Source organism: Bufo bufo, chromosome 7, assembly GCF_905171765.1.
Source record: "Bufo bufo chromosome 7, aBufBuf1.1, whole genome shotgun sequence".
Classification (NCBI taxonomy): Eukaryota; Metazoa; Chordata; class Amphibia; order Anura; family Bufonidae; genus Bufo; species Bufo bufo.
The window spans coordinates 85,576,755-85,865,112 of record NC_053395.1 but is presented as its reverse complement, the minus strand read 5'-3'; the positions used below and the strand labels follow the sequence as shown (position 1 = coordinate 85,865,112).

At 43.8% G+C, this 288,358-nt stretch overlaps 2 protein-coding genes across 5 annotated transcripts; one reads left to right on the top strand and one right to left on the bottom strand.

Moving 5' to 3' along the window:
- The first annotated feature begins 93,444 nt into the window (after positions 1 to 93,444).
- RHBDF1 (rhomboid 5 homolog 1) lies at positions 93,445 to 255,008 on the top strand. Of its 4 annotated transcripts, XM_040440306.1 has the most exons (20): positions 161,138 to 161,141; positions 163,507 to 163,510; positions 174,998 to 175,136; positions 199,616 to 199,746; positions 201,202 to 201,312; positions 206,618 to 206,831; positions 206,929 to 207,135; positions 208,850 to 208,972; positions 215,714 to 215,880; positions 217,518 to 217,769; positions 220,021 to 220,132; positions 223,741 to 223,815; positions 230,855 to 231,016; positions 233,913 to 234,016; positions 234,499 to 234,562; positions 245,734 to 245,828; positions 247,464 to 247,539; positions 249,680 to 249,780; positions 250,075 to 250,228; positions 254,064 to 255,008. In XM_040440306.1, exons 3-20 carry the CDS (start codon positions 175,023 to 175,025, stop codon positions 254,481 to 254,483), a joined length of 2,682 nt encoding a protein of 893 aa, XP_040296240.1. In that variant the 5' UTR covers positions 161,138 to 161,141; positions 163,507 to 163,510; positions 174,998 to 175,022; the 3' UTR covers positions 254,484 to 255,008. The 4 variants fall into 4 exon arrangements, with proteins under 4 accessions (XP_040296238.1, XP_040296241.1, XP_040296240.1 ...); XM_040440304.1 differs by lacking the exons at positions 161,138 to 161,141; positions 163,507 to 163,510 and adding an exon at positions 93,445 to 93,658; XM_040440305.1 differs by lacking the exons at positions 161,138 to 161,141; positions 163,507 to 163,510 and adding an exon at positions 173,654 to 173,659.
- A 31,668-nt stretch (positions 255,009 to 286,676) lies between these two features.
- On the bottom strand, positions 286,677 to 288,318 carry LOC121008074 (hemoglobin subunit beta-2-like). The gene is made up of 3 exons (XM_040440367.1): positions 288,227 to 288,318; positions 287,634 to 287,856; positions 286,677 to 286,805 (listed from the first exon to the last, which is right to left on the bottom strand). Exons 1-3 carry the CDS (start codon positions 288,316 to 288,318, stop codon positions 286,677 to 286,679), a joined length of 444 nt encoding a protein of 147 aa, XP_040296301.1.
- Positions 288,319 to 288,358: the final 40 nt, after the last annotated feature.

Here is a 288,358-nt window from a genome sequence, read left to right as displayed (position 1 = left end):
AAGTCCTTCCCGCTACAAAAAGGAACTAGACAGGGGTGCCCACTTTCCCCACTTTTGTTCAACATAGCAATAGAACCCCTCGCAAGATACCTAGAACAATCTGATGTATTTGAGGGGATTCAGATAGGTACGCAAGAGGTGAAAATATCTCTTTTTGCAGATGACATTATACTCTTCTTGGCTAACCCCCAAAAAGACATAGGCAAAATAATTGAAGTAATAGTGGACTTTGGAAAGGCGTCCGGTTTTAAAATCAACCCTAGTAAGTGCGAACTTCTGTACATAGGGACACCAGATCCAAGAAGGCCAAAGGTTATACAGGGATGTCCAATTTCAATAGCCAAACAATATATCACATACCTGGGAATTAAAATTCGGACACTCAACCCACTCACTTTATAACCTGAACTACACACCCCCTATAAAACTAATTACTCAAGAACTAAATAGATGGCAAAACCTACGTTTATCGCTCCTGGGCAAATGCCATTTGATAAAAATGGTCAGCTTCCCTAAATTATTATACCCTATGCAGACCTTACCTATGTTGATCCGACACAAAGACATAAAAGGGCTTAATGGCGCTTTCACTCGATTTGTGTGGTCAAAAAAAAGTGCAAGAATGGCTTTAAAAACATTATTCTTACCTGTGGATAAAGGAGGAGTGGGCTTTCCAGATATACGTCAATACATGGCGAGCCTTTTCAGACATTGCAAAGATTGGTTAGCACAGACATCTCACTATTCTAATACTAAATTGGAAGGAGAATTAGCTCAGGGTTGGATTTAGGGGCACTTTTGCACACCAAATTAGCATCGCTACCCGTAGACATTAAATCGGCAGTGACAGTGAGAGACACAATAATTACTTGGAAGGAGGTGAGGAAGTTGTATAACTTATCTTTTTTGGCGTCTAAATTTATGTCACTCAGGAATCACCCTGATTTCGCAATTGGAAGCCAAAATAAACTATTTAGTATATGGAAGGATAAGGGTGTTGTGCTGTTTCGTCACATCCTCCATGATAGAGATCCTTGATATCAGACTTCTCAGGAACTGCAGGAAAAATTTGGAATACCAAAGGGGCATGAACTTCAGTATTATCAGCTCATACACTTCTGTAAAAGCAGATTGAGAGATGTAAGCCGAGAATGTTCAGCAAATAGATTTGATATCTTACTCAAACAATTTGGGAATAAGGTGTCACTGTCGAAAATATATAAATATCTGAGAGATGGGGATAATGATAAAACTTTTGGCCAACTATGTAGGGGCTGGAAGACGTTATTAGGCGAGGAAGAAGATTGGAAGGATAAAATCATGCATGGGTGGATGCAGACTAGGAAAGCAGTAGCATGTGAAGGATGGAGGGAGTCGCAATTAAAATTGATTCACAGAGCAATTTATGCCTTTAACATCCCAGGCTCAAGCGACAACAGGGACAGATTGACTGAGTGTCCTAAATGTAATGCCCGTAAAGCTACCCTTGATCACTGTATTTGGCTTTGCCCAAAGGTACATTTATTCTGGGAGTGGATAAATGGATCAAAGCCACTTGGCAGCTAGAATTGCCCTGTGAACCGGGGGTGTTACTATTTCACGTCTTTCCGGAAAGTCTTAAGATCCCAGGGCTAGTGGACGGAGCGATACTTGTGGCTCTAAGATGTTTATTGCGCAATTGGTTGGTCCCTCAAACACCATCAGATGCAGAATTCCAAAATCAAATGAGGCACTTTTTACTGATGGATCAACTGGAGACAGTGGCGCATAAAAATCACAAGTCATCCAGATTCCTAGACAAATGGGATGCTTTTATTTCCAAACATTTGTCTGCAGAAGATATTAACACTCTTATGACTAATTTCAAACATACAGAATGGTATTTGGTTAGAGACTTAAAAGGGACATTGGGGAATTTGAAGGTAGATTAGAGACCAGAAATGTCGATAAGATGCCTATAGATATATTAAATATATGGAGTGACAGCCATATCCAGATGGAAAAGGGTTAAGGGGTGGGGGGAGGGAAAGGTGTTGAGGGATTTATATAGACCTGCACTTGACTATATAAAATGGATATTATACATGTATATATGTATTACTGATGAAAGAACTTGTCAATATTATCCATATGCTTCTTGAAGTGTTCAACTGAAAATTGAATAAAAAATGTTGGAAAAAATATATATATATATATATTGCTGCCAGATACAATAGTCCTTAAAAGGACTTTTGGGTCTCTAACACCAACCCTGCCTAACCAAAAAATAAAATTCAATTCCCTACACTATCTGTCCCTTCTACAGCACAGCTCTCCCTGACTAAGACTGACCGAACCACATGTCATCGGGTGCTTTATAGCACCCGTGACGCGTTCCGGCCAGCCAATCACTGTAATGTTAGAAACCAACATGGCTCCGGCATTGCAGTGAGTGGCAGTGTTTACCTGCACGTTTACTGACTGCATAGCAGCTAACAAACATGCGGGGAGGAGACTCGAGCATCGCGCTCGAGCACACGCGGTATTCGGCCGAACACCGTGATGTGCCGAGCATTGCGATGCTCGAGCCGAACTGGTGTTCGGCCGAGCATGCTCGATCAACACTAATCAGCGCCACTTTTTTTTTAGGACACTGAAGAAAAACCACCTGTCTGCTGACAGCGGCGTGCCTGGGTAACTTCTATCGCTGTGCGATAGAGAGCATCCTGACCAACTGTTACAGTCTGTTGTGGGAATTGCTCTATTGCTGACCGCAAGGCACTGCAGGGGGTGGTGAAAACTACCAAAACACATCACAAGGACTCCACTTCCTGCTATAGAGGATGTTCACAAGAAGAGATGTCTACGTCGGGCATGCATCATTCTTAGGGACTCCTCTCATCCTGCCAATAAACTCTTCCAGCTCCTTCCTTCCAGAAGGCGCTACAGGACCCTTCAGACTAAAACCAGCAGGTTTAGGAACAGTTTCTTCCCCACAGCTGTCACCCTACTGAACTCAGTCCCCCACTGAACCCTTTCATCCATACTCACTTAACCCTCTACACTCCTCCTCCCTCCATCCCTTCCTATGACCATGATCATGACTGTCATTCATTCATTCTCAACATTCCCGGTATGTTCACATTGGTTACTGCTATAGTTGGGACACTATAAGTCTCTGCTATAGTACTTACACTATATTGTTCACTATTACAGTCTGTCCATAGAGCTACTCTTCCACTTCCGGAGCTATATTCATAGCACCAGTGGCGACTCTAGGATCAATATATCGGGGGGGGGGGGGGGGGGGGGGCACAGAAGAAAAACAGTCAAAAATGGGGGGCACTAATAATTTTACTGTATAATAATGTACCCTGATATCCCTTAGTTATATGACCCCGCCGGGCAGTGGCGTAGCTAGAAATGACTGGGCCCCACAGCAATTTTTTTAATGCGGCCCCCCTCTCCCACTAACATTTTCACATCCCCTTCCTTTCATGCAGCCCCCATTCCTGTGGCTAGTAAAGATCTCTCTCTCAGACCAGGCCCGGCAGCTGTTCCATCCTTTTCCTACTCTGTCTGTACTATCTGTATATTTTTTCATGGTGTAATACTGTTGAGGAGGCCCTGACAAAATCTTTTAGTCCTCCTCCTCCTGGATGGGCCCCTTCTAGGTCAGGGCCCCAAAGCAGCCGCTTCGCCTGCAGCTACACCCCTGGCACCAGGGTAATATAATTAAGGGGTATCAGGGTACATTGGGTGTAATATAACTGAGGAGGGCTATCAGACATTATAAAGGGGTAATATAGCTTACATTACCCCTGTATTACGTTCCTGATAGGATAGCACTCCTCAGTTATGTTACCCCTGTATAATGCACCCTGGTACCCCTTAGTTATATTATATAACTAAGGGATATCAGGGTACATTACACAGGGGTAATATAACTGAGGAGGGCTATCATGGGACATTATACAGGGGTAATGTAAGCTATATTACCACCGTATAATGCCTGATAGGCCTCCTGAGATATATTACCCCTGTATAATAATGTACCCTGATACCCCTTAGTTATATGACCCCGCCGGGATCATATAACTAAGGGGTATCCGGGTACATAATTATACAAGGGTAATATAAGTTACTCAGGAGGCCTATCAGGCATTATATGGTGGTAATATAAGTTATATGTACCCTGATTCCCCTTGGTTATATTACCCCCTGTATAATGTACCCTGATTACCCTCAGTTATATAACTGAGGGGTATCAGGGGACATTATGGTTAATATTATAACTAAGGGGTATCAGGGTACATTATACAAGGGTAATATAACTGAGGAGGACTCTGTGCTATCAGGGGACATTATACAGGGGTCCTTAGTTATATTACCCCTGTATAATGTACCCTGATACCCCTAAGTTATAGGGGTATCAGGGCTGAGGTCAAACTGAATATAACGGTGTATTCAAACGGAATATAACGGAATGGCCAGATGGAATGCAAAACGTAAACCTTTAAGAGGCATTCCGTTTTTCTCTGTCCTAATAGAAGTCTATGGGAAAACATAACCAATCCGTCTGGGTCTCGTTACGCAAGACAGAAAACAAAGTCTGTTTTCCGTCTTGCATAAAGGGAACCAGACGGATCAGTTTTGATTCCCATAGACTTCTATTATGACAGAAAGCTAACTGAATGCCTTTTAAAGCCTTCCGTTTTGCATTCCGTCATAATACAAGTCTATGGGCTGCAAGCTGCAATCAGGCTGTCTGCTGTCATATAGATAAATTATAGAATTATTTATACTATATCATATACTATATCAATATACTCCTAAGAAGATATATAATTGCCCCTCTGTAGAGACGCCAAGGCTTTGCGACACCCCCATCTTTATTCCCAGCCCAAGGGATCAAACCCCATCTATCCCACTTTAATAGAATGTATAAAAACGTTTTAAACTTGATAGAGGAGATTCTCCGTCCTCAGTCCTCAACTTAAATTATCAAATTACCTCCTCCTCAGCGCAGCTGTCGTGCTGGCACTGCGCTCCTGTGTACTCTGGTCCTGGTTGACTCACTTGACTGGTATGTCTGGTTCCTCCTAGTCTGGACTCCTGGCTAACGCCGCGCCTGCAAACCAGAATTGACTCTGGCGGGTGGCGGAGCGCGAATCTAAAGGCGGCGTGCGTCTGACGTCACGTCATTGCGCTCTGCCGCTGCGCATCACTGAAGATTCGGATCGGAGCCTTTAAAGGGAAAAGCAGTGGTACGGCCGGGAATCAGCGGGGTGGGCACGCAGGGGGGCAAGAATAACCAAGGGTGGGGCAATTGCCCCCCCTTACCCCCCTGTAGCGACGCCACTGAATAGCACGCTGCAGATCTGTTTACTATACATCTGTAAATTTGTATATACATAGCGCATCTGTATAACTTGTTCATAGTACATCTGTATACTTGTTCATAGTACATCTGTGTATTCGCCGACTGTATAGCAATAGAACAGTTTATCTGTATATCTGTATCAGCGGCGTGCCTAGGGTGTTTGGCACCAGGGGTGGGTCCTTTCTCTGGCACCCCTCAATACTTTAAAAAAAATTGTACCCCCTCACAGTAGTATTGCCCTCATTGTACAACTTCACAGAAGTTTTGCACAGATGTGTGCCCCCTCACAGTAGTTATGCCCACATTGTGCCCTCTTACAGTAGTTATGCCCACATTGTGCCCCCTCACAGTAGTTATGCCCGCTCTGTGCCCCTTTCACAGTGATAATCCCCATGGTGCCCCCTTCACAGTAATAATCTCCATTGTGCCCCCTTTATAGTAATAATGCCCACTATGCCCCCTTCACAGTAATAATGCCCATTGTGCCCCTTCACAGTAATAATGCCCATTCTGCCTCTTCACAGTAAAAATGCCCATTGTGCCCCCTTCACAGTAATAATGCCCATTGTGCCCCATCACAGTAATAATGCCCACTGTGCTAGTAATGCCCTCTGTGCCCCCTCCATAGTAGAAATCCCCATTGTGCCCCTTCACAGTAATAATGCCCACTGTGCTAGTAATGCCCTCTGTGCCCCCTCCATAGTAGAAATCCCCATTGTGCCCCTTCACAGTAATAATGCCCACTGTGCCCCTTCACAGTAATAATGCCCACTGTGCCCCCTTCACAGTAATAATGCCCATTGTTCCCCCTTTACACTAATAATGCCCAATGTGCTTGTAATGCCCTCTGTGCCCCCTCCATAGTAGAAATCCCCATTGTGCCCCCTTTACAGTAATAATGCCCATTGTTCCCCCTTCACAGTAATAATGCCCATTGTGCCCCCTGGCCCAGTGAAAACGCCTGAGCTTGTGGATCTTGCTTAGAAATGGCTTCTTCTTTGCACTGTAGAGTTTCAGCTGGCAACGGCGGATGGCACGGTGGATTGTGTTCACTGACAATGGTTTCTGGAAGTATTCCTGAGCCCATTCTGTGATTTCCTTTACAGTAGCATTCCTGTTTGTGGTGCAGTGTCGTTTAAGGACCCGGAGATCACGGGCATCCAGTATGGTTTTACGGCCTTGACCCTTACACACAGAGATTGTTCCAGATTCTCTGAATCTTCGGATGATGTTATGCACAGTTGATGATGATAGATGCAAAGTCTTTGCAATTTTTCGCTGGGTAACACCTTTCTGATATTGCTCCACTATCTTTCTGCGCAACATTGTGGGAATTGGTGATCCTCTACCCATCTTGGCTTCTGAGAGACACTGCCACTCTGAGAAGCTCTTTTTATACCCAATCATGTTACCAATTAACCTAATTAGTGTTAATTGGTCTTCCAGCTCTTCGTTATGCTCAAATTTACTTTTTCCAGCCTCTTATTGCTACTTGTCCCAACTTTTTGGGGATTTGTTGACACCGTGAAAATTGGAATCAACGTATTTTTCCTTTAAAATGATACATTTACTCGGATTAAACGTTTGATCTGTCATCTACGTTCCATTACAAATAAAATATTGACATTTGCCATCTCCACATCATTGCATTCAGTTTTTATTCACAATTTGTTTAGTGTCCCAACTTTTTGGGAATCCGGTTTGTAGTAAGGCCCTCTGTGTCCCCTGCTGTTTGAAGAGAGGCCAGTGCTGATATGAGAGCTGCTTTCTCTGTTCTGTTCACCTGCTCGCCGTAGCATTTGCAGTGAGGAGCAGATAAATAGAGCAGAGAAAGCAGCGCTCATACAAAAAAAAAAAAGCGGCCAACCCCTTTAAAGACATACTTGGAAAACATTACATACAGCGCTGCAGAACATACAGGATCATACAGCGCCACATATGTAGGTCTTACATCCAGCGACTTCTCTTCTCTGATGTAGATATTCTATTTCCTCTTCTTCTCCTGTTAGACCAGACCACCATGGTGACTTCTTTCAGCCGCACCTCCTCTCTGCAGAGTTTAACAAACAGACATCTTACTTTCCTTATTTTCAATCATCCCCCACCTTCTCAACACCCCATCCTGCCACCCCCAATACTGTGTCCACTGTGCTCCCCAATACTTTCCTGCAGAAACAGTCCCCCTGAAAATACTGGTACCAGACAGACCAAACCCCCTTTAGACCTCTATGTCAGACCCCATATAAGACCCCAGTTTTAAACCTCAGATCAGACCCCCATTAGACCTCCATGTAGGACCCCGACTCAATATCAGACCTCACATAAGACCCCCATATAAGACCCCCATTAGATCTCCAGACACACATATCAGACCTCAGACCAGACCCCCATTAGACCTCCAGACCCCCAATCAGACCCCAATTAGACCTCTAGACCCCCCAGTCAGACCTCCAGACCCACAATCAGACCCCTATTAGACCTCTAGACATGCCCAGTCAGACCTCCAGATCCCCAATCAGACCCCCATTAGACCTCCAGACCCCCAATCAGACCCCCCCAGTCAGACCTCCAGACCCTCCAGTCAGACCTCCATACCCCCAATCAGACCCACATGAGACCTCTAGATCCCTCAGTCAGACCTCCAGACCCCCAATCAGACCCACATTAGACCTCTAGACCCCCCATTCAGACCTCCAAACCCCCAATCAGACTCTTATTAGACCTCTAGACCCCTCAGTCAGACCTCCAGACCCCCATTATACCTCCAGACCCCCAATCAGACCCCCATTAGACCTCCAGACCCCCAATCACACCCCCATTAGACCTCCTGACCCCCAATCAGACCCCCCAGTCAGACCTCCAGACCCCCCAGTCAGACCCCCATTAGACCTCTAGACCCCCCAGTCAGACCTCCAGACCCCCATTAGACCTCCAGACTCCCAATCAGACCCCCATTAGACCTCCAGACCCCCAATCACACCCCCATTAGACCTCCTGACCCCCAATCAGACCCCCCAGTCAGACCTCCGGACCCCCCAGTCAGACCCCCATTAGACCTCTAGAACCCCCAGTCAGACCCCCCAGTCAGACCTCCAGACCCCAATCACACCCCCATTAGACCTCCTGACCCCCAATCAGACCCCCCAGTCAGACCTCCAGACCCCCCAGTCAGACCCCCATTAGACCTCTAGACCCCACAGTCAGACCTCCAGACCCCCAATCAGACCCCCATTAGACCTCCATACCCCCAATCAGACCCCCATTAGACCTCCAGACCCCCCAGTCAGACCCCCATGAGACCTCTAGACCCCCCAGTCAGACCTCCAGACCCCCATTAGACCTCCAGACCCCCAATCAGACCCCTATTAGACCTCCAGACCCCAAATCAGACCCCCAGTCAGACCTCCAGAACCCCCAATCAGACCTCCAGACCCCCAATCAGACCCCCATGAGACCTCTAGATCCCTCAGTCATACCTCCAAAACCCCAATCAGACCCACATTAGACCTCTAGACCCCCCATTCAGACCTCCAAACCCCCAATCAGACCCTCATTGGACCTCTAGATCCCCCAGTCAGACCTACGGACCCCCAATCAGACCCCATTAGACCTCCATACCCCCATTCAGACCTCCATTAGACCTCCAGACCCCCAATCAGACCCCCATTAAACCTCCAGACCCCCAATCAGACCTCCAGAGCCCCCAGTCAGACCTCCAGACCCCCCATTAGACCACTTCAGACCCCCCTTGTCAGACCTCCAGACCCCCTAGTCAGACCTCCTGATCCCCCCAGTCAGACCTCCTGACCCTCCATAGACCGCTGCAGACCCCCATTAGACCTCTCCAGACTCCTATTAAACTTCCATATCAGACCTCAGATATGAGAACTATTCCTACTTTCTACACTCTCCTTATCTGTATATAACTTGTTTTTATTGCACTGCTGCCTTTTGCACTTCTGATTAGATGCAAACTGTATTTTGTTACCCTGTATTATACATTTGTAATGACGATAAAGTTGAATCAAATCAAATACATGCACTCAGCTTTATATATTAGATTACAATAGCTCCCTTTATGATGGAAATGGTTTGCTTAAGTGTACCTATCATTTCAATCTATTTTTCTTAATTCAGTAGCTGTCATGTTAACCTTAAAATGTATAATATATTGTCTATTTATTTTAAAAGAAGTTCATAAATCCTCTATATGTGTCCTCACTTTTTTTGGTTGCTACGGTCGTCTTACTCACAAACATTGAGGACGTCTTCTGTTGTCAGGCATAATCCGTAGACTTACTCACTGTGTACGTCTATGGATTGCTTCCTGTTGGTTTAGCAATGTGCGCTCCCGCACTGTCCGAAGAGCGTTCTCAATACCCAGCTTCCCCCTTGCTGGTGATGAGTTCTAGCATAGAATTATGGGAAGTGAGGGCAACGTCAGAAGAGCGCTGCGTATGGGCAACGGCTGCAATACAGTCCCGCCCCCTTAGAGCAGAAACGTACATATTGTGAAGATGGAGTAACGGAAACTGAATTGAGACATGTCCAAAAAAAGGGATTTGAAATGCATTGGATCTAAATGAATTTGTAAGAAAAGGATGAACATCGTAGAAAGTAGTGTATAGAGGTACAGTAAGTTTGTTAAAGGATAGGTACACTTTAACCACTTAATTACCAGAGTGTATGCCACCTTTCTAATCCAGGCCTTTTTTTTTTCAGTTTTCCCCATATATTTGATATTATTTATACCAGGACACATTAGACCTTTCTTTTGTATCACTAGATGACAGATTTAATATTATAAAAAATGCTATATTTTTTACTTTATAAGACGCTGCACCTTCTTTCCCTCAAAAGTGGGGAAAATGGGCAGTGCGTCTTATAAAGCGAATACTAATGAGTGCTTCTGTTCTGAGGAGGTACAGAGAGCCGTACATGTAGCGCTGGTCTACTTCTGGGCCCTGCACTGCATATAGGGTCAGGACATAGTGCACATTAGAAGACCAGGGAGCAGGGAGAGTGCAGGTAGAGCATGCCGTCCAGACCTGAAGAGGTAAGTTAGTTTATGTCTGAAAATAGTGGTAGGTTGTTGTGGCTCACTAGCAAGTAGTTAAGGTATGGTGCTGCAAGCTCATATAGAGGGAATCACCCCACCCTCTCTTAAAAGGCAAATGTAGTAATAGGAAAATGAGCGAGCACTCATACACTTGGCAACCAAATTAACATGTGCAGAAAATATTTATTAAATCCCCATAAAATACAAGTAATAAAATTTATAAGAACAATGTAGCAATAATATACAACATTACAGTCACATAAATTGTGGTAGATATGATCGATACTATATTCGATAAAAATATATTCGATAGAAATATTTGATAAATTGAATGGTAGAAAATTCAATGTTGAAAATATTCGATAGAATATTCGATACCACTCAATAGTGTCGATAAATTCAATAATATATATCACACCAAAAAACTTCAAGTATATCTGAGCTGAGGTCTGAAAGTCAGGGAGTCTGATTGGTTAGTCTGATAAAGATTGGATGGTCTGGTCTGAGGTCTGATAAAGATTAGGGGTCTGATTGGGGGGTCTGATCTGAAGTGTGATATAGTTTGTGGGTCTGATTGGAGGGTATGATCTGGGATCTTATAAAGTCTGGGGGTTTGGAAAAGATTGGGGGTCTGATATGAGGTCTTATAAAGATTGGATGTCTGATCTGATGTATAAAAAAGCTTGGGGGTCTGATAAAAATTGGAGGGGTTTGTTCTGAGGTCTGATAAAGATTGGGGGTCCGATTTGGGGGTTATATTAAGATTAGGGGTTCTGAACTGAGGACTGATGAAAAATATTATTATATTTTTTTTCTTCTTATTTTCCTCCTGTAAAAGCATCTTATAATCAGGTGCATCTCATAAAGAGAAAAATAAGGAAGATATTGAGGGATAAAACTGAAAATTATGAAAAATATATTTCTCCTTGTCAATTTTTTTCTTTTACAAAAAGATTTCAAAACAAAACATTTCTAAAACCATTACTGTATGTTTGTAATGTGAAAATGGATGATATTTGTGCAATTTACATACTAGCTGGATTCTTCACATAACCTGAAATGACAGAGGGTGCATTATAGATTTTGGAGGCTTCTTTTCCTGTTGCTTATTTTATGGCACCATACTGTCAAATCTGATTTTGTTCAGTGCCATAACATTAGAAGCACTTTAAAAGTGAAAGTCTTTTATGTTGACCCCTCTAACATATTAATTTTGGAGAAATTTGGTCATTTTGCTTTTAGTTTTTTTCTTTTAAGGAGTTAGGTGGAGAAAATGAAAATTGTTTTTTTTTACCATAAATTGTTTTTATTCATCCAGCATCATCCAGCTCATCGATAGCGGTATTTCGGCCAAAAAAATTGCCAAACTGCATCATGTGAGTGCCATGACAGTTGGAAGAATATGAAATGAAGTCTGTCCATCCATTCCATAGCGCGACAAACACAGCAGTGGAGGTGGCTTGTTTGCTTCATAATAGTGAGATCACATACATCCACACAAGTCTGTGGCCTGACAAAAGGTGAAGAAGCCTTGACTTCAACATTGGCATAAAAAGCGTCGGCTCAAGTTTGCAAAAAATTATGAGCAATGGACAGAAGAAAATTGGAAAAGGGTGATTTGGAGCGATGAGACAAAAGTCAATAGACTGGGCTCTGATCTGTGCAAATGGGTCTGGAAGAAACAGAAGGAAAGGGGGCTAACAGATTGAGAAATTGAAGGAATCAAGTTCGGTGGAGGAAGCCTGAGAGACATGCTTGAATCTGATTGAGAGCATGCCCAGAAGGATTCAGGCAGTGTTGAAAGCGGAAGATGAATTTACAAATTAATAAAAAATTTAATTTGGAATTTTAGGAGCAAAACAGTAACAATGCAGTTGCATAACAAGAATATGCATTGTAGCTGTCCTAGGTTGCTAATATAGCTTATGTGTTTATACAGCCTGCCAATAACCTTAATACAGTTTCTATGTTTGTGTGTTAAAGACAAAAGCGTTAAAAGAGTTATTTACAGTGACTTCATGTTTGGATGTCATATAACTGTTATATATTGTGTTCACAGAAGCAGAAAAGATAATATGCCTTTAAGATTCATTATATGAATGTGAGGTAAGCTCAATGACACAGCAGAAACAACAGAAAGCATAGAGTTAAATTGTTGTTGGTGGGCAGGAGTCTTGACCAATCACAGCCAGCCTCACACACAGCTTGTGTGGGAAATTCCCCTAGCACTTGCTACTGGAATCATTATTCACCAGAGAGAGAAGCTGAACAGATATTCACTCCACTAAGAGCTGTGTTTTATGGAAGCAGAGATGCCAAAATAGGTATTTAAAACAGTTATATAATGTTCCTATTGTTAATGTAATGATTAGAACTGTATACTGAACCAGTTATATGTGTGTTTACCTACAGTTCCACCAATTGAACATACCATACAATTGCAAACTACAAAGTTCACAATTCAATTCCATATTGCAATCCAAATTGCATACAACCATACCAGATCATACTCATACTATAGACCTCAGATATACCTCTCAGATAGATCATAAAGTGCTTAAATAACTTAAAGTGAGAGTACAGATACTCTAGAGAGAAATATATCCACAATTTTATGTTGAATGACAAGATTGAACAGTTGAACCACCATCTTATGCATACCGCCATTTTGTGATACTTTATTTAACACGTGTTATGTACATGGAATATCTGCTGCGGAGGTGGCAGTGTTATATGAAGAAAAGTTGAAGTTAATGAAGAAGTTATTTCAAGCATTCGGTGTGCTCTTTAAACCTACTGTTTCCATAGAACAGCGCTAGAGGATTTACAGAGTAATAGACAGTCTGGTTAGACTAAAAAGTCAGAGATATTAGAATTCTTCTAATGCCACAGCACAAAAGGCACTTCATAGTGCTGCGCCTGCCGCATGCATAACTAATCACATGCTAAATAGTTGCAAGTCCAATTTATGTATGAGATATCCAAGATGATTGTCTATAAAATGATTGTAGTCTCACATTCCAAGCTGTAGTGGACGATGAGATATGGAGCCTGAAAGTAAATGCACGTTTGACAATGTTAACATACAGCGCCATCACATGTGTTATGCGTTTTCATATTCCAAAGCTTCCAAAAATTATCCTGGACACATGATGTTTAAACACAAATAGTGTTATGGGATACAAAAATTTTAAAAAGTGCCTTGGGGGACCAAGCATCCAAAAATGATGCCTTGACAGGGTCAGAATGCCTGCCCATACAACATGCACAAGTGTTATGAAACACAGAGAGGAAATGCACCAAACAGAAATGCTACTGACTATACTGGGAAGTCATACATGCAGGTATTAAAAGCTGAGACTTTCGCCAATATGTTCCAGTCAGGAAGATATCGGAGCCCATCAATGCACCACGTCACGGTCACTCAGCATGGCAAAGGGTCCTAGCCGCTACACTAACTATGGTGTGAACATGGTCTGGGGGTGATATAATTCAGCACACAGCCAAGCCTCCACACAAAGGCCCAGCATGAATACTGTGGTAGTACAATGTGAATGAGGCCAGGCCGTGAGCCACACCTATGCCAGACCATGTGATGGAGGTTACCAGGTGCAACAGAGTGTCCAAACACACTCAAATCTAACAAGACAAAAACACAGAAATGAAGTGGCAATTCTGGAGGAGCTGCTCAGCCCCTGACACTGTGGCGTGTCTTTTATTGGGGGAGCAGCCCCACCGCATGCGGACCGCAATAATCGACTAACCCCAGCAAAATATGCATACAATGGAGGACGTCGACGCGGTCCACATGCACCACAAGAGCAAACTACACAGAATGTAGCAAATAAACATATGAAACACAGAGAGGAAATGCACCAAACAGAAATGCTACTGACTATACTGGGAAGTCATACATGCAGGTATTAAAAGCTGAGACTTTCGCCAATATGTTCCAGTCAGGAAGATATCGGAGCCCATCAATGCACCACGTCACGGTCACTCAGCATGGCAAAGGGTCCTAGCCGCTACACTAACTATGGTGTGAACATGGTCTGGGGGTGATATAATTCAGCACACAGCCAAGCCTCCACACAAAGGCCCAGCATGAATACTGTGGTAGTACAATGTGAATGAGGCCAGGCCGTGAGCCACACCTATGCCAGACCATGTGATGGAGGTTACCAGGTGCAACAGAGTGTCCAAACACACTCAAATCTAACAAGACAAAAACACAGAAATGAAGTGGCAATTCTGGAGGAGCTGCTCAGCCCCTGACACTGTGGCGTGTCTTTTATTGGGGGAGCAGCCCCACCGCATGCGGACCGCAATAATCGACTAACCCCAGCAAAATATGCATACAATGGAGGACGTCGACGCGGTCCACATGCACCACAAGAGCAAACTACACAGAATGTAGCAAATAAACATATGAAACACAGAGAGGAAATGCACCAAACAGAAATGCTACTGACTATACTGGGAAGTCATACATGCAGGTATTAAAAGCTGAGACTTTCGCCAATATGTTCCAGTCAGGAAGATATCGGAGCCCATCAATGCACCACGTCACGGTCACTCAGCATGGCAAAGGGTCCTAGCCGCTACACTAACTATGGTGTGAACATGGTCTGGGGGTGATATAATTCAGCACACAGCCAAGCCTCCACACAAAGGCCCAGCATGAATACTGTGGTAGTACAATGTGAATGAGGCCAGGCCGTGAGCCACACCTATGCCAGACCATGTGATGGAGGTTACCAGGTGCAACAGAGTGTCCAAACACACTCAAATCTAACAAGACAAAAACACAGAAATGAAGTGGCAATTCTGGAGGAGCTGCTCAGCCCCTGACACTGTGGCGTGTCTTTTATTGGGGGAGCAGCCCCACCGCATGCGGACCGCAATAATCGACTAACCCCAGCAAAATATGCATACAATGGAGGACGTCGACGCGGTCCACATGCACCACAAGAGCAAACTACACAGAATGTAGCAAATAAACATATGAAACACAGAGAGGAAATGCACCAAACAGAAATGCTACTGACTATACTGGGAAGTCATACATGCAGGTATTAAAAGCTGAGACTTTCGCCAATATGTTCCAGTCAGGAAGATATCGGAGCCCATCAATGCACCACGTCACGGTCACTCAGCATGGCAAAGGGTCCTAGCCGCTACACTAACTATGGTGTGAACATGGTCTGGGGGTGATATAATTCAGCACACAGCCAAGCCTCCACACAAAGGCCCAGCATGAATACAGTGTTAATTGTTAGAAGAAAAATCGGCTTGTTGTGAATGCGCCTATAAAAATTCTCCCTTTTAATTGACAACACACAAAGTGCAGTGTGCATGTGGAAAGGGTAGGATAATAAGAGGCATGTGGCTGCAATAGTAGTAGCAGCAGGAACATACAAGGCAGTAGGTTGACCGTAGTAGTAGTAGTGGTGGTAGTGGCAGATGCTTTGCATTAACAGCGCTGGCAGTAGGTAATTAGCAGCAAGGAGCAGCAGCAGCTAAGGCGGTGGCAGAAGCAGTAGCAGCCATATTGTACATGGCAGACAGGCAGCAGCATGATGAATTCAGCAGCTGCCTTACAAATGATGATGGTAGGCAGGCCACAGCAGTGGCATGATGGCAAAAGTGGCATGATGGTCAGCAGGCTCCAGCAGTGCCATGATGACGGCAGTGTCATACTTACTTTACTTTACTTGTATATAAAGTGCAAGTGCTGCCAAAAAATACAAGGAAGAGGCACTCCGATACAACCTGTATATCACATAAAGGAGGGCCTCATTCACATTGTGGTACAATTGTTCAGGTAGTGGGACTGCTACACTCATAAAGCCTATGCACTAAGTGAAATGGCTGCCATAAATTACAAGGAACCGGCACTCGAATACACCCTTTATTACACATAAAGGAGAGCATCATACACACAATTGAAGGGCCTGCTGGTGACTCTCTAAAACATTAGGGGTGAGGATCTGCTGCTGAGCTGACCCTCTAAAACATTAGGGGTGAGTGTCTGCTGCTGATCTGACCATCTAAAACATTAGGGGTGAGGGTCTGCTGCTGAGCTGACCCTCTAAAACATTAGGGGTGAATGCCTGCTGCTGAGCTGACTCTCTAAAACATTAGGGGAGAGGGCCTGCTGCTGAGCTGACCCTCTAAAACATTAGGGGTGAGGGCCTGCTGCTGATCTGACCATCTAAAACATTAGGGGCGAGGGCCTGCTGCTGAGCTGATCCTCTAAAACATTAGGGGGGTGGGCCTGCTGGTGACCCTCTAAAACATTAGGGGTGAGGGTCTGCTGCTGAGCTGACCCTCTAAAATATTAGGAGCGAGGGCAGCCTAATAAGCATGTTCATATGATGGAGGAGGAGGAGGACGAGAAAAGGAAGATTGAACCATATACTCTTTTTTGTGGTGTAAGAGGTGCATGGGAATACAGTGTATTCAATATACCATAAAAGCCACATTTAAAGTGCCTTTATGTTCATCAGCTTTCCTCTGGTGGAGTAGAGAAGTCAGGGGAAATACAGGTTTGTTCATTTTGATAAGAGTCAACCTGTCAGCATTTTCAGTGCCCTTATCAGTTATTATGCCCCCAGCAGCACTAAATACCCGTTCTGACAAAACGCTGGCGGCAGGGCAGGCCAGCACCTCCAAGGTGTAGAGCGCCAGTTCGTGCCACGTGTCCAGCTTGGACACCCAATAGTTGTAAGACACAGAGGATCACTGAGGATGCTGACATGGTCTGCTACGTACTCCTTCACCATCTTCCAAAGCTTTTCCCTCCTTGTGACACTAGGCCGCGCATCAGGGTGAGGGTGCTGGTGGGGTGTCATGAAACTGTCCCAGGCCTTGGAGAGTGTTGCCCTGCCTCCGTTGGAACTGCTGTGTGTTCCCCTCATCTCCCCTCCTTGGTTGCCCATGGAACTACGTACTCTGCCGCCAGCGTTGTCAGATGGAAATTCTTGTAGCAATTTTTTCCACAAGGACCTTCTGGTATTGCACTATTTTGCTAGTCGTCTCCACCACAGGAATGAGAGATGAAAAGTTATCTTTGTAGCGGGGGTCAAGAAGGGTGAACAACCAGTAATCGTGTTGGCCAAAATGCATATAACGCGAGGGTCACGGGAAAGCCAGCATAACATAAAGTCAGCCATGTGTGCCCGGAGTCCCAACAGACAAGACTTCGCTGTCCTCATCAGGAGGATTACTCTCAATCTCCTCATCCTCTTCCTCCTCTTTGGCCTATCCACGCTGAACAGATGGAATAAACCTGCTATGGGGTACTACCCTCTCTATAGGAGGCAACCGTCTCCTGCTCCTCCTCCTCCTCATCATCATCATCCAATTCACGCTGAGAAGACTAAATGAAGGTGGTCTGGCTATCACCCTGTGTACTGTCTTCCCCCTTTTCCACCTCTTCCACATGCAAAGCGTCCACCTTCATGGTGAGCAGCGAGCGTTTCAGTAGACACAGAAGTGGGATGGGTATGCTGATAATAGCGGCATCGCCGCTCACCATCTGTGTTGATTCCTCAAAGTTCCGTAAAACTTCACAGAGGTCAGACATCCATGCACACTCGTCACTTGTGAAGAGCGGCTGCTGACTGGAAAGGCGACGACCATGTTGCAGCTGGTATTCCACTACTGCCCTCTGCTGCTCACAAAGCCTGGCCCACATGTGGAACGTGGAATTCCAGAGTGTGCTCATGTCGCACAACAGTAAGTAAGCTGGCAATTGCAAGAGCTGCTGCAGCATTGCCAGACCAGCGGCAGCTGTAGATGACTTTCGGAAATGGGCATACATGCGGTGCACCTTCACCAGTAGCTCAGGCAAATTGGGGAAGGTTTTGAGAAACCGCTGAACCACTAAGTTGAACATGTGGGCTAGGCATGTTATGTGTGTGAGCTTGCCGAGCTCCAAAGCCGCCACCAAGTTACGGCCATTATCAGACACAACCATGCCTGGTTGTAGGTTGAGTGGCTAGAGCCACAGCTCAGCACGGCCTGTTGCCACTTCCCTACTGCAGTGCTACACTGCTTCCAGCTACTGACTGATGTTGCAAGATGAGAATTCAGAGGTGGAAGTGGAGGAGGAGGTGGAGAAAAATGGGGGGTTGCAGCCACTAATGTAGGTGGTGGCGAAAATCCCTTATGGAAGTAGGGCTCGCAATCCTTGTGCCATCCCAGGGCACAACTCGCTCCCGGCCTCCACAACGTTCACCCAGTGTGCCGTCAGGGAAATGTAGCCAAAAACACTTGTCCATGTGTCAGTCGTTAAGTGGACCTTCCCGATAACTGCATTGGTCAGGGCACGGGTGATGTTACGGGACACATGCTGGTGTAAGGCGGGGACGGCACACCAGGAAAAATAGTGGTAACTGGGGACTGAATAACGAGGGACGGCCACCGCCATCAGGCTGCGGAAGCCTAAATGGCAACATTTCCAGGGCCAGCAATTTGGAGAGGTGCGCATTTAGTGCTGTGGCCTGTGGGTGGGTGACTGAGTATTTGCGCTTTCGTTAAAAAGCCTGGGGTATGGACATCTGTACGCTGCGCTCGGACACAGAAGTGGATGTGCAGCGTACTCAAGTTGTGTGTAATAGAGTTTCTGGGTGTAGTAGTGCAATGACACTAACCTGAGACGGCTGACTCTCTGCATAGGCAGGTGATGGTAGAAATTGTTCGTGACGCCAGTGCCAATTAAACGGTGGCACGCCGTTTGCGGATAGCAGGAATAAATTGAGGAACACGTGGTATTGAAACAGAACTCCAACTTTAGTAGTTTTCATGCAGAGACAATATTGGAATCGCAGTTCCTTGGCATACAGTCGATTTTGCAATACGGTTGATGCAGGCAATTACAGATTTAGCAAGGTGACTTCAGAGTGTTGAACACAGGACTTGCAGTACAGGAGCTTGCACTCTATTTCTGTCTGATCCTGGAATATAGCAATTCTTCACCAAGGCCCAATAACCTAGTTCTGGCTTTATATCCTTGGCTATAGCTTTAGAAAGTACCTCCTCTGTTATTTTTAGTACCTCTTGCTTCTCTGCACTTTGCCTCGGTCTCTCTCAGCTGCTTCCTCAGGCTCTTTAGCTAAGATTTTCCTGTTTCTGCATATGGGAATTCAGGAGGGAATCTTCTCCTGGACAGCAGGCTTCAGGCCTGGACTTGTCTCTGACATTGTCTAATCTCCAACTGTAGATTACAGACACTAGACTCCGTCTCTCTTTCCCTTCCCTGACTGGGCCTTATATAAACTAGGGCTCTCTAGCTCCCTCTAGTGACTAGAAGCTGGAATGGCACCCCTAGCAGGCCTGTACATGCAAGTGTCATAGTAACAGGGAAACACATAGCATTGCATTACATGACATTTTATAAAACTGACATATACCAACTTCTCCATAACTAAGGAGGGACGACAGCACACCAAGTGACACTTTGGTAGTGACGGGTATTACAGTCCCCGTACACTACATACCCCACTGCTTTAAGCTGAGTACGACCTCGTACTCCATCATGGGTCGCCCAACTGGAATCTCTACCTGAAATAGAAAATAGAGACATGCAGGCATACATACATGTAATTCATCTGCATTTACATTTACATCAGGTCCAATTGGCAAAGGTGAAGGGTAGTGACAAGGGGCGTCGTTCTCTTCTCTCAGGATAATGAATGGAACGGGGGCGCTGACCTGGCACAGCGTAACATTATAACCAGGATAGTCCATGACAATGAATAAGTCCATGATAGAACAGCAAAATAGATAAAACAGTATAAAAGTTCTTGGAGGCTCAAAGAACAAACATGAGTCCGTACCCAGGTTATTTTTCTATTAAATCACAGAGGCTCTCATGCGGTGGAGTCCATCTCTGGGCACATTTCCTTTAAAAGAGCAAAAATCTCAGAGGCTCAGGTTCTTTTGAGTCTGTCTCCGGGCACGGTTCCTTAGTATGAAGTTGCACAATAAAAGGACAGCAAAGACAAGTGCTGTAAGACCCCTGATCAACCTGAAAAGGGGGTGAAGGGTAAAAGGTGCAACTAAAGGAACAGGCACAACTTGGCGTGGGGTAGCAAAAGCAGGCAGGAGGTCCTGGAAACAAACGTGGCCTTGCTGACTTTGTGATTTCAGTGGTCAACACCTACCACTGAGCCGTGGACAAACTGGCAGCCGCAACAAAGGACCAGAAACATAGGACTCCTGTCCTGGAAGGGTTAACATCAAACTTCTGCAGTGAAATAAATCAAAGGCCTAGCAGGCTGATTCACAGTGGCATATCATAACCACTTGGCTCTGCTGGCAAGTACGGCCTGTAGTAGTCCTCTACAGGAGGATGGGCCCACATAACTGTATTGGGGGGCAGCTGTAGGGTGAAGGGGCCCCTAATAGGTATTGGCCCCAGGGGCCTAGGGGTAAACCCTTGGGTGGACCGTACCGGTCCCGGCATAAGGATTGTGGGATGGAATGGCGTGGTTACCGCCGCCTCAAGCGGTCCGGTGGGCTCGGCGGCTATTCACAGCAACCGGGGGTCTCCTTTGGGGCACTGACGGAGCGGTGGCAGCAGAAGGTGGTCTACGGGTGGTGACAGGCACCCTTACCTCGTCCTTCTTTGGCGGCGTCTGGATCCTGGCGGTCGCGATCTTGCGCAGCTCCCGCAACTTCTCCTCCAGCCGGACAATCTTCTCACTGATGCTCTCTGTGTCGGAGTCGCTGTCATCTGCTGGCGCCGCCGGCACAGGTACAGTCACCGATGGCGCGGACTCGGCCTCTGCAGGTTCTGGCGATGCGTCTGGTCTCCGACCCCTCCGGATGTTCTCCAAGGTAGCATGAAGTCCTTTCAAGTTTTCCATATCTTATATGGTCTTCTCCCGACGAGGCAGCTCGGGGGAAGGATAGGGGCTCAACCATTTCTCCAACACGGTTGGCTGCCAGAAGACGTTAGGCCCAATGAAGGAGCTCCGCTCCTGAAAGGCGTGATGGGCCGGCTCTGGAGAGCGTTCAGGTTCCCGCTCGCAGCCAGAGTAGTCTTCTCCTTCTTCTGCCTCCCAGTCCTCAGGTGCTCGTTTGGGACGGGTCACGGCAGTGGCATAAGGGCCTCGCAGGCTCTCGGCAGGGGTGTACTCCACTTCCTCTCCCTCACGGAGGCTGTGCTGATAAGAAGGGAGGTAGTCTCTTTTGACAGACCTTCGATTCACATAGAGGTCTCTGCCAGTTAGATAGTCCTGGATGAACCCGTAGCCACGGGTTTTGTCGAATGACAGCACCACTCCCTTTCTCCTTTCCAGGCGGGGTTGGGTGTTAGCATGCTTTTCATGGATTGTTTTAGTCAATTCTTCATAAACGATTTTGGTCTTCGTATTCCGCTTTATAGCGGCCTCCCGGATCTCCGCCATAAGTGATGACCACTTGAACGAGGGCTGAAAAAAGTCTCTCCACGAGCCATAGTAGGGCTCTGGTTCTTTCTCCCTTGGGCGGCAGGCGGGTGTTTCCGGTCCCGGAGAGTAGGCCGGTGGAGCCTCCTCTGGCTCTACACCAACATTAGGCACTTGCGGTATTTTAGGCGTAGACATTGCAGCACAATGATGCTCACTTTCCAACATGCTCGATCCTTCTGAGGAGAGCGATAGGGTCGCGTCAATTACAGCCGCCAGCTCCTCCCACTGCACTGGGAGGCCGCCCCCCAGGTATTCCAGTATATGGAAGGCGGTGTCCATGCTGGCAGACATGCAAATGTCCAGATAAGCAGTGGCGCCTGACCTTGAACTCCTTCCCGCTCTTTTCTCGGAAAGGCGCCAATTTTTCCCGCCTTTTCGGGATGAAGGTGACGCAGCAGTCAATTCAGCAAGCCCAGCAGCCATCTTTGGGTATAAACGCTGTCTATTCACTGACAGCAAGCAGGATTGTTAAAAGTCCACAAAACCACACTCCAATGCGGTGATTTTCTTCCTCTTGGTAGCGCAACACTGCACAGCGCTTTTTAGAATTTTTTGGTACACTTTGGGTATGATTTTCAGTTCACAAAGTCCACTTTAAATAAACAGACAATTTGTCACTTTGGTCACAGGGCAACTGTATAAGGCACAAAGTTCACGCTTCTTGCACTAGAAAGCGTGCGTATCCTGTTCGTGACGCCAAAAGAGAGGTGCAGCGTACTCAAGTTGTGTGTAATAGAGTTTCTGGGTGTAGTAGTGCAATGACACTAACCTGAGACGGCTGACTCTCTGCATAGGCAGGTGATGGTAGAAATTGTTCGTGACGCCAGTGCCAATTAAACGGTGGCACGCCGTTTGCGGATAGCAGGAATAAATTGAGGAACACGTGGTATTAAAACAGAACTCCAACTTTAGTAGTTTTCATGCAGAGACAATATTGGAATCGCAGTTCCTTGGCATACAGTCGATTTTGCAATACGGTTGATGCAGGCAATTACAGATTTAGCAAGGTGACTACAGAGTGTTGAACACAGGACTTGCAGTACAGGAGCTTGCACTCTATTTCTGCCTGATCCTGGAATATAGCAATTCTTCACCAAGGCCCAATAACCTAGTTCTGGCTTTATATCCTTGGCTATAGCTTTAGAAAGTACCTCCTCTGTTATTTTTAGTACCTCTTGCTTCTCTGCACTTTGCCTCGGTCTCTCTCAGCTGCTTCCTCAGGCTCTTTAGCTAAGATTTTCCTGTTTCTGCATATGGGAATTCAGGAGGGAATCTTCTCCTGGACAGCAGGCTTCAGGCCTGGACTTGTCTCTGACATTGTCTAATCTCCAACTGTAGATTACAGACACTAGACTCCGTCTCTCTTTCCCTTCCGAGACTGGGCCTTATATAAACCAGGGCTCTCTAGCTCCCTCTAGTGACTAGAAGCTGGAATGACACCCCTAGCAGGCCTGTACATGCAAGTGTCATAGTAACAGGGAAACACATAGCATTGCATTACATGACATTTTATAAAACTGACATATACCAACTTCTCCATAACTAAGGAGGGACGACAGCACACCAAATGACACTTTGGTAGTGACGGGTATTACAGTCCCCGTACACTACAGATGTGCAGGATGATGGTGCTTGCGAAGGTCCAGGTGCAGGGCGGGAGGCTTCCGGGACAGGGGATTGGCTAGCACGTAACACAGGGGAAGAGGAGGCAGTGGTGTGATCCGCAGACACTGATTGAGGACCCAGGAGTTCGGCCCACCTATTAGGGTGCTTTGATCACATGTGGCGGATCATGCTGGCGATGGTGAGGTTGCTAGTGTTCACGCCCCAGCTTATTTTGATACGGCACAGGTTGCAAGTGACAATTCTTTTATCGTCCCCACTTTCCTCAAAAAAGCGCCAGACGGCAGAACGCCTACCCCTTGGCAAGGGAGATTTCCGCAAGGGGGTGCTCCGAGGAACAGTTGTGGGCCTGTTTGGGGTGGCCTGCCTTCTCCCTTTTGCCACCCCACTGCCTCTTGCAGCCTGTTGCGGTGCTGCGGATCCCTCCCCCTCTGTGCTCGCTCAGCTTGCCACCTTCCCAGGTTGGGTCAGTGATTTCATCATTCACCACCTCCTCTTCCACTTCCTCACTCTGGTTATCCTCCTGACTTGTTGATCTAACAAGAACCTCACTTATTGACAACTGTGTCTCATCCTCATCATGAACCTCTTGAGACACTAATTGCCATTGGCTTATTGGCAACTGTGTCTCATCATCATCCACCTCGTGAAACACTAATTGCCGTTCCCCACCGTTATCTTTTTCTGACTGTGGATACTCAAGAGTTTGGGAATCAGTACACAAGATCTCCTCATGTCCCTCTTCAAGCGGGCTTGGTGAGAGGAACAAATCAAGGAATGGCGATGAAAAGAGCTCCTCGGAATATCCGAGAGTGGGATCACTTGTTTGCCAAGACTTTCCATGGTTGGAGGAAGGAGGATCAGGGTGAGGATTCTGTTGAACAGACTCTTGGCTACTGAGACTGGACTTTGTGGAAGACAGGGTGGTGCTTAACCGACGGGAAGCATTATCTGCTGCAATCCAACTGATCACCTGGGCGCACTGGTGTGACTTCGAGAGTGGTGTCCTGTGCCGCCCTGAAAACTGGGACATGAAGCTAGGTATCGTGGATGAGTGTCTTTCTTGTGCTCTTGCAGCAGGCATAGTTTCACCGTGCCCAGGGCCACAGCCTCTGCTTGCACCATAAGCAGCACGGCCACTTCCCCGTCCCTTATTGCTCGCCTTGAGCATGGTATATATGCTTGCAAGTATGTCACACGTACAGTAGCGCAGGTTTTGTAAGTGTATGCGCGGAAAAATTAAGCTAAATGTCACTGATATTTAGGATGCGCAAACGTTATACAGGAGATGTTGCGCAGGTAAGCGCAGGCAATGTCGCTGTCACCAGCAGCGAAAAAATTAAACTAAATGTCACTGATATTTAGGATACGCAAACGTTATACAGGAGATGTAGCGTAGGTAATGTTGCTGTCAACAGTGGCTAAAAAATTTTAATGAATGTCACAGATATTTAGGGTGTGCTCACGTTATACAGGAGATGTAGTGCAGGTAATGTCGCTGTCACCATCGGCGAAAAAATGTAACTGAATGTCACTGATATTTAGGATGCGCTAATGTTATACAGCAGATGTAGCGCAGGTAATGTCGCTGTCACCAGAGGCAAAAAAATGAAACTGAATGTCACAGATATTTAGGATGTGCAAACATTATACAGGAGATGTAGCGCAGGTAATGTCGCTATCACCAGCGGCTTAAAAATTAACCTGAATATCACAGATATTTAGGATGCGCAAACGTTATGCAGGAGATATAGTGCAGGTAATGTCGCTGTCACCAGCGGCAAAAAGATTAAACTAAATATCACTGATATTTAGGATGGGAAAACATTATACAGGTCATGTAGCACAGGTAATGTTGCTGTTACCAGTGGCAAAAAAATTAAACTGAATGTCACAGATATTTAGGATGCGCAAACATTATACAGAAGATGTAGCGCAGGTAATGTCGCTGTCACCAGTGGCAAAAAAATTAAACTGAATGTCACTGATATTTAGGATGCGCAAACGTTATACAGGAGATGAAGCGCAGGTAATGTCGCTGAATGTGTGGCAGGCGCAACACTATGAAGTGCCTTTTGTGCTGTGGCATTAGAAAAATGTTGGTATCTCTGACTATTAGTCTAACCAGACTGTAATTCCTCTAGCGCCGTTCTATGGAAACAGTAGGTTTAAAGAGCACACCAAATGCTTGAAATAACTTCTTTATTAACTTCAACTTTTCTTCATATAACACTGCCACCTCCGCAGCAGATAGTCCATGTACATAACACGTGTTGAAAATATATCACAAAATGGCGGTATGATTAAGATGGTGGTTCAGCTGTTTAATCTAGTAAAAAATGGATATATTTCTCTCATGACTATCTGTACTCTCACTTTAAGTTATTTAAGCACTTTATGATCTCTCTGAGAGGTATATCTGAGGTCTAACTAATAGTTCTGCTTGCTCAACTTGATTTGCAGTTTGCAATATGCAATTGCTTATGATCTGGTATGAGCAGTTCGCAGTTTGTATACAATTTGTATGGAATCTGGTTTGTATGCTTGCAATTTGGTGGAACTGTAAGTAAACACATATATAACTGGTTCAGTATACAGTTCTAATCACAATACTAACAATATGAACATTATATAACTGTTCTAAATACCTCTTTTGGCCTCTCTGCTTACATAAAAACACAGCTCAGAGTGGAGTGAATGTCTCTTCAGCTCCTGTGAATAATGATTCTAGCAGCTCCTGCTAGGGGAATTCCCAGACAGGCTGTGTGTGAGGCTGGCTGTGATTGTTGAAAACTCTTGCTATGTGAGAAGCTGCCTGTGATTGGTCTAGACTTCTGCCCAGCAACAACAGATTAACACTATGCTTTCTGTTGTTTCTGCTGTGTCACTGAGCTTACCTTACATTACAAAATGAATCTTAAAGGCATATTATCCTTTTCTGCTTCTGTGAACACAAAATATAACAGTTATATGACATCCAAAACATGATGTCACAGTAAATAACTCTGCTTTTGTCTTTAACATATAAACATAGGAACTGTATTAAGATTATTAGCAGGTCTAGCTGCATAAACATACAAGCTATATTAGCAACCTAGGACAGGTCTTAGCTGGCCAGCTACACTCCCATCAAAGTACCTATAATTCTATGGTCTTATTGGTAGGAGTTAAACATGAATTTGAGGTATTGTCCTTAAGGTTCTCAACTTCCAAGTGTCTTTTATCACTCTCAAGTAGAACAACTAACTTCTGTATAGGACATTCCAACTTGAGTGGAGTAGTGAGACGTTTTCCTTTTTTGTCAAGTTTTAAGTCTCCTATTTGTAACAACACTCTTCTTACTAGTTTGTCTACATCCTTTTGAACTTCTAGAACTTTGGCCAGTTTCCATTGACTTCTAGGTAAATATTTTTCTTTTACTAACACTATGTCACCAACTTGGAAATTTCTTCTGGGTGTTTACCATTTACTTCTTAGGATAAGATTGACTAACTACTCTTTCCTCCATCTATTCCAAAACTGTTCTGATACATATTGAACTCTTCACCATCTCCTTCTGGCATATAAATCCTCTTTGGTAAACTTGCCAGGCAGTGTCTGTATGTAATCCGACTTAAGGTGAAGTAGTTGGTTGGGAGTTAAAGGGTCCAAACTTGTTGGATCGTTGATGTTATCAACTGTAAGTGGACGACTGTTAATAATAGACATTACTTCATAGAATAGGGTCCTAAGTGAAGCATCATCTATTCTTCCGGCGTTCTTTTTCAAAACTGAACTTAACACATTTCTCACAGTTCTGATTTGTCTTTCCCAAACTCCTCCTGTATGGCTTGCATGTGGTGAGGTATTGCTAGAAAAAGACCGATGAAGGTCGAAACGTTGCATCACCATGCTGTTTTTTTAATAAACCACCATTGGATTTTCTACATTGGCGAGTGCTGCAGATTTTTGCATTTTTTTTTTTTGCATGTGGAGCATTCATATGAAAATCACACTTTCTCTAACAAATATATTTTCTTTATCAATCTCTTTTAGAGCTTTCTTCAATTCATTCTTTGCTCTGACAAAATTAGATCCTTGGTCAGATCTAAGCTTTCTGACAGTACCTCTAATGGCTATAAAACATCTTAAGGCGTTGATGAATGCGTCAGTTGACATATCCTCTAACATTTCCAGGTAAATTGCTCTGGAACTCAGACATACAAATATTAGTCCATATCTCTTGTACTCCTTGCAGTTTTGCTTGGCGATGAATGGGCCAAAGCAATCCATTCCGCTATAAACAAATGGTGGTGATGGGTTTACACGATCTGCCGGTAAATCTGCCATTCTTTGTTCTTCTGTAGGTCTACGTGCCTTTCTGCAGACTACACATTTACTTATATACTCTGCTATAACCTTGCTTCCTTTCACAATCCAGTAACCACCTTCTCTCAAACAGCTTTGGGTAAAGTTTCTTCCTTGATGCAAGGTATATGTTGTGGTAGTGATCAATAATCAATCTTGCGAAGGTAGAGTTTTTGGGTAGAATTGCTGGATGCTTCACTCTGCTAGGTAACGATGCATTTTCCAGTCTCCCTCCCAGCTTCTGTATACCATCCTGCAGAACAAGATTAAGCTTGTACAATGGGTGGTTCTTTTGAAGCCTTTTAGGTTCTTGACTAAGTCTCTTTAACTCTTCACTGTAGAATCTCTGTTGAATGAGTCATGACTGTTTCTTCAGCTTTCATTCTTTCTTCTACATTCAACAATTCCTTCTTTCTGATTCCCTTTGCCAAACGTTGAATTCAAGCTACTACGTTTATGATTGTATTCAATTTTGAACATCTCGCTAGTCTTTCAAGTATGTCATCTTGACACTTGGCAGCAGTGTTCAATGTTTGTACAACTTTTACTTCTGGATAACCCATAGACAATTCTGTGTAACCTTTACTGGGCGTGATTTCCTTTTCCCAAAGGAACTCTGGACAGGTGAACCAGTTTGAATTTTTCAATTCTGTTACATTCAGGCCTCTTGAAGCATGATCTGCTGGGTTATGTTTTGTGTCAATGTGATGCTAATGTTCCGGATTTGTTATTTCCCGAATTTTCTCAACTCTGTTGGCGACAAAGATATGGAATCTTCGAGCTTTGTTGTTTATGTATCCTAGGACAACTTGTGAGTCTGTCCAAAAATATTCTTCATCTATTTTCAATTCCAATTCTTCTCTCAGACACTTGCTTACTGATGCTGAAACAACAGCTGCTGTCAGTTCAAGACTTGGTATTGTCTGAATACTGGTAGGTGCAACTCTGGCCTTCCCCATAACCAGGGCACAGTGTATCTTTTCTTCTCCTATTACTCTGATGTAGGAGCACTGACTATAACCATAACTACTGGCATCTCAAAAGTGATGAAGTTCTATTTTCTTGTACTTTCCGAAATCATGAAGTACAAAACATTTGGGTATCCGAACTTCTCTTAAGTTTTGCAAGTCTCTTATCCAACTCTCCCACCTTGACCTCAGATTTTCAGGTATGGGCTCGTCCCATCCCAACTTCTGTCTGCATAATTCTTGTAGTATTTCTTTTGCTCTGAGGATTACTGGGGCCAAGAATCCCAATGGATCAAATATAGAAGCCACTGCGGAAAGAATGGTTTGTCTAGTTGCAACTTTCTCTTCAATAGATACTTCAAAGAAGAACTTGTCGTTCTCTACATTCCATCCCAATCCAAGTACGTTCTGAACTGGAAGATGATCATAATTGAGATCTACATTCTTTATTGTTGCTGCACGTTCAGAGTCACTGATGGATTCCAGTACCTCTCTGTTGAGATGAATTTATGAATGGCGCATGTTTCCTCTTGCGCATAACTCTTGGCTTTCTTTCACTAGTTTTATTGCAGATTCTGTGGACTCTAGACTTATAAGACCATCATCTACATAAAAGTTTTTCTTCAGAAAATTTGCTGCTGATGGGCAATCCTTTTCATTCTGATTAGCTAGGTACTTCATACCATAATTGGCGCAACCTGGAGATGATGCTGCTCCAAACAAGTGTACTTTCATTCTGTATTCTGCTGGCTCTGTATCTGTATCTCCATCCTCCCACCATGGAAACCTCAGAAAGTCTCTATCTTCATTTTTCACATGAACCTGGTGGAATATCTTTTCAACGCCACACATGACCACTACGGGATACTTTCTAAATATTCAGAGTACTCCAGGCAGAGTGTTTGTAAGATCTGGTTCTTTTAGTAGATGATCATTCAATGCAAAACCATTGTGCTTTGCTGAGCAATCAAATTCTACTCTAATCTTATCTGGTTTCTTTGAGTGGTAAACACCTTGATGTGGGATATACCACACTTCTCCTTCTTTAGGCTGATTATTAACTTTCTCTGCATGTCCTTCTTCAAGGATGCCTTCCATGAATTTCAAATAATAATTCTTCAGTTTGGGATCTCTTCCCATCTTTTTCTTCAAACATTTCAGTCTTGCTAGTGCAAGATTTCTGTTATTTGGGAGACGAGGTCGCTCTCTAAAAGGTAAGGGCATTTCAAGATGACCTTGTTGATTCTGCTGAATACTTTCTTCTAGAGTGTGTACGAACTTTATGTCTTCTTGAGATACACTCTTCTCTTTAGAACTTATGTCTTCAAAGTCAGATTCAAGGATCTTGATTATTTTTGCTGGACTTACAGTTGGTAACTCTTGGAGAGATATTCGATGACACAATCCTGTCACCTGTCTTGAGTTTGCGATCTGCTGTTTTCCTCCAACAACTCCCCATCGTAGATCAGTTTGAACAGCGTAGGGTTCACCCTTCCCTCCTTTGATTACCTTTCGTGGTACCAAGGCTTTGGGACAATTGTAACCTATCAACAGTCCAACACCAAACTCCTTCAGCAGGGACATTTCATGAGATATGACAGATAGGTGCTCCCATTCATTGGCTGTTTTACAGGTAGGTATGCAATCTCGATCTAGAGGTATATCGTCTTTTGTATAAGCTGGAGGTAGATCTAATGTGCAGTTTGAATGAAGTCCTCTTACTCTCAGTCCTTTGACCCTTTGACTGGTCACTAATGTGTCTCTCCCCGTCATTGTGGTGAGTTTGAGCTTCACTGGTTCTGTAGCCACTTGTAATTTCTTGCAGATTTCTTGATCAATGAAGGTGACGTGACTCTAGGCATGCAGTAGCGCATAGGCGTATACCTTCTTGTTCCTCCTTTTAGAATTTGAAATGCACACTGGTACAACCATTGATGTGCTGTTGCTTTCTCCTTTCCTCACTCTGCAAGAGAATACAGATACTTTCTTTCCTTCCTCAGTATCTTTAGGTATTGAGGATTTATCTTTCTTTGGACGTTCTTCATGTAGTGGTGTAGGATGGCGTCCTTTGCAAACGCTACATGGGGCCTTTTTCTTACACTCCTTAGTAACATGGCCTTTTCTTAGGCATCCGAAACACAGTTGGTTATCCAGGACAAATGTTTTCTTTTCTTCTGGGTAATTCTCCTTCAATTGTTGGCACTTATGTATGGAGTGGTTCTCTCCACAGAACATACACTTGAAGGTAGTCTGAAGATTTGTCGGTTCTGTCTCTCTACTGATCCCAGTAGTGACTTTGAACTTGGTCTCGTAGGTATCTGGACCTTTAGCTGCTGTGTTGGTTGCAAAGCTACTTGCTCTTGCACATCTTATCTCTCTTGCAGGCCTTTCTTCAAGGATTTTAAGACGTAAGATGCTGTTACTGGATTACATGCTATCCTTGCTTCCTTATTGATGTACTCAGAGAACTCTTTAAAACTTGGGAAGTCCTTACCTAGATCTAACTGTTCAGTCACATTCCATGTAGAAGCCACTTCTTCAGGTAGCTTAGTTAGCATCCTGTGGTTTTCTAGATAATCGTTCAGTACTTCTAGTCCTCGTACATATGGGATGGCATTGCTGCATGCTTGCAGGAAGTCACCATACTTTTGGAGTTTGAAGTGTTCTTTAGGACCTATTTTAGGCCAGTTATTCAGTTTCTCTCTAAAGGCTCTTTGTACTAAGAAAGGATGACCATATCTTGCATTCAATTTTGCCCAAGCTTGTTTGTAGGCTTCTTCGCCATTCTATAGAAGTAACCTTCAAGAACTTCCTTGTCTTCTCCACCAACATATCTATGAAGGTAGAATAACTTGTCAACTGGACTGAAGCAATGATGCTCAATGATCATCTCAAAACTTGCCTTCCACTCTATGAACTTCAGTACGACTCCTGAAAATACAGTAGGTTCGGGAACGGGAAGTCTAGCTAGGACTGTTCTCTGTGGTCTTGCTGGGACAATGGTTGTAACATTCTCCTGAGCATTGCCATGGCATCTAGGAATAGAATCATCCGGTTCTATTTTCTCACTTACTTCTGAATTAGGTGAGTCCTTTTTTTCATCTTTTCCGGCAAAGATAGAGGGTAAATCCACACACCTTTTTCCTAACACTGGACTAGGCCTCTCTTTTTCTTTCTGGCAGGGATGGAAGGATAATGACTTATTTCCTCACTAAGTGCTGGAGATTTCCTTCCATTCTCCTGGGAGTATGTAGGAATGTAGGAGTCTGCTTCTTCACATAGTTCAGATTTGAACCTTTGACTACGCTGATTCATATCCTCTTCATGTACTTTAAGTCTGGCTTCTATGATCTTAACTTCTTTTTGCCATCCCAGACTTTTCAATTCAGCTTCCATTTGATACTGCTGTGCCTCCATTTCAGCTTCCATCTGATGGTGTTGTGCATCCTTTTTAGCTTCCCTTTCAGCCATCAGTTGGCGCAGCGCCTCGATGGCAGCTTCCATTTCAATTTCTGCTCTCTTGACAGCAAGTTGTTCAGCTAATTCCTTTCTTTTGGCTGAAGTATTTGAGGACTCTGATATATGGGTGGCACTTCTGCTAGCGAAGGAAGTCATACTTGAGTTTGTGCTACCACCTAAGGACCTAGCATAGTCTATCATAAAAAGCTCATTCATTCTACTTCTTGCATTAACTTCATCATAGTTTTCGGCAGATGACAGTTCTCTCATGAGCTTTACCAAATCTTTAGTGACCGCAGTACATGTGTCCATGTTCCTTACAATATCCTGGGAAGGTGTCGTAAATGACCACAGGTTGACATATGCTGCCATAAGCTCTGATTTAGATTCTTCTACCATCTCTACCATATCACTCAAGTTCCCTTTTATACTTTCTTGCTTTAGCTTTTTACGAATGTCTTTAATGTATAATTTCCATTTATCATTGAAACTGTTTGAAGGTTTTCTGAGAGATGCTATCTTAGAGCATCTTAACGGAAATAAGCAAATAACGCCATATCAGCATGGCTTCGCGAGGGATCGGTCATGCCAAACTAATTTAATCAGTTTCTATAAGGAGGTAAGTTCTAGACTTGACAGCGGCGAATCAATGGATGTCGTATATCTGGACTTCTCCAAAGCATTTGACACTGTACCACATAAAAGGTTAGTATATAAAATGAGAATGCTCGGACTGGGAGAAAACGTCTGTATGTGGGTAAGTAACTGGCTCGGTGATAGAAAACAGAGGGTGGTTATTAACGGTACTTACTCAGATTGGGTCACTGTCTCTAGTGGGGTACCTCAGGGGTCAGTATTGGGCCCTATTCTCTTCAATATATTTATTAATGATCTTGTAAAAGGCTTGCATAGTAAAGTATCAATTTTCGCAGATGACACTAAACTGTGTAAAGTAATTAACACTGAAGAGGACAGATAAGTGGCAGATGAGGTTTAACACTGACAAATGTAAAGTTATGCACATGGGAAGGAATAATGCAAGTCACCCGTAAATACTAAATGGTAAAACACTCGGTAACACTGACATGGAAAAGGATCTAGGAATTTTAATAAACAGCAAACTAAGCTGCAAAAACCAGTATCAGGCAGCTGCTGCCAAGGCCAATAAGATAATGGGTTGCATCAGAAGGGGCATAGATGCCCGTGATAAGAACATAGTCCTATCCCTTTACAAATCGCTAGTCAGACCACACATGGAGTACTGTGTACAGTTCTGGGCTCCTGTAAACAAGGCAGTCATAGCAGAGCTGGAGAGGGTCCAGAGGAGGGCAACTAAAGTAATAACTGGAATGGGGCAACTACAGTACCCTGAAAGATTATCAAAATTAGGGTTATTCACTTTAGAAAAAAGACGACTGAGAGGAGATCTAATTAATATGTATAAATATATCAGGGGTCAGTACAGAGATCTATCCTATCATCTATTTATCCCCAGGATTGTGACTGTGACGAGGGGACATCCTCTGCATCTGGAGAAAAGAAGGTTTGTACACAAACATAGAAAAGGATTCTTTATGGTAAGAGCAGTGAGACTATGGAACTCTCTGCCTGAGGAGGTGGTGATGGTTAGTAAAATAAAGGAATTCAAGAGGGGCCTGGATGTATTTCTGGAGCGTAATAATATTACAGGCTATAGCTACTAGAGAGGGGTCGTTGATCCAGGGAGTTAGTCTGATTGCCTGATTGGAGTCGGAAGGAATTTTTTATTCCCCTAAAGTGGGGAAAATTGGCTTCTACCTCACAGTTTTTTTTTTGCCTTCCTCTGGATCAACTTGCAGGATAACAGGCCGAACTGGATGGACAAATGTATTTTTTCGGCCTTATGTACTATGTTATGTACTATCATACATTCTGGTGAACTTTTTTCCTTACAGTGCTGCTTCTTGCTCCAAATTTTCCAGCATCTTTGGGGTCGGTTTTCTGACATGTGATGAACGTCTTAGTTCATCTGTTTGGGCTATATTTGCTTGAGGCAAGACTAATGCTGAATCAGACTCTTCTACCTCAGACAGGTTCCCTTGTTCTTCCCCCTCTATCTATCTTTGCTGTCACGGCTGAGGATGGGGAAAACCCTCAGCCGTGCGATGCCACGAGATGTTAGTGGCTGCTCGGCCAGGACAACAGAATAAGGGAGCAGGTCACCTCCTAATGCATCCCTAATCTGACCCTAACTCCTAGCTGCATGAGCCGACCTTGAAGGTAGGAGGGCTCATGCTCAGGAACCTCGGATCCCTATTCACCCTCCGCCGATCCCTGAACTAGGAGCTGGGTAGACCACCTGTTCCTCCTGGATGCGGAGAAACAGGAGTCTAAACTGGCCGGGCTACAAAGGGAACAGAAACAGACATATGGCAATGGGAGGTAAGTGCAACTAGTACCACACCTACCTGACCTACCTGCCACAGACACAGAGCCTGGAACCCAAGTATAAGTGCTGCTGTCCATAACAACACAAGAGACAGAGCACACACCACACAGGAACCCAGGAAACCATACGCTGCAATAAATAAGCATAACACAAACACATCTTCATAACATTGTGTATCACAATTTATGACCACAAGGGTGGCCCTCACTGGCAGATGATATAAGGGACCAGGAGGGTGCCTCCAGCTTACAACCAAGGCTGGAGTACCCCTCAGACATCTGGTCTCAACTGAGGCTTTATAGCCCAAGTAGCCACACCCACACAGACACACCCAATGGACACACACTAGGAAGGGAAATAACCCTTCTCACACCAGGGAAGGGAAGACAGCAACTTGAAGGGAAAGTGCACACAATTCAAACCCTGTGCACACAAAACAGGGAATGTGCACACATATAAAGGCAGGTTGCCAGGTGCAACCGCATGCACATTGCAGCAAGCTGCCCATCACCAGCTCAGGCTGCCAAACTGCAATACAACCACATGTTGCCAGCGGCAACCACAAGTGAGGCAACATACTAGCGGCCCCCACCTGTGGTTGAACAATCAAACCAGACCGCAGGCAACAGCATGCGGATACAGGAGTCACGACCATGACCATGGTCGTGACACTCCCACCCCTCAAAGCCCCCCCACCAAAAAAAAAGGGAAAACCAGAGAGGGACCCATACAAGGGGATAGGAGAAGGGGAATCAATGTCAGAATATGCATCTTCCCAGGACTGCTGCCGGCACCTGGAGCAACACACAGGAACCGACTGCCAGGCTCCGGAGCAACACACAGGAACCGGAGACCAGCAAAGAAACAGCCCGGGGAGAGCGCACTAACACTGCGTCCACTCTCCACTCACGTCCCCACTCCAGTCGCTGCCAGCAGACACTTCCAACCAGCACACAGCCGGAACACAAACGGAATGCTGCCAGCAGACGACCAGAGATAGGAACATGGAGAGGGACGAGGGATCAGCAACACGGACACGGAAGGTAAGGTGGCGGGGAATAAGCCACCAACCGCGCCGTAAACGGTGATCCCCAAAATGCTCTCCCTCCGGAGAACGCGCATGCAGGCCAAAAGCAGATGGCGCTGCATGCTGCACCCTCTTTCGAAGGTGTGCAACCACACACCAAACGAACCACAGTGAGGGAATAAAAAATAAGGGGACACCAAAACAGGCAACGGTGAAGAAATGGCGGGGAATAAGCCACTCACCGGGCCGTCAGCGGCGAAACCCCCATAACGCTCTCCCTCCGGAGAACGCGCATGCACCCCATCAACAGATAGCGGTACATGCTGCACCCTCTTTCGAGGGAAAGTCCACACAACTCAAACCCTGTGCACACCAAACAGGGAATGTGCACACATATAAAGGCAGGTTGCCAGGTGCAACCGCATGCACATTGCAGCAAGCTGCCCATCACCAGCTCAGGCTGCCAAACTGCAATACAACCACATGTTGCCAGCGGCAACCACAAGTGAGGCAACATACTAGCGGCCCTCACCTGTGGTTGAACAATCAAACCAGACCGCAGGCAACAGCATGCGGATACAGGAGTCACGACCATGACCATGGTCGTGACATTTGCATCCTCTAACAGTGGCATGGTAATACTAGGTTCAGACATTTTACTTTAAATGCAATACTGACAATCAATACGAATATTAAGAGTCCTTTCACTTGCAATACTGACAAATGCAGAATTAAATGACTGTCACTTTAAATACAACAGCAATAAATGACTTTCACTTTAAATGCTTTAGAGTCCGTGTACTACAAACTATCCTTTGTTTTTATTTAAAGTCTCTTATTTCTGAACACAAAAAATGTCTCTTTATGCCAAAGCCTATATGCAATGATCCGTGGATAGCGGTGCAGGCACTCTAGGTCTGGACTTTGGCCTCCCACCATGCGTCTCTTTCTCTCTCTAGGGATCGCAGGAGGGTTGGCGCTCTTTCTCAGAATATTTTGCCTTTGTCGTTCTGCCACTTTAAGAGTCGGCTGCAGTTTGACTAATGCACACGTTCTATGGCCTTTATGGTAGCTCCGCTGAGATGTCTTTGCTTGCTCACTCAGGGAACAGTTGCTGCATGGCAGCATATGCTGGCACTCCGCTGCTCTAATGCAAGTCCTCCTCTTGCAGTGGCAGTGCCTCATCATCCTCGATGGTAGATTCCCTTTATGGGTCTCCAACAGCTACAGGCGGACAGCAAGTTGTGTTTGCAATTCTTCTTCCCCTGTCATCCCCTGCTGCATGAGCATCAGCGTCTTTTCTAAAAAAAGAATATGAAAGGGATGACAAGCTTCTGCAGAGAGTTTCAGCACCCAACGGGCATCTCAGATGAGCTGCCACTGCCTGACCTCAAAGCAACATATGCTCCCTGCTGGTAAAGCAGTCTGGTGCATGACAAAATCGTTCATGGCTTTCTGCTGCTCTTACCGATGCTCGAGCATTAGCAATGTTGAACTCCAGCGAGTTGGCACATCGCAGATTAAGCTGTATAGCGGAAGGCCCGTTCTGTTGCTGCATATCCAGGAGACCACTACGTAAGAATGGCTGAAATGCTTGGACAGTCTCCTGGACATTGTCAGTGTACTTATTTAGAAAGCATGGTGTGACTAGGCTGAGGACGTGCGCCATGCAGGGAGCGTCTGTTATTTTCCCTAGCTTCAGGATGGCCATGTTGTGCCCATTGTCCACCTTGCTCAGTTGGCCGGGTGACAGCCAGAGAGATGTTTGCTGCTTAATGTACTTAAACTGGTATGGCTACTGTCACGGAGGCAGATCAGCATCAACATGGTGTAGCAATGCTTGACTTGACACATAATAGGAAGGAGGGGTAGTGTCAGCAACTATCATGCCTGATATGGCAGGTAACAGACATGCAGCACAAAAAGGAGGGAATGAGGGTACCCTTTCACCAGGGAGAGGTTGGAGTGGTGACCCCTAACTCACCTAGAACTGGCACCTGGCTGCCCTGATGTCCCTAGACTAGCTGCTCACCCGTACGCCAATCACGTGCCTCGTCCCTGGCTTACCCAGAAAGAAGCCCTAGGTAGTGAGTAGGGCGATGGGAGCACTAGTCCTCAGCACTGACAACTAGGGTAACAACAGGGAATGGACAAACAATACTAACACCACATACAATCCTCAAAGGGAGACAACAAACAGGAGAGAACCAGAGATTCAACAGCACCAGTTCCAACTGTTCTAACAGCTCCACAGCAACTCCAACTTCACCAGAGGTCAGAATAGAAAATCTGAAAATAAGGTCTATATCTGGCAACAAGGGAAGTAGAAAGGGAGAAAATATAGTAGCTGGGAGTGGCGGACAAAGAACAGCTGAAAGGAAAAGCTACCGATTCCTAAAGGGGACAAAAAGGATCGTAAACCTAAGCAGGAAAACCTGGACCGGCATCCATTCCCACAACTAGGTCATGGAGCGATCCCTTGAAACCGAGCAAGTAGCCACCCACTGCGACCTTCTGACCCCAGACACAACAGGGTCAGCAATAGGTTGTGACACGCTTGTGACAGCAACACTGTGCCCTGCTGCGGTGATGGATGGGCAAGCATCCATGGAGGAGGAGGTGGATAAATGCCTATTGCGGGAGCCAGGCTGACACAATCTTGGGAGGTCAAAAGGATCTGGTCTTGTCAAGATGCTGTCTCACAGCTGCCACAAAAAACATTGACCTAGTGGGCCATGAAAGACATGTACTGTCCCTGCCTGCAAGAGCTACTCCAGGTGTCCACAGTGGCGTGAACATTGCCACACAGCGAGAATCGCAGGGAGTACTCCACGTTGTCTGCCACGTGAGAATACAAAGCAGGCATGGCTTTTTGGGAGAAATAAGGCCAGCTATGTATCTTCCAGCAAGGCTGAGCACAAGAAAGGCATCAGACTCGATTAAACGCATGATGGCAGCAATTGCAATGCCAGCAACTTGGCCAGGTGGAAAATAAGCTTGCGCACCAGCGAATTAATGGGCGAGTTGTTTCCTGGCCACACATTCTGTTATCAATGGCCGATGATGGAGCCTGAGCATGAGAAGCAGAAAGTGATGATGACCATGTGAAAGACACCATACTGCCCGTGGATGCGACCCAGCTGCCGCAAGTGGGACCAAGAGATGGAGGGAACTCATATTGTGGTAGCTGGTGATGCAGCTTCATGTGGTTCAATAGCTGTGGTGCCTATGTTTGTGTTTGCCTGCCCACATCTTATTTTGTTCTTGCACAGCTTGAACAGGTTAATGCTTCTGTATTCCAGCAGCGTGGTGAAAAACTGCCAGACAGGAGATACAGTACTTGTGCAGAGCTAGAGGCAGCAGAGTTTGGTTTATACTGGCATATTTTGGGCCTAGCCCACCCACAGTCCCAGCGGCATCACCAGATCCCGAAGCAGACATGGCCCTGGCTGTTCTTTGGGAGGTATGTGGCCTGTGCTTTTTATTGCTGCTGCCATCGCCCTCCTTCTCTGATGTTGCCTCCTCCTCATCCCCCCGATTTGATTCCCAGATCCTGCTCAGCACACAAATGTCTTCAGAGTCCTCACCCTCCCTGCCGCTTCTATCAGACTGTGAGATATGATGCTGGGCTCCTGGGCCCCCCTCCCTTCTCTGCATTTGCCCGGACTGCCTCTGTTGCTGCCCTAAATGCCAATACCATGGCTAAGGGTGCCACTACTACCACCACCAACACATCTGCAGCCTACTCCTCAACCTCCTCCTCAAGGCAGTACAAACAGTGACTGCTTTCACACAATTCATCAACAGGGAGACTCTTTTAACAGGCCGTGGTAAGGTTTTCTTGCAATTTTTAGGAACATGGAAGGTGCCCCATTAGAAAGGGGCAGTGAGAACCTCGAGGGCGCCACTGAAAACCTTCTCTGGGGCTGAAAAAAGGAGGAGAAGGAGGAACACTTTGACCTCTGGCTCCATGGCACGGTGTCAGACTCCGAAGTCACCTCCCATTCATCCTGCTGCGACTGAGAGGAGGACTGAGCCATTCAATCCACAATCTCAGCCTCTTTTTCCTCAATGGTAATGTTGTGCCTTTCCGAAGCCAGGGAGAACTGCGGCCTACTGCTACTACTAGTACTTCTGGCCGGATGGCTGGTGCTGCTACTACCCACATTCTGGCTCTGGGTCTTTCATTTGGAACCCTTCCGTAGCCCTGACATTTTTGGGCCTAAATGTACACAGTCACAGAGAGTATGGAATGGCAAATCTGATTTCTGGAAATTAAAGACAGGGAGGTACAATACAATGTCCTTTCCTTTCTCCAAATACACTGAACAACAGTAGCAACAGTTGACTTTGGAAATACTGCAGTATCGGCGCTACTAACAGATTTGTACCCAATGTCTTTTGCTTGTTAAAATATTCAGATTAAAAAAAAAATCTCCAGTGTAAAACACAAGCTGACAAGCTATTATGCAATCATGCGAGCACCCTTCTTCCTCCCTATAGTTTTTTTCCACCGACATGTACAGTAACGTGGAGCTTTGTGCAGTTTTACTGGATTCGTCCAAAACACACCTGAAAGTGTTCGGGTTCATTTACTGGCCGAAGATTTAAAAAGTTTGCAATGAACTCGAACATCTTTTCTGGAAATGGGCAGAGAATTACTCAAATGAAGATGCATGCAAATACAGTTGCAAGAAAAAGTATGTGAACCCTTTGGAATGATATGGATTTCTGCACAAATTGGTCATAAAATGTGATCTGATCTTCATCTAAGTCACAACAATAGACAATCACAGTCTGCTTAAACTAATAACACACAAATAATTAAATGTTACCATGTTTTTATTGAACACACCATGTAAACATTCACAGTGCAGGTGGAAAAAGTATGTGAACCCTTGGATTTAATAACTGGTTGAACCTCATTTGGCAGCAATAACAACCAAACGTTTCTTGTAGTTGCAGATCAGACGTGCACAACGGTCAGGAGTAATTCTTGACCATTCCTCTTTACAGAACTGTTTCAGTTCAGAAATATTCTTGGGATGTCTGTTGTGAATCGGTTTTTTGAGGTCATGCAATAGCATCTTAATCGAGTTGAGGTCAGGACTCTGACTGGGCCACTCCAGAAGGTGTATTTTCTTCTGTTTAAGCCATTCTGTTGTTGATTTACTTCTATGCTTTGGGTCGTTGCAACACCCATCTTCTGTTGAGCTTCAGCTGGTGGACAGATGGCCTTAAGTTCTCCTGCAAAATGTCTTTAAACTCGGCAATTCATTTTTCCTTCGATGATAGCAATCCGTCCAGGCCCTGACGCAGCAAAGCAGCCCCAAACCATGATACCCCCACCACCATACTTCACAGTTGGGATAAGGTTTTGATGTTGGTGTGCTGTGCCTCTTTTTCTCCACACATAGTGTTGTGTGTTTCTTCCAAACAACTCAAGTTTGGTTTCATCTGTCCTCAGAATATTTTGCCAGTACTGCTGTGGAACATCCAGGTGCTCTTGTGCAAACTGTAAACGTGCAGCAATGTTTTTTTTGGACAGCAGTGGCTTCCTCTGTGGTATCCTTCCATGAAATCCATTCTTGTTTAGTGTTTTACGTATCGTAGATTCGCTAACAGGGATGTTAGCATATGCCAGAGACTTTTGTAAGTCTTTAGCTGACACTCTAGGATTCTTCTTCACCTCATTGAGCAGTCTGCGCTGTGCTCTTGCAGTCATCTTTACAGGACGGCCACTCCTAGGGAGAGTAGCAGCAGTGCTGAACTTTCTCCATTCATAGACAATTTGTCTTATCGTGGACTGATGAACAGCAAGGCTTTTGGAGATACTTTTATAACCCTTTCCAGCTTTATGCAAGTCAACAATTCTTAATTGTAGGTCTTCTGAGAGCTCTTTTGTGTGAGGCATCATTCACATCAGGCAATGCTTCTTGTGAAAAGCAAACCCAGAACTGGTGTATGTTTTTTATAGGGCAGGGCAGCTGTAGCCAACACCTCCAATCTTATCTCATTGATTGGACTCCAGTAGTCTGACACCTCGCTCCAATTAGCTCTTGGAGATGTCATTAGTCTAGGGGTTCACATACTTTTTCCAACTGCACTGTGAATGTTTAAATAAAACATGGTAACATTTATTTCTTTGTGTGTTATTAGTTTAAGCAGACTGTGATTGTCTATTGTTGTGACTTAGATGAAGATCAGATCCCATTTTATGACCAATTTGTGCAGAAATCCATATCATTCCAAAGGGTTCACATACTTTTTCTTGCAACTGTATATGTAAAAAATAGGTGTGTGTGTGTGTGAGTAAAATAGACAAATGCCCACACATTTTTTTTCATTTATAAAAAATAGAGATAAAAAATTTGTCAATAGTAATTAGTCAAGACTGCCTGTACTAACTATAGCTAAAATTAATAAATACCCAGCAGGGTCTCTCTCAATCCAAGAGGTAAAACGATTCTCGGATAGAAAGCTTGTTATAAACTTATTTTATTTTTCCTTTTTTTTAAAACAATGATCACTGTGACTGTGGCTGTCACAGTGATCACATGTCCAGGGACTACTTTGATTGGTGACCGGTATCTTCACTGTGACAGCAGCTTTCTAGGCCTGAAGCCTATGAGGCTGTACAGCAGTGCAGGTGGTCACAATGTGATGGCATAATAATGTCATCGCTACTGCCTGTGTCTTTATTCAGGCAGTGCAATGCAGACAACTTAGACCAGAAGAGGCCTGTAGCCTGCATTGTGGATGGCAATAGTTTGTCACTATTAATGGGGCACTAGAAAGGAGCATTTTAAATACTGGGGACTCTAAAGGGGAACATAATAGCTACTGATGGCACTACATAGGGGGCATTATAAATAATATGGGCATTACTGGGGCACATGGCTACTGGAGGTACTACAGAGGGTATTATAACTACTGAGAGCACTATAGAGGGCATTATAATTCCTGGGGGAACTATAGGTGGTAGTGTAAGTATTGGGGTGCAATATGGGGAATTATAACTACTGTTGGCACTATAAGGAGCATTATAGCTGCTGAGGGACGTATAGAGCGGTGTTATTACTATTGGTGTCTCTGAAGGAATGGCTTATAGAGGGGCCTTATTACTACTCGGGGCACTGTAGGGGCATTATTGCTGTTGGGCTACTGTGGGGCACTACTATTAATGGGTGCTTTCCTTGGGAGAATTATAACTATTGGAGGCAATGTAGGGGACACTATTAGTGTTGATCGAGCACCGAAGTGCTCGGGTGCTCTGGTCGACACATCGGTATGCTCGTGTGTTCTACCGAGCACCATGGAAGTCAATGGGAGAACCACAGGCACCCCCTGCTTGGAAGAGAAGAGGGTGACTGGTTCACAAAAAAAGGTTAGAAATTGATGGAAACCCCATCAAAATGGTTTGGAAACAACATTAGGAGGATAGCTGGATGTGTCTTGGACTCCTATTTTCTACGACATACAATAGACAACCACACAATGACTATATACCAAAAGCCAGGTATGTGCCAGCCATCAATCTACAGGGAGTGCAGAATTATTAGGCAAGTTGTATTTTTGAGGATTAATTTTATTATTGAACAACAACCATGTTCTCAATGAACCCAAAAAACTCATTAATATCAAAGCTGAATATTTTTGGAAGTAGTTTTTAGTTTGTTTTTAGTTTTAGCTATTTTAGGTGGATATCTGTGTGTGCAGGTGACTATTACTGTGCATAATTATTAGGCAACTTAACAAAAAACAAATATATACCCATTTCAATTATTTATTTTTACCAGTGAAACCAATATAACATCTCAACATTCACAAATATACATTTCTGACATTCAAAAACAAAACAAAAACAAATCAGTGACCAATATAGCCACCTTTCTTTGCAAGGACACTCAAAAGCCTGCCATCCATGGATTCTGTCAGTGTTTTGATCTGTTCACCATCAACATTGCGTGCAGCAGCAACCACAGCCTCCCAGACACTGTTCAGAGAGGTGTACTGTTTTCCCTCCTTGTAAATCTCACATTTCATGATGGACCACAGGTTCTCAATGGGGTTCAGATCAGGTGAAGAAGGAGGCCATGTCATTAGATTTTCTTCTTTTATACTCTTTCTTGCCAGCCACGCTGTGGAGTACTTGGACGCGTGTGATGGAGCATTGTCCTGCATGAAAATCATGTTTTTCTTGAAGGATGCAGACTTCTTCCTGTACCACTGCTTGAAGAAGGTGTCTTCCAGAAACTGGCAGTAGGACTGGGAGTTGAGCTTGACTCCATCCTCAACCCGAAAAGGCCCCACAAGCTCATCTTTGATGATACCAGCCCAAACCAGTACTCCACCTCCACCTTGCTGGCGTCTGAGTCGGACTGGAGCTCTCTGCCCTTTACCAATCCAGCCACGGGCCCATCCATATGGCCCATCAAGACTCACTCTCATTTCATCAGTCCATAAAACCTTAGAAAAATCAGTCTTGAGATATTTCTTGGCCCAGTCTTGACGTTTCAGCTTGTGTGTCTTGTTCAGTGGTGGTTGTCTTTCAGCCTTTCTTACCTTGGCCATGTCTCTGAGTATTGCACACCTTGTGCTTTTGGGCACTCCAGTGATGTTGCAGCTCTGAAATATGGCCAAACTGGTGGCAAGTGGCATCTTGGCAGCTGCACGCTTGACTTTTCTCAGTTCATGGGCAGTTATTTTGCGCCTTGGTTTTTCCACACGCTTCTTGCGACTCTGTTGACTATTTTGAATGAAACGCTTGATTGTTCGATGATCACACTTCAGAAGCTTTGCAATTTTAAGAGTGCTGCATCCCTCTGCAAGATATCTCACTATTTTTGACTTTTCTGAGCCTGTCAAGTCCTTCTTTTGACCCATTTTGCCAAAGGAAAGGAAGTTGCCTAATAATTATGCACACCTGATATAGGGTGCTGATGTCAGACCACACCCCTTCTCATTACAGAGATGCACATCACCTAATATGCTTAATTGGTAGTAGGCTTTCGAGCCTATACAGCTTGGAGTAAGACAACATGCATAAAGAGGATGATGTGGTCAAAATACTCATTTGCCTAATAATTCTGCACGCAGTGTATCTATGAGACAGATGACAGGCTTAGTCAGCATACCTTATAATGGCAGCCTTGTGCACTATGAGACATTCTAAACCAGCTCTCATCTGACTGAGAGCCAGTAAGCCTTAAAGTTACTTCAGATCTGTTGGATGGCTTGGGTGGACCTGCGCACCTAGATCAATATCATTAGGGAGATAAAAAGTTTTCTGATTGTCCTAAAATAATATTCAATAACCTTTCTATACAGTTTTGTCATGTAAAAACTAATGGGCATATGGGAAAGATATGAAAATGAGCAGAATCTGCCTTGTTTTTCAGCTGAAAAACCATTTGCATGGAAAATTTGCAATATACACTACTCATAAACAGCGCCATCTATTGATTTCATAGTCTTATGACAAGATTAATAGTCTTGTCATAAGACTATGAAACCAATAGATGCGCTGTTCATGAGTCATGAGCATGCTCGCTCAACACTAGACACTAATATTAACAAGGGCACTCTGAGAGAGAATTACTATTGGTATGGGAGAGTATACCTATTGGTGGGACGTTTGGGAACACTATTACTATGGGGGCACTATATGTATGGCAATGTTTTTTCAGCAGTGTAATATCTGGGGACATTGGGAAGCACAGCAAGCATAGTATTGTGGGTAGCAGCAGGATAACACTGTTGGAACACCAGGAGGGGGAGGATAATAGAAAAGTGTGGAACCCAACGTGTGACTTGAACGAGATGTGGCTGAAATAAGTTATGATGGTGGTATGTTTCCAATGTAGATGAGAACATTTACATTAGAGGAGATGCCACTGGATATAATCGGTATGTGGTACTGTGTTCTGCTGTATGTTTAGCAGTGCTGAATTTAAAATCCATCTAAATATGTATTGTATACTTTATTTTAATTTATGGGGACCCAAGTTTGAGGAACAACCCAGGGCCTTTGGGCTACTTAATCCACCCCTGATACACAGTGCCTGCATTCTCTGATTTGTAAAAAAAATTCTAGAGGTTGTCTCATTGAGAGAGAATACAGGTGCTTTAGCACTGTCTGCAATCTGCTGACAGTGCTTAATGTGGAAGCCATACTGTATTTCAATTCCCTGCTCTACTAATCAAATCTTTCCATCCTGTAAGGGGAGTAATATAGTAACAAATGTACAAAAATGTACACATTATATTTGCTTATAGTGTACCTCTACTTTTAACAAACTTTTGATATGTCACACTGACAAAGACTCTGGTTGGGGTCCAAGTACTAATGTAGTGTACGGGGACTGTAATGCCCGTCACTACAAAAGTGTCACTTGGTGTGCTGTCGTCCCCCCTTAATTATGGGGAGTTGGTATATGTCATCTTTATAAATTGTCATGTAATGTAATGTTATGTATTTCCCTGTTACTGTGACACTTGCATGTACAGGCCTGCTAGGGGTGTCATTCCAGCTTCTAGTCACTAAAGGGAGCTAGAGAGCCCTAGTTTATATAAGGCCCAGACAGGGAAGTAAAAGTCAGTCTAGTCTAGAGCTCAGAAGCTTCTAGAGCCTGGGGAAGCTGAGAGGGAGACAGAGGCAAAGCGCAGAGAAGCAAGAGGTACTCAAGATAACAGAGGAGGTACTTTATAAAGCTAAAACCAAGGATATACGCCAGAGTTAAGGTATTGGGCCTTGGAGAAGATTTGCTATGTTCCAGGATCAATCAGAAATAGAGTGCAAGCTCCTGTACTGCAAGTCCTGTGTTTAACACTCTGTAATCACCTTGCTCAATCTGTATTGCCTGCATCAACCGTATTGCAAAATCGACTGTATGCCAAGGAACTGCGATTCCATTATTGTCTCTGCATGAAAACTACTAAAGTTGGAGTTCTGTTTTAATACCACGTGTTCCTCAAGTTATTCCTGCTATCAGCAAACGGCGTGCCACCGTTTAACTGGCACTGGCGTCACGAACAATTTGCTACCATCATCTGCCATTGCAGAGAGTCAGCCGTCTCAGGTTAGTGTCATTGCACTACTACACCCAGAAACTCTATTACACACAACTTGAGTACGCTGCACCTCTCTTTTGGCGTCACGAACAGGATACGCACGCTTTCTAGTGCAAGAAGCGTGAACTTTGTGCCTTATACAGTTGCCCTGTGACCAAAGTGACAAATTACCTGTTTATTTAAAGTGGACTTTGTGAACTGAAAATCATACCAAAAGTGTTCCTAAAACCTCCAAAAAGCGCTGTGCAGTGTTGCGCTATCAAGAGGAAGAAAATCGCCACATTGGAGTGTGGTTTTGTGGACTTTTTACAATCCTGCTTGCTGTCAGTGAATGGACAGCGTTTTGCTAAAGATGGCCACCGGCCGCCTGGAGTAAAGTTTCCCGCGCTGCTGAGGACCTTCGTGGGCGGATCCCTGCAAAGACACAGAGAATCCCGCCCCTCGTCATCATCGCACCGCCGTGGCCCTGCTTCTTCTACGTCACCGCGTACTCAGAACGTCCGGAATCTCGCGAGACTTGGCCTGCGCAAGCCCGGCGATACCGGTAAGCACTTGTAACCGGAGGGAAGGGGATTGTTCCGGCCCCTTTAGTCGCCAGCGGCCATATCTCAATAGACTACCATGTCAGAACCGGGAGTGCCTGAGCAGCCGGCCCCGGGAGAGCTTGCGGCTCCTAATCATCCTACAGCCCCCAGCATGATGCCCTTTACCATGCCTTACTATTTCGGGGCCCCATGGTTCCCCCGCTACAGAGGAGAGACCCATACCCTAAGGGACTTTAAAGAAAAGTTGCTGGCATTATTCAAACTGTACCCCATAAATGCCGACCAGCAAATGGAAATCCTGCTAGCGCAGCTGGAGGGAGCTGCCCGCAGGGAGGTATTATCCTGGCCTGCTACTGAGCGGAGTACTCTAGAACAGATATTCACCCGCCTCAGGGCCACTTTTGAAACTAGGACTGCCTCAGAGATAAAGATGCATTTCTTTGGCAAGAAACAGAAGTCCGGTGAGTCCCTCCGTGACTATGCCCTATCACTTCAGGAGGCTTTAGGGGCTGTAATTCAGATAGATCCCAAAGAGGCTGATAACCAGGACCAGACCCTGAGGGAACAATTTATCAACGGGGTGTCTAGTGAACAAATAGGGACCCAATTAAAGATGCTGTCCGCCCAGCACCCTAACAGTACCTTTCTGGACTTTAAAGAACTGGCTATAAAAATTCTGGGGTCCGCAGTATCTCCTGAGTTGAGCACCCCACCTGAGTCACCAGCCTGCAGGCCAAAACCGCTTATCACTAACCGAGCTGAGGCCGGCCAAGCTGTTCAAGTGTCAGCTACCGATACTATTGCCATGCTGACAGAGCAAGTAAATCACCTCACTAAAAGTCTAGAGAAAGTGTGCAGAAAAATAGAGGAATGGGAAAAACCCATAATGACAGAAGAAGAGTTCCTGTCATCTCCTAGGCCGTTCCCACCTCCATACCAAGAGACTCACCCCAGGGATCCTGGGAGGCGTAATAGAGGTCGCAAGAAGCCCGTGTGTACATACTGCAAAAAGCTGGGACACACAGAATCCACGTGCTGGCAGTTAAACGGGCAACCCCTGAGGCTGAGGACCACCCCTCGGGAGGTAGAACACTAGGTCCAGAGGATCCAAATTGGATGCCACGTTATGTAGGATCCCATCCTAAAATCAATATAGAGATCAACGGGGTCCCCTTTGAAGCCCTATTAGATACTGGGTCTCAGGTCACCACTATTCAGCTGCCTGCATTTGAAAGGTTCTGGGACACCAACCAGTTGACCCAACCGCCTGAATCCTGGGTGGAAATTATCGCCAGCAATGGCAAACCAGTAAAGATTCATGGATACTGGGAACCCACCCTGCAGGTGGGAGAAGTAACCCTGCCTCAACAGGGAGTGATCGTAGTACAGGCCGGTGACAGAGGAGGACATCCTGTCATTCTAGGCACCAATGTCTTCAAAAACTGTTATTCAGAAATACTTGCTGTATTACATCAGACTTTGCCCACTGCTTCCTCTGCATCCAGGAGGGTGATTCAAAAGACTATTACTGTGTTAAGTGCCCAGCAGAGGTTTGCTAATGGGAAGGGAGAAATTTGTACTGCCAGGATTAGTGATATTAAGCCTGTGACTTTGCCTCCTAATTCTCAAACTCTTTTATGGTGTCGTGCTGTCCTGGGAGTCCAAGGCCGAGATTATCCAGCCCTGGTAGAACCAATCCAGATGGAGGATTACCCTTATGTGAGAGCTGCCATGTGCCTGGTGACCGTCTCCCAAGGTAAAGTACCTGTCCGTCTGATTAACCTGAGTGATCATCCTGTTGCGCTTACTAAGCATTGCCGTGTTGCCCAGCTGTCCCAGGTGTCCTTCCAAGACGTCATTCGTCTTCCAGTGACAGAAAAGCTGCCAGCTGCAGTCAGCGGATGTTCGCCGGTGACCCAGCCACAAGTGCCCTGGTGGGAAGAGCTCCATGTAGGGGACGAGACTACCCCCCAACATCAACAAGAAGGGATTCTACAGCTTGTCAAGGAGCACCACCAGGCCTTCAGTAAGCATGCTACTGACTATGGAGAGGTTAGTGCCATACAACACACCATACCTACTGGCTCTCATCCTCCTATCAAGGAGAGATACAGACCTTTACCACCTACTTCATATCAGACTGTAAAAGAAATGATCCAAGAGATGAAAGACTCTAATGTAATCCGGGACAGCCGTAGTCCGTGGGCTGCACCCCTGGTTCTTGTAAAGAAAAAGGATGGTGGTATCCGTTTCTGTGTGGATTATAGGAAAATTAATCAAATAACCCACAAAGATGCATACCCACTGCCCCGCATTGAGGAGTCACTAACCGCTCTGGGCTCCTCTGCCTATTTCTCCACATTGGACTTAACCAGTGGCTATTGGCAAGTACCCATGGCCCCTGCAGATAGGGAAAAGACTGCTTTCACTACTCCCATGGGCCTGTTCGAATTCAATTGTATGCCGTTCGGGCTATGTAATGCCCCAGGAACTTTCCAGAGACTAATGGAACGGTGTTTGGGTCACAAAAACTTCGAAACAGTGCTGCTGTATCTAGATGACGTCATTGTGTATTCAAAAACATATGAAGACCATCTGAAACATTTGGCAGAAGTATTTGAAATCCTTATCAAATATGGCTTGAAGGTAAAGCCATCCAAGTGTCACCTGCAGTAAGATACCTGGGGCATGTAGTAAGCGGAGAGGGAGTGCAACCTGACCCTGATAAATTAGCAGCTGTCCGTAATTGTCCGGTTCCTACTACCGTCAAAGAGGTGAGGAGTTTTCTTGGTTTTGCCGGCTACTATAGACGTTTTATCCCCCATTTTGCTCAAATAGCTGATCCTATCCAGGAACTCTTGAGGGGGCAACCCAAAAAGAGTCCTAGAACTCCTGTGCCCATTGAGTGGAATGAGAAAAGAGAGATAGCGTTACAATTGCTAAAAAAGAAACTGACCGAGCCTCCTGTGTTAGGTTATCCAGACTACAGCAAGCCCTTCCATCTGTATACTGATGCTAGCAAGCGAGGCCTGGGAGCTGTGTTAGCCCAGATCCAAGAGGGAAAAGAAAGAGTGATAGCATATGCAAGCCGCTCCCTGAAAGGAGCTGAGAAAAATGACCAGAATTATAGTTCCTTCAAACTAGAGTTCCTGGCATTAGTGTGGGCAGTGACAGAAAAATTCAAGGATTATCTAGCCGCCACCCCGTTCATTGCATTCACTGACAATAACCCTCTGGCGCATCTAAATACAGCTAAATTGGGGGCCTTGGAGCAGAGATGGGCCTCTCGCCTTGCCAACTATAATTTCTCTGTAAAGTATCGTGCTGGACGTACTAATGATAATGCTGATGCTTTATCCAGGCTTCCCACAGCGACAGCTCCTGATGATGTGCGAGATGCTTGGGAAGATGTAGAGATGCCGGCTTTCTATAACAAATTTGCTCAACAGGATCCGGCTCGAGCTACCAATGACAGAGCTGCAGTTCCTTCACCCTCCAGTAGGCCTGATCCTAAAGAAGAAAGGTGGGTGAAACTACAGTCTGAAAGTAGAGTGCTGGGTGAGTTGTTGGACTTCATTACTAGTGGCAGAGCCCCTGAGAGGATTCGGCGTAAGAGTGCAGATCCTGAGCTCATCAAACTGTGGAGACAGCGCCATCAACTCTTCATACAAAAGGGCCTATTGCTACGGAGAAGCCTAGACCCAGTGTCCAACGAGAGAGTGCACCAGATTCTCATACCCCGACGAGATGCAGGTATGGTGTTGGAGATGTACCACAATCAATCCGGTCACTTTGGGGTCCAAAAGACTGAGGCTACTATCCGCCAGCGGTTTTACTGGGTGGGCATGAGAGAAGACATGGAGAAGTGGTGTCGAGAGTGTGTGGCCTGTGCCTTAAAACGGAGTGAGCACCATGATCAGAGGGCACCACTGAGACCCATTGTAAGTACCCGTCCTCTTGAACTTGTCGCTATCGACCATGTGAAACTGGAGCCTAGTCGCTCAGGGTATGCTTATGCCATGACTATTATTGACCATTTCACAAAGTTTGTTGTAGCAGTGCCTGTGAGAGACCAGACAGCCAAGACTACAGCCGAAATGTTCTGGAAGCACTTCCTCCTGCCCTATGGATGTCCGGAAAAGATCCTCACCGATCAAGGACCTGCTTTTGAGTCCCATCTGTTCCATGAACTGTGCTGCTTACACAACTGTAAGAAGATCCGGACAACGGCCTACCATCCTCAAGGTAACGGATTATGTGAAAAAATGAATCAGACCTTGATAGAGATGCTGAGGGCCGTGCCTCCTGAGAACAGAGGAGATTGGCCCAGTCTGTTGCCACAGCTCATGTTCACATACAATCATACCATACATTGTTCCACCGGGTATACCCTTTTTACTTGATGTTTGGGCGCCAAGGGACATTGCCTGCTGATCATTCATTGGACATACACGTACCTGATTGCATTAACCCATTACCTAACACCGACTGGGTTGCTGAACATCAAAGGCGATTGAATACAGCCAAAGCCATTGTTCAGGAGCGTATGGACTATGCTAGGGACCGACAGCAGAGAGACTATGATCAAGCAGCCCATGCAGAACCCTTGACAATAGGGGCCGTGGTATGGTTAAAGAATAACCGCCGTACCAGTAAATTGGACAGTAAATGGGAGCGAAGTCCCTATGTTGTCACGGCAATCCCAAATGTTGGAACTCACACTTATGAGATCACCCGGGAAGACAAGGGATCCCAAATTGTACACCGAAACCGGTTAAAGCTCTGCCTGACACCAGAACCTAGTGCCGAGAGTTCTGGATCTGAATATCCTGTGTCAGAGTCAGCAATACAGCCCGAGGATCCTATGCAGGCTGTTAGTAATCTGAGGTATGATGCTGATCCCATGCATTGGCTTCTGACACCTTGGTTGAACTTGCTGGTGCCTGCTCCGGCACCTACCGTAACTTCACCTCCGGAAGAGCTGGTTCAAGATGCCCCGGATCCAGTTCCCCCTCTAGTGGATCTAATTGTTCCAGTTGTTCCTGACCAAGATCTCCCTGATGGAGACCCTCCTGTTGCTCCTCTCTCTTCTACCTCGTTGCTAAGGGAAGAGGAGACCCCTGTTCTGAGAAGGTCTACCCGGATGACCAGGGGACGCCCGCCAGTCCGTTTAGGAGACTTTGACTATTCTGGTGGTGTCTCCTCCCAAACAGTTGCCACTGGCAATAACTTACTTGACATTTGTGCGCAAGAATGGACTCCTCCACGCGAGCCCTTGCCTGTGTTACACCCACAGGAAACTCCTGGGTAGTTCCGTTTTTATACTGTTTTATCTATTTTGCTGTTCTATTATGGACTTATTCATTGTCATGGACTATCCTGGTTATAATGTTACGCTGTGCCAGGTCAGCGCCCCAGTTCCATTCATTATCCTGAGGAGAAGAGAACGACGCCCCTTGTCACCACCCTTCATCTTTGCCAATTGGACCTGATATGAATGTAAATGCAGATGAATTACATGTATGTATGCCTACACGTCTCTTTTTTCTGTTTCAGGTAGAGATTCCAGTTGGGCGAGCCCTGATGGAGTACGAGGTCGTACTCAGCTTAAAGCAGTGGGGTATGTAGTGTACGGGGACTGTAATGCCCGTCACTACAAAAGTGTCACTTGGTGTGCTGTCGTCCCCCCTTAATTATGGGGAGTTGGTATATGTCATCTTTATAAATTGTCATGTAATGTAATGTTATGTATTTCCCTGTTACTGTGACACTTGCATGTACAGGCCTGCTAGGGGTGTCATTCCAGCTTCTAGTCACTAGAGGGAGCTAGAGAGCCCTAGTTTATATAAGGCCCAGACAGGGAAGTAAAAGTCAGTCTAGTCTAGAGCTCAGAAGCTTCTAGAGCCTGGGGAAGCTGAGAGGGAGACAGAGGCAAAGCGCAGAGAAGCAAGAGGTACTCAAGATAACAGAGGAGGTACTTTATAAAGCTAAAACCAAGGATATACGCCAGAGTTAAGGTATTGGGCATTGGAGAAGATTTGCTATGTTCCAGGATCAGTCAGAAATAGAGTGCAAGCTCCTGTACTGCAAGTCCTGTGTTTAACACTCTGTAATCACCTTGCTCAATCTGTATTGCCTGCATCAACCGTATTGCAAAATCGACTGTATGCCAAGGAACTGCGATTCCATTATTGTCTCTGCATGAAAACTACTAAAGTTGGAGTTCTGTTTTAATACCACGTGTTCCTCAAGTTATTCCTGCTATCAGCAAACGGCGTGCCACCGTTTAACTGGCACTGGCGTCACAAACAATTTGCTACCATCATCTGCCATTGCAGAGAGTCAGCCGTCTCAGGTTAGTGTCATTGCACTACTACACCCAGAAACTCTATTACACACAACTTGAGTACGCTGCACTAAGACCCCCCACTAAATGCTAGAAAGATGAGTGGAAAGGGTCCATGCAGAGCGTTGGCTCTCTTTGGACTGGAGACAAGCTCATTGATCTTATACTGATCCAGTCTTCAGCTTCAAGGAGAAACAACACTGCGTGAGCTCTACTTTCTCCTCATTTTAGCAATTGGTGGGGGTCTCAGCTCTCGGACCACCACCATTCAAAACCTTTGATATGTCACTGTGACATATCAATAGTTTGTTAAAAGTAGAGGTACACTTTTGACCATTCCTTGAGGTTTGGTTCACACTTAGAGGCGATACTGTTGAAATGGCAAAAAAATCCATGCCAGTGTCACATCATTGTCGATTTTTATACTGTATGTGAATGTATTTTTTTTAACTGTATTCACTAAGGCTAGTTTTACACTAGCGCTTTTAGATCTGGCAGTCTGTTTCGGCAGGAAACAGCCTGTTGGATCTCACTGCATTCCAGCATTGCCGGAAGCTACCGCGCTGCTGTCCAGGTCCATTAATTATAATGGGGACAAGTGGAGATCCGGCTGCTACCCAGCAAATATGCTGAGAATCGGTCAGATGAAAACTGCTGTGTGGCGGGTATGAGGTAGCGTCCGGCAACACCAGATCCAAAGATCTCCGGAAGGTCACGTCCAGATCAGCTTACCAGAGATGTCTAACCCTAGTGTGAAATTAGCTTAAAGGGGTTATCCAATATTATAAAAAGCCCCCCCCCCCCCCCCCCCCCCCCATGTGCTGGGCCCCTCAGAGGGAATATACAGTCCTGATCAAAAGTTTAAGACCACTGGAAAAATGGCAAAAAATCATATTTTACATTGTTGGATCTTAACAAGGTTCCAAGTAGAGCTTCAACATGCAACAAGAAGAAATGAGAGTGAGACAAAACATTTTTTGAGCATTCAATTAATTGAAAATAACGATTAAACTGAAACAGGCTGTTTTTCAGCTGATCACAATTTTAGGACCACATGCCTTTAAAAGGCCAAATCTGTGCAAAGATGTGGATTCATTGTCATTTTCTGTCAGGTAGTCACACGTTGTGATGGCAAAGGCAAAAAAACTCTCCCTTTTTGAACGTGGTCGGGTTGTTGAACTGCATAAGCACCATCGCTGCTGAGGTGGGACGCAGTAAGACAGTCATTTGGAATTTCTTAAATGATCCTGAGGGTTATGGAACAAAAAAGTCAAGTGGAAGACCCAAAAAAATTTCATCAGCACTGAGCCGGAGGATCCAATTGGCTGTCCGTCAAGACACTGGACGATCCTCGACCCAAATTAAGGCCCTTACTGGTGCTGACTGCAGCCCCATAACCATCAGATGGCATCTGAGACTAAAGGGCTTCAAAAACAAAAAACGTCTTCAAAGACCTCGTCTCCTTAAATGCCACAGAACTGCTCGTTTGGACTTTGCAAGAGAGCACCAAACATGGGACATTCAAAGGTGGAAGAAAGGTTTATTCTCTGATGAGAAAAAATTTAACCTTGATGGTCCTGATGATGGTTTCCAACGTTACTGGCATGACAAGCAGATCCCACCTGAGATGTTTTCTACGCGCCACAGTGGAGGGGGCGCCATAATGGTCTGGGGTGCTTTTTCCTTCAGTGGAACAATGGAGCTTCAAGAAGTGCAAGGGCGTCAAACGGCCGCTGGCTATGTCCAGATGTTGCAGAGAGCATTGCTCATGACTGAGGGCCCTCGTCTGTGTGGTAATGACTGGGTTTTTCAACAGGACAACGCTACAGTACACAATGCCCGCAGGACAAGGGACTTCTTCCAGGAGAATAACATCACTCTTTTGGCCCATCCTGCGTGTTCCCCTGATCTAAATCCAATTGAGAACCTTTGGGGATGGATGGCAAGGGAAGTTTACAAAAATGGACAACAGTTCCAGACAGTAGATGGCCTTTGTGCGGCCAGTGTTGGGTGGAAGCAGCCAATGGCTGGCAGGGACAGGGACGAGCCTCCCTAGCGTCACCCGCAATGCTAGGGAGGCTCGTCCCTGTCCCCGCCTGCCATTGACTGCCCCCCCTACACTGGATGTTTTCATCCATGTACAGGGAGAAGCAGCAGCGGCGGTGCAGGGACCAGGAGCGGCGCTGGGACAGGGGTAAGTATATTCCCTCTGAGGGGCCTGGCACATGGGGGGGCTTTTTATGATATTGGATAACCCTTTTAAGGACATGTTCACACAGTGTATTTTGCACATGGATTTTGGTGTGTTTTTTCAAACCACATTGAATCCAATCTGCTTTCCAATGAGAAATCTGTTATATAGTTCATACGGTATGTTTCTTTTCCCACACTCAGATTAGAAATTCACATCCCCAAAAAAGTCAGATGTCCATTTTGGTGTGGATTCATCATGGAAATTCCCATTGAAATAAAGGAGAGGCCTTAAAACAAAATATGCATCAAAATCTGTGCCCAAAACACTTGAAATGAAAACACACATAAAAAACAGGGTAATTCTAAATTTACAGTGTGCTAATACAACTGTATGAACATACTCTTACATTATTTTCTATGTCTTGGTTGTGGTAAACCTATAATAAATCTATATATACAGAGACTCGAGATGTCCTAAGCATGCCCCAGTTGTATATTTGTTGTTGGGGTGTGATAACATAGAAAGTGCTTCCGTCCTGCTACATGTGGCAGCCGATGAATCATCCCTGAAAGAATTCTCACGATGTGAGTCAGGGAGATAGGGATCGCATTCTCTGTCTGACCGAATCCATCTGGTATCATGGATGCTACAGGCTCTAAGAAGCGGGTGCAACAGCAAAGACAACATTGCCAAGATTTATATCAAATGTATACAATTGGATATCTTTCTTAGCCAACTATAATTTTATATATAGACAAAGCAGTTTCTAACCTATGAAATCACATCACAAAAGCCATTAAACACCATTAGAAAGTCAAGTAAAAGTTTCTTGCAAATGTTTATTTAACTTGATAAGTCTACTTCAACAAATGTCTATCTATCTATCTATCAATCATATTTTATAATCAGTGCATTCTGCACGTTTTATGTAGAGATGAGTGGCACTACATAGGCACCATGTCTCACTCTCTGTATAAGCGGTTGCTTTTGTCTGGAAGTCCTCTTATGTTGATAGACATGAGCAGTTTCTAATGTTCACATGTAGTGGTGAAGGACTATAGGGTGATATACAGCATCTTTATGAAGCCCCCCATTAATCTTTCTAACTAAAAGACAATGAACATTTCTGTTAAAATAAAGGGGCACAGCCTTCTAGTCACAAAAAGTGTGATTAATATACTAAATGGCCTTTACATGTGGCGATTATCGGCTAAACTGCACACTTGATCCCAGCGATTGGCCGTCCGATAAGCCAAGTAATGATTGGATGCTTGTTTGATCAGATCTTTCATGCTGGAATTAAAATGATCTGCAGCACATTCCCTGTAAACATAATAATAATGTTAACCACTTCCCGCAACTGTAACGCCGAAAGGCGTCATTGCAGCGGCTCCCCCAGGCTACGCTAACGCCAATTGGCGTCATCTCGCGTGAGCCGAGATTTCCTGTGAACGCGCGCACACAGGCGCGCGCACTCACAGGAACGGAAGGTAAGAGAGTTGATCTCCAGCCTGCCAGCCGCGATCGTTCGCTGGCAGGCTGGAGATGTGATTTTTTTAATCCCTAACAGGTATATTAGACGCTGTTTTTATAACAGCGCCTAATATACCTGCTACCTGGTCCTCTGGTGGTCCCCTTTGTTTGGATCGACCACCAGAGGACACAGGTAGCTCAGTAAAGTAGCACCAAGCACCACTACACTACACTACACCCCCCCCCCCCGTCACTTATTAACCCCTTATTAGCCCCTGATCACCCCATATAGACTCCCTGATCACCCCCCTGTCATTGATTACCCCCCTGTCATTGATCACACCCCTGTAAAGCTCCATTCAGACGTCCGCATGATTTCTACGGATCCACTGATAGATGGATCGGATCCGCAAAACGCACACGGACGTCTGAATGGAGCCTTACAGGGGCATGATCAATGACTGGTGATCACCCCATATAGACTCCCTGATCACCCCCCTGTCATTGATTACCCCCCTGTCATTGATCACACCCCTGTAAAGCTCCATTCAGATGTCCGTATGATTTTTACGGATCCACTGATAGATGGATCGGATCCGCAAAATGCACACGGACGTCTGAATGGAGCCTTACAGGGGCGTGATCAATGACTGTGGTGATCACCCCATATAGACTACCTCATCACCCCCCTGTCATTGATCACACCCCTGTAAAGCTCCATTCAGACGTCCACATGATTTTTACGGATCCACTGATAGATGGATCGGATTCGCAAAACGCATACGGACGTCTGAATGGAGCCTTACAGGGGCGTGATCAATGACTGTGGTGATCACCCCATATAGACTCCCTCATCACCCCCCTGTCATTGATCACCCCCCCTGTCATTGATCACACCCCTGTAAAGCTCCATTCAGACGTCCGCATGATTTTTACGGATCCACTGATAGATGGATCGGATCCGCAAAACACATACGGACATCTGAATGGAGCCTTATAGGGGGGTGATCAATGACAGGGGGGTGATCACCCCATGTAGACTCCCTGATCACCCCCCTGTCATTGATCACCCCCCCCTGTCATTGATCACCCCCCTGTCATTGATTACCCCCCTGTCATTGATCACACCCCTGTAAAGCTCCATTCAGACGTCCGCATGATTTTTACGGATCCACTGATAGATGGATCGGATCCGCAAAACGCATACGGACGTCTGAATGGAGCCTTACAGGGGCGTGATCAATGACTGTGGTGATCACCCCATATAGACTCCCTGATCACCCCCCTGTCATTGATTACCCCCCTGTCATTGATAACCCCCTGTAAAGCTCCATTCAGACGTCCGCATGATTTTTACGGATCCACTGATAGATGGATCGGATCCGCAAAACGCATACGGACGTCTGAATGGAGCCTTACAGGGGCATGATCAATGACTGTGGTGATCACCCCATATAGACTCCCTGATCACCCCCCTGTCATTGATCACCCCCCCTGTCATTGATCACCCCCCTGTCATTGATCACCCCTCTGTAAGGCTCCATTCAGACATTTTTTTGGCCCAAGTTAGCGGAAATTATTATTTTTTTCTTACAAAGTCTCATATTCCACTAACTTGTGTCAAAAAATTAAATCTCACATGAACTCACCATACCCCTCACGGAATCCAAATGCGTAAAATTTTCTAGACATTTATATTCCAGACTTCTTCTCACGCTTTAGGGCCCCTAGAATGCCAGGGCAGTATAAATACCCCACATGTGACCCCATTTCGGAAAGAAGACACCCCCAGGTATTCCGTGAGGGGCATATTGAGTCCATGAAAGATTGAAATTTTTGTCCCAAGTTAGCGGAAAGGGAGACTTTGTGAGAAAAAAATAAAAAATATCAATTTCCGCTAACTTGTGCCAAAAAAAAAAAATTTCGATGAACTCGCCATGCCCCTCATTGAATACCTTGGGGTGTCTTCTTTCCAAAATGGGGTCACATGTGGGGTATTTATACTGCCCTGGCATTCTAGGGGCCCCAAAGCGTGAGAAGAAGTCTGGTATCCAAATGTCTAAAAATGCCCTCCTAAAAGGAATTTGGGCACCTTTGCGCATCTAGGCTGCAAAAAAAGTGTCACACATCTGATATCTCCATACTCAGGAGAAGTTGGGGAATGTGTTTTGGGGTGTCATTTTACATATACCCATGCTGGGTGAGAGAAATATCTTGGTCAAATGCCAACTTTGTATAAAAAAATGGGAAAAGTTGTCTTTTGCCAAGATATTTCTCTCACCCAGCATGGGTATATGTAAAATGACACCCCAAAACACATTCCCCAACTTCTCCTGAATACGGCGATACCACATGTGTGACACTTTTTTGCAGCCTAGGTGGGCAAAGGGGCCCATATTCCAAAGAGCACCTTTAGGATTTCACAGGTCATTTACCTACTTACCACAAATTAGGGCCCCTGGAAAATGCCAGGGCAGTATAACTACCCCACAAGTGACCCCATTTTGGAAAGAAGACACCCCAAGGTATTCCGTGAGGGGCATGGCGAGTTCCTAGAATTTTATTTTTTTTGTCACAAGTTAGTGGAAAATGATGATTTTTTTTTTTTTTCTTACAAAGTCTCATATTCCACTAACTTGTGACAAAAAATAAAAACTTCCATGAACTCACTATGCCCATCAGCGAATACCTTGGGGTGTCTTCTTTCCAAAATGGGGTCACTTGTGGGGTAGTTATACTGCCCTGGCATTCTTGGGGCCCAAATGTGTGGTAAGGAGTTTGAAATCAAATTCTGTAAAAAATGACCAGTGAAATCCGAAAGGTGCTCTTTGGAATATGGGCCCCTTTGCCCACCTAGGCTGCAAAAAAGTGTCACACATGTGGTATCTCCGTATTCAGGAGAAGTTGGGGAATGTGTTTTGGGGTGTCATTTTACATATACCCATGCTGGGTGAGAGAAATATCTTGGCAAAAGACAACTTTTACCATTTTTTTTATACAAAGTTGTCTTTTGCCAAGATATTTCTCTCACCCAGCATGGGTATATGTAAAATGACACCCCAAAACACATTCCCCAACTTCTCCTGAATACGGAGATACCACATGTGTGACACTTTTTTGCAGCCTAGGTGGGCAAAGGGGCCCATATTCCAAAGAGCACCTTTCGGATTTCACTGGCCATTTTTTACAGAATTTGATTTCAAACTCCTTACCACACATTTGGGCCCCTAGAATGCCAGGGCAGTATAACTACCCCACAAGTGACCCCATTTTGGAAAGAAGACATCCCAAGGTATTCGCTGATGGGCATAGTGAGTTCATGGAAGCTTTTATTTTTTGTCACAAGTTAGTGGAATATGAGACTTTGTAAGAAAAAAAAAAAAATCATCATTTTCCGCTAACTTGTGACAAAAAATAAAAAGTTCTATGAACTCACTATGCCCATCAGCGAATACCTTAGGGTGTGTACTTTCCGAAATGGGGTCATTTGTGGGGTGTTTGTACTGTCTGGCCATTGTAGAACCTCAGGAAACATGACAGGTGCTCAGAAAGTCAGAGCTGCTTCAAAAAGCGGAAATTCACATTTTTGTACCATAGTTTGTAAACGCTATAACTTTTACCCAAACCATTTTTTTTTTACCCAAACATTTTTTTTTTATCAAAGACATGTAGAACAATAAATTTAGAGCAAAATTTATATATGGATCTCGTTTTTTTTGCAAAATGTTACAACTGAAAGTGAAAAATGTCATTTTTTTGCAAAAAATAGTTAAATTTCGATTAATAACAAAAAAAGTAAAAATGTCAGCAGCAATGAAATACCACCAAATGAAAGCTCTATTAGTGAGAAGAAAAGGAGGTAAAATTCATTTGGGTGGTAAGTTGCATGACCGAGCAATAAACCGCTAAAGTTGTGGAGTGCCGATTTGTAAAAAAGGGCCTGGTCTTTAGGGGGGTATAAACCTGTGGTCCTTAAGTGGTTAACCAAAGGCCACACAAACTATCTGATCGTTCATGTGGTCATTGAAGGCCAAGTGAAGCCCCTTACAATCGCTGATCGACATGTACTCATTACTGGGTAGGAAGGGCCATGTAAAAGAGCCCTAATATTCGCCACCATTCTTCTAAGGAGATAAATAGTGGCGAACAACACCAGGCATGTGCCATGTTGAGGTGCTCCACTGAGCAGTCGTTATAAATGTGTTTAGAACCACATTTAGCTCTGTGTGCCCCACCGCCTGCATTCCATCTATCAGTATACACTTGTACGGCATACATATTAGGACATCCTCAGACATCATCCACAACTCCCTCCTCCGTCAGGCAAAACTCCATCAGTCCTCCTCCCTCAGACCAAACTCCCTTCTCCGTTAGGATAAACTCTCTCCTCCATCAGCCCAAACTCCCTCCTACCTCAGACGTCAGCCAAAAATCCCTCCCCCTAACTCAAAACTCCCTCGTCCCTCAGACGTCAGTCAAAAAATACCTCCTCCATCAGCCCTCAGCCCAAACTCCATCAGTCGTCAGGTGTCGGCTCTCAGCCGTCAGGGGTCAGACATCAGTTGTCATCCGTGATGGAGTTTTGCCTGACAGAGGAGGGAGTTGTGGATGATGTATGAGGATGTCCTAAAATGTATGCCGTACACTTGATCAATACCTTCTTGACGGGGTTCAGCCAGAGTGTTCCTACTTTTCACCAGCCCCTACCAGCAAAATATAAGAATCCCCAGTAACTTTCTGTTCAGCATCTGCCTAGATTACTAGCAGAACAATTAGTGCAACCTCTGCAGTAGACTAGGAGTTAATGCCTAGGCTTTGAGCCGTTGTTCTGTCTCTTCTTCATAAGGGAATGGCACAGATCTGCTGCTCTCACAGCCCTCTAGCCTAAGGCTAATATAGATATCCTACAACAGGAAGAGTGTGAATGCCTGACATTCTCTGATGGATGACCGCTCTTGTGTGTGTTTGCTAGCTCTGTAGATGAGAGATAAATCACTTCTACACATGCGGATTTTGATCAGTATTTCTAAACCAAAACCAGGAGCAGAGCCTATACAAACAAAATGTGCAGTGAAGATTTTTGAACCTCTTGAACCTCCTGGGTTTTGGGTTATCAATACTGATACAAATACTGACCAAAACACTGCTGAGAGAAAGACCCCTGTACCTATGAAACTGGCTGACCTGCTGCATGTGTGATTGGCAGCTGAAGGCATCTGTGTTGGTCCCATGTTCGTATGTGCCTGCATTGCTGCGAAAAATTATGTTTTAATATACGCAAATGAGCCTCTAGGAGCAACGGGGGCGTTGCCATTACACTTAGAGGCTCTGCTCTCTCTGCAACTGATGCACTCTCTCCATTTTGATGGACAGAGCCAGGCAGTGAAAACGTGATCACACCTTGTCCTGTCAATCAGAGGGCTAAGATCCTCTTAGCAGTGTGAGCCATTTACCCGTTCTCACACAGCGGTGCAGCAGTAAAATGACTGAAGATAGGGTCCTCTGCATTGACTTAGAGATGACGTGTCTCTTGGAAAAGAGGAGCTGGCTGTGCTTAGAAGTCAACTAAACCAGACCTAGGGGTATCCCATGAAATGTACACCTGAGTCACCTCTCTGAATGCAGTAGTGCGCATGTCAGTCCACCGCTGTGTGTCTGACGGAGTGCTGTCTATATCAGTCCCATAGAAGTGAATGGAGCCGTGGACTGACATGAACACTCCCAATCCATGCAGAGAATGGACTTGGGAACCTTCTGTTCTCAGGATTGCTGGGCGTCTCAGCGCCTGAAGAAGCATGGACTCAAATTAAGAACCAGGTAAATGCTGGGAGTTGTAGTTCTCTCCTCATATCCCCTCCAATAATGTTCTCTGATATCATATAACAAACCGGACAATTCTCTCCTCTTATACCTCCTCCCTGTAATGTCCAAAAGCAAACTGTTGAAGGCAGCAAGGAAAGGTGTTAAAGCAAGCAGGGCCGGACTGGGGATAAAAACCAGCCCTGGAAAAAGTTGCATACCAGCCTCACAGCATTGCGTCATTATTTACTTGTTTATAATAGGAGAAAGCATTCATTTTAAAACACGTGTGTAAACACGAATATGAACTTTGCCCCACGATAGCTCTTTTGTAGAACCCCCATAAAAACGTACAATTACTTGGCTTGGCCCTTGGGGATCTCGGACGCCACTTCAACACTTTGGCCGGGGGCTCGGCGGAGCTGATGTGTTTTATCCTAATGAGAAAGATTTCATAATAAGGATTTGGAGAAGGGGCAGAGGGATAGCAGAGCAGGGAGAGGATGGTGCTGCTACTAGGGGGTCATACCATGGGGGAGTAATAAAGCCCACCATAATGCCCCCCAGTAGAAATAATTCTTCTTATAATGTGCAAAACATACCCCTTTGTAATGCCCCCAGTTGAGCTAATGTTCCCATAATGTGCCAATATAAAATACCCCTTCTCAGTGCCCCCGTAGATGACCCCCATAGTGCTCCTCCCCCCCTTCCTCATAGTACCCACCATAATGTGTCCCAGTATAAAATGCCCCTATACAGAGCCCCCATATAAAATACCCCTTCTTTTTAGCCTCAGTAGATGCCCCTATAGTGCCCCTCAATAATCTGCCAGTAAGATGTGCCCCCATAGATGCCCCCAATCATGTGTCAGTAATAAGAGACCCCCCACTATCATGTGCCAGTAGCCAGAGTGCCCCCATATCATGTGCCAGTAGCCCCCCCTTATGTGCCAGTAGCCGCCCCTTATGTGCCAGTAGCCGCCCCTTATGTGCCAGTAGCCGCCCCTTATGTGCCAGTAGCCCCCCTTATGTGCCAGTAGTCCCCCCTATGTGACAGTAGTCCCCCTTATGTGCCAGTAGCCCCCCTTATGTGCCAGTAGCCCCTCTTATCATGTGCCAGTAGCCCCCCCATCATGTGCCAGTAGTCCCCCTTATGTGCCAGTAGTCCCCCTTATGTGCCAGTAGCCCCCTTATGTGCCAGTAGCCCCCCTTATCATGCGCCAGTAGCCCCCCTTATCATGTGCCAGCCCAGTAGTCCCCCCTTATCATGTGCCAGCCCAGTAGTCCCCCCTTATCATGTGCCAGCCCAGTAGTCCCCCCTTATCATGTGCCAGCCCAGTAGTCCCCCCTTATCATGTGCCAGCCCAGTAGTCCCCCCTTTATCATGTGCCAGCCCAGTAGTCCCCCCTTATCATGTGCCAGCCCAGTAGTCCCCCCTTATCATGTGCCAGCCCAGTAGCCCCCCTTATCATGTGCCAGCCCAGTAGTCCCTCCTTATCATGTGCCAGCCCAGTAGCCCCCCTTATCATGTGCCAGCCCAGCCCAGTAGTCCCCCCTTATCATGTAACAGCCCAGCCCAGTAGTCCCCCCTTATCATGTGCCAGCCCAGCCCAGTAGTCCCCCCTTATCATGTGCCAGCCATGGCAGTATTGTACCTATATAAAAAAAAAAGAAAACACTTATACTTACCTCCAGCGATGCGATGCGATGCAGGCCTCTTCTGGCCTGTGTCCCTCACTATACGGCTCAGGCGGCGCGATTACGTCATCGTGCCGCCTGCACCGGCCTCTGATAGGCTGCCAGCACTAGGCCAGCAGCCTATCAGAGGAACAGGAGGGGACACACCTCTCCCTCCTCTGCCGCAGCACAGGCATCTGTATCGCCGTCCTGAGGACGGCAATACAGATGACTATGGAGATGAGCGCTTCCACAATGGAAGCGCTCATCTTCTGCTCTGCCCTGCCGCCCCCACTTGTCACCAGGGCCGCGGCCTTGCGGCACACAGGCCTACCGGCCTACCGGGAAATTTCCCGGTATCCCGGCAGGCCAGTCCGGCCCTGAAAGCAAGTAGACGCCAAGTTTGGTGAGTAAAGTAATCACTAATCTTATAGATTTCTAGTGTAATTTGGCTGACACTGTTATATCGATTATGGGTTCCATTATGTGAGTTGCATCATCACTCACTACCCTGGGTGTGATGTCCTTATTTTTTGGAGTTATGAAAGTGGACACCATACTGCCAGTACACACACGCACACACAGTAATAATGACTACTGTGTGTATGCCCTGGACAGACCCAGGCCATAATGTTTGTCTGTCATCCATTATTATCTAGGCCTCATTCCCTAGCCGTGCTCTCTCCAGCAGGTGCGATACAGTGATATTTCCTGCCGAACTGACTAGAAGAGAAATCAGGCCGAAGATCATTCCCGGCCTGTCCTCGTCTACTCATTCCAGCATGTGTGATTACGTCACTGCATCATGCCTGCTGGGGACAGTGGAATGTGCTCCGTACATCAGAAGAACGGGACTAGGTGAGTATTATTTACACCACTGGGGGCCTTCATATACTGGGTGGAACACTACTGTGTGGGGGCATTAATGGGGGGAACTACTGTATAAGGGCATTAAAAGAGAAGCACTACTGTAAGGATGGACTAAGGGGGTATAACTAAAGTGTGGGGACACTAAGAAGGAATAACTATTTAGTGGGTGGGGGTTTTGGCAAATGTGGGTGGTCTTGACTAGTCGTGGGAGGGGGGTTGCAGGGCCAGCCTTTTCTACTTATACCCCTGATACCAAGGGCACTGCAGGGGTCATTATAATAATACAGGGAGTACTGCAGAGGGACATAATAATACAGGGGAAACTGCTGGGGGCATTATAATAATATAGGGGGAAATTGTGGAGGACATGATAATAATATATGGGGCACCACTGGGGACAATACAGAGGGGGGCATTATAATTACAGGGGACACTACTGGAGGACATTATCATAATATAGGGGGAACTACTGGGGGCAGTACAGAGGGCACTGTGAGAATATTTTTACTGCTCTGATTAACAGTCTATATTCTTTATGTAAATAAATTAGAATCTGTAAGGGAGGAGATTCTAACTGATAATGATAAAGACCAAGCCAATAAGAGCTCGTGATCTGCGCTAAGTTTGACAACAAAAAGAAGGCTTTGGTGAATCAAAATGCGTTAATTTTTTACATAAATTTGTTTTCCCTTAGTCCTAACAGCAGCACAAGTGGGGAGTTCTCCCCTGTGAAACTAGTAGGACTGGTGGAATTTTTGATGACAATAAATTTCCTACCAAGCACTAATTAAATAATTAGTAGAAACCCACCCCAGACTGCCCATAATCCAGTGCTTTATATCAAATAGAAACTAAACAAGGGTGGGAAATTTGTGTGCTGCTGTTAGGACTAAGGGAAAACAAATTTACGTTAAAAATTAACGCTTCCCTTACGTCCTAACCAGCAGCACAAGTGGGGACCTAGCAAGCAAGACACACAAATTGGGAGGGTCTTTTTTACGAGAGGGCAGCAGACAGAATGGTGCGTCCGAATGCTACCCCCTCAGAGCGCCTAGAGTCTAGGCGATAATGTCTAACGAAAGTTCTGTGGGAGCTCCAGGAAGCCGCAGCACAAATCTGTTCCAGCGGAACTAGATTATTTTCTGGGCGGTGGGCGGTGACAAAGGATGGAGGATCCAAGCCTTGGGATAAAAAGGCTTCCCGGATTGCCTCCTTTACCCATCTACTTAGAGAGGGTTTGGAGGCTTTTAGCCCTTTACTTTTACCGGAGGAGAGCAGCAGGTGTTCTGATTTCCTAAAGTCCGCAGTCCTATTCAAGTAGATTTTGAGATTCCTGGAAATGTCCAAGGAGTGAAGGGCTTCCTCTTCAGGAGATGATGGAGTAGGACATAGGACCGGCAAAGAGATGGTCTGATTTTGGTTACCGAATGAGGGAACCTTGGGAGCAAAGGTCGGTAAAAATCTCAACAGGACAGAGTCATGGAGAAAGAGGTTATATGGCTCAGCGGCCGCAAGGGCCTGTAACTCTCCAATCCTTTTGGCCGATGTTATGGCCAGTAAAAATGTGACCTTTAAAGATAGGAATCTAAGGTCTACATTCTCTAGGGATTCAAAGGGGGAGAGGATAGCCCCTTTAGAACAATAGATAAATCCCATTCAGGGATAGGTCTCAAATTTTAGGTTTTAATCTTTCGGCTCCCTTGAGGAAGGGTAGGGGGGTCTTGAGATAATGGTCTACCTAGAGAGGCAGAGAGAGCACTGGTGTGAACTCTGAGAGTAGACGGGCTTAGACCCTTGTCCAGGCCGTCCTGCAGGAATTGTAAAATAGCTGAAAGAGGAGGATCTGAGGGTACTACCTCTTTAACAGCTCACCACTGAAGAAAAATCTTGTGAATTCTTGAGTATGCTTTGTTTGTAGACTCCGTACGGGAGTGTGAAATAGTTCTCAAGACCTCCGCAGAAAGCCCTCTAGCTTCTAGTAGGGACCTGTCAATCTCCAGGCTGTCAGATTGAATTTCCTCAGATCTAGGCAGGGACCTGTGTCCTGATACACTAGGTCCTGCATTAGGGGAAGTCTCCAATATGTCCCCTGACTCATCTTCATAAGCTGGGTGAACCAAGACCTCTTTGGCCAAAACAGTATTATTGCAATGACCGGGGTCTGGTCTTGTTTGTGTCACGGATGGTGTACAGGAAACAAGACAATACCATATAAACAATGTCTCTCTGGATCCACAACTAAGGAACAAAGGGAGACCCCTGCAATAGACCTGCCGCTCTCCCTCACTGCTCAGCCTATGTGAACACCCCAAAGGTGGATGGCCGCATATCCACGTTCCTCGGCTATCTATTACCTGAAGACCCTACAATAGTGAAGGGACACGACCACCGGCTCCCTACACTGACACGGAGGGAGTCAGGGTCACCTGGATCCAGAAAAGACAAAATCATAAATACATAAACAGCACTTATCTTGCAGACGAATGACGACTGACGACTGGGAACAGGGAACTGGGAACAGCATGCACACACACTCCAGGAAGTTGTATCAGCCGCACACTACTGCATTATGGGGAGGAACTTAAAGGGTAGCGATCAGTCTAACTGCATGACAGCTGAGATAGACTAACGAGATGAGAAACTAAACCAAAACAAAGAAATTCAAGGAGGAGGATCTGAGAAGCTCCTGTGAGCGCTTCTCAGCTGTCTGGCTGTGACAGTTTGATTTTCGTCAATACCCTTGGTATCATGGAAAGTGGAGGGAATATGTATGCCAGCCTGAACCTCCATGGAATGGACAGAGCGTCTATCGCCAGAGGGTTGTCCTCCTTGTAGAGGGAGCAGGACTTGTCCACCTTCGCGTTCAACCGGATCACCATCAAGTCGATCTCTGGAGTGCCCCAACGTAGAGTGATCTGGGAGAAGATGTCTCTGTTCAGTGACCATTAGCCTGGAACTGGTAGACCCCGACTGAGTCGATCCGCAACTATGTTGAGATCTCCCCTGATGTGAACCGCGGAAAGGTGGGATAGACTGAGCTCTGTCCAAGAGAGAATTAGACCAACTTCTTGGAGAAAAAGTTGAGATCTCGTACCTCCCTGTCTGTTGATGTAAGCGACCAAAGTTGTGCTGTCCTAACGGACTCTCACCGCAGATGAGAGGAGCAAAATAATAAAGAGCTAGACGTACGGCTCTTAGTTCTCTCATATTGGACGAGAGAAGCCTCTCCTGTGGAGTCCAGATACCCTGTACTGGACTGTCTTCCAGATGGGCTCCCCAACCTAGAAGGGAGGCGTCTGTGGTCAACGTGATATAACGAGGTTGAATCAAGGACCTCCCATCTGATAGGTTCCTCCACCATTTGAGTGAGGGCCGGACTTTGACAGACAGGGAGTGAGTCTTGTCCAACCCCTTGGGGTTGTGGTTCCAGACTGCTAACACTTCTTCTTGAAGTGGACGGAGGTGCCAAAGGGCCCAAGGAACTGCTTCTGCAGATGCTGACATGTGGCCCAACATCTTTATAAGTGTTCTGATGGACACTCGACGAGGTGCCATGAGAAACTGAGCGGCTCTTATGACTCGATCTTTCCTTTCTGGGGAGAGAGAGAGAGTGTCATTCTTTGAGAATCCACTATAAACCCCAGGAATACCCTGGAAGTGGAAGGCAGGATCTGGGACTTTTCCCTATTTATCAGCCAGCCTAACCGCTGGAGAGTCTGAAGAGCCAGATGAAGATGGGTTTGAAGAACGTCTAGAGACGCGGCTTTTAAGAGCCAGTCGTCTAGATATGGCACGATTTCTAGTCCTTGAAGCTTGAGCTTGGCAACAACCGGAGCCACAACCTTAGTAAAGGTGTGGGGAGCGGAAGAGATGCCAAAGGGTAGAACAGCAAACTGGTAATGCTTTACCACACTCTTTATGGAGACCGCAACTCTTAGGAACTTTTGGTGAGTTGGATGAATAGGGACATGAAGATAAGCGTCCTTTAGATCTATGGTGACCATGAGGTCTCCGGGATTTAGAATATTGATTAAGGAGCGGATGGTCTCCATTCTGAAGCGCTTCTGCCTTATGAAGCGATTTAGGTAGCGCAGATCTATTATCATGCGCCAGTCTCCGGAAGTCTTTGGGACTAGAAATATGGGGGAATACACCCCTTGCCCTCGTTCGTGGGAGGTAACCTACCTGTGAAGGTAAAGGAGGACCGCGTCCTTCAGGATCTTTTGTTTGATTTGGGGTAGAGGCCGGGTTAAAGGGCTTCTGTCACCCCACTAAAGTGATTTTATTTTTATTGGGCTAGTTAAATTAGTTATATTGCGATAAATGAAAATATAATGGTGTTACTTACTTTGATCCAGCAGTTTCTTCTAAAAACGAAGTTTTATAATATGTAAATTCGGTCTCTACCAGCAAGTAGGGCGGCTACTTGCTGGTAGCTGCTGCAGAAAACCGCCCCCTCGTCGTGTTGATTGACAGGGCCAGCCGGGATCTCCTCCTCCGGCCAGCCCTGTCGGCATTTCAAAAATCGCGCGCCTGTGTTCATTCGGCGCAGGCGCTCTGAGATGAGGAGGCTCGTCTCCTCAGAACTCCCTCAGTGCGCCTGCGCCGATGACATCACCGAAATAGAAGACGTCATCGGCACAGGCGCACTGAGGGAGTTCTGAGGAGGCGAGGATGGTGCGGTCGAGCGGGCGGCCGCCTCTCAGTGCGCCTGCGCCGATTGAAGACAGGTACGGCGCAGGCGCGAGATTTCAAATTCTAACAGCGCCAGCAGAGAACGATTCCCTTCCCTGGCCCTGTCAATCAGAATGCGGAGGGGGTGTCATTACGATCGGAGGATGCGGCTGCTACCAACAAGGTAATTAGCATATTTCAAAAATCGATTTTTAGCAAATTCTACTGAACGAAAATTATATTTAGGACCCACTGATCCGGAATTTCTTGCAGCCAGGCCTGCTAAAAAAAACTTAAACGACCTCCGACCGGAGGAACACTTGGAAGCTGTGCATCACACGGAGGGTCTAGAGGGGAAGGGGGAAGGTAAGCGGGAGAGTCATAGGTCCGCCTTGCGATCTCTGCCCCGACCACGACCGCGTCCACGTCTGGAGGATCCCTGACGTCTTTGTAGAGAGGCCCTGGGGTCTTTGTAGAGAGGCCCTGGGGTCTTGTGTTTCTGGACCTGCTGCGGCCGCGAAAGGACTGTTGAGGGAGATTTTTCCCTTTTTTGTCTGCCAAGCTGTCAGGACTGGAATAGTGGATCAGGTATGGAATCCTTTGGCAGGGACGAAATAATCCCAAAAATTAGCGTAGTACAAAAAGGTCAATCCAATCGGGTAGTCGGTTCCAGTTCTGGGTCGTGGCGGGCAGCAGAGTCGGTAGCTGGGAAGTCAGAATAAACAGTGGATTCACAGGGAAGAGCTGGGTGTTCACCCTGAGGTTGAATAACTCAGCAATGAGTCAAGGCTCTGACTGGCTTTAAGTAAACAGTGAACCCAGGACCGCCCCCCTGGTTGCCAGGCAACCAGGAGGCTTCCTAGTCAGAAGCCAATCATAAGGCTGAGGGCGGTGACGGAGGCTGAAGCCCTCCCCCAGCCTGAGTAGCACTTGTGATCTGGAATGGCGCATGTGCACTACGCTCGTATCCCCGCGCACGCGCGTGCGGCTTGTGCACCGCGCAGGCGCACCCAGCGTCCGACTCGCGCAGGCGCACTGGCCACATTGACGTCAGGTGTCCTGTCAGGAGGAAGAGGAGGAGCTATCTGCGCCCGCCGCTCGCCCCTGCGAACCCGATGCGAAATGGCCCCCCTGGTTCCCTGACAGAGCCCCCCACCAAGGAGCGGCCGCCGGAGGCGAACCTGGAATGGCCGATCAGGATGAGCCCTGTGGAATGCGCAGACCTTGGCGTCTGCATGAAGGTTACCTGCTGGTTCCCAGGAACGCTCCTCTGGCCCATATCCCTTCCAGTGGACAAGGTATTCCAAGACTCCACGGCGTCTGCGGGAGTCCAAGATCCCTGGACTTCATATTCATCATTGTTATCCACCTGAATGGGAGCGGGTGGCACCGGCACTCTGCCCACAAGGGTGTTGGCACGGTAGGGTTTCAGTAGTGATATATGAAACACCGGATGGATGTTAAATGAAGTGGGCAGGTTTAGTCTCGCCGCGACGTCATTGACCATTGAGGCGATTTTGAATTGTCCCAAATAGCGAGGGCCCAATTTCTTGGACGGGCAGGTCAGTTTAAGGTGCTGAGAAGATAACCATACTCTATCCCCCCTTCTGTACTTGGGGTTCTCGGTGCGTCTCCGATCGGCCTGAGTCTTTTGCTGTTGCTGGGTAGTGCGGAGCTTCCGCACTAGGGTACGTAGCAAACCCCGGAGACGACGGAGGCGCTGGGACACTTCAGGTATGGGAATGTCCACCGGAAGGTCTGGAAACGTCAAGGGATGGTACCCGTAATTCGCATAAAAGGGTGAGAGTCCCATAGAGGTATGCTGCTGTTGATTGTATGCATATTCTACCAGAGGGAGAAGGTCCACCCAGTCGTCTTGTAGGTATGACGAATAGCAGCGGAGATACTGATCCAAGGTTTGGTTCGTCCTCTCCGTCTGGCAGTTGGACTGGGGATGATAAGCAGAGGACAGGTTGCGGGTGATATGGAGGCAGCGGCAAAATTGACTGCAGAAACGGGAGGTGAACTGCGAACCCCGATCAGACACAATAGAGGAGGGGAGTCCATGTAGGCGGAACACGTGCTTCAAAAACAATTTTGAGGTATGTTGGGCTGTTGGAAGGCCGGTAGTTGGAATAAAGTGGGCCATCTTGGTGCATCTATCTACTACAACCAAGATCGTAGTGTGGCCCTGTGAAGGAGGTAAATCCACCACGAAATCCATGGCGAGGTCCCTCCAGGGCACCGTTGCCACGGGTAGAGGTTGTAGTGGGCCGACTGGCCGGGTGTGGGGTCTCTTGTGCATGGCACAGATAGTGCATGAGCCCACAAAGGACCGTACATCCGCCGCTAGGGAAGGCCACCAGAACTGCCTCTGCACGTACTCTAAGGTATTGCGTATTCCCCGGTGACCTGCGGTTGGGTGGTCGAATTGATGTTGCAGGATTGGCACCCGATGGGAAGTAGATCTTTCCCTGATGGCAACGTAGACCCTGCCTCTGTGGCAGGTGTGCTGCTTTTGACGATACGGTCACACTGGCTTGTCGGATCTCTTCGAGTAATGAATGTTGTGTGGCCAAAAAGTAGGTGCTTGGAAGGATGCTCTCTGGAAGTGAAAACACGACATCGGAGTCGTGAAGACGGGAGAGGGTTTCGGCCTTCCCGTTCTTTGATCCAGGACGATATGTTATCTGGAGGGTGAAGCGGGAAAAGAAGAGGGCCCACCTGGCTTGCCGGGGCCGTAACCTCTTAGCAGTACGAAGGTATTCTAGGTTACGGTGATCAGTATAGACAGTTACCAGGTGCTTGGCTCCCTCCAGCAGATGCCGCCACTCCTCCAGCGCATTTTTTATGGCCAGTAGTTCCCTCTCGCCCACATCGTAGTTTCGTTCCGCCTTGGTTAACTTGCGGGAGTAGAACGCCACTGGGTGTAGGAGTTGTTTCTCCCCTTGTCTTTGGGAGAGAACTGCCCCGACGGCTTTCTCTGATGCATCTGTCTCCAGGTAGAAGGGAAGAGCAGTGTCAGGTTGCGCCAGTACCGGAGCTTGTGTGAAGAGCCTTTGGTGGGTTTGGAAGGCCTTATGAGCAGCAGGGGTCCATACAAATGGAACGTTGTTCCCGGTTAGGACCGTAATAGGAGCGCATATGGCCGAGAAATTCCGGATGAAGCGACGGTAGAAATTCGCGAAACCGATGAACTGTTGGACCATTCGTCGGTTTCGTGGGATAGGCCATTCTAGGACGGCCTGAACCTTCTTGGGTTCCATCTCCACTTTTCCGGGGGACAGTATGTATCCCAAGAATTCAATAGAAGGAACCTCAAAGATGCTCTTCTCCAGCTTCCCATAGAGTCGGTGTGTCCGAAGGCGCTGGAGGACTACCTTCACATGTCTCTCATGCTGATGGAGTGTATGGGAATAAATAAGGATGTCATCCAGATACACTACCACATATGTGTCCAGAAGGTCGCGGAAGCTTTGGAAGGTAGCTGGGGCATTGCAAAGTCAGAAGGGCATCATTGTAGAGATAGAGCAAAATTGTAGAGATACACTTTATCACCTACCTCATACTCCCTTTTAGTAGTCTTAAGATCGTAATAAGTTTTAGTACTTACAGCTGCTTTCTCAAGGTTCTTTTGCATAAAAGCAAATGCTTCTTGAAGATGTTGTCATAGATTTTCCACATACTGATGTGTTGTGGCTGCATTGATCAGGTTATGATCTGATGTGCGATAAAACAGATGTTGTGGAAGTACCATTTTCCTACCTGTCATCAGCTCAAAAGGCGACATCTTGGTAGCCCTACTTGGAGTAGCTCTAATAGCCATGAGTACTAACGGTAACTTCACTTCCCAGCCTGATTCTTTAACATACTTCTTCAGGACATTGACAATGGGCTGGTTATAGTGTTCAATAAATCCACTAGATGCTGGATGATAGGCAATATGTAACTTTCTTTTTACACCCAAGATCTTCCACATCTTGGACATTAACTTACTTACAAAGTGTGATCCACGGTCTGAATTGATCCTTAATGGTAACCCAAATCTGGAAAATACATGGTTAATAAGTAAAGCAGCACATGTTTTGGCAGTGTTATTACGAGCGAGTAAACACTCTACCTACTTGGTAAATACACAAGTGACTGTCAACATGTATTTGTTTCCTCGGGATGACCTGGTAACAGGACCTATAAAATCAATCTGGATATCGGACCACGGTAAGGAAAAACTCTTTTTCTGAAGTGGGGCTCGATGCGTGGGACCTTGATGTTGAAATTGAGGACACACCAAACCTTGACAATAAATTTGTACATCTTTACAACATATGAGGCCAATATGCATAATCACGTAGTGATTCATAAGTAATCTTCTCTCCACGATGACCAGCTATAGGCGCATCATGGGCATGCTATTACATCAGGCCTCTAAATGTAGTGGGAACTACCCACTGTTGAATATCATTTTTAGAGGTTCTCATCAATAAACCAGCTTGAATAACAAATTGCGATTTGGTATTCATAAATAATCGGAGATCTTTTTTTTGGGCATAATCATTCTCTGATATGGGATTATTATTATTAGGATTATCAATATGTTTATAGAAAATTCCAATTATAGGATCTTCTTTTTGGCTCTTAATTAAATCCTCACTGGTAGACTCTTGATTCCACTGAGCCACATTATTTTCAGTTTGTGCCCTAACTTGTCGTCTAGTAACAACTTCAATGGGTATCGTCTCTAGTAAATGATCTATGTTCAAGTGGTCACCATTTATGGCCCCTTGTTTGGCCAGTATATCGACTAGATCATTACCTTCTTTGTCCAAGTTCTGGGTTTTGGAATGACCTTTGGTTTTCTTACAATAAACGACCAAAGCATTACATTGAACTAATTCAGCTATGGCACAAAATAATTTAGAATGTTTCACAGGTTTGTTATTAGACCGAACATGTTATTTCTTTTCCAAGTGGGCATATATTCGACAAAACTGTTCCATACATAATTATAATCAGTGACTATGACAAACTCTTTGATATTATGCTCTAAGGCAATTTAAACAGTCTGGTATACAGCCACTAATTCTGCTACTTTTAGCACCAATACTGTATCCTACTGAGACATTAGGGCATTCATCTGTCCAAGTAATGCTGATACCTGCCACTAGTTTTCTTTCATCTCCTACGGTGGTGTGATAATCTCAACCATCAATATAGACACAGGGAAGTAACGGACAGGGGGGAAGATTTTTGTTCTGAAAATGAGCGGCACAGTCATCAAGTTCGGCAAGTCCTTGGGCTACCGGACACGTTTTATTTTGTTTATACCAGACTTCCAATGGCCATCCTTGTAAAGACAAGGTCCAAACAGTAATTCTGCTGTCCGATAAATTTCCATCCCTTGTTTTGTCACTCTATAAATATTGGAGGGGTTGGTGTGCCATTTCAACTATGATTTTCTCACCCTGAATATAACTTCTAAAGTTTTGAAGTGCCCAGACTGTGGCTAATAAAGCTCTTTCACAGTCATTAAACTTTACTTCTACAGGTGACAAAGACTTACTTGCATAAGCAATAACTTTATGCAATTTGTCCTATTTCTGACATAGTACAGCACTAATACTGAGGTCTGTAAGCCCAGTTTCCAGATAAAAGGGTTTACCGCCCTCTGGATAAGCTAGACATGGGGTTTGGGTGAGTTTTCATTTAAGCTCAATCATGGCTTGCTCCTGATCCTCCCCCCCCATATCTATGGTACACCTTTCTTCAGTAAGATCAACCATGGTTTACTGATTTCAGCATAGTTGTCAAAATACTTACGTGAGTAATGACCTCAGTTCACTGTTATTGGTAGGTATTTTAGACTTCATCATAGCCTCCACCTTTTTTGGGGGGGGATTCAGGCCTTCAGAGGTAACCTCATGTCCAAGGAAGTTGAACTTGATACAACACCATTGGGCCTTCTGTAAAGAGATTTTAACACCTGCCTCTCTCAACTGATTAAGCACATGCCTAATCTCTTGGATATGTTTTTCAAACTAGGAACGCTTCATCAAAATATCTCCCACGTAGGTCAAATTTCCTCTTTCAGTTGCATCAGGCATCGTATTATGTAAAAACACAGCAAATTCATGTCCTGAGTTTATATAACTAAACAGTAGTCTGGTCCAGGCAAACTGCTCTTTACCAAAAGTAAATGCCAATTTATATTGGTCTTCAGAACTTACCTTGATGGGCCAATACCCCTGAGCGCAATCTAGTGTGGTAAAGATCCTGGCGCCTTGCATTTGACACTAATTAACTTGACCAGCCACAGCAGTAACCTCGGATTTAGCTGAATATAAATTGTAGGCCTAGTATTTAGGCCCTGGATGGATGACAGGTATCCCTTTACGGACAGAATTACACTTGGAGATACACGGTAGCGTGTGAAGTTATTGAGAATGACCCTATCAGCACCTTCAATGTAATATACCCTTTTATGGATAGATTTAAACTTGGCCTGCTACAGCAGAAACCACTGATTTAGGGAATTGCTAATTTGGGAATTGTATTTCAACCCAGAACAAAAACTGTGCTTTGACGGACACTAATTAACTTGACCAGCCACAGCAGTAACCTCGGATTTAGCTGAATATAAATTGTAGGCCTAGTATTTAGGCCCTGGATGGATGGCAGGCAGGGCCGGCCTTTGGGGTGTGCGGGCTGTGTGGCCGCACAGGGCGCCATAGCAACAGGGGCGCCGGGCGGCCGACAGCTCGCAATGTAATATGCGGCAGGCGAGGCGGCACTTGTGTTCTCCCTCGGGGCAGGCCCCCTGCCCCCTCCATCTCCCCCTCCCCTGTATTTAGCAGGGGGCGCCCGGCACCCGTTGCGGTTAAAAAAAAATAAAAAAAAGTTGCTTATATAAGTTCGGGCGGCCGGCGGCGCCCCTCATGTTGCGCCGGCTGAGGCTGAGCGCTTGCCGCTCTAAAGAATCCTGCCTGTGCCTGCTGTGTGCTGTTAATGTAGCGTGGCCGAGCTCTGTTCGATCCGCGGTGCAGGAGCTTTTGTTTCCTGTACCCGGCCGGACTGACAGGAAGTGCTCACTTAGTGTGCACTTCCTGTCAGTCCGGCCGGGTACAGGAAACAAATGCTCCTGTACCGCGGATCGAACAGAGCTCGGCCACGCTACACTAGAGGTGGAGGTGGGAGTAGAATGAGAGTGACAAGGGGGGAGGGGGGAGGAAATAATGAGAGTGAAAAGGGGGGGGGAAACTGAGAGTGACAAGGGGGGAGGGGGGGAGGAAATAATGAGAGTGACAAGGGGGGAGGGAGGGGGGGGGAATAATGAGAGTGACAAGGGGGGAGGGAGGGGAAATAATGAGAGTGACAAGGGGGGAGGGAGGGGGGGAAATAATGAGAGTGACAAGGAGGGAGGGAGGGGGGGGGAAATAATGAGAGTGACAAGGGAGAGGGGGGGGGAATAATGAGAGTGACAAGGGAGGGGGGGTGGAATAATGAGAGTGACAAGGGAGAGGGGGGGAATAATGAGAGTGACAAGGGAGAGGGGGGGAATAATGAGAGTGACAAGGGAGGGGGGGTGGAATAATGAGAGTGACAAGGGAGAGGGGGGAATAATGAGAGTGACAAGGGAGGGGGGGTGGAATAATGAGAGTGACAAGGGAGAGGGGGGGGAATAATGAGAGTGACAAGGGAGGGGGGGGTGGAATAATGAGAGTGACAAGGGAGAGGGGGGGGAATAATGAGAGTGACAAGGGAGAGGGGGGAATAATGAGAGTGACAAGGGAGACGGGGGGAATAATGAGAGTGACAAGGGAAGGGGGGGGAAGAGAGTGACAAGGGAGGGAGGCAGGGGGGGGGGGGGGGAAGAGAGAGCGACAATGGAGTCCCCAGAGCCAGACTGCAGCCAGAGTCCAGATCATCTTATTGTCCTGGTGGTAAGTAGACAATGCGATATGTTTATTATTTAATTGTTTAGTTATTAATACTACATTGGAAACTAATTTTTTCAGCTGGACACCGGCCGACACTGCGCATGCGCTGGGAGCCTCACTAGCGGTTAGGGTAGGGAAAAAGCACTGGCCCGTACGTAATTTTTCCCTTCCCTAACCGCTGGTGTGGCTCCCGGTGCATGCGCAGTGTGTCGGCCGGTGTTCAGCTGAGAACATCCATCCGATCACTGCGCTCTATTTATTGGCCCATAGTTTTTCCCTACCCTAACCGCCGGCGAGGCTCCTGACGCATGCGCACTCTGCTGTGAAATTTCCCTAACCTGTCGTTGTGCGCCTGCGCGGCGCTGCACACCTCCTCACGTCATGTCCGGTGCGACCGGAAGTGACGAGGGTAGGGAAATCTCACGAAGTAGGGAAGTATAACATTACACCGGCCTTTGGGGTGTGTGGGCTGGTAACTACTTGGTTGGATAGTCAGCCAGCCTATGCCATGATGCCAGCAACAAGCAGTGTTTTTTTTTTTTTTGGGGGGGGGGGGGCGCCACAAGGTTAGCTCGCACAGGGCGCCTGAACACCTAAGGCCGGCCCTGATGGCAGGTATCCCTTTATGGACAGAATTACACTTGGAGATGCACGGTAGCGTGTGAAGTTATTGAGAATGACCCTATCAGCACCTTCAATGTAATATACCCTTTTATGGATAGATTTAAACTTGGCCTGCTACAGCAGAAACCACTGATTTAGGGAATTGCTAATTTGGGAATTATATTTCAACCCAGAAAAAAATATATCCTTTGCCAGACAGCAGACAGTATTACAATTGACTAGCCACAGCTGAAACACCAGATTTAGGGTACTGCTATTTTGGCAATTGTATTTCACCCCTCAATAAAATAGCAAGCACAGCCAAGCCCCTGATGTAGGATATAGCTGGCGCACCACAAGACACAAAATGGCCACCGATCACCCCAAAAAAAAGTGACAGAAAAACGCTCTTGGTAGCCTCAAAACAGTGAGCAATTAACTAGCAGAAGTTGAATGATACACAGCTGTAGATCGATCACTTCAGTAAGTGTTTTTGATGAGTAAATCCCTGCCTAATGTGGCCCTAACAGCAGCAGCTGCATCCTATCCCTACACTGATCAGAGCAGAGTGACGTGCGGCGCTACGTGACTCCAGCTTAAATAGAGGCTGGGTCACATGCTGCACTGGCCAATCACAGCCATGCCAATAGTAGGTATGGCTGTGATGGCCTCTTGGGGCAAGTAGTATGACGCTTGTTGATTGGCTGCTTTGCAGCCTTTCAAAAAGCGCCAAGAAAGCGCCGAACACCGAACCCAGACTTTTACGTAAATGTTCGGGTTCGGGTCCGTGTCACGAACACCCCAAAATATACAGTTCGGGTTCGCTCATCCCTAGTTGCCGATTTATCTGCAATGGAAATGGATAACATACATTTTGCAATCACATTATGATTATCAAAGTCATCATCCACATCATGTACCCAGTTATCCTGAGGATTTGGATACCTAATTACCTTGGGATTGGTTAATTGTATTAGCGGGTCCCTACTAATATAACTGTTCTGATGGCATAAATTCAATTTAGCCTTTTTAGTCCTTCCTAGGTCATTAATCTTCAATGGGAAAACACCGCATCATTCACCTTTTCAATCCCCACTAGGAATTGTTCATGATTACTGAACCCAGTAGGGTAAGTAGATCCAGGATGTAGGTGAATCGTGAGAACATCACCTTCTAGGCAAACGTCTTTAACTCTCTCAGGAGATACACATATAGTGTTTTCCTCCTGTTCACCTACAGTGGAGTTTGGGGTTGCTTGCAGGAAAGAAACATCAGGGACTTGGCTATTCCTCAAATGTATTTCAATAGATTCCGGCCTTTCCTCTATCATATGGCAATTATGCCGACTGTGATAGGATTGGGACTGCTCATAATTTATGGACTTTCTCACCTGAGACCAAATTACCTTATTATTAAAATCAACAATGGGATTTTACCTTTTGAGGACGTTGATGCCAATAATTAAGGAATCACAGGGCATGTCCACTATCAATGTGGGATGGCTGATTACTTTATTTCCTACTTTGAAATCCAGCCATGCCTTACCTAAAATCTTAAGGGCGGTACCTGAAATGCTTACAAGATTAGCATTAAAACTTTTCAACTTATACTTATCAGAAGATACGTACATCCTGTAATTGTTGAAAATACTTTGGAGATAATAAGGTTGCTTGGCTACCTGTATCCAATAAAGCCAAGATTTGCGGGAAATTCTCAAATACACTTTGATAAAATATTGATGTTTTATTTCCTGTAAGAAACATTTTTAATGACCCGTGAACTTGTTTTCTAGTTCTGCAGGCACTCTCACCCTCGACTCCTTCTCCTTTTCTTTATTAGCAGGACTGCATGCCACCATCTGCACAGCTAAGGCTACTTTCACACTTGCATTCAGAGCGGATCCGTCTGGTGTCTGCACAGACGGATCCGCTCCTATAATGCAAACGTTGGGATCCGTTCAGTACGGATCCGTCTGCATTATAGTTCAGAAAAAATTCTAAGTGTGAAAGTTAGTCAGACGGATCCGTCCAGACTTTACATTGAAAGTCAATGGGGGACGGATCCGTTTGAAATTGCACCATATTGTGTCAACTTCAAACGGATCCGTCCCCATTAACTTACATTGTAAGTCTGGACGGATCCGTTTGGCTCTGCACGGCCAGGCGGACACCCGAACGCTGCAAGCGGAACGGAGGCCAAGCGGAGCCATCCTGATGCATTCTGAGCGGATCCGCATCCACTCAGAATGCATTGGGGCAGTACGGATTGGGGCTTCAAACGGAGCTCACAAGCAGAACCCCGAACGCTAGTGTGAAAGTAGCCTAAGGACTTTGTGTGCTAAAAAATAGAATTACAAATAGATCGCCCCCCTTCTTGCCCTGCTGCAATGGAAGGGTTAACTTATTTTCAGTGATGCAGATATTTGTGTAATTTTTCTCATTCTTGTATACAATTGGACCCTCAGCAGTTACAAGATTTGACATGCTCCCCTGCCTCTCCCCTTTTATACCTGGGGAGGGCTCTCTACAGGATGAGCTGCCCCTAAAAAAGGATTTTTGGGGTTAGCAGTGATAATTTTGGATAATTCTTCCATCCGTTGCATCATTACTTCAAACTGGCTTTGGATTTGATCCATTTGATCATATAAATTAACTGTCATAGAATAATTGGATGAAATAAATTAAGTGTCATAGAATAATTGGATGAAATCATGGCTTTCATAATTAGGTTCTTTCTCAGCCAGGCTATTTTTGAGGACCGACAAAAATTCTCTGGGACTCTGATTTGGCCTACACTTCAGGGTAAACATGCCCCTCCTTGTATCAGTAGCTGTCCTATAGGGACCAAACTCTGTCTTAATCTCTGACACTACCCCTGACCAAGTATCTTTGCCCATATCTCTGAGGGAATTAAAGAAATACCGGTGCTTAGGTTCAAATACCCAGGAAATAAATTCAATTTTCTGTTGATAATGTTCTAAATATAGGGTTTTCATCGCCTCTTCATAAATTTCTATATGATTTATTATAGAAGGCGATCCCTTCTTTGTAAACAACCCCACAGTCTCTTTTAAAAATGTTATCACTTTGGTTGTATCGACCATAGGTTGATAGATCTTCCTATCACTCTCCTGAGACAATCTTTTGGATAACTTGGGAGAAGAAATGGGTTTTAATTTATGAAGAGAACGTTCCTTTGTAAAGATTTGTTCTTCTTCAGAGGGCTACCATCAACACTTTCTGCCTCGGATTCCCCCCTGGAAGGTTTAACTTTTACTCTATGGGCAGATTGTTTCTGCCTGGATGCCAGATATACTGGATCCCTGTGATCTAACGCTTTTTGCATTTGGTTATTTTCATTAAACAACTTTTCACACTCTCTTTCTAAATCAACATTAAACCTTTTACATTCTACCAATTCTATGACGGTCACGTACACTACACACAGGGGGGAGGATAGTGACCACTGCGCTCCACCCTCACCCCTGGCCCTGCCTACTTGCCTTGCAAGTCCAAATGACCCGGGACAACTAGATGGCAGTGCATAACTTAGGATACGTGCTGGGAAGACAGACAAGACAAATAACGGAACGTGAACGGACCGGGTCAATACCTAGAGAGCTACGCAGTACTAAGGAATGAGCAGAGAATAGTCAGGAAAAGCCTTGGTCAAATACCAGGAGAGAAACGAAGTACAACAGGAGTCCGCAAAGAATCGTCAGGTGGAAGCCGGGGTCAGGATACCAAGAGAGATGCGCAGTACATGAGGAGCAGGCAAAAGATCGTCAGGGAACAGGATGAGGTAGTATTCAGTAGTCCAACAAATAGCCAGGAACCTAGAATTAACAGGCAACCTGTGGCCAGCAGGCTGCCTGTATTTATAGTGGGGTCTAAGGGTCATGTGACGTGGCCAGCGTCACATGACCGACAGACAGACAAGTCGAGCACCGAGTGATCAGCTCGGCGCTCAAGGCAGACCTAGGAGCAGGGAGCCTCCCAGCTAGCAAAGCCGCCTTGGGAACGAGGCCAAACACAGATCCTCGCTCCCGAAGCTAAGCTGCAGGTCTGCGGCTGATGGGAGACCGAGTGCGCCTTTGGCGCCCCGTGACAAATTCACTAGAAACTTGCCTCAGTTTTCCTTCTAGAGTTTTTATTATTTCTTTATTTTGATTATCTCTGTCGCAATACTCTGATAATTTAGCAGAAAATTGTGCTAATTCACCAGAAACCGTGGCAGCCTTAATTTCCATCTCATCTAATTATTTGTGTAATTTATCAACTTTATCAGCCTGTTGACCATTCTTATGTTTTGCCTTCTCTAATTGTTTGGCCAATTCACAAATCAAATACATAAATTCAGGCCAAGATTGAAGAACCAATAGGTCATTATCTTTCTTATGTTTAGCATGAGCAATGTGACAGAGATAATCAGCAAACCTGGATTCCTTAGACCAAACATAATTTGCATATTCTGCAACTTTCCTCTGCAGACCAATTGCCCATTCCTTCATATTCTCCTTTATATCCAATCTATCTTGAATATACGACATCACATATTTTACCACTTCTTGAGTTTCTTCATTATGCATATCATGTCTTAGCTTCTACACTAGCCTGAATGACTTTGCTTGCCTCACCATTGCGTTCAGACATTTCCCACTTTTCGCAATACAAGTACCACAATGACCCTATTAAATATATATTTTGCACCCCAAATCTTTGTGTCAACTAGGGAGATCTCAGCAGTGCCTCTAATTATGTCAGAATATTTATACTGCTCTGATTAACAGTCTATATTCTTTATGTAAATAAATAAGAATCTGTAAGGGAGGAGATTCTAACTTATAATCATAAAGACCAAGCCAATAAGAGCTTGTGATCTGCGCTAAGTTTGACGACAAAAAGAAGGCAGTGGTAAATCAAAAAATATATCTATTAAAATAATAATAATAATACAGTGCAAACGAATCAAATATAAAATCGGTGACAATAAAATAATGAAAATTAATTAAAGATATGCAACCTTTTAAGAAAGCCAAAATAACTTATAGGATATAGATATATTCCTTACAATTCCTTATTTTGGTAATACCCTACAATATATTTTTAATTACTTTGATTTGATTTCTCTCAGCTGACAGATGTCTCAGATTGAACTCAATTCAGATTTATATCATTATCCATGTATATATAATCAACCATACATGCATAGAACTTAACTCAGTTCCTTGGAGATGATACTGTGATATAGGAATAATTTTCAACAGTATGTATAAATCTCCCTGGATTGGAAACAGTTAAAATGATACTGCAGTTACAAACCAGCCTTATTCCAAAACAGATTCTACACCCAAAATATGGTTAATTGAATATACACTGCTCAAAAAAATAAAGGGAACACTTAAACAACACAATGTAACTCCAAGTCAATCACACTTCTGTGAAATCAAACTGTGCACTTAGGAAGCAACACTGAGTGACAATCAATTTCACATGCTGTTGTGCAAATAGATAGAAAAATTATAGGCAATTAGCAAGACACCCTCAATAAAGGAGTGGTTCTGCAGGTGGTGACCACAGACCACTTCTCAGTTCCTATGCTTCCTGGCTGATGTTTTGGTCACTTTTGAATGCTGCCGGTGCTTTCACTCTAGTGGTAGCATGAGACGGAGTCTACAACCCACACAAGTGGCTCAGGTAGTGCAGCTTATCCAGGATGGCACATCAATGCGAGCTGTAGCAAGAAGGTTTGCTGTGTCTGTCAGCGTAGTGTCCAGAGCATGGAGGCGCTACCAGGAGACAGGCCAGTACATCAGGAGATGTGGAGGAGGCCGTAGGAGGGCAACAACCCAGCAGCAAGGAGGAACAGGAGGAGCACTGCCAGAGCCCTGCAAAATGACCTCCAGCAGGCCACAAATGTGCATGTGTCTGCTCAAACGGTCAGAAACAGACTCCATGAGGGTGATATGAGGTCCCGACGTCCACAGGTGGGGGTTGTGCTTACAGCCCAACACCGTGCAGGACGTTTGGCATTTGCCAGAGAACACCAAGATTGGCAAATTCGCCACTGGCGCCCTGTGCTCTTCACAGATGAAAGCAGGTTCACACTGAGCACATGTGACAGACGTGACAGAGTCTTGAGACGCCGTGGAGAACGTTCTGCTGCCTGCAACATCCTCCAGCATGACCGGTTTGGCATTGGGTCAGTAATGGCGTGGGGTGGCATTTCTTTGGAGGGCCGCACAGCCCTCCATGTGCTCGCCAGAGGTAGCCTGACTGCCATTAGGTACCGAGATGAGATCCTCAGACCCCTTGTGAGATCATATGCTGGTGCGGTTGGCCCTGGGTTCCTTCTAATGCAGGACAATGCTAGACCTCATGTGGCTGGAGTGTGTCAGCAGTTCCTGCAAGATGAAGGCATTGATGCTATGGACTGGCCCGCCCGTTCCCCAGACCTGAATCCAATTGAGCACATCTGGGACATCATGTCTCGCTCTATCCACCAACATCACGTTGTACCACAGACTGTCCAGGAGTTGGCAGATGCTTTAGTCCAGGTCTGGGAGGAGATCCCTCAGGAGACCGTCCGCCACCTCATCAGGAGCATGCACAGGCGTTGTAGGGAGGTCATACAGGCACGTGGAGGCCACACACACTACTGAGCCTCATTTTGACTTGTTTTAAGGACATTACATCAAAGTTGGATCAGCCTGTAGTGTGTTTTTCCACTTAAATTTTGAGTGTGACTCCAAATCCAGACCTCCATGGGTTGAAAAATTTGATTTCCATTTTTTTTATTTTTATGTGATTTTGTTGTCAGCACATTCAACTATGTAAAGAACAAAGTATTTCAGAAGAATATTTAATTAATTCAGATCTAGGATGTTATTTTTGTGTTCCCTTTATTTTTTTGAGCAGTGTACACTGCGTGCAGAATTATTAGGCAAATGAGTATTTTGACTACATCATCCTCTTTATGCATGTTGTCTTAGGCCTCTTTCACACTTGCGTTGTCCGGATCCGGCGTGTACTCCACTTGCCGGAATTACACTCCGGATCCGGAAAAACGCAAGTGTACTGAAAGCATTTGAAGACGGAACCGTCTTCCAAATGCTTTCAGTGTTACTATGGCACCCAGGACGCTATTAAAGTCCTGGTTGCCATAGTAGGAGCGGGGAGCGGGGGAGCAGTATACTTACAGTCCGTGCGGCTCCCCGGGCGCTCCAGAATGACGTCAGAGCGCCCCATGCGCATGGATGACGTGATCCATGCGATCACGTGATCCATGCGCTTGGGGCGCCCTGACGTCACTCTGGAGCGCCCGGGGAGCCGCACGGACGGTAAGTACACTGCTCCCCCGCTCCCCGCTACACTTACCATGGCTGTCAGGACTTTAGCGTCCCGGCAGCCATGGTAACCACTCTGAAAAAGCTAAATGTCGGCTCCGGCAATGCGCCGAAACAACGTTTAGCTTAAGGCCGGATCCGGATCAATGCCTTCCAATGGGCATTAATTCCGGATCCGGCCTTGCGGCAAGTGTTCCGGATTTTTGGCCGGAGCAAAAAGCGCAGCATGCTGCGGTATTTTCTCCGGCCAACAAACGTTCCGTACCGGAACTGAAGACATCCTGATGCATCCTGAACGGATTACTCTCCATTCAGAATGCATTAGGATAATCCTGATCAGGATTCTTCCGGCATAGAGCCCCGACGACGGAACTCTATGCCGGAAGACAATAACGCAGGTGTGAAAGAGCCCTTACTCCAAGCTGTATAGGCTCGAAAGCCTACTACCAATTAAGCATATTAGGTGATGTGCATCTCTGTAATGAGAAGGGGTGTGGTCTAATGACATCAACACCCTATATTAGGTGTGCATAATTATTAGGCAACTTCCTTTCCTTTGGCAAAATGGGTCAAAAGAAGGACTTGACAGGCTCAGAAAAGTCTAAAATAGTGAGATATCTTGCAGAGGGATGCAGCACTCTTAAAATTGCAAAGCTTCTGAAGTGTGATCATCGAACAATCAAGCGTTTCATTCAAAATAGTCAACAGGGTCGCAAGAAGCGTGTGGAAAAACCAAGGCGCAAAATAACTGCCCATGAACTGAGAAAAGTCAAGCGTGCAGCTGCCAAGATGCCACTTGCCACCAGTTTGGCCATATTTCAGAGCTGCAACATCACTGGAGTGCCCAAAAGCACAAGGTGTGCAATACTCAGAGACATGGCCAAGGTAAGAAAGGCTGAAAGACGACCACCACTGAACAAGACACACAAGCTGAAACGTCAAGACTGGGCCAAGAAATATCTCAAGACTGATTTTTCTAAGGTTTTATGGACTGATGAAATGAGAGTGAGTCTTGATGGGCCAGATGGATGGGCCCGTGGCTGGATTGGTAAAGGGCAGAGAGCTCCAGTCCGACTCAGACGCCAGCAAGGTGGAGGTGGAGTACTGGTTTGGGCTGGTATCATCAAAGATGAGCTTGTGGGGCCTTTTCGGGTTGAGGATGGAGTCAAGCTCAACTCCCAGTCCTACTGCCAGTTTCTGGAAGACACCTTCTTCAAGCAGTGGTACAGGAAGAAGTCTGCATCCTTCAAGAAAAACATGATTTTCATGCAGGACAATGCTCCATCACACGCGTCCAAGTACTCCACAGCGTGGCTGGCAAGAAAGGGTATAAAAGAAGAAAATCTAATGACATGGCCTCCTTGTTTACCTGATCTGAACCCCATTGAGAACCTGTGGTCCATCATCAAATGTGAGATTTACAAGGAGGGAAAACAGTACACCTCTCTGAACAGTGTCTGGGAGGCTGTGGTTGCTGCTGCACGCAATGTTGATGGTGAACAGATCAAAACACTGACAGAATCCATGGATGGCAGGCTGTTGAGTGTCCTTGCAAAGAAAGGTGGCTATATTGGTCACTGATTTGTTTTTGTTTTGTTTTTGAATGTCAGAAATGTATATTTGCGAATGTTGAGATGTTATATTGGTTTCACTGGTAAAAATAAATAATTGAAATGGGTATATATTTGTTTTTTGTTAAGTTGCCTAATAATTATGCACAGTAATAGTCACCTGCACACACAGATATCCCCCTAAAATAGCTAAAACTAAAAACAAACTAAAAACTACTTCCAAAAATATTCAGCTTTGATATTAATGAGTTTTTTGGGTTCATTGAGAACATGGTTGTTGTTCAATAATAAAATTATTCCTCAAAAATACAACTTGCCTAATAATTCTGCACTCCCTGTATATATATATATATATATATGCAAATATATTATTTTTGTTCTCCTATAAAATATAGGAAACTTTATACTATACCAGTGTATCGGCTATATGAAATCAGTTTTAAGACTCAGGACTGTAGACTGGTCTGGTCCTATTCGTTCCTGGACAGTTGTGTCCTCCTAGAAAAGATTGAAGAATGATGTTATCATGGAATGGGTGGATCCCCCTGGATGACTGGATAGGTGGTCCTAGTTTATCGAATAGTTCTGATGACTTCCTCAGGCAGGTGTATCAGATGGATCAGATGGGATATGATGGCCTCCCCCCTGTCAGCTCATGTCACCTTTTTATCCCATTCAAAAATGGGCTTGGTCTGGTTTGATCATTTACTAGTGACGTCACAAATGTTAATTCCCCCTACTATTTAATAATACATGTCTTAATTTTTACTCTACCACTAGATGGCACTAGGGCTCTATATAAAAAGTTTTGACAATTATAGCTATTTCCTATATTTTCCCTTTTAATTTGAAGAAGGGGTAATCTTTAACTGGGATTTTAGACAGAACTTCTAGAACAATAGAATGTAAATATAAAGGTGTATCCAGGATTAGACCTCTATTCTCAAGGACTTGTCCAGAGGAGGGCATTATACCGTAATTACAGGGGACACTACTGGAGAACATTATAGAGGCACTACTGGGGGCAGTACAGAGGAGGGCATTATAATTATAGGGGACACTACTGGAGGACATTATCATAATATAGGGGGCACTACTGTGGGCAGTACAGAGGAGGGCATTATAATTACAGGGGACAATACCGGAGGACGTTATAATAATATAGTGGGCACTACTGGGGGCAGTACAGAGGAGGGCATTATACCGTAATTACAGGGGACACTACTGGAGGAGATTATGATGATATAGGGTGCACTACTGGGGGCAGTACAGAGGGGGGCATTACAATTACAGGGGACACTACTAGAGGACATTTTTAATATAGGGGGCACTATTGGGGCAGTACAGAGGAGGGCATTATAATAATGGGGGGCACTACTGGAGGACATTATCATAATATAGGGGGCACCACTGGGGGCAGTACAGAGGAGGGCATTATACCATAATTACAGGGGACACTACTGGAGGACATTATCATAATATAGGGGGCACCACTGGGGGAAGTAAAGAGGGGGGCATTATAATTACAGGGGACACTACTGGAGGACATTATAATATAGGGGGCACTACTGGGGGCAGTACAGAGGAGGGCATTATATTTACAGGGGACACTACTGGAGGATATGATCATAAGGAGGGCATTATGAATACAAGGGCATTGCTGAAGGAAATGATAATAATACAGTGGGCACTACTGGGGGTATTACAGAGGGGGGGAATTATAAATACATAATTTGTCATGGCGGTCTGGTACGAATGGAGAAGATTAGGAAAATTAACGTCTACAGCAGAGGAGACTTCAATGCATGTGTAGTGCTGTATGTAATGTACATTTTAAATACGCCTTTAGCAGTAGGGCTGAAGGAGAGGGGTTGGATTGAGAATTTGGCACAGGGGTGGTCCATTTCAATTTTTACCTCAAGCAGCAGAAGAGGCGGAATCATCCCTGGACACAACTTTCAACTGTATCTGCGTCCTAAGGACTTTGATATAGTTGTGGACAGATAGGGAACTGCCACTGGGAATAGTGTTTCTATGTTTTCGTGTCCTAATTAGGGCCCTGAGATATTTTGCTTGGAGCCCCAGAAATGCCAAGCCCGCCCCTGCATACAGGATGGAAACAACCAGAGTGAAAACAGGTCAGGAGGGTCCAAAAAAAAAATGGGGAAGATGTGCATAACTGACAAAAACATAGTAATTGTTCTGTCTTCTTACACATTCACACAGTGTGCAGTCTGACATTCAGCATAAACCATTCCTGTCTTCCAAATAAGAGAACTGTTCTTTGTAGTCTAACTTGTTTATTGGTAAACAGGATTGTTGATTAACAAAACAGGATTGTTTGATAAAACTACAAGAATACAAATAACATGTATAAGTATAATGTATAGAATAGCATGTACTGTAACACTTGCCTAAGTCTGAAGCACATGGAAAAATGGCTGCCTGTACATAAGATTGCATGGCTAGCTAACAGTAATAACAACTAGCTTAACAGCTCTGCAACACACAATATCCCTGAAATGAAGGTAGCTCTCTCACCAGATATGATTTTACAAGAATGGTGGAGTTTAAGAAGATGATATGCAAAAGGACAGCTCTGCTGATGTGTCCTGAAGACTGGAGACTTCTCTCTCCCAGGATGCTTTGCACTCCCACAATGCAGCAGTGCACCACCCACAATGCAATATTCTTTGTAACAGAAAAACAAAGTGTACTACAACTTAACACCACTAGATGGTGCTATAACCACACTAATCACTACAGAAATACCAAAACTGAGGCAGACGTGAACTGTAACGATTCTCAAACTCGGCTGGGCAGAACAGTAATCCTGGAAAACCCATTTAAACTGTGCCAGATTTATCACAGTGGCTGATGCTGGATGATAAATCTGGTACACTTTTAAGGTATGTTCATAAGGAGTTTTTTGGACGCGGATTTCCGAGCAGATTCAGTGCCCAATACCGGGCTGAATCTGCAATGAAACCGCGTCCCATTGTTTTCAATGGGAGGCCGCACCACGGTTCATGCAGCTGAAGATTTTTGCTGCATAGTTTTCCAGACAAGCCCAATAATGTACAGTTCCATTCTTGTCCCGCTTACTGCACAGACCCCTCGCAATTTCCCAGCTGGAGCTTGATAACGGTTTAGCTCCATTCCGCACCATACAAAATGAAAATCCACGGCATAAAACGCTGCGGTTTCTGCCCTTCAATACGTGGTGGATTTTGTCACAGACACAATCCCTTGTGTGAATTTACCCTCAGACTGTCTACTATGAGTTTTATTCCACCTGTTAAAGGGGTTGTCTCACGTCCAACATTGGTGGCATATATCTAGGATATCTCCACAATAGAGCTCCTGAAGTGAATAGGATCAGGATCGCAAGCACATGCGCGGCTGCCCTCCATTCATTTCTGTGGGAGTGCGGCATGCTCGGTTATTTTCAGAAGTCCCACACAGATCAATGGAGAGCACACTCCACAAGGTCTGCTCCATTTAGTTCTGTGGAAAGACACATGAATCTGTATGGAAACTCGTACGGATCTTTTGCGCGATCATCCGCACTGGTGAGCAGGCGGCTTACTGTGGCATATGGTCTTTGTGCTGGAATTCAGGCACATGTGCAATAATAAATCTGCCCCATTATGTTTCCCTCTCCATCGGTGCCCTGTACCAGTGTGCTCTAGCAGGATTTAGTTGAGCTGACTTCTGCCTGTGCCCGCTCCCCTCAGCCCAACTCCCCCCCAACATGTTACCTCCCATCTGTACCCTCACTGCAGACTGCTAGCAATTCAGTCATAACTTCTAGTAGGAATAATAAAGAAATGGCACAACGTACAGACATAAGAATAGATGCTCCAGAATTGTTATTACACGGGGAATGCATAAAGCTATGAAAACAGACATGTCAGGAGCGGTGAAAGGTCCTTTTTAACTATTTGATGCTGTTTTTGTAATGTTTGTGAAATATGCATTTAAAATAAATGAACAGGTTACACACGTGTGGTACATACAGACATGGAAAATGCATTTTAAAATTCAACCTATTGACTTCTATGGGCTTAAATCGGTACCTATCCTGTGGAATATGCTTCCTACCAGTGCTTGAAGTGGGCCGGAACGCGGCGGTACTCAGTACCGCCACTTCCAAAAATTGCCCTGGAGAGTACCAGCACCTCTCCGTGCGCCCAGTACGTGGGTTTCCGGTACCGGAGCGCAGCGGAGAGCTGGCAGTATCTCCTCCCTAATGTCGTTGGCTGGGCAGCTAGTGGAGGGGGGCGGGTCGTTGCAGAGTACGGCTCAGGCTGGCGCAGGCAGGGAGTTGACCTCACGTTAGGTGACGTCAACTCCTTCCCGCGCGCCTGTGACTGAGGAGCGATCAGTGCGGCGACCAGTGACTGGTCCTCCTTGGAGTCAGGAGTCGGACGGTGCAGCAAAGAACATCGACTTTGCTTTGGAATCCAACTTCTGAAGAGTACTGGTGAGTGACAGGCACCCCCCCTCCCCCCACACACATTAGTTCCTCTCTGTACCAGTACCCCCCCCCCCCCCTGGCAGGGGGGTACTGGTACAGAGAGGAATTAATGTGTGTGATGAGGGGGGGGGGGGGGTCTGATGTGCAGGGGGGTACTGGTACAGAGAGGAACGAATGTGCGGTGGTGGTGGGGGGGGTACTGGTACATAGAGGAACTAATATATATGTGTCTGATGGGTGGGTCTGATGTGTAGGGGGCCCCTGCACATCAGACCCCCCCATCACACACATATATATTAGTTCCTCTATGTACCAGGACCCCCCCCCCCCACCACCGCACATTCGTTCCTCTCTGTACCAGTACCCCCCTGCACATCAGACCCCCCCCTCATCACACACACACACACACATTAATTCCTCTCTGTACCAGTACCCCCCTGGCAGGGGGGTACTGGTACAGAGAGGAATTAATGTGTGTGTGTGTGATGAGTGGGAGGGGGGGTCTGATGTGCAGGGGGGTACTGGTACAGAGAGGAACGAATGTGCGGTGGTGGGGGGGGTACTGTACTGGTACATAGAGGAACTAATATATATGTGTGTGATGGGGGGGTCTGATGTGCAGGGGGGGGGGAGCACCGGCGCCTAATAGAGTACCGGCACCTCTTTTGGCCCACTTAAAGCACTGCTTCCTACTGAAAAAGAAATGTCAGTATCTACTGGCAACGTTTCATCAATGAAAAATAACGGATACACCTCCAGAAACACGTATGAACCCTAACTCTGGGAGGGATCTATACAGACCATTGGACATGCGATCCCTCCAGCTTCACCATAAGATGACACCATTGCCAACATTTCCAACCTGGCAACTAAAAACCATCTTAGGAAAGAAAAGACATGTGACAGTATAGGCGAGCTGGGTAATAGTAACGTGAGTGGCAGGGTGGTACCGCACACACCAATCTCACCCGGGCAGACGGACGGGACCTTGAACTCCTGGGAAAGTTTGGTCTGTTTGCTGCCCCCTGCCGGTAGCGCCGCGCACTCGGCCCCGGAGACGCGCTGAACTGGTTCGGCTGCTGTAACAATGTGACATTTATGAGGCCCCGCCCTGTGGACGAGGCCGGGCTCCGGCGCTGATAGGTGGAAGTGGAGGGTGTCCCAGTTCTCCAGACTTGTGTGCCCCGCAGAAAGTTACCGGAGCCCGGGAGCCGGGGTCACCCGTCTCATCACCCGCCACTTTCTACTCCTCTGGACACTACTGGGATTTACACTGGGGAGCCCGAGGGATATAGAGCCAGGAGCCCCTGTCCTGCCGGAGGATGAGCACAGTCCTGTGACCTGTAAGTGACAAGTCTGAGGAAACTGCAGTGCACACACACACACACACACACACTGCTGTGTACTCACAGATATACATACTGTATATATACACACACACTGCTGTGTACTCACAGATATACATACTGTATATACACACACACACTGCTGTGTACTCACAGATATACATACTGTATATACACACACACTGCTGTGTACTCACAGATATACATACTGTATATACACACACACTGCTGTGTACTCACAGATATACATACTGTATATACACACACACTGCTGTGTACTCACAGATATACATACTGTATATACACACACACACTGCTGTGTACTCACAGATATACATACTGTAACTATACACACACACTGCTGTGTACTCACAGATATACATACTGTATATATACACATACACTGCTGTGTACTCACAGATATACATACTGTATATATACACACACACTGCTGTGTACTCACAGATATACATACTGTATATACACACACACTGCTGTGTACTCACAGATATACATACTGTATATATACACATACACTGCTGTGTACTCACAGATATACATACTGTATATATACACACACACTGCTGTGTACTCACAGATATACATACTGTATATACACACACACTGCTGTGTACTCACAGATATACATACTGTAACTATACACACACTGCTGTGTACTCAGATATACATACTGTATATATACACATACACTGCTGTGTACTCACATATATATACTGTATATATACACACACACTGCTGTGTACTCACAGATATACATACTGTATATATACACATACACTGCTGTGTACTCACAGATATACATACTGTATATATACACACACACTGCTGTGTACTCACAGATATACATACTGTATATACACACACACACTGCTGTGTACTCACAGATATACATACTGTATATACACACACACTGCTGTGTACTCACAGATATACATACTGTATATACACACACACTGCTGTGTACTCACAGATATACATACTGTATATACACACACACACTGCTGTGTACTCACAGATATACATACTGTAACTATACACACACACTGCTGTGTACTCACAGATATACATACTGTATATATACACATACACTGCTGTGTACTCACAGATATACATACTGTATATATACACACACACTGCTGTGTACTCACAGATATACATACTGTATATACACACACACTGCTGTGTACTCACAGATATACATACTGTATATATACACATACACTGCTGTGTACTCACAGATATACATACTGTATATATACACACACACTGCTCTGTACTCACAGATATACATACTGTAACTATACACACACTGCTGTGTACTCAGATATACATACTGTATATATACACATACACTGCTGTGTACTCACATATATATACTGTATATATACACACACACTGCTGTGTACTCACATATATACATACTGTATATATACACATACACTGCTGTGTACTCACAGATATACATACTGTATATATACACACACTGCTGTGTACTCACAGATATACATACTGTACATATACACATACACTGCTGTGTACTCACAGATATACATACTGTATATATACACACACACTGCTGTGTACTCACAGATATACATACTGTATATATACACATACAATGCTGTGTACTCACAGATATACATACAGTATATATACACACACACTGCTGTGTACTCACAGATATACATACTGTATATATACACATACAATGCTGTGTACTCACATATATATATACTGTATATATACACACACTGCTGTGTACTCACAGATATATACTGTATATATACACATACACTGCTGTGTACTCACAGATATACATACTGTATATATACACATACACTGCTGTGTACTCACATATACATACTGTATATATACACACACACTGCTGTGTACTCACAGATATACATACTGTATATATACACACACTGCTGTGTACTCACAGATATACATACTGTATATATACACACACACACACTGCTCTGTACTCACAGATATACATACAGATACATACTGTACATATACACATACACTGCTGTGTACTCACAGATACATACTGTACATATACACATACACTGCTGTGTACTCACAGATACATACTGTATATATACACACACTGCTGTGTACTCACATATATATACTGTATATATACACACACTGCTGTGTACTCACAGATATATACTGTATATATATACACATACACTGCTGTGTACTAACAGATATACATACAGATACATACTGTATATATACACATACACTGCTGTGTACTCACAGATATACATACAGATACATACTGTATATATACACATACACTGCTGTGTACTCACAGGTACATACTGTACATATACACACACTGCTGTGTACTCACAGATATACATACTGTACATATACGCATACACTGCTGTGTACTCACAGATATATACTGTACATATACACATACACTGCTGTGTACTCACGGATACACACTGTACATATACACACAGACTGCTGTGTACTCACATATATATACTGTATATATACACACACACTGCTGTGTACTCACACATATACATACAGCACATACAGATACATACTGTACATTTACACATACACTGCTGTGTACTCACAGATACATACTGTATATATACACACACTGCTGTGTACTCACAGATACATACTGTACATATACACACACACTGCTGTGCACTCACAGATACATACTGTATATATACACACACACACTGCTGTGCACTCACAGATACATACTGTATATATACACACACACTGCTGTGTACTCACAGATACATACTGTATATATACACACACACACTGCTGTGCACTCACAGATACATACTGTATATATACACACACACACTGCTGTGTACTCACAGATATACATACAGCACATACAGATACATTCTGTATATACACATACACTGCTGTGCACTCACAGATACATACTGTATATATACACACACACACACACTGCTGTGTACTCACAGATATACATACAGCACATACAGATACATTCTGTATATACACATACACTGCTGTGTACTCACAGATACATACTGTATATATACAGAGACTGTGTGCGGTGTAGCCTCCCGCACCTTTCTACTTCAGAACGTTACTGCCTCCCTCTAGAGCTTGCAATACGGCCCCACCAGTAGGGAGTGTGGTGGAGTCCATAGGTATGGTTCCAGTGTCTGGGTGCAGTGGTTGTCTCCGTACTAACCGTGCTCGTGTACAAGTTGTATAGCGCGTTCACTTGTCATTTTGCTCTTTGGTGAAGAATACTTCACGTTACTCTCTTATTCTACTATATTTATATAATGTACAACCCCTATACATACATATATATATATATATATATGTACACTCACAGAAGTCACAGGGAGTCCCATGATTAGGTCCTCCATTAGGGAGAACCGGGAGCTGCTCTGGCAGAGTCATCATCACTGTGTATTACGTGTTTGCCTGTTCTCTTGTATTAGCGCCATTTAACAGTACAGTGTGTGGCCAGTTATTATGGCTAGACCGCTCTGTTGTTCTTGCTGGACAACTTTTTTAATTGTTATACCGATCTCAGACACTGATGGCATACTGCTAGGATATGCCATTAGTGTCAGATAGGTGTGGGTCCCACTTCTGGGACCTGCTCCTGTCTCCTGAACAGGCCCACCAAAGTGACCACAGCCACCTCTTCATTCACTGCTATGGGACTGATAGCGGAGAATGGATAGCGGAGAATGGATAGCGGCCGCAGTGCACTCTTCTTCACTTCTGGGTCCTATTCTGGTGATAGGAGCAGATTCCAGAGGTGGGACCCACATCAATATCTGAGATGGGAGTACCCCTTTAAACTGTGCTCTTCTCTCTCTCCTAATGCAATGTTTTGCTCTTTTATTGCCCTCAGAAAGTGCCAGTTTCATGTTGAGATTTTAGGGGTCTCTCCTTGGGGATAGAGCGCCTTAATTGGAGTGAGGCGACTTATAGGCCATACATGCTCCTTTTCATGTTGAGGTGAACACCTTAGTAACCTGACACAGGCTGATTGATGGGGATGTGATGCCTGACAACCAGTCTGAGAAGATAGTTTATCCTTAGTAACAGGACTGTCAAACATTTCAAATCTGGATTGACACAGAGCTGACAGCATATGAGTGGAAAGAGTCATCCATGTCATCCTCCAGCCCTTGCTCTGATGTTACTGAGATGGAGAACCTCTGTCACACTTCTGTGCTGCGTTCCCGGTTACTTTTACTGTCAGGAATGCCAGCCACATGTATATTGGGAACATCAGTTGTATCTAACACTGCGATTATTCCTTGGTACCGTAGTTCTTTGGTGGAGTTATAGAAAACCCCCCCCCCCCCCCCCAATCTTTGCAGCTAAAACAGCTTCCACTGTTCTAGGAAGGCTTTCTACAACATTTTGGAGTGTGTCTGTGGGGATTTTGGCCCATTCATCCAGAAGAACATTTGTCAAACACTGATGTTGGGCAAGAGGGCCTGGCTCACAATCTCCATTCTAGTTCGTCTTAGTCAAGTTGTTCCAGACCAAACTCACTCGACCAACCCTTTGTGGACCTTGCATTGTGCAGTGGGGCAAAGTCATGCTGGAAGAAAATATGTCTTCTCCAAACTGTTCCCACCAATTTGGAAGCACACAATTATCCAAAATGTCTTAAGCCTCTTTCACACGGGCGAGATTTCTGCGCGGGTGCAATGCGTGAGGTGAACGCATTGCACCCGCACTGAATCCGGACCCATTCATTTCTATGGGGCTGTGCACATGAGCGTTGATTTTCACGCATCACTTGTGCGTTGCATGAGAATCGCAGCATGTTCTATTTTGTGCGTTTTTCACGCAACGTAGGCCTCATAGAAGTGAATGGGGCTGCGTGAAAATCGCAAGCAACCGCAATCAAGTGCGTATGTGGTGCGATTTTCACGCATTGTTGCTAGGAGATGATTGGGATGGGGACCCGATAATTATTATTTTCCCTTATAACATGGTTATAAGGGAAAATAATAGCATTCTTAATACAGATTGCTTAGTACAATAGCGCTGGAGGGGTTAAATTTTTTTAAAAATAATTTAACTCACCTCATCCACTTGTTCGCACTTCTCTTCTGTCTTCTTCTTTGCTGTCCAGGAGGAAAAGGACCTGTGGTGACATCACTGCGCTCATCACATGATCCATGACTTGATCCATCACCATGGTGATAGATCATGTGACAGACCATGTGATGAGCACAGTGACGTCACCACATGTCCTTTTCCTCAAAGAAGAAGAAAGAAGAAGACAGAAGAGAGGTGAGTTAAAAATGTTTTGTTTTTTTTTAACCCCTCCAGCCCTATTGTACTATGCATTCTGTATTAAGAATGCTATTATTTCCCCTTATAACCATGTTATAAGGGGAAATAATAAAATCTACACAACACCGATCCCAAGCCCGAACTTCTGTGAAGAAGTCCGGGTTTGGGTACCAAACATGCCGATTTTTCTCACGCGCGTGCAAAACGCATTAAAATGTTTTGCACTCGCGCGGAAAAGTCGTGCACACGGGCCCAAATCCATGACGCCCGTGTGAAAGAGGCCTTAGGCTAGCTTCACACAAACGCTGGTAGATGTATCTGGCAGGCTGTTCTGAAATATTTGCCAGGATGCGGCCAGATGTATCAGTGATCTCTTTTAAAGGACCCATTCTTTCACAAATGCTTGTAAGGGCAGACTGCATGGCTGGAGGCTGGATTTTATACACCTGTGGCAATGGCACTGAATAAAACACCCGAATTTTGCAGAGGCATGTCCCAACACTTTTTTTTCCTATAATATATTTTGATGCTGCTCAGCAAACTCCACACCTAATCATTTATTCATTAGTGATACTGAAGGACTAATTGATAGACGTGTTATCTTATTTGTGTACTAGAGCAGGGGTCTGCAACCTATGGCACTCCAACTGTATAGCTTCCATCATATTCCATTCACTTCTATTGGAGTTCTGAGAACAGCCGAGCAAGTGTGCTTGCTGATTCCTGTACTAGAGTTTTCCTTTCCATGTGTTACAAATGTAGTCAATATAAAAACACCATATCTTTGGTCTTCCTGTAATCATTTTCTGTGTGATAACAATGTTTCCCATCGCCCGGGATTATACTGAATGTTTCCTTCTCTTCTTTTCCTGCTGTATGCTAATGATACCTGATATGACATGTTCAGGCAGTATGCTGGTTTCATTGACAGTACTATTTATTTTACTCACATATAGGGCTGCCATATTCACACTGCCCCTATGGAGCTCACAATCTAAAAGGTGTATTAGAGATTCCGATGCTGGAAGCGTTCCCTCCAGCAGTCGCCGCTGCTATTATATGTAGCATTGTCCTAAGCAGCATACAAACTCCGTGCAGATATTGTCCTTGGTCGGATTCAAATCTAGGCCCCAGTACTAACCACTGAGCCATACTCTTCTCTCCAGTCATGGCTGTCAGTGTACCTGTGAACCGTGGAGAACACAGTCTCATCAGATTGGCAGTGTGTAATGGGCTAAGTAGCTGTAGTACACTCCCATGTGCTAATGAAACAGAGTTTCTACTTATGCCCTGTCACAACATGCAAAGTGACTTGGAGCCTTCCAATTAAGAAATTATAGGAAGACCAAAGATGTGAAAATGCATTCATTATACAGTACTATTATATTAACCCCTCTGTATCTGCAGTAGTTCAAAATGTAGGATTAATGTTGCAGAACATAAAAAAGGTTACAGTCATCTGGGCATAATACAAAGTTCTGCATAGCTGCACAGAAGAGTTTAGAAGAAAAATGTAAATTCAGTCGTTTTACTGTACACTGGGTGTGTGTCTGGTTCCTCAAGAATTTCTCATGAGATAGATAGCTGGAGCCAGTCTGTGCTCCCAGTTACCGCTCTCTATCACAAAGCAGATTCTGTTCCCAGTCATAGAGCACATGACATTTCTTCTGCGTAAAGGGGTTTTCCGGGGATAAAAAAAAATACTCACTCTGTCCAAAATGTTCAAATACTTCTCTATATTCTCACCCTTAGAATTTGTCGTCTTAGAATCTCTTACAATCTACAAAGGTTGGAGATAGTAGATGAGGCATGGGCACTGTATGTTGTGGGCTTTCTTGAAAAGGTGGTTTCTCAGGTTGTTTTTGATGGTTTGGAAAGTGCAAAGAGTCTGATGTGTTGGGATAGCATGTGAGGAAATGATTGTGAAGAGCAAGAGAACAGCAAAGAAGGAGGTTTTGGGGGGATTGAAGCCTACATGTGAAGAGATAGCTGAGTATTAGGAGATGTACAGTGAGTGGACAGGTTGTTTATATATATCTTGAACTGAATACATTGGCAATGTATATCCAGTGAAGTTATTGGCATAGGGCAGGGATGGGCAAACTGCGGCTCTCCAGCTGTTGTAAAACTACAACTCCCAGTATGCCCAGTCTTCCTACAGCTATCAGCCTACAGCAGGGCATGATGGGATTTGTAGTTTTACAACAGCTGGAGAGCCGCAGTTTGCCCATCACTGGCATAGGGGAGAGGTAGAGGAGAAACTAGAAAGGCTACAATTTCTGGGGAAATTGTGTGAAGTGTTCTTGCCTCCACCAGTGGTCTACAACTGGAGTGGGTGGAGTAACTTGGTGGAGTGGCTTGAGTAACTGTTGTGTGGTTGGAGTGGCTGGAGTTGGACTGGGCAGAGTAACTTTATGGAGTGGGCAGAGTAACTGTGTTTGGAGTGAGTAAAGATGGTAAACATTACACTAACCAATTGATTGATCAAATTTTAAAAGTGCACATGGCAAGCTTGATAGAGTGAGAAATGCATTTCAACTTTTATTTATTTATATAGCACATTTAATTGCAATGTTGTTGCCCAAAGTGCTTCACAGTTACATTAAAACATACATTTATAAAAACAGCCTCAGTGCGCCTGCGCCGATGACATCACCGAAATAGAAGACGTCATCGGCGCAGGCGCACTGAGGGAGTTCTGAGGAGGCGAGCCTCCTCATCTCAGAGCGCCTGCGCCGAATCAACACAGGCGCGCGATTTTTGAAATGCCGACAGGGCTGGCCGGAGGAGGAGATCCCGTCTGGCCCTGTCAATCAACACGACGAGGGGGCGGTTTTCTGCAGCTGCTACCAGCAAGTAGCCGCCCTACTTGCTGGTAGAGACCTAATTTACATATTATAAAACTTCGTTTTTAGAAGAAACTGCTGAATCAAAGTAAGTAAGACCATTATATTTTCATATATCGCAATATAAGTAATTTAACTAGCCCAAAAAAAAAATATGACTTTAGTGGGGTGACAGAAGCCCTTTAACATTTGTGCCAAAACACTGGCATAAGCTTAGCAGCACATTTATTAAATGTTTCAGATCATTTTTGACTTGTTAGATGTGTCTAGCAAGAAGGGTGAAGTGCCCTGTTAGAAAAGGGTTCTGGCATAGGGTGAAACAATGTGCGCCCAAAAATCACCAAACATTTTCTGCAGGACTCTGCTGTAAAGTTAGGCAACTAATAGGTGGTATACAGTTAGACTGGACAGTCTAAAGATGCACCAAGTCAACCTCAACCAGCATCAGTCACGGTAATAAATCTGGCGCATTTTTACACTGTCTAGTCTAAGTTTACACCCTCTAAAAAATAGACAGGATTACTAATCTGCCCCTGTGTATCTTGCTTATTTAGATTTCTCCATGTTCCATGTGAACACGTTTGTCGTACATGGTGGGTGTATATATGAAGCCTATCCAGAAGCCCCCATTCTCCCAGTGTTCCCAGTGGAGTTTCATCAGGTTGGTATGCATTGGCATGCCTTTTAACTCTATAGGAAAGCACAGCAGACTGCAAAAAATATTGCGCTGCATACTTTTTTTTAAACATATGTTGACTTCCATCAGAGGAATAATCATGGCATACTGTACGCCTCTGACAATGACACTCATGAGATGTGAACACATCCCTTACCAAATCTAATCCACATGCTCTGGGAATAAAATTCACAGCCTGCCAATTTATTTTATAGATTTGACCACAGATCTCATTCTTTACAAGGCATAGGATGAAATCCACAGCAAATCTGCATGGGATTCTTTGTGGATTTTGTCATAGATACACAGAAAAATTAGTGGTGGACTTCCTTAAAGAGGTTTACCGAGATCAGTATTGGATCGGTGGAGCTCCGACACCTGAGACCCCCACCTATCAGCTGCTCTCTCAGCTTTTCCTAGGCCAGTGACAACACGTTCATTGATCACGTGGCCTCGGAGCAGCTCAGGCCCATTCAAGTGAATTTGGTTGAGCTTGACACCAAGCAGAGCCAATATATGGTACCATGTACGGCGCTGTGCTTGGTGAGCAGGGAGAAGGCAGCCTCGCTCACAGGAGCATCGGTGCCTTCTCGAACAGCTGATCAGCGGCGGAACCCTAAGGGGACTAGACAAAGGAAGCAGCCTTTAAAGGGGTTATCCCATAAATAATGTAAAAAATGAAAATCAGACATCATATAGTACATAACAACCACTTTCTAACAAAGCTAGAACCAGAGATCTGCCCATTCCAATTATTATTATTTCAAAATGTCAGCCGAGGGGGGTGTCCTTTCTCAGGGGTGTGTTACTTCTGCCGCACCTAGTGGCAGTTGAAGTATGGAACTGAGCATGTGCCCCAATCTCAGTGAGAAGGACAGAGAAATTAGAAAAAGAGCAAACAGCAGGTGGCGCTGTATAGATAGGTTTCATTGAATAACCCGGTAGTTATAATACATTTTTACATGCAATTACAAAACTATCAGATCCAGGTGCTGGTTTGCAAACTATAGAATATTTTTTGTGGGGTAACCCCTTTAATGAATTTGTATAGACAACCTATTTTATTAAGATACACAGATGAAGGTGAGGAATGGCACTATATAAGCATATAAGCTAATGAAATAGAATAACTCTCACACTCAGCTAGGTTACATTTTTCTCCTCTTTAATACTGCATACCCCAGTCCGGAATCGAGTTGATCCATCTTTAGGTGTGGTCTTGACAAATATTTCCTGAATGGATCAGTCTGTTGAGTGGGAAGATGTGTATGATCTAATCCTATCTAGGAACGTTTATGCAACCCTTTGTATAACAGGGCTGTTCAACTATTGAAACATGCTAAAAAATATGTTTAAATGTATGCTAAATGGACAAAACTTCCAAGTAGGGAACTTGAAGCTGCCGTAAGGCTACTTTGACATGAGCGAGTCTATCATGCAGATGTGTTCTGAGAGCACACGGACAGCATTTGGACACAGAATGTTCTTCACTGATAGTTACTGGGAGATGCTGAGTGTTATTCTTCAGTTATTCTTCACTGATAGTTGCTGGGAAATGCCGAGTGTTAGGCCTCTTGCACACGACCATATGGCTTTTTCAGTATTTAACGGATCCGTTGTTCAGTTTTTTATTTACGTTCCGTTTACGTTCCGTAGTTCCGCAAAAAATCTCCGTATGGTTTCCGTATGCGATCTGTTGTTTGCGGATCGGAAACAGAAACATGAAATTTGTAATCATTAATGTAATGTACAGTAATATGTTTTAACAGTATACACATGGGCAAAGTGGTCATGGATCCGAAAAAACGGATGTATTCTGTATGCATTCCGTTTTTTTTTTTCAGAACCATTGACTTGAATGGAGCCACGGATCGTTATTTGTGGGCAATAATAGGACAAGTTCTATCTTTCAGTGGAACGGTAATACAGACATATGGAAATGGAATGCATACGGAGTACATTCCCTTTTTTTTTGCGGAACCGTTGAAATAATTGGTTCCGCATATGGACCGCAAACGGAATCCGCATAAAAGGAACAGAAACGCAAAAGAGGCCTTATTCTGCAAAATGGATACAATACAGAAACACTGAACACAGTCACAGACAAAGCTGATTCAACTGATTTAACTTACATGAAAAACCATTCGTTTTATTACTGAACAGACCCTGACAGATTCCATCTTGCTCATGTGAAGGAGGCCTAATAGTTTGACTAACCGGGATATCCTTCTCTTCTTAAATTGTGTTCCACATCTAATGTAATTCAAGGAGGAAGAGAAAAATCTTAGGAACTAAGAAAAATTCTACCTTAGGCTACATAAACATTGCGACTTGTAATTGTACAATACAACATTGCATCTAAGGCTACTTTCCCATCTGCGTTTTTGATGGATCTGGCAGGGATCAGCAAAAACACTTCAGTTAGGATAAAACAACGGCTGCATCCGTTATGAATTGATCCGGTTGTATTATCTCTAAAATGACCAAGATGGATCCGGCATTAAAACCATTGTAAGTCAATGGGCACTAGATCCGGATGGATTTTGTGTCTGAGAAAACGGATCCGGCGCCATTGACTTACATTGTGTTTCATGCTGGATCCATCTTGATCAGTATCCCATTTTTCTCATTTGGTGTGACTGGTACCGTGACATTTACAATCTTAATTTCACACGGTCACAAGTCACCGCACTGCCCTCTATTAAATCAGGAACAAATAGAGAGATGGCAAGGCATGGCTAAGCTCCGCCCCTTTAACGAAACCCTACTCTTTCTTATGCTCCAGACAAACAGGAAGAATCAAGGGGAGGAACAACCCGTTTCTCTGCCAGATTGCTGAATGGCTGTTTGTTTCTGGACTTTGCAGGCATCCTTACAGACTGACAAATTGTTGTGTTCTTTCATATTTTTTTTTATTAATTTCCCGTTTCCTGATTTTTTTATTTTTTATGAGACTGAATGGTCTAATTATCCAGGTTTACCATGAAAAGTGAAACATCACCATAATCAGCAGAAGGATCAAAGAGTAAACTTCACTTGATGTGATCACTGAATATGCTTTTAATAACCAAGCATATGTGGTGCCAGTTTCAAGCATAACTAAGGGGAAGCTATATGTTAATTGAAGACTTAATCACCTATACTTTAAATTACACAGAGTGATTCTTATTAAAACTTAACTTTTAATTCATTCGATAGAATAAAGTCCCTAAATATTCATATTTGATACCCAAAAAAAAAAAGAGTGCATGATGACACAAAAGATAGTAAATAAAGCGGTGCACGGCGGCACCTAAGATAACCAGTAGTCCTACCGTTTTGCTGGAGTCCTCCGGTTTCCGTGGATATTCAGTAGATGTAATATTACTGTGAAGAGAGTAGTTAAAGCTGGACAGGGGTATTGATGGGTTCTAGGTACCTAGACAGCCCTAATATATGGGTGCTAGCGTAGCCCTAGCGTCCTATTCACGGAGCACCCGTTCTAATAAGAACGACCCCGTCCGGAACCTTGCCCTTTTGCTAATTGGCCCTATTGTGCCCTAGTGTAGCTAATCCCTACACGCATGTTTTGTATCAGAACTCATCAGGGGAATATTGAGCACACACAGAGGGGCAATACAGTACAGTAACATATGGTGTTGGTATCCGTAAGTCAGTGATCAACACACACAGTTATAACAAAAATGGCACATTGATACCTTACAGGTGGTAGCCTCTGTTCCAGGCTCCACACATGTATCGGGGTGCAGTACGTGCCTAGCGATGAAGAGGCAGTGTTGAAAGGGCAGCCTAATGATAGTAGGATCCCTATTCATGAGCGCAGCGATGTATCTTGAGGCTGTGATGTAGCCTGCTTAAAGGAAATCGCCCGCTCATATTTAAACAGAGTTTGGCCTCAAAGCGAGGCTTGAAGCGCAGCGCGGTGACGTCAGCGGGGCGGTCGGCATCATCGCGCATGCGCTGTCCATGCTGAAGGTAGACAGCACTGGTAAGATGCGGAATGACGCGGTCAGTTGCGAGCGTGTCATTGCAGATGGCCGAGGATTGTGTCATCAGCCCGGGACACATTACATCCAGCGGCCATTGTTTAGTAGGTTGCCTAGTAACCGGGACATTTTATAGCGACCATCATTAAGGCACCGTCTATAGCAAATGCGGTGCATGTTATAATGGCATTTTTTGCAGTAAGATGAAAGTAAAAGTATTCTGGTCAGTACAGTCCTTACATAGATACATAGGAAATAACACATAATAAGTGAAATTTTCATATTAGGATGAATGAACCTGTCAGATATAAGAGACAGGGATTGACATCCATTATTGTCTTTTGCTATGGTTGTCAAGGGGGCAACCAAAGCAGATTTGTTTATATGGATCCTAGGATCCTTATCTTATGCTATGGTTGTCAGATGAAACAACCAAAGCAGAGTTGTTCATTTAGAGGGGGGCTACAGTACGCAAGGTATGGATCCAGCGGGCTTCATGTTGTAAAAGTATGCGGTCCCAGTCACCTCCCCGCAAAGGGGGGGTGATCACCTCAATACCCATGACCTTAATACTCCGCGGGTCCCCATGATGGTACTCCTGTACATGACGAGATACAGCTGTATCTCTTCTATTGGTAATGTCTCGCAGGTGATTTCCAATGCGTCTGCGCAATTCTCTCTTTGTTTTGCCTATGTATTCCATAGGACATTTGCAAGTAATTCTGTAGATAACACCCTTAGTACGGCAGTTTACAAAGTCTTTAATTGTAAAAGATCTTTGAAGGTTGACACTGATAAATGATTTTCCTGTTTGGATAGTACTACATGCAATGCACCTGAAACGGCCTAAAGGCCTTCGATCAAGCCAGGTGCAGCCTTTTACAGTTGGGTTGTGGTGACTGTGCACCAACAAATCCTTGAGGCTGTTTCACCTCCTGAAGGTGATCTGTGGATAGTCAAAGATCCTTAATATCTGGATCTATCAGTAGGATGGACCAATACTTTTGTAGGATGTTTCTTACTTGGCTGACAGCTTCATTAAAGGTACCAATTACCTGGATTTTCTGTTTGGTATCTGGGGGTTTGGTTCTGGGTACCAGTAATTCGGTTCGTGTTGATGATATAGCCATTTGATATGCTGACCTTAATGTTGAGTCAGGGTATCCTCTGGAGAGAAATCTATTCCTCAGGATCCCGGCCTGTTTCACGATTTCAGATTTGTCGGAGCAGTTGCGTCTTAAACGCAAATACTGGCCACGTGGTATTCCTCTCTTTAGAGGTAAGGGGTGGCTACTGCTCCAATGTAGGACGGAATTTGTTGATGTCGGTTTACGGTATATCGTAGTGGCCAATTCGTCCGAACTATTTCTCTGGATCAAAATATCCAGAAAGGGTAAAGTGTTTTTATTCGTCTCGTATGTGAAACGTAATCCCATATCATTGTCATTCAGTTTTCCCACAAAGGTTGTGCAGGCTGATACAAACACGATGGGCCCGGTCCATGACGACATTGCGTCACTGAAGACATTGTTGGCTTCTCACCAGCCCAGGAGCAAATTTGCGTAGGATGGTGCACAAGAACATCCCATCGTGGTGCCCCTGAGCTGGTGGTACCATCTGCCATCAAAAAGAAAAAAGTTATGTGTTAGGATATATCTCAAAAGTTTGAGAACAAATATGTATCTATGTATCTATGTATCTATGTAAGGACTGTACTGACCAGAATACTTTTACTTTCATCTTACTGCAAAAAATGCCATTATAACATGCACCGCTTTTGCTATAGACGGTACCTTAATGATGGTCGCTATAAAATGTCCCGGTTACTAGGCAACCTACTAAACAATGGCCGCCGGATGTAATGTGTCCCGGGCTGATGACACAATCCTCGGCCATCTATAATGACGCGCTCGCAACTGACCGCATCATTCCGCATCTTACCAGTGCTGTCTACCTTCAGCATGGACAGCGCATGCGCGATGATGCCGACCGCCCCGCTGACGTCACCGCGCTGCGCTTCAAGCCTCGCTTTGAGGCCAAACTCTGTTTAAATATGAGTGGGGGATTTCCCTTAAGCAGGCTACATCACAGCCTCAAGATACATCGCTGCGCTCATGAATAGGGATCCTACTATCATTAGGCTGCCCTTTCAACACTGCCTCTTCATCGCTAGGCACGTACTGCGCCCCGATACATGTGTGGAGCCTGGAACAGAGGCTACCACCTGTAAGGTATCAATGTGCCATTTTTGTTATAACTGTGTGTGTTGATCACTGACTTACGGATACCAACACCATATGTTACTGTACTGTATTGCCCCTCTGTGTGTGCTCAATATTCCCCTGATGAGTTCTGATACAAAACATGCGTGTAGGGATTAGCTACACTAGGGCACAATAGGGCCAATTAGCAAAAGGGCAAGGTTCCGGACGGGGTCGTTCTTATTAGAACGGGTGCTCCGTGAATAGGACGCTAGGGCTACGCTAGCACCCATATATTAGGGCTGTCTAGGTACCTAGAACCCATCAATACCCCTGTCCAGCTTTAACTGCTCTCTTCACAGTAATATTACATCTACTGAATATCCACGGAAACCGGAGGACTCCAGCAAAACGGTAGGACTACCGGTTATCTTAGGTGCCGCCGTGCACCGCTTTATTTACTATCTTTTGTGTCATCATGCACTCTTTTTTTTTTTTGGGTATCAAATATGAATATTTAGGGACTTTATTCTATTGAATAAATTAAAAGTTAAGTTTTAATAAGAATCACCATCCCCACTCTGTTTGTGCAGTTTCAAGTATAGCACTAGCAATTATTATGCATTTTTGTACTTTATTTGGTTTGCAGAGAGCTGTTGCATTGCATGTTTTGTTTTACAGTGTTGCTTTCAGCCACAGCAACGTGCCCCTGCGCATTGGGATGTGGTGACTGACCCCCTTTTTCTTTGCGGTGGTGCCAGTTATGTAATAATGTAATAAGTGGTGGCGGGGGTTAATAATGACTTGGTTGTAGGAGTGATCATACATGGAGACAGGAATGCTAGGTGTGGAAGTTGTTGTTCTGTGGTCCTCAGGACATGATGATTGGTGATGGTGGCCATTCTAGGTGTACTCAATGCTTCCATTCATCACCACTATAACTAGTATGGAGCAGCTAGTTGTTAAACAAACCAGTTACTTAGTTTTACATTGGCATGCCAGATAATCTCTTTATCTTCTCTAAGGGTGCAGAGATCTCCAGGAACGGCATATAGATGATGTAAAGCCCTCTCATTAGTAGGTATACCATCAACCAATAAAGCCAAGAAGGGGCCTCAAACTTTGGATAATGCAAAAGGTTGCTTTTAACTCTGAATTAGAAAAAAACGGCTGGCACTCACTATGTGGTTGCACATCAAACAATTATTTATTGGTAATAAACCGCTAGTTCAACAATGGAATAATAGCAGCAATACATACATTTGCACATTAAAACATCATTGTTAAAAGAACCCCTAAAAAATAAATAATAAAATTCAATATATACTAAACTGGTTAGGTCGCAATATGCACCCAATAAAGATCTCTTGGAAAAGTGTGTTAGTCCTTTGCCTGTTTGGCGATGCGTATCCAATTCAATATAGCAGGGATACTGTCTCTTTAAATGAGGAAAAAATGTAGCCAAGTCCACAAGCTGTGTTAGTTGCTGCTGGGGGATAAAATCTCCCTCTCTATGATTATCTTCAGCAGTTCTTGCATTAGTGGCTACTGAGGAAGAGGATTGAAGTCCTCGAAACGCGTTTAGCGTTATATCCCTGCCAACAACAAGTTTCTGGATATGATAGATGAAATCTGAACTATTTATTACAAAGTGGAGCGCTCCATTTCCTCATCTGACCTGCAGCTCTCATAAGAGTATCGGACCAAGACTACCGGACTGAAATTCCCAAATCCCGCGATATCTCTGGTACATCACGTGGTAAACGCCAGAGAGCGGGGAGTGTGAGAGCGAGCAGTGGAACAAGCGGCTGAATCAGACGGCCGGAGATTCGTCTATGTGGGTAAGCCATAACTTCCCTGTGAATCTGTTATATGCCTAATTGTTGAAGGCTACAACATCCACTAATGCAAGAACTGCTGAAGATAATCATAGAGAGGGAGATTTTATCCCCCAGCAGCAACTAACACAGCTTGTGGACTTGGCTACATTTTTTCTCATTTAAAGAGACAGTATCCCTGCTATATTGAATTGGATACGCATCGCCAAACAGGCAAAGGACTAACACACTTTTCCAAGAGATCTTTATTGGGTGCATATTGCGACCTAACCAGTTTAGTATATATTGAATTTTATTATTTATTTTTTAGGGGTTCTTTTAACAATGATGTTTTAATGTGCAAATGTATGTATTGCTGCTATTATTCCATTGTTGAACTAGCGGTTTATTACCAATAAATAATTGTTTGATGTGCAACCACATAGTGAGTGCCAGCCGTTTTTTTCTAATTTATGCTTACTCCTTGGACTGACTGAGTGAGCAGTCTTTCGGCTAGAGCACCCCTACCGTATTGAGGAGGGTGGTGAGCTATCCACACACTTTCTATGCTTTTAACTCTGGCCAACCGTCAGTTTAAGGTGCCCGTACACGGTAGATAGAAGTAGGTTGGTGGCTGAACAACTGTTGAAAAAAGGCCATCTGGTGATCAGTCACAGATACAGCCATGCACATCTTTGGCTACTTTCACATTTGCGTTTTTGCTGAATCCGGCAGGGAACAGTAAAAACACTTTTATCATGATAATACAACCGTCTGCATCCATTAGTTATGAACAGATCCAGTTGTATTATCTTTATAATATCCAAGACTGATCCGTCTCTAAAACCATTGTAAGTCAATGGGGGACGGATTTGTTTTCTTTCGGATCCATCACCATCTGCATGTCAGCCGTTTCCCCCGCCGACCGTGGCTCCCCTGACCTGAACTGACTGCATCATATTAATGTATGATACAATCAGCTCCTGTCTGATCATGGGTCTATTGTAGTCACATGTTTCCCGAACTGAGCACGGTCATGTGAATCAGGCCTACTTCTACAGTCTGCACAGAGTTATTGTATTATATGTAGTGATTGGCTACACTTCATAGACAAGTGAATTAAAGGGGTATTCTGGTAATTTCACGTTATCACCTGTACACAGGATAGGGGATAACTGTTAGATTGGTGGGGGCTCTACCACGGGGACACCCCCTGGTAATGATAATGCGGGCCCTGTATCCTGCAGGGCTGTCCTAAATTAATGGAGTGGAAGGTCAGACATGCACACTGCTGCTCCACTCATCTCTGTGGGACTTGTCAGAGAAATCCATGCTCTGCAGCCCCAGAAAGATGGAAGGAGTGGCAGAGTGCATACTCCTACATTTAAAGGGGTTGTCTCACTTCAGTAAGTTGCATTTATCATGTAGAGAAAGTTAATACAAGCCATTTAACCACTTAAGGACCACAGGTTTATACCCCCCTAAAGACCAGGCCCTTTTTTACAAATCGGCACTCCACAACTTTAGCGGTTTATTGCTCGGTCATGCAACTTACCACCCAAATGAATTTTACCTCCTTTTCTTCTCACTAATAGAGCTTTCATTTGGTGGTATTTAATTGCTGCTGACATTTTTACTTTTTTTGTTATTAATCAAAATTTAACGATTTTTTTTGCAAAAAAATGACATTTTTCACTTTCAGTTGTAAAATTTTGCAAAAAAAACGACATCCATATATAAATTTTGCTCTAAATTTATTGTTCTACATGTCTTTGATAAAAAAAAAATGTTTGGGTAAAAAAAAAAATGGTTTGGGTAAAAGTTATAGCGTTTACAAACTATGGTACAAAAATGTGAATTTCCGCTTTTTGAAGCAGCTCTGACTTTCTGAGCACCTGTCATGTTTCCTGAGGTTCTACAATGCCCAGACAGTAGAAAACCCCCACAAATAACCCCATTTCGGAAAGTAGACACCCTAAGGTATTCGCTGATGGGCATAGTGAGTTCATAGAACTTTTTATTTTTTGTCACAAGTTAGCGGAAAATGATGATTTTTTTTTAATTATTTTTTTTTCTTACAAAGTCTCATATTCCACTAACTTGTGACAAAAAATAAAAAATAAAAACTTCCATGAACTCACTATGCCCATCAGCGAATACCTTGGGATGTCCTCTTTCCAAAATGGGGTCACTTGTGGGGTAGTTATACTGCCCTGGCATTCTAGGGGCCCAAATGTGTGGTAAGGAGTTTGAAATCAAATTCTGTAAAAAATGGCTGGTGAAATCCGAAAGGTGCTCTTTGGAATGTGGGCCCTTTTGCCCACCTAGGCTGCAAAAAAGTGTCACACATGTGGTATCTCCGTATTCAGGAGAAGTTGGGGAATGTGTTTTGGGGTGTCATTTTACATATACCCATGCTGGGTGAGAGAAATATCTTGGCAAAAGACAACTTTGTATAAATAAATGGTAAAAGTTGTCTTTTGCCAAGATATTTCTCTCACCCAGCATGGGTATATGTAAAATGACACCCCAAAACACATTCCCCAACTTCTCCTGAATACGGAGATACCAGATGTGTGACACTTTTTTTTAATTTGATTTCAAACTCCTTACCACACATTTGGGCCCCTAGAATGCCAGGGCAGTCTAACTACCCCACAAGTGACCCCATTTTGGAAAGAAGACACCCCAAGGTATTCGCTGATGGGCATAGTGAGTTCATGGAAGTTTTTATTTTTTGTCACAAGTTAGTGGAATATGAGACTTTGTAAGAAGAAAAAAAAAAATCAGCATTTTCCACTAACTTGTGACAAAAAATAAAAAATTCTAGGAACTCGCCATGCCCCTCACGGAATACCTTGGGGTGTCTTCTTTCCAAAATGGGGTCACTTGTGGGGTAGTTATACTGCCCTGGCATTTTCCAGGGGCCCTAATGTGTGGTAAGTAGGTAAATGACCTGTGAAATCCTAAAGGTGCTTTTTGGAATGTGGGCCCCTTTGCCCACCTAGGCAGCAAAAAAGTGTCACACATGTGGTATCGCCGTACTCAGGAGAAGTTGGGCAATGTGTTTTGGGGTGTCATTTTACATATACCCATGCTGGGTGAGAGAAATATCTTGGCTAAAGACAACTTTTCCCATTTTTTTTTAGATATTTAAAGATATTTCTCTCACCCAGCATGGGTATATGTAAAATGACACCCCAAAACACATTCCCCAACTTCTCCTGAGTACGGCGATACCAGATGTGTGACACTTTTTTGCAGCCTAGATGCGCAAAGGTGCCCAAAATCCTTTTAGGAGGGCATTTTTAGACATTTGGATACCAGACTTCTTCTCACGCTTTGGGGCCCCTAGAATGCCAGGGCAGTATAAATACCCCACATGTGACCCCATTTTGGAAAGAAGACACCCCAAGGTATTCAATGAGGGGCATGGCGAGTTCATAGAAATTTATTTTTTTTGGCACAAGTTAGCGGAAATTTATATTTTTTATTTTTTTCTCACAAAGTCTCCCTTTCCGCTAACTTGGGACAAAAATTTCAATCTTTCATGGACTCAATATGCCCCTCACGGAATACCTTGGGGTGTCTTCTTTCCGAAATGGGGTCACATGTGGGGTATTTATACTGCCCTGGCATTCTAGGGGCCCTAAAGCGTGAGAAGAAGTCTGGAATATAAATGTCTAAAAGATTTTACGCATTTGAATTCCGTGAGGGGTATGGTGAGTTCATGTGAGATTTTATTTTTTGACACAAGTTAGTGGAATATGAGACTTTGTAAGAAAAAAAATAAATAATTCCGCTAACTTGGGCCAAAAAAATGTCTGAATGGAGCCTTACAGGGGGGTGATCAATGACAGGGGGGTGATCAATGACAGGGGGGTGATCAGAGAGTCTATATGGGGTGATCACCCCCCTGTCATTGATCACCCCCCTGTAAGGCTCCATTCAGATGTCCATATGTGTTTTGCGGATCCAATCAATGTATCCATGGATCCGTAAAAATCATACGGACATCTGAATGCAGCCTGACGGGGGGGTGATCAATGACAGGGGGGGTGATCAATAACAGGGGGGGTGATCAGGGAGTCTATATGGGGTGATCACCCCCCCTGGAAGGCTCCAGGGAGACGCCTGTATGTGTTTTGCGGATCCGATCCATCTATCAGTGGATCCGTAAAAATCATGCGGACATCTGAATGGAGCTTTACAGGGGGGTGATCAATGACAGGGGTGTAATCAATGACAGGAGGGTGATCAGGGAGTCTATATGGGGTGATCACCACAGTCATTGATCACGCCCCTGTAAGGCTCCATTCAGACGTCCGTATGCGTTTTGCGGATCCGATCCATCTATCAGTGGATCCGTAAAAATCATGCGGACATCTGAATGGAGCTTTACAGGGGTGTGATCAATGACAGGGGTGTAATCAATGACAGGGGGGTGATCAGGGAGTCTATATGGGGTGATCACCACAGTCATTGATCACGCCCCTGTAAGGCTCCATTCAGACGTCCGTATGCGTTTTGCGGATCCGATCCATCTATCAGTGGATCCGTAAAAATCATGCGGACATCTGAATGGAGCTTTACAGGGGTGTGATCAATGACAGGGGGGTAATCAATGACAGGGGGGTGATCAGGGAGTCTATATGGGGTGATCAGGGGTGATCAGGGGTTAATAAGTGACGGGGGGGGGGTGTAGTGTAGTGTAGTGTAGTGGTGCTTGGTGCTACTTTACTGAGCTACCTGTGTCCTCTGGTGGTCGATCCAAACAAAGGGGACCACCAGAGGACCAGGTAGCAGGTATATTAGACGCTTTTATCAAAACAGCGTCTAATATACCTGTTAGGGGTTAAAAAAAACACATCTCCAGCCTGCCAGCGAACGATCGCCGCTGGCAGGCTGGAGATCAACTCTCTTACCTTCCGTTCCTGTGAGCGCGCGCGCCTGTGTGCGCGCGTTCATAGGAAATCTCGGCTCACGCGAGATGACGCCAATCGGCGTTAGCGTAGCCTGGGGGAGCCGCCGCAATGACGCCTTTCGGCGTTAGCGCGGCGGCAATTGGTTAATAATGTATTGTTATTATCCATATTGCTTCCTTTGCTGGCTGGATTCAATTTTCCATCACATTATACACTGCTCGTTTCCATGGTTGCAGAGCACCCTGCAATCCATCAGTGGTGGTTGTGCTTGCACACTATGGGAAATAGCATCAGCCTTTCTTGTGGCCGGGACCGTGGGAGTGTGCATAGGCTAGTGCTTTTTCCTATATTGTGCAAGCACGACCACCACAGATGGATGGAAGGGTGGTCATACCCATGGAAAAGAGCAGTGTATAATGTCATGAAACTTTAATATATGCAAATTAGCCTCTTGGAGCCACGGGGCGTCACCGTTACACCTAGATGCTCAGCTCTCTCTGCAACTGCTTTGTCCTCTGCACTTTTATTGACAGGGTCAGGCGTGATGTTGTTTTCCCTGCCTAGATCAGTCGATCACAGTGCGGAGGGTGCAGCTGTTACAGAAAGATCAGAGCCTCTAGGTGTAATTGCAACGCCCCCGTTGCTCCTAGAGGCTCATTTACATACAGTACAGACCAAAAGTTTGGACACACCTTCTCATTCAAAGAGTTTTCTTTATTTTCATGACTATGAAAATTGTAGATTCACACTGAAGGCATCAAAACTATGAATTAACACATGTGGAATTATATACATAACAAGAAAGGGTGAAACAACTGAAAATATGTCATATTCTAGGTTCTTCAAAGTAGCCACCTTTTGCTTTGATTACTGCTTTGCACACTCTTGGCATTCTCTTGATGAGCTTCAAGAGGTAGTCCCCTGAAATGGTTTTCACTTCACAGTTGTGCCCTGTCAGGTTTAATAAGTGGGATTTCTTGCCTTATAAATGGGGTTGGGACCATCAGTGGCGTTGAGGAGAAGTCAGGTGGATACACAGCTGATAGTCCTACTGAATAGACTGTTAGAATTTGTATTATGGCAAGAAAAAATCAGCTAAGTAAAGAAAAACAAGTGGCCATCATTACTTTAAGAAATGAAGGTCAGTCAGTCAGCCGAAAAATTGGGAAAACTTTGAAAGTAAGGGCTATTTGACCATGAAGGAGAGTGATGGGGTGCTGCGCCAGATGACCTGGCCTCCACAGTCACCGGACCTGAACCCAATCGAGATGGTTTGGGGTGAACTGGACCGCAGAGTGAAGGCAAAAGGGCCAACAAGTGCTAAGCATCTCTGGGAACTCCTTCAAGACTGTTGGAAGACCATTTCAGGGGACTACCTCTTGAAGCTCATCAAGAGAATGCCAAGAGTGTGCAAAGCAGTAATCAAAGCAAAAGGTGGCTACTTTGAAGAACCTAGAATATGACATATTTTAAGTTGTTTCACACTTGTTTGTTATGTATATAATTCCACATGTGTTAATTCATAGTTTTGATGCCTTCATAGTCATGAAAATAAAGAAAACTCTTTGAATGAGAAGGTGTGTCCAAACTTTTGGTCTGTACTGTATATTAAAACTTCATTTTTCTCAGCAATGCGAGCACATATGAACATGAGGCCAGCACAGATATCTTCAGCTGCCAAGCGCACATGTAACAGGTCAGCCATTTTTATAGGTACAAATCTGGGGTCAGATGCTCTTTAATGAAAGTTATCAGGCTTGGTTCTTATTCTCTTATAGCCAGATAATTGATAGATATGTTCCTTGTACACATAAAGACAAAAGCCCCGGTGCCTATGTGTGGTTCCAGCAGAGTCTCTGCAGGTTCCAGCCTGTTGTCAAGAATTATCTCTAAAGTGAGTTCCTCAGAAACAATAATCTAGACAGGAAAGCAAGTTCTTCCTCTGACTTTGATCTCTGCTCCCTACTTCCTGGTCTCTGTGTCCTTGTAACCTGACGCATAACTGGGAGATATGGAAAGGACATTTCAGTAGCTCAGTGGTGGAGCTGCCAGAGGTCAGCCTTGGAAATATAGTAAAAATAAATATAGTTGTAGTTGTTTGAGGCCCGCTGTTCCCCGGAATGACTCCAGTGTCAGTTTCCTATGGGCTATGCACATGGTACTGACTGCATTTCACTATTTCATATCATAAAACATTTCCCAAGCTAAGGATTTCAAGATTAGAAGGAAGTTTTTTTTTTCATTGAGATATTTTCCCAGTTATTTGCTCACATTTTCTTGCATTTGCAATTATTTCCAGATTTGGAAAGTTGGTTTATTATTATTATTTACAAACTCCGGTTACAAAACTATTCTACTTGATTTCTGTGGTTTGCATTGTTTGTTTGATTATTATGTGGGTGTCCGTAGAATTACGTGAGTGCCTCATAAAAGTATATAGAAACATAGAATGTGTCGGCAGATAAGAACCATTTGGCCCATCTAGTCTGCCCAATATACCGTATTTTTTGCCCTATAAGACGCACCGGCCCATAAGACGCACCTAGGTTTTTGGGGAGGATAATAATAAGAATTTTTTTTTTTTTAACCAAAAGGTGTGCTTTTGGTGGGTTTGGAACTAATGGTGGTCTGTGGATGGCACTATTACTGTGGATCTGTGAAGGACACTGTTATGGGGGGATCTGTGGATGACAGACACTGTTATGGGGGATCTGTGGATGACAGACACTGTTATGGGGGGATCTGTGGATGACGGACACTGTTATGGGGGGATCTGTTGATGACGGACACTGTTATGGGGGGATCTGTGGATGACGAACACTGTTATGGGCGGATCTGTGGATGACGGACACTGTTATGGGGGGGGATCTGTAGCTTGCACTGTTACAGGGGGATCTGTGGATGGCACTGTTATATATGTGCCATCCACAGACCCCCCACCCCATAACAGTGCCATCCACAGACCCCCCAGCCCATAACAGTGACATCCACAGACCCCCAGCCCATAACTGTGCCATCCACAGATGTCCCCCATAAAAATGTTATCCACAGATCCCCCCCCCCCCCCGCCGCTCCAGTATACTAATATAAAATGTCTTATTCAATTAATAGTTATTAAACATGCCCCCTCACTCCTAATAGTACCTTACATCCTAACCGCTTCAGTACAACGCAGGCAGGCCGGGCGGCCGGCACGTCACTCACTGACGTCACTTGCCTGCGCCGCCTGCTTCATTCATAAAGTAGGCGGCGCAGGCACGTGACATCAGGGAGTTACGCTGCCGCCCGGCCTGCCTGCCTGCATTCTACTGAAGCGGTTAGGATGTAAGGTACTATTAGGAGTGAGGGGGCATGTTTAATAACTATTAATTGAATAAGACATTTTATATTAGTATACCAGAGCGGTGGGGCGGGGCTATAGTACACTGACTGCACCGCCCCGCCGCTATTGCCGGCCCCCAGCTCCTCCTCCCAGTCCCTCCCCCGCTCGCTCGTACATCGCAGTTTGCAATGTAAAACTGCCATCATTCGCCCCATAAGACGCAGGGGCATTTTCCCCCCATTTTGGGGGGAGAAAAAGTGCATCTTATGGGGCGAAAAATACGGTACTGAATACTATGAATAGCCCTTGGCCCTATCTTATATGAAGGATGGCCCTATGCCTATCCCATGCATGCTTAAACTCCTTCACTGTATTTGCAGCTACCACTTCTGCAGAAAGGCTATTCCATGCATCCACTACTCTCTCAGTAAAGTAATACTTCCTGATATTACTCTTAAACCTTTGCCCCTCTAATTTAAAACTATGTCCTCTTGTAGCAGTTTTTCTTCTTTTAAATATTCTCTCCTCTTTTACCTTGTTGATTCCCTTTATGTATTTTAAAGTTTCTATTATATCCCCTCTGCCTCGTCTTTCTTCCAAGCTATACATGTTAAGGTCCTTTAATCTTTCCTGTTTTTTTCCTGCAATCCATGTACTAGTTTAGTAGCTCTTCTCTGAACTCTCACCAAAGTATTAATATCCTTCTGGAGATATGGTCTCCAGTACTGCGCACAATACTGTAAATGAGGTCTCACTAGTGCTCTGTAGAGTGGCATGAGCACCTCCCTCTTTCTACTGGTAAGTGGTAATGCCTCTCCCTATACACCCAAGCATTCTGCTAGCATTTCCTGCTGCTCTATGACATTGTCTGCCTACCTTTAAGTCTTCTGAAATAATGACCCCTAAATCCCTTTCCTCAGATACTGAAAAAAGGCGTTTGCCCACCAAAATAGTACCAATCTAACCATCATCTCATCCCGCAAAAAATGAGCCCCTACCTGAGACAATCGCCCAAAAAAAAAAAAAAAGCCTTTATTGTGTAAAACTTACATAAATAAAAAAAAAGTATACATATTTGGTATCGCCGCGTTCGTATCGACCGGCTCTATAAAAATATCACATGACCTAACCCCTCAGATGAACACCGTAAAAAATAAAAAATAAAAACTGTGCTAAATAAACAATTTTTTGTCACCTTACATAACAAAAAGTGTAATAGCAAGCGATCAAAAACTCATATGCACCCCAAAATAGTGCCAATCAAACTGTCATCTCACCCCGCAAAAATCATACCCTACCCAAGATAATCGCCCAAAACCTGAAAAAAATATGGCTCTCAGACTATGGAAACACTAAAACATGATTTTTTTTGCTTCAAAAAAGAAATCATTGTGTAAAACTTACATAAATAAAAAAAAGTATACATATTAGGTATCGCCGCATCCGTGATAACCTATTCTATAAAAATATCACATGATCTAACCTGTCAGATGAATGTTGTAAATAACAAAAAATAAAAACGGTGCCAAAACAACTATTTCTTGTTATCTTGCCTCACAAATAGTGTAATATAGAGCAACCAAAAATCATATGTACCCTAAACTAGTACCAACAATACTGCCACCCTATCCCGTAGTTTCTAAAATTGGGCAATTTTTTGGGAGTCTCTACTCTAGGGGTGCATCAGGGGGGCTTCAAATGGGACATGCCGTGTGCCCGTACAGCTGTTTACGACCACATATGGGGTGTTTCTGTAAACTGCAGAATCTGGGCCATAAATATTGAGTTTGGTTTGGCTGTTAACCCTTGCTTTGTAACTGGCAAAAAAATTTTTTTAATGGAAAATCTGCCAAAAAAGTGAAATTTTGAAATTGTATCTCTATTTTCCATTACTTCTTGTGGAACACCTAAAGGGTTAACGATGTTTGTAAAATCTGTTTTGAATACCTTGAGGGGTGTAGTTTCTTAGACGGGGTGACTTTTATGGAGTTTCTACTCTAGGGGTGCATCAGGGGGGCTTCAAATGGGACATGGTGTCAAAAAAAAACTGTCCAGCAAAATCTGCCTTCCAAAAACCGTATGGCATTACTTTCCTTCTGCGCCCTGCCGTGTGCCCGTACAGTAGTTTACGACCACATATGGGGTGTTTCTGTAAACTACAGAATCAGGGCCATAAATTTTGAGTTTGGTTTGGCTGTTAACCCTTGCTTTGTAACTGGAAAAAAATATTAAAATGGAAAATCTGGCAAAAAAGTGAAATTTTGAAATTGTATCTCTATTTTCCATTAATTCTTGTGGAACACCTATAGGGTTAACGACGTTTGTAAAATCAGTTTTGAATACCTTGAGGGGTGTAGTTTATAGGATGGGGTCATTTTTGGGTGGTTTCTATTATGTAAGTCTCGCAAAGTGACTTCAGAACTGAACTGGTCCCTAAAAATTGGGTTTTTGAAAATTTCTGAAAAATTTCAAGATTTGCTTCTAAACTTCTAAGCCTTGTAACATCCCCAAAAAATAAAATATCATTCCCAAAATGATCCAAACATGAAGTAGACATATGGGGAATGTAATGTAATAACTATTTTTGGAGGTATTACTATTTATTATAGAAGTAGAGAAATTGAAACTTGTAAATTTGCAATTTTTTCAAAATATTTGGTAAATTTGGTATTTTTTTATGCAAAAAAATTAACTTTTTTGACCCAATTTTAGCAGTGTCATGAAGTACAATATGTGACGAAACAACTGGGTAAGTATAAGCGTTTTAAAGTTATCAGCACTTAAAGTGACACTGGTCAGATTTGCAAAAAATGGCCAAGTCCTTAAGGTGAAATAGGGCTGAGTCCTTAAGGGGTTAAAAGGAACCTGTCATCAACTTTATGCTGCCCTCACTCAGAGCATAAAGTAGTGACAGAAATTCTGATTTCAGCGATGTATCAATCATGAGCTAAAAGTAAGTGGTTTCTGAGAACCAGCATCATAGTCATTGCAGCCCAGGCCTTGAAAGGAGTTAAATCTACCAGAGAAGAGTCAGAGTTATTCATAAACTCCTGCTCTCCCTGCCCATCTGCTGATGATTGACAGTCTTCTCCTTACTTTTCTACCTAGAAGAGAATTGCCAGTCATCAGATGGGTGGGGAGAGCAGGACAATAACTCTGACTCTTCTCAGGTAAATTTGACTCTTCAGAATGCCTGGGCAGCAATGATTATAATGCTGGTTCTCGGCAACCACTTACTTTTAGCTCATGAGTGATGCACCACTGAAATCAGCGTGTCTGTCACTACTTTCTAGTGGTCTTTGTGAGTTCAGCATAAAATTGATGACAGGTTCCCTTTAAGGAAGAGGGAGCAGAAGAGGAGCCTAATCAGAGGAAACAGGTGCATCTTTCTTTGATAGGATATATTACAGCATCTCTTATATTCTCCTGTAGTAGCCATTGAGATAATGAAAAAAAAAAATAATTTAACGGCAGTCTCTCATGTGTATCTTGGGAGCTTTTCTGGTGTACACACAAAAGATACATAAAAATTCTGAACATAGCCTAAAGCTGACCAAGCACATACACATAGGGAGAGTTCAACAAGTTGTTCCCAGCCGAACAAAAGTATTGGATGTTGTGAAATCCAACACAACACTTCCTGCTTTACCCCAACATCTGCCATGCCCAATCAACGTTAATCAAATGTGCATTTGGTGACCAGCAATAGTTGCATTTAGATGTCCTCTGTTACGAAGAGCAGCGCTGGAGTAGGGGTGGGCGATATGGCCTAAAATTTATATGGCAATATAATTTTAAGCATGTGCGATATGCGATATATATTGCGATATATTGTTTTCTATATTTGGGGGGTGGGGGGTGTTTAAACTTTTTTTTTTTTTACTTTTTATTTAATAACTATTAGCCTCCTTAAGGGCTAGAACCCTTGTCATATTCACCCTAATAGAGCTCTATCAGGGTGAATAGGACTTTACACTCTCCCTGCTGCCCTGTGCTTTGTGCACACAACAGCAGGGAGCTGACCATGGCAGCCAGCCTCTCATGTGCCCCCCCAGCTTGTCATGTGCCCCACCAGCCTCTGATCTGCCCCCCCAGCCTCTGATCTGCTCCCCCCCAGCCTCTGATCTGCTCACCCCCAGCCTCTGATCTGCTCCCCCCCAGCCTCTGATCTGCTCCCCCCAGCCTCTGATCTGCTCCCCCCAGCCTCTGATCTGCTCCCCCAGCCTCTTATCTGCTCCCCCCCAGCCTCTTATCTGCTCCCCCCCAGCCTCTTATCTGCTCCCCCCCAGCCTCTTATCTGCCCCCCCAGCGTCTTATCTGCCCCCCCAGCCTCTTATCTGCCCCCCTATGGTAACTCAAACCCACCCCCCCTCCCTCCCCAGTATTAATCATTGGTGGCAGTGGCCACAGGGTCCCCCTGCTCCCCCCATCATTGGTGGCAGTGGGCAGTTCCGATCGGAGTCCCAGCAGTTTAATGCTGGGGCTCCGATCGGTTACCATGGCAGCCAGGATGCTGCGATGGTATGTTAGTGAGCAGCATTATACTCACGTGCGCCGTGGCCGCCGGTCGCTCCTTCTTCTCATAGGTCTGTGCGGCGCATTGCTAATGCTATAAGCATTAGCAATGCGCCGCACAGACAGAAGAAGGAGCGACCGGCAGCCACGGCGCACGTGAGTATAATGCTGCTCACTAACATACCATCGCAGCCAGGACTTCAGTAGCGTGACTCCTGGCTGCCATGGTAACCGATCGGAGCCCCAGCATTACACTGCTGGGACTCCGATTGGAACTGCCCACTGCCACCAATGATGGGGGGAGGAGGGGGACCCTGTGGGATATGGCCGGCACATTCATTGGCCACAGTCCCTCCCCTCCTCCTCCTACTCTGTCCTCATTGGTGTTCAGCGGCAGCCGCGCACAGTGGGGAGGGAGGGACTCCCTCCTTCTCACTCCACTGTGCCGGCCGGCGGGCTCAGGAGAAAATGGTGCGCGCAGAGAGCGCGATCATATCGCGGTCCGGCTATATAGGCGATATGGCGAAAATCCATATCGTGGCCCAAATTTATATCGCATATCGCCTATATCGCCTATACCGCCCACCCCTACGCTGGATTTTAATTATGTCATTGGTCGCATTTTACATAAAATAGGACTATTTTCTGAGTTTTTCTGATACATGGTGTTATCTATTTTTCTTACTTTCATGTTTTTATGCATATTTTCTATACTTAATGATGTATTCATTTTACTATCCTTATGGATATATATATACCCATACATTCTTGTATGTCTGCTTTATTTATACGGTCGACATTCCCTTGTTATCATTATCAGTATTCTTTTTTCTAAGACCTCCATACGTCTATTACCGTATATATTTTGTACATGTATTTTTGGTGTGTTTTTTAGACTTGACAAAGGGGTCATAAGTACCCCAAAACGCGTTGTCGCTCATCATCTAATATAAATAAAAAATGAGTTTTACCAACATCCGTTGAAGTCGTGTTTGCGCCAAGAAGGTATCCTATCTGTACTTAAGCTACTTTCACACTAGCGTTGTTTTAATCCGGCGTTCAATTCCGACACCGGAACTGCCCGCCGGATCCGGAAAAACGTGTGAAAACGGATTACATTTGAATCCTGATCAGGATTTTGATCACAATGAAAAAATGCATTGGAAAAAACGGATCCGCCATTTAGGGACTTTAACTTTTTTTTCACATTTTTCGGGTTTAACATGCAAAAGCCGGATCCGTTTTGACTGAACACACAGCGCCAGATCCGGCGTTAATGCAAGTCAATGGGAAAGAGGCCTGATCCGGCGTTCAGTCAAAGTGTTCAGGCTTTTTGGCCGGAGGTAAAAATACTGCATGCTACGTTTTTCTGAAAAGCCTGATCAGTCAAAAAGACTGAACTGAAGACATCCTGATGCAGGACTGACTCTCCATTCAGAATGCATGGGGATAAAACTGATCAGTTCTTTTCCGGATTTGAGCCCCTAGGACGGAACTCAGCGCCGGAAAAGAAAAACGCTAGTGTGAAAGTACCCTTATCCAGTAGAACCCCCCCCCCCCCATTGAATCTCTTATCACTCCTCTGGAGAACCGGCCACTCCACTTACGAGGATTGAGAGGTACCGGCAGCACCGACCCACCGCCAGCACGAATGTTGTGCCCTTTTTGATGCACTACATCAAAAGGTGAGCACATAAATTGGCAACCCGCCTTTTTCTCCTTTCTTTTATACCCTTTTAATTCTAATTACCCTATGAGCGCCTCTCCCTTTCTCGCCACACGTACCGTCAAACGTTAACAGTCACTATGATGAGATCACCAGTGAAGAACTAACACAAGAGAATCATAGAAACTAAAGTGTCCATAAGGGGTTAAAAATGAAAAAGAAGCATTGCTCACCCTCACTGATTCCTCACCACTGCTGTTCCAAAACTCCCTTTCATGGTCCCATCCTGACACACAGGAAATGGCCTGCTCAGCCAGTCACTGGTCGCAGTGGTGACCCACCTCAGCCAGTAATTAGCGGGGCATTTCCAGGCATTATCTGTGTGTCCAGGTAGGACCAGGAGGAGGAAGGCTCTGGAGATTGGAGCAACTTCAGAACAACAGCGGCGAGGGATCAGTGGGGGAGAGTAATGCTTCCTATTAATTTTTAATCAATTCTGGCCTTTTTTAAAACACGATTTCTCTGCCAGGAAAACCCCTATTATTCTGAGTAGATGATTGTGTATCGGTTTCTCTTTTTATTTGATTTTAGACATTATAGTGTATAATTTTTATCTACTAACACTAATTCCCTAGTATGCCCTTATCAGAAAATACTTGAGCATTTCATTGGCTTCTTTATGGACTGTTCATGCCCCATAGACCTTCAAACAGCGACTTACAGATGAAAGAGACCCTGAAGACTAGAAATATATTTATGGTAATATATTATACCGTTTATAGGTAGTAAAAGACAAGAAAATCAGAGCTTTTTCATGTAAACCTGTATGTGTACAGTGCATACTGTAGGAAACCACTTCCTTTCAGTCTGTGCCTCTGCTATCAAGTAATAGCTGTCAGCAAGTGAAAACATGGAAATTGTTTGAAAAGTGAAACCTCTTATTTAAGTGGAGTTTTGGAAGCCCCATCTTAAAGGGCTGAGCTTGACTGCCGGGCTCACTATATGGGTACAGCTGACTATAGAATGTCACTTGCTGCTATAAACCGGATTCTCCTCTTATTACATTACAAGATGTATATTATGTCTACCCCTCCGGACTAGAGAGGCCGTCACAAGATCTGTTTCCTGTCAGTCATGAGTCGGGACTGCTTTGTTAGACTTGCAGTTAATTCCGGTGTAATTCACGTCTGTTGGCAATGGCGCTGCTTATTATCCTCTCTTGGCATGTTCCTACCACTACAGAGGAGGACAGAAAGAAGAGGTTTGGATAGAAAGCGGAGACGTTTGGCAAGCTTGTTTCAAAAATGCTTTGTAGTGAGTTAAAGAATAAACCATTATATGTGTTGGCTGGAAAACACGGTCACATTTTAACTTAATACCACCAACAGACTTTATATGCAAAAAACATCCTGCACTACTAACATTGCACTGAGCTGCTTTCCTACCCTATATTCCCATACCCTAAAGAACTTTATGTTGTCAGTATTGTCAAAAATAGCACAAAATGTACTACATTTTTACATGTATAAGACTTTGGTGCAGGTTCTGTCATTTGGAGCATGCTACCATAGAGTAATCCTGTGAGTCAGTAGTCCGGAGCCGGCCCGTGCAGAAGGAAAGGGAGATGTCTGAACGGGGGCAGCCACTAAGCTGAAACTGTTCTGAATGAAGATGGATCTGTGTGTGGATTTGTGCATATTGTATATACTTGTATTCATACTGTATTGGTTTTTAATACATGTGCTTGCTTGTATGTTGTGTGCCAGTATGTGTGTCTATTGTTTACGCATGTGTTTGAATATACATAGCCATTTATGTATCTTTGTACATATGTGTGTGTAGATTTGTATGCGTTTTTTATGTACTTTGTGCATACTTGTGTAGTGAGCACAGTTCACATTTTTGTTATGGGGCCCTATGATCACTAACTATATGGCTGTACTGTGATTGGTTGATAAAGGCAACAAAGCCTGTTTTTCTTTTAGTCAGTTTCATAGCTCCCCCCATACACTCTTGTAAGGAAATACATTTTTGATGGCAGATTATGGAAGGTAAAAGCGACCAAAATTAAAACCATACAATTTAAATTCAAACACCTATTTGCCATTTAATTTTCAACCCATGTTTTTAAAATGTGATGCCAAAATTAAAACTAAAATGAAATTCTTTAATTTGCAATTTCATTTTGTACCCAAGCATGGCTAATATGTGACAAAAAAAAACCTGTCTTTTACTTTTCTGCTTTGTCATTTTGATTTTATGGTCAAAATGAAAAATCTAAATGCGTAAATGAAAGGAAAAATTACAGTTTGAGATTTAGTTTTCATCTCTTTAGACATTTTCTGTGCCAAAATTAAAATAAAAAGCGGCATCTACTGCCGATTTCATTTTCATTTTACATTTAAAATTTTCATTTTGCACTTTTAATTTTCATTTTCAATTTGTCCATTGTTCAAATACATTCAAATTAGCAGTAGTGGGCGTGGGTCAACATGTAACAAGATGTTAATTACCTCCAGACTGAACATAGACCACCCACTACTGGAATTACAGACATTTTAGCCGAGAACGAGGTGCTGCCGAGAACGAGTCTGTAATTCCAATAGATGGTGCTCTGCTTCTGCACAACAATTTCAACAGGTCACACAATAGCTCTACATCTCTCCCCCCTGCTTGCAATGTGTGGCCCTGTCCCCTGCCATATGTATTCCCCCATTCTTCACCGTCCAGGCCATTTATCATTTACTCAGCTGGGGACATATATCAATGATTGCATTATTTGCAATGGAGCAACATAGAGACATAAGAAAAGAGGCTCCAGAAGAGTTATTACATGGGGAATGCATGAAGCTATTAAAACAGGCATGTCAGGATTGGTGAAAGGTCCTCTTTAAATCGTTGTTTGCTGGCAGCAGATCGTATGGGGAAGAGCGATGGCATTAGCGGTCGCTCCTCCTCATACTGTGCATATACATGCAGGTGCTTGCCTGAAAGGAATGCTTCCTTCCTGACAATTGCCTGCAAAATTGGCCAGAGTAAAGGGGCCTTAAGAGCTGTTAGTAGAGATATACAAGTATAAATTACAAGTTTTACTGAACGCTATCCTGGACCACCCCCCCCCCCCCCCCTCCTACCCCCGCTTGGCTGCTTATTTTCTTAACTTCATAGTGATCATTGCCTCTTTGAGATGGATCCCTACCTGTCTAACCGAAATGGTGAAGACAGGCCTGGTTGCTGGCTCTCAAATCTTGGATCGTTTCATGCGGAAGCAGGCTCAAAATGTCAGCAAGCAGAGCACCCCAACTCCAAATGCTCAGGAGGGTCACATAGGAGGACAATTCGCCTACAGAGCAGCTGAAACCCATACTTCAGTAAGTGTCTACTCAGCTTTTAACAGCAATCTCAGCCTATCAGATCACCTTAATAGGCAAAATTGAAGGGGTGCGGGTCAACTTGGGCCTCCTTTGACATGGTGTGCAAGTGCAGCATGAGCTGCTTACTGAGGCAGAGGACCCTGTGCCTGAGATGTAAGATCGGGTGTTTTTCTTTCTGTGGAACTGCAGAAGAAACATCTTCTTTTGTCGCTGTGGAAGCAAAGCTATTGGATAAAGGGATTGCCTACTCCATGAAACTTTTTATTTTGTTTACTCTTTTCCTTGGACATTTACTATTGTGTTACTGATGGGATTGTATGGAGGTTGTAAGTCTTGGTCCTATTTCCCCTGTATTTAGGAGATGAACATATGTAACTTGTTCCGGTTCTTGGCTAGCTTCCTAGTGTACCTCTGCTCAATCTTGTTACCTAATTTTTACTCTGGCAGATAGTACTCTCAAAATACTAATGTGGAATATTTGTGGGATGAACAATCTACTTAAGAGAAATTTGGTTTTCTTTGTTCAAATCTGTCCCTTAAAAAACGGTGGGTGGGCTGGAGGTACAGCTACAGTCTTGGTTCTAATACATTTTTTTTTAGGATAAGTGTGATTGTGGGCAGGTCAGACTCGGAGAGCTGCTTCATTTTTCTAGCAGATGCAATAGGGATGTGTAAGATAGTCCTATTATTCTTATACTGTATATTCCTCTGCCAGCTAATCCGAACCTGCTTAAGTCGGACCTTTTGTTTGTATACAATTAACCCAGATCATATGCTGTTATGCACTGGCAGTTTTAATATGGTGCCAGATGCATCATTGGATAGGTATTAATTCTGTGTTTGGGGGAGGTGCTGGAGGAGATGGATTGGAAGGGTGCCTGGCGTCACTTTCATCCTACAATGAGAACAAACTCCTACTATTTGCTGAATCTCTTTCCCGTATAGATAATGCATTTTTTTTCAGCTAAGACTATTCTATCCGTGTCTGAGGTCCAATATTTACCTTGGGGTATTTCAGACTACTCCCCTCTGCTTGTCCAACTAAATATAGACCAGACCCCAAGATGTAAGATGTGAAGATTTAATCTGTTCTTGTTTTCCCAGTTCCTCTCCTCTGACAGATTTCCCCAGATCCTTTTTTTTATGTTAACCCCTCTCCTACCCTGGGATACTACCAAAGGCTATCTTAGGGGATATTTGAATTCCTCAGAATCATATGTTAAATGCTTAACCAGAGAGAGGGAGGAATCTATAGAGGGTGAGTTAACCCAGGCTGAACACCAGTAAGCCCACAACCCTCCTAACCTGGACAAACGGAAATGTCTGCAGATGGCCTATACAAACTTGCTGGAAGTGAAAGCTAAACAAAAAATGTTTTTCCAGAAACAGTGTTGTTGTTTTTTTTAATCTAGGGAACCAGTCAAACAAGTTTCTTGCATTTATATCCAGCTCTTCCAATGTCCTCCTGCCTATTCTGGAGGTGCCTTGAACATCTAGGTTTTGGCCTCGCATTTTGTACATGAATACAATTCCTATATGCTTCTCCCAGGCCTGTTGACCAATGGCTACCTTTCTCAATTTTTTCATCTGTAAATTACCAAGCGCCAGGCATGTCCCCTGCGCTCTTTGCCCCAGCCATTGAGATATGGTTGCCCACTTACCGTAAGTGCCTCTCCAGTGATATTGGGGCTGCCCCATGTAGATCACACATATGAACTAGCATTATATGCTGATTTTGTTATTTTGTTTCTTAGAGACAATAATTGCCTCACTTGGTCTCTACAGCTGTTAGTATTATTGATGAGTTTGGTATGTACTCAGGCCTTTTGATAAACTGGGGCAAATTGATCATCTCTCTGGATGGTGCCAACCCTGACCTACCATCCAGAGGCATACCTCTACAAGTGGTACCCTTCTTTAAATACCTCAGGGTTGTAATCACTTTCACCCACCCTGACTTTATTCGGCACAACATCGATCCGTTGCTTGTGTGGATTAAAGAGAAATTAACTGTTTGGAGGAAGCCGCCTTTATTTGTGGTAGGAAAGGTGAATATTATTAAGATGCTTGTCTTACCTAAATTACTTTATATATTCCAACATACCTGGTACCCCATTCCATTGTCCTTCTATACACTGGATAGTCTTCTGGTGTTCTTTCTGTGGGTGGGTTCTAGGATTAAGCTGGGCCTGCACAATTTATTATTATACAGAATGGGCCTATGGTCTCACTCCACATGCCACAGATGCCTGGGTAACTGGAGCTGATTTCTGGCATGTGGTATAGAAATAGCCCCCAATATCTCAATTTTGGTCTGAAGTACTTTACTGATATTTTAAATACCACCCTTCCACTAGATCCTCAGTTTATTTGGCATCATAGATGACTTGCAGTGGTCCCAACATCAGCAAATCTTTCTCTGTGAATCGTTAATCAATATCATTATTCATAATGTCCTTCCATAAACATATGTTATGTTTATTGTCATTCAAATGTAAGATTGACACATTACTGAAGAATACCAAACCAGAATACCTTGAAATCTACCCTCCGTAATTCCAAATGCATGTTATTTGTTCTTGTAATACATTTGTGTAAAAATGATAAATGAATGAACTAAAAAAATAATAATTTAAAAGTTAATATCCTGTACTGATTTTAAGCTGTAAATTGAATATAATTGAAAGAAACATGTACAAAGCTGTAACAATACGGCTCTTCAGTGTTGTGTCATCAGATGCTGGGTTTTAGTGTTGATGATTATGTTTGTAGGAGTGCACATATGGCTTTACTTACAGCTACCAGGCATCCTCTTTCAGCGGGATGTCTTCATTGTTGAATGACAGCATACCCTTTGGTTAGATTTGTTGTGATTTCTGGGTGTACTGGGGTTTGCTTATTGTAATGTAACTTTTTGCAAGAATTTTTAAATTGTTAAACAGCTAAATGTGCTTTTTTATAGAAATTTAACAAATTACCAAAATGTTACTAAAGACATATGTTTTAAATGGGATTTTTAACATTACAAATGGCTGCCGTCAACCTGTCCTAGAATTTGAGCAAGACTGGTTGCCTTGACTATGGGTGAAGGAGTGGAGCCTGCTCCACAATAGATGGTAATGATGTGATCCTGCCTACGATACGCCATCATGACTGAGCAGCCTCATATGAACACTCACCAATGTTTAGTATACTCAAGTGCCAGAGCATACTGTGGTAAGAGCATTTCCCACACACTCCTAGCTAGCTCTGCAAGTGGAAGCAACCATTCCTGCTCTCATTCTAGGACAGGTTGCTTGGGGCCATTTCCAGGCATTCCCGGAGAACTACCTTCAAATACATCAGTGGTGGCTTGCTGTTTTTTGATTGTTCCAAATCCTGTGTCTGAAGTGCATGTTACATTTGAGATTTTTATTTGCGATAAATATTCGGAATATTTCCCAATATATACCTCTGACAGAAGGCTCTCACGTAGGCTTCTACATAGTCATACAGTAGCATATGATGCCCATAGGGTCTAATCATAAAAAAAAATATATACTTAACTGTATGGCAGCTTTCTGTTCAGGAGTCTGTGTTTCTTATACTAGGAAATTAGGTGTACTGATACATAAAAGCCCCATGGAGGCTAAAAGGGGACTCTCCGTTGGATGAGTGGAACACTATGGGTATGTTTAACATAAGCGTTGGAAGCTTTTCCCAGGGCGTAAGGCTCAGTGATACTAAAGACATCTCAGGATTCAGGGAGCCTCGCATGATGAAGCTAACCTTGTGGGATATTTTCTACAGAGGACATATTTGTGACATATCTTGGGTTGTTCGATCAGTCGAAAAGTGCTTTTAATCCATTTGAAATTGAAAATAAGTACACCTACTAGTATGCTTTCTGATTTGGTTTGGACACAGAAAGGAAGACAACCCCCCCTCCGTGGCCACATGACACTAGTGTCACGCATGGAGGACCATGGCTGTTTAGCTCAGTGCAGTAACTAAGCCAGCCCACTCTTTCTCCGCGTCAGCCATAATGGAGAAGGGACTATTTTAGCTGTTGCACTGAGCCACATAGCCAGCCCCCTTCAAGTGTGTCACTTGAGTCACATGCTGTTACAAAGGGAGGAGACTCTGTTTCTGTGTTAAGAGGCAAACTGGACATATAGCAGGATGCGTGATCATAGTGGGACAACAAGGCACCTGTAATACAGAAATCATATTAGTTAGTGCGCTTACACGCCCCCTAATCCTTGTAGGGTGTGCATGAATGTATAAAAAAGTGAGTTTATAAATCCGGCTTATTTTATGAATAGTCATTTGACTACAATGGCCCATGGACACCCGCGTTGATTGACTGAAGTTTACAAATTGTACTACTTCTAGACAGTTATGGTTGAAGTAACATGATCTGTTTTAGGAAAAATAACTTTCATTTTTTGATGTCTAGAGGAAACTATTAAATTCCTTCCACACTCGTTATTTATGGTTATACAGAGGATAATTAGACCTGTCCACTGTTGTGCAGGCAAAGAAAATACACCCCGAAGCCAACGTGCTACTCACCGCTCTGCCATGAAAACAGAAAGTGGTGGGAGGCCATGTATGTTATATATGCATACATGTTATATGTGCATTATCACTTACTCTCTGCCTCACTCACAAGTTTAATAAGCGAGTATATGAGGCATTTTTTTACATTTTCAGTCAGTTTGACAGTTTGAGATGCTGCATTTTGAATCATTGCTGTTTTTATGTTGACAATGAAAACCAATTTGAGTCATGCATTGGATTTAGGGCTCATACACATGACTGTATTTTTCTTCAATGCGTTATGGTTATTGCCATGCATAGTACACTGATCCATTCATTGCTATGGGGCCATGCACATGTCCCTGTTTTTCTTAGCTGCTTGTGCCCAATCTGCAAATGTCGGCGTAATTCCTATACGTATTTGTGGATGGGTATATCTTTTTCTGTTAATGGGAGTAAGAAAAAAGACCCAGAATACATATGTTATCTATTTAGCACAGATCCGTTCATTGCGGCTTGAAAATCAGGAATGTCGAAGGCTACTTTCATATCTTTGGTTTCAATTCTGGCAGGCTGCTCTGGCAGAGAACCCCAGCATGGCCACTACACAGTGGACAGAAACTTGTGCTTCTAGCTATGTCCACTGCATAGTATCCTAAGGACAGGCTATCTATGTCTAAGTAACAGACTATACCACCTCCCATCCGCACGATGACTATAAACGTTCGGGAGGTGGTTCTCTATTTCTGAATGGACGTTCCAGAACGTCCATTCAGAAACTGCAGCTGCACGCTAATCGTGCAGCTGCTGATCAGGTTGCCCACTGTCAGTGACAGCAGGGCAACCCTTAGAGAAGACAGGGACAGTGCCCAGGTGTCCCTGTCTTCTGAATCACTGCATACACAGCGCTCATGTGACCGCCGGGACCGGAGAGTGCAGGAGCTGTGTGAGGTCTTTCACAGACCTCGATCAGCCCTGCACTGAGGCTGTACAGCGCTGTATTGCGCTGTACAGCCTCTCTGGGGGGGTGTATTTCTCCTGTAACTGGGGCTACTATGTCAGCCCCAGTTACAGGAGAAATCAACAGTGAAAAAAATAAATAAAGTTAAGTAAATGTCCCCCAGAGGTCTTGTATTACCTTTTGGGGGACGAAAAGTGTAAAATAAAAAATAAATAAATAAAGTGTTAAAAAAATAAAAATAAATAAAAGGTTTCTCAAATAAATATTCCCCAAGTAAGGAATAAAAAAAAAAGTTCAAAATAGAAAAAATTAAATAAAATAGACATATTTGGTATTGCCGCGTCCGTGACGGTCGGCTCTATAAATATAGGACAAAATCGACCCAGTCCGATAAACACCATAAAAAAATATATATAACTGTAAAAAAAGCCATTTTTGTCACCTTACAAAAAGTGCAACACCAAGTGATCAAAAAGGCATATGTCCCACAAAATGGTACCAATAAAACCGTCACCTCATCCTGCAAAAAATGAGCCCCTACATAAGAAAATAAAAAAACTATAGCTCTCAGAACATGGACACATTAAAACATAAAAATAAAAATGCTATTATTGTGTAAAACTTAAATAAATAAGAAAAAGTATGCATATTAGGTATTGCCACGTCCGTAACAATCTGCTCTATAAAAATGTCACTTGACCGAACCCCTCAGGTGAACGCTGTAAAAATAAATAAATAAAAACTGTGCTAAAACAACCAATTTTTTGGTCACCTTGCACCATAAACTGTTATAATGAATGATCAACAAATCATATATACCCAAAAATAGTACCAATAAAACTGGCACCTTATCCCCTAGTTTCCAAAATGGGATCACTTCTTGGGAGTTTCTACTGTAAGGGTGTATCAGGGGTCTTCAAATGGGACATGGCATCTAAAAACCATGTGGAGTTTCTTTCCTTCTGCATCCTGCCGTGTGCCCATACAGCAGTTTATGACCACATGTGGGGTGTTTCTGTAAACCGCAGAATCTGGGTAATAAATATTGAGTTTTGTTTGGCTGTTAACCATCGATGTGTTCAAGAAAAAATTTGATTAAAATGGAAAATCTGCCAAAAAAGTGAAATTAAAAAATTTGATCTCCATTTTCCTTTAATTCTTGTGGAACGCCTAAAGGGTTAACAAAGTTGTAAAATCGGTTTTAAGTAACTTGAGGGGTGTAGTTTCTACAATGGGGTCATTTATGGGGGTATCCACTATGTAGGCCCCACAAAAAGACTTCAGACCTGAACTGGTCCTTAAAAAGTGGGTTTTGGCAATTTTCTTAAAAATTAGAAGAATTGCTTCTAAACTTCTAAGCATATTAACGTCCTAAAAAATTAAAATGACATTTCCTAAATGATGCCCTCATAAAGTAGACATATGGGGAATGTTAAGTAAGAAATATTTTATGAGGTATCACTTTTTGTTTTAAGAGCAGAGAAATAGAAATTTAGAAAATTGCGAATTTTTCTACATTTTGGGTAAATTTGGGATTTTTTCATAAATAAAGGTGAAATACAGTACAGACCAAAAGTTTGGACACACTTTCTCATTCAAAGAGTTTTCTTTATTTTCATGACTATGAAAATTTTAGATTCACACTGAAGGCATCAAAACTATGAATTAACACATGTGGAATTACACTGCTCAAAAAAATAAAGGGAACACAAAAATAACACATCCTAGATCTGAGTTAATTAAATATTCTTCTGAAATACTTTGTTCTTTACATAGTTGAATGTGCTGACAACAAAATCACACAAAAATAAAAAAATGGAAATCAAATTTTTCAACCCATGGAGGTCTGGATTTGGAGTCACACTCAAAATTAAAGTGGAAAAAAACACTACAGGCTGATCCAACTTTGATGTAATGTCCTTAAAACAAGTCAAAATGAGGCTCAGTAGTGTGTGTGGCCTCCACGTGCCTGTATTACCTCCCTACAACGCCTGTGCATGCTCCTGATGAGGTGGCGGACGGTCTCCTGAGGGATCTCCTCCCAGACCTGGACTAAAGCATCTGCCAACTCCTGGACAGTCTGTGGTGCAACGTGACATTGGTGGATAGAGCGAGACATGATGTCCCAGATGTGCTCAATTGGATTCAGGTCTGGGGAACGGGCGGGCCAGTCCATAACATCAATACCTTCGTCTTGCAGGAACTGCTGACACACTCCAGCCACATGAGGTCTAGAATTGTCTTGCATTAGGAGGAACCCAGGGCCAACCGCACCAGCATATGGTCTCACAAGGGGTCTGAGGATCTCATCTCGGTACCTAATGGCAGTCAGGCTACCTCTGGCGAGCACATGGAGGGCTGTGCGGCCCTCCAAAGAAATACCACCCCTCACCATTACTGACCCAATGCCAAACCGGTCATGATGGAGGATGTTGCAGGCAGCAGAACGTTCTCCACGGCGTCTCCAGACTCTGCCACGTCTGTCACATGTGCTCATTGTGAACCTGCTTTCATCTGTGAAGAGCACAGGGCGCCAGTGGCGAAATTGCCAATCTTGGTGTTCTCTGGCAAATGCCAAACGTCCTGCACGGTGTTGGGCTGTAAGCACACCCTCCACCTGTGGACGTTGGGCCCTCATATCACCCTCATGGAGTCTGTTTCTGACCGTTTGAGCAGACACATGCACATTTGTGGCCTGCTGGAGGTCATTTTGCAGGGCTCTGGAAGTGCTCCTCCTGTTCCTCCTTGCACAAAGGCGGAGGTAGCGGTCCTGCTGCTGGGTTGTTGCCCTCCTACGGCCTCCTCCACGTCTCCTGATGTACTGGCCTGTCTCCTGGTAGCGCCTCCATGCTCTGGACACTAGGCTGACAGACACAGCAAACCTTCTTGCCACAGCTCGCATTGATGTGCCATCCTGGATAAGCTGCACTACCTGAGCCACTTGTGTGGGTTGTAGACTCCGTCTCATGCTACCACTAGAGTGAAAGCACCGCCATCATTCAAAAGTGACCAAAACATCAGCCAGGAAGCATAGGAACTGAGAAGTGGTTTGTGGTTACCACCTGCAGAACCACTCCTTTATTGGGGGTGTCTTGCTAATTGCCTATAATTTCCACCTGTTGTCTATCCCATTTGCACAACAGCATGTGAAATTGATTGTCACTCAGTGTTGCTTCCTAAGTGGACAGTTTGATTTCACAGAAGTGTGATTGACTTGGAGTTACATTGTGTTGTTTAAGTGTTCCCTTTATTTTTTTGAGCAGTGTATATACATAACAAACAAGTGTGAAACAACTGAAAATATGTCATATTCTAGGTTCTTTAAAGTAGCCACCTTTTCCTTTGATTACTGCTTTGCACACTCTTGGCATTCTCTTGATGAGCTTCAAAATGTAGTCCCCTGAAATGGTTTTCACTTCACAGGTGTGCCCTGTCAGGTTTAATAAGTGGGATTTCTTGCCTTATAAATGGGGTTGGGACCATCAGTGGCGTTGAGGAGAAGTCAGGTGGATAAACAGCTGATAGTCCTACTGAATAGACTGTTAGAATTTGTATTATGGCAAGAAAAGAGCAGCTAAGTAAAGAAAAACGAGTGGCCATCATTACTTTAAGAAATGAAGGTCAGTCAGTCAGCCGAAAAATTGGGAAAACTTTGAAAGTAAGGGCTATTTGACCATGAAGGAGAGTGATGGGGTGCTGCGCCAGATGACCTGGCCTCCACAGTCACCGGACCTGAACCCAATCGAGATGGTTTGGGGTGAGCTGGACCGCAGAGTGAAGGCAAAAGGGCCAACAAGTGCTAAGCATCTCTGGGAACTCCTTCAAGACTGTTGGAAGACCATTTCAGGGGACTACCTCTTGAAGCTCATCAAGAGAATGCCAAGAGTGTGCAAAGAAGTAATCAAAACAAAAGGTGGCTACTTTGAAGAACCTAGACTATGACATATTTTCAGTTGTTTCACACTTGTTTGTTATGTATATAATTCCACATGTGTTAATTCAAAGTTTTGATGCCTTCATAGTCATGAAAATAAAGAAAACTCTTTGAATGAGAAGGTGTGTCCAAACTTTTGGTCTGTACTGTATATACACTGCTCAAAAAAATAAAGGGAACACTTAAACAACACAATGTAACTCCAAGTCAATCACACTTCTGTGAAATCAAACTGTCCACTTAGGAAGCAACACTGAGTGACAATCAATTTCACATGCTGTTGTGCAAATGGGATGGACAACAGGTGGAAATTATAGGCAATTAGCAAGACACCCCCAATAAAGGAGTGGTTCTGCAGGTGGTGACCACAGATCACTTCTCTGTTCCTATGCTTCCTGGCTGATGTTTTGGTCACTTTTGAATGCTGGCGGTGCTTTCACTCTAGTGGTAGCATGAGACGGAGTCTACAACCCACACAAGTGGCTCAGGTAGTGCAGCTTATCCAGGATGGCACATCAATGCGAGCTGTGGCAAGAAGGTTTGCTGTGTCTGTCAGCCTAGTGTCCAGAGCATGGAGGCGCTACCAGGAGACAGGCCAGTACATCAGGAGACGTGGAGGAGGCCGTAGGAGGGCAACAACCCAGCAGCATGACCGCTACCTCCGCCTTTGTGCAAGGAGGAACAGGAGGAGCACTGCCAGAGCCCTGCAAAATGACCTCCAGCAGGCCACAAATGTGCATGTGTCTGCTCAAACGGTCAGAAACAGACTCCATGAGGGTGATATGAGGGCCCGACGTCCACAGGTGGGGGTTGTGCTTATAGCCCAACACCGTGCAGGACGTTTGGCATTTGCCAGAGAACACCAAGATTGGCAAATTCGCCACTGGCGCCCTGGGCTCTTCACAGATGAAAGCAGGTTCACACTGAGCACATGTGACAGACGTAACAGAGTCTTGAGACGCCGTGGAGAACGTTCTGCTGCCTGCAACATCCTCCAGCATGACTGGTTTGGCATTGGGTCAGTAATGGTGTGGGGTGGCATTTCTTTGGAGGGCCGCACAGCCCTCCATGTGCTCGCCAGAGGTAGCCTGACTGCCATTAGGTACCGAGATGAGATCCTCAGACCCCTTGTGAGACCATATGCTGGTGCGGTTGGCCCTGGGTTCCTCCTAATGCAAGACAATGCTAGACCTCATGTGGCTGGAGTGTGTCAGCAGTTCCTGCAAGACGAAGGCCCGCCCAATCCCCAGACCTGAATCCAATTGAGCACATCTCGGACATCATGTCTCGCTCTATCCACCAACGTCATGTTGCACTGTCCAGGAGTTGGCAGATGCTTTAGTCCAGGTCTGGGAGGAGATCCCTCAGGAGACCGTCTGCCACCTCATCAGGAGCATGCACAGGCATTGTAGGGAGGTCATACAGGCACGTGGAGGCCACACACACTACTGAGCCTCATTTTGACTTGTTTTAAGGACATTACATCAAAGTTGGATCAGCCTGTAGTGTGTTTTTCCACTTTAATTTTGAGTGTGACTCCAAATCCAGACCTCCATGGGTTGAAAAATTTGATTTCCATTTTATTTTTTTTGTGTGATTTTGTTGTCAGCACATTCAACTATGTAAAGAACAAAGTATTTCAGAAGAATATTTAATTAATTCAGATCTAGGATGTGTTCGTTTTGTGTTCCCTTTATTTTTTTGAGCAGTGTATATATACATACATTTAACTCCAAAAACTGTATATGTCCCTAGAATATAGGGAAATCTTTCCCAAAGATTTCATTTTTAATGTCTTTGGGCACCTCTGACATGGGAAAACATAATGTTGACATCTATTAGTAGCTACCATTTATTAAAAAGTTGCATTGAATTTCAGTCTCAACCATCAACCATTTAACCATCATTCCTTCATTTATTTTCAGATCATCTAATGTGAAGTTTACAAACTGATCCTACTTTAGACCTCTCATGTAGAGTTGTATCTCTCAGTAATACTAGCCGATATAAGGTACCTTCACTAGCCCTCATATATCAGTACAACTTTATCCTGGACTGATTTCTCCTTGTTCATGAGGGATCTCTTCTTCCTACTGTTAACAGACATTAATTCTGAGGGGTGTGCGGTCCTTCTAGTGACTAGTGATTTGTATGTAGGCAAAACAGTTTTCTTGTGATTAACATCTATGCACCTATCGATGCACCCCATTATTATGTTTGCTTTGGCAGCAGCTGATTGCCATTGGTCACTAAAATTAAGACTTCTGTCCACTGATATCCTTATATCTGTTGGGATTTGCCACATTTTAGAAAACCCCAATAATGTTCCACTTTAGTAAGGAAGAAAGACTTACAGTACCACACATTTCCCACCCATAACATATTGTAGTAAGAGTATTAAGTTGACTAATCTATATGATAGTTGTTGTAAGGACTTCGGAACAAAAGGGGACATTTATCAAATCTGCTATGCCAGTTTGTAGCGTAAAATGTCACATGCGATGTTGCATGTGAGATTTTATGTCAAAAAGTTGCAAATTTTTTACTTTTTGTGACCTGCATCTTCTATGCACTTTTAGAAGTGAAGTGAGAGGTTGGTCACCTTTTGCCACTTATAAGTAACATTTATGAAGTGCAAAAATGTTACAAATTGTGCACATCCAGTCATAACTCCACACCAGGTATTTCCCAGACCTACTTTCACTGAAATAGCGGCAACAACATTGCACTTGCACTGTATTTATAGAAATCATGCGCGACATTCATAAATTTGGCAGACGTTAGCATAGCAATTCAGATCTTAAAACTAGCCTCAAATACAATGATAACATTTCCCAAACTGTTTATAAGTATAGTAACCATGCATTCATTACTACTTGTGCTACAAGTGACCTAACAAACATACAGACTTTTGTGTAATACACTGTAGTGTCTCTGTGTAACAATAGGCTGGAAATAGATATGAAAGCATGATAAATCTTTCTTTATATACATCCAGTTACCTTTCAAAGGAAGCTTTCGTCAGAAAGAAGTTTTTTTAACTCTATTATTTCTATTCATAGAAAACTATTTTTAAATTTTCATTTTGTCCATTTTGTATTTTGACAGTACTATACCATTGCAAATCATATACAAAATATTGTCCTTTTGTAGCTGTCAGCACAGGGAAATAACACTCATTTATAGATATAAAACGAATTGTCACTTTACTGCTTCTGTGAGAGAAAGATTAGGAAAGAAAGGTTATTTGTTATCTGTGAGCAACGGTTTTCATCCTGCCGATTCTTAGCATGTTTGCCGGATTTCTGCTGGTTCCCATTATAGTGAATGCGGCCGGATGGCCATGCGGTAACTTCTGGCAATGGCGGAATGAAGAGAGATCCAGCAGGATGTTCTGAAAACACTAGTGTGAAACAAGCCTAAGTGGGAGGTTGTTTGCTGTGATATAAGTCTAAACAAAGGAAGAATAGAAAGCAGACTAGATAGAGTGTAAAAATTATATACAGAAAACATTGCCTCATTTATGTAAAATGAAAAAATAGGCAGTTAATGTGTAAGTAAAAACTTTTATATGGTAGCATCCCTTCAACCCCTTGATGACATGCGCCGTACATGTAAAGATCGCGTCTACTCTGCACTCAGGAGATCTTATTCCTGTTGCACTGTGTAGTGACCTGACGTCACACAGCATGAGGTCATAGAGTGCGTGGATATCCTCAATCTGTGCCCAGGTCACAGCGCAGAGTGCAGAACTGGCAGATAAAGACTGGGGTGTGGCAAGTAAAGAGCAAACACAAGTAGACCTGCTGTACCAATGATCACTTCAATAGTGGAAGCTCTCATTAGTATTTGCCCTATAAGACGCACTGTAATTCCCCCCCCCCCCCCCCCCCCCCATGTTTGGTATGGCGAACAATGTGGTAATCACACACTACCTCTTCCTTCAGGAGCCAGTCTTATAATAGTGTTATAAAATAAAATGTATGAGTTATTGAGTTTACAAGTAGAAATTATGGAAATACATACATTAATGTGATCAACATTTAGTATATTTCTTCAGAAATTTGGGGCCATGATGCCTTGTTGATTTCAAAGTTAAAGGCTATGTACACTTTCGGAGGTCATTTTTGCTTATGATTGCATTTTACAAATTTTTGGCTAAAATCATATTTTCAATCGGCCTTTATTAAAAATATTGAGCTGTTCTATCACAAAGGGTTTACTGTTTTTCTAACTGTGTCACTGGTACTCTCACTTTTACTTTGTGCCGGTCATCTAATAAACTTGATCTCTTAACAACTAAGAGGTTATAAAGACTTATTTAAGCCACAGTAAGCTAAGAACTGAGCTATAATGTGTGTTTATGATGTTAGAGAAGAGCGATAAGGAGCCCGTCAGCTCCCCAACTGACGGAAAAGAGAGAAAATCCAGAGGCTGCTACTACAGCATTTCAGCTATGTACTGCTATGTACAGAAAAAAGGGCTCTATATTTTTTAATAAAGACCAATTAAAACAATGATTTTAGGTCAAAATGTTTAAAATGCAATAATAAACAAAAATTCCCCCAATGGCCTTTAACTTGACTTAGAAAATACAGCCTGCTTTATTGCTGTATTAGGATAAGTTTAGATCTTAGATAAAGTATTTTAATGTTATGTATGCCAATGTGCTTAGCAAGCTGTGAGGAGGCTGTGATGCTCACTAGAGCCCCGTGGCCTCTTCATTCAGCTGATCAGTGGGGGTCCCGGGTTATACTCCCTGTAACGGACCGTTTCAGCAGACAAGGGGTTAAAATCCGTTTAGGCGATAAGCCCCTTTCTGAGAGACAGGCACAGCTACTGCAGGACACCAACCTCCCGAACTGGATACAAAATAGCACTCCAAACTGGAACCTCACGAATAGCTGCTAGCAGACGAACAGGAAAAGCATACAATCCTGGCAATCGGTCTTCTAACAGCATACAGTGAATCCCCCCAATAACGAGACAAGGCTCCGTTTTGAGGGTCAAGCAGTGGTCTGACTGTACTTGAAGTACAGCCTCTTTTATTCACAAAAAACAAACATAGTACTGCCCACAGGGGTTTGAAATACAACCAATCAGTAATTAACAACACATACAACATAACTACAGCAACCAATCGTTCACGCCCCCAGAGGACCAGAATGAAGACTGGGACATATGACAACATATCCCCACAATGCATCATGATCTCCTCCCCTCTGTCTGGAGACAACCTGAGGAGCAATCCAATTATCTCTCAGAACAAAGGGAGATCACCAATACACATGTAGATACAACAGGACAGACATCACCATTTAAACACACAATGGGACAATGGCACAATAGAAACACACCCAGCATTTTCCTCCCAAGCTGACAAGTTACAATTATTATAGATTGTTACAACTTTGTGAGTTTACATTGGCCATACATATAACTTACATTAATTCAAACAGTATAACGTGGGGACAAACTTATCCAAAATTCACTTGAATCGGTTCAGGGGTTTAAAAGTTAGTATATGGCCCATAATCCAGGGGCAAGAGGCCAGCAGCCAGTCCTCTCCAAAACACCGTGGCGAGGTTGGTTTCGCCACACATCCCCCCCCCCAGGGAAGACTAACCAGATACCTGACCTCACGCCGGTCGGTACCTGAGTTAGTCTGGCAGCCCACTCACAACCCAATACTGGACCTGTTGAATTTAGTAGCCTGTCTCTGTCCAGTGAGTCCACCCAGGTTAGGTTGGAAGCTGGTACTCCCGGTCTCTGTGTTGCTCCCTGGCTTGGAGTGGAGGTTGCTTTGTGGGCAGGTATCAGCGGTACTCTGCCCTGGTGCCAGCGCTGCCACGGAAGAAGCCTGGTTGGAGCCTGGTTGTTGGAGGGGGAGACCGACTGTCTCTACCCCCTGTGCTGTAAGTGCAGAGACCACGGTCCCATCTGCACTGTTGTGGGGCTTACTGTCTCCCCCTGGTGCGTTAAGCTGCCGCTGGGGAGAGGGGGTAACGAGCTCCTCTCCCATACATACTTCCAGCCGCTGGGGAGGGCGACCGACCGTCTCCGCTCCCAATACAGTGTCCTGCTGCTGGGGAAAGGAGACTGGGCTCTCTATTCCCTGCTGGACACTCTGCCGCTGGGGGACAGGACCGACTGTCTCTGCCCCCTGAAACTCCGCCTGCCGCTGGGGAATGGAGACTGGGCTCCCAATTCCCAAAAAATCATGCTGCTGCTGGGGGGCAGGAACAACTACCTCTGCCCCCTGTAACTCCGCCTGCCGCTGAGGAGGGAGGACGCTGCTCTCCTCTCCCTGCACTTCACACTGCCGCTGGGGAATGGAGACTGGGCTCCCAATTCCCTGCAATTCACACTGCCGCTGGGGAATGGAGACTGGGTCTGTCACCTTACTGTCCTGCTGAGCCTTCTCACTGACGTGGAACAGCTGCTGGTAGCCCTGTTCCAGCTCCATCTCCCGGGTCACCAGGTGGACCAGGTCCTGCTCAATCTCATGAGTGTCGTCCCAGTCATACCTGCTCTCCCTCCATTCCAAGAGATCATGGAACCGGGCTTGTGTAGGGCTCCCAAACTCCAGCTCTGAAAAGGTCTCCCATAACAAGCCAGGACCATCAAACTCCTCTCCCTCCGGCTTGTCATGCTCAGCTGTCCTGGGTAGGTACTGTGCCCCATACCACCAGAGCGCCTGGTAGGCATCTTCCAGCCACAGCTCTCGCCATGCTAGGAGTTCCAATTCCTTTACCCATTCCTCCCGGGGCTGCTCTCCCAGGAAGGGCATCCGCAGGGCTACTCGCTTCTGCAACCGCTGGTCTTCCGTGGGGAGTCTCTCGTCCTGCATATACTCCACAATACCCAGTACCTGGTACCAGATGCCTTTGCGGACTGCATCTCGGTCATCCATGACACCCTCATCGTACTCCACTGCTGTTTCCATTCTGGTGCTGTCAGGGTCGCTGTACTGGGACATGCGTTGCCCTCAAATTGTAATTCCAGGGAATGATGTTTCTTTGTAGCTGTCCTTCTGGCTGTAGGAACGATCCCGCTGCTTGCCACCAATGTAACGGACCGTTTCAGCAGACAAGGGGTTAAAATCCGTTTAGGCGATAAGCCCCTTTCTGAGAGACAGGCACAGCTACTGCAGGACACCAACCTCCCGAACTGGATACAAAATAGCACTCCAAACTGGAACCTCACGAATAGCTGCTAGCAGACGAACAGGAAAAGCATACAATCCTGGCAATCGGTCTTCTAACAGCATACAGTGAATCCCCCCAATAACGAGACAAGGCTCCGTTTTGAGGGTCAAGCAGTGGTCTGACTGTACTTCACGTACAGCCTCTTTTATTCACAAAAAACAAGCATAGTACTGCCCACAGGGGTTTGAAATACAACCAATCAGTAATTAACAACACATACAACATAACTACAGCAACCAATCGTTCACGCCCCCAGAGGACCAGAATGAAGACTGGGACATATGACAACATATCCCCACAATGCATCATGATCTCCTCCCCTCTGTCTGGAGACAACCTGAGGAGAAATCCAATTATCTCTCAGAACAAAGGGAGATCACCAATACACATGTAGATACAACAGGACAGACATCACCATTTAAACACACAATGGGACAATGGCACAATAGAAACACACCCAGCATTTTCCTCCCAAGCTGACAAGTTACAATTATTATAGATTGTTACAACTTTGTGAGTTTACATTGGCCATACATATAACTTACATTAATTCAAACAGTATAACGTGGGGACAAACTTATCCAAAATTCACTTGAATCGGTTCAGGGGTTTAAAAGTTAGTATATGGCCCATAATCCAGGGGCAAGAGGCCAGCAGCCAGTCCTCTCCAAAACACCGTGGCGAGGTTGGTTTCGCCACACTCCCCCCCCCCCCCCCCCCACACCGAACAGATCCTGATGATCTTTGCAGAGGATATATATAAGTCTGTGCACGGATGATTACAGGCCCAAAGTGTGTTGTTCTCAGAGACTCTGATGACAACCTGTCCCCTCCTGATTTATCTCTGGAGCAGTGTTGTCACTGAGACCTTTTGAGGATTCAGTTGAGCAAATCCAACAATATCAACATCCTGCCTGGCTAGTAGTGTGTATATGTGAGGACATCAATGTGTTTGTTGGTTTGTATCCACACAAGTTTTCCAAGATAACAGGGCATCCAACAGAACAGGAAATGTCATCAGAACTGCAGCCTCTGGCTTTGGCCCGTATTTAAGCGGTCATATAAGGGTTTTTACAAATTTAGGTAAAGGGTCTTTTTAGTATCCTATGTTAGATCACCTTTAAAGGCAATTTCCAGTCAGTATTGATATTAACAGTAATGTAATACAGCGGGTGAAATAAGTATTGAACATGTCACCAATTTATGTAAGTAAATATATTTCTGAAGATGATATTGACATGAAATTCTCACCAGATGTTCGTAACAACCCATCCAATCCACCCAGGCAAAGATATCAAACAATAGATGTCCATTCATTAAGTTACATAGAAACATAGAATGTGTCGGCAGATAAGAACCATTTGGCCCATCTAGTCTGCCCAATATACTGAGTACTATGGATAGCCCCCGGCCCTATCTTATATGAAGGATGGCCTTATGCCTATCCCATGCATGCTTAAACCCCTTCACTGTATTTGCAGCTACCACTTCTGCAGGAAGGCTATTCCATGCATCCACTACTCTCTCAGTAAAGTAATACTTCCTTATATTACTTTTAAACCCTTGCCCCTCTAATTTAAAACTGTGTCCTCTTGTGGTAGTTTTTCTTCTTTTAAATATGCTCTCTTCCTTTACCGAGTTGATTCCCTGTGTAATAATGAGAAATTACACAGGGAAAAAGTGTTGAACACATGAAGAAAGAGAGGGGCAAAAAACCATGGAAAGACATGACACCAGCACAAATCTATCAGTATTTAGAAAGCAATCCTGACAACTGGTTCAACTGATCTAATATATCACTGTTATAGTGGATAGTGTTGATTTATTTTAACGACACACATAAACATTAAATTTAATTGATTAAATATACCCGAGCGAAGCCGGGTCCTTCAGCTAGTGGCTTATAAAAAGGTGTCTCATTACCAAAGTGCCACACAAGAAACATCTCATGATGGGTAAAACCAGTGAGCTCTCTCAACACCTTTGCAACCTTATTGTTGCAAAACATACTGATGGCATCAGTTAAGCCTCATTCACACGTCAGTGTTTTGGTCAGTGATTTCCATCAGTGATTGTGAGCCAAAACCAGATGTGGATCCACCACGGACATAAGGTATAAGAGAAAGATCTGCACCTGTTCTGTGTTTAGACCCACACCTGGTTTTGGCTCAAAAATCCCTGATGGAAATCACTGACCAAACACTGACATGTGAATGAGGCATTACAGAAGAATTTCAATACTACAAAAATTTTCCAGTGAGCACTGTTGGGGCCATAATCCAGAAGTGGAAAGAACATCATTTCACCATAAAACGGCCATGACCAGTTTCTCCCCGCAAGATTTCAGACAGGGAAGTGAAGAGAATTAGCAGAAGAATTATCCAATAGCCAAGAACCACCTGTGGAGAGCTGCAGAAAGACCTGGAATCAGCACGTTTAATTGTTTCAAAGAAAACAATAAGTAATGCACACAACCTCCATGGCCTGTATGCACGCTCACCACGCAAGACTCCATTGCTGAACAAAAAGCATGTTCAAGCACGTTTAAAGTTTGCTCAACAACATTTAGACAAGCCTGTGAAATACTGGAAGAATATAGTCTGGTCAAATGAGACTAAAATTGAACTCTTTGGATGCCATAATACACACCATGTTTGGAGGCCAAAAGGTACTGCATATCACCCCAAAAACACCATACCAACAGTGAAGTTTGGAGGTGGGAACATCATAGTGCGGGGCTGTTTTTCAGCATGCGACACTGGCAAACTTCATATAATTGAAGGAAAGCTGAATAGACAAAAGAACCAAAACATTCCTGATAAAAATCTGCTGCCGTCTACCAGGATGATGAAATGAGGGTGGACATTTCAGCAAGACAATGATCCCAAACACACAGCCAAGGAAACTCTCAATTGGTTTCAGAGAAAGAAATTAAAGCTGCTAGAATGGCCCAGCCAATGCTAGAGTGGCCCAGCCAATCAACTGACCTGAATCCAATAGAAAAACTATGGAAGGAACTAAAGCTCAGACTTCATAGAAGAAGCCCACAGAACCTTCGGTATTTGAAGAGTGTTTGTGTCGAGGAATGGGCCAAAATCACTCGAGCAATGCATGCGACTAGTTTCTCCACACAGGAGGCATCTTGAAGCTGTTATCACCAACATAGGCTTTTGTATGAAGTATTAAATACATTTTAGTATGTGTGTTCAATACTTTTTTCCTGTGTCATTTCTCATTATTACACATAACTAGGGATGAGCGAATCGTCTTCGGATGAAACATCTGAAGTCGATTCGCATAAAACTTCATTAGAATACTGTACTTCAAAAATTTATTTCTACTGTGGTACTTTGGAACAGAAACCGAGTTCGGGAAAAGGTTTTTAACAGTAGAAATTAATTTTTGAAGTTATTACCTGGAATCTCGCGAAACTTTGCAAAGTAATAACTTCGGCTCATCTGAGCCAATACATGGATGCAAATGACACCATTCAATACATACACTTTCTTAACAATAATTAATAAATAAAGACAAACAAAATTTGTGGAATAAAAATGGCCGCAATGCTTTATTAAGGGTAACCTCAAAATACATATTTCAATAAATAACTGAACCACAATTAAAACCAACAGATCATTAAATTAAGCAATACGAAATTGTACTAATCACCGAAGTCCACTCAGCAAATAGCTGAGTGACACAGCCTCTCTAACAAAGCAAAGCGACAAAAACATTAACACAGGGAGGGAGGGCGGGGCGACGATCCGGTCTAGACAACTGGCCCAGAATCGCCGCTGCACCTGCAATATAAAGACAGAGCACTTCCCGCCACAGTAACAGCCACCAACCAGGGTCCCCGAATCCCCTCAGCAACAGCAGCGGGCCAACCAGCTGAGGCCCCAGCTGTCACCAGGGTATACAGGTAAACCAAAACACTCAGCCTGAGGAACCTGTAAGAAAAAGCGGGAAAGACAAGAAAACACAACAAAAGGGGGGGAGAGAGAAAGGCAGCCATAATAATAATGTACCATCCACATATGTGAGGTGCCATTGCCCCCATGTGTCCCCCAAGCGAAACGCTCTGGGGGGCCCTCTCATTCTAATACTGTATTCTGAAGTTGCAAATTAACTTCAGATGTTTCATCCGAAGTCGATTCGCTTATCCCTGCACATAACTTCATTTATGGACTTCTATGGTTTGACTTCTTTGCCTGTGTGGATTGGATGGGAATTTCATGTCAATAGCACCTTTAGAAATATATTTCCTTAGAAAATACTTATTTCACCCACTGTAAATGTCCTTATACTAAATTACGTTTTGTTGCTCTTTATTCCAGTGTTCCTCGGGATGGAGCAGAAATTTGAAAAACCGTTTTAACCCTGGTAGGTTTAACCCTGACTGTTCAGCTGGCCCCCAGTGCTTTAAGTATTAGTCTACTTTCACACGTTTTGGCTTTCCGTTTCTGAGATCCGTTCAGGGCTCTCACAAGCGGATCAGTTTGCATTCTAAATTCTTCTGAATTGAAAAGGATCTGCTCAGAATGCATCAGTTCAGTCTCCATTCCGCTTTGGAGACAGACACCAGATCGCTGCTTGCAGCGTTTTGGTGTCCGTCGGATGAAACTGAGCCAAACGGACCCGTCCTGACACACAATGTAAGTCAATGGGGACGGATCCGTTTTCACTGACACAATCTGGCACAATAGAAAACGGATCCGTCCTCCATTAACTTTCAATGGTGTTCAAGACGGATCCGTCTTGGCTATGTTACAGATAATACAAACGCATCCGTTCTGAACGGATGCAGACGGTTGTATTATGTGAACGTCCATGACGGATCCGCACAAAACGCAAAAGTAGCCTAGTGGTAAAGTAATGGAACAATGTGCTAGTAAGTAGATTGTACAACATTTTATGATGTATTTGTTCTATTTCTCTATCATGGCCTGCCAAGAGGATTGATTGCTTAGGTTCAATTGCATTGATAACATTTCTGACTCAGAAAAGTGTCATTAGCATGGCAGAAGTTTTCTCTAGCGTTTGAACTCTTTACTTGCAGAGTGTATTATCAGTTCATTCAAAGATGCTTGGCATGGGGCAGCAAGACTTCCAGCAAGCCTAAGCCATGTATTTCTTTCACTGCCCTCACATTTCTCGTCTTTCCCGTTTTGGGCTAAGGTTGTGGACTTTGTGGTAAATTTTATCCAGTATTATTTTATGCAGCAGAATAGGAAGGACTGTGAGAAGTGCCTGTAGTGTCCTTGCAATGTTAGAAAAGGTTCTCCAGGGGTTATCATTGAGATACAATATGGAGAATCACTGCTCTACTATATAGATATCGGGCAGTTGAGCAGTTGACCCAAGTTGTTCATTAAAATCATTTGTCCTTCACAGAGCTTCCAAGTGATTATCTTAAGATTGCCTCTACTACTTTCTATGTACAGATATTCACTGTGAAAGCCCCTTCAGGATCAGCTGCTCCGCAGTATGAGGGGGCGACAGCTGGTTGCAGGATTGCTACATATGTCACTCTTCTGGTTTGTAGGTGGGATGACTTAATACAGCATCCCGACAAAGACAATTCAAAAGGAGATTTGTACCGGCATGTTCACAGTCACATGAAATCTGTGAGCCTGCATAAATAATTTGGATATTTTGGTAGTAATGTCAAGTAAAAACCAGTCATGTAAAAACCTCATGTGATATAGATTAAATACCCCAGATAAACAACAATCCTTCTAGTGATGTGGCTATAGACTCTAGAATTGTTCCAGATCTGTATGGGATGTACGGTATCAAGATAAGCCTTATTTCTCATGCACATATTAAAAGGGTCATTAATATCAGATTGGTGGGGGTCTGACTCCTGGCACCCCTGCCGATCAACAGAAGGCCGCAGATTCTTCCCCTCATTGTTTACCTGCTCACCGTCGCCATCACAGCAGTGATCAGTATAATTACCAGAAGCTGTCCTATTCTATGGGACGGCACTGTAGTATACACTTTAATAGGAAGGAGCCATCCCATAGAAGTGAATGGGACGGCTTCTTGTAATTAGACCAGCACACCAGGGCGATGTCGACGGCGAGCAAGTAAACAATGAAGTGAAGGCAGCGCTCGCAAGGAACGTGGCCTTTTCTTCACACAGCTGATCGGCAGGGGCGCTTAGTGTTGGACCCTCACCACCCTGATATTGAGTCCTCAATATTAAAATCCCAGAAAATCCCTTTAAAGGGAAGGTGTCACCAGATGTATGCTTCCCTGTGTGAGGACAGCATAAGATAGTGACTGACACCATAATTATAGGTTGTCACTTTTTTCTTTCAGTAGTTTCCCAGATCTGAGCCAGGAGTCCTTGTATTCATGAGCAGCAAGCTCCCCTGCCCTCCTGTTGCTGATTGACAGATTTCTTCCTTTTACTGTTCATACAGAGGGAGGTGGTTTTAATCTGGACAAACTTAAAGGGCCTTTCCAGTGTCTAGATGATGATGACCATAGCAGATCAATGAAGGTAGGACACCTGACTCTAGGTGTCACGGATGGTGTACAGGAAACAAGACAATGCAATACAATTAATGACTCACTGGATCCACAACTAAGGAACAAAAGGGAGACCCCTACATGAGACCTGCCACTCTCCCTAATTGCTCAGCCTATGCGAACACCCCAAAGGTGGATGGGCGCATATCCACGTACCTCGGTTATCTAATACCTGAAGACCCTACAATAGTGAGGGGACACGACCACCGGCTCCCTACACTAGACACGGAGGGAGTCAGGGTCTCCTAAGATCCAGCAAACAGAAAATCACAAATAAAGGAACAGCACTTATCTTGCAGAGGACTGAGAAATAGAAACAGCATGCACACACACTCCAGGAAGTTGTATAAGCCGCACACTACTGCATTATGGGGAGGAACTTAAAGGGAAGCAATCAGTCCAACTGCATGACAGCTGAGATAGACTAACGAGATGAGGAACTAAACCAAAACAAAGAAACTCAAGGAGGAGGATCTGAAAAGCTCCTGTCAGAGCCTCTCAGCTGTCTGGTTGTGACAGTACCCCTCCCTCTACGAGTGGACTCCGGACACTCAGGGCCCACCTTCTCAGGATGGGACCTATGGAAAGCCCTGATGAGACGAGTGGCCTTAATGTCCGTCACTGGGACCCACATCCTCTCCTCAGGACCATAACCCTCCCAATGAACGAGGTACTGGAGGGAACCGCGGACAAGACGAGAATCCACAATCCTAGAGACCTGAAATTCAAGATTTCCATCAACCATAATCGGAGGAGGAGGCAAAGGTGAGGGTACAATAGGTTGAACATAAGGTTTCAATAAGGACTTATGAAAAACATTATGGATCTTTCAAGTCTGAGGAAGATCAAGACGGTAGGCAACAGGATTGATGACAGACAGGATCTTGTAAGGCCCAATAAACCTAGGACCCAACTTCCAGGAGGGAACCTTCAATTTGATATTCTTGGTAGACAACCACACCAGATCACCAACATTCAGGTCCGGACCAGGCACACGTCTCTTATCTGCCACACGCTTGTATCTCTCACTCATGCTCTTTAGATTATCCTGAATCTTTTGCCAAATAGATGACAAAGACGAGGAGAATCTGTCCTCATCAGGTAAACCAGAAGACCCCTCTCCCGAGAAAGTCCCAAACTGCGGATGAAACCCATATGCACCAAAAAATGGTGACTTATCAGAGGACTCCTGACGACGGTTATTTAAAGCAAACTCAGCAAGGGACAAAAAAGAACACCAATCCTCCTGATTCTCCGCCACAAAACAGCGCAGATATGTCTCCAGATTCTGATTCACGCGCTCTGTCTGGCCATTCGACTGCGGGTGGAAAGCAGAAGAGAATGACAACCGAACCCCCAAGCGAGAACAGAAAACCTTCCAGAATCTGGAAACAAACTGCGTGCCCCTATCAGAGACTATGTCTGAAGGAATACCATGCAATTTGACAATGTGGTCAATAAATGCCTGCGCCAGCGTCTTAGCATTGGGCAAACCAGGAAAAGGGATGAAATGCACCATTTTGCTAAAACGGTCCACCACCACCAGAATCACAGTCTTCCCCGAGGAACGAGGCAAGTCCGTTATGAAGTCCATGGACAGATGTGTCCAAGGACGGGAAGGAATGGGTAAGGGAAGGAGAGGACCTGATGGCCGTGAATGAGGGACTTTGGCACGAGCGCAAGTCTCGCAAGCTGCCACAAAACCCTCAACCGACTTACGAAGCGCAGGCCACCAGAATCTCTGAGCGATGAGATCCACTGTGGCTCTTGCCCCCGGGTGCCCAGCAAGGACCGTATCGTGGTGTTCCTTAAAAATCTTGTGTCTCAAAGCGAGAGGCACAAACAACCTCCCAGGAGGACAAAGATCAGGAGCCTCTGACTGGGCTGCCTGCACCTCTGCCTCCAATTCAGGAAAAAGAGCAGAGACCACCACACCTTCAGCCAAAATGGGACCCGGGTCTTCAAAATTCCCACCTCCCGGAAAACAACGTGACAGGGCATCTGCCTTCACATTCTTAACCCCAGAGCGGAACGTGACAACAAAATTAAACCTTGAAAAGAACAAAGACCATCTGGCCTGTCTCGGGTTCAGACGCTTGGCTGACTCCAAGTAGGCCAGATTTTTATGGTCAGTAAACACGGTAATAGGGTGTCTGGCTCCCTCTAGCCAATGGCGCCATTCCTCAAAAGCCAACTTGATGGCCAACAATTCCCTATCTCCCACATCATAATTTCTCTCCGCGGAGGAGAGTTTCTTTGAGAAAAAGGCACATGGTTGCCATTTGGCAGGAGAGGAACCCTGAGACAAGACCGCACCCACCCCTACCTCAGAAGCATCAACCTCAACTATGAAGGGTAACGAAATATCAGGTTGTACCAGGATGGGAGCGGAAGCAAAACTCTCCTTGATATTAGAAAAGGCCTTACGCGCCTCTACCGACCAGGAAGAAAAATCTACCCCCTTTCTGGTCATATCAGTGAGTGGTTTAACAACAGAGGAATAATTCAAAATAAATTTCCTGTAATAATTGGCAAAGCCCAAAAAACGCATCAGCGCCTTCTGATTCTCAGGAAGCTCCCACTCAAGCACAGCGCGGACCTTCTCGGGGTCCATGCGAAAACCAGAAGCGGAGAGAAGAAACCCCAGAAATTGAATTTCTGGAACCGCAAACACACATTTTTCCAGTTTTGCGTATAATTTATTCTCCCGCAGGATGAGCAAGACCTGACGTAAGTGTTCCTTATGAGTCTTGAAATCAGGAGAAAAAATCAAAATGTCATCCAAATACACTAATACAAATTTTCCCATTAAATGATAAAAAATGCTGTTCATGAAATGCTGAAAAACGTCTGGGGCATTCATCAAACCAAAAGGCATAACCAAATTCTCAAAATGGCCCTCAGGGGTAATGAAAGCCGTCTTCCATTCGTCTCCTTCTCTGACCCTGACCAGGTTGTATGCCCCTCTTAGGTCTAATTTGGAAAAGACTTTAGCCCCAACAACCTGGTTAAACAGGTCCGGGATCAGAGGAAGCGGATAAGGGTCACGAATAGTGATACTGTTCAGCTCCCTGAAATCCAGACAAGGTCTTAAAGAACCATCTTTTTTCTTAACAAAGAAAAAACCAGCGGCAACAGGTGACTTCGAGGGTCGTATGTGTCCTTTTCTCAGACTCTCAGAGATATAAGCACGCATAGCGACCCTCTCAGGTTGGGAAAGATTGTATAAACGAGATTTAGGCAGCTTGGCGCCTGGGATGAGATTAATAGGGCAATCGTACTCCCTGTGCGGGGGCAAATCCTGAACTCCACTCTCAGAGAAGACATCCGAAAATTCAGAGAGGAAAGGTGGTACAGTCTTAGTAGAAACCTCAGAAACAGATGTCATGAGGCAATTCTCTCTGCAAAAGTCACTCCAACCATTTATTTGCCTCGCTTGCCAATCAATGGTGGGGTTATGTTTAGTGAGCCAGGGTAGCCCCAACACTAGAGGAGTAGGCAAGGACGAAACATGACACATCCTCAACATGAGCATCACTCACAATTAAACGAATATTGTGAACTATGCCCTTTAATGATTTCTGAGAAAGTGGAGTGGAATCAATAGCAAAAACAGGAATATCCTTTCCCAAAGTGCATACCTGGAAACCATGAGTTATTGCAAATTGATTATCAATGAGATTGACAGCTGCTCCACTATCCACAAAAATCTCACAAAAAATGCTCTTGCTCTCTAGCGCCACCCTAGCAGGCAGGACAAAACGGGAACTACAAGCAAACTGAAAACCTTCAATTTCCGCCTCAACCCTGCCAATAGTAACCGATGGAACATTTTTAAAAGATTTTTTCCTTTTTGTTTCTTTATTACTCCCAGAAGACTGCCTGAATCTCCTAGAGGGACAAACATTTGCCAAATGATTTATACCTCCACAACAAAAACAAACCCTCCCATGCGGGCTGAATCTTCTATTGTCAGAGGCAATCAACCCCAGCTGCATGGGCTCCTGCTCAGAAGGGGCTGACAGCGACTGAGACCCCTGCGCACAGAAAGAGATCGCTGCACTGTCCCGTGACTGAGTATGACAGGAAGGAGAGATCTCTCCTCTCTCTCTAAGACGCCTGTCAATACGAACGGCCTGAGACATAGCAGAATCCAAGGAGGTAGGTCTCTCATGAAAGGCAAATGCATCTTTCAATCCCTCTGAAAGACCATGGCAAAATTGACTTCGGAGTGCAGCATCATTCCAACCAGTATCAGCTGCCCATCTCCGAAATTCTGAGCAGTATATCTCTGCGGATTGTTTACCCTGGCATAACAGACGTAGTCTAGACTCAGCCAGAGCAATACGATCCGGATCATCATATATCTGACCCAGGGCTAAAAAGAATTCATCCACTGAACGGAGGGGCCGTGCCCCCTCCGGCAGTGAAAAGGCCCAGGATTGAGCGTTACCCCTGAGCAGCGATATAATGATCCCCACCCTCCGTTCTTCATCACCAGAGGAATGGGGAAGAAGGCGAAAATGGAGTTTGCAAGCCTCTCTAAAACGCACAAAATACTCACTACCCCCGGAGAACGTATCCGGGAGCGAGATCTTAGGCTCAGAACAAACTCCATGAACGCAAGCTGAACCGGTCACTTGAAACTGAGAAAAAGTCTTACGGAGATCAGCTACCTCCAATGAAAGACCCTGGAAGCGCTCAGCCAAAAGTGAAACCGGATCCATGCTTGAGACGGTTTTGGCGGCTTATAATGTCACGGATGGTGTACAGGAAACAAGACAATGCAATACAATTAATGACTCACTGGATCCACAACTAAGGAACAAAAGGGAGACCCCTACATGAGACCTGCCACTCTCCCTAATTGCTCAGCCTATGCGAACACCCCAAAGGTGGATGGGCGCATATCCACGTACCTCGGCTATCTAATACCTGAAGACCCTACAATAGTGAGGGGACACGACCACCGGCTCCCTACACTAGACACGGAGGGAGTCAGGGTCTCCTAAGATCCAGCAAACAGAAAATCACAAATAAAGGAACAGCACTTATCTTGCAGAGGACTGAGAAATAGAAACAGCATGCACACACACTCCAGGAAGTTGTATAAGCCGCACACTACTGCATTATGGGGAGGAACTTAAAGGGAAGCAATCAGTCCAACTGCATGACAGCTGAGATAGACTAACGAGATGAGGAACTAAACCAAAACAAAGAAACTCAAGGAGGAGGATCTGGAAAGCTCCTGTCAGAGCCTCTCAGCTGTCTGGTTGTGACACTAGGGTTGCACCCAGTATTGAATTATCGATACCCAATCTATACTTTTGTACTGGTATCGATTTGATACCAGGATTTGCCTTTTACTGATACTAGGCTGCGCTACTGCACAGCCTAGTATCACAGAACATGGCACGTGCTGCTCTCAGTGCGCGCCATGTTCTCCTCAGCAGCACAGGCGAGAAGGAGTCTCTCCCTCCCCACTGTGCCGCTGCCACCAATGACAGGAGAGAGGGGAAGAGGAGGGGAGGGTAGATAACTAACGTTTACTTCAAATAAGGAGGCGGGTGCCGGCGGCAGAATCACATAGCCAACCTCTATGCCAGGGAGCTGTGATCAGGGCTGCAGGGAGAGTGTGAAGTCCTATTCACCCTAATAGATCTCTATTAGGGTGATTATGACAAGGGATTAAAAGATCCCAGGTTCTAGCCTCTAAGGGGGGAAATAGTTGTAAAAAAAAAGAGTAAAAGAAAAAATTATTAAGTATAAATCACCCCCTTTCCCAATTTTACATAAATAAACATATTACATATCGCCTTGTCCAAAAAGTCCAAACTATTAAAATATAAAAAAAATATCTCCTATGGGGTGAACATCATAGCAGAAAAAAATAAAAATAAAAACTGTGGCATTCTCAATTTTTTTGTCACGTTGTACCCCCAATAAATAGGATAGGACTATTCGATTATGGGCCGGACGTTACATAAAATGCGGAATGTACGCGGCTTTTTTGGTATTTTATTTTCTGTGTGGTATTGAATGGTATCGAGTATCACAATACTTTTTTATGGTACCGAAATCAAAAAATTTTATATCGTGCATCACAAACCCTACCTGACACCCACTTATCAGCTGTTTCCAGCAGCTGCCAGCATCAGAAACAACTCATGAAGCCATAACGAGACAGCTCTGTATATTGTGAGGTGGTCGTGTGGTGGTCATGTGGTGGTCACTTGACCTGGTATTTGATGTCCCCACCGATCTGATATTGATGAGTTATCCTGAGGATAGATCATCATTATCTAGACTCTGGAAACCTCCTATAAAGTGTAGTTTCACCACTTGCGACCTACGCAACCTGTCATTTTGAGTTTTAAACACTATGCAACATACTACCAGCCTGAGCATGTAGAATGATACTACCAAGATATTCAACCCCATACCAAATCCTCATAGAATGAATAGACCAAATATCCACCACTGACACGGCATGCTAATGACTTAATAACTTTTTGGGTGTAGCACATTACTCATATTGAATATAATATTCATCATAATAGCAAGAGATTACGTGGTTGACAGGTTTAATGCCCTTTGAACTTCCTCCACTTTCTTGTACAGTTCACAAGGGCTCCTTGTGAGCACAATAACCCAAACTGGGTCTATGGCCTTGAGCTACTTGTGCCACATCCTGATCTTCCTAAATGCTTGTAACTCCAGAAACCTGGGCCCATCAGACCAGGCAAGGTCCTTTTCAGTTCACTGTCGACAGCTGATGGGATCAGGAGCAGATGTGTTGTGATTTGGTATACTGTTTAGCTAGGCGTTTCAAGAGCTTGTGTCTTGTAATGCCTCACATACCAATTACTCAGTGCACGTCGTGTCAACCAGGACTATCGACCACAAGTTGCCATATGCTGTTCTAGTGCGTTATGGAGTTTATTGTGGGATATCAGTGTTCCTCCAAAGAAAGTATGTAACCAGGATGTATGTTTTTATGTCAATGACCCATTAATGGACATTTATGCTTGTCTGCTAAATGTAGGAGGAATACAGGAGACATTTATGACCAAATATACATCACTTTTGTGGCGTATATCTGGCGCAGATTCTGTCACAGGCCATGTTGCAGCAGGTCTAGAAAAGGGCAGGGAAGAGGATGGGCCGGTATGCCCATCTCATTCATCATTTTCTACTCCTGGTTTAGCATACAAAATGGTCTAAATGTAAGACAAGAACATTTAGAATCGGCGGTGGATATGCTGAAGCTATGTAGAGGCCGGCACCTCTACATAACTTAGTCTGAAACTCCAGTCCTAATAAATGTGTCCCACGGTGCATAGTGGTAAACGGTCGTCCTCAGTTAGCCACGGCACGACATACATGTGACTAGCTGACAAACCCAATATGGCAGATCAACCTTTTGGTGGACAACATTAGACAATGTGTTTTTGAAATATAATATAGGGTACGGTCACACAGGCCTGAATTTCTGCTGCAGCATTAGTAGTGGATTTGCTACAGATTCTTAAGATCTCAAAGTTATCACAAAGCCCTGCACGGTTACTTTACTAGTTGTCAGCAATTAAAAGAACGCAGATAAAATGTAAAGAGACTTGAGACCATTGTGAAATGTAGAGAGCCGAAACGTGTTATTCATGTGATAAGGCTACTTTCACACCTGCGTTTAGGTGCGGATCCGTCTGGTATCTGCACAGACGGATCCGCACCTATAATGCAAACGCTTGTATCTGTTCAGAACTGATCCGTTTGCATTACCATGAAAAAAAAATAAAAAATTGTAAGTCAGGACGGATCCGTTTGGCTCAGTTTCGTCAGAGGGACATCAAAACGCTGCAAGCAGCGTTTTGGTGTCCGCCTCCAGAGCGGAATGGAGGCTGAACGGAGGCAAACTGATGCATTCTGAACGGATCCTTATCTATTCAGAATGCATTGGGGCTGAACTGATCCTTTTTGGGCCGCTTGTGAGAGCCCTGAAACGGATCTCACAAGCGGACCCAGAAACGCCAGTGTGAAAGTAGCCTTACACTCGGGCACTTCTGAATCCTAAAGTGATATTCTAGACAAAAGCTTAAAATACAGTTATTTTCCAGAGCAGTCGTCTCATACCCACATTTTCACCTACAAGGTTCCCTGTGTGAGCCACATCAACCACTGCTAGAAGTCTCCTATTGATCCCTAAATCAGTGGGAACCATTGGGGCTGGGATAGGTGCTTCTGCTCTGGCAATAGCTGTATTTTCTGCTATGGTCTGGAGAATTACTAAAGGGCATCTGTCAGCAGATCTGTACCTATAAAAATGGCTGACCTGTTACATGTGCACTTGGCAGCTGAAGACATCTGTGTTGGTCTCATGTTCATATGTGCCCACATTGCTGAGAAAAATAATGTTTTACTATATGCAAATGAGCCTCTAGGAGCAACGGGGGCGTTGCCATTACACCTAGAGGCTCTGCTTTCTGCACTTTTATTGACAGTGCCAGGCAGTGTAATCATCATAATGCCTGGCCTTATCAATCAAAGTGAAGAGGGTGTGGCAGGTGCAGAGAGAGCTGAGCCTCTAGGTCAGGGGTGCACAACCTGCGGCCCGGGGGCCACTGGAAGTGTAACTAGACATTATTGGTATACAATGTGTGTTTAATATGCCATAAGTACAATAGTTCTGTTAATACACCTTTAAATTTTAATTTCGGCCCTCGTCATTGGTTCAGTCTGGCAATGTGGCCCCCAACCAGGAAACGTTGTGCACCCCTGCTCTAGGTGTAATTGCAAAGCCCCCGTTTCTCCTAGAGGCTCTTTTGCATATATTAAAATGCAATTTTTCTCAGCAATGTGGGAACATATGAACATGGGACCAACACAGATGCCTTCAGCTGCCAAGCGCACACGTAACAGGTCAGAGATAGGTTTCATAGGTACAAATCTGGGGACAGATGCCCTTTAACCTCTTAAGGACACATGACGTACCGGTACGTCATGATGTCCTGGTACTTAAGGACACATGACGTACCGGTACGTCATGTGTTGTTCCGATCACTGCCGCCCGGCCGGCAGTGATCGGAACCCGGTGCCTGCTCAAATCATCGAGCAGGCACCTAGGCTAAATGCGCCGGGGGGTCCCGTGACCCCCCCATGTCGGCGATCGCGGCAAACCGCAGGTCAATTCAGACCTGCGGTTTGCTGCGATTTCTGCAGTTTCTGATCCCTGCGGTCCCTGACCGCGGGGATCAGAAACTTTAGTATTCCTAAAATAGATCTGTATCCCTCCCCCTGCACCCCCCGAGTGATTTTAGCCCGGTGGGAGGTGCAGGGGGAGGGTTGCGGGCAGTGCGGGCGGTGCGGGAGGCGGGCGGTGCGGCAGGCGGGATCGCGATCCCCCGCCCGCCTCCCCTTGTATAATCGTTGGTTTCTAGTGGGTATACCAGGGTGCCAGCACATTGCTGGCACCCTGGTATAAACGGCTGACATCTGCGATGCGATGTCAGCCGTTAACCCTTTCCATACAGCGGTCCGTACGGACCGCTGTATGGAAAAGGTTAACAGCGCAGGGAGCTCCCTCCCTCTCCCATCGGGGGGCTGCTGTGCCTTTGCAGCCCCCCGATGGGAGAGGGAGAGAGCCCCCAGAGAGCCCCCCTCAGCCCTGTGCTTACCCTTCCCCGTCTGCGCAGTTCTGAGCAGACGGGGAAGGTTCCCATGGCAACAGGACGCCTCTCAGGCGTCCTGCTGTCCATGGTGCTGAACAGATCTGTGCTGAAAGCATAGATCTGTTCAGTGTAAGTAAAATACAGTACAGAACAATATATATTGTACTGTACTGTATTATACAGACATCAGACCCACTGGATCTTCAAGAACCAAGTGGGTCTGGGTCAAAAAAAAAGTTAAAAAAAGTGAAAAAAAAGTAAAAATCAAAAAACACATTTATCACTGATTAAAAATGAAAAAAATAAAATTCCCTACACATGTTTGGTATCGCCGCGTCCGTAACGACCTGATCTATAAAACGGTTATGTTACTTTACCCGAACGGTGAACGCCATAAAAATAAAAAATAAAAAACTATGATGAAATTGAAATTTTGCCCACCTTACTTCCCAAAAAAGGTAATAAAAGTGATCAAAAAAGTCGCATGTACGCCAAAATAGTACCAATCAAACCGTCATCTCATCCCGCAAAAATCATACCCTACCCAAGATAATCGCCCAAAAACTGAAAAAACTATGGCTCTTAGACTATGGAAACACTAAAACATGATTTTTTTTGTTTCAAAAATGAAATCATTGTGTAAAACTTACATAAATAAAAAAAAAAGTATACATATTAGGTATCGCCGCGTCCGTATCGACCGGCTCTATAAAAATATCACATGATCTAACCCCTCAGATGACCACCGTAAAAAAATTAAAATAAAAACGGTGTAAAAAAAGCCATTTTTTGTCATCTTACGTCACAAAAAGTGTAATAGCAAGCAATCAAAAAGTCATATGCACCCCAAAATAGATGCCAATCAAACCGTCATTTCATCCCGCAAAAAATGAGACCCTACTTAAGATAATCGCCCAAAAACTGAAAAAACTATGGCTCTTAGACTATGGAGACACTAAAACATTTTTTTTGTTTTAAAAATGAAATCATTGTGTAAAACTTACATAAATAAAAAAAATAGTATACATATTAGGTATCGCCACGTCCGTGACAACCTGCTCTATAAAATTACCACATGATCTAACCTGTCAGATGAATGTTGTCAATAACAAAAAATAAAAACGTGCCAAAAAATCTATTTCTTGTTACCTTGCCGCACAAAAAGTGTAATATAGAGCAACCAAAAATCATATGTACCCTAAACTAGTACCAACAAAACTGCCACCCTATCCCGTAGTTTCTAAAATGGGGTCACTTTTTTGGAGTTTCTACTCTAGGGGTGCATCAGGGGGGCTTCAAATGGGACATGGTGTAAAAAAAAACTGTCCAGCAAAATCTGCCTTCCAAAAACCGTATGGCGTTCCTTTCCTTCTGCGCCCTGCCGTGTGCCCGTACAGCAGTTTACGACCACATATGGGGTGTTTCTGTAAACTACAGAATCAGGGCCATAAATAATGAGTTTTGTTTGGCTGTTAACCCTTGCTTTGTAACTGGAAAAAAAATATTAAAATGGAAAATCTGCCAAAAAAGTGAAATTTTGAAATTGTATCTCTATTTTCCATTAAATCTTGTGCAACACCTAAAGGGTTAACAACGTTTGTAAAATCAGTTTTGAATACCTTGAGGGGTGTAGTTTCTTAGATGGGGTCACTTTTATGGAGTTTCTACTCCAGGGGTGCATCAGGGGGGCTTCAAATGGGACATGGTGCCAAAAAAACAGTCCAGCAAAATCAGCCCTCCAAAAACCAAACGGCGCACCTTTCACTCTACGCCCCGCTGTGTGCCCGTACAGTAGTTTACGGCCACATATGGGGTGTTTCTGTAAACAGCAGAGTCAGGGCAATAAAGATACAGTCTTGTTTGGCTGTTAACCCTTGCTTTGTTAGTGGAAAAAATGGGTTAAAATGGAAAATTAGGCAAAAAAATGAAATTCTCAAATTTCATCGCCATTTGCCAATAACTCCTGTGCAACACCTAAAGGGTTAACGATGTATGTAAAATCAGTTTTGAATAGCTTGAGGGGTGTAGTTTCTTAGATGGGGTCACTTTTAGGGAGTTTCTACTCTAGGGGTGCATCAGGGGGCTTCAAATGGGACATGGTGTAAATAAACCAGTCCATAAAAATCAGCCCTCCAAAAACCATACGGCGCACCTTTCACTCTACGCCCCGCTGTGTGGCCGTACAGTAGTTTACGGCCACATATTGGGTGTTTCTGTAAACGGCAGAGTCAGGGCAATAAAGATACAGTCTTGTTTGGCTGTTAACCCTTGATTTGTTAGTGGAAAAAATGGGTTAAAATGAAAAATTAGACAAAAAAATGAAATTCTCAAATTTCCTCCCCATTTGCCAATAACTCTTGTGCAACACCTAAAGGGTTAACAACGTATGCAAAATCAGTTTTGAATACCTTGAGGGGTGTAGTTTCTTAGATGGGGTCATTTTTGGGTGGTTTCTATAATGTAAGCCTCGCAAAGTGACTTGAGACCTGAACGGGTCCCTAAAAATTGAGTTTTTGTAAATTTCTGAAAAATTTCAAGATTTGCTTCTAAACTTCTAAGCCTTATAACATCCCCAAAAAATAAAATATCATTCCCAAATCAATTCTAACATGAAGTAGACATATGGGGAATGTAAAGTCATCACAATTTTTGGGGGTATTACTATGTATTACAGAAGTAGAGAAACTGAAACTTTGAAATTTGCAAATTTTTCCAAATTTTTTGTTAAATTAGGTATTTTTTGGTGCAAAAAAAATAATTTTTTTGACTTCATTTTACCAGTGTCATGAAGTACAATATGTGACGAAAAAACAATCTCAGAACGGCCTGGATAAGTCAAAGCGTTTTAAAGTTATCAGCACTTAAAGGGACTCTGGTCAGATTTTCAAAAAATGGCCTGGTCCTAAGGTGTAAAAAGGCTGTGTCCTTAAGGGGTTAATAAATACCTTTCTTTTCAGTAACGGAGTCAGAGCTTGTAATCCACGTATAAAACTGTCACTCCCTATATACTGAGGACATGGTTTGTGGGTGACCCCGGAGTCTTGCTATGTGGGTTATTTAATACTTGTTCATGTGACCTGAGTCTCCACAGACGCCATCTCTATGAATGTCCTAGACATCGCTGTCATACCTCTCCACATTATGTTGTGATGACTGCAGAGGTCACTGTCTAGGACAGGATACACAATCCTATCTAATGATAGTCTTTGAAGAATATGGTTTCTCTGGGAAAGACAAGCTGAGAACCTAAATAAAACACATGACATAAGCAGCACAGAATGCGACTACTATGTAACCGTTTTTTATAACCGCAAGCTTCCACGTCTTGTTTTCCTTTCACATGGCCGGGCTTGTGTGGTCTTCTTGGAAAGGCACCATGATTTTGTGTCCTTGTCATCATTGGTTACATCATGTGGTTGTTTAATGGGATTAGTCCTTTTGGTGCTGACAGTGACACATCTGACATGAATGGCGGGATATTGTTTGTAGGATATGTGCTATTCAGCGCTAATAACCCTTTCCACTTCCAAGGCAGATGGTGGCATAGTTAATATCGAAACTGAACTGTGTAATGCATTAAACTGGACATTTCTCCTATATTATGTCAAACTACGGAAACCTACACTGTGGCTGCTGGATGAGGTGGAGGGTATTTCCGCTGGTCATAGCCATAAAGATTTGGGCATCATACAACAGATATCCTTTTCTTATCTGTACTGGAACACTCATCACCAAGGGAACAATCCCAGAAGTGTATTCCCCATGATAGGAACAATTTATCTATAAATATGTCTCAAATCTCTGTTCCCTGACAATAATAAACTATACATTGTAGCACTACAACAATTATACCTTACTAGCAGAATTCCCTGGCTTCACACGGGTCTTTTCTATTTGTGTATGTGGTTACAAGATATCCAGAGTGTCAATGTTAACAGTGACATCCATAGTGCTCCCATAACAGTCACATCCGCAGTGTCCCCATAACAGTGTCATCCACAGTGCCCCTATTACAGTCACATCCACAGTGCTCCTATAACAGTCACATCCACAGTGCTCCCATAACAGTGTCATCCACAGTGTCCCCATTACAGTCACATCCACAGTGCTCCCATAACAGTGTCATCCACAGTGCTCCCATGACAGTCACATCCACAGCGCCCCCATAACAGTGACATCCACAGTGCTTCCATAACAATGTCACACAGTGCTCCCATAACAGTGTCATCCACAGTGCCCCCATAACAGTCACATCCACAGTGCCCCATAACTGTGACCTCCACAGCGACCCCATAACAGTGACATCCACAGTGACCCCATAACAGTAGTATCCACAAAGCCCCATAACAGTGACATCTATAGTGTTCCCCTAACAGTGACATTGACAGTTCCACCATAATAGTGACGTCCACAGCATCCCTATAAAGGTGAAGAAAAATGGCTGGGTTGTTTGGAAACCTGGTTTAAAACTGTGTATGCCAGTGAGGTGAAGACTGAAGACCTTCAAGTTTCTATTGGCCAATAGGCTTTATGTGATGGTGCCATATTTGCTTTTTTTCTGAATATCTCAAGAACGGTAGGTCCTAGAGAGCTGATAGAGATTTGTTGCAGACTGGTCCAGTTGTTTGGCCATTCATAAATATGTATATTTATATGTATATACATATTTAAGACATTTGTCATAGGAAGACCGTCCCCTGCTTACCTACAAATCTCAGCAACCCTGCCATTCCCACCCGTCTGCTTCTCCAGTATTCCCAGCAGCCTCACTTCTCCAGTAGTCACAGCAGGCCTCCACTGTCAAGTATTCCCAGCAGCCTCACTTCTCCAGTAGTCACAGCAGGCCTCCACTGTCAGAGTAGTTACAGAACCTCCCCTACTTGCCTCATAGTTGCAGCAGACACCCCTTTCTGAGTAATTACAAAATATCCCCTCCACTTTCCTAGTAGTTACAGTAAGACCTCTACTTCTCCAGTTGTCATTGAACCCACCATTTACCTAGTATTTTCAACAGACCCGCTGAACTGTCAAAATTGCCACCAACTTACCTAATAGTATCAACAGTAGTTACAAAATTTCCCCCCACTTCTCCAGTAGTCTCAAGAGCCCTTTAGTTCCCTAGTAGGCACACCAGTCCCTCAACTTTCATGAAACCCTACTCACTTACTAGTCGCTGCAGCCACCACCCAAGGATGTTTTTGGAGTCTGGGTAGAAACTATGGGGGTCATTTATGATTAGAGTTACGCCACTTTTTGGCGTATATGTGTCGCAGATTCTGCCGCAAACGGGATTTGCGTGCGAATCTGGGACTTCTTTCTATTCCACACCACGTACGGCAGTTCTACAAAAAAAGGGGCATGTTATGGGTGGGCAGGCCCTTCTCATTTATCATTTTCTATGCCAGTTTTAGGCATAGAAAACTATCTAAATATACGCCAGCAAGGGAGCTGGTGTAGATTTAAGGCTGCTGGGTGCCGGCGGGTGATGTGCTTAAGTTATGTAGAGACAGGCGCCTCTACATAACTTAGGTACCTCAAGCTCCAGCGCAGGGGTATTAAGAGCGGCATCTAAAACGCTGGTCTTAATAAATGACCCCATATTTTTTTCAGAGAATTCTAAATATGATCTATAGGGAACCATCATGAGATATGGACCTGGTCAGGACCACAGTGATCAGTGAGAATTGGTAACTCATGGATAACTCTCATTGTCATGAACAGCGATTTGTGAAGTCTTATCGGTCTTCACAGGGCAGCGTTTTCTTCCAGTTTTTCCTGACTAGTAAACAAACACGTGTTTGATGTGTAAAATGATGCCAGACAAGAGCTGAAGGCATGGGAAGGGGAGGGTAAATATAGTTCCGCAGATTATGATGCCCTGACATAATGCTGTCTCATGTACGGTTATAGTTCATGTACAAGACAGAAGAATGTCCACATTTCACATCAAGCTCCGTTATGTCGGCTTTTTTCATCTCTAGCACCACAAATGTGCATGTTCACATGTGAGTGTGATAGCCCGGGTAAATGAACCAAGTGGTGAAAGAGAAAAAAGAATTCATCTGTCACTAATCTATTTTACTTGCATAAAAGGGTGCATTTGTAAAGGGAAGTCTTGACTGTGAACCTCTTTCCAACTTTTTTCTTTTATTGCTTATGTCTGAAAACTGAAGTATATTATAGTTTTAATTAAAAAATATAGAGCCATTTTGTGTCTGCAGCTCGTATGCAGACCTAGGGGTTTACATAGTTACAGGCTCGGTGTAGTCTGATCTTGCAGTTAAAGAGGATCTCTGGGAATGAAGAAAATGACAATACTTAAATACCTTTCATTAGATATAATGGCTCGTTTTGTCTAGGGTGCAAGCATTAGGAGATATAAAATGGCTGCCGTCCTATTAGTATACATAAAACCTGTCCTTATCACACAGCAGGACAAGTTACTTCACAACACTGAGGTAAAGAGCTGCCTCATCCTCCTCTTTGCTTTGCTTGTCAGGGATTATGATCCTGAATACACCTGATAAGGCCTTTAGCTAAATCTCTGTAGGAATGGAGTTCATGAGGAGACATGAAGTGGAAGGTGGGGATGTGGATAATGAGCAGCAGCTCTTGTATGAGGTCTCCATTAGCACAGCCCCACGACCTTTCTGTATGATCTGGCATAGATCACTGTGGTTTAGTGGGCAATTCTAGCCTAAAGACAGGCACATTTCATCAGACTAGACTATAATATATTCTAGTCATATTTGTGATCTACAGTACATACCAATAGATTGCTCTATAGAGTGGTATTTTATGTATACTTGGAACCACACAAGTCAGTTGTCATAGTCATAGTGGGATTATATACTTTAGACCCAGTGCTCACAGAGTAATTATCCTTCAGTAGGTGGTATAATAATATATTTATATGGATTTGCTGCATACCCAACATTTTTAAGCACTCTTTTTTGGGGAGTGTTTTTTTGTGTTAAATATTTATACCTAATAAAGATTATTTGTATGTTTGTATGCCTTTATACATTTATTGATATGCTACAGTGGGAACCAATAGCCTTTGACTAGTGAATGTATGCATTAGTTAATATCCTATACCATCTCCTGGGGTCAGTGCTGTATCATTTCACCTCTAGAAATCATCCTAGAGGTTGTTCTGTTTACTTAAGCTCTCGTTCTCATCTCCACCCACTTGCAGAGCTTTCTCTCCCCTCCCTGGCTCTTAACTTTTCCTCTCTCTGCTTCTACACCCCATGGGACCCCCCGGATCCGCTTCCCCCTCTTTCTAGGGTTTGGTTTGGTTGTGGTTTGTAGCTTCTATTTTCTTACATAAAATGTGGCAATGTCATTGTATTATATCCCGCTGTGGCTTTGTTCACGAAATAAAATAATGTAAAAGTGAGCCTTCCATGTTGCAATCCAAGGAAATCCATGTATAAGAAGGTGTTGGGAAGTGACTTGTGACAGTTTACGGATGTGAATAGCGTATGCTGTGAAGGTGTGTAAATACCCTACATACCCTCAAGCCGTCATTAGGAGAGCTCTTTCAACAATTCATGTTTGGTAACAAGACCAACCAGTTTTAAGGCAGATTAAGAAGTTGTGTGGGCCATGTACCAGCTTGTATACAATGTGGCCATTATGAGGCATGAAGGTGGATGCGGTTCAGGAGTCGTCTTTGAGTGCTAGGACAGGATGAGGCCTATATGGAAGAAGTTCCTGTCAAATGATCCCTTGTTTCCTAGTGCAGTTACCTCAAGTAAAACAATTATTCCTGCTGTCTTTTGAAATGATCAAGGTCATGTTCTCTTCTGCTACAGGTGTACTAATTCCTCCTTAGAAACATCTTTGTGTATATGCACTGGGGATAACAAGTCATTCACCGTTTCTTCAGTGTATCGTGCAGTACTCCGTACACAGAACATCTAGTGGTACAGTATAAACTATAAACTCAACATACATTAAGCTGTATACACTTCTGATCACTAGTACTTTCACAGAATGATTTGGGAATCATGTTTTCAGAATATAGGAATAACTCAACTGATAATGTTTTTATTTTTATATTCTTTTTACTGCTGTCATTCTTTTATCCGTATGTCCAAATTGCCTAAATTATATTCACTATAGCAAAGTTCCCCAGCTTTACACAGGTCTATTTCGTTTGTGTGCATGGTTTAAAGTAGGGGTGGGCGATATAAACAATATCGATTTTAGCTATATTGCCTTATCGCGATAGATGACCACGGAGCGGTAGTGAATTGAAGAAGCTCTCACTCATCGCTCCGTGGCCTCCCGACTCTGCACCGCGCTGCATTGGCCAGGGCCTTGTGTGCATACATCGTCAGCACACTGGCTGATGCTGTGTGTGACATCAGGTCCCTCCCAGTGCGTTCTGGGAAGAAGACGCGGTCCGTCTCCTGCGGACTCCATCAGCCAGCCGCGCACCCTGCAGGAAAGGTATATTAGCAGGGCCCCAAATCTACTCGGGGGTGTGGATGGCTATGGCATGGGGCTGATGGCGCTGGCTGGGGGACATGATGATGGTGGCAATGGCATGGGGCTGATGGCGCTGGCTGGGGGACATGATGGTGGCAATGGCATGGGGCTGATGGCGCGGGCTGGGGGACATGGATGATGGCAATTGCATGGGGTTGATGGCTGGGGTACACGATGATGGTGGCAATGGCATGGGGCTGATGGCCCTGGCTGGGGGACATGGATGATATGGCATTGGGCTGATGGCACTGGCTGTTGGACATGATGATAGTGGCAATGGCATGAGGCTGATGGCGCTGGCTGGGGGACATGATGATGGTGGCAATGGCATGGGGCTGATGGCGCTGGCTAGGGGACATGATGATGGTGGCAATGGCATGGGGCTGATGGCGCTGGCTGGGGGACATGGATGATGATGGCCATGTAATTTGTATACATACAGAAGAAAATAATATATTGCAATATATCGTTATATCGCACATGCTTCAAATTATTTCGCGATATAGATTTTAGGCCATAACGCCCAGCCCTAGTTAAAAGATATCCACAGTGCCCTTAATAACAGTGCCATTCATTGTGACATCCTATAACAGTAACTTTCATGGTGCTCTTATAACGGTGACATCCCCAGTGCTCTCATAACAGTGGTATCTGCAGTGCTCCTATAACAGTGACATCCACAGTGCTCTCATAACAGTGGTATCTGCAGTGCTCCTATAACAGTGACATCCACACTGCTCTCAAAAAAGTGGTATCTGCAGTGCTCCTATAACAGTGACATCCACACTGCTCTCAAAACAGTGGTATCTGCAGAGCTCCTATAACAGTAAAATCCACAGTGCTCTCATAAAAGTGGTATCTGCAGTGCTCCTATAACAGTGACATCCACAGTGCTCTCATAACAGTGTTATCTGCAGAGCTCCTATAACAGTGACATCCACAGTGCTCTCATAACAGTGTTATCTGCAGAGCTCCTATAACAGTGACATCCACAGTGCTCTCATAACAGTGGTATCTGCAGAGCTCCTATAACAGTGACATCCACACTGCTCTCAAAAAAGTGGTATCTGCAGTGCTCCTATAACAGTGACATCCACACTGCTCTCAAAACAGTGGTATCTGCAGAGCTCCTATAACAGTAAAATCCACAGTGCTCTCATAAAAGTGGTATCTGCAGTGCTCCTATAACAGTGACATCCACAGTGCTCTCATAACAGTGTTATCTGCAGAGCTCCTATAACAGTGACATCCACAGTGCTCTCATAACAGTGTTATCTGCAGAGCTCCTATAACAGTGACATCCACAGTGCTCTCATAACAGTGTTATCTGCAGAGCTCCTATAACAGTGACATCCACAGTGCTCTCATAACAGTGGTATCTGCAGAGCTCCTATAACAGTGACATCCACAGTGCTCTCATAACAGTGGTATCTGCAGAGCTCCTATAACAGTGACATCCACAGTGCTCTCATAACAGTGGTATCTGCAGAGCTCCTATAACAGTGACATCCACAGTGCTCTCATAATAGTGGCATCTGCAGCGCTCCTACAACAGTGACATCCACAGTGCTCTCAAAACAGTGGTATCTGCAGAGCTCCTATAACAGTGACATCCACACTGCTCTTAAAACAGTGTTATCTGCAGCGCTCCTACAACAGTGACATCCACAGTGCCCCCTTGTGTATGTAAAACTGTGTGTATGTCAGTGAGGATAAGAATGAAGGACCTGCAAGCTTATATTGGCTAATAGGGGTCATGTGACCATGTGTATGTCGGTAAGGCTAAGACTGAAGGACCTGCGAGCTTATATAGGATAATAAGGGTCATGTAATGGTGCCATATTTTTATTTTTTTTGTAAATGTCTCAAGAACGGTAGGTCTTAGAGAGCTGAAAACCAGTCTAAAACCTTTGGAAGCACTGATGTTCCTATAAGCCAAATTTGGTGCAGGCAGGTCCAGTTGTTTAGGGCGTGAGTAAGACCAGAACTGAAATTCATTTTAAATATATATATATAGAGAGAGAGACAGACAGAGAGAGATAGCACATGACTTCTTAATATTGGTTCTGTTGTCTGCTGTGCCCATTGACACCACAGTATAATGTTCTTCTGTAGCAGTGAGAGAACAAGAACAGAAGAGCATCTCCTTCTCCAACAACTTATTTTTAATTTGACCATCTCACATAAAACAGAATAAGGGTAGGTCACATCTGCTGCACTTTTCTGTTTTTGTGTTCTGGTATAGGAACTTAAAAAATACTGGAAGAGCTGGATCTGGTAAATGCCAAACACTGGTGCAGGTAATGGGTCCCATTGATGGTAATGGGCTACATCAAGATTCCATCACGGTGTCTGTAGTTCTGCCAGACAAAATACGGTATTTTGTCCTGATTTCTTTGGCAGAATATGCAAAGAAGCTCTTATCAGAACCTCCGCCACATATGTGACATTAGCCTAAAAAGAAGGGCTCATATTGGATGGTGGTAGATAAATGTCTGACGTCAGCTGACTATATTGCAGAGTTTTCTTTCCAATTCAGTTTGTACAAGACCTAGTTAAAATATTAATTTTGCACAAGAGTCAAAGGGGTTATCCAGCAGGGCTGGTCCACAGTTTCCTCAGACAGGAATGCCAGGAAAGGCCCACTCATCCAATTACTATCTGATCCAGATCACCGCTGGACAACCCCTTTTTAAAAAATATTACTACAAGTACTGTATGACCCACACAAAACATGAAACGGCAGTGGGACTGGCAGAATGACTGCTCCTTTTCTTACTGCTTTAATGAAAACCAAATTGTGGGGAATGCAGGGTTAAAAAGGAAATGTGTCACCACACTGTGTCACTACTTGCTAAAACCAGATAGTGACACATATACTTTTTTCGAATCTCTTGTAATTTTCTGATTGCAGATTTTTTAAATGTATTTCCTGAACATGATTATGGGGGTGGCAGGGAGGATTTGATTTAAATCAAACTGATTCAAATCACTAGTCAGTAAGGCTTGATTTAAATCATAGTTTTCTACATAAAGACTAATTCTTGCTGGTATAACTTATAATATGCAAGTAGATGAAGATTTTTAAAATAACAACTTTTCATATTAGTTTGATTAGGTTGATTCTGTATTCATAGGTTTGTAGAAGTTAGGATTAAGGTCTTTTTCTCAACTCTGTTCATGTTATAACATTTTTGCTGTGACGAAGAGGCATGTGATCTCTGCTGAGTCCAATTCAGTTTTGAGAACTGCAAAAGTAAACCAAGCATCTGTGATAATATCTTGTAGGCAGAGAAACTGCCCAATAATCTTACAAAAACCTCTGGAAGAGCATGACATTGTGAATAGATTAATGGAATTTATTTACCAAAAAAATTAAACATATACAGCCTTATTCTACATAAATAAAAAAACAAATCTTTATTTCATGATGGAATAACCTTTGGATGGTAATATATTTGCCTCAAAAAGCATTTTATATAAAAAAAAATCTGATTTAAATAAAAAAAATCTGATTTAAATAAAAATAAAACGATTTTATTGATTTTTTTTTTTTTAAATCGTAGATTTTTATCCACCCTAGGGGGTGGTCATCTTGCCGGAGCTGTTCTTAACAGCAACCCCATGGGCCGTAGACACAATAGTCAGGAGTAGGGATGAGCGAAATTCAGTTTTAGAAATTCTAGTTCAGGTTCGGGTTTACGCTGAATTGCGTTATGGATTCTGTTAATACGGACCATAATGCAATTCAAGGACGGAATGCATAACAGAAGGCCTTTAGAGGCATTAGGTTATGCATTCCGTCATAATAGAAGTCTATGGCCTGAATAATGGATCCATCCGGTTTCCGTTATGCAGGAGTCCTTAAGTTGCATTGTGTTCCGTGTTAACGGAATCCATAACGCATTTCACCATATACACCAATCCGAACTCAAACTTCAAAAACTGAAGTTCGCTCATTCCATTTCAGGAGAGGACCTCATTGACTTGTATCGGAGAGTTTTCTAGGTTCTGTGACCTGTGCAGAGGTCATTGTACAAGGAAAGAATAGCTAAGCTTTGACAATCACCTATTGTGAATGGTGGATCCTGTCTTATCTGTCATTCTAATCCTACCTGTAACGATATTACCTCTGTGTATAGATAAGCAGGTAACTGCAGTGAAGTGATCTGTACAGCCCAAGAAGTGGTGCCTATTATTAGGCTAAGGGCTCTTTCACACTTGCGTTCTTGTCTTCCGGCATAGAGTTCCGTCGTCGGGGCTCTATGCCGGAAGAATCCTGATCAGGATTATCCTAATGCATTCTGAATGGAGAGAAATCCGTTCAGGATGCATCAGGATGTCTTCAGTTCCGGAACGGAACGTTTTTTGGCCGGAGAAAATACCGCAGCATGCTGCGCTTTTTGCTCCGGCCAAAAATCCGGAGAACTTGCCGCAAGGCCGGATCCGGAATTAATGCCCATTCAAAGGCATTGATCCGGATCCGGCCTTAAGCTAAACGTCGTTTCGGCGCATTGCCGGAGCCGACATTTAGCTTTTTCAGAGTGGTTACCATGGCTGCCAAGACGCTAAAGTCCTGGCAGCCATGGTAAAGTGTAGCGGGGAGCAGTATACTTACCGTCCGTGCGGCTCCCGGGCGCTCCAGAGTGACGTCAGGGCGCCCCAAGCGCATGGATCATGTGATCACATGGATCACGTCATCCATGCGCATGGGGCGCTCTGACGTCACTCTGGAGCGCCCCGGGAGCCGCAGGGACTGTAAGTATACCGCTCCCCCGCTCCCCGCTCCTACTATGGCAACCAGGACTTTAATAGCGTCCTGGGTGCCATAGTAACACTGAACGCATTTGGAAGACGGTTCCGTCTTCAAATGCTTTCAGTACACTTGCGTTTTTCCGGATCCGGCGTGTAATTCCGGCAAGTGGAGTACACGCCGGATCCGGACAACGCAAGTGTGAAAGAGGCCTTAGTGCTCAGTGTGAAAAATGCAGGATTTTATGCTTTTTGTTTAAATATAGGTATTAACATGGAAAAAAAAAAAAAAAAAACAATCAGAAATTATTTAAAAAGATGATTTAAACAATACGTCCTTTTCTGATGACACATTCCCTTTAAGGTTGCTTTGATGGGAACAGTGTTTCTTGTTCCGTTTTAGCAAAATATATCTGTATGTTAATGCTGCACCCAGGCTGACTGCCAACTAATTAAATCTCCCTTCTGTCTCGGTTAAAGTGGTTCTCCTGAGGATAGGTCATCAATATTAAAAGCCCAGAGAACCCCTTTAAAAAAATTAGCAGCACAATTACTATTAACGATAATTTCACTATTAAACATACTTAATGTTTCTTTTGATAATAGGTGTAACAAGTACAAAAGAGCAAAGATGACTGAAGTGCGTCGGGACAGTACAAGCAGTTTACAAAGAAAGAAGCCGCCATGGTTAAAATTAGAAATACCATCTGTAACTACTACAAGCGAGGAGCCGACCTTTGTTCAGGTATGACGTAATGCTCATGATTTACTAGTTTTCTGCTTCCTTAGCTTCAAGTATCGCTGAGTACTGTTTAAAGGTGAATGCACTTGAATGTAGATTATGGTGACTGTGCACGGAACTTATCATGAGGGGAGTTTTTTAAGTCAATTTGGATTTCAGTGTAAGTTGGTGTAATTATGCTCCAAATTTATCAAACATCTTTGAGCCCTTAAGGATGCATCCTAGTTTGGTACTTACGGCATTTATTTATATTTTTTCATCTACACCAAAAGCCACAACTTTTTTTTTTTTTTCCTTTCGACGTAGCTGTATGAGGGCCATTGTTTTTAGCGTTTCATTTTTACAGTGTTCACTGCACACTAAAAATAGACATGTTAACTTTATTCTGAAGGTCAGTACCATTATGGAGATACCAAATGTGTCTAGTTTTTGTTGTTTTTTAAATAATAAAAAATGGGAATTAAAAAAAATATATCTTTTATCTTTTTTTAAAATATAATTCAACTGTTTTTACGTCTTTTTTTTTAGTCCCCCAAGAGACTTGATTGGTTGTACTGTCCACTGTAATACTTGTGTTGTATAGGGATTTTAATATTACATCCTGCAAGAAGCAGGGTGTAGTAGGGGCAGGCAACCTTCTGAGCCTGCAGGATCACAGCACCATACTGTTACCACGTTGAGTTTTAAGAAACTAGGCTCAGCAACATAATAGGATGGCGCTGTGCGTGGAGGGGTTAAAAATAACGCTTTTGTCTAGAGATGCTACTCCAGTTTTGTATGCCAGCCCCTACTGGAGTTAGAATGTGCCGTTTTTTTACACAGTTGATAAATATCTAGTGCATTTAATTATCATCTACCCCACCTTTCCACCCAGTTTTCAAAAGTATCCAGAGCAGCAAATATTTTTGCTCAAATATGACGTGTCAAAAATTGTGACTTTTTTTGTTGCCAGTTTCCTGATGCAGATGCAGTGTTTTCCATTCTGGTTTACTAGTGAATTGTTCTCTGTAGTAGATTTGTTTGGGGGCTGCCTAAAAAAAAAATCTACAGATTTCAAACCAGCCCCTGGATCTGAATTCTTCTGTAATTGCTTTTAATAAAAAATTTGCCATAGCCACAGAGTTATTAAATAAAATGTATCTGTATAGTGCTACTTTTTTTTTTCTATGTCCGACTCTCTGAGAAGGCTGCACATGCTCAGTTTCATCCTTTAACTACCTCCTAAAATGTGATAGGCAGAGGGCTGCAACAGAATGGACACGCCTCCCGAGCTGCAGCAGAAAGGACACTCCCCTTGAGCTGTGATAGGGAGAGCATGGACACGCCTCCCGAGCTGCAGCAGAAAGGACACTCCCCTTGAGCTGTGATAGGGAGAGCATGGACACGCCTCCCGAGCTGCAGCAGAAAGGACACTCCCCTTGAGCTGTGATAGGGAGAGCATGGACACGCCTCCCGAGCTGCAGCAGAAAGGACACTCTCCTTGAGCTGTCAGCTTGATATAAATCTAGCAGAGCAATAAATGGGGAGATCTCTGGATGCATGTGAGGTACAGGGCTGGTCCCAGTTTTGTTAGAAAGAGATTGTCATGTACTATGCCTACGATTTTAATTTTTTTACATTTGGCATGGGATAACCCCTTTGAGGCTGGCCATACACATGAAAAGACCGCTTTGACAGCCACGTCTCCCAAGTCTCCTATACATACGCATGCTTGACTTGGCAAATCATGCCTATATAGTAAGATGGGAGAAGGCTGCTGGCAGAAATCTGGTGTGCCCAATCCCTATCTCCCCCAACATCAGCTGTGAGAGTCAGGAGGGCCTGTATATGTTAGATCTCAATTTTATGGCTAGATTTAATCCCAGGTTTGTAGATGAACCCCTACTTTGTTTTTCATTCAGATTGAAAAATAGCTTCAGAACAAGAGCATATATGTCATAGATGGAGACAAGATTGTTGAAATTGGGCCCCTGAATGATGGGGGACCAAATCATGTTTCTCCATTGTTCTTCTCCATTGGTAGTGTGAATCTGCACAGGGCTCCCTCTCTACAGAAACCTCTAGATTAGGTACTAAGGGAAGGGAAAGCTGCCAGAGGGCCACACAGGAGGATCATTAAGTCGCAGACTTACCTGTTATAAGGAGGCATAGTCACCTGTATGAGGAGGTGCTCACTGTTCTTCTGTGTGTGTTACTAGAGACCAATGCATTATTGCTGCATGGAGGGTGACTATGAACTTCTTAGAAAAAATAAGTATTAACACATTTAGGTCATTTATCAAACTGGTGTAAAGTAGAACTGGCTTAGTTGCCCATAGCAACCAATCAGATTCCACCTTTCATTTTTGACAGCTCCTTTGGAAAATGATAGGTGGAATCTGATTGGTTGCTATGGACAACTAAGCCAATTCTACTTTACACCAGTTTGATAAATGACCCCAGTTGTTTTCACCACAGATTTTTGCAGTCTGGTAGAGGCACATACAGTATAACTACAAAGCAATAAGTGAATACACTCATAAAGCCTCTTGCACACAACCGTATGATGTTTTACGGTCCGTTTTAAACCGATCAGTTTTTCGTTTCAGTATTGTTTTCTTTTCCATTCCGCTTCCGTTACGTTTTGCCGTTCTGTTTTTCCGTTTGGTTTCAGTTTTTTGCGGATTGGTAACGAAAGCATGGCATATACAGTATACAGTAATTAGGACTGGGCATAACATTTTCAACAGATGGTTCCGCAAAAACGGAAGGAATATGGAAGACATACGGATGCATTTCGTATCCATTCCGTTATTTTACAGCTCCATTGACTTGAATGGAGCCACGGAACGTGATTTGCGGGCAATAATAGGACATGTTCTATGTTTGAACGGAAATACGTAAACGGAAGGCATGCAGAGTACCTTCCGTTTTTTTTTTGCGGATCCATTGAAATGAATGGTTCCGTATACAGTCCGTATACGGAAAGCAAAAAACGGAACGTAAACGGGAAAAAAAAAAACATTTGTATGCAGGAGGCCTAATTGGGTTGTCCAAAAGGCCCCCAAAGCCCCTAAATGTATTAAAATAATAAAAGATTAAATATTTACCACTTAATGCTCCACCATTTCCAACGTTTTTTGTCCATCCGATTCCGCCTTTTGTGCTGGAACAGCCTGCCAGAAGGCTGTGCCACGAATGTGAGAGAAGCCTAACTCATCTTTTACTTTCCCTTTTTATTAAAAAGAATATAAACATGATGCAACTAGTGATCAGTGCACACTTTTAAGGGCTTACACACACAGACATATTTTCTTTCCGTGTCCGTTCTCTTTTTTTTTAGGACTGTATGCGGAACCATTCATTTTAATGGGTCCGCAAAAACAAGGAAGTTACTCCGTGTGCATTCCATTTCCGTATGTCCATGTGTCCGTTCCGCAAAAAAATAGAACATGTCCTATTATTGTCCGCATAACAGACAAGCATAGTACTGTCCTATTAGGGGCCAGCTGTGTGGCAGGCGCAGCACTATGAAGTGCCTTTTGCGCTGTGGCATTAGAAGAATTTTGATATCTCTAACTTTTTAGTCTAACCAGGCTATTACTCTGTAATTCCTCTAGCGCTGTTCTATGGAAACAGTAGGTTTAAAGAGCACACCAAATGCTTGAAATAACTTCTTTATTAATTTCAACTTTTCTTCATATAACACTGCCGCCTCCGCAGCAGATAATCCATGTACAAAGCACGTGTTGCATAAAGATTCATATAATGGCGGTATGCATAAGATGGTGGTTCAACTGTTCAATCTTGTCATTTAACATAAAATCGTGGATATATTTCTCTCTTCAGTATCTGTACTCTCACTTTAAGTTATTTAATCACTTTATGATCTCTTTGAGAGGTATATCTGAGGTCTAACTAATAGCTCTACTTGCTGAATTTGGTCGCAATGTGCAGTATGCAGTTAGCAGTAACTTTTTGCAGATTGGTTGAGTATGATCTGGTATGGTTGTATGCAATTTGGATTGCAATATGGAAATTGAATTTGGATTGTGAACTTTGTAGTTTTAAATACCTATTTTTGCTTCTCTGCTTCCATAAAACACAGCTCTTAGTGGAGTGAATGTCTGTTCAGCTTCTCTCCTCTGGTTTAATGATTCTAGCAGCCCTGCTAGGGGGGTTTCCCACACAGGCTGTGTGTGAGGCTGGCTGTGATTGGTCAAAACTCCTGCTGTGTGTGAGGCTGGCTGTGATTGCTCAAGACTCCTGTCCAGCAACAACAGTTTACCTCTATGCTTTCTGTTGTTTCTGCTGTGTCATTGAGCTTACCTCACATCCATATACTGAATCTTAAAGGCATATTATCTTTTCTGCTTCTGTGAACACAATATACAGTTGCAAGAAAAAGTATGTGAACCCTTTGGAATTATATGGATTTCTGCACAAATTGGTCATAAAATGTGATCTGATCTTCATCTAAGTCACAACAATAGACAATCACAGTCTGCTTAAACTAATAACACACAAAGAATTAAACGTTACCATTAGGGATGAGCGAACCCGAACTGTATAGTTCGGGTTCGTACCGAATTTTGGGGTGTCCGTGACACAGACCCGAACATTTTCGTAAAAGTCCGGGTTCGGTGTTCGGCGCTTTCTTGGCGCTTTTTGAAAGGCTGCAAAGCAGCCAATCAACAAGCGTCATACTATTTGCCCCAAGAGGCCATCACAGCCTTGCCTACTATTGGCATGGCTGTGATTGGCCAGTGCAGCATGTAACCCAGCCTCTATATAAGCTTGGGTCACGTAGCGCTGCACGTCACTCTGCTGATTCAAGCATAGGGAGAGGTTGCTGCTGCGACGTTAGGGCGAGATTAGGCAGATTAACTCCTCCAAAAGACTTAATTCAGTGATCGATCTCCAGCTGTGGATCATTGAAGTGCTAATATTGAATTGCTCACTTTTTTTAGGCTGCCCAGAGCGTTTTTATATCACTTTTTTCTGGGGTGATCGGCGGCCATTTTGTGGCTTGTGGTGCGCCAGCACAAGCTACCACCAAGTGCTTTTAACCATCAATAGTGTGGTTATTTTTTGGCCATATACTACATCAGGTGCAGGCTGAGCCTGTGTCACCCAAGTGCATTTAACCATCAACAGTGTGGTTATTTTTTGGCCATATACTACATCAGGTGCAGGCTGAGCCTGTGTCACCCAAGTGCATTTAACCATCAACAGTGTGGTTAATTTTTGGCCATATACTACATCAGGTGCAGGCTGAGCCTGTGTCACCCAAGTGCATTTAACCATCAATAGTGTGGTTATTTTTTGGCCATATACTACATCAGGGGCAAGTTGAGCCTGTCACCCAGCGCCTAAAAAATAGACCTGACATTTATATTCCTCCAAATCAGTACTGTTTTAGCTGGTCAAGTTATTTGTAGTGACCGTAAAAGCACAGTTTTTGTTCTGGGTTGAAAAACTATTCCCAAATTTGCCATTCTCAAAATTAGTAGTTTCTGCTATATCAGGCCTACTTTAAATCTATCCCAAAAAGGATATCTTAGATTCAAGGTGCTGATAGTGTCATTCTGAAAAACTTAACACACACGCTACCGTGCAGATACAAGTCTAATTCTGTGATTAAAGGTATATCTGTCACACAGCGCGAAAAAAATAGGCCTCACATTTCTATTCAACCAAATCTGTACTGTTTTAGCTGGTCAAATTATTTGTAGTGACCGTAAAAGCACAGTTTTTGTTCTGGTTTGAAAAACTATTCCCAAATTTGCCATTCTCAAAATAAGTAGTTTCTGCTATATCAGGCCTACTTTAAATCTATCCCAAAAAGGATATCTTAGATTCAAGGTGCTGATAGTGTCATTCAGAAAAAACGTAACACACACGCTACCGTGCAGATACAAGTCTAATTCTGTGATTAAAGGTATATCTGTCACACAGCGCAAAAAAAATAGGCCTCACATTTCTATTCAACCAAATCTGTACTGTTTTAGCTGGTCAAATTATTTGTAGTGACCGTAAAAGCACAGTTTTTGTTCTGGGTTGAAAAACTATTCCCAAATTTGCCATTCTCAAAATAAGTAGTTTCTGCTATATCAGGCCTACTTTAAATCTATCCCAAAAATAATATCTTAGATTCAAGGTGCTGATAGTGTCATTCAGAAAAACTTAACACACACGCTACCGTGCAGATACAAGTCTAATTCTGTGATTAAAGGTATATCTGTCACACAGCGCAAAAAAAATAGGCCTCACATTTCTATTCAACCAAATCTGTACTGTTTTAGCTGGTCAAATTATTTGTAGTGACCGTAAAAGCACAGTTTTTGTTCTGGGTTGAAAAACTATTCCCAAATTTGCCATTCTCAAAATAAGTAGTTTCTGCTATATCAGGCCTACTTTAAATCTATCCCAAAAAGGATATCTTAGATTCAAGGTGCTGATAGTGTCATTCAGAAAAACTTAACACACACACTACCGTGCAGATACAAGTCTAATTCTGTGATTAAAGGTATATCTGTCACACAGCGCAAAAAAATAGGCCTCACATTTCTATTCAACCAAATCTGTACTGTTTTAGCTGGTCAAATTATTTGTAGTGAACGTAAAAGCACAGTTTTTGTTCTGGTTTGAAAAATTATTCCCAAATTTGCCATTTTCAAAATTGTGGTGAACGGGAACAATGAGGAAAACATCTAATAAGGGACGCGGACGTGGACATGGTCGTGGTGGTGTTAGTGGACCCTCTGGTGCTGGGAGAGGACGTGGCCGTTCTGCCACAGCCACACGTCCTAGTGAACCAACTACCTCAGGTCCCAGTAGCCAGCAGAATTTACAGCGATATTTGGTGGGGCCCAATGCCGTTCTAAGGATGGTAAGGCCTGAGCAGGTACAGGCATTAGTCAATTGGGTGGCCGACAGTGCATCCAGCACGTTCACATTATCTCCCACCCAGTCTTCTGCAGAAAGCGCACAGATGGCGCATGAAAACCAAGCCCATCAGTCTGTCACATCACCCCCATGCATATCAGGGAAACTGTCTGAGCCTCAAGTTATGCAGCAATCTCTTATGCTGTTTGAAGACTCTGCTGCCAGGGTTTCCCAAGGGCATCCACCTAGCCCTTCCCCAGGGGTGGAAGAGATAGAATGCACTAACGCACAACCACTTATGTTTCCTGATGATGAGGACATGGGAATACCACCTCAGCACATCTCTGATGATGACGAAACACAGGTGCCAACTGCTGCGTCTTTCTGCAGTGTGCAGACTGAACAGGAGGTCAGGGATCAAGACTGGGTGGAAGACGATGCAGGGGACGATGAGGTCCTAGACCCCACATGGAATGAAGGTCGTGCCACTGACTTTCACAGTTCGGAGGAAGAGGCAGTGGTGAGACCGAGCCAACAGCGTAGCAACAGGGAACAGTGGGCAAAATCAGAACACCCGCCGCCAAGAGACTCCGCCTGCTACTGACCGCCGCCATCTGGGACCGAGCACCCCAAAGGCAGCTTCAAGGAGTTTCCTGGCATGGCACTTCTTTAAACAATGTGCTGACGACAAGACCCGAGTGGTTTGCACGCTGTGCCATCAGAGCCTGAAGCGAGGCATTAATGTTCTGAACCTTAGCACAACCTGCATGACCAGGCACCTGCATGCAAAGCATGAACTGCAGTGGAGTAAACACCTTAAAAACAAAGAAGTCACTCAGGCTCCCCCTGCTACCTCTTCTGCTGCTGCCGCCTCGGCCTCTTCTGCTGCTGCCGGCGCCTCGGCCTCTTCCTCCGCCTCTGGAGGAACGTTGGCACCTGCCGCCCAGCAAACATGGGATGTACCACCAACACCACCACCTGCGTCACCAAGCATCTCAACCATGTCACACGGCAGCGTTCAGCTCTCCATCTCACAAACATTTTAGAGAAAGCGTAAATTCCCACCTAGCCACCCTCGATCCCTGGCCCTGAATGCCAGCATTTCTAAACTCCTGGCCTATGAAATGCTGTCTTTTAGGCTGGTGGACACAGACAGCTTCAAACAGCTCATGTCGCTTGCTGTCCCACAGTATGTTGTTCCCAGCCGCCACTACTTCTCCAAGAGAGCCGTGCCTTCCCTGCACAACCAAGTGTCCGATAAAATCAAGTGTGCACTGCGCAACGCCATCTGTGGCAAGGTCCACCTAACCACAGATACGTGGACCAGTAAGCACGGCCAGGGACGCTATATCTCCCTAACTGCACACTGGGTAAATGAAGTGGCGGCTGGGCCCCAGGCGGAGAGCTGTTTGGCGCACGTCCTTCCGCCGCCAAGGATCGCAGGGCAACATTCTTTGCCTCCTGTCTCCTCCTCCTCATACTCAGCGTCCTCCTCCTCTTCTTCCACCTGCTCATCCAGTCAGCCACACACCTTCACCACCAACTTCAGCACAGCCCGGGGTAAACGTCAGCAGGCCGTTCTGAAACTCATATGTTTGGGGGACAGGCCCCACACCGCACAGGAGTTGTGGGGGGGTATAGAACAACAGACCGACGAGTGGTTGCTGCCGGTGAGCCTCAAGCCCGGCCTGGTGGTGTGCGATAATGGGCGAAATCTCGTTGCAGCTCTGGGACTAGCCGGTTTGACGCACATCCCTTGCCTGGCGCATGTGCTGAATTTGGTGGTGCAGAAGTTCATTCGCAACTACCCCGACATGTCAGAGCTGCTGCATAAAGTGCGGGCCGTCTGTTCGCGCTTCCGGCGTTCACACCCTGCTGCTGCACGCCTGTCTGCGCTACAGCGTAACTTCGGCCTTCCCGCTCACCGCCTCATATGCGATGTGCCCACCAGGTGGAACTCTACCTTGCACATGCTGGACAGACTGTGCGAGCAGTAGATTTGCTAATAGGGATGTTAGCATATGCCAGATACTTTTGTAAGTCTTTAGCTGACACTCTAGAATTCTTCTTCACCTCATTGAGCAGTCTGCGCTGTGCTCTTGCAGTCATCTTTACAGGACGGCCACTCCTAGGGAGAGTAGCAGCAGTGCTGAACTTTCTCCATTTATAGAAAATGTATCTTACCGTGGACTGATGAACAGCAAGGTTTTTGGAGATACTTTTATAACCCTTTCCAGCTTTATGCAAGTCAATAATTCTTAATCGTAGGTCTTCTGAGAGCTCTTTTGTGCGAGGCATCATTCACATCAGGCAATGCTTCTTGTGAAAAGCAAACCCAGAACTGGTGTGTGTTTTTTATAGGGCAGGGCAGCTGTAACCAACACCTCCAATCTCATCTTATTGATTGGACTCCAGTTGGCTGACACCTCACTCCAATTAGCTCTTGGAGATGTCATTAGTCTAGGGGTTCACATATTTTTTCCACCTGCACTGTGAATGTTTACATGGTGTGTTCAATAAACATATGGTAACATTTAATTATTTGTGTGTTATTAGTTTAAGCAGACTGTCTATTGTTGTGACTTAGGCCCCTTTCACACGGGCGAGTATTCCGCACGGGTGCAATGCGTGATGTGAACGCATTGCACCCGCACTGAATCCTGACCCATTCATTTCTATGGGACTGTGCACACAAGAGCGGTGATTTTCACGCATCACTTGTGCGTTGCGTGAAAATCGCAGCATGCTCTATATTCTGCGTTTTCCATGCAACGCAGGCCCCATAGAAGTAAATGGGGCTGCGTGAAAATCGCAAGCATCCGCAAGCATGTGCGGATGCGGTGCGATTTTCAATCACGGTTGCTAGGAGACAATCAGGATGGAGACCCGATCATTATTATTTTCCTTTTTAACATGGTTATAAGGGAAAATAATAGCATTCTGAATACAGAATGCATAGTACAATAGCGCTGGAGGGGTTAAAAAATAAAATTATTTAACTCACCTTAATCCACTTGCTCGCGCAGCCCGGCTTCTCTTCTGTCTTCTTCTTTGCTGTGTGCATGAAAAGGACCTGTGGTGACGTCACTCCGGTCATCACATGATCCATCACCATGGTAAAAGATCATGTGACGGAACATGTGATGACCGGAGTGATGTCACCACAGGTCCTTTTCCTGCACACAGCAAAGAAGAAGACAGAAGAGAAGCCAAGCTGCGCGATCAAGTGGATTAAGGTGAGTTAAATTTTTTTAAAAATTTTTTTAACCCCTCTAGCGCTATTGTACTATGCATTCTGTATTCAGAATGCTATTATTTTCCCTTATAACCATGTTATAAGGGAAAATAATACAATCTACAGAACACCGATCCCAAGCCCGAACTTCTGTGAAGAAGTTCTGGTTTGGGTACCAAACATGCCGATTTTTCTCACGCGCGTGCAAAACGCATTACAGAGGCCTTAGATGATGATCAGATCACATTTTATGACCAATTTGCGCAGAAATCCATATAATTCCAAAAGGTTTACATACTTTTTCCTGCAACTGTATAAACAGTTTTATGACATCCAAACATGAAGTCACTGTAAATAAGTCTGCTTTTGTCTTTAACACACAAACATAGGAACTGTATTAAATGGGTATTCCCATCATAATGATCACTGTTAAATCTGTTAATGATTTGACAGTGATAATTTTTGTAAATATATTTGATTAACAAATTCCCACCGTTTAGGATAAAATTCATCCCCACTTACCTCGTTGTTGTCATTCGGTCTCCCCTGGTTACGGCCACCGCTCTTCTCCGGAATCCCGGTGGCCACACTTGCGCAGAAGACTCCTCCTTTTCTCCTAGCCGGGCCGCTCGCTGTCCTGAACGTGCACGCCGCTGCGCATGCGTGATGGTGACTTCTTCCTGGCCAGAAGTCACGGCTCTGTACTATACTGGACAGGAATAAGTCACCATGGCGCATACGCGGCGGCGTGCGCATTCAGTTCACCGCGCGGCCCGGCCGCGAAAAGACTTCAATCAAGATGAAGCCTGCCCCCAACCAGAATCCAGGAAGTGAACGGCACTCTGGCAGCAGGTAAGTATAAATAGGCGAACTGGGATAACCCCTTTAAGGTTATTGGCAGGTGTAGCTGTATAAACATATAAGCTATTTTAGCAACCTAGGACAGGTCTTAGCTGGCCAGCTACAAGCTGTTCCGTTCCGCAAAATACATAATGCACACGGATGTCATCCGTACTTTTTGTGGATTCGTTTTTTGCGGACCGCAAAATACATACGGTCGTGTGCATGAGCCCTAAGGATGGGGTCGCACATTTTGCTGGCGTTTTTATGCACTTGCATGTTTTAGTGGAGTTTGTGCTAAAAACAGCTACAGATGTTAGCTGAAGATCCGAGAAAAATATGAAATACGCACAAGCGTTTTTTTGCTACTGATGTTTTTCTTAATTAAGTGGTGTTTTTTTTGTCTTTCAGTCCTCTTTTCAAATGTAGCATGTTGTAGCACTTCAGATTTTTGACATCCCCTCTATAGGGTAAAAGCCCAATTAAAAATGATGGGCAAAAACACTGTTTGCTAAATATGACCGAACAAGCACCATAAAAAATACGATGAAGACACAGGTTGCAACAACAAAAAAGTATGCAGTTATTCTGGAGAAAAAAATTATGTGCGAAGGGACACTGAAATGAAACCAAGTATATTATCTGGCTTTTTAAAGGGGTTGTCCATGTTCAGAGGTGAACCCGAATATCACCTCTTCTGTATTCCTTTAATATGTACGAGAGGAGCCATTGGAGCATTTCCTTGCTCCGATGCTCTCCTTAGACTCACTGCATCGCACAATGTAAGCCACTGTTTGTTGTGAGCCGGTGATGTACTGGGCTTCATACCACTATGCTGGGCAGAGATCTGCATCTAAATCAGCCTGGGGCAGCACTATAAGTCCAAAAACAAAAACAGCTCAGCACTTGGTCCAGGAACACGCTGCCGTTTTGTGCCGGTGACGTCACCAGGCTCACTGCTAGGAGCAAGTCTCTGCCTGGCATATTATTGTGACACTTGGTACGTCACAGGGTCACAATAAACAGTGGCTCATGCTGTGCAATGCAGCGAAGCAAAGTGGATCATCAGAGCAAGGAAATCCTCCAGTGGCCCCTCTCGTACATAGGGAATACAGAAGAGGTGATATCTGGGTTCATCCTTGAATCTGGACAACCCCTTTAAATGACAAAGCCCATGGACAGAAGTGGCACTGTTTCTGAAAGAAATCAGCCATGTTTTTTACAAGCTTTTTTACTTAGCACGTTCTGTCTCCTCACTGCAGGGGAGGAAGTGAGATGGACCCAATAAAAAGTGTATAGGCCCATTTCACTCCCATGGAGGATCTTCAGAATTGGGCATATCTAGATTCCGCTCGGGACCGAGGGGAATGATGACAAAGAGAGGGAGGGGGGCACACAATAGTGTAGTACTTTCAATGTAAATGCAAGAAAATGTAGACCTTTTTTCCAGGACTGCAGCAGCAGAGAAGGTTTCTTTGGGATCGGATGCCCAGTCCCACAAAGGAAGCTTGTAGGAGAGAGAATTCTGTTTAGGCACAAAATCACTGGTAGAGGCAGTCTTGTTAATCAGATATACTTCTTCTTTATTAGAAGGTAATGCATGACTATAAAAACAACGCGTTTCGGGGAAATGTGTTGTTTTTATATACATGTATATCTGATTAACAAGACTGCCTCTACCAGTGATTTTGTGCCTAAACAGAATTCTCTCTCCTACTCCCATGGAGAAGACATGGTGCGTTAAGCGAGCGCTTCTTTCTCCTCGTTGTAGAGATTGTGGGGTTCGAAGTGCGTAGACCCCCACCGATCTAAAATGTCCCGTCTGCCCTGTTCACTAACCTTGCTTCCTGTATCTTCTGGGGCCGGTTATTAGCAAATTTGATTGATGTTACAGGCGTTCTGTTGACGTCATCACTCCGCTCTGTTAAGATCATCGCGCTGCCTGCGTGTATGGGTGCACTACTAGATGTCTCTATTATCAGTTAATTTCATATTATCAATAAATTCCACCAAATGTTTGCACGTGCAGGCAGATCAGTCATTACTCGATCATGTGTGCTATATGTAGTGAGAATACAGGATGTACCTAGGGGCCAAATATACCGTCCTTTTTCTTAATAGAGCAGATGTCATGATGTCAATGAAAGCGTACTCCACAATAGAAAATGACTTCCAGAATGTACGCCGTATATGATATTATACATCATTGTGGGCCAAGTGACTTGATGATTTGACATTGGCAGTCTGCCTGTAAGATTGATTCTTCCATTAGTTTCTGTATTATCGTGAATTCTGCGGTTCACCAAAAAAGTAGACTTAATATGATTTAGGTAAGATATAATAATATGACAAAAAATAACAGTAAATAGTGCAGAATAAAGTAAGTAACAGTCACCAAAGCCGCGAACAAATGAGCGAGCTTCCCATTGACCAGTTCCCAAGATAGCACCTGGCGGACACCTATATGATACAAATAGAGAAAGTGGTAGCAAGACACATCTCACCTGATGATGGCTTCAGTGTAGCTATGCTCTTTTTTACATAGTTTCCTAAAGGTCTTCAGTGTACAGTACGCATATACAGTTACTTCAAACTTCAGGAACACCAAGTATCAGGCACCCCTTACCAACTACATTACAAGGGTTTAAAGGGAAAAAAGACCACTAAAATGCCTTGCTATACAGTATCTGGATAACTGATGTTGTATACCAGGCATCAGCAACCTCTGGCAAGGAGATCTGATCCCTGTTGTATACCTTTGATGTCATCATGTTAGATTTTGTACTAGAATTTGAAAACTGCCATAAATTACCCAAAATATACCATATTGATCCTGGGGAGAATCAGCCAAGAGAGGTATTAGGTACTGCACCAACATTGCATCCTTTTTGCTTTATTGCATGACGACAAATGGCTTCAGAAATATCCAGTGTGGCCCTAGCCTAGAATATATGCTGATGTATATAAGGGCCCCCTGGAAAATTCTAAAAACAATAAGAAGAGTAAAACTACATATTATAAATTATGCAGAATAGTAATAAGCCTAGAATCTAATGTATAAAGCTGAGTGTATGTATGTGTGTGTGTGTATGTCCGCTAAAGGAATCCGCCCCTTCACATTTACAATCACGAAATGTGTCACACAGGTACATGTACAGATGTCCTGGAAGCCTTTAGACTGGGTCTCTGCTCTCTAGCATGTACCGTTCCTGAGATATTCACAAAAAAATGCATTAGCCAATAGAAGCCTGGTCACATGACCCTTGTCAGCCAATAGAAGTTTGCAGGCCCTTAGTCTCAACATACTCACAGTTTTACACCAGGTTTCCATAACAACCCAGCCATTTTTCTTCACTGCTGTAGGTCAGCTTTAAATGGGCAGGGCGCTGTGGATGACATTGTCAAGGGAGCAGAGTGTGGAGGTCACAGTTCAGGGAGCCCCTAAGCCCCGTCCGGTTAGGCCACGCCCCTCCCACTCCGCAGCCGACAGGGATTGAAAAAATGAAGTTAAAAATCTACTTCTGTCAACTGCAGGGGTGGGAGGGACGGTGACTTTCTCCCTGCAGCTCACACTCAGACAGTACAGTGCTGCTGTCTGAGACTGAGCTGTTCAAAGGGACATTACTGTTTCCATCCAGGCCCTGCGCCGGATGGAGGACAGGTGGTCTAAAAGCCGGACAGTCTAGCCTAAAACCGGACCTCTAGCCACCCTAGGTGCAGGCTGCTGTGGAGGTCATAGTTAAAGGGACAGCCCGCTATGTAGGTCAGTGTTAAGGGGCAGATTGCTGTAACTGTTAAGGGGAAGGGGTGTTGCTGAAATCACTGTTAAGGAGATGGGGTACTGTGGAGATCACAAATAAAGGGGCGGCTGCTGTGGAGGTCACTGTTAAAGGGGCGGGATGCTGTGGAGGTCACTGTTAAAGGGGCGGTCTGCTGTGGAGGTCACTGTTAAGGGGGCGGGATGCTGTGGAGGTCACTGTTAAAGGGGCGGGCACTGTGGAGGTCACTGTTAAGGGGGCGGGATGCTGTGGGGGTCACTGTTAAAGGGACGGGCACTGTTGAGGTCTCTGTTAACTGGGCAGGGAACGGGGAGGTTACAGTTAAGGGGACGGTCCGCTATGGAGGTCAGTGTTAAGGGGCGGGGTGCTGTAGAAGTCACTGTTAAGGGGACGGGGTGTTGTGGAGGTGACATTTTAAGGAAACAAAGCTTTGTGGAGGTCACTGTTAAGGGGGCGGGTTATTGTGGAAATCACTGTTAATGAGATGGGGTACTGTGGAGCGGCCGCTGTGGAGGTCACTGTTAAAGAGGAGGGTCCTGTGGATGTTACTGTTAAGGGGGCAGGCTGCTGTGGAGGTCACTGTTAAAGGGGCGGGGTACTGTAGATGTCACTGTTATAGTGGATACTGTCTATATCTTTTAACGACACACACAAACATTAAATAAAATAGATGAAATATACCCGTGCGAAGCCGGGTCCTTCTGCTAGTAATTTATAAAACACAAAGCCATTAAACTATGTACTTTAAGGATTTAGGGGCAGAGTTATGAAGACTGGCGTTTCCATCAGTGGGATGAGTTGCCGCAGATTCATAAAAATAAAATTATCATAAATTTGGCGTATTTTCCTGAAGTCAGAAAATAAAATCTGCACCTGCTGTTGGCAAGTTACATTTTCACCAAGATGTGTGTTACTTTCTACGTTTAGTAATGATGAACGTTCTAGGGCATGCACCCTTCTTGTAAACTAAGCTTAAAGTGGCTCGGTCACCAGATCACCCCTATTAAACTAGGCACGTAGCCTGGTAGGGGTGATCCTGCAGTTTATACTTTCCTCCTTACTGTCTGTGCCATAGTTGTTGATAAAATCATACATTTATTCCTTTGCTGGCAGGCAATTTCGAGAACCAGGAGGCAGGCTTTTTCAGTACGAGCACCGCTATGTGACACCTACCGACATCTAAACACATCCCCTTGATTAACAGTGCTAGACCAAGTTGATGTCGTAGTCTAGCGCTGTCCATCAAGAGGAAGGGGGTGCTGCCGGTAGTTGTCGCATAATGGTGCTTGTACTGAGGCCTGCCTCCTGGTGCTCGAAATTGCCTGCCAGCGGAGGAATAAAAGTATGATTTTATCAACAACCATGGCGCAGACAGTAAGGAATCATTTTAAACTGTAGGATCACCCCTACCAGGCTATGTGTCAGGTCTAATAGGGGTGATCTGGTGACAGAGCCAATTTAAAGGGGATGTTTCACTTCAGCAAATGGCAGATTCGTTTTTCCATCACATTATACACTGCTTATTTCCATGGTTACCACCACCCGGCAATCCAGTCGTGGTGGCCGTGCTTTCACACTATAGAATAAAGTGCTGGACTATGCGTGCTCCCTCGCTCCTGGCCACCAGGGAGGCCAGCATTTTTTCCTATTTTGTACAACCACGGCCAATATGGACAACCAAATAAGTGGCTTATATTAACTTTCTCTACATGATAAATCCATCTTGCTGAAGTGAGACATCCTTTTAATTCACAACTTTTGGCAAGTATGGCACAAAAAGTGAATTTTGAGCCTATCCTAAGGGCACTTTTACATGGCTAGATCAATTGCTTCTATTGAGCGCTGATCAATAATACAGCAGGTCTGTCAGCGCTTTTTAAATATGATCTTTCATGTGTTCATTCTTTCTGTCTTCCTATACAGTTAATATTACAAGAGACAGGCAGATAGATACCTGTTATCATGAAGGGATATACTGATGACAAATGAGGATTTTATGTCTGCAGCAAATACGCAGTCAGCGACAAACGAGCATATTGTTGCTTGATCACTGTGCATGGTCACACTGGGCAATGATTGTAAATGATTGCTTGTACAAATGGTTGTTTGGGCAATTATCTTCCTAGGTAAGGCCTCCTGCACACAACGTTTTTTTCCCCCCGTTTACTGGCCGTTTTTTGCGGTCCGTATACGGAACCGTTCATTTCAATGGTTCCGCAAAAAAAAAACGGAATGTACTCCGTATGCATTCCGTTTCCATATCTCCGTTTTTCTGTTCCGTTTAAAGATAGAACATGTCCTAATATTGCCTGCAAATCACGTTCCGTGGCTCCATTCAAGTCAATGGGTCCGCAGAAAAACATCTATTGAAAATGTTATGCCCAGCCCAATTTTATCTATGTAATTACTGTATACTGTATATGCCATACGGAAAAACGGAACAGAAACGGAAACACAACGGAAACAAAAAACGGAACAACGGATCCGTGAAAAACGGACCGCAAAACACTGAAAAAGCCATACGGTCGTGTGCAGGAGGCCTAAGGGTTCTTTCACACTTGCGTTGTTCAATTCCGGCAGGCAGTTCAGGCAAACTGTATGCAAACGCATGTCATTTTTTCTGACTGACCAGGCATTTTTCAGACTGATCAGGATCCTAATCAGTCTGAAAAATGCCTGATCAGTCAGAAAAATGCATTGCAATACCAGATCCGTTTTTCCGGTGTCATCAGGCAAAACGGATCCGGTATTCATTTTTTTCTCATTTTTAAAGGTCTGCGCATGCGCAGACCGGAAGGACGGATCCGGCATTCCAGTATTTTGACATTCCTATGGAAAAAAATGCCGGATCCGGCATTCAGGCAAGTCTTCAGTTTTTTTCGCCGGAGATAAAACCGTAGCATGCTACGGTTTTCTCTTTTGCCTGATCTGTCAAAATGACTGAACTGAAGACATCCTGATGCATCCTGAACGGAAGATTACTCTCCATTCAGAATGCATGGGGATAAAACTGATCAGTTTTTTCCGGTATAGAGCCCCTGTGACGGAACTCTATGCCGGAAAAGTAAAACGTTAATGTGAAAGTAGCCTAAGGGTGCTGTTATATTTGTGCATCTGACCCATGGTAACCACACTGTGCTGACCGCTAATCTGTTCCCAGTTGCAGAGTACAGGTGCAGTTGGCAGCTCTGCAGCTTGGCCTCACATAGATCCAGAGATCTCCCCATTCATTGCTCAGGTTGCTCTGCTATATTTATGTCAAGCTGGCAGCTCAGGGTCATGTCCTTTCTCAGGGGGCATGCCCTTGCTGCTGTAGTTTTCCTCCTATCACAGCTCAGGAGGCAGTTGAAGGATGGAACTGAGCAAGTGGGTCCACCTCAGCAAGGTGGAGAGAGAAATAAGAAAAAGAACAAACAGCAGGTGGTGCTATACAGATACATTTTATTCAATAAGGGCTCTTTCACACCTGCGTTATTGTCTTCCGGCATAGAGTTCCGTCGTCGGGGCTCTATGCCGGAAGAATACTGATCAGGATTATCCTAATGCATTCTGAATGGAGAGTAATCCGTTCAGGATGCATCAGGATGTCTTCAGTTCCGGTACGGAACGTTTTTTGGCCGGAGAAAATACCGCAGCATGCTGCGCTTTTTGCTCCGGCCAAAAATCCGGAACACTTGCCGCAAGGCCGGATCCGGGATCAATGCCCATTGAAAGGCATTGATCCGGATCCGGCCTTAAGCTAAACGTCGTTTCGGCGCATTGCCGGACCCGACGTTTAGCTTTTTCTGAATAGTTACCATGGCTACCGGGACGCTAAAGTCCTGACAGCCATGGTAAGTGTAGCGGGGAGCAGGGGAGCAGCATACTTACCGTCCGTGCGGCTCCCCGGGCGCTCCAGAGTGACGTCAGGGCGCCCCAAGCGCATGGATCACGTGATCACATGGATCACGTCATCCATGCGCATGGGGCGCTCTGACGTCATTCTGGAGCGCCCGGGGAGCCGCACGGACTGTAAGTATACCGCTTCCCCGCTCCCCGCTCCTACTATGGCAACCAGGACTTTAATAGCGTCCTGGGTGCCATAGTAACACTGAAAGCATTTGGAAGACGGTTCCGTCTTCAAATGCTTTCAGTACACTTGCGTTGTTACGGATCCGGCAGGCACCTCCGGCAACGGAAGTGCATGCCGGATCCCAACAACGCAAGTGTGAAAGAGGCCTAACTCAGTATTAAATACTACCTTTTAAATTACATGCAATTCATTCATATTAATGGCAGGCGAACCTGAAAAACCTTCAGCTCATAATTGCAGCCAAGAAATAATTACTAGAAGTGCACAAATAGTCCCACAACATGGACAGTGACATACCAGATGTATTATTCGAATTTGCGATCTCCATAAAAAAAAAAATTCAATGCGAAATATCGGCAATTCAATTTTCGCGTACGCGCATGCGCAAATGCACTATACAGTACCGAAATGCACTATAAAGAAAGTATATTGGTATATAACGACCCGCTTCAATCTGTTTATTTGGGGGACGACTGGTATATCACACCAGTAGAAATACAAATGCACTATAATATACTTTCTAACATAGAAAGTATATTATAACATTGTACAAGGAAGGCAATCCATTAGAATATACATAAAGATAAAACGTAACCTTTAATAATTTTACAATGAGGGTCCATTCACACGTCCGTAAGTGTTTTGCGGATCCGCAAAACACGGACACCGGCAATGTGCATTCTGCAATTTGTGGACCGCACAATGCCAGCACTATAATGGAAAATGCCTAATCTTGTCTGCAATTGCGGACAAGAATAGGACATGTTCTATTTTTTTGCGGAAACGGAAGCACAGATGCGGAAGTGCGGATCCGCAAATGCAGATGTGGATCTGCAAATGCGGACAGCACATTCCGGCCCCATTGAAAATGAATGGGTCTGCACCCGTTCCGCAAAATTGCGGAACAGATGTGGACCCATTTTGCGGACGTGTGAATGGAAAAGATATCCCTCAAAATGAAAATATATTAAATTATTAAAGTTAACCAAAAAGCATAGATGTGGTAGGCAATAACAAGTGCTCGACGGCACCAAACCATAAGTCCTACCACAATCCGGGGGGTTCCAGTGCACATCGATGAATCCAGGAGGGAAAGCAAAAAAACATCTATCCCTGGTCTAGATGATGATGTGGTATTGAAGGACATGTTGGGCAAAGAACTGTCCCTGATATTGCCCTACAGGGGGGTGCTATTCTGGCCATGATAGCCTAACCACAGACCACCCGCCCTGATAAGAGCGACCCCGTCCGGAACCTTACCCTATATAAAAATGGCCCTAGTAAGCCCCTAGGCCCCTGACTTCCAGGTGATCACTATATAGATCTATGTGTTTTTGACTCATTATAAAAGTATATTATAAGTATATCGCACCCCTCTGTGTATCACACATATCGATAGCACACCTATACAAGTCCTTAAAAAGACTTCTGTGGCCCTATTAGCCAGCGTTTGGTGTCTCTAACAGTCTGTCCCTGCTCTACACAGCAACCTCTCCCTACACTGGCAAAACACTGAATGTAAAATGGCGGCCAGATCAGATTTATTTATAAGGTAGGGGGTATGTCCATGTGCTGAAATGTCTCAATTGGCTGTCCTGTCCCACCTGATGAATGTGTCATGGGTCAAAGTTCTTTACAATGTAAAAGAATATGGTGGGCGCGAATTTCTCCATATGTTCACATGTTCGACGAATCGCGAACACGCAAAGTTCGCCGCAAAACGACCGCCAGGTGAACCGCAAGGCCATCTCTGCTGATAAATAGTCGGGGGCTAATTTATGTCTAAACAAGATGGAGGGGAGTTGTCCCAAAGGTCATTGAAAAGGGGCAGAAAAAAAAAACACCAAGCCCTTCTGTCCAGGGTGGCAGAAGCGTAATGGGGGCGTAGTATGATCTATGCTGTGGGCTCCCCGACTCCATAATGTGCTGGTCATCATTTAACATCTGGTAAGTGAAAAGAACTGCTTTGAGAAGTTTCCGAGTAATATAATTTAGATGTAAAACATAATATAACACCCCAACCCTGTTTCTACAGTCATGTATAACACTCAGCACCATGAACAAAGAGAGGAAATAAGTGCTTAAAAACAAATTCTAATATTGGAAAAGGAATACCCAAGTCAACAGATTTCCATGTAGGTGTATGTAGAATGTTTTCCATGCACAGCCGGCACCAAATACATTATAACTTGATAAATAAAAAGTAATTTAGGAAAAAACAACTATTAATGGACTTTTGTTGCAGAGTATAATATCAGTACAGAATGGTTCTTTGATATGTAACAAATAGTGTGCAGCAAAGCTGATAAACAGCACATAACAGTCATGTGGTTTATGCTGCCTTCATAGTGGTGACACAATTGGAGGAAGACTCATTCTTCAGCCTCGGTGACCACTGAAAACATTACAACATAATAAATGGTTCTTTCTTTGCTGTAAATGTGGGATAGTACTCAGGATTAGGGATGGGCGAACTTGTGTTTTCAAGTTTGGCGTAAAAGATTCGGGTTATCTATAACGTATGGTCTGTGGTAGGAGAATCTATAACGGAATTCTTAGATAACCCTAACCTTGTACGCTAAACTTGAAAACACAAGTTCGCCCATCCCTACTCAGGATAAACCGTGCTTTTCTCATTTCATGTACGGTCACATATCCCATTCACTTCACATGTGACTGGGATGCGACTAGAAAGGGTAAGTCAGCTTTCCGCTCTCATACACCTTTTGTGTAACCCAAGAAATGAGCATGGCACACCCTAAAACCAGTCCACACTTTTGTTATTACGGCCAAAAAGATGTACAGTTGCATGCCGGCACTCACTGTGCTATCTAGCATTAAGCAGGTCAACTTCTCGCACACTGGCATTCCTTTTCTTCTTCGAGGTTGTGGGTACATGAGAGCGACAAGAACTAATTTATTAACTTTTATGATCAAATAACAGCGACATACTCCTATAGCGAAAACTGTTATAGAAATAAAAAGGGATAAAATAAAGAATAACAGTTCAAGTTTTTAAAGGGTCTCAGACAGACCTTTTTAAAGGAAATGTGTCACCCAAAAATTGTATCTACTAGTTAAAACCAGATAGCAACACAGATGCTTGTTTTCAAATCAGTTTTCATTTTCTGATTGCAGATTTATTTATTATATTTACTGAACATGATTATCGGGGCATTTAGAAAGCATTCAGAACATTTGCTTTATGGGAGCCCCATGGGCCATAGACAGAATGGACAGGAGGGGCCCTCATTGACCTCTATGGACGAGTTTTCTAGGCATGCTCTGTGACCTGTGCAGTGGTCATTGTACAAGGAAAGAATAGATTAGCTCTGACGATCACCTATTGTGAATCGTGAATCCTCTCTTATCTATACACCGAGGTGATATCATTACAGGCAGGATTAGAATTAAGAAAAGCAGGTAACTGCAGGAAAGTGTTCTGTACAGACCATGAATTGGCACCCTTATATACAAGAAAACACAGTTCAAAGACATAATTCTTGCCTATATCATATCTTCTCATTGGTACTGACTAGCGAGATACTATGACCAGCAAGTTTCCCAACATATTGTTGCCAATCTAGGCATATGAAATGTGAATATGAAATATTAATAATTCAAACCAATATTCAAATCTGCAGGTTAATAAGGGCTCCTGCACACGACCGTATGGCTTTTTCAGTGTTTTGCGGTCCGTTTTTCACGGATCCGTTGTTCAGTTTTTTGTTTCCGTTGTGTTTCCGTTTCTGTTCCGTTTTTCCGTATGGCATATACAGTATACAGTAATTACATAGATAAAATTGGGCTGGGCATAACATTTTCAATAGATGGTTCCGCAAAAAACGGAACGGAAACGGAAGACATACGGATGCATTTCCGTATGTGTTCAGTTTTTTTGTGGACCCATTGACTTGAATGGAGTCACGGAACGTGATTTGCGGGCAATAATAGGACATGTTCTATCTTTAAACGGAATGGAAAAACGGAAACGGAATGCATACGGAGTACATTCCGTTTTTTTTTTGCTGAACCATTGAAATGAATGGTTCCGTATACGGAACGCAAAAAACGGCCAGTAAACGGGGGAAAAAACGGTCGTGTGCAGGAGGCCTAAGGGCAAAAATCCTGGCGCTTGCAATGAGAGAAGCAGCTGAGTTTCCTCATCATAAATACATAACTTATTATAAAACATGTATTATGGCAGGGCTGGCTTTGAAGTATGATATTTCCCTTTGTATCTTGTAGAGGACTTCAGCCCTTTTCAGAACATGGAGATCATAACACCTCTGTATGAACTGGGCTGCATGTAGAGGGACTTTGGCATTTCAAGCAAAAAGAGGATATCCTGATGATACTTATCATCTGTCTAAGGGTGTTTAACCACTTCAACCTCTGTGACAGTGGGATGTGGGATGCTGGAGTGAGGCCTCTCCATACGCGGAATGTGCCAGCTATATTATACAGCAGACACCTGCCCACAATGACAGGGAATGGCAATCCCGCCGAACCCCCGTCATTTATCCCCTCAGATGCCACAATCAACACTGACCGAGGCATCTGTGGAGTTAGACAGAGGGATGCAACTATGAAATTGTGTTCTCCAACCGCTTACCTTGGCATCTTGGATGCCCCTGAAGCTTACCACGCCTGCCATGGTAAGCTCCTTCCTGTACTGTGCACAAGGCACAGCTCAACAGGGAGCGTCAGAATCCTATTCACCCTAATAGATCTCTATTAGGGTGAATGGGACAAGGGATCAGAAAAAAAAAACAATAAAAGTTTAAATTGCTCCTCTTTCCCTATTTTTATATGTAAGATTGGGAACGAGGGGCGATTTAAACATTGTAACAGAATTCACAATTTTTTAGTAACCTTTTCCCCCCAAAAAATAACAGTGATCAAAAATTTGTGTATACCACAAAAATGGTAGCAATAAAAACTACAGTTCGTTCTGCTAAAAACAAGCCCTCATACAGCGCTGTAGATAGAAATATAAAAAAGTAATGGCTGTCAGAAAATGGCGATGCAAAGAAAATTTTTATTAATTATTATTTTTTTAAGTAGTAAAACAAAACAAAAAATATACAAGTTAGGTATCGCGGCATTCGTATTGAGCCTCAGAAGTCATGTCATTTTTAGTGCGCAGTGAACACTGATGTAAAAACCCCAAAAACCTTGGCGGAATTGTGTGTTTTTTTAACACAAAGAATTCTCTTCCCATTTTCCAATAACAGACATGGTAAATAAAATCGTGTCCTCAGGACTATTTCAAGGTGGGTCCCCTGAAGCGAAGGCCACATCCACTGACTGTAATCATCAAAGCAATACTGTTAGATATTATTGCTACTCATTTCTAGTCATCTAAAATTGTCAAATCTCACATGGAACTTCATGAACAGCTGTTTTCTCATGCAGTTTCTTATTAGTCACTGCTATAGGTTTTGCAGGATGTTTGGATGGGAGCAAATGTTTTTACCGAGCAGCAATTCATTTGGAAATAATATGATTCTGTATCTACAGTAGTGATAAATTCATTATCTAAATACCTGCAATACATTATTTGGGAGATGCATGTATTGTTACATCATTTCTTATTGCTGTTATGTTTATATTCATGTGCTGAATGAAATATGTGAAAACTGACCACATTGGGGTTCTGTCACTATAAGTACATCTTTACTTCCAGCCCTTCAAGCGTCAGACATATTTAAGAAGTGTAAGTATGCCAGTTGAGAATACTAGAATCCCTTCACCTCCCAATGACTCGAAGCGGCCGATCTTACAACGACAGACCTCAATCACCCAGACCATAAAAAGGTAAGATTGGATTGTGAATATATATAAACATTTAGGGTCATTTATCAAACTGGTGTAAAGTAGAACTGGCTTAGATGCCCATAGCAACCAATCAGATTCCACTTTTTTTTTGACAACTCCTTTGGAAAATGAAAGGTGGAATCTGATTGGTTGATATGGGCATCTAAGCCAGTTCTACTTTACACCAGTTTGATAAATGACCAAAATATTTTGTTTTAGTTATACGAATACCGTCAGAAAATGTACTTGATAGATGATCAATGTCTGATCACTGGGGACCCCACTGGGACCACCATGATCACTAGAATATATGACCACTGCACCATTCAAACTCCGCCTCAATGTGGTGATGAAGAGGTTTCCAGTGGTGGTGCCACCAGTGGATAGGTGGTAAAAGTAAGTGTTAGACAACCCCTTTAATCACAACTATTTTCTTAAAGGGAGTTATCCAGCTAATTTTTTTTTATTTTTTTTACATGAACTCAGAAGGGCATAACAAAATAAAATAAAAAACTCACCTCAGTAATCTCCTTTTCTCAAATTCCGATGCGTACATGGTCCCCAATGTCATCTGCTTGTAAGTCACTCTCAACATGCAGGGAATGTACACTCACATAATCACTGGCTGAGGCGATTCACTGCTATTTCCAGTGATTGGTTAAGCTGGCATTTCCTGTGTCCAAAGACCAGCAAGGACTCAGTAAGCATTGGAACAAGAGGGGGGGAAGGGGGTTGTCAGGAAAGTGAGTATAACTTTTTTTTTAATTTCTTCTGGCATTCTGACCTTGTGCAAGAAAAATTAACCTCCCTGACCACCAGCTTTACGTTCTTTAGATCTTAGATGCAGTAGAACGATAAAAATAGTTACAAATGTGGACATATCCTTTAAGTAACCTGGAGTTATTCATATACATTTTTAAAGATGAGTTTTAGAGCCATGGTTTTTAATTTTAGTTTTTTTATTTGTTCCATCTCAATTCATGTGTACAAGGGGCGCAAAGAAAAACTAAAAGAAAAAGAAAAACTGGAGAAGTTTTTGTTACTTGAATTATTTTAGATGTGGCATAGTCAAACCTGACCCTCTTCCTGGAATGTAACTCTTTAGAAAGAGCTGATATTAATCCTGTCCTGTAAAGAGTGAGTTAGGGCTCACTCTTCACATAATGAAGCTGTTATATGGCCAAGTAAGAATATGAATAACTAAGGTCAGCGCTAAATACTGCTGCCCAGCAGAACAACCTACCACATCCATCTTAGGTGCAGCCTACCTATTTCTCTGTTTTGAATCATGAATGAATACATCTTGGTAAATGTTACAGTTTACTAGTAAGTATGATTTATATACATTTTTTGTTGTTAAATTGTAGTAGTACAGAATTGTTGGAACCTTCATTATAAGTTAGTAGGGATGTACTGTATGTTCACCACTATTTCTTTTTGTATTTTTCCTGGAAGGAAGCATGTCACATTTGACAGAATCAGTACCATGCCAGTTAAGGGCCACCTGGCTCGCAGGAGACCTATATATTATAGAAAGCGTCAAACACTGTCTACCTTTTTTTGCAGGTAGTTTTTGAGGTGCATGTAGAGTGCTGAACACGACTAATAAACAAGTGGTTTGACGTGAATTAACTTTCTTGCATGTATATTAGTTCTGAAAAAGTTTTATAGTAAAGCTCTTTGTCATACAGAGATAAGGATGGAAGCCAATAATTTAGAAAAGTCTTGTTGAATTGGAAAATAATATTACTGTTATACACGTTGGTTGCAGATTTATTTCTTTGTTGTATTTTTCTTCTCTTAGATTAAGGGCAGAATTTCCACCCTTATTAATAGACATTCTTAGGGCTCTTTCACACTTGCGTTCTTGTCTTCCGGCATAGAGTTCCGTCGTCGGGGCTCTATGCCGGAAGAATCCTGATCAGGATTATCCTAATGCATTCTGAATGGAGAGAAATCCGTTCAGGATGCATCAGGATGTCTTCAGTTCCGGAACGGAACGTTTTTTGGCCGGAGAAAATACCGCAGCATGCTGCGCTTTTTGCTCCGGCCAAAAATCCGGAACACTTGCCGCAAGGCCGGATCCGGAATTAATGCCCATTGAAAGGCATTGATCCGGATCCGGCCTTAAGCTAAACGTCGTTTCGGCGCATTGCCGGAGCCGACATTTAGCTTTTTCAGAGTGGTTACCATGGCTGCCGGGACGCTAAAGTCCTGACAGCCATGGTAAGTGTAGTGGGGAGCGGGGGAGCAGTATACTTACCGTCCGTGCGGCTCCCCGGGCGCTCCAGAGTGACGTCAGGGCGCCCCAAGCGCATGGATCATGTGATCACATGGATCACGTCATCCATGCGCATGGGGCGCTCTGACGTCATTCTGGAGCGCCCCGGGAGCCGCACGGACTGTAAGTATACTGCTCCCCCGCTCCCCGCTCCTACTATGGCAACCAGGACTTTAATAGCGTCCTGGGTGCCATAGTAACACTGAACGCATTTGGAAGACGGTTCCGTCTTCAAATGCTTTCAGTACACTTGCGTTTTTCCGGATCCGGCGTGTAATTCCGGCAAGTGGAGTACACGCCGGATCCGGACAACGCAAGTGTGAAAGAGGCCTTAAAATTTCAGCTTGTAAAATAATATTATTTGGAAGATTAATAAAAAAGATACAGAAAGTCATTCATGACCAGATAGCTGCCACAAAAAACTGGGCGTGGCATGGGTGAGGAAGGGGAGGGGCTGGCGGTCCCGTCTCATTCATCATTTTCTGGTTTAGGCGTAGAAAATGGTCTAAATATAGAACAGCAAGGAAGCTGTCATTTAGAATCGGCGGTGGATACGCCAATGTTATGTAGAAGCCGCCTCTACATCGGCGATCCACCGCCAGCTATAGGGCTTATTAAGACCTGCGTCTAACACGCTGGTCTTAATAAATGTTCCCCACTGTGTGTATACATAGCGTGCATTTGACTTTAGAACAAAATATTAGTCATTTCTATCCCTACTAATGATTTGTCCCTCCTTTCATTCAAAGTAATCTTCAGCTATAACAGGATTTGGATGATCCTCACGTTTTGCTCAATCAAATGCATTTAACAGCAGTTTATGCATACAAACCCTCCCCTTAAGTGGCAAATTACTTGATATGGTTAAAACTTATTTGAGTCACTTCTCCACCCACAGTCATTTTAGGATTTTGTACTTCTCTCACAAGTCTCTATACTTCTGTTGGACACAGTTTCCAAGATACACTTTGGCTGATTATTACTTTACTCAGGATACCTCTGGACCTCACAAGTGGATGGCCGGATCAGGTGATTTATGGCCTCCTGGTCCAACTGTCCAGACTTCTGTGTGAGGCCATATTATAAGATCTTGGTTCCCTTTGTGTTTTTTTTTTTTTATACTGGCTATTAGTTTTTGAATATTTCATTTTGCATTGTTCAAGTTAAATATTTAGTGCAAGAAATTCTGTTAAATTCTTCTTCTAATATGTGATAGATAAATGTTCGAAGTTTGCATTAGTGAAGTCTTTTATCTCAGACCAGTGCCATTTCCAGAATGAAACATTGCACAAGAAACCATTGCACATGAACACTGTACAGGGAGTGCAGAATTATTAGGCAAATGAGTATTTTGACCACATCATCCTCTTTATGCATGTTGTCTTACTCCAAGCTGTATAGGCTCGAAAGCCTACTGCCAATTAAGCATATTTGGTTATGTGCATCTCTGTAATGAGAAGGAGTGTGGTCTAATGACATCAACACCCTATATTAGGTGTGCATAATTATTAGGCAACTTCCTTTCCTTTGGCAAAATGGGTCAAAAGAAGGACTTGACAGGCTCAGAAAAGTCAAAAATAGTGAGATATCTTGCAGAGGGATGCAGCACTCTTAAAATTGCAAAGCTTCTGAAGCGTGATCATCGAACAATCAAGCGTTTCATTCAAAATAGTCAACAGGGTCGCAAGAAGCGTGTGGAAAAACCAAGGCGCAAAATAACTGCCCATGAACTGAGAAAAGTCAAGCGTGCAGCTGCCAAGATGCCACTTGCCACCAGTTTGGCCATATTTCAGAGCTGCAACATCACTGGAGTGCCCAAAAGCACAAGGTGTGCAATACTCAGAGACATGGCCAAGGTAAGAAAGGCTGAAAGACGACCACCACTGAACAAGACACACAAGCTGAAACGTCAAGACTGGGCCAAGAAATATCTCAAGACTGATTTTTCTAAGGTTTTATGGACTGATAAAATGAGAGTGAGTCTTGATGGGCCAGATGGATGGGCCCGTGGCTGGATTGGTAAAGGGCAGAGAGCTCCAGTCCGACTCAGACGCCAGCAGGGTGGAGGTGGAGTACTGGTTTGGGCTGGTATCATCAAAGATGAGCTTGTGAGGCCTTTTCGGGTTGAGGATGGAGTCAAGCTCAACTCCCAGTCCTACTGCCAGTTTTTGGAAGACACCTTCTTCAAGCAGTGGTACAGGAAGAAGTCTGCATCCTTCAAGAAAAACATGATTTTCATGCAGGACAATGCTCCATCACACGCGTCCAAGTACTCCACAGCGTGGCTGGCAAGAAAGGGTATAAAAGAAGAAAATCTAATGACATGGCCTCCTTGTTCACCTGATCTGAACCCCATTGAGAACCTGTGGTCCATCATCAAATGTGAGATTTACAAGGAGGGAAAACAGTACACCTCTCTGAACAGTGTCTGGGAGGCTGTGGTTGCTGCTGCACGCAATGTTGATGGTGAACAGATCAAAACACTGACAGAATCCATGGATGGCAGGCTTTTGAGTGTCCTTGCAAAGAAAGGTGGCTATATTGGTCACTTATTTGTTTTTGTTTTGTTTTTGAATGTCAGAAATGTATATTTGTGAATGTTGAGATGTTATATTGGTTTCACTGGTAAAAATAAATAATTGAAATGGGTATATATTTGTTTTTTGTTAAGTTGCCTAATAATTATGCACAGTAATAGTCACCTGCACACACAGATATCCCCCTAAAATAGCTAAAACTAAAAACAAACTAAAAACTACTTCCAAAAATATTCAGCTTTGATATTAATGAGTTTTTTGGGTTCATTGAGAACATGGTTGTTGTTCAATAATAAAATTAATCCTCAAAAATACAACTTGCCTAATAATTCTGCACTCCCTGTATAGTAGCTCATTCAATTGTAAACAAACGTATTAACGGTCACCCATCCAGTGTCCACTTACCCTACGCATTTCGCCGGATGGCCAAGTAAGGGGAAGTCATAAAACCGCTATTCATATATTTGTCTCCATTTGTGTTGTCTTTCTGGTAGATAGTTGTACAGTTAATTTTCTTACTGATTGCTTTCTGCCTGAGTTGTCAGCCTCCGTTCCTTCAGCGCGGTCACATGGTGCACTATATGGAGCTGAATTGAGGCTGATAATTCAGCAAGAAACACAGCTATTTACCTGATTGACATTACAAACTTTTCTGCCTGCACAGGAGCTTCTGTTCTTTTGGGACTTTGGATCAGGTCTCTGGGGAGCGTTCACCAACTGGCCGCTGTTTTCCCCAGTTCGCCACCGTTTTGTGTGGTGTACTTTTGAATTTCCTATAGACAGCTCCCTGGAATTCATGGCACTTTTTAACTAATAATGAAGAAACGTTGGGGTGGTGCCCACCATTGACCACAATTGCAAATGCGTGAGTTTGATTATTGGTATTAGGGCTTGTTCACATGACCGTGTGAAGCCTGTGCCGGTGCTGTGGACCGCAAGCTGCCGACCGTGGCCCAGCCGCATGGGGATCGCGGACCTATTCACTTGAATGGGTCCGCGATCCGTCCGTTCTGCAAAAAGATAGAGCAAGTTCTATCTTTCTGCGGTGCGGAGGCACGGAACCCCAGGAAGCACTCCGTAGTGCCTCCGTAGTGTTCTGTTCCGCATCTCCGGATTTGCGGACCCATTAAAGTGAATAGATCTGCATCCGTGATGCGGAATTCACACGGAATGGTGCCCGTGTATTGCAGAACCACAAATGCGGTCCGCAATACGGCAATGGGCAGCACACGTTCATGTGAATGAGCGCTTCGTTTTTTATACTCTGGTCTGGACACAGTTATTACTATTTATTCATGGTACTATTTTTAGCTACGTTGTTTACAGGGTACTATCCCAGTAGATGTAGTCCAGACCATACATTATAATATATACACCTTTCCATATTCACCCCCATTTGTAAATTACAGTATGTGGTCTCTGGAAGATGCTTTTTCTGCCATCTGTCCTTGCATCGTGTGATTTTTAATAAAAACTTTTTTTATGTTATTTGTATACACAATAAAGCTTTATTATATTTTATGGGTACTGTTTTGGGCTTGTTTCTTCTTTGTAGGTTGTTAATAATGATAATTGTAGGAGCGTTTTAGAGCTAAAGAGTTGTTTTTTTTAGATATTTTCCATGGCAGACTTCCTGTGTAGTAATCATCGTGAATCCAACTTGTCCCCAGGAATACAATGGCTAATGTTGCTGAACAATAGCTTCTGAACTATGAAATGTCTCAGGTTCTGTCCGGATTTTTATCTCGACCTATTACTAACATTGTTGAACACATGTATATAATTACTTTTGTGTTTGGCAGCCAAACTCAATGATAGCTAGAGTCCATTAGTTGGAAGGAAGTTGGGTTTATAAATAAGTCAATAACTTTTACTGACAAGTCTGAATTTTTATATACTGCATCCCTGTGCCCTACGGATTGTTTTCACCTAACCATCAGCACGTATAGTGTGTAGTGTGAGATATTTGTATTCAGTCCTATGCATTATACATGACAAATTGCTCACTTAATTCTGCACTTATTGCTATAATGTATTGTGCTCTTTTTTGCAGGGGCACTGCTGATTGGTTTGGAGTAAGTAAAGACAGTGATTCCACTCAGAAATGGCAGCGGAAAAGCCTGAGGCATTGCAGCCAGAGATATGGAAAGTTAAAACCACAGGTCATAAGAGAAATGGACCTTCCGAGCCAAGATAATATATCCTTAACAAGTACAGAGACACCACCTCCTCTGTATGTGGGACCAACTCAGTTCAATATGCAGAAGGTATTGTTTTTATGACCACACTGTACACAAGTCCACACGTTCACACGTCCACATGTTCTTTTTACTTGATGTATAATAATGTTTTGTGTATTCGTAGATTATAGACCCTTTGGCACGAGGGCGTGCGTTCCGAATGGTGGAAGATACTGATGGCTACAGTATGCCACATACACCTATTACTCCAGGAGCAACTTCCCTTTGCTCGTTTACAAGCTCAAGATCTGGATTCAACCGATTTCCCAGAAGACGGAAAAAAGAGTCTGTAGCCAAGATGAGTTTCAGGGCAGCAGCTGCACTTGTAAAGGTAAGCACTTCTATATATTGGTATAATCATCTGCAGTCACCCTGGGAAAGCAGAGAGGGTGGAGGTAGTTGTACTCATGTGGCAGTTCTCGCTTTGTCGCTCTCCGGGCAGTACAGTGATAGGAAGGACGCACCTTCAGGGCACATCCTGGTTTGGGGGCTCCTGCTTGATGTAAGGTGGGGTGCCCTTGGTGTAAATGAGTTTGGAGGTGCAAGGTAGGGTCTGTGGAATGATGTGACAGTAACAATTTGTTGATGCACACAGTGATAAGGCTGGGTTTTATGCAACAAGTCCACTGTACTTTACTGAGGCAGTTCAATAAATGGTTCACACAGGTGCTGTACACATTAATCACAGTTAGAGATGAGCGAATTTCCGCTTATGAAATTCGTTCACACTTCGTTTGTTGGTTAAAGGTGAATTGCATTATGGATTCCGTTACTGCGGACCATAACGCAATTCTATGACGGAATGCATAACGGAATGCCTTTAGAGGCATTCCGTTATTCATTCCATCATAATAGAAGTCTATGGGCTGCAAAGCGCATCCGTCCCGTTTCCGTTATGCAGGGAAGGACTCCTCTGCATAACGGAAATGGGACGGATCCGTTTTGCAGGCCATAGACTTCTATTATGACGGAATGAATAACGGAATGCCTCTAAAGGCATTCCATTATGCATTCCGTCATAGAATTGCGTTATGGTCCGCAGTAACGGAATCCATAATGCAATTCACCTTTAACCAACAAACGAAGTGTGAACGAATTTCAAAATATGAAATTTGCTTATCTCTAATCACAGTCCTTACAGGTACAGTAGCATATGCAATTTCCCAAGGTTATATATAGGAGGCTAGTCTCTCTCTCTCTTTCTCTTTTTAATCAGGCTATACAGTCTCTCCTTTTCTGGCTCAAGGGGTACAACTATCTCTCTTTCTCTATCTCTCTCTCTCTGTGTATATATATATATATATATATATATATATATATACACATTTTCCCAGTATTCTCAGTGGAATATAGTCCCTGAACAGAGGGCCCTTCTGTCCTTTTATTATGATGGGGAACCTGAAGCTTATTGCCACCACCAGCATGCAGAGAAGTCTGGAGCCACTATATAGGTTACCTTTCTTGAACAAATGCACAGCAATCCTCTTTGTATGGTCGCTGAAGTTTCCCACAAGCGTTTGCACATATGTTGTCACTCTGCAAAGGGGATGGACGCTTCCCCGTTAAGCTCTGGTCTTTGCTACATACACATCTGCAGCTCACACTAAACTGTCTCACTTCTTACTAGACAGGAAGGAGTGGTGCTAGCCCTCCCTGGCACAATACCTAGGAACCTACCACTCTCTCCATATACAGCCTGTGGGACAGGCACAGTATACAGAATACAATGACATCAACACTTGCAGTGAGGACACTGCAGATCGATTGTACAGCATGGTGTAATGGGTGTAACTACAGCCGTAGCAGCCAATCAACTGCTACAGGTGTCAGAGGCTGAAAAGTGGTGACTGTTGATATTAAAATTATGTATAATAAAGTAAGACCTTCCTAATTCTGTATGTATAGAAAGTCAATCAGTATGTAAATAGGTTGTAGATGATGTGACCATCATTGTGTTTGCATATGATGAACAAACACTTGTGGACATGAATGTCACAAGACAGATTTGACTTACCATGATGTGTATTATGCTTTCAAAAATGCAGGGCCGTTCGGTGAAAGAAGGTACATTACGAAGGGTACAACGGAGAAGCTTCACCCCAGTTAGTTTTCTTGAAGAGGACACTATGGATTTTCCAGATGAATTAGATACTTCTTTTTTTGCACGGGTGAGACTTATTTGCTTTCTGTATGAAAAATAAAGTGTGTAATTGTAACATTATTTATCCACACATTTACAAGCATCATAGTACTAGATGATAAATGTTTTATGGAGCAGAAAACTGGAAGTATTTGAATGTGTTTCATTCTTCTAAAACGTCTATTAAAGGAGTATTGCAGTACTTTTATATTGATTTGCTATACTCAGTATATCCACATCTGATCTGTGGGGGTTCCCACCTCTGATAATCAGCTGTCCCTCAGTAGCTCCATACCGGATACTACACAGCTGCAGTAACCCCCCTGTGGGGTGTCAGACCCCTCCTGAGGATAGACCATCAGTAGAAAAGTACCAGAAAACACTTTTAACTTTAAACAGGTTTTCTGGGATGTTAATATTGATGATGATTACAGTGGGCCATCAATATTCAATTGGTGGGGGTTCATACCTTTTTCCCTTTTCTTCGGGATGAAGTTTTATGAGTTTGCAAGTGCCCTGGGGCATTTCCCATTGCAGCGAGTGCCCATGCCCTCCTCCCACATCTCACTGTAAGACAGCTCCCTGCTCCCTGAAATCCTGCACCAGCTCACTTCACTGCTGGAACCAGACTCACTGTGGGCAGCTGCACCAGTAAACGGACTGCTCCTGCCAGGGCTCGGCAGTGAAATGAGATAGCGTGGGATTCCAGGGAGCAGAGACTGTGACGTAAGGACACTGGGCTGTCTTACAGTGAGACATGGGAGGAGCGATCAGCGACAGTCTCCGGAGGGCATGGGCACTTGCTGCAATGGGAAATGCCCCTGGGCACTACCATTAGCATATGTCATAAAACTTTTTTTTTAACGTTAGATTAGATGATGCAGAAAAGAGAAAAAATTTATGATTTGTTTATATCACCGGCAGTTTCATACATGTAGACTCTCTTTAACATTGATGACCTATTCTTAGGATAAGCCATCAATATTAGGCCTCATGCACACGACCGTATTTTTTTGCGGTCCGCAAAACGGGGTTCCGTTTTACCGTGATCCGTGACCGTTTTTTCGTCCGTGGGTCTTCCTGGATTTTTGGAGGATCCACGGACATGAAAAAAAAAGTCGTTTTGGTGTCCGCCTGGCCGTGCGGAGCCAAACGGATCCGTCCTGAATTACAATGCAAGTCAATGGGGACGGATCCGTTTGACGTTGACACAATATGGTGCCATTTCAAACGGATCCGTCCCCATTGACTTTCAATGTAAAGTCTGGAGTCCCTTTTATACCATCAGATCGGAGTTTTCTCCAATCCGATGGTATATTTTAACTTGAAGCGTCCCCATCACCATGGGAACGCCTCTATGTTAGAATATACTGTCGGATATGAGTTAGATCGTGAAACCTCATTTCCGACAGTATATTCTAACACAGAGGCGTTCCCATGGTGATGGGGACGCTTCTAGTTAGAATATACTACAAACTGTGTACATGACTGCCCCCTGCTGCCTAGCAGCATCCGATCTCTTACAGGGGGCCGTGATCAGCACAATTAACCCCTCAGGTGCCGCACCTGAAGGGGTTAATTGTACTATCATATCCCCCTGTAAGAGATCAGGGCTGCCAGGCAGCAGGGGGCAGACCCTCCCCCCCCCTCCCCAGTTTGAATATCATTGGTGGCCAGTGCGGCCCCCCCCCCCCCTTCCTCCCTCTATTGTAATAATTCGTTGGTGGCACAGTGTGCCCCCCCCTTCCTCCCTCTATTGTAATAATTCGTTGGTGGCACAGTGTGCCCCCCCCTTCCTCCCTCTATTGTAATAATTCGTTGGTGGCACAGTGTGCCCCCCCCTTCCTCCCTCTATTGTAATAATTCGTTGGTGGCACAGTGTGCCCCCCCCCTTCCTCCCTCTATTGTAATAATTTGTTGGTGGCACAGTGTGCGCCCCCCCCCCCCCCTTCCTCCCTCTATTGTAATAAATCGTTGGTGGCACAGTGTGCGCCCCCCATTGGCCCCCCCTCCCTCTATAGCATTAACAACATTGGTGGCCAGTGTGCGGCCTCCCATCTCCCCCCCCCCCCCTATCCCTGATCATTGGTGGCAGCGGGTTACTAGCAATAGTACAATAGTAAAAGATTCATACTTACCTGGGAGCTGCGATGTTCGTGTCCGGGCGGGAGCTCCTCCTACTAGTAAGTGACAGTTCATTTAGCAATGCGCCGCACAGACCTGTCACTTACCAGTAGGTGGAGCTCCCGGCACGGAGCACGGACACGAACATCGCAGCAGCAGCCAGCAGCAGGTAAGTATGAATCTTCTACTATTGTACTATTGCTAAGTAACCATGGCAACCAGGACTGTAGTAGCGTCCCGGTTGCCATGGTTACCGATCGGAGCCCCAGCGATTAAACTGGGACTCCGATCGGAACTCCGCTGCCACCAATGATGGGGGGGGGGGGGGGGGGGAGATGGGAGGCCGCACACTGGCCACCAATGTTGTTAATGCTATAGAGGGAGGGGGGGCCGATGGGGGGCGCACACTGTGCCACCAACTAATTATTACAATAGAGGGAGGGAGGGGGGGGGGCGCACACTGTGCCACCAACGAATTATTACAATAGAGGGAGGGAGGGGGGGCGCACACTGTGCCACCAACGAATTATTACAATAGAGGGAGGGGGGGGGGGGCCGCACTGGCCACCAATGATATTCAAACTGGGGAGGGGGGGGGTCTGCCCCCTGCTGCCTGGCAGCCCTGATCTCTTACAGGGGGCCGTGATCAGCACAATTAACCCCTTCAGGTGCCGCACCTGAAGGGGTTAATTGTGCTGATCACGGCCCCCTGTAAGAGATCGGATGCTGCCAGGCAGCAGGGGGCAGTCTTGTACACAGTTTGTAGTGTATTCTAACTAGAAGCGTCCCCATCACCATGGGAACGCTTCTGTGTTAGAATATACTGTCGGTTCTGAGTTTTCACGAAGTGAAAACTCAGCTTTGAAAAAGCTTTTATGCAGACGGATCTTCGGATCCGTCTGTATAAAAACTAACCTACGGCCACGGATCACGGACACGGATGCCAATCTTGTGTGCATCCGTGTTCTTTCACGGACCCATTGACTTGAATGGGTCCGTGAACCGTTGGCCGTGAAAAAAATAGGACAGGTCATATTTTTTTCACGGCCAGGAAACACGGCTCACGGATGCGGCTGCCAAACGGTGCATTTTCCGTTTTTTCCACGGACCCATTGAAAGTCAATGGGTCCGCGGAAAAAAACGGAAAACGGCACAACGGCCACGGATGCACACAACGGTCGTGTGCATGAGGCCTTAGACCGGTGTAGGTTCGACTCTTCATACTCCTGCAAGCTATACATATAGTATCAGCTGTGCTGGGTGCTGTGCTTTATCCCCTTCAATCCGAAGTTGTGAAGAGTCCCTTTAACATCTTGAAACTACTGTAATAAAACAAACCCCACAAACTAACAGATTGTACGTTTAAAAACATATAAAACAGAATTGAATATTTGGATTTTCATATAAAATCATGAGCAATAATATGGCAGGACTCTAGCAGAGGACTACCAGTAGTGTGGTGTTCCTGGCTATCAGTTCAGAAGTGGACCTTATCATTAGGCTACATGCACACGACCGTTTCGTTTTTTGCAGTCCGCAAACTGTGGATCCGCAAAACACTGATGGCGTCCGTGTGCGTTCTTCAATTTGCGGAACAGCACGAACAGCCTTTAATATAACTGCCTATTCTTGTCCGCAAAGCGCGGACAAGAATAGGACATGTTATATTTTTTTTGCGGACCACGGAACGGAGCAACGGATGGGGACAGCACACGGAGTACTGTCCGCATCTTTTGCGGCCCCATTGAAGTGAATGGGTCCGCATCCGAGCCGCCAAAACTGCGGCACATTTCTTTGTAAGTAGTGGGTGCAATGGCAGAGAGCTGCGATTGTGCCGCCACCCCATCATTGTACCCCTCAGATCACACATTCATAGCTGATCGTGGCATCCGACAGCAATAATACAGTGTAAAATAAAAAAATTAAATAAAAAAATTAAATCATACTTGATTGACTCATCCATTTGATTGTGAAGAGCCAGCCGCCATCTTGATTGAAGATCTAGTATGAAATCTCACGCGGCCTCATGTCGCCTGGTGTACCGTCATACGTCATTGCGCCCAGAATTTCGTGCAAGATCTTCAATTAAGATGGCAGCAGCCGGCTCTTCACGCTCGATCAGATAATGTAAGTATGATTTTTTTTAATTTTATTTTACTGCCATTCAGTGAAAATCAAGTCACTACGATGAAGCACGAGAAATTTCGGCTTTGTGGCAAATCGAATATTCCCTGAATTTTTCAGCTCAACACTAGTTATCATTGTAACATCCACTGGTCATCTTCCAAGTGAGGTTTAAAGGGAACCTGTCACCAGGATATTGTGTATAGAGCTGAGGACATGGGTTGCTAGATGGCCGTTAGCACATCCGTAATACCCAGTCCCCATAGCTCTGTGTGCTTTTATTGTGTAAAAAAAACAATTTGATACATATGCAAATGAACCTGAGAGGAGTCCTGTACGTGAGATGAGTCAGGGACAGGACTCATCTCAGGTTAATTTGCATATGTATCAAATCTTTTTTTTTACACAATAAAAGGACACAGAGCTATGGGGACTGGGTATTGCGGATGTGCTAACGGCGATCTAGCAACCCATGTCCTCAGCTCTATACCCAAAATCCCGGTGACAGGTTCCCTTTAAAATAATATTTGCCTTTTGTAGAAAACAGAAAAGCTGTTATAAGGCATGAGTGGTAAGTGTTCTAATCAATGGAACACATTTTCATTTAGTACAATAGAGAAAACTATTATTAATATTGATAGTGGTTACATGTATTGCCAATTGTATACAGGTCCTTCTCAAAAAATTAGCATATTGTGATAAAGTTCATTATTTTCTGTAATGTACTGATAAACATTAGACTTTCATATATTTTAGATTCATTACACACAACTGAAGTAGTTCAAGCCTTTTCTTGTTTTAATATTGATGATTTTGGCATACAGCTCATGAAAACCCCAAATTCCTATCTCAAAAAATTAGCATATTTCATCCGACCAATAAAAGAAAAGTGTTTTTAATACAAAAAAAGTCAACCTTCAAATAATTAAGTTCAGTTATGCACTCAATACTTGGTCGGGAATCCTTTTGCAGAAATGACTGCTTCAATGCGGCGTGGCATGGAGGCAATCAGCCTGTGGCACTGCTGAGGTGTTATGGAGGCCCAGGATGCTTCGATAGCGGCCTTAAGCTCATCCAGAGTGTTGGGTCTTGCGTCTCTCAACTTTCTCTTCCCAATATCCCACAGATTCTCTATGGGGTTCAGGTCAGGAGAGTTGGCAGGCCAATTGAGCACAGTAATACCATGGTCAGTAAACCATTTACCAGTGGTTTTGGCACTGTGAGCAGGTGCCAGGTCGTGCTGAAAAATGAAATCTTCATCTCCATAAAGCTTTTCAGCAGATGGAAGCATCAAGTGCTCCAAAATCTCCTGATAGCTAGCTGCATTGACCCTGCCCTTGATAAAACACAGTGGACCAACACCAGTCCAGACTGTGGGTACTTGACACTGGACTTCAGGCATTTTGGCATTTCCCTCTCCCCAGTCTTCCTCCAGACTCTGGCACCTTGATTTCCGAATGACATGCAAAATTTGCTTTCATCCGAAAAAAGTACTTTGGACCACTGAGCAACAGTCTAGTGCTGCTTCTCTGTAGCCCAGGGCAGACGCTTCTGCCGCTGTTTCTGGTTCAAACGTGGCTTGACCTGGGGAATGCGGCACCTGTAGCCCATTTCCTGCACACGCCTGTACACGGTGGCTCTGGATGTTTCTACTCCAGACTCAGTCCACTGCTTCCGCAGGTCCCCCAAGGTCTGGAATCGGTCCTTCTCCACAATCTTCCTCAGGGTCCGGTCACCTCTTCTCGTTGTGCAGCGTTTTCTGCCACACTTTTTCCTTCCCACAGACTTCCCACTGAGGTGCCTTGATACAGCACTCTGGGAACAGCCTATTCGTTCAGAAATTTCTTTCTGTGTCTTACCCTCTTGCTTGAGGGTGTCAATGATGGCCTTCTGGACAGCAGTCAGGTCGGCAGTCTTACCCATGATTGCGGTTTTTAGTAATGAACCAGGCTGGGAGTTTTTAAAAGCCTCAGGAATCTTTTGCAGGTGTTTAGAGTTAATTAGTTGATTCAGATGATTAGGTTAATAGCTCGTTTAGAGAACCTTTTCATGATATGCTAATTTTTTTAGATAGGAATTTTGGGTTTTCATGAGCTGTATGCCAAAATCATCAATATTGAAACAAGAAAAGGCTTGAACTACTTCAGTTGTGTGTAATGAATCTAAAATATATGAAAGTCTAATGTTTATCAGTACATTACAGAAAATAATGAACTTTATCACAATATGCTAATTTTTTGAGAAGGACCTGTATTGTAAGGCTAAGTTCACACTTCAGTTATTTGGTCAGTTATTTTCACCCATTATTGTGAGCCAAAACCCGTAGTGAAGCCTCCTCAGAGATCAGGTGGAATGGAAAGATCTGCTCCTGGTCTCTGCTTTTTACCCACATCTGGATTTGGCTCCCAGTAACTGCTGGAAAGAACTGACGGGTGAACTCAGCACATCCCTGTTCCAGGAGCCACATAATGAAACCTGGCAATGTAAATCATGATGTGTAGCATACCTGTTTGTTTATCAGGAAGGAGCTCTTCATGAAGATATGTCAAGTTATCCTGATGAAGTCTTTGAATCTCCATCAGAGGCTGCCATCAACGAGGCTGAGCAGAACTCGAAATCAGAAGAGACTGTCGAGCGGACAGGAAGTGCTTTGGACAAGAGTGAACTAGAAAAAAGCCATTTAATGCTGTAGGTGGACACATAAATATGGAAAATAAAGTTGTAATATAAACTCTTTTCATGTGCCTGGGCATATGCACATCATAGAAAGGGGCCCCATTGTCCGTCCATGTGTTACATGGATGGCCATTCATTCAGATTGCTGCCATGAAATAGTACATTTCCCTGCAGCAACAGAAAAAATTATGTTTTTGGGTGCAACTTCCCATGGTGATCGCCATAAGTTGCTGAAGCTGGATGCAAGTCAAGCCCAAATTGTTGTCATAAGACAGACATACCTTTATATGACGACCCCATAGGGTATGTTCACACACTAGATTTGTTGAAGAATTGCTGCAGCTGAATATCAATTCCATTTATATGAATGGGGTATTTTCTGCAGCATGTGCATAGATTGTTCTCAGCCACATTCACAGAAATATCTGTAACAAATCTGCAGTGTGTGAATAAATGGGTTGTCCAGCTTGTATTACATGATGGCCTCTCCTCAGCATAGGCTATCATTAGCTGATATGATCAGCTGTTCTGGTGTACATCAGTTGCTGGAAGTCAGCACGGTGAACCTTATATTGATGGGAGCTCTTTACTACAACACTGCTCCTAATGAAGTCAGTGGGAGCAGCGCTGCAGTTACAAGCTCTGTCCACTACACAGGTGTTGGAGCTGTGTGGCTCGGGCACCAGCGACAGAGCTACACCCAAACAGCTGATCAGTGGGGGGGGGGGTCGGCCCCCACTCTGATCAGCTAGTGATGGCCTGAGGATAGGCCATCACTTAATAAAAGCTGGACAACCCCATTACACCTTGTCTTGTTTTCACTATTATAGTTTCTTTTTAGGCAAGTCAATCAATTTTAGTCCACTTTAAACTGGCAAATAGGCCTAGTTATGTGTAGCTGCACCCACGTCATCTGTATATTTGCTTAAGGCTAATGCACACGAATGTGTGCTGGACATGCAAGTATTGCTGCCAAGTGCGCACGTTATCATGGATAATCCGTAAGATATGGAGCGGAAGGCCACGGAAGCACTATGGAGTGCCTCTGTGGCATTTCAGTCCATGATTCTGCACCACAAAAAAATAGAACATGCTCTATTTTTTGGTGGTGTGGACGGATCGCGGATCCATTCAAGTTGAATGGGTCTGCATCCGTCAATGAGGGCCACACAGGCGGTGCCTGTGCACTGGGGACCGGAATTTGTGGTCCCTAATACACAGCACAGTTCATGTGCATCATCCCTCTCTAGGACAACACGTGCAGATACTATAATGATGGCCATTTTGGCTGTCATACACCCTTTCCAGAAAAATATATAACTTAGACATGGCTAAATAGAATGGAACAATGAGGCTCCGTTATCAGGTTAACCAATGGAAAACCACAAATAGCACCTTGTTGTACGAAATGGCAAAGTCAGGTATGCTACATCAGTAGTCAAGTCTACGAAGACGCATAACAGAAATAACCACCAAGCAGTAACACTGGGCAGACATAATATTTCCATTTTACCACCAGAGCGGTTGTTTTTTGCATAGGTGCCAATGTGCTGTAGTCATTTGTGCCAGTGGAACAGGTTTCTCCATTGAAAGTATGATTGTGTCATAGTTTACATATGCATGAAAATTTACATTCTGTGTGTTTCCAGGCCATTAGAAAGAGGGTGGCGTAAGACAAAAGACGGACATCTCGTACAGCCAAAAATCCGACTGTGCCAAGAAGTGGTCACTGTTGGTCCTCAGAAGCGGGGACAGAGGATAACTATCCCAGTGAGGAAACTCTTTGCAAAAGAAAAAAGGCCGTATGGCCTTGGAATGGTGGGAAGATTAACAAATAGGACTTATCGCAAGAGAATAGATAGCTATGTAAAAAGGCAAATTGAAGATATGGATGATCACCGGTAAGCGCAATTTAAAGGTAACAGAATAAACTGTTATGTAAAAATTGGTGCGTGCAGTACTGAAAAAACACACTATAAGGGGCTTGTGAAGAAATAGATGTTTTTATTTGCTATTTTCTGAAATTTGCTTTCTTCTATGGATTTGTGACCTTTTAATGGTTAAAGGTGGGATTGAACAACAGTATCCTCTGCTTTAAAAGAACCACAAAATGATGACTGGACATGTCAGAACCAGGTTATCTAATAGGCATGGGAGGCCCACTCCTACAGGTAGCCCCCCATGTTATCAGCCGCATGGTCAGAAGAGGGGCCTACAAGGAGAGATGACCCCTGTGACTTCACTGGGTGTATCATAGGTTCCTGATGTTAATATTTTCTGCTTGTTTTTATTTAGATATTTTTTAATTGGCTGAATTCATGATGTGATTATTTTTATTTTTTTGGGCTAAGGCTCTGTTCACATTACATCTGAGTCTTCCATCAGACATATACTGAAGTGTATGCCAGATGTCTCTTATGGAGGGCTCTGATGCATACATTATATTCATACAGGAGCTTATGTTATCTGTTAATTTCCATTGAAAAAAAAAGTTGTAGTTTTTTTGCCTCTGCAAAGAAAAGTGTAGTTGACTACGATTTTCTACTCAGTAATAAAAGGAAAGACTTTTCATATTTTATTAACATTTTTTAATAGCACAGTATGCAAATAAAGTATGTTCTCTTTCCGTTACGGTCATTCTGATATAGGGGATGTGTAGTATAGAGGTTACCATGGATAGGGTTAGAAGCTGCAGCGTGGACTAGTGGCAGTGTTTTTTATTTTTTATTTTCTTAGATTTTTATTTTACAGTTTGGGTTCCCCCATAAGGTCTAAGACCTTTGGGGACATTTTAACATGACATTTTTTATTGCTGATTTCTCCTCTATCTGGGGCTGACATATTAGCCCAGGTTACAGGAGGAATACAGTCTCCCGAGGTTGTAACAAGGCTGATCTGTGCAGTTGTCTGGCCTCTATCTAGCACATGATCCTTGGGACCGGAGCAGGAAGCTGCATTGCTGCTTCCTATTCTGTATATACAGCTCTCATCGAGTGCTGTGTATACAGTGATGGAGAAGGTAGGGCTGGTAGAAAAAGAAATATCTCTGCTTTTCCTATGCGGAGCCCAGCCGCGTCCTGCTCCTGCAGATGCATAATCTCCATGCTGCTGTTAACTCTGAAAGGATGCTCAGGAACCAAGATTTACATACTGATGATGTATCCCCAGGATAGGTCATCAGTATCTGATTGGTGGAGGTCCGACACCTGGGACCCCCACCGAATAGCTGTGTGAGAAGGTGCCGGTTCTCCTGTGCTGTGCATTGTATTGCAGCTCAGCCCCAATCACTTCTATGGGTCTGAGCTGAGCCTAGGCCATGCGACCGATGACCGTGTCATCACTCGGCCTATGGAAAGCTGAGAGAAGGACACAGTGCCTTCTCAAACAGCTGACCCCCACTGATAAGATACTGATGACCTATCCAGAGGGGTCTCAGAAAACCCCTTTAACTGCGGACTGCCTGGATGTGTATAGTCATTGGGCATTCTGTAACTCGTTAAGATTTTATTTGATCTAGTTTTCTCATTGTTGTTGTTATTATTAGGTGACATAAACTTGACATAAATTGTGTTTAATGGTTGACCTTTTATGCCAGCATTGTTCTATTTGGGACTTTACAACCATTCCTGGCACAACTATCAGAGCTTACAAAATACATGTTGTATTTGACTTATTCCTAGGTTTACTTATAGCTGGTTGTCCTGGTCAGGGTCAGTGTCCTCTGCTGTAATATTGGCATGGAGGTCAGGTTCCTTTTGAAAGTATTGCACTGTAAACCTGTTTGCCTGATGACTTTTCTCTATGTAGTGTACAGACATAGTATCGATTTGCTCTGCTAAGTGGACTAGTCCCTTGTACATACAGGAGATTCCACAGTTATCTATCTTCTGTGATGATGGGGTTGCCCAGGCCGTACTAAGCTCAGCATAGGTCACCACCAGCTGATTGGCACTTAGAAAAGGCTGGACAATCCCTTTGATAAGTGGTGACAAGACTTAGAGCATGTACTTTAAATGGTTGGCATTGTAGCAGGCATATAGGCTGACGTCCTTTGAAGTCCACTTCGCTCCAGGTCACTCGTGTCCATAGCAGTCCGTTACACTGTAATGTGCCTTATAATTGTGATAACCATGAATCTCTCTGTACTCTCAGGCCGTTCTTCACATACTGGATTACAGTTGTGCATCTACTGATAACCATCTTGACTGTATGCATCTACGGTATTGCACCTGTTGGATTTTCCCAGCATGAGACCGTAGAATCAGTAAGTAATTTAACCTCTCCAGCCTTTTATTTCTGAAGGCTTGATTTCCCAGTTTATCACTGGCTGTAATGTTATGCACTTGAACTTTTGTGCGATTGAATGGAATGGAATGCACTAGTGGATATATCATGTTACCACATTCCATGTCTCATGGAGTAAGACTACATACCTGAGATAGTTGACATCTCATTATATTGTTTATACCGCTGTTTCTTTTCTTATAGCAAACACGTAATCATTGAGGCAACGTTTATATGGAGAACGGGCATTGCCTACCCCAAACCCCCTGGACTAGGGTTTGGACACTTTACAGAATATACACCATTCTCAGCAGTAGCTGGTCAATTTAGGCCATATGTTGGACAAATTCATTGGTAATCCTGACACCACTCTGAGCCCATTACTAGTTCCGTTTTATATCATCTAGACTGAGGATCCCTTCACCGTACCGTATGCAGTCATACACTAGTGGACTATATAACTGTAGTGATCATTTCACAATCACTGAAAATGAACTATTTCAATTGAGATCACTGTGTGCTGTACGGGATAGTGTTGGATGTGTAAGCTACACTATTTAGTATATATAGTATTATATACTATTTCCTTAGCACTATGCATATCATTGAACAAATTCTAACTATTCAAAAAAACAATCACTGAAACATTAATGATTTAAATTGATGACTGGGTAGGGCTTAGATAGATATAACCTGTACGCTGTGTCGTGTATACATATCACAGAGTCGGCTGTGCCTAACTGCAGCATTTCATGGAGAACAAATCAAGGCTCAATAAAGTGACACACCAAAGGTGAAATAGTATACCTAAGGGTCCATTCACACGTCCGCAATTTCATTCCGCATTTTGCGGAACGGAATTGCGGACCCATGCATTTCTATGGGGCAGCACGATGTGCTGCCCAGATACGGAATTGCGGATCCGCACTTCCGGGTCCGCAATTCCGTTCCTGAAAAAAATAGAACATGTCCTATTCTTGTCCGCAATTGCGGACATGAATAGGCATTTTCTATTAAGTGCTGGCGATGTGCGGTCCGCAAAATGCGGAACGCACATCGCCGATGTCTGTGTTTTGCGGAACCACGGATCCGTGGATTCGCAAAAAAACACACACGGGCGTGTGAATGGACCCTAAAAATCACAATGATGACCAAAAAGATCACCAGTGTCCCCTATGGAGATCCCATTACGACCCTTGCCCCCACATAGAGTTATGGGGTCTCTAACATGGCCCAACAAGTTTCTTCAATGTTATTGGTTCATCAGGGGGCAATGCACTACATTTATAGTTTTGGACAATGTCACCTTATAATCCTTTCCCCATAGGTGATTATCTAGCAAATTCTGCTTCTCACCTCTGGGCACTTGTTATTTGAGGGATCTTCTACGGTACATCTGGCATCCTACAGCATTTCACTCATCCGACAGCAAATGTTACATCCCTATGTGGGAGCACCAATAAGCATATGTGTGTAAGTTGCTTGCTGATATGTCCAGGCATTCTTTTCTCTCTATGAACATTAAGGGGGAATGTACTATTGCATTATGTTCTCTTGTTTTGAGGCTGCAATGGACCTCTGCAGAACTTAATCTATATACTGTAGCTTGATGAGACTTGGATGGATGCTATGTTATCATTCCACTCACTACAGGCATTAAGCAGCCTGGATACAAGAGTACCATCCTATTACATACATGGGCAATAACGGTCTGGGTTTTGCATGGACATTTCTAGTGTTGATAACTGAGTATTACAATGAATGTATCACCACCTAATTGGTGTGTATTCATGTCCCTATACTGTCCCCTGATAAACCAATAACATTGAGGAAACTCGTTGGGCCCTGTTGGAGACCCCATGACTCTATGTGGGGGCAAGGGTCGTAATGGGATCTCCATAGGGGACACTGGTGATCTTTTTGGTCATCATTGTGATTTTTATGTATACTATTTCACCTTTGGTGTGTCACTTTATTGATCCTTGATTTGTTCCCCATGAAATGCTGCAGTACATCACAGGATATGTCTTAGGTACAGCCGACTCTGTGATATGTATACACGACACAGCGTACAGGTTATATCTCTCTAAGCCTTACCCAGTCATCGATTTAAATCATTAATGTTTCAGTGATTGTTTTTAATACTTATACTGTGATATGTGTATTGCTAATTTCACCTTGGAAGGAAGGAAGAAGGTATATTTATATGTGGGCTACTTTTTGGAGACACTCCATACGTCTGTCTTGTAGCTTACACATCAAATACTATGCCTATTGTTACCTCAGGATGTGCTTCTTAGAGATTAACCCCTCCGCTCCATTTGTAAGCCAGGAAGTATTCCTACAATTATGTTGTGTTATTTCTAGCTGACTAATATCAGAGGAAGATAATGAGGATCACTTGAAGAATCGTCTTATGTTTCTTGGTTTATGTTAAAGGGGTTGATGACCTATCCTCCGTGCCGTGCCAGCGCTGCCTCCTCTTCATTGTTTACCTGCCCGCCGTCGCATCTGCAGCGGTGAGCAGGTGTAATTAGACCCAAGTCGTCCCATTCATTTCAATAGGACGAATCGCTCCTATAGAAGTGTATACTACAGAGTCGTCTCATTGAAGTGAATGGGACGGCTTGGGTCTAATTACACCTGCTCAAGAGGAGGCAGCGAGCAGGTAAACAATGAAGAGGCGGCAGCGCTGGCACGGCGCACGCCTTCTCTTCAAACAGGTGATTGGCGGGGATGCCGGGTGTCGTACCCCTGCCGATCTGATATTGATGACCTATCCTCTGGAATGGATAGGTCATTAGCATCTGATCGGTGGGGATCTGACACCTGGGGCCCCCACCGATCAGCTGTTTGAGAAGGCACCAATAGCTCACCAAGCACAGTATATCAGTATAGCAGCTGTGGTTGGTATCATGCTCAACCCTATTCACTTAAATGGGGCTGAGCTGCTCCTAGGCCATGTGCCTGATGAACGTAGTGTAGCTGAGCGAAGGCCACAGCACCCACATGAGCGCCACTGCCTTCTCAAAAATCTAATCAGCGAGGGTCCCAGGTATCAGACCCCCACCCATCATGTACTCATGAGCTATCCAGAGGATAGATAATCATTATAAAAATCTCTGAAAACCCCTTTAATCCTCAGTGACCTGTTGTGTACTCCTATAGCTGGTCACAGTGCGTATATTCCGGGCTGTGGAGTCAGTAAACCTAGATTCCTCTGACACCAGTCGCCCTATACTGATCGATCATAACATATATTTACATGACTTAAATGTCTAAAGTTTTCCAAATTCCTTTGAAAATAAATGTGCAACCGGCTATGCATTCAGTAAATTAATTATACTTGATTAATAATACATAACCTGTAATATATTTACTTTGAAGCCAACACCACCCAAAACTGACCCGACTCCACAGTCCTGTGTATATTCCAGTGAGAGTACAACATCTGAGCCTTACTTTGTATAGTATGCCACATTGCACCTTGTAGGTTACACATAATAGGTCTCCCGAGATGGTGAATATTTTCAATAAATGCTTGAAAAGTGCATTCATGATCATCATTATTTATATTTTATTCTGCAGGTTCTAATGAATAAGGGGGTTTATGAAAATGTCAGATATATCCAACAAGAAAACTTTTGGATTGGACCAAATTCAGTAAGTAATTACCAGATCCTTTTTTGTTTTCTAACTAGTGCATGTACTTTACTGCTGTCATGGAGAGTACCATTAATAATTTCTTACCATACTCATATTACTTAGAGGGTGACAGGATATATAAAATCTAGCAGTAGCTTATCCTAGTCATTACTCTCCAGTCCTTAAAGGGCATCTTGAAGCAGATTTGTAGCTATGTTGTAATATATGCAAATGAGCATCTAGAATCAAAGGGGGCAGGGCCATTACACTGCGCTCCCTTCCTGACCAAACACATTTTGATTTGTTTTATTACATGTGCCTTAGAAAACCATAACTTATTCTTTTTGGTTATTTACGGTAACCCCTTGGTGACAGCCTGTTTTGGACCTTAAATAACCAAGCAATTGTTGTTGTTTTTTTTTTTTTTCATTGCATTCCAAGAGCTATAAAACTTTTTTAATTTTTTTTGTCAATGTAACTTATATGTAACTTGTATGGGACAAGCTGTAGTTTTTAGTGGTCCATTTGGAGGTATACGTAACTTACTGATTAACTTTATTAACAATACTGCCACTGAGTTTTTACATTGTAATGTTTGAGGTATTAATTTTTTGCCATAAATAACATGATAACTTTATTCTCTGGATCAGTACGATTACAGCAGCACCCCTTATGTGGATGTAAACTGCTTTTTGCGCGCAGGGTTTAGAAGAGGCCTAGTTATTGTTTTATACAACTCTGTACAGGCCCCGAATAGTGACCCTGTTTTAGAAACCACACCCCTCACAGTATTTACCAAGGAATGGAGTGGCCTTTTTGATCCAACAGGTATTTTGCAAAAAATAATTCACAGCAGATGATGCAAAGTGAAACTTGCAATTTTTCCACAGATATGCCAATTCAGTGCCCAATATGGTGTGCCCCTCATGTGCCAGTATGAAAAGCAAGTCACTGATATCCTGGTTTTAGAAAGACCCTACATCTGGCCCTAATCTTTTGTCTGGACATACAACAGGACTCAGGAGTAAAAGAACACCTGGTGCATTTGATGCCCAATGTGGAGACCCCATTTTGGAAACAACACCGCTCTAGTTATTAAGGGGTTAAGCGAGTGAGTGTTTTGCAGTGATTAATGACAGGGGAGTGTGCAAAATGAAAATTGCAAGTTCTCCACAGATATGGTATTTCAGTGCCCAATTTGCTGTACCCAGCTGGTGCCATCTAAGGCACGCCACAATTTAAAAATTGATAGGCGGGTACTGAAATGCCATAAGTGTAGACGTGAGCTCCTGTTTGGGTACGTTGCAGGGTTCAGAAGGAAAAGAGCACCTTTTGGCTTTTTGCCAAATGTTTTTTTTTTTACGCTTTGCCACTTTTACACAAAGCATTTTTGAAGAACAAATTATGTTTTTTCTTGCAATATTTTCTTTGATTGAAATTATGCTTTTTGTGAGGCTAGGTGACCAAATAATGGCTGTTCTGGCACCATTTTTTATTTTTTTAACCTCATGGGATAGATCATGTGATATTTTTACAGCAGGACACTACAGATGTGGCGATACCTAATATGTCTATTTTTTTTTTTTTCAGTTTTACTCAGTTTTGGAAAAAAATAATGTTTTTGTGTTGACATTTTCTAAGAGCTTAACGCCCATAAAGATGAATTGAGCAGCTCCCCTTTAATTCCCAGCTGCAAAGTAAAAAGAAAAATTACAATTTTCTTCTTAACCTCCTAATAGTTCTGTCCCAGTGCTCCAGCAGCAAGGGGAGGGGAGGAGTGATTTAGCTGCTCATATCTCCAGATAGGTAGCAGCTAGAGATATGGACCTGGTCTTGTTTAAAAGCTGGCAGTCCAAGCTTTCAAGCAAGATTTGACAGTATTATATTAACGACATCGTAAGAGAATGATTGGGATGAATGGGAACTACCCTCTTAGGCAGATTGTACAAGGCAGTATATCGTTTGCAATGTTTTACTATGTAATTCCTTGCAAGATTGCAGAGTAAACTTGCATGTGGAATGTATATTGTGATTGACTTAAGGAGACATCAGGGCCAGGCGTGTTCATGTCTTCCCTGCTCGGTCCTGTCAATTAAAGTGCAGAGGAAAGGGCAGTTTTTCTAAGCAATGCAGGCACATATCAACATGGGACCAACACAGATGTCTTCAGCTGCCAAGAGCACATGCTACAGGTCAGCCAGTTCCATAGGTAGAGATGTGCTGATGAGAAGAATAGTTTTAGGTTCGGTGTGTCCTGAAATCATTTTTATTTTTTTTTCTATTTCCATTGGCCTCTAAATATTCCCTGAAATATTTAAAATTAAGAAATTAAATACCGTATTTTTCACTTAATAAGACGCACCAGACTATAAGATGCAACCCAGGTTTAGACAACAGAAAATTAGAAAAAATATTTTCTACGTCCCCTTTGAAGGGAAGGTGGTTTACTGAATTGGGGGTGGGGGGGGGGTCAAGGTCAATAACTTTAGGGTTTAGCATGGAGGGGAATAGTTTTGGTCAACTCCTGTTACCCTTAGTGTGTCATCTTACTGTGTAAATTAATATTTATTTGTGGAACTATCTTTTTAAAGAGTACTTGATGGCTCATGTTTCTTAAATCACTTTTTTGTGGTGCCCCTCTGTTATTCCTCTTGAAAATTCATTAATAAATTGGCAACAGGGCAACACCATTTTCCTTGTCAATAGAGTGTGTTCTGCCACTGTCAACACTGATTGGACAGTGTCACAATTTGTAGGGACACCTCGACCCCCCCCCTTCCAAACAAATATAAAAATAAGGACATACATTGCCTTGCAAAAGTATTCACCCCCTTGACTTATTTAATATTTTGTTGCCTCACAACCTGGAATTAACATGGATTGTTTTAGGATTTGCATCATTTAATTTACAGAACATGCCCACAAATTTGAAGATGTTTTTTTATTTTTTTATTGTGCAGCAAACGACAAATAGGATAAAATAACACAAAAAGTTAATGTTACCCTAAAGTCAATACTTTGTAGAGCCACCTTTTGCGGCAATCACAGCTTCAAGTCGCTATGAATAAGTCTCTATGAGCTTGCCACATCTTACCACTGTGATTTTTGCCCATTCTTCCTTGCAAAATTGCTCCAGCTCCTTCAAGTTGGATGGTTTGCGCTTGTGAACAGCAATCTTTAAGTCTGACCACAGATTTTCTATTGGATTAGGATCTGGGCTTTGACTAGGCAATTCCAACACATTTATATGTTTCCCCTTAAACCACCCAAGTGTTGCTTTAGCCGTGTGTTTGGGGTCATTGTCCTGCTGGAAGGTGAACCTCCGTCCACAGCATGATGCTGCCACTACCATGTTTCACTGTGGGGATGGTGTTCTTTGGGTGATGTGAAGTGTTGGGTTTGAGCCAGACATAACGTTTTCTTTGATGGCTGAAAAGTTCAATTTTAGTCTCAGCAGACCAGAGCACCTTCCTCCATACATCTTGGGAGTCTCCCACATGCCTTTTTGCAAACTCACAACGTGCCCTTTTTGTTTTTAGCTGAAAGTAACGGCTTTCTTCTGGCCACTCTGCCATAAAGCCCAACTCTATGGAGCGTACAGCTTATTGTCGTCCTATGTACAAATACTCCAGTCTCTGCTGTGGAACTCTGCAGCTCCTCCAGGGTTACCTTAGGTTTCTGTGCTGCCTCTCTGATTAATGCCCTCCTTGCCCAGTCAGTTAGTTTTGGTGGGCGGCTGTCTCTTGGCAGGTTTGCTGTTGTGCCATGTTCTTTCGATTTGGTTATGATAGATTTGATGGTGCTCCTGGGGATCATCAAAGATTTGGATATTTTTTTATAACCTAACCCTGACTTGTACATTGTCCCTTACTTGTGTGGAGAGTTCCTTGGTCTTCATGGCAGTGTTTGGTTAGTGATGCCTCTTGCTTAGGTGTTACAGCCTCTAGGGCCTTTCAAAAAAAGGGGTGTATATGTAATGACAGATCATGTGACACTTAGATTGCACACAGGGTAATTGGTTGCACCAGAGCTTTTTATGGGCTTCCTAACAAAGGGATATGCACATGCCAATACATATGCACATGCCAATTCTCTGTTTTCTATTTCTGTACAATAGTTCTATTTACGGTATATATTTTTCTCATTTCACTTCACCAACTTAGACTATTGTGTTCTGATCCATCACATAATGGACTTAATTCAGATTAACAAAACATTGAATTTAGGGCTGCAATGAAACAAAAACAAAAAAGTTAAGGGGGGGTGAATACTTTTGCAAGGCACTGTACACTCCCTTCAAGAATATATCCCCAATTGAGGGTATCATTGTAGAACAAACCACGGCACAGAGATCACTTAGGGGCTCTGTATTAGGAAACAAGGACATCACTACCGAGGAATATTTCCTAGTTTCTACTGCACACTGGCAAGAAGGGCCCAAGAATTATAAATACTCCATTCCACCTACGATAAATGTGGCCGTGCCTTCAGACACTTTATGAGGATACTTTACTAACAGCATTAAGATGGATTGCTTTGTCCCGCATTCAGCTGCAGCTTATCTCATCTGTTATTTTCCTATGACTCATTGGAAAACTATTCTTCACATTCTTTAGCTCTTTAAAAGTTTTGCATATCCTAATCTGTCACGCCAGAAATGCTTGTTTTATAGTGCTAGTTATGTTTTATAGTGCTAGTTACTTCACCTACCATCAAACAAGATGTGTGAAATCTAACAATATAGCAGATAGCAGAAAAATAATAAGACTCAGTGTTGCCATGTGCTGTGTCTGTGTGTAAATTCTTTTTATCTGTATTATAGATTTTTCCATATTAGACTATCACCCTGATATTTACATCTGTACATTCATTTATCATGCCAGTCAGAGGTTTATTTCAGGGCAGGGCCAGACATTGTGGATTTGTTGCAGCAATTTGCACCAATTTTCAGGGAAAAAAAGCTGCAAAACTGCTGTGGATTTACAATACTGTAATATTTTTTCCTATTTTTTTTTACAGTAGATTCACCCCATGTGGACTTGCAGTGAGCCCCCGTCGGAGCCAGTGTAGAGGATGGGAGTGGTAGTGGCCCTAATGTAGTGTTACGGTGTCCTACTCAAGCTGACGTTCCCTGGGGTCCGTTGCAGTCAAAGTAGAATATGGAAGAATGAGGCCAGAGTTTAATGTTAAGTCCTTTTTAATAAGTGCAATGTAGAAATACATACAGTAGCAGCAGACTTAAGTGCAATTCTTCTCTGGCGCCACCTGAGGAGATATGGTGACAGGTTGGATGACTGCGGTTCTGCACTTAGATGTTGCTGGCCTAGTGGTATTCTGGTGACAAGTGTTTTTAGCCATAGTCCCTAGAGCAGAGTTCTTGTTTAGTAGGAGGAAGTGTCTGTTTCCAGTGCCGTGCAATGACCGCAGATGAAAGGAGGACTTCTAGCTTCTCTACCGTGTAATGATTTGTCATGAATTCCCACAACTTTTCATGAAAACTTTTGTAATCGGCTGCTTTTCCTTTAATAATATTTTTTATACATGAGTTTTTGATGATAATGACAATAAAGCAGCTACTGGATTGATCTGTGGACCGGCAATGATATACAGTAGTTTGAAAATGAGAGTTCGGCTACTTTCACACTAGCGTTAATATTTTCCGGTATTGAGATCCATCAGAGGGTCTCAATACCGGAAAAAAACGCTTCTGTTTTATCCCCATTCATTGTCAATGGGGACAAAGCATAACTGAACTGAACGGAAAGCTCCAAAATGCATTCCGTTCCGTTCTCATACCGGAGAGCAAACCATAGCTTACGTCATGACCCCCAATGCAAGTCAATAGGGACAGATCCGTTTTCTCTGACACAATCTGACACAATAGAAAACGGATCCGTCCTCCATTGACTTTCAATGGAGTTTATGACGGATCCGTCTTGGCTATGTTACAGACAATACAACCGGATCCGTTCATAATGTATGCAGATAGTTATATTATTAGTAACAGAAGCGTTTTTGCTAAACCCTGCCAGATCCAGCAAAAACGCTAGTGTGAAAGTAGGCTTCGGGTACTTTCACACTTGCGTTGCTGGATTCCGTCAGGCAGTTCCATCGCCGACAATCTGTATGCAAACGGAAACTATTTGTAGACGGATACGGATGCAAATCCGTCTCACAAATGCATTGCAATACCGGAAAAACGGATCCAGTATTTTTATATTTATTTACATTTTTAAAGGTCTGCGCATGCGCAGGCTGGAAGACCGGATCCGTCAATGCTGCAATTTTAATGACACTAATACATTCCAATGGGAAAAAAAAGGCCGGATGCGGCATTCCGGCAAGTGTTCAGGATTTTTGGACGGAGAGAAAAATGCAGCATACTGCGTTTTTTTCTCCGTCCAAATACCGTAAAAGGACTGAACTGAAGACATCCTGATGCATCCTGAACGGATTGCTTTACATTCAGAATGCATTAGGATAAAACTGATCAGTTTTTTTCCGGTATTGAGCCCCTAGGACAGAACTCAATATCGGAAAACTTTGACGCAAGTGTGAAAGTACCCTAAGATATGTAATTTCCTCTTGTTTTGAAAATATTTGATCTGTAAAATTCTGTACTGTGTAAATAGAGACACAGGAGCAGTCTTATACACTGATGTTCTGTACGTTTATTTTATTATCTTGTGGTCTCTTGGTTTTCCATGCATTTCAGCTCTATCTCAGCCCTGAAAATAGTGAATTCTTGTGAAAGCTCACTCCTTTCACTCTCTGTAACTTCATTCAGACCTTTTCTGTTTGACATCAGTATTTGTAGTGTTGTGTTTGATTTTCTCAGTTGGCAAATGCACTTTGAAGGTCTAGTATTATAGTATTAGGACAGTAGGTGTTCCATCATTTAGCCAAGGTTCCTTGCAAGGAAGAGATCCCACTAAAGGAGAATGCGTTAAAATGAATAGGTGCTTTCTGTTTAAAATGAAAAACAAAACGAACCAAAATGTATTCAATCTTTTGTATAAATAAACTTTCCTTGCTTGTGGATTGTAATTTCTTCCAGGAAGATTTAATACACCTTGGAGCAAAATTTTCACCATGTATGAGACAAGACCAGCAAGTATACAGTTTAATTCAGAAGAAAAGAGAAAAAGAGAAGCACTCTGCATGTTGTGTGAGAAATGACAAATCCGGATGTATTCAGACCTCGGAAGAGGAGTGTTCAGTAAGATTTTGTATTCTAAAATATCATGGTCATGTCACTATTAGGCTTTGTTCACATCAGCGTTCAGCCTTTCCGTTCTCCTACTGCGTTATAGGGGCAGATAAAACGGAAAGGACGGATTCGGCACATAACGGAGCCGAACGGAGCCTACGGACCCCATAGACCCCCATAGACTATAATGGGGTCCGTTAGGTTTCCGCCCAGAAGAAGATTTTTAAAGCGGAGATAACAATCCTTCATGCACTACTTTTACTCCAAAATCCTGCATGCATTACTCCAAAATCATCTTCTGAGTGTAAACCTTAGGCTCCGTTCGGCTCAGTTATGTGCCGAATTCGTCTTTTCAGTTTTTCCTGCCCCTATAACGGAGTAGGAGAACGGAAAGTCTGAACGCTGATGTGAACGAAGCCTTAGAGGTATTCAGACCTCGGAAGAGGAGTGTTCAGTAACATTTTGTATTCTAATATCATGGTCATGTCACTATTAGGCCCCTTTCACACGAGCGAGTATTCCGCGCGGATGCGATGCGGGAGGTGAACACATTGCACCCGCACTGAATACCGACCCATTCATTTCTATGGGGCTGTTCACATAAGCGGTGATTTTCACGCATCACTTGTGCGTTGCGTGAAAATCGCAGCATGCTCCTCTTTGTGCGTTTTTAACGCAACGCAGGCCCCATAGAAGTGAATGGGGTTGCGTGAAAATCGCAAGCATCCGCAAGCAAGTGCGGATGCAGTGCGATTTTCGCGCACGGTTGCTAGGAGACGATCGGGATGGAGACCCGATCATTATTATTTTCCCTTATAACATGGTCATAAGGGAAAATAATAGCATTCTGAATACAGAATGCATAGTAAAACATCGCTGGAGGGGTTATAAAAAAAAATAAAATAATTTAACTCACCTTAATCCACTTGATCGCGGAGCCCGGCATCTGCTTCTGTCTCCTTTGTTGAATAGGACCTGTGGTGAGCATTAAGTACAGTTACAGGACCTTTGATGACGTCACTCCGGTCATCACATGGTACGTCACATGATCTTTTACCATGGTGATGGATCATGTGATGACCGGAGTGACGTCATCAAAGGTCCTGGAATGAATGCTCACCACAGGTCCTGTTCAGCACAGAAGGAGACAGACGAGATGCCGGCAGCGCCAGCAAGTGGATTAAGGTGAGTTAAATAATTTTATTTTTTTTAACCCCTCCAGCGCTAGTTTACTATGCATTCTGTATTCAGAATGCTATTATTTTCCCTTATAACCATGTTATAAGGGAAAATAATTCAATCTACAGAACACCGATCCCAAGTCTGTGAAGAGGTTCGGGTTTGGGTACCAAACACGCACGATTTTTCTCACGCGAGTGCAAAACGCATTACAATGTTTTGCACTCGTGCGGAAAAATCGCGGGTGTTCCCACAACGCACCCGCACATTTTCCCGCAACGCCCGTGTGAAAGAGGCCTTAGAGTATTAAAGAGAACAATCTGCAGGCAGCATGTTATAGAGCAGGAGAAGCTGAGCTGATATATATTCTTGTGGGAAAATATTTAGCAAAACATATAGAGGGTCATTCATTAAACAGAAATATGCCTAAATTAGTAGTATTTCTGGCTCAGATTGCCATCTGCGACTTCTCCCCGCCCACGCCAGGTCTAAAGTGGGTGTGGTGTGGGGAGAAGATGGGGAATGGGTCTCATTTACTGTTTTCTTTGCCTGTTTTAGGCGTAGAAAATTGTAAGACAGCAAGGAAGCAGTATTACATTTAAAAGCGGCGGATCCACCGCCAGCTATAGGGCTTAATAACAATACTTAACACCACACGACATACTGAACACAAAGCTTTATTGATAAACACACATCAAGACAATTGTATAAATACTAAAAACATATATTGAGAAGTGCAAGGATGTAAGAAAGAAATCCCTCCAACCACAGGTCTAAGTACAAATCAATAATACAGCTCAGCAACCTTGATGGTGTAATACCACACGCCCATAATCATGGAAGTAAAGTGTTCCCAACAGGCATCCATAACCTACGTGTCACTAGGAACATCTGCAAGAACTCACAGGAGCCGCAGAGTCCAACAGATATGGCTGAGAGCTGTGATTTACATATCCATAATACCTACCCGGGTACAAGGGAACGGCCCAACGTCCGTTTCGCTATCGCACTTTGTCAAGGGCACAACCCACCTATCTCCCACCCCTCCCATATATACCCCTAGTTCATGCTGCCCGGCCAATGAACCTTCACGCTTGGTCACACGGCCATTAGAAAAGTGTTTTTAACAAAACCTATCACTTTGCAAAAAAAGTATTCGGTAGATGTCCATTGCCTTTAAATATTTCTGTTGCTGCAGAGATGTGGCCATAGGTGTAACTACCAAACATATTGATAGGTGTAAGTATTGTACCAGACAGAAGTAGTTAAAAGTACAAGACATGATGGTGCCAGAGCAGTCAAGAATACTTACCTACATTCAGAGCTGAGATGTAGCTAGTGATTCTTCAATGAAAGCCTGAGATTGTGTGTACTCAGTGCCAGAAAAAAAGCAGGAACATGCCACACAGGGTTACTAGGATTTGGCCTATTTTAAGCGTTCTTTGAAAGGAGAAATTACCCCTGTCATATTCCCTGAATGCTCCAAGCCAAAATGTTTGAGAAGGGTCATGGGCAGCAAAAAGCTGAAAGTTGATCACTGGGCGATAAATAAAGGAGAACAAGTTGTTTGGGGCAGAGTGTCAGTGGCAGTATGTAGTCTTTACAACAGGGCTCTTCCCCAGTATAGCTATTCAAGCGGATCCTTTGTAATTTTTGTCTACCATGTCTGCAAATTGAATCTTTAGCTTCAGCAATTTTCATGCTCTATTTTTTTTTTTTTTTTTAGTCTACTCTTGCTGTGTGGGTAAAGTGGCCATATCATTCGAGTACCCCTTCGCTAGCAAACAAAAGCGAGAGACATTATGGATCAGTTTGTCGCCAGGACCCAAGGTATGAGTGTGGATTGTATATCGCTGCCTACCTGAACCTGGAGTAAGCTTCACTTTACTGTTCAAGTATTAAATCTCCCGTTTGTTGTGGCCCAACACGGCAGTGTACCTTTTTATAATACACAGTGCCGCTCATTCACGCACACAGTCTTATCTTGCTTTGGATATGAGTATAAACGCAAGTATATTAGTGGGATACCCTGCATTCCTCGTAAATGCCCACACAGTCAACTTGTACTAGGTATTTAAAAAAATATCTGAATTTTAATAGTAACTTCAAGCAGAAAATTTAGTGATGTTACTGTAATATGACTTGTTTGGCTAATGACTGTCTCCACCACCAGTGATTACAAATAAATGCATTGTCCTGGCTGAGATTTCTGTTGCTTGTAGCCTTCCTTTAGATTTCTGTGAAATACTTTGTTGAGAACCATGTACTGACAACCATGTCAACCTGTACAAATATATTGTATTTCATTGTAGGTTTTGTGCTGAACCAGCTTCAGTTCCTCCTCATGAGTGGCCAGATGACATCACAAAGTGGCCAGTAAGTATCTGTCAATTTCTTATATTCATTTTGAAAAGATGGACGTAGTAGTGGTTTGACTGATTGCAGACCGATGACTGGTATGCTAATCATGAATGACAGGCAGTTTATGCATCATGACTAGTCATGATGATTGCTACTGTGCCCATGAGATTGGGAGGAGGACGACTTATAATACATCTGCAGGCCTGCTCTAATGGCAAAGACCAAAGAAACTCTGATCTCTGCTATTCAAGGCTTTAAAGGGAACCTGTCACCGGGATTTTGTGTATAGAGCTGAGGACATGGGTTGCTAGATGGCCGCTAGCACATCCGCAATACCCAGTCCTGATAGCTCTATGTGCTTTTATTGTGTATAAAAACCGAATTTGATACATATGTAAATTAACCTGAGATGAGTCAGAGCTTGAAAATATGACTCTTCTCTGGTCACACAAGTAAGATATGACTCATCTCAGGTTAATTTGCATATGTATCAAATCGTTTTTTTTACACAATAAAAGCACACAGAGCTATGGGGACTGGGTATTGCGGATGTGCTAGCGGCCATCTAGCAACCCATGTCCTCAGCTCTATACCCAAAATCCAGGTGACAGGTTCCCTTTAAGTGCTGTGACCAATGCTGATAATGGCATACAACAGGAGCGACTGAGGGGGCCTCCATTGACTGAGACTAATACCTTGTATGGGTTGACAGACCAGGATCCATTGAAGGAACCCAGTGCTGCGTGAACTTCAGGGTTGGACTGGCCCACCAGAGTACCATAAGATCATCTGGTGGGCCCAGGCTCTGATACCTTAATGGGCCCCAAAGATCTAGGGGAAAACACCATTTGGCTGCCTTTGTAGACAATTACTTGCCACTAGGGTCTATTCCTCTGATTCAAAACCTACTAAACTTTATTGTGATATAGGGGTTGGGCCTCATTTCTTCTGGCAGGTCCTGGAAAGGCAGGTCCTGGTCCTAGTCCGTAATTGGTGACCATGTTCTCCTTTGGCTTACTTAGGTATGCTCGAACTACTTCCAAATAGATATATACCAAGACATTATAGTTGAAAAATAAAAATAAAAAAATTCCCCTATGTGATTAAAAAAGACATTAAATTGAATTTTAAAAATATATTTACGAAATAATCATACACAAATTAAAAATTGTAAGTCCCAAAATATAAATATTATACACATATTTGGTATTGTAGCAACTATGTCAACCTGTACAATAACTTTATTGCATCATTTATGATAATTGATTTATGCCATAAAAAATTAAAACTGCACCAAAATAGTTTTTCTTCCTGCCAGGATAACAATGAATACAAACTTGTTAATATATATGATGCCTACATAGAACATAACTTGCTCCACAAATGGCAAAGGCTTAACCTACACCTCAAGTTGAGCAAAAAAAATTGACTGCCAAAATGCAAATATAAACAATGAAAAATGATCCTGGTCCGCAAGGTCAAAATTGACCTGACCCTCAAGAGTTTAAGAAGAAAAGTATCAGAATTCTTCTAACTTCTGACTTGTCATGTATAGAGTTGAGCGGACACCTGGATGTTCGGGTTCGGCAGGTTCGGCCGAACTTGAAAAAAAAGTTCGGGTTTGGGACCCGAACTTGACCCGAACTTGAACCCCGAACCCCATTGAAGTCAATGGGGACCCAAACTTTTGGCCACTAAAATGGCTCTAAAATAGCCCTGGAAAGAGCTAGAGGGCTGCAAAAGGCATCAAAATGTGCTTAAGAGCATGGCAAATGCTCTGCAAACAAATGTGGATAGGGAAATGAATTAAAAAAACTAGGAATGACGAAGGAGGAAGAGGTTGAGGAGGTGGTGAATGGGTGTATGTGGCCGTGTAGGCTCACATGGCGGTCTAGGTGGAAGCGGCGGCGAAGGAGGAATAAGTAGCCAACACAGATGTGTGTTATTTTGCATTTTTATATAGGGGGTATGCCCCAAAATATTGGGACATATAAAAAATAAAAATAAAAATAAAGGAATAAGTGCACTTGAGTACAAGGATGGATGGTTGAGGCTGTTAGAACTGTCTATTCTGCACAAGGTACAGACAAGTCTAGTGGGATCCAGGCCTGGTTCATTTTAATGAACGTGAGCTTGTCCACGTTGGCTGTGGACAGCGGCTGCGCTTATCTGTAATGACGCCTCCTGCCGTGCTAAATACACGTTCAGAGAGTACACTGGCTGCATGGCAGGCCAGCACCTCCAAGGCATACAGGGTAAGCTCTGGCCATGTGGACAATTTGGAGACCCAGGAGTTGAATGGGGCAGAACCATCAGTCAGTATGTGTAGGCGTGTGCACAGGTACTGTTCCACCATGTTGTTCAAATGCTGCCTCCTGCTAACACGCTCCATATCAGCAGTTGGGGCCGGTTGTTGCGGCGAGGTGACAAAGCTTTTCCACATGTCGGCCATGCTAACCTTCTGAGGTGCTGGCGCTGACACAGCTGTGTTGGTGACGTCTTCCTCCTCCCCTGCCTTCGCCTTGTGCTTCCACTTGTCCCCCAGCGACAGTCGGGAATGCTCTCAGGAGAGCGTCTACCAGCGTGCGCCTGCAGTCACGCATCTTCTGATCACGCTCCAGTGAGGGAATTAAGGACGGCACATTGTCTTTGTAACGGGGATCCAGCAGGGTGGCCACCCAGTAGTCTGCACACGTTAAAATGTGGGCAACTCTGCTGTCGTTGCGCAGGCACTGCAGCATGTAATCGCTTATGTGTGCCAGGCTGCCCAGAGGTAAGGACAAGATGTCCTCTGTGGGAGGCGTATCGTCTGCGTCCTCCGTATCCCCCCAGCCACGCACCAGTGATGGGCCCGAGCTGCGTTGGGTGCCACCCCGCTGTGAACATGCTTCATCCCCATCCTCCTCCTCCTCGTCCTCCAGTAGTGGGCCCTGGCTGGCCAAATTTGTACCTGGCCTCTGCTGTTGCAAAAAACCTCCCTCTGAGCCACTTCTAAAAGACTGGCCTGAAAGTGTTAGAGATGACCCCTCTTCCTCCTCTTCGTCCTGGGCCACATCCTCTTCCATCATCACCCTAAATGTTTCCTCAAGGAGACACAGAAGTGGTATTGTAATGCTGATAACGGCGTCATCGCCACTGGCCATGTTGGTGGAGTACTCGAAACAGTGCAACAGGGCACACAGGTCTCGCATGGAGACCCAGTCATTGGTGGTGAAGTGGTGCTGTTCCGCAATGCGACTCACCCGTGCGTGCTGCAGCTGAAACTCCACTATGGCCTGCTGCTGCTCGCACAGTCTGTCCAGCATGTGCAAGGTGGAGTTCCACCTGGTGGGCACGTCGCATATGAGGCGGTGAGCGCGAAGGCCGAAGTTACGCTGTAAAGCAGACAGCCGAGCGGCGGCAGGATGAGAATGCCGGAAGCGCGCACAGACGGCCTGCACTTTATGCAGCAGCTCTGACATGTCGGGGTAGTTGTGAATGAATTTCTGCACCAACATATTCAGCACATGCGCCAGGCAAGGGATGTGCGTCAAACCGGCTAGTCCCAGAGCTGCAACGAGATTCCGCCCATTATTGCACACCACCAGGCCGGGCTTGAGGCTCACTGGTAGCAACCACTCGTCGGTCTGTTGTTCTATACCCCGCCACAACTCCTGCCTGGTGTGGGGCCTGTCTCCCAAACACATCAGTTTCAGAATGGCCTGCTGACGTTTATCCATGGCTGTGCTGAAGTTGGTGGTGAAGGTCTGTCGCTGACCGGATGAGGAGGTTGTAGAAGAGGAGGAGGAAGCCGAGTAGGAAGAGGAAGCAACAGGAGGCAAAGAATGATGCCCTGTGACCCTTGGCGGCGGAAGGACGTGCACCAAACAGCTCTCCGCCTGGGGCCCAGCCGCCACTACATTTACCCAGTGTGCAGTTAGGGAGATATAGCGTCCCTGGCCATGCTTACTGGTCCACGTATCTGTGGTTAGGTGGACCTTGCCACAGATGGCGTTGCGCAGTGCACACTTGATTTTATCCGATACTTGGTTGTGCAGGGAAGGCACGGCTCTCCTGGAGAAGTAGTGGTGGCTGGGAACGACGTACTGTGGGACAGCAAGCGACATGAGCTGTTTGAAGCTGTCCGTCTCCACCAGCCTGAATGACAGCATTTCAAAGGCCAGTAGTTTAGAAATGCTGGCATTCAGGGCCAGGGATCGAGGGTGCCTATGTGGGAATTTACGCTTTCTCTCCAAGGTTTGTGAGATGGAAAGCTGAACGTTTCCGTGTGACATGGTGGAGATGCTTGGTGACGGAGGTGGTGGTGTTGGTGGCACATCCTCTGTTTGCTGGGCGGCAGGTGCCAACGTTCCTCCAGAGGCGGAGGAAGAGGCCGAGGCAGCAGCAGAAGATGGAGCAGGAGGGGCCTGAGCCCTTTCTTGGTTTTGAAGGTGCTTACTCCACTGCAGCCCGTGTCTCGCATGTAGATGCCTGGTCATGCAGGTTGTGCTAAGGTTCAGAACGTTAATGCCTCGCTTCAGGCTCTGATGGCACAGCGTGCAAACCACTCTGGTCTTGTCGTTAGCACATTGTGTGAAGAAGTGCCATGCCAGGGAACTCCTTGAAGCTGCCTTTGGTGTGCTCGGTCGCTGGTGATGGTGGCCAGTAGCAGGCAAACTGTTTTGGCGACGGCTGCTCTGATTTTGCACCCTGCTCCCTCTTTTGCTACGCTGTTGGCTCGGTATCACCACTGTCTTCCTCCCTGACCTCCTTTTCGGTCTGCACACTGCAGAAAGACGCAGCAGTTGGCACCTGTGTTTCGTCATCATCAGAGACTTGCTGAGGTGGTATTCCCATGTCCTCATCAGGAAACATAAGTGGTTGTGCGTCAGTGCATTCTATGTCTTCCACCCCTGGGGAAGGGCTAGGTGGATGCCCTTGGGAAACCCGTCCAGCAGAGTCTTCAAACAGCATAAGAGACTGCTGCATGACTTGAGTCTCAGACAGGTTCCCCGATATGCACGGGGGTGATGGGACAGACTGATGGGCATGGGTTTCAGGCGCCACCTGTGCACTTTCTGCAGAAGACTGGGTGGGAGATAATGTGAACGTGCTGGATCCACTGTCGGCCACCCAATTGACTAGCGCTGTACTTGCTGAGGCCTTACCATCCTTAGAACGGCATTAGGCCCGACCAAATATCGCTGTAGATTCTGGCGGCTACTGGGACCTGAGGTAGTAGGTTCAGTAGGACGTGTAGCTGTGGCAGAACGGCTACGTCCTCTCCCTGCACCAGAGGCTCCACCAACACCACGACCATGACCGCGTCCCTTATTAGATGTTTGCCTTATAGTTAGCGTTCACCAAGCAAAGTAAAAAGTGGTTAAGTCTGTTAAAAATAATTAACCGCCAATAAAAACCCTGATGTAGGGTATTGCTTTAAAAAAAAAATTTTTTAACTCTATATGACAGTGGTATTTGTGGCCTAAATTTCACAGTAATTTATGCACCTCTAATCCCAGATGTGCAGTATATCAGAGGGTTTTTTAACCCCAGTAAGCAAAAGCCGTATTTCTGGCCTAAATTTCACAGTATCTTATGCACCTATAATCCCAGATGTGCAGTATATCAGAATTTTTTTTAACCCCAATAAGCAAAAGCCATATTTGTGGCCTAAATATCACAGTAATTTATGCACCTATAATCCCAGATGTGCAGTATATCAGAGGTTTTTTTTAACCCCAGTAAGCAAAAGCCGTATTTGTGGCCTAAATTTCACAGTAATTTATGCACCTCTAATCCCAGATGTGCAGTATATCAGAGGTTTTTTTAACCCCAGTAAGCAAAAGCTGTATTTGTGGCCTAAATTTCACAGTAATTTATGCACCTCTAATCCCAGATGTGCAGTATATCAGAGGTTTTTTAACCCCAGTAAGCAAAAGCCGTATTTGTGGCCTAAATTTCACAGTAATTTATGCACCTCTAATCCCAGATGTGCAGTATATCAGAGGTTTTTTAACCCCAGTAAGCAAAAGCCGTATTTGTGGCCTAAATTTCACAGTAATTTATGCACCTCTAATCCCAGATGTGCAGTATATCAGAGGTTTTTTAACCCCAGTAAGCAAAAGCCGTATTTGTGGCCTAAATTTCACAGTAATTTATGCACCTATAATCCCAGATGTGCAGTATATCAGAGGTTTTTTAACCCCAGTAAGCAAAAGCCGTATTTGTGGCCTAAATTTCACAGTAATTTATGCACCTCTAATCCCAGATGTGCAGTATATCAGAGGTTTTTTAACCCCAGTAAGCAAAAGCCGTATTTGTGGCCTAAATTTCACAGTAATTTATGCACCTCTAATCCCAGATGTGCAGTATATCAGAGGTTTTTTAACCCCAGTAAGCAAAAGCCGTATTTGTGGCCTAAATTTCACAGTAATTTATGCACCTATAATCACAGATGTGCAGTATATCAGAGGTTTTTTAACCCCAGTAAGCAAAAGCCGTATTTGTGGCCTAAATTTCACAGTCATTTATGCACCTATAATCACAGATGTGCACTATATGAAACAGAGGGGTTTGTTTCACCCAGTATGCCAAAGCCGTATTTCTGGCCTAAATGTGACACTCACTTATGCACCTATAATCCTAGATGTGCACTATATGAAACAGATGTTTTTTTTTTCACCCCAGTATGCCCCAGTATGAGAAAGCCGTATTTGTGGCCTACATTTCACAGGAACTTATGCACCTCTAATCCCAGATGTGCAGTATATCAGAAGGTTTTTTAACCCCAGTAAGCAAAAGCCGTATTTCTGGCCTAAAATGAACAGTCCCTTATGCACCTATAATCCTAGATGTGCACTATATGAAACAGAGGGGTTTGTTTCACCCAGTATGCCCCAGTATGCCAAAGCCGTATTTCTGGCCTAAATGTGACACTCACTTATGCACCTATAATCCTAGATGTGTACTATATGAAACAGATGTTTTTTTTTCACCCCAATATGCCCCAGTATGAGAAAGCCGTATTTCTGGCCTAAATTTCACAGTCACTTATGCAGCGATAATCCTAGATGTGCACTATATGAAACAAAGTTTTTTTTTAACCCCAGTGTCTCAAAGCAGTATTTCTTGACTTGCAGACATGCAAATATCCTGTGCTGGTGCACGATCGTTGCATAAAATGGCTGCCGATTATGTATTGATATTAACTAACTGAAGGAAAAAAAGTTCGTTTTCAGTAGTAGTTGGCTCAGGGCAGGCTTAAAACAATTGTGCACTGCACCCACAAAACACATTTGCTGTAGATCGCTGAGTAAAGAAGCAGTTCTTCATAAGATTCCTCCCTGATCTCTCCCTCACAGCAGCTGCAGCCTATCCCTACACTAATCCGAGCAGAGTGACGGGCGGCGCTACGTGACTCCAGCTTAAATAGAGGCTGGGTCACATGCTGCAGTTGGCCAATCACAGCCATGCCAATAGTAGGCATGGCTGTGATGGCCTTTTGGGGCAAGTAGTATGACGCTTGTTGATTGGCTGCTGTGCAGCCTTTCAAAAAGCGCCAAGAAAGCGGCGAACACCGAACCCGAACTTTTACGGAAATGTTCTGGTTTGGGTCCGGGGTCCCAAAATCCTAAAGTTCGGTACGAACCTGAACTTTACAGTTCGGGTTCGCTCAACCCTAGTCATGTACTGTAGATTATAGAAGATTCATGGTGCCTTTTTGTCTCTGTATGATGTAGTAATAGAAACATCTACAAATCGAGATCAGCTTTGAGAGTTTAAACTTTGTGATCCTGGTTTTATCACATAATGCTCGACTTTGGGAACCAGGTACTGCTGTGTAACATTTCAAAGAGGACACTCAGCTCTATGGACATGTCTGTTTTAGATATTTTTGTATTCTACTTGACATAACCATTCTGGGGCATATTTTCTTTTGCTTTGTGCATTTTGAGCAGTAAATCTTTTTTATTAACTTTTTTAAAGCAAAACAGACTATCCCTAATGAGAATGTGTGAATGACAATTTGGTATTACAATTTCACGTGTCAATAAGGTGTGTCTCGACAGTATCAGCAATGAATAGACAGAATGTGTACTTGGGATATGTCCCATCCACAACAGAAATGGTAACCCACTTGTCAGTGTATTCATACGTAACAGAGGAATGAGACAAGGCTTATTTCTAAGGAAAAATGCCCCATATGTGTCATTTTATGAGAGCTGCAAGTATAGTATGTATTAAAACAGGAATGTAGGGGCAGGGTATCTTTAAGAACTAATTCCTGATGCATTTTAACTTTAAAATGGTTCACAAAGACTGGGACCCAATGCTAAAGGACCAATAGAATTCCCATCTTTGCGGTACCCTCTGGACTGGAAGTGCGATGTTCAGTCTACAGGGAGTGCAGAATTATTAGGCAAGTTGTATTTTTGAGGATTCATTTTATTATTGAACAACAACCATGTTCTCAATGAACCCAAAAAACTCATTAATATCAAAGCTGAATATTTTTGGAAGTAGTTTTTAGTTTGTTTTTAGTTTTAGCTATTTTAGGGGGATATCTGTGTGTGCAGGTGACTATTACTGTGCATAATTATTAGGCAACTTAACAAAAAACAAATATATACCCATTTCAATTATTTATTTTTACCAGTGAAACCAATATAACATCTCAACATTCACAAATATAAATTTCTGACATTCAAAAACAAAACAAAAACAAATCAGTGACCAATATAGCCACCTTTCTTTGCAAGGACACTCAAAAGCCTGCCATCCATGGATTCTGTCAGTGTTTTGATCTGTTCACCATCAACATTGCGTGCAGCAGCAACCACAGCCTCCCAGACACTGTTAGGAGAGGTGTACTGTTTTCCCTCCTTGTAAATCTCACATTTGATGATGGACCACAGGTTCTCAATGGGGTTCAGATCAGGTGAACAAGGAGGCCATGTCATTAGATTTTCTTCTTTTATACCCTTTCTTGCCAGCCACACTGTGGAGTACTTGGACGCGTGTGATGGAGCATTGTCCTGTACCACTGCTTGAAGAAGGTGTCTTCCAGAAACTGGCAGTAGGACTGGGAGTTGAGCTTGACTCCATCCTCAACCCGAAAAGGCCCCACAAGCTCATCTTTGATGATACCAGCCCAAACCAGTACTTCACCTCCACCTTGCTGGCGTCTGAGTCGGACTGGAGCTCTCTGCCCTTTACCAATCCACCCATCAAGACTCACTCTCATTTCATCAGTCCATAAAACCTTAGAAAAATCAGTCTTGAGATATTTCTTGGCCCAGTCTTGACGTTTCAGCTTGTGTGTCTTGTTCAGTGGTGGTCGTCTTTCAGCCTTTCTTACCTTGGCCATGTCTCTGAGTATTGCACACCTTGTGCTTTTGGGCACTCCAGTGATGTTGCAGCTCTGAAATATGGCCAAACTGGTGGCAAGTGGCATCTTGGCAGCTGCACGCTTGACTTTTCTCAGTTCATGGGCAGTTATTTTGCGCCTTGGTTTTTCCACACGCTTCTTGCGACCCTGTTGACTATTTTGAATGAAACGCTTGATTGTTCGATGATCACGCTTCAGAAGCTTTGCAATTTTAAGAGTGCTGCATCCCTCTGCAAGATATCTCACTATTTTTGACTTTTCTGAGTCTGTCAAGTCCTTCTTTTGACCCATTTTGCCAAAGGAAAGGAAGTTGCCTAATAATTATGCACACCTAATATAGGGTGTTGATGTCATTAGACCACACCCCTTCTCATTACAGAGATGCACATCTTCTAATATGCTTAATTGGTAGTAGGCTTTCGAGCCTATACAGCTTGGAGTAAGACAACATGCATAAAGAGGGTGATGTGGTCAAAATACTCATTTGCCTAATAATTCTGCACTCCCTGTACATGCATGTCACCGCTCACTAGACAGTGTACTCTGCAGGGTTTTTCCTCTTCGTGTGAATGTGATTTCTAAAATTGTAAACCCCACTCCCCACTTTAAATACTGTAAATGCTTTGGATTTTCTGCACAAAATTCCACTGTGCACGACACGGTACACCATATGTGAACCCACCCAAAAGGTGACAGATTTTCACTTTTACCTATTGTTATCTTGATAAAATGTGTTAGAATGATAATCTAGAAGTAGGTAGTTGTAAAGACCTGCCTATATAAATGTAAATTTGTGTGTGGAGTAAGTGTGTCTTACTCTTAATAACATGTCCATATATATGTTATTAGTAAATGCACACCTGGTTTCAGGTAGACTAGTTAGATACTAAAGAAACACAGTGACTAGTTCACTACAGATCATTACGAAGCATAGCTGGAGTTCAGCAAACACTAAAACAGTGGAACCAATGGAGACTAACCTGTTAACGCGCTAACTCTTATCCTATAGTATATATAGTATATTCTGGGTTACTTTAGCATGCAGAATAATTAGCGACTCCTACCGTGGAAAAGTACTGAGGTTTAAAAATCTCTTTGTCAGTGGATACACGTGACCGAACTAGTCAGACACTGTTTCTTTTATAACCAACTAGCCTATTTAAAGGGAACCTGTCACCAGTTTTATGGTGTCCTAACTAAGGGCAACATAAATAAGTGACTGATTCTCTTAGCACAATGCTGGTTCACTTTCTTTATCTGACCCAGTCAATCTGCCAACATCTTGTATTGAAAAGCTCCAGCTGATAATGATGAGTCCTGAATATTCATGAGCTCCTGACTCTCCCCGCCCACCTGCTGCTGATTGACAGCAGGTGGGCAGGGGAGTGGCTATAGCTCTGAATTAAAAAAACGCTGGACTCCCTGACGTCACGCTGGACTCAAATCAGCTCATAAGCATGCGGCATGCGGCATCTTTGTGTGTATATTATGAGGTAACCATCTGTCACACTAGTAAGTGAATACATCTAAGGCACTTTTTAGTAGTTAATGATTGTATATAATTAGTTAGATTATAATCAAATATCCACATGACAGGTTCCCTTTAAGTCGGAGTTGTAACATACGCATTTTCTCCTAAGACATATATGAGTGTATGTTCTTGTTATTTTGGACTCTGAATGCTCTAAATACTCAGTGTTTGTGTTACCCACCCAGTTCAAGTAATTGCATCCATATCAGAATATAATTTAGTAATTTTCCTCAATGTTTTGGCAGTCAGTGGTTGCTTGTATTTATTTCTTATTCTTATTTGTAGGTCTGTACAAACAACACAAATGGAAGCTATCCTAACCATCTTCACATGAATTGTGAAATAACAGGCAGGCCCTGTTGTATTGGGACAAAGGGAAAGTAAGTTTCTGTTCTGTTTCTGTGGGCACCATTAACAGTTGAGACAGTTTTCATCGGGGTAAAGCTCTGCCATGAGAAAAACGCTCCAACAGAAGTAACCAGACTCAGGTCACAGACTGCGATTATTCATTGTGCGCACAATTTGAAAAGTATATATTCTGAATATATTTTCTGAAAATGACCAAAGACACAACATTTTTTGCAGCATGTGAATTGTCACAGAAGAACAGAAGTGGATAGTAATCACAAGTACACGCACCATTGACTTGAATGGAGTTAGTACGTGTAATTACAGTACGCCACCACTCCAGAGGAGACTACGCATAGTGTAATGAACATGAAGCAGCGCTCGCATGGAGCACTCTTCAAACAGCTGATCGGCTGGGGTGTCAGAGCCCTGTCAATCAGATATTGATGACCTATCCTGAGGCTAGATCATCAATATTTACCACCTGCACAACCCCTTTCACAGCATTTAGAAAGCATTAAGAAGATTGCTTCATGGGAACCACATGGGCCATAGACACAATGGTCTGGTGCTGACCCTATTGACTTCTGTGGGAGAGTTTTCTAGGCATGCTATATGACCTGTGCAAAGGTCATTGTACAAGGAAAGAATAGATAAGCTCCGACAAACAACTAATGTGAATGGAGGATCCTGTCTTTTCTATACACAAAGGTGATATCATTACAGGCAGGATTAGAATGACAGATGAGCAGGTAACTGCAGTAAAGTGCTCTGTATAGACCAAGAAGTGGCATCTATTATTAGGCTTAGTGGCCATTGCGAAAACTGCTGAATTTTATGGTTTTTGTTTAAATCTAGATATTGACATGGAAATTAAAAAATAACATCATCAAAAATTCTTAAAAAATATGTTAAACATAAAAATGTAATTTAAACAATAGGTCATTGTCTGATGACGCATTCCTTTTAATCTTCAGAGCAGAAGGAGGAAGAAAATGTCAATCAGTCTGATAAAAGAAACATAAGGGGAGACCCCCCCGCCCCAGTTACTCCTCCCAGCTGAACTAAAGCTGGCCTTGTATAACACTAGTAATTTTGTCTTCCATAATGACTTTGATCATTTATTGCTGTCAGTGACCATTTAACACATTAAAGGGGTTATGCAATACTAAAATAGTGTCCCACACCTGTCCGACCTAGGGTGGGAACGATGCTTACCTGATCCTCCACTGGATCCGGTCTCCCGGGCTCCTGGGTGTCGGCAGTTCCGCTCCCACGTGCGCAAAGGACAACATCCGTCAATGGGGGCACACGTGACCACTGTAGCCAATAACAGGCCGCAGTGGTGACCTGGTTCCCCTGCGTCATGCATCATGTTACATGTGACGCAGGGAAACCAGGTCACCACTGTAGGTTACCGTTGTGGCCTGTGATTGGCTGTAGCGGTCACTTGTGCCCCCATCAATGTTGTCCTTGGCGAATGTGGGAGCAGAAATGCCGGCCCGGGAGCTCAAGAAGCGGAGATTACATAAGCATCACCTCCCCCATCCTGGGTTGGGAAGTTCTGGGCCATTATTTTAGTATTGGATAGCCCATTTAAATGTACTGAAATGTGTTATTACAATTGATATAATGAAGCATTACTAATGTATTTCCTACTTCTTCAGCTGTAAAATAACTTCAAGAGAATACTGTGATTTCATGAAAGGCTATTTCCATGAAGAAGCAACTTTGTGTTCACAGGTAAATTTTATATTTTGTATGTTTACAGAACTAAAACATGGCCAGTATAATGGAAATATGTAATCACTGTACAAGAGGCCATGATGATATACTATACTATAAACTATACACATCTAAAAATTACTAATCGAGTACATGGATATAAAACAATATACCTAAAGCCTAGCAAGTAAAGTGAGACCCACTAAAAGGGGTAAAAAGAGACAGGAAAACGGGGAGAGAAATGATCTGAATGAGGATATCTAAAGTCTCATCTAGACTGTAGAAGATATTGACACCATGGGGACCAGATGGTCTGAAACTACTCTTGGCAGTCATTCCAAATGCTCAAAAGTCTTTCAGTTTACATATATATTCTAATGCAATTTACCTTACAATATTATACTGCTTGTTCATTTGGGTGTTTAACAACTGATGTACGTGTAAAGTGTGGAGAATAGATTAAGTGCACGGCATTAGTCCATTTTTATCTGGTGCATTGACTTTATCGTACTGATTACTTTTTAAGTTATTTTTAAGCTAGGAATGAAATATTGAAGGAAGGATTTGCTACATCATTTTTTGAGGTTCCCAAAATTGTTCAATTATTCTGTTGAAGTAATGGAATTAAATTGAAATTCTTAAGATAAACATCCCCTTGGACACAACTTAGATGTACAGTACAGACCAAAAGTTTGGACACACCTTCTCATTCAAAGAGTTTTCTTTATTTTCATGACTATGAAGGCATCAAAACTATGAATTAACACATGTGGAATTATATACATAACAAACAAGTGTGAAAAAACTGAAAATATGTCATATTCTAGGTTCTTCAAAGTAGCCACCTTTTGCTTTAATTACTGCTATGTACACTCTTGGCATTCTCTTGATGAGCTTCAAAAGGTAGTCCCCTGAAATGGTCTTCCAACAGTTTTGAAGGAGTTCCCAGAGATGCTTAGCACTTGTTGGCCCTTTTGCCTTCACTCTGCGGTCCAGCTCACCCCAAACCATCTCGATTGGGTTCAGGTCCGGTGACTGTGGAGGCCAGGTCATCTGGTGCAGCACCCCATCACTCTCCTTCATGGTCAAATAGCCCTTACTTTCAAAGTTTTCCCAATTTTTCGGCTGACTGACTGACCTTCATTTCTTAAAATAATGATGGCCACTCGTTTTTCTTTACTTAGCTGCTTTTTTCTTCCATAATACTAATTCTAACAGTCTATTCAGTAGGACTATCAGCTGTGTATCCACCTGACTTCTCCTCAACGCAACTGATGGTCCCAAACCCATTTATAAGGATAGATATCCCACTTATTAAACCTGACAGGGCACACCTGTGAAGTGAAAACCATTTCAGGGGACTACCTCTTGAAGCTCATCAAGAGAATGGCAAGAGTGTGCAAAGCAGTAATCAAAGCAAAAGGTGGCTACTTTGAAGAACCTAGAATATGACATATTTTCAGTTGTTTCACACTTGTTTGTTATATATATAATTCCATATGTGTTAATTCATAGTTTTGATGCCTTCAGTGTGAATCTACAATTTTCATAGTCATGAAAATAAAGAAAACTCTTTGAATGAGAAGGTGTGTCCAAACTTTTGGTCTGTACTGTATATTGGGATATTTGACAGATATGGATCTCCAAAAGGGGGCAAAAATTCTTATTGATTAGGGCACTTTTTTCAGGGTAGATCATTAATTGCTAAATATTCGATAAATCCTGAAGTAACATTACAGAAAGAATCGTTGGAAGTGGTGGATTACAATGGAAAAATAGAAAATATATTTTTTACAATAAAGGCACAGTAGGGATATAGAAACATATGGAAGCCATGGGTGAGGGATGACGGACAAAAATGGGTCTGCTGTTCATTTTTTTCAGTAATTCTCTGCTTTTCCTCCTCATGCAAGTCAAGATTTATGATGATGTTGAAATGCAATAAAAGAGATTTTCAAAAAATTACTGTTCATGAAAACCATTAGTATTATAGCTCAACTTACCTAAAATAATAAATTAATATGAGCCACACATATAAGACAGAAAAAAACCTTTAATACATATGATTGCATTGTTTATTATGGTGTTATGTTTCTTTACAATTTCAGAGAAAAGTAATTTATTAGGTGATTTGATGAAGTGTCCAAATTATTCCTAGGTTCACTGCATGGATGAGGTTTGTGGTCTACTGCCATTCCTGAACCCAGAAGTTCCAGACCAGTTTTATAGGTTATGGCTTTCTTTGTTCCTTCATGCTGGGTATGTAATATTTTATGTTCTCTTATGCAACCACAATCCTATAGAACATATATGTATTGTGCATTGCTATTGTGACCATACCGATTTTAGCCCCCATCCCCATTATGTGGTAGAGGTATGACTTGTCTGTAAGACAGCACAGTCATGTAAAAACATAATGTATTCTCTCTCCAGCAAAAGTAAAAAGAAATGTTATTACAATTTATTTTAGTTTCTACAGTCAACGCTTGCATTATTCCTACTTGTAGGACAATGTGTGACATGCTCATGTTCACTCTATGTTTCTTTTTGCAGCATCTTGCACTGTTTGGTGTCAATGTGTTTCCAGATGACAATACTTCGAGATTTGGAAAAGCTGGCAGGCTGGCATAGAATCTCCATCATTTACATTTTAAGTGGGATTACTGGTAATCTTACAAGTGCTATATTCCTGCCTTACAGAGCTGAGGTAAGAATTGTCAGCCATTTTTGCTTGCTGTTTTAGGCCCCATTCACTCATAGAAGAATACTGCAGCATACGCATCTCTGGTTTCAATGGTAATCTGAACATACATTATCTTAAACCAAGTTGTGTAATTGAGAAATAGACATGATAAAAAAAATTTTTTTCTGTTTCCATGAATTGATTACATTGCTGTGCCTGTGCATTAAGGATAAGTTATGTAAGCCAATCATCATATGCACAGCTTGTCTTGGAAGCTACAGACACAGCAATGTGAAGCAATGTAAAACTGGTACACCACTATAAATATACAGATGTCATTTTATTATGTACAGTATAAGAAAAGAAGAAACAGAAAACATTGAAATGATACATATTAGTATATGTACAGTGATGCCATTCAATGATACTGTATTGCATTTATTTAAAGGGGTTATCAGATCGGCAGCGGTCCGAACAGATGTATGAAGAGAACACATCTCTCCTGAGAGCGCTGCATTCGCCTCAATTTTTACCTGCAGTAAGCATTGCAGCTGTCGGCAGGTGTCATTACAGCTCCTCCATCCCATTCCTTTGATTGGTACCGAGCAAATGTAGTCACACTCCGTCCCATTCAGGTAATTGGGATGGAGGAGCTGTAATGACACCTGCTCACAACTGCAATGTCAACAGTAAGCAGGTAAAAATTGAGGAGAATGCAGCAATGCAATGTTGACAGCGAGCAGGTAACAGTGAACAGAATGCACGCAGGAGTGATCATACAGCTGATCGGCGGGGGGGGTCTGAGGATAGGTCATCCATATAGAGAAAGCCCCTTTTAAGTTCAAGTAAAAACAGCAATTACTATTCATTTTTCATTGGAATGATTTATAAATGCAATTAGACAAAGGTTTCCACATCTATCAGTATTTTGCTAGTCTTCACTTTTGTGCACCCTATTCTCTTTCATCCTGAAAAATCTTAAACCAATAAGTTACATCTGTTTCCTTACAACAAAAGTTGATCGCAGATTGTCACCAAAATGATATTACCCTTTTAAGGACACTAATAGTTACCCCCAAACAGAGGTGAAGATCGGAGATTAGGTGTGGGAAGGTATTGGGAGAGTAGGTCAGAGATGTATGGAGGCGACAGGTTGTGGAAAGCCTTGTATGGTGTTGTTAATATTTTGAAGTGAATTTCCTGGGAGTCAGTGAAGGGATTGTCAGTGGGGAGAGGCAGATTTACTGGGTGTTATCCCAAGGCAGTGGACTTGTGAGACTGGGGAAAGGGTGGAGTCATTAACTGTGATTTATAGGTCTGGTGGGGTGGGGGCTGAGTGAACAGGGGGAATGATGATGAAATCAGTTTTCTCCATGTTGAGTATTAGAAAGCAGCAGGAGACAGAGGAGGATATATCTGATAATCAGATACAGAATTGTAGATTGAATTCTTACGAACAAGGAGGTGATATCTGGGCCAGAGAAATAAATTAGAGTGTTATCAGCGTTGAAGTGGTACTGAAAGAGAAGGGACTCCAAGAGCTTCTTCAAGCCAAAGGTTTAGATAGAGGTGAGTAGGAGTACCAGGTCATAGCTTTTGAGGGATGCCAGTAGACAGACAGTAGGCTGGTAGGTGGTATGTGAATGGGAGTCACTACATGTTCAATTTAGGGGGGTACTATCATTCCTTAGGGAGAGAGCGCCTTAATCAGCATGAGTAGACTTATAGGCCATACATGCTCCTCTGGAATTCTGGAAGGAAAGGGATGCAAATTAGCTTTTAACAAGCTCTGCCTCTAATGCCACCAGATGTAAAGCAGCTATCCTATAAGTTATGTTCAGCTCTTTAGCTAAGCCTTGAGACATGACTTGGATATTAAATAAGCCAGCACCTCATCTGCAGACAGCTGTTTTGGGGGTGATTGCCCCTCATCAGTGCAGAGCAGAGGGTACTGGCTTGAATGGGTGAGAGGCCTGTCAGGGTTAGGGGGGTACAATCTCTACGTAGGGAGAGAGCGCCTTAATCAGAGTGAGGAGACTTATAGGCCATACATGTTGGCGCTCTCTCCCTAAGGAGAGATAGTACCCCCCTAACCCTGACAGGCCTCTCACCCAGTCAAGCCAGTACTCTCTTCACTGATGAGGGGCAATCAACCTGAAACAGCTGTATGCAGATGAGGTGCTGGCTTATTTAATATCCAAGTCATATCTCAAGGCTTAGCTAGAGAGCTGAACATTGACTTATAGGATATCTGCCTTACATCTGGTGGCATTAGAGGCAGAGCTTGTTAAGAGCTCATTTGCATCCCTTTCCTCCCAGAATTCCAAAGGGCATGTATGGCCTATAAGTCTCCTCACGCTGATTAAGGTGCTCTCTCCCTAAGGAGAGATAGTACCCCCCTAACCCTGACAGGCCTTTCACCCAGTCAAGCCAGTACTCTCTGCTCTGCACTGATGAGGGGCAATCACCATGAAACAGCTGTCTGCAGATGAGGTGCTGACTTATTTAATATCCGAGTCATGTCTCAAGGCTTAGCTAAAGAGTTAGAGAACATTGACTTATAGGATAGCTGCCTTACTTCTGGTGGCATTAGAGGCAGAGCTTGTTAAGAGCTCATTTGCATCCCTTTCCTCCCTAAATGTTCAATTGGCATGATTGACTAGGCCAAGTCTGTAATGCTTAGGGTTCTGTGATGCCTAGACTTCTGAAACTGTCAACATTAGAAAACAGCACTTAAAATGATAGGAAATTATGAAGCTACACAGTTATTTCAAATGTGGATTGTAATCCGTGGAGTTCAGACCACTACCTAACTGAATTTGTTTGGAATTACTTGAATAATAAGAAGCAGGAAGCCAAATTTTAAGACAGAACTTTTGTGGTACAAGAAGCATTGGAAATGTTGTTAAAAAAAAGAGACAACAGCATACATTTGCAGAAAATTTTATCACATTTAGGTATTGAGGATTATGTGCAATTTTCTGTTAAGGGGTTATCCAACCCCTATCATGACCCCCTATATGCCCTGGCACCTCACACAGATTGTACTTACCTCGCTTCCCAATACCCGCGTCACTTCTAATGCCGACATGGCCGCTGCTACATGTCCCGTCGCACGGATCAAAACATACGGCGACTGGGGGGGGGGAGGTATGGGTTGGAGGTGGTGCAGCCAATAGCAGGCTGTGATGGGGACGAGCCTCCCTAGCATCTCGGGTGACGCTAGGGAGGCTTGTCCCTGTTGCGGCCTGCTATTGGCTGTACCAAGTTCATCCCTCACAAAAAGTAACCCTCCCTTCCCCGCCAGATTTTTCATTCACGTGGTGGCTGTGCAGGGATCAGGAGCGACGCGAGGTAAGGATAACCTGTGTGAGGTGCCCAGCCACTGGGGGGAAGGGGGGGGTCACTACAGGGTTTGGATTTTTTCAGAAGAACTCCATGTTATTTTACGTTAAAGGGGATCTGTCATCAAATGCGTCGCAATAAAACTCTCACTTAAGACATATGCACTTGACAGTTGAACATCATTGTCTTGGTCCCATCTTCCTACGTGCCCACAAACTTGATGATTTATAATATGCAAATGAACCTGCAGGAGCAAGGAGGACGGTGTCATTGTACCTCGTTGCTCCAGGGGCTCTGCTAATTGCCCTTATTGCTATGTTCCCGCCATTGACTGACAGGGCCAGGCAATAGACATACTCACGTCTGTCCCTGAAGTTTAATGGGAGCTCATCAGTGTATGTGCTGTACAGTGATGGGACCAAGACCATGAGCACATGTCTCAGGTGAGATGGTGTTATTGGGACATTTCTGAAGACAGAACCCCTTTAATTATTGATATGTCTTTTTTTTCCAGGTTGGACCAGCTGGATCTCAGTTTGGAATTTTGGCATGTCTTTTTGTTGAGCTTTTCCAAAGTTGGCAAATTCTAGAAAGACCATGGAGGGCATTCTTCAAACTCTTTGCTGTTGTGATCTTCCTATTCACATTTGGCCTTCTTCCATGGATTGACAATTTTGCTCATATTTCTGGATTTATTAGTGGTTTCTTCTTGTCTTTTGCATTTCTTCCTTACATTAGTTTTGGCAAGTTTGACATGTACAGGAAAAGGTGCCAAATTATTATTTTTCTTTTAATATTTTTTGGACTTTTCTCAGGACTTGTGGTTTTATTCTACTTTTATCATATCAAGTGTGAATGGTGCGAGTATTTAACCTGTATTCCATTTACAGACAAATTTTGTGAGAAGTATGACCTTGATGCTCAACTTTATTGACAATTATGAACTTGAGATTGCATTTTTTTTTACAGAATTACCGTATTCTTTTTCTATGGTTTAGAAATAATGTGTTACATTGTTGTTAATAAAGGTACTGAAGGAATAACATAGCCATTTATCCCAAAGCCTGCTGCCTTTCAGATTCTTAATAAAAGATTATATCGATGTAGCAATCATTAAGCAGCAGGTAATTGTGGATGGTCATCATTTGCTGTGGAAAATGAAATATTTTTATATATATATTCTTATTAAGAAAACAATATTCTTAAAGTACATATTGGTAATTTAATGTATATATAGTATTTGATAAGCTTTGTAAAATGTCTCAGATGATTTTACTGTCTGAAAACAGAACTATTTGTTTCCTTGTTCACTTTTATTGAACAACAGTGTGATGTCTTTTTGACGGACTAATTCAATGACTGTTTTTTTTATATTTTTTTGTCCTGCAGAACTAACTGCAGTAATTCAGCCTCAAGGTAGCGTTTTAGCTACTTTATCCATAATAAAAGAAAAGCAAACCTTTGATCATTGAGTTTAATGTTTTTTTTTTACCATGTACTTTTATGTTTACATCAGTGGTTAAAGGTCTAGTGAATTTAAGAAATATATTTCTTATTATAGAAAAATGCGCCTTTCTTCACTTAAGAGTCATTTCTCCTCCTTCCACTGCTTCCTGAATTGCTCATTCACTCTCAGTTCACAGCTCTAATATAGTCTATGGAGACAAGACGGATTCACTGAGGCATCAGAATACATTTGCCCATAGTTCGTGGAGAAAGTGGCGGTAGGATCTCTAGGATATGTAGAGGAGCAGGATCTCCTTATCTCTATGTATACTGTGTATATAAGATATCATAACAGCTAGTCTCTTCCCACTAGCTCATGGAAAACTGGTAATTAGAGAAGGAGCCTGCATATTTGAAAAATGGTGATAAATGCAGAATACAAATCATATAATGGCCAGATATAGAGGTGTTCCTCGTGCACACACATAGCTTATTCGGAAAAGCCACCAGAAATACTTCCATGTTATGTTTTATATTTATAAAATTTTATGATTTTTCAAGAATTGGATTAAAGATATAGTATTTAATCCAAGAAATATGCAGATTAGCCCATTTCTGACATGCACTGTTCATGTGCAGAGCTGCGGGAAGTGAGTTTCCCAACACACATGGTACATGTATGGCACGCTGATCTAGCAGCCACATAAGCTGTAACTCGGAGCTTTAGATTCCGAAGTCAATGCTGACTACCGCATCTAAAGGTTTACAGAGGGAGGGAGTTCCATCTCCCAAACCATTGTCTCTCCTACAAAGGTCGTGGAACCTACCAGCTACAGAGGCCTAGCCTCCAGGCATGTCTCATAAGCAGCTGTCAGTGTAATACTGGCAGTTCCGATGCTTTACAATACACTGTGAATTGTAATGCAGTGTAGAAGAGATCAGACTAACAAAGTGTGAAGTCCCCTAGTGGGGAAAAAAAGCATAAAAATTTGTTTTGTAGAATAATAATTATATTTAATAATTGAAAGCTTAAAGCAAAAAAGCACCACTTTCCCCTCATCAAGTCATCTAAAAATGAAAAAAATGAAAAATAAATTAGACATATTAGGAATTGCTGCATCCGATACAACCGGCTTTATAAAAATCACATGATCTACCCTGTCAGGTGAAGGCCATAAATAATTTTTAAAAATCTATAAAAACTATGACCAGAACATAGAAATCATACCCCAAAATGGTACTAATGAAAATATTATCTCATTCCAAAAAAAAATAGCCCTCACAGGACTATCATCAAAAAAATATGTCTTTTAGAAATGGTGATGCAAAAAAATTTTTTTTTTCAAAAAAGTAAAAAAGAAAACATTTCAAATTGGTATCTCTGTAATCGTATTGACTACCAGAATAAAGATAGCTTGTCATTTTTTCCCCACACTGTGTACTCCACAAAACTGAAGCCCAAACAACAATGGCAGAGTTGCTGCCTATTCCTTATCAAAGTTATCAAAAAGCTGTGTGTACCCCAAAATGGAACCAATGATATGAAATAAGCTCTCACACATCTCCATCAAGAGAACAATAAAAAGCATATGGTTCTCATAAAATGGCAGTACTGATACCCCAGAGGCTGTTCAATAGCAACATAGGACCCATAAACCAATTCAGCAAATAAGCGCTGCAAAAGCCAAAAAGTGGTCTTTCCCTTCTGAACCCTGCAGTGTACCCAAACAGCCGTTTACACCCTCATTTATGTCATTGCTGTATCCAGTAAAACCTGCTTAACAATTTAAATGCTGCATCTGCAATTTTCATTTTGCACAGTCCCCTGCTCATTCATTTCTGCAAAATACCTTGTCATCAAAATGCTCACTCCAAACCTTGATAAATAATTTGAGGGGTATACTTTACAAAATAGGGTCACTTATGGGGGGGAGTTACACTATACTGGTACCTCACAAGCTCTGCAAATGTGATGTAGCACCCAAAAACCATTCCAGCAAAATCCGTGCTTGAAAAGCCCAATGGCCTCTGTCCCTGCTGAGCCCTGCCATGTGACCATACAACAGCTGACGTCCACATTTATTCTATTTCCGTACCCAGTATTACCCAGCTATCAATTCAAGTAGTGTGGTGTGAGTCTCAGATGACAGCAGCTGAACACAACATATTGGGCACTGAAGTGCCACATCTGTGGAAAACTGCTGTGCAATTCGTTTACGTAAAATATCTGTGGCATCAAAATGCTGACTCTACCCATTAATACCTTGAGGGGTGGAGTTATCAAAATGGGGCCACTTCTCGAGGGTCCACAGTTTTACTTCTGAGCACTGTTGTATGTACAGGATTGAGGAAAAGGGGTTGAGCGGCACTCCTTGCTAGAAGAACAAGGAGAACCACGACACTCTATAGCTGCTTTTAAGTTGCTTGTTTTATTTCATTTCATATCTTTTTTATATATCTTTTTTATCCATCCAAAATTTAGCCACTGGCCAACGTTTCAGTCTAGTCTTAGACCTTGTTCATGGCCTAGTATATAGACAAGTGAATATTTAAATTAATTTATACAGTAATAGAAAAAAGTTGTTTCACAGGTAACATATATAATAGACAATGTGTTCTTTGGTATATCATGATTGGGGAGAATATGTCTATCTTGTAAGAGAACACATAACGGACCAAAATCATACATGATATATAGATTCAGGTAGTCTATTAACAGCATAGTCTGACAATAGAGAATAACAGTAGTCTAGATTAGGACGCTGAGATAATGATCCCCAGGTAAAGGTGGCAGGATGTACGTAGGGTATCTGTGGAATCCAAACAATACGGTATTATTTAAAAGGATAAAAGAGTATTCCTGTCATATGAGTAATCTAGTTCATGTTAAGCAATGCCTAAGTAAGTAAGGTTAGTAGTAGTAGTTGAGGCATAATGTACGGGTGGACCACTTAAATATAATGCCAGTACAAATATAAATGTAAATACAAAGATTAAGGTAACATCTCGAATTCCTTATGTTGGGCATAGTCACAGATCACAGCAGGATCCTTAGTCATTTATAGATAGAGAGCACATACCTTAGTCTGCAGAGTATATAGGATGGTGTGGGGACGCCATTGGCCTGGTTGGATTAAAAGGTGGCGAGGAGAGGCGGGTCCCACGCCAGGTAGCTGGCGTCATAAACGGGCGCATGCGCAGAGCGAATCAATAATATCAGGGGCGGGGAGTATGAGTAGCTCGCGCCGGGTGGATGAGGTCATGTGCGGGCGCATGCGCAATGGGGATCGCTGGTCTGAACAGGGAACTGGCAAAATGTAGTCACGTATTAGGGGACGGGCGCATGCGCAGTGGCAATAGCGAATCTAATAGAAATACTGGCATGATGTTAGGAATATGTAGCAAGCATTTTTCTCATATGGGAATTGCTCTTGATCGGAGATAGTCAATATCTATTCATGCTAAATCTTAAATATTAACTAGTATAAGGTGGTTATAAGTACTCCTATGTATCTATGTATGTATACAAATATATCACTACAGTATATTATGGCAATGGCATGATACTACCTGTCTGACAGTGGTCATTTCACCTGTGGGAAATAAAGGGGAGGGGGGGGGGAATTAATATCTGGAAGCATATCCCATATTTATCTCACATATATAGCACATACAACAATAGGAACATTGAGCTGTAGTAGTCCAGAGAGTAAATGGAGAAGAGAATAGAATGCTGAGATGGAGACATTTGAATCCAGGAATGCAGAGTCAACAACAAGATCAAGAAATGCAAAAATCAAAGTCTCTATTTAATCCACGGGGTGTCAGGGTGTTAAGTTCGAAAATCCAATATGCCTCGCGTTGTTTTAGACATGCTATCCTGTTCCCTCCGCGTCTTGCTACTTGTTCTAAGATTTGAAACTTTAATTGGTTGATCTGGTGGTTAGCCGAGATGAAATGGTGTGGTACTGGTAATTCGGTTTTGCGACAACGGATATCAGATTTGTGCTTGGAAATGCGGTCCTGTACACATTGGGTGGTTTCACCCACATATGCAAGGCCGCATGGGTGGGTGAATGATCCTATTGCCTCGAATGACATTATTGCATTGGGTGCAGTTGAGACATGGATAGGTTCCTGTTTTTGATGGTACCAGTGTGGTTTGTTTTATAGAGGGTTTCATTGGACCAATATCTGCTTTCGCTAGTCTATCTCTAAGGTTTTGCGGTCTTTTGTAACACATGCGGACCGGAGACTGGAATTCTGGAATATCTCGATATGATTGTGTAAGGATTGGCCAATGTTTTTTTATAATTGTTTGGATTTTGGGGATGATAGGATGATATGTCACCACTAATGGGAGACGGGGAGGCGATGGAGTGGTGTTGGAGAAGGAATCAGGGTGTATAGGAAGAGTCTGTTTTCGTTTAAGTAAGGAAAGTGGATACCCTCTGTCCTGAAATTTTTGGGACATTTCTTGCAATCTTTGTTTGCAAAGTGTAGGATCCTTAACAATTCTAGATACTCTTTGAAACTGGGAACGGGGTAAGGATTGTTTTGTGGTGTGTGGATGACAGCTTGAGTAATGGAGGAGAGTGTTCCGGTCGGTCGGTGTGCCGTTGGATGTCCTAATAACGACCGTATCCAGGAAGCTAATAGATTGTGGATCGGTATGTGCTGTGAACTGCAGGTCAGGGTCGATACTATTAATGTGTAGCAGAAAAGCAGAAAATGCATTCTGGTCACCTCTCCATATACAGAATATATCGTCAATGTATCTGTACCATGATAATGCATGTGTCTGGAACAGGTCATTGGAATAGATCCAATCTTCCTCAAACCGGGCCATAAAGGCCTTAGCGTAGGGTGGTGCCACATGCGCGCCCATGGCGGTCCCTTTCTTCTGAATGTAAAAGTTGTCACCGAACATGAAAAAATTATGTTAACGTACAAATTGTAGTAAATGTATACAGAAGGTCTGTGCTGATGGGGAGAGTTCAGAAGTTCTCAACAATATCTTGACTGCTTCAATTCCTTTGTCATGTGAAATGGAAGTGTATATTAGTGACACTAGATGTAAATAGTCTATTTAAAAAAGATATGAAATAAAATAAAACAAGCAACTTAAAAGCAGCTATAGAGTGCCGTGGTTCTTTAATAAAAATTTGATGTACCTCTACCACTGAGCACCGCCCACCTTCTAACAAGGCTCAACCCCTTTTCCTCAATATTGACGACGTTTTGAGCCTGAGCACTCTCCAGATGACTACCTTCGCGTACGACTTTACAGCAGCAGAGAAGATTGTCTCTGAGGTCACAGTATCAAGTGACTTTCTACACGTACCTCACAATGAGTACCGTACACGTGACTGGGAGCGCGAGTCCAAAAAACTAATCTCTTCGGAACTTCACTGCGCAACTCTCGCAGAATATTATAAAAATAAGAGGATTCCCAGGGGACTAAGAGTCCACCTTCGACCAACCTTATTTCCTTTGAATACAGAATACTGTACCAAGTTTGAAACCATTATAAACAAATGTTCCTTGGATATAATAGTCCTCAGTATTGAACATCTTCAAAAAGCAATTCAAGACTCCAAAGAGAAACTTGCGGCTATTGAAAGCCAATCACTCTCAACTACCTCCTCCTCCGAATGGTCCGAATTAAAGAAGAAGACAGATAAAATATTGGACGAACATCGAAAATATCTAGAGAATACCAAACGCACCAAATTTATCCGTGACACAGAGGATTACCAACTCAACAAGGTCTACAGATGGCAATTGCAAGACTCAAGAACAGGATATGGATATACCCCCTATACAGGCTACTCATCTTCCTCTTCAGGCAGCGAGAGATCTACAACATACCGTTCCCAGCGTTTTTTTCCCCAGGCGCGGCTATCGACAACGACGAAAAAGCACATATACGCCGAGGAAGAGGCACCCATCGATCCAAAACCGACAGGAATCCAGACCCACTCACAGGTAGGAACCTCATAGTGAATATTTCCTCACGAACTCTTTCACCAGCTGAACTGAATGTCTTATCCAAGGGACTCTCATTTTGCCCATACGGAAATCTTAGACTATGAACAGGTCCAATACAATCCCACCTTTCAACTTACTAAGGACATTACCACATTCCTAGACCATCATCTCCAACTTAACACCATTGACAAACCCACATATACTTTTCTTCTAAATAACAATCCTATTCTTCCAGTGTTTTACATTCTACCTAAAATCCATAAAAATCTTACTCATCCACCAGGTAGGCCAATTGTAGCCTTCACTGACTCCCTACTCTCACCACTATCAAAGTTCCTGGAAAAAATACTAACTCCACTCATTAAACAAACACATTCCTTTTTACTGGAAACCTCACAATTCCTATCTATCATTTCAAATCTACAAGATCTACCCCCAGATAGTTTATTAGTGACACTAGATGTAAATAGTCTATACACTTCCATTTCACATGACAAAGGAATTGAAGCAGTCACGATATTGTTGAGAACTTCTGAACTCTCCCCATCAGCACAGGCCTTCTGTATACATTTACTCCAATTTGTACTTCAACATAATTTTTTAATGTTCATTGACAACTTTTACATTCAGAAGAAAGGGACCGCCATGGGCGCGCATGTGGTGCCACCCTACGCTAATGCCTTTATGGCCCGGTTTGAGGAAGATTGGATCTATTCCAATGACCTGTTCCAGACACATGCATTATCATGGTACAGATACATCGACGATATATTCTGTATATGGAGAGGTGACCAGAATGCATTTTCTGCTTTTCTGCTACACATTAATAGTATCGACCCTGACCTGCAGTTCACAGCACATACCGATCCACAATCTATTAGCTTCCTGGATATGGTCATTATTAGGACATCCAACGGCACATTGACCACCGATTTATATCGCAAACCGACCGACCGGAACACTTTCCTCCATTACTCAAGCTGTCATCCTCACACCACTAAACAATCCTTACCCTGTTCCCAGTTTCAAAGAGTATCTAGAATTGTTAAGGATCCTACACTTTGCAAACAAAGATTGCAAGAAATGTCCCAAAAATATCAGGACAGAGGGTATCCACTTTCCTTACTTAAACGAGAACAGACTCTTCCTATATGCCCTGATTTCTTCTCCAACACCACTCCATCGCCTCCCCGTCTCCCATTAGTGGTGACATATCATCCTATCATGCCCAAAATCCAAACAATTATAAAGAAAAACATTGGCCAATCCTTACACAATCATATCCAGATATTCCAGAATTCCAGTCTCCGGTCCGCATGTGTTACAAAAAACCGCAAAACCTTAGAGATAGACTAGTGAAAGCAGATATTGGTACTATGAAACCTTCTATAAAACAAACCACACTGGCACCATCAAAAACAGGAACCTATCCATGTCTCAACTGCACCCAATGCAATAATGTCATTCGAGGCAATAGGATCATTCACCCACACTCAGGCAAAATATACCACCCAAAAGGTTTTTACACATGCGCATCTTCATATGTCGTTTATCTAATCCGTTGCCCATGCGGCCTTGCATATGTGGGTGAAACCACCCAATGTGTACGGGACCGCATTTCCAAGCACAAATCTGATATCCGTTGTCGCAAAACCGAATTACCATTACCACACCATTTCATCTCGGCTAACCACCAGATCAACCAATTAAAGTTTCAAATCTTAGAACAAGTAGCATCGGCAAGACGCGGAGGGAACAGGATAGCACGTCTAAAACAACGCGAGGCATATTGGATTTTCGAACTTAACACCCTGACACCCCGTGGATTAAATAGAGACTTTGATTTTTGCATTTCTTGATCTTGTTGTTGACTCTGCATTCCTGGATTCAAATGTCTCCATCTCAGCATTCTATTCCATAGGCGTGCGCAGGACCATAACCCTTCCAATGAACGAGGTACTGAAGAGAACCGCGGACAATGCGAGAGTCCACAATTCTGGAAACCTCAAACTCCAGATTGCCATCAACCAAAATCGGAGGAGGAGGCAAAGAGGAGGGTACCGTGGGCTGGACATATGGTTTTAAGAGAGATCTGTGAAATACATTATGTATCTTCCAAACCCGTGGAAGATCAAGACGGAAGGCAACAGGATTGACGACTGACAAGATTTTATAAGGCCCAATAAACTTGGGACCCAATTTCCAGGAGGGAACCTTCAGTTTAATATTTCTTGTAGACAACCACACCAGATCACCCACATTCAGGTCCACACGCTTATATTTCTCACTCATCTTTCTAAGATTACTCTGAATCTTTTGCCAAATGGTAGACAAAGACGCGGAAAATCTCTCCTCCTCAGGCAAACCAGAAGGAGCCCCTCCCGAGAATGTCCCAAACTGCGGATGGAACCCATATGCACCAAAGAATGGTGACTTATCAGAAGATTCCTGACGACGGTTGTTCAGAGCAAACTCAGCCAGAGGGAGAAATGAACACCAATCCTCCTGGTTCTCTGCCACAAAACAGCGCAAATATGTCTCCAGATTCTGATTGACACGTTCAGTCTGACCATTCGACTGCGGGTGAAAAGCAGAAGAAAAGGACAGCCGAACCCCCAGGCGAGAACAGAAAGCCTTCCAGAATCTGGACACAAACTGCGTGCCTCTATCGGAAACAATATCAGAGGGAATGCCATGCAATTTAAGAATATGGTCGACAAAAGCTTGCGCCAATGTTTTAGCATTGGGTAAACCAGGGAAGGGTACGAAATGAGCCATCTTGCTAAAACGGTCCACCACCACCAGGATCACCGACTTCCCTGAGGAACGAGGAAGATCCGTGATAAAGTCCATGGACAGGTGTGTCCAAGGACGGAAAGGTATGTGTAACGGGAGAAGGGGACCTGAAGGCCGTGAACGAGGGACCTTCGCGCGAGCGCACGTCTCACAAGCAGCCACAAAACCCTCCACCGACTTACGAAGAGCCGGCCACCAAAATCTCCGAGCAATGAGATCTACCGTGGCTCTACTCCCGGGGTGACCAGCAAGAACAGTATCATGATGCTCCTTGAAGAGTTTGTGACGTAACTCAGGAGGCACAAACAACTTCCCAGAAGGACAACGGGCAGGTGCCTCAGTCTGGGCAGCCTGGACCTCGGCCTCCAAATCAGAATACAGAGCAGAAACAACTACCCCCTCCGCCAAAATGTGACCCGGGTCCTCGGAGTTTCCTCCTCCCGGAAAACAGCGAGAGAGAGCATCAGCCTTCACATTTTTGATCCCAGGGCGGAATGTAACGACAAAATTGAATCTGGAGAAGAACAGAGACCATCTGGCCTTTCTCGGATTCATACGCTTGGCCGACTCCAAGTACGCCAGATTCTTATGGTCGGTAAAAACGGTGATAGGGTGCCTGCCCCCCTCCAACCAATGGCGCCATTCCTCGAAAGCCAACTTGATGGCCAACAACTCCCTATCTCCCACATCATAGTTTTTCTCTGCCGGGGAGAGTTTTTTAGAGAAAAAGGCACAGGGTCGCCATTTGGCAGGAGAAGGGCCCTGGGACAATACCGCACCCACACCCACCTCGGAAGCATCCACCTCAACAATAAAAGGTAAGGAAACATCGGGATGCACCAAGATGGGAGCAGACGCAAAACTCTCTTTAATCTTGGAAAAAGCTGCAAGCGCCTCCTCAAACCAAGAGGAAAAATCCGCCCCCTTTTTTGTCATGTCAGTGAGGGGTTTGACAACAGAGGAATAATTCAAAATGAACTTTCTGTAATAGTTCGCAAAACCCAGAAAGCGCATCAAAGCCTTCTGATTCTCAGGAAGCTCCCACTTAAGCACAGCACGGACCTTCTCCGGATCCATGCGAAAACCAGAAGCAGAGAGGAGAAAACCCAGAAATTGAATCTCCGATACCATAAAAACACATTTCTTCAGCTTGGCGTACAATTTATTTTCCCGCAGAATCCGCAGAACCTGAAAAAGATGATCCTGATGGGTCTGAACATCAGGGGAAAAAAATCTAAATATCATCAATATACACCAATACAAATTTCCCCATTAAATGGTAGAAAATACTGTTAACAAAATGCTTAAAGACGGCCGGAGCATTCATCAGGCCGAAAGGCATAACGACATTCTCGAAATGCCCGTTAGGGGTATTAAAGGCCGTTTTCCATTCATCCCCCTCTCTGACCCTGACTAGGTTGTACGCGCCTCTCAAATCCAATTTTGAAAAAACCTTGGCCCCAACAATTTGGTTGAAGAGGTCTGGGATCAGAGGAAGGGGATAGGGATCGCGAATCGTGATACGGTTCAGCTCCCTAAAATCTAGGCAAGGTCTCAGAGAGCCATCTTTTTTTTTAACAAAAAAAAAAAACAGCGGCAACAGGTGATTTTGAGGGACGAATATGCCCCTTATCGAGACTCTCAGAGATATAGGTTCGCATTGCGATTCTTTCCGGTTGTGAGAGATTGTAGAGGCGTGCTATTGGCAGCTTGGCGCCGGGAATGAGGTTAATGGGACAGTCAAACTCCCGGTGAGGAGGTAGCTCCTGAACACCGCTCTCGGAAAACACGTCCGAGAAATCAGAGAGAAATGATGGCACAGTTTTAGTAGACACCTCTGCCAAAGTCGCTGTGAGACAATTCTCTCTACAAAACTCACTCCACTCATTTATTTGCCTTCCTTGCCAATCAATAGTGGGGTTATGTCTAGTGAGCCATGGTAACCCCAAAACTAGAGGAGAAGGCAATCCGTTAAGGACAAAACAAGAAATATCCTCCACATGAGTGTCACCTACAGCTAACCGGATATTGTGAACAATGCCCTTCAGGGATCTCTGTGAGAGTGGAGCAGAGTCAATAGCAAAAACAGGTATATCCTTTTCTAATGTGCAAACCTGAAAACCATGCATGGCTACAAATTGAGTGTCAATAAGATTGACGGCCGCTCCACTATCGACAAAAATTTCACAAGAAATGACTTTGCTCTCTAGCGCCACCTTGGCAGAAAGGAGAAAACGGGAACTGCATGTCAGAGGAAAAGCATCAATTCCTACATCAACTTTGCCCAAAGTAGCAGATGAAGCAGAGTTTGATGATTTACCTTTTGAGGTTTTTCTCTTATTATCACTCTTAGTACAGTTCATGAATTTCCTAGACGGACAAACATTTGCCAAATGACCTATGCCCCCACAACAAAAACACACCATTCTCTGAGGATTAAATCCTCCTTTATCAGGGGCAAGTCGACCTAGCTGCATGGGCTCCTCCTCAGAGGGAACCAAGTCAGGATGAGGCCCCTGCACACTGAATGAGTCCGCACCACTGCCCCTAGATTGACAATGGCTGGACAGAGAGGTCTCGTTTCTTTCTCTTAGACGCCTGTCAAGGCGTACCGCCAATGACATGGCAGACTCTAAGGACGTTGGTCTCTCATGGAAAGCAAACGCATCTTTCAATCTCTCTGAGAGACCATGACAGAACTGACTCCGGAGTGCAGCATCATTCCAACCTGAATCAGCTGCCCATCTCCGAAATTCAGAACAATAAAGCTCGACAGACAGTTTATTCTGGCATAAAAAACTTAAGTTGGATTCAGCCAGAGCAACACGATTCGGGTCATCATATATCTGCCCCAGGGCCACAAAAAATCTTTCCACGGATCGAAGGGAGGGATCCCCCGATGGCAGCGAAAAAGCCCAAGTCTGAGCATTACCCCTGAGCAGGGAGATGACAATCCTCACCCTCTGCTCCTCATTACCAGAGGAATGGGGACACAAGCAAAAATGGAGTTTGCATGCCTCTCTGAAGCGAACAAAATTCTCACTGCCCCCGGAGAACGTTTCCAGAAGTGAGACCTTTGGCTCGCAACAGACTCCATGGGCCGGAGCATAGCCCAATGCATGAAGCTGAGTCATAGATTGACGGAGATCCACTACCTCCAAAGAAAGACCCTGCATACTGTCAACCAGGTTAGAAAGCGGATCCATGTCAAAAAGGACGGTTATGGTGGATTATAATGTCACGTCTGTATGTGAGCAACAAGAGCATACACAGTGAATAAGCTACTGACCGGACCCAAACTAGGGAGGATAAAGGGAGACCCCTGTCAGACCCTAAAAGCTCTCCCTATGCTGCTAAGCACATGTCCAGATCCAAATGGTGGATCGAGACATGCCCGCGTACCTAAGGCTGATGACCACTGTAACCCCTACAATAGTGGAAGGGGCACGGCCACCGGTGCCCTGCTCAGAATATGGACGGAACCGGGGTTGCCTCGGATCCAGTCAGAAAACAAACAGAAACACACAATGTCTGCACACTTAACTGAAGGAGCTGCAGCAGCAGTGAAGACAGATCCAAAGTCAGCAGACACTATCCGAAGTACTTGCTTCAGCAGAACTCAGGTCCATAGAAAGATAACACACAAGTGAAGATACTCAAGCGAGAGATACAGCACAAATGAAAAGTATAATCCACACCCTACAAAGGAGGAGGGGTGATTTAAAGGCAGAGAAATCCAACACAGGAGGGACAGCTGGGAGGAAGTAAAGACCTCAACACAGGGGCGGAGAAACAGAGCAGAGGGAACTCCTCCAAGCTCTAGTAGTGACATCATCACAGGGGTGGAGAAACAGAGCTGTGAGAACGTCTCAAAGCTCTGGTAGTGACAAAGAGGCCGTGGTGAGACCGAGCCAACAGCGTAGCAAAAGAGGGAGCAGGGTGCAAAAGCAGAGCAGCCGTCCCCAAAACAGTTCACCTGCTACTGGCCATCGCCACCAGGGACCGAGCACACAAAAGGCAGCTTCAAGGAGTTCCCTGGCATGGCACTTCTTCACACAATGTGCTGACGACAAGACCCGAGTGGTTTGCACGCTGTGCCATCAGAGCCTGAAGCGAGGCATTAACGTTCTGAACCTTAGCACAACCTGCATGACCAGGCATCTACATGTGAGACACAGGCTGCAGTGGAGTAAGCACCTTCAAAACCAAGAAAGGGCTCAGGCCCTTGCCTGGCGCATGTACTGAATTTGGTGGTACAGAATTAGGGTAATAAATATTTAGTTTTGTTTGGCTGTTAACCCTTGTTTTGTTAGTGGATAAAAATGTATTAAAATGGAAAATCTGCCAAAAAAGTGAAATTCTAAAATGTCATCTCCATTTTCCATTAATTCTTGTGGAACACCTAAAGGGTTAACATAGAAACATAGAATGTGTCGGCAGATAAGAACCATTTGGCCCATCTAGTCTGCCCAATATACTAAATACTATGGATAGCCCCTGGCCCTATCTTATATGAAGGATGGCCTTATGCCTATCCCATGCATGCTTAAACTCCTCCACTGTATTTGCAGCTGACACTTCTCCAGGAAGGCTATTCCATGCACTACTCTCTCAGTAAAGTAATACTTCCTGATATTACTTTTAAACCTTTGCCCCTCTAATTTAAAACTATGTCCTCTTGTAGCAGTTTTTCTTCTTTTAAATATTCTTTTCTCTTTTACCTTGTTGATTCCCTTTATGTATTTAAAAGTTTCTATCATATCCCCTCTGTCTCGTCTTTCTTCCAAGCTATACATGTTAAGGTCCTTTAATCTTTCCTGGTAAGTTTTATCCTGCAATCCATGTACCAGTTTAGTAGCTCTTCTCTGAACTCTCTCCAAAGTATCAATATCCTTCTGGAGATATGGTCTCCAGTACTGAGCACAATACTCCAAATGAGGTCTCACTAGTGCTCTGTAGAGCGGCATGAGCACCTCCCTCTTTCTACTAGTAATTCCTCTTGCTATGCACCCAAGCATTCTGCTAGCATTTCCTGCTGCTCTGTGACATTGTCTGCCTACCTTTAAGTCTTCTGAAATAATGATCCCTAAATCCCTTTCCTCAGATACTGAGGTTAGGACTGTATCACTGATTTTATATTCTGCTCTTGGGTTTTTACATCCCAGGTGCATTATCTTGCACTTATCAACATTAAATTTTAGTTGCCAGATTTTTGACCATTCCTCTAGTTTTCCTAAGTCCTTTTCCATTTGGTGTATTCCTCCAGGAACATCAACCCTGTTACAAATCTTTGTGTCATCAGCAAAAAGACACACCTTACCATTGAGGCCTTCTGCAATTTCGCTGATAAAGATATTAAACAATATGGGTCCCAGAACAGATCCCTGAGGTACCCCACTGGTAACAAGACCTTGGTCTGAATATACTCCATTGACTACAACCCTCTGTTGCCTGTCCCTCAGCCACTGCCTAATCCATTCAACAATATGGGAGTCCAAGCCCAATGACTGCACTTTATTGATAAGCCTTCTATGTGGGACAGTATCAAAAGCCTTACTAAAGTCTAGATAAGCGATGTCTACTGCACCTCCTCCATCTATTATTTTAGTCACCCAATCCAAAAAATCAATAAGATTAGTTTGACATGATCTCCCTGAAGTAAACCCATGCTGTTTTTTATCTTTCAATCCATGGGATTTTACATGGTCCACAATCCTCTCCTTAAGTATGGTTTCCATTAATTTCCCCACTATTGATGTCAGGCTTACTGGCCTATAGTTGCCCGATTCCTCCCTACTACCTTTCTTGTGAATGGGCACAACATTTGCTAATTTCCAATCTTCTGGGATGACTCCTGTTGCCAGTGATTGGTTAAATAAATCTGTTAATGGTTTTGCTAGTTCACCGCTGAGCTCTATTAATAGCTTTGGGTGTATCCCATCAGGCCCCTGTGACTTATTTGTATTAATTTTAGACAGTTGACTTAGAACCTCAACCTCTGTAAAGACACATGCGTCAAAAGATTCATTAGTCTTCTTTCCCAACTGAGGTCCTTCTCCTTCATTTTCCTTTGTAAAAACTGAACAGAAGTATTCATTGAGGCAGTCAGCTAGTTCTTTATCTTCTTCCATATACCTTCCTTCTTTAGTTTTTAATTTGGTAATTCCTTGTTTTAGTTTCCTTTTTTCATTTATGTATCTGAAGAATGCCTTATCGCCCTTTTTCCCTGACTGAGCTAATTTCTCTTCTGCCTGTGCTTTAGAAGCTCTTATAACTTGTTTGGCCTCTCTTTGCCTAATCTTATAAATTTGTCTGTCATCCTCGTTTTGTTTTGTTTTTTATAATTCCTAAATGCTATCTTTTTGTTTTTAATGATTTTGGCCACTTCTGCTGAGTACCACAGTGGTCTCTTCCTTTTTTTGCTTTTACTGACAAGCCTAATGCAATCTTCTGTTGCCTTCAATAGTGCCACTTTTAAGTAGTCCCATTTCTCCTGGACTCCAATTAAACTGTTCCAGTCTGATAGGGACTCGTATACCACTGATCTAATTTTAGAAAAGTCTGTTTTTCTAAAATCTAAAACTTTTGTTTTTGTGTGGTGTGACTCAGTCTCTGTACTTATAGTAAACCACACTGACTGGTGATCACTAGATCCCAAGCTTTCCCCTACAGTAATATCAGATACCAAATTCCCATTTGTGAATACTAAATCTAAAATGGCCTCCTTCCGGGTTGGCTCCTCCACTACTTGCTGTAGAGATAATCCCAGTAGGGAATTTAGAATATCTGTACTCTTGGCAGAACTAGCTGTTTTGGTTTTCCAGTTTACATCTGGAAGATTGAAGTCTCCCATAATGATAACTTCCCCCTTCAATGTCATTTTAGCTATTTCCTCAACTAGTAGATCAACGTTGTTAAATTAGTTTTGAATACCCTGAAAGGTGTAGTTTCTAAAAATGGGTAATTTTTGGGTGGTTTCTATTAGGTAAGCCTCACAAAGTGACTTAAGACCTAAACTGGTCCTTAAAAAGTGGGTTTTGGAAATTTTCTGAAAAATTTCAAGATTTGCTTCTAAACTTCTAAGCCTTCTAACGTCCCCAAAAAATAAAATGGCATTCACAAAATGATCCAAACATGTAGTAGACATATGGGAAATGTAAAGTAAGAACTATTTTTGGAGGTATTACTATCTATTATAAAAGTAGAGAAATTTTAATTTGGAAATTTGCAAATTTTTCCCAATTTTTGGTAAATAATAATAAAAAAATATATTAATAAAAATACATTTTTTTGACTAAATTTTACCACTGACATGAAGTACAATATGTGACGAGAAAATGTCAGGTTGGCCTGGATAAGTAAAAGCGTTTTAAAGTTGTAACCACATAAAGTGACACATGTCAGATTTGCAAAAAATGGCCTGGTCCTTAAGGTGAAATATGGCAGGGTTCTTAAGGGGTTAATATCTTGCTGATATTTCTCTTTGGAGGGATTTTTGGCCTGACTGCATTCCTCATTACATTTCTTCCATATATTAAAATACTAACGACCGTGTTAAAAATTAAAATGACTGAAGGCAGGACAAAAGCCTTCTCTACCTGCAACTGTCACCTAACAGTGGTTCTGGTATTTTACAGTACAAGTGCTATGGATTATTTCCACCCCGACACTAGACATTTTTCTCTAGGGCGACATGCCTCTTTGGTCTATGCCATATTTGTGCCTGTGCTAAATCCTTTGGTTTACAGTTTAAGGAACAATGATCTAAAGATGGGTTTTCAAAGATATTATAGGTACTTGAAATGGTCCTTAAATACTGCATGTTAAGTAAAAGCTTTGAGTAGCATGCTGCCTCTTCTACCCTTTTTTTTATTTACTGGGTGTCCTGGGTGTGAGAGATCAAAAATAGACTAAGGCTACTTTCACACTCGCGGCAGGACGGATCCGACAGGCTGTTCACCATGTCGGATCCGTCCTGCGGCTATTTCGCCGTGCCGCCGGACCGCCGCTCCTTCCCCATTGACTATAATGGGGACGGGGGCGGAGCTCCGGCGCAGCACGGCGGTGCACGGCGAAAGCCGCCGGACTAAAAAGCCTGACATGCAGTAATTTTAGTCCGGCAGCCTTTCGCCGTGCACCGCCGTACTGCGCCGGAGCTCCGCCCCGTCCCCATTATAGTCAATGTGGACTAAGCGGTGGTCCAGCGGCACGGATCCGACATGGTGAACAGCCTGTCGGATCCGTCCTGCCGCAAGTGTGAAAGTAGCCTTAAAAGATAGGTTCTCCTTTCAAGTGCAAACTATAAATTTCATCACTGAAATAAAAATAAATGAAAAACATACAAATTAAATGACAGTGTTCACATGTAATGACCGGCGTCACGCAAAGGGAGGGAAATGGGAAGGCCCTGTCCAAGGGAGAGGGAAAGATGGTGACCCCTGACTCACCTTGCGGCTGGCACCTGACTGCCCTGACATCCCTAGACGGGTTCCTCACCCGTACGCCGATCACGTGCCTAAACCCTGGCTTTCCCTAAGATGAGCCCTATGTAGTGAACCACTACTGACACTAAGAGGAAAACACCAAGGAGAGGACAGACAATACAGACAAACATATAATCCCAGGTGGGCGACAACAGCAGACCACCAAGGCCCAACAGGGATCCGGAGGGTAACGTTCTGGAACAACAACAAGGGAACACAGCTACACAGCTCAAGTGGGTCAGTATAGAAGTCCAGGCAGGAAGCTCTATATCTGGCAACCAGAGAAGTGAGAGATGGGAATATAAGGAGGTTGGGATTGCTGGACAAGAAACAGCTGAGGAGGAGTAGCTACGGATCCCTGAGTGAGCCAAAAAGGATTGCAAGGCAAACCCAGAAAGCTACGATTAATAAACAGCACTGTCTTTAGACATAGAGCGCGCAGCCACCCGCTGCGACTTCCTGACCCTGGGTATAACGGAGTCAGGCGTGGCTCTTGACACCCTCGTGACAGTACCCCCCTCTCTACGAGGGGCCTCCGGACACTCAGGACTAGGTCTCTCAGGATGAGAGGCCTGAAAAGCCCGAACTAACCTGTCGGCGTTTACCTCAGACGCTGGAACCCACATTCTTTCCTCGGGACCGTAACCCCTCCAATGTACCAGATATTGAAGAGAGCGGCGGACCTGACGAGAATCAACAATTTTGGATATTTGAAACTCTAGATTATCATCCACAACAACAGGAGGAGGTGGCAGCGGTGACGGTTCTAGAGGTGGAACATACTTCTTGAGTAATGACTTATGGAAGACATTATGGATTTTAAAAGTCTGAGGTAGCTCCAGGCGAAAAGCCACGGGGTTAATGATGGCTATTATTTTGTAAGGGCCAATGAACCTAGGACCCAGTTTCCAAGAGGAAACCTTTAATTTAATATTCCTAGTAGACAACCACACATAGTCATTCACTCCTAGGTCCGGACCTGGCGACCGTCTCTTATCAGCCATGCATTTATATTTACCTCCCATATTTTTCAAATTAGCTTGCACCTTCTGCCATACAGAAGAAAGAGATGATGAAAACCGTTCCTCTTCGGGAACCCCATAAGACCCCCTCCCCTCTTTGAAAGTACAGAATTGGGGATGAAAACCTTATGCACCAAGAAATGGTGACTTGCCAGTAGATTCCTGACGGCGATTATTTATGGCAAACTCGGCTAACGGTAAATATGATGACCACACCTCTTGGTTTTCAGACACAAAACATCTTAGATATGTCTCAAGGTTTTGGTTGGTACGCTCAGTCTGTCCATTCGACTGAGGATGGAAAGCTGAGGAAAAGGACAAGTGTAACCCCAAACGGGAACAAAAAGCTTTCCAAAATTTAGAAATAAACTGGGTTCCCCGATCTGAAACAACATCGGAAGGGACCCCGTGAAGCTTCACGATTTCACTGATGAATACCTGAGCAAGAGTCTTAGCATTAGGTAGTGCGGGTAACGCAATGAAGTGTACCATTTTGCTAAACCTGTCCACTACTACCAAGATAACTGTTTTACCCACAGACAAAGGTAAGTCAGTGATAAAATCCATTGACAGATGTGTCCATGGCCTATTGGGAATGACAAGTGGCAATAAAGACCCTGCAGGACGTGTATGAGAGACTTTCGCGCGCGCACAAGTAGAACAGGAAGACACAAAATCCATTACATCCTGACGCAACCTTGGCCACCAAAAACGACGAGACAATAGCTCCAAGGTTGCTTTACTACCCGGGTGCCCAGCAAGTGCCAAATTATGATGTTCCTTTAATAATTCGAGACGCAGGTTTAACGGTACAAACAATTTCTCTGAGGGGCAAGAGACCGGGCCGTCCCCCTGGGCCTCTAACACCTTCCCCTCCAGAACAGAGTGTACCGCAGAGACAACCACTCCTCTTTGTAGAATGGGTACCGGATCACTCACATTACCCCCTCCAGGGAAACAACAAGATAGTGCATCTGCCTTGGTATTTTTTGCCCCAGGACGATAGGTAATAACAAAGTTAAACCTGGTAAAAAATAGCGACCACCTAGCTTGTCTAGGGGTGAGACGCTTAGCTGATTCGAGGTACAGAAGGTTTTTGTGGTCCGTAATCACAGTGATGGGGTGGATTGCCCCCTCTAAAAAGTGACGCCATTCTTCAAACGCTAGTTTAATAGCTAATAGTTCCCTATTGCCAATATCATAGTTCTTCTCTGCTGCAGATAGTTTTTTAGAAAAGAACGCACAAGGACGCCATTTGCAAGGAGACGGACCCTGAGACAGCACAGCCCCCACTCCCACCTCTGACGCATCAACTTCAACAATAAAAGGCTGGGAGACATCAGGTTGGATTAGTACAGGTGCCGAGGTAAACCTCTCTTTTAGAGAGGAAAAAGCTATTTTAGCGGCGTCAGACCATTTAGAAAAATCAGTCCCCTTCCTAGTCATGTCAGTAAGGGGTTTTACAATCACCGAATAATTTTTAATGAACTTTCTATAGAAATTTGCGAAGCCCAAGAACCGTTGCAGTGCTTTGAGGTTCTCAGGAAGATCCCAATCTAAAATTGCCTGGACCTTCCTAGGATCTATACGGAAACCTGAAGCAGATAATAAATAACCTAGGAACTGTATTTCCTGAACGACGAAGACACACTTTTCAATTTTAGCATATAATTTATTCATCCGTAGGACCTGCAGTACCTGTCTGACATGCACCTCATGTGTTTTCAGATCAGACGAATAAATTAAAATATCATCTAGGTATATCACCACAAACCTGCCGATAAGATGACTAAAAATGTCATTAACGAAATGTTGGAAGTCAGCAGGAGCATTGGTCAGACCGAAAGGCATGACTAGATTTTCATAATGCCCCTCAGGGGTGTTAAAAGCTGTCTTCCACTCATCCCCTTCCTTGATACGAATCAGATTGTAGGCCCCCCTAAGATCAAGTTTGGAGAACCACCTAGCACCCGCAATCTGATTAAACAGGTCAGGAATGAGAGGAAGAGGGTATGGGTCTCGGATGGTTATCCGGTTTAATTCTCGAAAATCTAGGCAAGGACGCAGGCCCCCATCTTTTTTTTTAACGAAGAAAAACCCTGCAGCCACGGGTGAAGAAGAGGGTCTGATGTGTCCCTTAGCCAAGCTCTCGGAGATATAATCTTTCATGGCTTGTCTCTCCGGACCCGAAAGATTATATAACCTGGTCTTGGGTAATTTTGCAACGGGAATCAGGTTAACCGGGCAATCATAAGGACGGTGAGGTGGTAACTTCTGCCAACCCTTTTCAGAAAAAACATCCTCAAAGTCCGAAACAAATGTAGGTAGGGTGGCTATGGAGGCGACTAAGCAATTGCTATTTAAGCAATTTTCTCTGCAATGCTCACTCCACTCCAATATCTCCCTGGCCTGCCAATCCACCACTGGATTGTGCGCTACCAACCAGGGAAGACCCAACACCACAGGAGTGGGAAGCCCCTCCAGAAAATAACATGAAAGCCACTCGTTATGGTGGTCCCCTACCCGAAGGTGTAAGTTATGGACAATGTGAGTGAGGTTTCTCTGAGACAGAGGAGCAGAATCAATAGCGAATATGGGAATAGGTCTCTGTAGCGTACAGAGAGACAAACCCATAGTGTGGGCAAAATGGGCATCTATCAAATTTACTCCTGCTCCACTGTCTAAAAAAAAAGAAATAGTCTCCGTCTTAACACCAAAAACAACAACCGCTGGCAACACAAATTGCGATGTTCATAAGGAGGAAACGTATACCCCCCGGCTGACATCCTCCACACAGCCTGGGGTTAGTAGTTTTCCGACGGTCTTTTGTTTTTGAGAAAGGAAGGACAGACATTAATAAAATGACCCCTCTCCCCACAGAAAAAACAAACCCCACGCCTACGGCGAGCCTCAGGAGGACGGACCTGACGAGTAGTTCCTCCTAGCTGCATAGGCTCGTCTAAGTCTGTACAGACTAACTGCTGCTTGGGAGGGGTTACCAGTTGCTCCGGATTTTTCAATCTGTCTCTAAGACGTCTATCTATCCTGATAGAAAGGGACATAACCGCATCAAGGGAAAAGGGAGTCTCATACAGCGCAAGCGCATCCTTAATCCTTTCGGATAACCCAGAGCAGAACTGACTCCTGAGAGCCGGGTCGTTCCACTGGGTATCCGAAGCCCACCTACGGAACTCTGAGCAATACTCCTCTACTGGCCGCTCTCCCTGTAGGAGTCTCCGTAACTTTGATTCAGCCAGTGCGATTCGGTCAGGGTCATCATATATGAGACCCAAGGTCCCAAAAAATTCATCCACTGACCGGAGAGCCTGGGAATCAGTGGGTAAAGAGAACGCCCAGGATTGCGGGTCCCCCTGAAGCAGGGAAATAACAACCCCCACCCGCTGTTCTTCATTACCAGAGGAGTAAGGGCGCAGTTTAAAATATAATTTACAGGCCTCACGGAACGTCACAAATTTGTCCCTTCCCCCAGAAAATCTGTCAGGAAGAGCAACCTTGGGTTCCGCAACAACCTGGTTACCTGTAGCAACCGCTGGGCTTGCGGTCTGTAGCAATTGCTGCTGTTGCTGGAGGACCAACGCCTTCAATCCTGTCCCCTCCAAAGACAGGCCTTGAAGTTGCTTTGACAAAGCAGCAATTGGATCCATACTGGATTCTAAGTAGTTTTTTTTTGTTTTTTTTTACCTACACAAAATAAGGGCCAGATATAATGTAATGACCGGCGTCACGCAAAGGGAGGGAAATGGGAAGGCCCTGTCCAAGGGAGAGGGAAAGATGGTGACCCCTGACTCACCTTGCGGCTGGCACCTGACTGCCCTGACGTCCCTAGACGGGTTCCTCACCCGTACGCCGATCACGTGCCTAAACCCTGGCTTTCCCTAAGATGAGCCCTATGTAGTGAACGGGGCGGTGGGATCACTAGTCCGCACCACTGACACTAAGAGGAAAACACCAAGGAGAGGACAGACAATACAGACAAACATATAATCCCAGGTGGGCGACAACAGCAGACCACCAAGGCCCAACAGGGATCCGGAGGGTAACGTTCTGGAACAACAACAAGGGAACACAGCTACACAGCTCAAGTGGGTCAGTATAGAAGTCCAGGCAGGAAGCTCTATATCTGGCAACCAGAGAAGTGAGAGATGGGAATATAAGGAGGTTGGGATTGCTGGACAAGAAACAGCTGAGGAGGAGAAACTACGGATCCCTGAGTGAGCCAAAAAGGATTGCAAGGCAAACCCAGAAAGCTACCATTAATAAACAGCACTGTCTTTAGACATAGAGTGCGCAGCCACCCGCTGCGACTTCCTGACCCCGGGTATAACGGAGTCAGGCGTGGCTCTTGACACCCTCGTGACATCACATCTGCGGTGAGAGCTTGGTTAGGAGTTTCTATAGTTTTTGGCATGAAACATAGAACTACAGTGGACATCTCAGTGGAAACTGGCACACAATAATAAACTGTATAGTTACAATACTATTAGTAGATTAAAATGGAAATTTATTCAACTTCATTTCAGATTTATGAAAATTGTCTAAACATAAAACTTCTTGCTGTGATAAAACTCTCTGTGCTGTGATTGGTTGCTATGGGCAACAAAGTTGATTTTACGTTAAAGAAATATTAAAAAATCTGAGCCTTAGAAAAGTTCCAGTTCATAGATGCAGAAATAACACCCTGGCAGAGAACAAAAAACAAGGTAGATATATATATAGGCTTTTCATAGGTAGACATATGGCCATCACAGAGGGGATTCCTTCTTTATGGACCCATATTTGCCAGAGCGGAGAGCCACTACATAATTTTATTGGGGAATTACTATTTAAATGCTTCCACCCTACACAGAGTCAGTGTAATTGTTACATAGTGTCAATGTGTAGAGAAGTGCTTTGTAGTATTTTTCTTCTTTTAGTTTTTTTGTCCAGGAGCATTCTAAAGATTATATGGATTATACACAGCAAAATCTCTTCTTTTATATAAAACTGTAGTATCACCACTTGTCCACTAGATGTCAATACATGCACAGTCTGTTTTGGTTTGTGACTGGAGTAATCTGTAGAGCAATTTTGTCGGAAAGGAAAATAATTTTCCACGTTCCAGGTTTAGAGCCAATTAGGACTATTATTATTATTTTTTTTAAATGTATGTTTAAACTATTGACAGGCACTCTACCATCTGGATTAGTATGGAAAATATTAAATAGCGTACCAATTATCCTTATGCTAATACTTTATTGTATCAATAAAATTTATCGAAATAATGATAAAAAATTATATATACAAAAAAAGTGATATAGTGATTAAAACATTTTTTTTTATAAATAAATAAGGAAAAAATATAAAAGAAAAAATAAATATAACACTGATCCCTAATATTCAATTGTAAACACATCAAGCAATTGTTAATTGATTAATTATTCATGATTTTCATGAATATTTCATTCTATCATTCGTATATTGTCCAAGTTCCAAATATCTCAGTCCTTTTAATAATAAATAAATTAGTCCTATAATCGATCCTGTAAATAAATAAATAGTTCCTGTTGATGTAAACATTCTTACAGTATATAGAGTCCATACCAGCAGGGCCGGTGTTAGGGGTGGGGGGCAAACTGGGCAATTGCCCAGGGCCCCATAGGCGTGCGCAGCCTATTGCATTAGGGTGTGCACCCTAAAGTACAAACACAGACGCCCCGCGCACGCGTGTATGTATATATATATTATATACATACACACACAGGCCGGGCCTCACCCTAGCGTTGCCGTGACTCCGCCTCTGCGCAGTGGCGACTCTAGGAACAATATATAGGGGTCACATAAGATACCACAGTCAAAAATGGGGTGGGCGGGCACTAATAATTTTCACCACTTAATCATGCTACTGAAAACCCCCGAAATAAGTATATATAAATAAGATTACAAAATAGGAGAGTATTGCGGTATGCAGGGATACCTTTTTATTGTACTATCCTAATACTTAAAAGACAAGCTTTCAAGAGTTTTCCTTTCTTTCTCGGTATTGCTTCAGACCTGAGAAAGAGAGAAACACTCTCCAAAACTTTTCTTTAGAGTTTAAAGCAGTTTCAGCACTATAATAAAATAATTTACTTACAAAAGAAGCTATTCAGTCGTCTGCTGTGCCGTCCTCTGCTTGCTTCCGCGGATCTTCCCCTGCTTTCAGTCTCTCCTCAGTGCGCAGGTGCACTGTTATGGGGGATCTGTGAATGACACACTGTTATGGGGGACCTGTGGATGGTACACTGTTATGGGGGATCTGTGGATGACACTGTTATGGGGGACCTGTGGATGATACACTGTTATGGGGACTCTGTGGATGACACACTGTTATGGGGGATCTGTGAATGACACACTGTTATGGGGGATCTGTGGATGACACACTGTTATGGGGGATCTGTGGATTACACTGTTATGGGGGATCTGTGGATGACACTGTTATGGGGGATCTGTGGATGACACACTGTTATGGGGGCATCTGTGGATGACACTGTTATGGGGGCATCTGTGGATGACACTGTTATGGGGGCATCTGTGGATGACACTTATGGGGGCATCTGTGGATGACACTGTTATGGGGGCATCTGTGGATGACACTGTTATGGGGGCATCTGTGGATGACACTGTATGGGGGCATCTGTGGATGACACTGTTATGGGGGCATCTGTGGATGACACTGTTATGGGGGCATCTGTGGATGACACTGTTATGGGGGCATCTGTGGATGACACTGTTATGGGGGCATCTGTGGATGACACTGTTATGGGGGCATCTGTGGATGACACTGTTATGGGGGCATCTGTGGATGACACTGTTATGGGCATCTGAGGATGACACTCCACTGTTATGGGGGCATCTGTGGATGACACTGTTATGGGGGCATCTGTGGATGATGCACTGTTATGGGCATCAGTGGATGACACAGGGTTATGGGGGCATCTGTGGATGACACTGTTATGGGGGCATCTGTGGATGATGCACTGTTATTAACAGTGCATCATCCACAGATCCCCCCCATAACAGTGTCATATTCCACACAGATCCCCCATAACAGTGTCATCCACAGATCCCCCATAACAGTGTCATATTCCACAGATGCCCCCATAACAGTGTCATACACAGACCACAGATATCCCCTTAACAGTCTATTAAAGGGATATCTGTGGATGGCACTGTTATGGGGGCACCTGTGGATGACGCACTGTTATTAACAGTGCGTCATCCACAGATTCCCCCCATAACAGTATCAGCCACAGATCCCCCCCATAACAGTGTCATCCACAGATCCCCCATAACAGTGTCATATTCCACACAGATGCCCCATTAACAGTGTCATCCACAGATCCCCCATAACAGTGTCATATTCCATAGATGCCCCCATAACAGTGTCATCCACAGACCACAGATATCCCCTTAACAGTGTATTAAGGGGATATCTGTGGATGGTACTGTTATGGGGGGCCGGGGGGGGGGGGTCTGTGGATGACACATATATAGCAGCATCTTGTGCTATATATGTGTCCACAGATCCCCCCCCCCCCCTCATAACAGTGTCCCTGACAGTGACCCCCAACAGGGGGGGTGGAGACCTCAGGCCGGCAACTATAGACCCCGCCGTGTTCCTTTGGTAAAGTGTTGTAAACTTGTAGTTGTACTACTATTACTAACTTACTGGGACAGTGGGACTCCCTCCATATAGTATTCACGCGGGCTCTGAAACATTCAAACTAGGCCGGCGGCAGCGTAACGTGACGTCACTCACGCCGCACGCGCCTGCTCCTCCCACTTTATTAATGAAGCAGGTGGAGCAGGCGCGTGACGTCGAGGTGAGTGACGTTATGCAGCCGGCTGCCGGGACACGGAGCACAGGACTCCCCAGGAGCAGTCGAGCAGATGTCATTGAAGCTGTGCGAGTGTGCGGGGCAGCCGGGGTTTAAGAGGCAGCTGCGGTAGGCGGCGGTGCAGGAGCACAGAGGTGTGATTAGGGTGTGCCCAGGCACACCCGGCACACCCCGTGCGCACGCCTATGCAGGGCCCCCATGGTCTAAGGGGCCCCCTGCTTCAGTGCTGCTGTTCAGCTGAACATCCGTGGAAGCAAAAGAGCGGACAGCTGAAAAGCTGCACTTTCCAATGCAGTGTAAGGCCCCCCTTCCTGTACACATAAAACAAGTCTTTACCACGGTTCTGCTCTGCAAACTGACAGCTCCAGACACTAGCAACACTCTTCTACTGGAGCTGTAGGACCTGCCATGATGTCACGTGCAGGAGGCTAAGCTCAGCAGAGAAGAGGGGGATGAAGGACCTTCGATGACCTCACCATCATGTGACCAGAACAGGAAACTGAACTATGCAGTAAAGTACTGAAGAAGAAGACCAGTGATGCATGGGATGAAGTGCCAGGAAGTGCTGGGAGTTGTAGTACTCTCCTCTTATACCTCCTGTTATGTAATATCAGAGTACATTACAAGAGGAGGTATAACAAGAGAGGACTACAACTCTCAGCATGTCCAGGCCATTATTATATAATATAAGGGTACATTTCAACACCCTGTATATGCTGGGAGTTGTAGTCCTCTCCTCTTATACCTCCTCTTATAATGTACTCTGATATTACATAATAATGGCTTGGATATGCTGGGAGTTGTAGTCCCATCCTCTTATATGTCCCCCTGTAATGTGCTCTGATATTAAATAATAATGGCTTAGACATGCTGGGAGTTATAGTCCTCTCCAGTTTACCTCCTGTGGTAGTGTGCTCTGCATTAGGACCGGGACAATGGATAGGCAAGGGTAGTCATCCGCCTAGGGCACCACTTCGCTATCCATAAAGGGGGCCGTCCAACTTCACAAGCCTCAGGGCGCTAGGCCTCACGCCTGTGAGGCATTAGAACAGAGCAAGAAGCCGCAATGACATCAACACAACCTCCTGCACTCGGTCTCGCATGATAACGTGATCACGTTAGTGGTGATGTCATTGGGACCACATGCATCAGGACGCAGCAACACAAGCCACAGATAAAACTGTGGTCTGCATCGCAGACAGTGGCGGAAAAAAACGGGAGTGAGGTGTTTATGGTTTTTTATACTAAATGTCCGCACTGCTGGGGGCACCAGGGAAGGGGGGAAGGAGATCATAATATATACCTGGCACTACTGGGGAGGAATGGAGGAGCATTATATACTGGCACTACGGGGAACATTATATATAAGCTGGCACTATGGGGGGGAGCATTATATAGTATTATACCGAACACATTCTTTTATTCTCTTTTATCAATATAGCAAGATTTTATCTGTCTATTTTTATTTGTATGTGTAATAAATTCTGCTGTTTGAACCTAGCCATTTTACTCCATATGTTGAGTGTGCCAGTCTTTTGGTATTAGATATTATTTGCATTTTGAAGGGTGATCAACTCAGACCTGAGCACCTTTCCGTGGTTGTGAGGGGGTGAGCTATTTCCCAGATACCTCCACTTTAATATACATGTACCAGAAGGTACTGTACCCGAAATCGTATTCCTGTATTAAAATGCATTTCAAGTGGATTAATCTATTGATCATAACAAATGATGTCTTGGCGAATCCTTTTCCTTTGAATACTGTATGGAGACGAATCTTCATACAGTATTCAGATCTATGATCGTAAGGCTAGTTTCACACTAGCGGCAGGGGAGTCCGGCAGGCTGTTCCAGCGGGTGAACAGCCTGTCGGATCCGTCCTGCCGCTAGTTCACGCAGTACTTTTAGTCGGGCTGCCTCTCGGCATGCGCTGCCGTGCTGCCACCGGAACTCCGCCCCCGCCCCATTATAGTCAATGGCGATGGAGCGGCAGTCCGGGGGCACACGTGAACTAGCGGCAGGACGGATCTGATAGGCTGTTCACCCGCCAGAACAGACTGCCGGAGTCCCCTGCCGCTAGTGTGAATGTACCCTAAGATAGCTTCGCACCACACTACTCAACAATTAATATAAATAAAAACTACTAATATTTATTTAGCAAAATATTACTTACGGTCTCAATTCCATTATTGGTTTTAAAAACTGAAGTGGAGTGGTATACAGATATGGTTTTATGGCCAAGGAACCATCACCACTTCTCCTCTTCATATAGAGTTTGCTTTGAAATTGATCGCGGCAGGAGTACCACCTAATTTTTATACGTGATACTACAAAAAAATAAACATCTTTTACATTTTTGTTCATATTTTTATTTAAATATAAATATGCTTCTATATGAGGATAGCTAGCTATGCAGCCAGTAGCTAAGTACATATACAGTATTTGCTAAAAGGGGTTAATAACATATGCAATGCAAATAATGAGCATACTTATGCAGCTGTACAGAGGTGTATGTGAATAGTATTGGAGGGGCACTCAAATATCAAGGAGCCTCGGACAGCAAATACATATACAGTGGAATGTTTAATAAACACTATTAAAATGGAATCAGAATAAGTACCATAAATTGACATATAAAATAGCATAGAAAATAGCAGGTAGCTGGTATATATTGATCAAAAATATATTAGCACATTCATATAGTCATACGCAATAATGTATCAAATCTGTAGCGCCGTATGTAGCCGTATAGGACCTTGATGGAAAACTTGCTGCCCAATCAAAAAACACTGTGAACTAGTGTATGAAGATGGAAAACAATAAGCAAAGACATGCCGCTATGGAGCGTATCTCCTATTAGTATGTACCTTGTGGGGTAGATAAATATAGGGGTATGTCCGTATCTCACGTGTCAAGCATACATGCAGAATAACAATATACCTTACCACCGGATCATAGGCCAGTTGACAAATCCCTTTACACACTGCCGGTTACAGATCTTACCACCGGGTAGTAATTGGTTGTCGAGTGTGTCCTCTTTTTTCCACCACCGGACCTGCTACCGGCATCCCATGTAGTCTCGCGGTACCCATGTGACTTGGCGGTGGTTTCACGTGACTAGAAATCGACGTGATCGGGGAGTTGTATGTTGCAAGATATGCATCTGTTAGTTCCGCATCTCCAGGTGAAAAGTTCAATGAGACGTTATTCTGTAATCCTGGATTTATAGTGAATGGCTGTAGTACACCATTAAAGAAAGCCACATGAGGCAAAGTCCATATAAATATTTTGCTTGGTACTCCAAATCTACCATACGTGTTTTGGGGTACCTCCTCTTCTTCATACCGCCACTGAAGAAGGGGAGGTACCCCGAAACGCGCATGGTAGATTTGGACAGAGTAGCAAGCAATATATTTATATGGACTTTGCCTCATGTGGCTTTCTTTAATGGTTAATGGTGATCCTTGAGGAGAGCACCTTCCCATACGGATCTCCCAGGTGAGCTGCCATTTTTTCTAGCTGTACAGAGGTGCTCTGCTATGCAACAGTTTGTACATTTATTAGCTGAAAGGGGGTTAAAAGTGGATTTTACACTTTACAATTCTAAAAATAAAATGCTGCAAAATGCTATGACACTCTTGGTTATCTTTCAAATGTTTCTACATCTTGATGTGCTAAATTCAGTTGATTGGACGTTATTTGGAAAGACACAGTCCTGTCTATAATTAGTCTAAGTCTGACAGCTGACTATGCATATAATTTCAAAAACCCAGTCATAAGGAGAAAAGAGCTGCCTATAGCGCTCAGACACAGGATTGTGTGGAGGCACAGATCTGGAGAAGGGTACAAAACATTTCTGCAGCACTGAGAGTTCCCAAGTGCACAGCAGCCTACATTATACTTTTTTTTAGTTTTATGGCAGAGTGGTTAGAAAGAAGCCTCTCCTCAGTAAAAGACATAAAAAACACATAAAATCCCACCTAGAATTTGCAAAAGATAAAAGAAGCACCAAACGGACTCTGTGTGAAACAAGATTCTTTGGTCCAATGAAACCAAGATTAAACTTTTTGGCCTCAATTCTAAGCATCATCTCTGGAGGAAACCAGGCACTGATCCTCACCTGCCCAGTACCATTCCTACAGTTAAGCATGGTGTGGCATCATCATGCTTAAAATAGATGTATGCTTGGAGCATCAGGTATGTATGCACCTGGCCAGCAGCCAGGTGCCCTCCTGAATTTGACTGTATCAATGACTTCAGTATGTTGATAGGGCAGTATTTTATGCTGGACTTTGGTATTAGCTGTTGCTGGGGCAATATTTTGTGCTGCAATATGGTATTTCTGGCCCGGCAGGTTTTTTCCAGTGCCACTTTAAGTTCAAAGTCCACCCCTGACAGAGAGACTTGTTGCAGTTGAGGGAAAGCTGAATGGAGCAAAGTACAGAGATATTCTTAATAAATTCCTGATCCAGAGTGCTCTGGACCTCAAACTGGGCCAAAAGTTCAACAAGACAATGACCTTAAACACATAGCGAAGACAACACCAGAGGGCATAGGGTTAACTTCCTTAAATTTACTTGAGTGGCCCAACCAGAGCCCTGAGTTGAACCTAATCAAACATCTCTGGAGAGGACTGAAAATGGCTGTCAACCGATGGTCCTCATCCAACCTAAAAGAGCTTGAGAGGATCTGCAGAGAAGAATGCTTATACATTTTTGCTTGATCTTACTTGTCAACTACACTGCAAATACACAGGGGGCATTGTATCAAAAGTAGTGCAAAGGAAAAGTGGAGCAATTACTCATAGCAACTAAAGTCTGACTCATTTTTCAGAGATATTTTGGAAAATGAAAACTCTAATTTGATTCATTGCTATAGGCTTCCATTCTAATTAGCATTTTGGTAAATGTCCCTACAGTGTGAACCAGTGATGTGTATGAAATTTAATATTGAAGCAATGAAAAAAATCCTTTTAAAACTAAGAATAATTTTTGTGAGTGAATACATTCTGTTGCACATCTGCACTGATCCCTAGTTCCATCAGACCATCTGTGTAAGAAACTTGGGGTCATTAACTGTAATCCCTATGCCTGAAACTGGTGTAAAAAACTCACAAACCCCAGTTTTGCAACTTATAAATGCCATTTCACCTAAATTTAGTGGCATTTTTGTGGCTACCAACTGGAGTAGATTTCAATCTAGGCCTACAAACTGCAGGAGGATGCGCCTAAGTTATGAGGAGGTCTGCACCTTGTCATATATTAAGCACATCCTCCAGCGACGCAGGGGTCTTTGATAAATGATCCCCATTATATACAAAGTGTACGTCAATTTATTATTTACTTGGTGCCTACTTATAGCAATAACACTCATTTTCCATTCATTCTGTGATTTTATGGTAATGAAAGATCAAGAACACAAAGCTTGGGTTGCCTTATTTTTGAAATTGCATTTTATTTTACAGCCTTCAAGCTACTTTACACATGGATGGTACGAATGTCATAAACAGTAACTTAGAAATAGCCGTGGCTCAGGGCAGCAACCAGAACATTGAGGAACTTCTCCCAGGCAGCCTGGACCTGAGGACTGAATGCAGATCCAAACTTGGAGGCCAAGACGATGACCAAAACTTCTCCAAGACGCTGCAGATAGAGGAAAATATTTGTCCAAATTATATTTTAAGCCAATTTATAGCATGACAGTTATGTGTTACATAGTATAAAACTGTAATATTTACATTGATAGATGATTGATTGTTTAGTCTTTATTCACACGTCTATATCCGTTTTTAGATGCAAAAATTGTAACTGTTTTGCATTTGAATTTTGCATCTGCCAAGGTCCATGTTTTTCATGGATCCACTGATCAGAATGGCCACATTGGGGGAGATTTATCATCTCCCTTGTGTCTGAAAAGTGCAGTTAAAAAGTCGTAAACAATGTATTTGTGCCTTTTTAACTGCAGCTTTTCAACAAATAGCCGCATCCCCTGGTTTTCCCTAAAAGAGATGTAGCAAGGGCGATAATGGAACGTGGCCAACTAAAATGACATATTTATCTTCATTTACTCCAAGCTGCCATATATTTCTGTTTAGTCTCTCTGACTGCTGGAGGATGCACCTAATTTATGACAAGACACATACCCAATGATAAATTAGGTGCATCCTCCAGCAGCGTCTAAAAACAGACTAAAGTAATGCATGACATTTGAATACACATATAGGATGCAATGGATCTCATGCGTGGAGAACTCAGCACACAGATGTAAATCACTGACAGTCTGTCGGATCCGTCCTGCCGCTAGTTCATGCAGTACTTTTAGTCGGGCTGCCTCTCGGCATGCGCTGAATAAGATGTTAAGAGATTCATTATTTCTTCATTAATTTTTTGTCTCCATGGAAATTTCAATATAATATGGAACTACAAATCTAGATAAAAGTGAGTAGGAACTGATTGTAGAAAATTAATTACCTTGAAGTTCTCGGGGTCCACATGGAGCTCCTGGGCATGGGACTTGCTGAGGTCATGCAGGTAATGTTTCACATCATCAATGTGTTGGATGGAATTGCCAATAGCTGTGAGCACCTTCTTGCCATGTGCCTTCACCTTGGCGTTGCCAGAGATGGCGGTGACGTTGGACAGGTTTCCAAAGCTGCTGAAGTATCTCTGGGTCCAGGGGTACACGACCAATAGCCTAAAGTTCATAAGAAGAATCAACACTTACATCAGATTCATATAATTTAGGTATAATGTAATAGAATAGAAAACCATGGAAAATATATGTATGGTAACTTCTCTAAATGAAATATTGGTTATGTATTAGTTTAGCTAACCTAAACAGAAATAGCACATTTTAGCTGATAAAATGGATAACGAGGAATGTGTTAAAAACTGTACTCCTCAGACTACCTGGAAGTAAAGGGTTCTATACATGTTCCCTAATATACTGATATATACCTTGATGAATTGTTATTGTGTGATACAATGATAACTACAACTTTCATATAAAATAAAATTAAACACATACATGATTATATGATTTAAAATGTATGCATCTGTATTACCTGGTCAGAGCATCATGGCCGTCCTGTTCAACGTTGACCTTGCTCCATGTGGAGGTGATGGCGGCTTTCTCTTCAGCAGTCCAGTGAACCATGATGACTGTCTAGTGCTATTGTACACTGGAAATGACAATG

Coding starts and splice junctions, on each gene's coding strand:
- RHBDF1 (XM_040440304.1), top strand. CDS start 175,023: ATGACTGAAGTGCGTCGGGACAGTACAAGCAGTTTACAAAGAAAGAAG. Junction 217,770..220,020: donor GAAGATATGGATGATCACCG/GTAAGCGCAATT, acceptor CTGTACTCTCAG/GCCGTTCTTCACATACTGGA. Junction 245,829..247,463: donor TGTATTGGGACAAAGGGAAA/GTAAGTTTCTGT, acceptor CTACTTCTTCAG/CTGTAAAATAACTTCAAGAG.
- LOC121008074 (XM_040440367.1), bottom strand. CDS start 288,318: ATGGTTCACTGGACTGCTGAAGAGAAAGCCGCCATCACCTCCACATGG. Junction 287,857..288,226: donor GGCCATGATGCTCTGACCAG/GTAATACAGATG, acceptor TATGAACTTTAG/GCTATTGGTCGTGTACCCCT. Junction 286,806..287,633: donor TGGACCCCGAGAACTTCAAG/GTAATTAATTTT, acceptor CTCTATCTGCAG/CGTCTTGGAGAAGTTTTGGT.